This window comes from Schistocerca piceifrons, chromosome 1 (assembly GCF_021461385.2).
Source record: "Schistocerca piceifrons isolate TAMUIC-IGC-003096 chromosome 1, iqSchPice1.1, whole genome shotgun sequence".
Classification (NCBI taxonomy): Eukaryota; Metazoa; Arthropoda; class Insecta; order Orthoptera; family Acrididae; genus Schistocerca; species Schistocerca piceifrons.
Genome location: NC_060138.1, coordinates 1,113,424,330 through 1,113,712,687, shown reverse-complemented (window position 1 = coordinate 1,113,712,687; position 288,358 = coordinate 1,113,424,330). Strand labels below are relative to the sequence as shown.

General features: G+C 44.0%; 1 protein-coding gene across 1 annotated transcript; it reads left to right on the top strand.

Annotated features, from left to right (window-relative positions):
• The first annotated feature begins 63,665 nt into the window (after positions 1 to 63,665).
• On the top strand, positions 63,666 to 171,416 carry LOC124778105. Its single transcript, XM_047253621.1, has 5 exons — positions 63,666 to 63,796; positions 71,586 to 71,904; positions 111,650 to 111,933; positions 136,907 to 137,191; positions 171,080 to 171,416. Exons 1-5 carry the CDS (start codon positions 63,666 to 63,668, stop codon positions 171,414 to 171,416), a joined length of 1,356 nt encoding a protein of 451 aa, XP_047109577.1.
• Positions 171,417 to 288,358: the final 116,942 nt, after the last annotated feature.

Sequence of the window (288,358 nt, the reverse complement as noted above, 5' to 3'; positions counted from 1 at the left end):
AGGTAAGAGTCTATTAGGTGGGGCAACTAAGGAGATGATAGGTAGCAGATGAAGCGGAAAGTGGGAAGACAGATGGTGAAAAAGACAGATGGTGAGGAGGAGTGTGATGTGTGGGGAAGGTAGTGATACAAGAGGAAAGGGATAGGTATGGATGGAGAGGGAAAACGAGAGAGGAGCCCTGTTGCAGAGTGGGATAGGTGGGAAACGGTTAAAATTGGTAGGAGGGATAAATATCGGGACAGATCTAATTGTCTGGGAGAGGGCCAACTACACCACAGAAGGCCACTTTTATACACTGATCAGCCAGAACATTACGACCACCTACCTAATAGGAGACATGCCCACCTTCGGCACGGATAACAGCGGCGACGCGTCGTGGCAGGGAGGAAGTTGGCACCACTTCTGCACACACAAGTCACGTAATTCCCGTAAATTCCGGGGTGAAGGGCGATGGGCTCTTACGCCACGTTCAATCACATCCCAGGTGTGTTCGATCAGATTCAGAACTGGCGAGCTGGGGACTAGTACATCAAATTGCAACTCGCCGCTGTATTCCTCGAACCACTCCGCCACTCTCCTGGCCTCGTGACATGATGCGTAATCTTGTTGAAAAATGTAACTTCCGTCGGGAAACATGATCGTCCTGAAGGGATGTACGTGGTCCGCAGCTAGTGTAAGATACTCCTTGGCCGTCATGCTGGCTTCCACGAACTCCACTGTACCCACGGGTGCCCACGTGAATGTTCCCCAGAGCATAATGGAGCCGCCGCCAGCTTGTCTCCGTCCCGCAGTACTGGTGTCGAGGATCTGTTCCCCTGGAAGACGACGGATTCGCGCCCTCCCGTCGCCACCGTGAAGGAAGTATCGGGAATCATCAGACCATGCAACGCTCTCCCACTGTGTCAATGTCCAATGCCGACAATGACGTGCCCATTTCAGTCGCAGTTGCCGACGTCGTGGTGTTAAGATGGCCACCTGCATGGGTCATCGGCTGCGGAGGCCCAACGTCATGAGTGTTCTGTGCACTGTGTGTTCAGACACACTTGTACTCTGCCCAGCATTAAAGTCTGATGTCAGTTGCGCCACAGTTGGCAGCCTGTCCTGTTTTACCCGTCTGCCCAGGATAAGACGTCCGACATCTGTAATGAGGGGTGGCCGCCCAACCATACAACGTCTGGACGTGGTTTCAGCTTGGTTTCGCCACGTGCTGAAAAGACTAACCAAAGCACTCCTCGAACACCCAACAGGTCGTGCAGTTTCCGAAATGCTCGTGCCGAGTCTCTGGGCCAGATAGATCGCGCGCCTTCCCTATTCTACACACGTACAGCACACTCACTGATACTATATGCACCGTGCGTGTATCTGACTAGCAGTCATTCCTCGCCAGGTGACGCTGCTATCGCCTAGACGGGTTTAAATCGGTAGTAGGTCCGTGTTATGGGGAAATTGCGTGAAGGAGGTGCAAGAGCAGTTAGATGCATGGGAGGCAACGACAGCACAATATGGAATGCATTTCTCTGCAAAGAAAAGTGAAATAATCGTCACAACAAGGAAGAAGAATAGGCCAAATGTGGATATAACTTGTGGAGGGGAAAAACTACAAGTGGTAGAGAACTTCAAGTACCTGGGAAGCGTGATTGAAAGTAAGGGGGAAACGCAATGGAAATAAATGAAAGATGCAGAAAATCAGGGCAGTTCTACAAATGCATTAGGGGGCTTATTTGGAGCAAGGAGGTGCCACAGAAATCCAAGGGAATTATATACCGAACCTACTTTGTCCCCATATTGACATACGGAAGTGAGACATGGGTAATGCACAAAAGCGACAGAAGTAGAATACAGGCTAGTGAAATGAAGTTCCAGAGGAGCAGGTTGGGTGTAACAAGACGAGACAGATTGCGAAATTTGTATGTGAGGGAAAGACTAAAGGAGGAACCAGTACAGGACAGGATAGAAAAATCAAGACTGCAGTGGTATGGACACATGAAGAGAATGGATGAGGGAAGAATTCCAAAGAGGATGTTCGATCTGCAACTGGAGGGGAAGAGGCCCAGAGGAAGACCAAGAGATAGATGGGTGAAGGGAGTGAAGGAATGTGTGATGAGAAGAGGAGAGAACTGGACGAAGGTGGAAGAAGGGGAATGGTGGAAAGACAGAACACGATGGAGAGGCTTGTGTTCCCGACAGACCCAGCCAGTGGCTGGAAACTGTCCAAGATGATGATGAAGTAGGTCCGTGGTCATAACTTCCTGGCCTAATGCCATAAGTTGTGATTGTCAGTTTTTTACTGTGTCTACCAGAAATGAGTGCTCATAGATCGTAGTGTGGACAAAGAGCAAAGGCACCAGCCGGAGGGAAAGGTCAGAAACGAGATCCTATAGCTCAGAGAGTGTTACCTGGCTGAAATATCGACGGAGTAGCCGCATAGCGAGGGAAGACTACAACAGATGGACCCGCAAGGTGGTTTACGCGTGACATTGAGAACAACTTCCTTAGAAATAGCCAAGAGTTAGGCAATCCACGTTTTACTACTGAGCGGGAAGAATTGCTTCTCGTCAATGCCCTCTAGGTAGACGGACACAGACCCTGAAGCCGTCATGCTCTCTGTATTGACGAATGCCCGCACCTAGGCACCGAACACTATCGACGCTCACCCTACGGGTATTGATGGCGCCGCTGAGTCTCTCTCCTCAGCTTCTCTAGATCTCAGTTTAGTGAGGCAAACTTCTCAGTTTGTGAGAAACGGATTGGTCGCATGCTCTCAGACACAGTTCGCTGCCCCAGAGGGTGAACTCTTTGAGGTACTGAGCTGTTAGTTCGCTCTAAGTCCGCAGCTTTGATATATTAAGGTATCGGTTTCTTTTCAATTTGCGTTCTTGGAGAAAGTGAGGTGTTTGTTTCCTCTACTTGCTTCACATGCTGCTGCTCCTGAGGCAGCCTTGATACGCTGCTTTGTACTGCCCTTTTCATCTCATTCAGTTTTTCGTCATGTGGTTTGTAGCTCCGCCACCTCTTTCCTGAACTGCTTTCAGTCTGCTTTAGCCTTTCTGCGCTTCTTTCCTATCCCTCTCGCCATACTTCAAGTCTGATTCCTAAATGCCTCGACTGTACTCGGCTTGTTTCCTTTCTGCTTCGATTTTCTTGGTTCAAATGGTTCACAAATGGCTCTGAGCACTATGGGACTTAATATCTGAGGTCATCAGTTCCCTAGACTTAGAATTACTTAAACCTAACTAACCTAAGGACATCACACACATCCATGCCCGAGGCAGGATTCGAACCTGAGGCCGCAGCGGTCGCGCGGTTCCAGACTGAAGCGTCCAGAACCGCTGGGCCACACCGGATGGCGCTTCAATTCTCTCTCGCATTTGTTTGACCAAGACTCGAACTTCCCGCAACATTCCGAAATTGTAGCTGCTCTGCGCCATATTCGACTCCGTTTGGTGATTCACGCTAGTTCTCACTCTTCGGTGGTCGGTGTAGTTTCCGGCGTTTCAGGCAACGCTGCTGCTGCCGATCAATGCTTCCCCTCAGAAAATGTGACTTCCTCAGACTCCCGTCCTTCGATGAGCGTACAGAATAGGCAAAAAACGTCACGCTCAGTTATTCTGTAGGGGTGGCAGTGGCGGCACGGTATCCTCCGGCCTAACGAGACTTACTGGCCACCTCGTGGCAACAAACAGGAACTGAGGTTACACCAGAAGCTCACCTTCCTAGCAAGAAAAGTGCAATCTTTCCTCCCAGACACACACGTGCAGTACAAACAACAACCGTGGTAAAGAATGAAACAACATCGCCTGGAGATAAATGAGATTCATATCACAACGTCATCTAACCATCATCACCCATACATTAGTATGTACAACGGTTATATTGGGAAACAGTCACACGAGAAAATGATGTAACCTGGGGCAACTTGTTACAGACTTTTGCTTTAAAATAGAGGGCAACAAGTTACTTGTTTACTGCAGCATGGAGCCAGAAACTTGTTACAGTTTTGCGTAATCTGAGGACAAGTTGCTCAATTCTGCTGTATCTGTAACGTACCTGCAATAAATAAAACCTATGTTCGTCTGTGAAAATGGACTCGATAAGCAACCTGAGCTATCAGTAAACGAATCTAACCTGCATAACACTGTGTGTGTGTTTTATGAGTGTTAGTTTCACTGTCATTTAAGCCCTCAACAGATCGTTACATGAACAACATAAAACTAACATTTGGATAAGCTATCTGGCAGCGTATTTGAGTATGAAAAACTACAGAAACAAATGAACCTGTAACAATGAATACCTAAGCTATTTTAGTAAGAATTTAAAAATGATGCAGAATCTGGCTTGTGCAAAGGAATTTACTCGATTAGAGTACATAACATGTTGTGGTGTGTCAGTGTCTCTCATTTGGCCCTAAGTTTTGCACTCACCTCTTTAGATGACTACCTTTTTCCACGTGGTTTACAGCAATTCGCAGCAGCATGCAGGCGTATTGTTACTACGAATGAATTTAATAAAAAGGTGTTTTCTTGGGTCCTGTTAACTACTAAATAACTTGTAAGAATAGATTTCATAAATTAAGTCTCTTTAAAAACTTAAGAAATCATCATGACCATTAATAGTCTGACAAGTATTAATAATGGCGAAATGCCTGAGAATGATCTTATAAGTATCAATAATGGCTGAGGCTAGATTAACAAATTATTTCAATTTTCAAGTTACATTAACGTTTAATAACTACAGAATATTTATGAATTAGATGTGAAGAATAATAATTATTATTTGGAGGATAATGAGGCTTCTTTAACTGACAAGCAAAACACGGCATTATTGCAAACTCGGACTAACAATCACTAGCCTAACCCGGTAGTTGCGCTTGACGCTATGCTTGCGAATTTTACCTTGAATTCCATCTTCAAGCATAGTTAAGCCATCTAAATCTCTCCCGGCCATATAAATGAAATCAGGCCTTGAGTTTGGTAAGGTCTGCCATCACCGACGTGATGACAGCGTGACACGTCTTCTGCCTCCGAGGTCTCGGCCAACACTACTGAAATTTTACTCTCGCAGGCAGACCTCGTCTCATAACAACGCTTAGAATCGCGCTCCCATGTTCCGCCCTCAGGTTGTTACTATCTATATCTGAGTATTTATTTACTTCCATAGAGAATCTCAGAATCTTACACATTGCAAAGAATAGCCTTAAGTTGGCTATATTTAATCAATGTAATGGAGAGTTCTGACACACTCCTTCCATATCACAGAGGGCAACTTGTTACAATTTTGCTGTAACATGCGACAACTTGTTACAATTTTTCTCTAACATTGACCTTGACCCCCCCCCCCCTCCCCCCCCCCCCCAGCAGCTGACACCACCAGTAGCTGAAACCCACTGCACACATGCAGTGTTAGCTAGTGGTATTACAATATGGTTTACAGATACAATGTAACGTTGTTGCTTTAATTTGCTATGAAAGCGGTACTGATAGACAATAAAAGCGGGTTAAAAGCTGTGAGCTATCTGAGGAAGTTAACTTTGCATTGCTGCGCAACTGTTTCACCAGGTATCCAGTGTAGCTTACCAATTTCCCAACCAGACTAACATTAATTATAATCTTTTAATAGTCATACGACAACCAGTGATATATATATAAAAGAGAATTTAAATAATAAGAAATAAATCAGTTTATATTTGGAAATTTATTTTGACATTGATCATTGAAATTTCAGCATATTAAACTTGAGTCATAACTAAGCTGGTGCCTTATTTAGGACTGTGTAAATGTGAGATTGTAATCTTACGGAACACATCAAATATGGAGCCAAGATTGGGAGACTGCATACAACACTGCATTCATAAAATAACACACGAAGAACGTTGAAACATATGCAAGAGGAAATTAACCACAACCAACCGATTCAATTTTCACCCAAAGAAGTTACGTTCGTAGCACAATCCTGTCCGTCATGAAATTACCACACACTGGTATACTAAATTCATACTAACTCTCTGTGAAATCTTCCCGAAAAGAATAGCTGAGGGCTACTTTGATGATTACACCACATGCTTCACGTGGTCAACTTTGTTTACACAAAGAGTGTAACTCCATAATAATTTTAATAATTAAAATAAATTACATCGAAACACAAATTACAAAAGAAAAACCTCGAATTGGTTACTATGGTCTTACTATTAACCTGATGTGCCAAAAAATTGTATAAGCACGTGGTACTGGTCTCACAAAGTACACCCCACGTGGGTTGAACATAAAGAAAAATTGCTATATTGAAAAATATTGTCTAGACGAGACGTTATAATCACACGAGCATTCGCATTTAAGATTGGTGATCTTAGTTAGAGTTACTGATCAACACGTGGCTCCACTTTACTCACAAAGTAGTGACAAAGCAACTACCAGAAAGATATTCTGAACTTCACACGCGAATTACACTGCGCTGCAATTTAAGATAACATCGGATATTTTAGACCTAAACCCGAAATAAGGGTGATTAAATTTTCAGTTAGGCTGAACTTAAGAAATCCATTGTCCTACGGACTTAGCAAACACACGCTTAGCCGGAGATCTTACCACTTCAGACGCTCGCCGCGGACAGACTGCCCTGGCCTCCTACCAAGGGTGCTTCCGTATAGAAAACGGAAGTGACCAGAGAGGCAGCTTCCTATACCAACATGACAAGGGACAGACAGGACCATACTAAGAATAGAAACCTCTCTGCTTTAAGAATGCGTAGCTACCTGTTCCGACGTTGGTCCTACTGTTCTCTAGCAGACAGGCTTGTCTGCTACCCTCAAGCATGCAACTAGAAATACATTTGCTCATTCATCCTCTCACACAGAAGGGAAGGGGGATGACAATATCTTATCATATACAGTATATAACAGAAAGCGGATGTAGGTTCCGTATGAGACTGTCTGACATGAATTACATATAAACTGTGTTTTAAAGTGTAGTAGTGTGACAGATCGTTCTTGTTTATGTGTAAAAGTAACAAGTTCCACTACTGAGTCTCCTCCCAGACAGTCAGAAACGCCACAGTAAATTTAGAAGAGGAATTTATGCCGTAAATGACAATAGATTTCAGAAATGAACATGAAAGGAATCCAACAGAGACCTTTCAACAAAAAGCAAGCATTACAGAACTTGAGTCATCTGGATGAGCGTCGTAATCCAGTACACACTGTAATACGATTGATGTTCGAGATTGGGCGGGGGGTTGGGGGCACCATCCAGTTCTGAGTACAAGATGTGTCAACCTAAAATTTTGGGTGTAAGGGCTAGTTCATCTGAAAGACTGGAAGATATATCTGCCGTCAACAGCGTTGGTAAATTTGATTCTCAACAGCGGTAGCGTGTGCATGACATATCATGGAAGGGTGAATAACATGGACACAGTTGATTTCGAAAATAGTAGTATATATCTTTTTGACTAATAGGAAAAAATAGCGGTTCTTATTCACAAAGTCCCATACACTGGATCTATAAGAGTTAATAATTTTAATATTTTACCCATCTTCAGCAACTGTAGTTGTATATATTGATATAATGAGCAACCAGTTGCGCAAAAGAAATTTTATTCCTTCACCAGTTTCAGTAACTTAGTGCCCTTCTTCACATGGGTGTATAGGAAAATGTAACACAAATAAGTGGAAGATAGATAAGAGTATTAAAATTAAGAACAAAAAATTTTAAAAGTTTCAAGATAAAAAATGATACATACTTATAACTGTTACATTACTTGCTAGTGTCAACAAATAATATGTATGCAGTATATTGCTGTGGCCCTAAAACGTGCTCGAGAATTAAATAATACAGTAATGTATCCATTAATACAAAAAGAGCTCGTAAATGCTTACATGTGGTTCATACTGCCTGTACAAAAATGGTATAAATAAGCCAAATGACATAATGCCATAAATGGACCCAAGCAGCTAATGGCATGCATGTCTTCAGGGTGGAGGTAAAAGTACGAAAAAATAACAAAACAAAACCTTACACAAGTATAGTTGACATAAGGCATTAACTAAAATGTAAGTCCACATGTTATTGTTGTGGTCTTCAGTCCAGAGACTGGTTTATGCAGCTCTCCATGCTACTCTATCCTGCGCAAGCTGTTTCATCTCCAAGCAACTACTGCAACCTACATCCTTCTGGATCTGCTTAGTGTACTCATCTCTTGGTCTCCCTCTACGATTTTTACCCTCCACAGTGCCCTCCAATACTAAATTTGTGGTCCCTTGATGCCTCAGAACATGACCTACCAACCCATCCCTTCTTCTAGTCGTGCCACAAATTCCTCTTCTCCCCAATTCTCTTCAGTACCTCCTCACTAATTACGTGATCTACCCATCAAATTTTCAGCATTATTCTGTAGCACCACATTTCCAAAGCTTCTATTCTCTTCTTGTCCAAACTGGTTATCGTCCATGTTTCACTTCCGTACGTGGCTACACTCCATACAAATACTTTCAGAAACGACTTCCTGACAAATCTATACTCGACGTTAACAGTTTCTCTTCTTCACAAACACTTTCCTTGCCATTGCCAGTCTACATTTTATGTCCTGTCTACTTCAACCATCATCAGTTATTTTGCTTCCCAAATAGCAAAATTAATCTAATTCCCTCAGCATCCCTGATTTAATTTGACTACATTCCATTATCCTCGTTTTGCTTTTATTGATGTTCATCTTATATCCTCCTTTCAAGACTGTCCATTCCGTTCAACCGCTCTTCCAGGTCATTTGCTGCCTCTGACAAAATTACAATATCATCGGCAAACCGCAAAATTTTTATTTCTTCTCCACGAATTTTAATTCCTACTACAAATTTTTCTTTTGTTTCCTTTACTGCCTCCTCAATATAAAGATTGAAAGACTGAATTACATCGGGGATACGTTACAACCCTGCCTCACTTCTTTTCCCCCACATTTTTTTTTTAGTAGCACTTGCGAACTACGTCCTGTATTATTTTCTGGATGTATTCCAATCTCTGTCTTCCTCTACAGTTTTTGCTCTCACAGCTCCCTCTACTACCATGGAAGTCATTCCCCCATGTCTTAACAGCTGTCCTATCATCCTGACCCTTCTCCTTGTCAGTGTTTTCCATATATTGGTTCAAATGGCTCTGAGCGCTATGGGACTTAACATCTATGGTCATCAGTCCCCTAGAACTTAGAACTACTTAAACCTAACTAACCTAAGGACAGCACACAACACCCAGCCATCACGAAGCAGAGAAAATCCCTGACCCCGCCGGGAATCGAACCCGGGAACCCGGGCGTGGGAAGCGAGAACGCTACCGCACGACCTGCGCAGAACCTCCTCTTTCCTTACCTTATCAGTCCACCTAATTTTCAACATTCGTCTATAGCACCACATCTCAAATGCTTCGATTCTCTTCTGTTCCGGTTTTCCCACAGTCCATGTTTCACTACCATACAAAGCTGAACTCCTAACGTACATTCTCAGAAATTTCTTCCTCAAATTAAGGCCGATGTTTGATATTAGTAGACTTCTGTTCGCCAGGAATGTCCTTTTTGCCACTGCTAGTCTGATTTTGATGTCCTTGCTCTGTCCGTCACTGGTCATTTTACTGCCTAGGTAGCAGAATTCCTTAACTTCATCTACTTCGTGACCATTGATCCTGATATTAAGTTTCTCGCTGTTCTCATTTCTACTACTTCTCATTGTCTTCGTCTTGCTTCGACTTACTCTCAATCCATACTCTGTACTCATACTGTTCATTCCATTCAGCAGATCATGTAATTCTTCTTCACTTTCACTCAGAATAGCAATGTCATCAGCGAATCGTATCACTGATATCCCCTCACCTTGAATTCTTATTCCACTCCTGAACCTTTCTTTTATTTCCATCATTGCTTCCTCGATGTACAGATTAAACAGTAGAGGCGAAAGACTACATCCTTGTCTTACACCCTTTTTAATACGAGCACTTCGCTTTTGGTCGTCCACTCTTATTATTCCCCCTTGCCTGTTGTACATATTGTATATGACAAGTCTCTCCCTATAGCTTACCCTATTTTTCTCAGAATTTCGAACATCTTGCACCATTGTCCACTGTCGAAGGCTTTTTCCAGGGCGACAAATCCAATGAACATGTCTTAATTTTTCTTTAGTCTTGCTTCCGTTATTAACCGCAACGTCAGAATTGCCTCTCTCGTGCCATTATCTTTCCTAAAGCCAAACTGATCGTCATCTAGCGCATCCTCAATTTTCTTTTCCATTCTTCTGTATATTATTCTTGTCAGCAACTTGGATGCATGAATTTTAAGCTGATTGTGCGATAATTCTCGCGCTTGTCAGCTCTTGCCGTCTTCGGAATTGTGTGGATGATATTTTCCCGAAAGTCAGATGGTATGTCGCCAGACTCATACATTCTACACACCAATGTGAATAGTCGTTTTGTTGCCACTTTCCCCAACGATTTTAGAAATTCTGATGGAATGTTATCTATTTCATCTGCCTTATTTGATCTTCAGTCCTCCAAAGCTCTCATAAATTCTGATTCTAATAACGGGTCCCCTATCTCTTCTAAATCGACTCCTGTTTCTTCTTCATCACATTAGACAAATCTCCCCCCTCATAGAGGCTGTCAGTGTATTCTTTCCACCTATCCGCTCTCTCGTCTGCATTTAACAGTGGAATTCCCGTTACAATCTTAATGTTATCACCCTTGTTTTAAGGTCACCGAAGGTTGTTTTGACTTTCCTGAAAGTTGAGTCAGTCCTACCGACAATCATTCCTTTTTCGATTTCTTCACATTTTTCATGCAGCCATTTCGTCTTAGCTTCCCTGCACTTCCTATTTATTTCATTCCTCAGCGACTTGTATTTCTCTGTTCCTGAGTTTCCCGGAACATTTCTGTACTTTCTCCTTTCATCGATCAATTCAAGTATTTCTTCTGTTACCTATGGTTTCTTCGCAGCTACCTTCTTTGTACCTATATTTCCCTTCACAACTTCTGTTATCGCCCTTTTTTTGGGATGTCCATTCCTCTTCAACTGTACTGCCTACTGAGCTATTCCTTGCTGTATCTATAGCCTTAGAGAATTTCAAGCGTTTCTCGTCATTCCTTAGCACTTCCGTATCCCACTTCTTTGCGTATTGATTCTTCCTGACAGATGTCTTAAATTTCAGCCAACTCTTCATCAATACTATGTTGTGATCTGAGTCTGTATCTGCTCCTGGGTATGCCTTACAATCCAGTATCTGATTTCGGAATCTCCGTCTGACCATGCTGTAATCCAACTGAAATCTTCCCGTATCACCCGGCCTTTTCCAAGTATACCTCCTCCTCCTCTTGTGATTTCTGAAGAGAGTATTCCAATTACTAGCTGAAGTTTATTACAGAACTCAATTAGTCTTTCTCCTCTCTCATTCCTTGTCCCAATCCCATATTCTCCTGTAATCTTTTCTTCTATTCCTTCCCCTGCAACTGCATTCCAGTCCCCCATGACTATTAGATTTTCATCCTCTCTTATACACTGCACTACCCTTTCAATAACCTCATACACTTTCTCTATTTCTTCATCTTCAGCTTGCAACGACGGCACATACCTGAACTGTTGTTGTCGATGTTGGTTTGCTGTCGATTCTGATAAGAGTAACCCTGTCACTGAACTGTTCACAGTAACACATTCTCTGTCCTACCTTCCTAGCCGGCCAGAGTGGCCGAGCGATTCTAGGCGCTTCAGTCTGGAACCGCACGACCGCTACGGTTGCAGGTTCGAATCCTGCCTCGGGCATGGGTGTGTGTGATGTCCTTAGCTTCGTTAACTATAAGTAGTTCTAAGTCTAGGGGATTGATGACCTCAGATGTTAAGTCCCACAGTGCTTAGAGCCATTTGAACCATTTGAGCGGTTTGTGAATTAAATATAACTAGCGACATGCAGCATAAGTTGTGTGAAATAAGTACAATAGGTCCGACTACCTGACCATTAATGACTAAAAGTGCTTATCGAACGTAAAGCATCTGTAACTTAAGGATACAGGGTACTTTATCGGCTCAATATTATGTAAAAATCAGCACACATTTATTTCAGGCACTGTTTATTATGTATATGTTGTACAGATTTTTGTTGATATCAGGTAACGCAGCACCACTTTCTAAACAAATTAGAAGTATTTTGAATATTTTTGAACCTGCTTAGGGTTATTAAAAAATTACAAAGAAATGGATGCAATTTTTTTTCCAAAATGCTTCCTCAAATTGAGGTACCATTTAATTCAATGTTATACATTTGAAGGAGACCAAATTTTTACCAGATATGCCTGACGCGGTGGCTGAGGTACTACACCTATTTAATTCCACCTATTATGTATATTACAAGGATAAAAAATATAACATCTTACACTTTAATTTTTTTCCTAATAGCAATGTTATTTTTTTCTATAATTTAGTTGATTCTGCAATAAAGCTTACGTCTACTACATAAGTATGGACTATTGCAAGCTGCAGAAAAAAAAATTAGAGCAGTACTTTATAAACTTTAGGAAATATTTCTACCTGAATTCTGAGAAATACAACTTGCGGGAAATTGCGAATGAAGATATGACCCCAATTAGAGTACGCCTCTTCATCCTGCAGTATATCTTCATTTTCAGTCTTCCTCTAGGAATTCCTTTCAGCACTTCTTGCTTCTTTGGTAACTTGAAGAGTGAATCTTTCAGTTTCATGCAACCGTTGTCTGTCACATGCAAGCAATTCATCTTTCATATTAGAGCCACATTTTATGCCTAAATTTCTCAGGACTTCCAACCTTCCTATCACTTCATCATTGAAACATATCACTACATCTAGTACACCAAATTTTAATGTAGTTAGTCCTACAAAAACATTCTTGGGTAATCTTTCCCATATGCAATGGTTGAAACTTTCATTTGTGGTTTCTGTAACAGAAATAAAGGGGGCGTGGCGGCATACATGACTGTTACTTTAAAATTTGGTATATATAGGTCATTTTCATTTGAAACCCTATAATGAATACATCAATGTGATCAGGAAAGACTATAGAATTTAATAAAGTCATAAAAATGCAATTTTCCACCATTTATAAGTACCCTATATCCTTAAAGAATAGAATGTCCATGGGTCATTGTTTACAAACAGACCTTTAAAAAAAATTGTTGTGGGGTCTTGTTAGATTTGCAAGAATGTTTAGTTGTCACATATAAAGTGAATGCAAAAATATACACTTGTTTAAGACAAAGTGCTTTACGGATTCTGAACAGTTTGTGGCTTTTGAAGTGCGCCATAGGTATGGATACATTTATATTCTGAACTGTTTCTGTATCAGTATAACTGCTTCATTGTTACAGTAAGGACGTATTACGCATATGGTGTGCCATTTCCGTTTTATAAAGGTATATGCAGCAGTCACACCTTAGTTGTCTGCATGTCTCAAACATTTACTCAAACTGCAACACCTACTGTTCACAGTATATGATGTTCTAAGGTGTGGAAGGCGAAGTAGAATGTGTATTACATTCGTATTTTTCCACAGTGTTATATATAAAACATTGTGGAAACATACAAATTTATTTATGCATTTTTATATACTAAATTCGTTTGTTTCCATAGCGATATATATATGAAACACTGGGAAACCATACGAATTTAACAGACATTCTACTCCACCTTCCACACTTTGGAACATCATATACTGTAAACATCAGGTTTTTACAGTCTGATTAAATATTTGAGACATCTCCACTAGACAACCAATTTTAGTCTGCTGCACTTGCCTTTCTAAAATCGATATATCTCATAGAAATAAGAAAATATTTCACGCATACATTCGTGAGGTAAAATTTAATGATGATTCAGTACAATACTTGCAGAGGTGAAACATGTGCGGTTTGGGTGTGTGTGTGTAATTGTGGGGGAGTGGGTGGGCGGTGGATTGATGATGTCGTTGACAAAGAGTATGACATCAGCCTAAGAGTGATGACGTCACTGATAAGGAGGTCAGAGCTTACGATTTCATGCATGTCATCACCCTCATTACTTTCAGCAGACATCTGAAGGTCAAAATGTTCCCGAGACCCTGTAGACACACATATTCAGTGAGTAACATTAATGTGGTGACCTTATTTTATTCAGTTATTTCAATTAGGCATACACATACAGTTGATGCCTTGAGTAATTAATTGGTCTCAACTGGAGACCAACAGAGGATACCACCACAAGAAGGTACTGAAACGGACTGGGGAGAAAAGAAATTGATGGCAGAACTTGACCAAAAGAAGGAGTCAATTGATAGGACGCATCCTGAAACAACAAGAAACCGTTGTGTTATGTCTGCGTAAGTAGAAGAAACTAACAATCAAGGTCTGAAAACATCTTATTGGACTGTTGAATTAACCAAAACAAATTCTCCAAGTATAACACCAACACAAAACAGTGATCCGTCTTCGAATCACAACTACATACAAGAATAATATAGAAAACAACTGAAATAATTTCCTACTAGTCTCCGCCAGAGACTTCTCCGATATACCGAGCCTAATCCACAGATCAGCGAGAAGATCCAAGCTGGGCTGCCGTGGCAGCAGCTATCCACGTCTGCTGGCGGTCGTTGAACTGCCGATGTGCGGCCGAGCGCCGGCCTTTATAGCGCTTCGGCGGATGAATACCTCGGAACTATTTTCCATCACACGGTTTGACGTGTGAAAATAGTTCCGGGAACTGCAGCGACCTCTTCCTTATGTTTATGTGGGCCGGTAGTGGCCCCTGGTGGCCGCTGGTGTCTTTGCTGTGTTGTTGTTGTTGTGGCCGTTCATCAATATTGCCTGTCGGTTGTGTAGTGCTTCGGTGTGCCTGCGATTTGGGCAACCCGCGGCTGCAGGATGTCAGTTTGGTTGCTGATACTCTAGGCGCCGTGATGTCTGGTGGAGAAGGCCACAGCACATTGAGTACAGTAAGCAGGCAGAAATGGATGTAGTTTGCTGTAGTTACAGAGAGATGTAGAGTCTCGCCCGGGATCCAGTACCGTCGAGAGCTGCATCAGACGGGTCTTCGGACTGAAGACCACAACACCGACAGCAACAACAGCCTGACAGCCTTGAGGCAGTGAGGCGGTGCGTGTTGTCGGCTTCCTTGCGTCGTGACCCCAGACGCCGTGTCGTCCCGCCCCCTGGTCTGTGGCGACTCGTGACGTGTGAGGGAACGCGCCGACAAAAGACGGCGGCCGGTCCGCCCCCGCCCCCCACCCCCACCCTAGCAGCTGCCCGCGGGCCAGCAGTAGAGGGTGCGCGCCGGAGCGTGCACGGCACGTGGCGCAACGCACCACCCCACGTTCCCTCCTTCTGTCCCAAGTACTATTACTTTTTTATTTATCTGTCACGTTCCTGGGGAGCGTGCGAGCCAAAGCTGTTTGGCCACGGAAGGCGTCAGTATACAGGTTGATTCACGAAGATCTGCAAATATTTTTATACACTACTGGACATTAAAATTGCTACACCAGGAAGAAATTCAGATGATAAACGGGTATTCATTGGACAAATATATTATACTAGAACTAACATGTGATTACATTTTCACGCAATTTCGGTGCATAGATCCTGAGAAATCTACCTCTGGCAGTAATAACGGCCTTGATACGCCTGGGCATTGAGTCAAACAGAGCTTGGATGGCGTGTACAGGTACAGCTGCCCATGCAGCTTCAAAATGATACCACAGTTCATCAAAAGTAGTGACTGGCGTATTGTGACCGAGACAGTTGTTCGGCCACCATTCACCAAACGTTTTCAGTTGGTGAGAGATCTGGAGAATGTGCTGGCCAGGGATCGAATGAAGGGTAGAGTCACGGGTCCTAACACATCTGAAATGTAACGTCCACTTTTCAAGGTGCCGTCAACGCGAACAAGAGGTGACTGAGACGTGTAACCAATGGCATCCCATACCATCACGCCGGGTGATACGCTAGTATGGCGAGGACGAATATAGGCTTCCATTGTGCGTTCACCGCGATGTCGCCAAACACGGATGCGACCATCATAATGCTGTAAGCAAAACCTTGATTCATCCGAAAAAATACGTTTTGCAATTCGTGCACCCAGGTTCGTCGTTGAGTACACCATCGCAGGCGCTCCTGTCTGTGATGCAGCGTCAAGCGTAACCGCAGCCACGGTCTCCGATCTGATAGTCCGTGCTGCTGCTAACGTCGTCGAACTGTTCGTGCAGACGGTTGTTGTCTTGTAAACGTCCCCATCTGTTGACTCAGGGATCGAGACGTGGCTGCACGATCCGTTACAGCCGTGCGGATAAGATGCCTGTCATCTCGACTGCTAGTGATACGGGGCCGTTGGGATCCAGCACGGCTTTTCGTATTACCCTCCTGAACCCACCGATTTCATATTCTGCTAACAGTCGTTGGATCTGACCAACGCGAGCAGCAATGTCGCGATACGATAAACCGAAGTCGCCATAGGCTACAATCCGACCTTTATGAAAGTCGGAAATGTGTTTCTCCTCGTTACACGAGGCATCTCAACAACGTTTCACCAGGCAACGCCGGTCAACTGCTGTTTGTGTATGAGAAATCGGCTGAAAACTTTCCTCATGTCAGCACGTTGTAGGTGTCGCCACCGGCGCCAACATTGTGTGAATACTCTGGAAAGCTAATCATTTGCATATCACAGTGTCTTCTTCATGTCGGTTAAATTTCGCGTCTGTAGCACGTCATCTTCGTGGTGTAGCAATTTTATTGGTCAGTAGTGTATATTATTCTACAAGTAAAACTAAAGAAAAAAGTTCATCTAAACATAGGTCCTGTTTAGTTACGAAGCTACGGCTAATAAAAGATTTTGCCTGAAATTTAGCAAATTCGCTAATATGAACCCATCGCCTAGCTGCACGGTGCTAAAGTAAAGCACAATTTCCATTTATTTTGGGTTCTTATTGATCTGGTGAATCTAATAATACATGTCCCAGACGAGTATCTGCAGTATTATTCCAGAACATTCAGAGAATCAAAGAAGTAATGTCATAAAATTTTTAATGTATTAACTAATTTGCCCAATTTGTTTTTTAAATTCCAGACAATTGCACAAAGTTTTCAACACAAGTTGTAGAGCATTTAATTTTGGAAAAATGATGATAATAACGTTAACTGAAACTATATGAATGTGTCGGATAATCTGCTTTTATTAATACCATAGCACACGTCAATTCATGTGGTATATTTATGGGGAAGCAATATATTCGATACCTCATCCAGAAACGCAGCCTCTCGAAACCTGGACAGCAAGCTACACCGCGATACAGACCGCCTCTCTTGCAGAGTCTGCCACTTGAATTTGCAAAACATCTCCGTAACGCTATCACGCGTACCAAATAATCCTGTGGCGAAATGCGCCGCTCTTCTTTGGATCTCTTCTATCTCCTCTGTCAACACGACCTGGTACGGATCCCACACTGATGAGCAATACTCAAGTATAGGTCGAACGAGTGTTTTGTAAGCCACCTCCTTTGTTGATGGGCAACATTTTCTAAGGACTTTCCCAATTAATCTCAACCTGGCACCCGCCTTAACAACAATTAATTTTATATGATCATTCCACTTCAAATCGTTCCGTACGCATACGCAAAATAAAACTCAGTGTTACATAAGTTGTACGATGTACATACAATTTCACAATACATGCACAATAAATGTTCGAAAAATGTCTCCACACTCTAACGATTGGCAACAATGACATATACGTTTCTAAATTCTTAATTGAAAGTAAACAAATTTACTTGTATAATCTTTGCTTCTCTGGATGTTCTGGAAAACTACTGCAGATACACGTCTGGGACGTGTTTTATTAGATTCACCGTACCAATAACAACGAAATAAATGGAAATCGTGGGTTACTTTAACCTCGTTCAGTTTTGCGATGGCTTCATATTAGCGAAGTTACTAAATTTGAGGCAAAATCTTTTACTAGCCGTAACTCCGTAACTAAGTATTTGACGACCTATGTTTATATGAACTTTTTTCTTTTGTTTTACTTGTAGAATAACAGAGTAAAATATTTGCATATCTTTGTTAATCACCTTGCATAGCTAAGGAATATTGACAGAAAATTTATAATCGAAAGAATTAATGAAACACGAAAGAGATGTGAGAATGTATAGGAATAAATAACACATCACATTTTTCTTCTTCTTCTTCTTTTGGCTTTTACATATTAGGCCTATCGACTTGTTCTGGCCCCTGTTTCTTCTTGGGCTTGTACATTTTTGTTTCTTTCATTCGTTCCAGATATTCCCTCCAGTTTCATTTATATTCTTCTATTTTCTGATTTACTGCAAAAATTTTAAGTTGTTGTCTAATGTTTATATTAACAACCTTGTCTAACTCACCGTAAAAATTTCGTAACAGCCGCCCGGACGTGACTGGAATCTTGTTTGTTCCTCATTAACCAGATTTAACTTCTATTTAGCCATCACCTTATAGAATTTCATTGTGTCTCTTCGAGTATTTCATGTTCGACTTCTAGTGCCACATACACTCTTTGATATCTGTAATTTGGTATATACATCCTTATCTTCGCTAAAAGTAAGTAATATAGCTCCCTAAAAGCTGTTCTTCAAGTACAGTTTTGTTTCATAGTGTGTACTTCCCATGGAATGCCATTCTCTCAGTTTTATTTACCACTATCTTAAAATTACAATCCTTTCTAATCAAATTTAAAAGATGCATTGATTTTTATAGTTCGTCTTCAGAATTTTCCATTAATGTAATATCGCCAGCTTACAATACGTTAACGTACTTCTTCTTGTTTTCATAGATCCCTTCTACTGCTCCCTATTTTCATTCTCTGACGGCATTGTCCACACTAATATCACAAGGAGTCAGCGATAAAGTACACCCTTAACTCACACGTTTGTTTATTAAAAATCACAACTATTTCAATAGCCTGTATACTGCAAGCTCAAGTATGATACGATATTTCTAGAGAACATTCCCAACAACAGGCATAAAGGAATTCTGGGCTCAAGGCTATCGCAATCGAGAAAGTAAATACTACCGGGACCCATGGGGGCAGGGAGAACTGTTTTCTGACAACATTTCCCTTCTTTCCTCATCTGTTGCCAGCGCCCATCCAACGACAATGGCGGCCTGAAGCATCCTACCCAGCAAGTCCACCGCTCTGAACAAGTGAACCCGGCGCTGTCCCCCTCCCACCAGTGCTCGGCCACCATTTGAGGCCACCAACACAATTCCGAAGAAGACCTCAACAGAGGAATAGAAACGTCGAGCATTTCAGAAGAGTGAATACTGAGATGACAAGACCCCAAAACTCACAAGATTTTGCAGTCAATGACAATGATCACAGAATCGTCCGTCACTGGACGCAAACTTTAACATATTCCTTTTTACACTACTATCAACTTCTGCACAGAATAGAAGCAGAATGCCACAAGGAAACCTTTCAACAAACATTTGAATCCTTGGGGTTCATCACTCAATATTTTTCAGGTCTTCTGGAAGGCTGTTGAAAATTAAAGTTGCCGAATAGCGCATACCATTAGAAAAATGATAAGGAAGTGTTATCGAAATTGAATGAATGCAGTGCACAGGGACGGTGAAGCTAGAATTTCGAGACAGTGTCCTACAAGAAGTTCACGAACTGTCACCGCAGATCTACCAGTGAAAATAACTGAGAGAGTGGAAATTATTCCTATAGTCGGGATAGCAGTAGTCAGCTTTTGCACAAGTTATGTTTATACGGGGTAAATTTTCGTGCTGCGTATTTGTGCGAATGGTAATGAAAAATCTGCATCCATTTGCCACCTTTCGGGAACCATGCACCTGAGTAGATTGAGATATCGAGTCGTGATTAACACATCCCTGAGAGCCTCTGGCGCTCAGGCTCTCTGTCTCAATTAAAAACAGGCAGGACGCCTTCTCTGTGTAATTTTTTGATCTTGTTTAATAACTACGCAACTGATGATTTTGTGCGGGACTTGGGACTGATTGTAATCGCCCAAGTATGTCTTTCTATTCTGTAATTAACCTTCAAGTACACTAGATTATCTTTCTGCCACAGTCTGCATTAATCTTTTCGTTGCGTTGAGAGGTTTTCTTTCTTTGACCATCCAACCATCCCAGGAAGAATGGTCAATATGACCTGTATGACAGGTACGACAATTCCAAGTAGAAATGTCCAGTAAGCGTGTTCTCTAAAACGCATATCTTAAGCGCTCTGGGCACTTGATCAGTAGAAGAGGTCTGTTTTACTGCACCGAATCGCTCACACCTCTTAAGATATGCGCCGTACATCCCACGTTTAAGAGACATTTTCACTTGTTATAATCGTTCCTGTCGTATCGCTGAATACTGGCCATTTCTCTTGGGTTAGCCATCCTGTATATTTGCAACACTATTGGGTTTTCTCATGGTACTAGTTCCCTATAAACGGTTCGGCTTCTATAAGAGATGCACCTGTCTTACTTCACCAAGTACTTTTTGCTGCCTTATGTAACACGTAAAGGCAGCCGCGCGGGGTAGCCGCCTTATCACGGTCCGCACGGTTCCCCCCGCCGGGGGTTCGAATCCTCGCTCAGGCATGGGTGTGTGTGTTGTCCTTAGCGTAAGTTAGATTAAGTAGTGCGTCAGCTTAGGGATCGATTGCCTCAGCAGTTTGATCCCATAAGTCCTTACCACAAATTTCCAAGAAAACTTACAGCTATCAGGAAAGTCGGCGTGATGCAGTTTGATGATGTACCAGCGACGTCATCATATCAGTCTCACTACATGAAAAAACGTCTGTGTGGACAGTTCGGATCCACGCCATAGATTTTTCGTGGAAACGCCGGGATAAAATCATAAGAAGGAATATAATTTAACTATCAATTTCCTGCCAGCCCGGTTAGCCTGCCAGCACGGCTTTCCGGACTGGGAAGGAGCGCCTGGTCCCCGGCACGAATCCGTCCGGCGGACTTGTGTCGAGGCCCGGTGAGCCGGCCAGTCTGTGATTGGTTTTTAGGCGGTTTTACATCTGCCTCGGCGAATGCGGGCTGGTTCCCCTTATTCCGCCTCAGCTACACTACGTCGTCGATTGCTGCGCAAACTTCTCCACGTACGCGTACACAATCATTACTCTACCACGCGAACATAGGAGTTACACTCGTCTGGTGTGAGACGTTCCCTGGGGGGATCCACTGGGGCCGAACCGCACAATAACCATGAAAGAGTGGTTCGGTGTGGGGCGCTGGAGGGGTAAAGTGGACTGCGGTAGTCGTCGTGGGGTTGTGGACCACTGCGGCTGCGGCGAGGACGGAGCCTCTCCGTCGTTTCTAGGCCCCCGGGTAACATAAAATACAATACAATACAATAAATTTCCTTAAAAGAACGGTTGCACAGCGTCGTATAATGGATTCATCACAAATGTGGACAGTCGCCGGCTGCTAGGTTTGGCTACGTAAACTCCGTTTTTCCGTTTCTCTTCTCACGCTGCCATACCTATCGTATTCTTTCGGCACTGGAGTTTTTAGGCTTTTGAGATTTCTTTAGCTACAAACTTTCCTCTCACTTACGTTTTTTTCTTTAATTCTGACTATATTTACGAGTCCTGTGAGGCGATTTTGTTTTTAATTTTTCAGTTGAATACAGATTTTCATTTATATTTTCACTGTCTCATTTTGAGTGCTAGTACTGCTCCGCGTGCTCTTCAGAACCAAACTATCCTAATAAACGCATTTCCAGGCTACACCAATTTAAATTTAATTTTACAGAAAATTGATTCGTAACAGTGGCGCGTGTGTGCGTACACAGGTGCGATGACGAACGGGTGAAACAAGTATATCTACATCTGTATCTACATTTATACTCCGCAAGCCACCCAACGGTGTGTGGCGGAGAGCACTTTACGTGCCACTGTCATTACCTCCCTTCCCTGTTCCAGTCGCGTATGGTTCGCGGGAAGAACGACTGCCGGAAAGCCTCCGTGCGCGCTCGAATCTCTCTAATTTTACATTCGTGATCTCCTCGGGAGGTATATTTAGGGGGAAGCAATATATTCGATACCTCATCCAGAAACGCAGCCTCTCAAAACCTGGACAGCAAGCTACACCGCGATACAGACCGCCTCTCTTGCAGAGTCTGCCACTTGAGTTTGCAAAACATCTCCGTAACGCTACCACGCGTACCAAATAATCCTGTGACGAAATGCGCCGCTCTTCTTTGGATCTCTTCTATCTCCTCTGTCAACACGACCTGGTACGGATCCCACACTGATGAGCAATACTCAAGTATAGGTCCAACGAGTGTTTTGTAACCCACCTCCTTTGTTGATGGGCAACATTTTCTAAGGACTTTCCCAATTAATCTCAACCTGGCACCCGCCTTAACAACAATTAATTTTATATGATCATTCCACTTCAAATCGTTCCGTACGCATACTCCCAGATATTTTACAGTAGTAACTGCTACCAGTGTTTGTTCCGCTATCATATAATCATACAATAAAGGATCCTTCTATATATGTAATCGCAATACATTACATTTGTCTATGTTAAGAGTCAGTTGCCACTCACTGCATCAAGTGCCTATCCGCTGCAGATCTTCGTGCATTTCGCTGCAATTTTCTAATGCTGCAACTTCTCTGTATACTACAGCATCATCCGCGAAAAGCCGCACGGAACTTCCGACACTATCTAGTAGGTCATTTATATATATATTGTGAAAAGCAATGGTCCCATAACACTCCCCTGTGGCACGCCAGAGGTTACTTTAACGTCTGTAGACGTCTCTCCATTGAGAACAACATGCTACGTTCTGTTTGCTAAAAACTGTTCAATCCAGCCACACAGCTGGTCTGATATTCCGTAGGCTCTTACTTTGTTTATCAGGCAACAGTGCGGAACTCGAACGCCTTCCGGAAGTCAAGGAAAATGGCATCTACCCGGGAGCCTGTATGTAATACACTCCTGGAAATGGAAAAAAGAACACATTGACACCGGTGTGTCAGACCCACCATACTTGCTCCGGACACTGCGAGAGGGCTGTACAAGCAATGATCACACGCACGGCACAGCGGACACACCAGGAACCGCGGTGTTGGCCGACGAATGGCGCTAGCTGCGCAGCATTTGTGCACCGCCGCCGTCAGTGTCAGCCAGTTTGCCGTGGCATACGGAGCTCCATCGCAGTCTTTAACACTGGTAGCATGCCACGACAGCGTGGACGTGAACCGTATGTGCAGTTGACGGACTTTGAGCGAGGGCGTATAGTGGGCATGCGGGAGGCCGGGTGGACGTACCGCCGAATTGCTCAACACGTGGGGCGTGAGGTCTCCACAGTACATCGATGTTGTCGCCAGTGGTCGGCGGAAGGTGCACGTGCCCGTCGACCTGGGACCGGACCGCAGCGACGCACGGATGCACGCCAAGACCATAGGATCCTACGCAGTGCCGTAGGGGACCGCACCGCCACTTCCCAGCAAATTAGGGACACTGTTGCTCCTGGGGTATCGGCGAGGACCATTCGCAACCGTCTCCATGAAGCTGGGCTACGGTCCCGCACACCGTTAGGCTGTCTTCCACTCACGCCCTAACATCGTGCAGCCCGCCTCCAGTGGTGTCGCGACAGGCGTGAATGGAGGGACGAATGGAGACGTGTCGTCTTCAGCGATGAGAGTCGCTTCTGCCTTGGTGCCAATGATGGTCGTATGCGTGTTTGGCGCCGTACAGGTGAGCGCCACAATCAGGACTGCATACGACCGAGGCACACAGGGCCAACACCTGGCATCATGGTATGGGGAGCGATCTCCTACACTGGCCGTACACCACTGGTGATCGTCGAGGGGACACTGAATAGTGCACGGTACATCCAAACCGTCATCGAACCCATCGTTCTACCATTCCTAGACCGGCAAGGGAACTTGCTGTTCCAACAGGACAATGCACGTCCGCATGTATCCCGTGCGACCCAACGTGCTCTAGAATGTGTAAGTCAACTACCCTGGCCAGCAAGATCTCCGGATCTGTCCCCCATTGAGCATGTTTGGGACTGGATGAAGCGTCGTCTCACGCGGTCTGCACGTCCAGCATGAACGCTGGTCGAACTGAGGCGCCAGGTGGAAATGGCATGGCAAGCCGTTCCACAGGACTACATCCAGCATCTCTACGATCGTCTCCATGGGAGAATAGCAGCCTGCATTGCTGCGAAAGGTGGATATACACTGTACTAGTGCCGACATTGTGCATGCTCTGTTGCCTGTGTCTATGTGCCTGTGGTTCTGTCAGTGTGATCATGTGATGTATCTGACCCCAGGAATGTGTCAATAAAGTTTCCCCTTCCTGGGACAATGAATTCACGGTGTTCTTATTTCAATTTCCAGGAGTGTATTTTCTGGGTCTCATGAACAAATAAAGCGGGTTGGGTCTCAACGATCGCGGTTTCCGGAATCCATGTTGATTCCTACAGAATAGATTCTGGGTTTGTAGAAATGACATGATACGCGACCAGATAAACATGTTCTAAAATTCTACAACAGATCGATGTTAGAGATATAGGCGTATAGTTTTGCGCATCTGCTCGACGACCCTTCTTGAAAACTGGAACTACCTGTGCTCTTTTCTAATCATTTGGAACCTTCCGTTCCCCTAGAGACTTGCGGTACACTGCGTGACAGTGTATCTGTCGCATGCTCTCAAAGATTGTTCGCGCATTATTAGTCGCGCGGTTGTCAGCCAGCCAAATCTTACAGTACTCTCTCCACGAGTAGACGTGTTAACGTCAAAATGTCGAGAGGCGGGAGCGGTTTGATGGGGCAGACCCCTTCAGGTCAGGGGGTTTCACGCACGCGACTGCGAGAGGGTGGGGGGAGCTGCCGCGTAGCCGTGGGCGGCGGAAGCAAACAGCTGGCGCTGCGTTGTCGTGTGGTGTGACGTGATGTGAGGCCTGATGTGCTGCGACGCGAGAGCACCGCGCCAATCAATAAGGCTGACACACACACACACACAGACAGCGGCACCTGGCCACCTGCCGTCTGCAGTCTGTACAGTACAGCCGGGAGCCGATTAGCGTCGCGGTCGCTGCCGCCCTGCTGTACACAATACCGTCTGTACTAAGCCATACTGTACTGTACTGTGCTCTGCTGTGCTGGAAGTCTCCATTTCCCCGGCTGCCGTGGTAGCGAGACGGCACTCAGGCGTAATGCCCCAAATCTTTCGCCTGCAAGCTGTACTGTGCTGGCCAGAAAACATCTTCACCAAACTCGCAACACTTTTTTTCGTACGAATTGTTTAAACAAAGCACCCTACAACACCGGAGAAAAGATCGTCGGAGGTTTCTCACTGCGTTCTTAAGAAGTTCGAATGCTAATGTTTCTAATATTTACTACTGAAATAGGTGAGAATCTCGGCACTGCCCTGGTATTTCTTTATAGCTGCGCCCGAGACCCCACGTCCGTGTGTAACGCCGGAAATGCATATCCTCCTATTTCCATCTATACCAGAAGATATGACATTTCTGTGTCTTTATATATTGTAATTGTTTTACAATTTGTATATCTGTATATTTATGCATTTATGTCGATGTATAATTAGTTTGTTTTGTAAATATTATTTATATTTTTGCGCTGTTCCTGGCCTAGGGAAAACGATGCTATCGAACGACTACATCGATAGGTCGTGTGGAGAACCAAAGTGCTTAGGATCTTTGGTAGTGTTAACTCTGCTGCATGGAGCGCGGGCAGAGAGAGTCTGGCTCGAGTAGGGCGATGGAGCAGGTGTGTTGTGTGACGCTCCCGCGAGTTGCCGCGCTTTCGGGCTTTGGCAGCATGTAATTGCGCTCGACTTGGTATGATAGTTTCTGATACGGTGTCGCCGACGGGAAGCATTAGCCAGCGCACATCCAGAGCCCGTTTCGCCCAGTGACAGTGTCGAGAAGGAGGCGCGCCAACATCCAGCTTCTGCAACAGCGACGGCCGACAATGAGTGACTGTCACCACCTCCTCGATCGACGACTGCAAACCTTGTATCAACCAACAAGGAAGACTGAAAGCACGTAAAGTTTTAGAACTGTATGGCAGACCTCAGCTTATCAAACTGTTGCATCACAAAAATACAGCAACTTAGCATGAACCTTTGTTGCACATTGTCCCAATTGCATTACCAAGCAGGATCCCTTCCTTTTCTGGAATGAACCCGAGTGTCGTTGAAATTCATACGCCAGCATTAAATTAATATCATTCCATTTCACTGCTTTAATTTCAAAGTTCAGTTAAGGTATTCATAGCTGGCTACAATATTTAGATTACACAAGCACAAATTAAGAGTGCGAGTTTTGTTACCATATTTTAGCTTGCCTGTGACTGCAGCTCAGCTTGGTACGTACTAAATTTCACTATTGTTAATTGTTCAGAATTATTTAATTCAAGTTCAAAGTTAAATCTCTTATTTCTAAATTGCGTAGATTCAAGTAGCTTTTGAAATGATTATTGAGGTAGCCAAGACTAACCTTATTTTATTGAATTTCGTAGTGCTTCAGAAACAAAGTTCACTATTAATTTCAGTCACTAAATTAACTTTCAGTTCTCCGGTTTTATTAATTCTTTTGCTAAATTAAGTCAGAGTGTAGCGAAATTTATTACTTCTGACAAACATTCAGTTTACACACAACACGTGTCAACCTTCAGTTGACACGCTTTTAGTGCTAATTGTATGTGCATTAATCTTTCATTTTCAGTTATTATAGTAGTTGTCCATAGGACTGGCGACCGTAATTTTCCCCAAATCTCAAATATCTAATTAATGCCAATTAATTGTTAACGTAACGACCGCACATTTACTTTCTTTATTAGTTTTGCCCTTTTCTCAAAATTAATTTCCACCAGTTTCATTCGCATTTTTCCTTCCATTTAGATGTAACCTTTTCCTCCCTCTTTACCGACAGATTAACTTCGGTGACGATTGCTTTTCGCAAATTTCCATTAGGGACACGCTGTTTAATTTTTCACTGTCATTAAGGTCGATTAGTGAGGGGGAGGTTACACATGGAATTTATTTTTGACTTAACGAAGCTTCCTTGTACGCAACGTTTGACATAGCACGATTGGGGACGTGAACAAAGAGCTTTTTTACTACACTAACACCGGAGAGAGCCACGCAGAGCTTGTAATCTCCCCCTCCTCCCTCCTGATTCCTTCTATTGACCACATTAAGGAAAGTCTTTTACGAAGATTTGAGAGGAGCGAAGATTATAATAAACTTTATAATTTACTTAGCTTGTCATGATGAGTTGGCTGCAGTTCTTCTTGTCTAAGGGGTCTGATAATTGAAGCTGAAAATGTCACATTTCAGGTCCTCAAGTTTGAAACGACCTAAATAAATTTGAAGATTGTTGTTGCAGAATTTTTTTTTTATTACATCTACAACTTTACTTCCGCCGTTTTGCAATAAACGGCAGTAGCGGCAAGTGGCGTTAAGGTGGTTGGTCATAGGTATAGTACAATAAGCTTAGGCATCTGTAAACATAATGCCACAAAAATATTAGCCGATTTGTGATCGCATCATACGGTTATTCTCGATTAAGTACGTCATCTTAAGTACCCAATTCTCACTATTTACGGGAAGTTGTAATTTTCTGCTTTAACATGAAGAAAACTGCGGCTGTGGCTCTTAAAATGCTGGGTGAGACCAATAGTGGGGGAATTATTAGTGGAAGAACGTGCAGAGAATGTTTTCAACGCCTTAAGAACAGTGATTTTGATGTAGACAGCGACAGACACGTAAAGGTAGTTTTGCAGCAGGTCAGTGCTCGACCCCGTGTCGCAAAAACTCATCAAAATATACATGGAAACGTTGAAATGAGAAATCCTATCCCTCCCGCCGTATTCTCAATATGTCGCTCTCTCTGACTACCACCTTTTTCGATCAGTGGCATACAGTCTGGCTGACCAGCTCTTCCGATCATATGAACAAGTGCAAAATTGAATCGATTCATGGATCCTCCACAAAAGACGCCTAGTTCTTCCGCCACGGGATTCATAGCTATCCGAAAGATGGGATAATGCAGTGGCTAGCGATGGGCAATACTATGAATCATAATTCTTTTGTAAGTTTTTCACAAATAATCCCCGAACTTCGAGAAAGAACCGTGGAAGCAAAGTTGTAGACCTGGACGCAAATATTTTTTCTCACATTTTAACATATCATACAGCCTTTTGATTTTTCACATTAACAAATCCGAAATTACATTGAAACTTCCTGACAGATTAAAACTGTGTGCCCGACCGAGACTCGAACTCGGGAGTTCGAGTCTCGGTCGGGCACACAGTTTTAATCTGCCAGGAAGTTTCATATCAGTGCGCACTCCGCTGCAGAGTGAAAATCTCATTCTGGATAATATGGACCTGTCCAAAGTTCGAAAAATAATACTGGTATCGACAACTACTCTAGAGGAAAAGTAATACCACAGGAGGGTATCCCGTTACAACATGGTCGAGCGAAAAGCAGCTGACACTCAGATCAACGACCGCAGCACGAAGCATCTGGTCTTGTGCTTTGTTTCTGGTCATGGCTTACGCTCACCAGCAATTGTACATGCGTAAAGTGAAATGGCGAACTGTTAGGAGTAAGAGGGATTCGGGGTTGAAGAGGAGTGAGTATTGGCAGTATTTTTGCATCCTTATTGCGACTTCTCTGTCCTCTGAATCTGTCAAATAACTTTGGTCGTGCTGTCTATGATAAGGTGAAAAAGAGAGTGAGGGTGATATAGGGTGATATATACGTGCGTACGATAGACGTCTTCCTTCAAATATATTTCTCTCTTTCATACCTCCTCTGCGTTACCACAGATGACGCGTGACTGATCTCATTAGTGCTAAGATTGCAGCACACGCGAGGTGCCTATTTGCTACCACCGTACTGAGTGGAATGCATTAAGCTCTATGGAATGTTCACCAACCTGCAGTCTTACACAGTTGTCCCCTGCGCAGAAAACAGCAAGTAGGTCGTGAATCCGTTATCTTGAGGCTGTAAGAAACTCTTTGCGAGAAACATGGAACGTTATTACTTAACACCTGCTTTGTTTAACATTTAAATCTAAAGGCAATGGAGGGGCTGACCCAATAAAGTGAACATTTCAATTCCAGTGTGTTTATTATTGAATTGTATTGTATGTTGACCGGGGCCCTAGAAACGACGGAGAGGCTCCGTCCCCGCCGCAGCCGCAGTGATCCACAACCCCACGACGACTACCGCAGTCCACTTCACCCCTCCGTCGCCCCACACCGAACCCAGGGTTATTGTGCGGTTCGGCCCCTGGTGGACCCCCCAGGGAACGTCCCACACCAGACGAGTGTAACCCCTATGTTTGTGTGGTAGAGTAATGGTGGTGTATGCGTATGTGGAGAACTTGTTTGCGCAGCAATCGCCGACATAGTGTAACTGAGGCGAAATAAGGGGAACCAGCCCGCATTCGCCGAGGCAGATGGAAAACCGCTTAAAAACCATCCACAGACTGGCCGGTTCACCGAACCACAACACAAATACGTCGGGCGGATTCGTGCCGGGGTCCAGGCGCTCCTTCTCGCCCGGAAAGCGGTGCGTTAGGCCGCACGGCCAACCGAGCGGGCATGTGTTTATTAACTATCAAAAACAATCTCACATAAAAATTGACAGACGCCAGTCAGGCAAGATTATTTACGAAACACTCATTACATAATATCGTAAGCAAGTTAATGAATCATTAGCGAGCGCTCTCCCATAAACATTGAGAAACGCCACTCAGGCAAAATATTAAGAAACTCTCTCACTAATTATACCCAACTAACCTTCGGACATTACACACATCCATGCCCAAGACAGGATTCGAACCTGCGACCGTAGCAGCAGCGCAGTTCCGGACTGAGGCGCCTAGAACCGCTCGGCCACAGCGGCCGACGGATCACTGTACATCATCTTCAAACGTGTGTAGTCACGCCAGTAACCCGCATTGTCTCTTTCAGAACCTCATGTCAGAGTACTGTGTTTTGGAACTGAAATTAAAACACAGCACTCCGACATGAAGTTCTGACACAGACAAGACGTTGCTGACGCAACTACTCAGATCTGAAGATGATCCACAGAGATCGAAACATGTCAAGTAATTAAAAATATGCAACTGAGACTGAAGATGATGTTGATGATGATGTTTGGTTTGTGGGGCGCTCAATTACCCGGTTTTCAATGCCCGTACAAATTCCCAACCGTTGCTCAGCCCAATATTGCCACTTTGCCGCACATATTTTGTAAAAAGCCATTGACATACATAGGCAAACGTCGTTTGTTGTTGCTTCACATTAGTCTGTTCTGTGCGCCGGTGAAGTTTCGAATCGTTCTGGCAGATGGCAGAGCCTTAGTACAGCGTCAAAGTGGCGTCCACTGTATATACGAGCCACGTTACAAGCAGCGTGAGGACAACACGAACACCCAGTCATCTCAAGGCAGGTGAAAATCCCTGACACCCCCTCCCGGGAGTCGAACCCGGGACCCCGTGCTCAGCAAGCGAGAACGCGACCGCGAGACCACGAGCTGCGGACTGAGACGGAAGAATAAATGCTCACCCCGTACTGCTCGCCTCTACGCTTACTGCTTCCGCCGACTTGCGGGATTGCAGACGTAGATGCAGATGTGCAGCCGGGGATCTACACGGTGTGTGTGGGTGGCATGACTTCGCGCAGCTGGCGCACAGACACGCGGCCGGCGGCGCGCAGATTGGCCATCAAGCCAGGCGCTGTGCCGGCACAGAGGCGAGGCGCGGCGAGGTGAGGTGAGGACGATTTGCCGGCTCTGGCCGCGGGGCCCGCCTGCGCGTAATTACGCCGCCCTGCCCTGCTCTGCTCTGCTCTGCCTGGGCCGCCCTCGCTGTGAACAATCGCAGCCGGCAGACACCCTGCTCACCGCGCACCCCTCAGCCCGGCAGCGGTGATGGCGCCTTTGATCGCGCGCTGTTCTTCCCGCGTCCCCCCGCGGCTCCCGCCCTTCTCGCTGTCCACTGCCGGCCGGGCGGGCCCTTGCAAGAAAGACCGAAACGCCGGCCCTCGCCGCCCACTTTGCATCTCCATCCGTGTCAGCTGCGGAGGCGCCTGTGGCGCGGGCAGACCGCTCTGTTGCCTGGCTCCTTCTTTCTGCTCCGGAGCAGGCTTTGTTTTCCGACTGAAAACTTCACTGTGAACTCGCCAACATATTCCTGTTTCCGAAATAAAAAGACGTACATCATGTGGATTTTTCTTGTCTCACTGCACGAAAACCTGAGACATCAGTTGTTGTTGTTGTGGTCTTCAGTCCTGAGACTGGTTTGATGCAGCTCTCCATGCTACTCTATCCTGTACAAGCTTCTTCATCTCCCAGTACCTACTGCAACCTACATCCTTCTGAATCTGCTTAGTGTATTCATCTCTTGGTCTCCCTCTACGATTTTTACCCTCCACGCTGCCCTCCAGTACTAAATTTGTGATCCCTCGATGTCTCAGAACATGTCCTACCAACCGATCCCTTCTTCTAGTCAAGTTGTGCCACAAATTCCTCTTCTCCCCAATTCTATTCAATACCTCCTCATTAGTTATGTGATCTATCCATCTAATCTTCAGCATTCTTCTGTAACACCACATTTCGGAAGCTTCTATTCTCTTCTTGTCTAAGCTATTTATCGTAAACGTTTAACTTCCATACATGCCTACACTCCATACAAATACTTCAGAAACGACTTCCTGACATTTAAGTCTATACTCGATGTTATCAAATTTGCCGGCCGCGGTGGCCGAGCTGTTCTAGGCGCTGCAGTCCGGAACCGTGGGACTGCTACGGTCACCGGTTCGAATCCTGCCTCGGGCATGGATGTGTGTGATGTGCTTAGGTTAGTTAGGTTTAAGTAGTTCTAAGTTCTAGGGGACTAATGACCTAAGATGTTAAGTCCTATAATGCTCAGATCCATTTGAACCATTTTCGTTAACAAATTTTTCTTATTCACAAACGCTTTCCTTGCCATTGCCAGTCTACATTTTATATCCTCTCTACTTCGATCATCATCAGTTATTTTGCTCCCCAAATAGCAAAACTCTTTTACTACTTTAAGTATCTAATTTCTTAATCTAATTCCCTCAGCATCACCCGACTTAATTCGACTACATTTCATTATTCTCGTTTTGCTTTTGCTGGTGTTCATCTTATACCCTCCTTTCAAGACACTGTCCATTCCGTTCAACTGCTCGTCCAAGTCCTTTGCTGTCTCTCACAGAATTACAATGTCATCGGCGAACCTCAAAGTTTTTATTTCTTCTCATGGATTTTAATACCTACTCCGAACTTTTCTTTTGTTTCCTTCACTGCTTGCTCAGTATACAGATTGAATAACATCGGGGATAGGCTGCAACTCTGTCTCACTCCCTTCCCAACCACTGCTTCCCTTTCATACCCCTCCACTCTTATAACTGCCATCTGGTTTCTGTACAAACTGTAAATAGCCTTTCGCTCTCTGTATTTTACCCCTGCCACCTTCAGAATTAGAAAGAGAGTATTCCAATCAACATTGTCGAAAGATTTCTCTAAGTCTACAAATGCTAGAAACGTAGGTTTTCCTTTCCTTAATCTTTCTTCTAAGATAAGTCGTAGGGTTAGTATTGCCTCACGTGTTCCAACATTTTTAGGAATCCAAACTGATCTTCCCCGAGGCCGGCTTCTACCAGTTTTTCCATTCCTCTGTAAAGAATTCGTGTTAGTATTTTGCAGCTGTGACTTATTAAACTGATAGAACGGTTATTTTCACATCTGTCAACACCTGCTTTCTTTATATTCTTCTTGAAGTCTGAGGGAATTTCGCCTGTCTCATACATCTTGCTTACCAGATGGTAGAGTTTTGTCAGGACTGGCTCTCCCAAGGCTGTCAGTAGTTCTAATGGAATGTTGTCTACTCCGGGGGCCTTGTTTCGACTCAGGTCTTTCAGTGCTCTGTCAAACTCTTCACGCAATATCATATCTCCCATTTCATCTGTTATGAAACGCAAATTTTCCGAATCTCAGCTCGCTCTGTGCCTCCACGAGGTCCACAGCGGTGTAGACAATGGCGCTCAGGTCGATGCCGACATCCTTGACTTGAGGAAGGCAGTAGACACCGTCCCGCACTGCCGTTTAGTGAAAAAACATGAGCTTACCGAGTATCGGGCCAGATTCACGACTGGATTCAAGACCACTGCAGATAAAAATCGACATATTGCTCTCGCTCTCTCTCTTCTTTGACAGTCTTCTGACTAGTTCGACGCGGCCAACCGACACTTCCTCTCCTGTGTTTACCCTTCATCTCAGAGCAGAACTTGCAACTTAAGAATGTCGTTCAATAAGTAATGTCCCACATTTTTTGTAAAAAGCCATTGATATACATAGGCAAACGTCCTTTGTTGTTCTACATCTACATCTACATCTACATTTATACTCCGCAAGCCACCCAACGGTTCCAGTCGCGTATGGTTCGCGGGAAGAACGACTGCCGGAAAGCCCCCGTGCGCGCTCGAATCTCTCTAATTTTACATTAGTGATCTCCTCGGGAGGTATAAGTAGGGGGAAGCAATATATTCGATACCTCATCCAGAAACGCACCCTCTCGAAACCTGGACAGCAAGCTACACCGCGATGCAGACCGCCTCTAAAAATGGTTAAAATGGCTCTGAGCACTATGGGACTTAACATCTGTGGTCATCAGTCCCCTAGAACTTAGAACTACTTAAACTTAACTAACCTAAGGACATCACACACAACCATGCCCGAGGCAGGATTCGAACCTGCGACCGTTGCAGTCGCGTCAGACCGCCTCTCTTGCAGAGTCTGCCACTTGAGTTTGCTAAACAATCTCCTTAACGCTATCACGCGTACCAAATAACCCTGTGACGAAACGCGCCGCTCTTCTTTGGATCTTTTCTATCTCCTCTGTCAACCCGACATGGTACAGATCCCACACTGATGAGCAATACTAAAGGATAGGTCGAACGAGTGTTTTGTAAGCCACCTCCTTTGTTGTTGGACTACATTTTCTAAGGACTCTCCCAATGAATCTCAACCTGGCACCCACCTTACCAACAATTAATTTTATATGATCATTCCATTTCAAATCTTTCCGTACGCATACTTCCAGATCTTTTACAGAAGTAACTGCTACCAGTGTTTGTTCCGCTATCATATAATCATACACTGAAGGATCCTACTTTCTGTGTATTCGCAATACATTAGATTTGTCTATGTTAAGGATCAGTAGCCACTCCCTGCACCAAGTGCCTATCCGCTGCAAATCTTCCTGCATTTCGCTGCAATTTTCTAACGCTGCAACTTCTCTGTATACTACAGCATCATCCGGGAAAAGCAGCAAGGAACTCCCGACAGTATCTACTAGGTCATTTATGTGTATTGTGAAAAGCAATGGTCCCATAACACTCCCCTGTGTTGCTTCACATTAGTCTGTTCTCTGCGACGGTGAAGTTTCGAACCGTTCTGGCAGATGGCAGAGCCTTAGTACAGCGTCAGAGTGGCGTCTGCTGTATATACGACTCACGTTACAAGCAACGTGCTGTTATTCAATTCTTGTGTGCTGAAAACGAATCCGTGGTGAGCATGCAAAAAAGCTTGTGTGCAGTGTATGACGGTGCTGCAGTTGATAGGAGTACATTTGCGCAATTAGTAAAGAAAGTTATAGCCTCAGGAAATGCAGAAACAGAGCGTGGCTACGCCTACAGGACAAGGGCTTTTACCAGCAGAGAATAAACGCTTTTCCACAACGTTACCGTACGGCCATAGAACGCGATGGAGACTTCGTAGGAAAAAAAGGACATGGACAAGACATGTTGATGTATATTGTCACCAAATTCGGACTCTTAAGAACAAATATGTTCTGAGAAAAAAAATGCCGGGCATTAGTCATTGAACGACCCTCGTACATTCTCAATTATTTGCCGAACGTAACTCCGTCTTCCTCGACAGTTTCCACCCTCTACAGTTCCCTCTATTACCATGGAAGTTATTCCCTGTTGTTTTAACAGATGTCCTATCGTCATGTCCCTTCTCCTTATCAGTGTTCCCAGGGTTGCTTTCCAGCCGATTCTGTGGATAACCTCCTCATTCCTTACCTTATCAGTCCACCTAAGTTTCAGCATTCTTTTGTAACACCACATCTCAAATGCTTCCATTCTGTTACGTTCCAGTTATCCCAAAGCCCGTTTTTTACTACCAGACAACGCTGTGTTCCAAACGTACATTCTCAGAAATTTCTTCCTGAGGTTAATGCCTGTATTTGATGCTAGTACACTTTTTGCCAGTGCTAATCTGCTTCTTACGTCCTCTTTGCTCCTTACGTCACAGATTATTTTGCTGCCTAGGTAGTTGAATTCCTCGACATTGTCTACTTCGTGAGCCCCATTACTTTCGCCTTTCTTCCGTTTACTGTCAATCAATACTCTGTACCCATTCAACAGTTCATTCCAGTCAACATATCCTGTAATTCCCCTTCACTTTCACTGAGGATAGCAACGTCATCAGCGAATCTTCTCACTTATAACCTTTCACCTTGAATTTTAATATCTAACTCGAAGATTTCTTTCACTTCTTTCTTTGTTTCTTGATTTCCGGAAATCATTTGACTCCGTGCCACACCTACGCTTCTTGTCGAAAGTACGATCGTATGGGGTATCAAATGAAATTTGTGACTGGATTGACAACTTTTTGGTGGGGAGAACACAGCATGTTATCTTGGATGGAGAGTCATCGTCAGACGTAGAAGTAACTTCAGGTGTGTTCCAGGCAAATGTGTTGGGACCCTTGCTGTTCATGTTGTATGTCAATGACTTTGCAGACAATATCAATAGTAACCACAACTTTTTCTATATGACGCAGTTGTCTAAGTATTGTCTAAAAGTAGCTGCATAAATATCTCTCAGATCTTGGTAAGATTTCAATGTGGTGCACAGAATCGCGACATGCTTTACATGTTCAGAAACGTAAAATTGTCCGCTTCACAAAACGAAAAAACGTAGTATCCTATGACTATAATATCAATGAGTCACTGTTGGAATCGGTCAACCAATACAAATACCTACATGTAACACTTTGTACTGATATGAAACGGAATGATCACAAGAGCACAGTTGTGTGAAAAGCAGGTAGTATACTTCGGTTTATTCGTAGAATACTGGAGAAGTTCTATCAGTATACAAAGGAGATTGCTTACAAATCACTAGTGCACAAGTGTGTGCGACCCGTACTAAATAGGACTAACAGGGGGTATTGAAGGTGTACAGGGAAGGGCAGCACGGATAGTCACAGGTTTGTTTGACCCGTGGGAGAGTGTCACAGCGATGCCGAAGCAACTGAACTGGAAGACTCTTGAAGATAGACGTAAACTATTCCGAGAAAGTCAATTACCCAGCTTCAAATGATGGCTCTAGAAATGTACTACAACTCTCTGCGTATCGCTCACTTAGGGATCGTGAGGATAACTTTAGAATAAGTACTGCATGCACAGAGGCATTCATTCAATCAGTCATTCATTCCTCTATCCGTACGTGAAAGGAACACGAAGAGACCCTAATAACCGGGACATTTGGACGTACACTCTGCCATGCAATTCACGGCGGTTTGCGGAGTATAGATGTAGATGTAGATGCAGATTGAACAGGAGGTGCGAAAGACTACATGCCTGTGTTATACCCTTTTTATTCCGAGCACTTCACTCTTGGTCTCTCACTCTTATTGTTCCCTTTTGGTTCTCGTATATGTTGTGTACAGCCCATGTTTCCCTATAGTTTTCCCCTACTATTTTCAAAATTTCGAACACCTAGCACTATTCTACATTCTCGAATACTTTTTCCAGGTCGACATATCCTATGAATGTGTCTTGATTTTTCTTCGCCCTTGCTTCCATTATCAACCGCGTCAGAATTGCGTCTTTGGTGCCTTTACCTCTCCTAAAGCCAAACTGACCGTCATTTAACAAATCGTCAATTTTCTTTTCCCTTTTTCTGTATCTTATTCTTGTAAGCAATTTCGATGCATGAGCTGTTTTGCTGATTGCGCGATAGTACTCGTACATATCGCTCCCTGCCACTTTCGGATGTGTGGATGACATTTTTCAGAATTCTGATGGTATATCGCCAGTCTATACATTGTAATATGAATGTCGTTTCGTTGCCACTTCCCCCAGTGATTTTAAAAATTCCGATGGAATGTTATCTAGGAGTATTTCTTTTCCTTATTCGATCTTAAGTCCTCCAAAGCTCTTTTAAATTCCAACTCTAATACTAAATTCCCCATATCTTCCCTGTCGACATCCGTTTCTTCTTCTATCCCTCCCCTCAAAGAGGAATTCAATGTACTCCTTCCATCTATATGCTCTCTCCTCTGCATCGAACAGTAGAATTCCCACTGGACTATTAATGTTACCACCCTTGCTTGTATTTTCACCGAAGGTTACTTTGAATTTATTATATGCTGAGTCAGTTCTTCGGACAATCAATTCTTTTTCGATTTCTTCATATTTTTCATACAGCCATTTCACCTTAACTTCCCTACACTTCCTATTTATTTCATTCGTAAGTGCTTGTACTTCCGTGTTCCTGAATTTCTCTGAACATTTTTGTACTTCTTTCTTCCGTCGATCATTTGAAGTATTTCTTCTGTTACGCATGGTTTCTTCGCTGTTACCTTATTTGTACTTATGTTTTTCATTCCAACTTCTGTGATCGCTCTTTTTAGAGATGTCTATTCCTCCTCAACTGAAATGCCTACAGAGCTATTCATCTGATTTTGTCCATTATAAACTGTTTTTTTGGAAGCCTGCGACTGTAGGAATAATGGGTTTGTTTATAAACAACTTTCTGCTACCAGTCACGATTTTCTTTTCTTTATGTTTCGCACGACGCCTTTCCGGAAATTATTCGCCTTTTCAAGTGTGTATTTTTTTTGTATTATACCATTATTTCGTAATGTTTTCGATTTGTGAGGTTCTGCGTTGTTTAGTTGAATTTAAGTTTTTTTACTAAGAAAACATAAATTCAACAAAACAACGCAGAACCTCACAAATCGAAAACATTACAAAAGAATGGACTACTACAAAGAAATGCACACTTGAAAATGCTCATCATTTCCCGAAACGTAGCCGGCCGAAGTGGCCGCGCGGTTCTGGCGCTGCAGTCTGGAACCGCGAGACCGCTACGGTCGCAGGTTCGAATCCTGCCTCGGGCATGGATGTGTGTGATGTCCTTAGGTTAGTTAGGTTTAACTAGTTCTAAGTTCTAGGGGACTAATGACCTCAGCAGTTGAGTCCCATAGTGCTCAGAGCCATTTGAACCATTTGAACCCGAAACACATAGTGTAAAACATAAATAAAAGAAAATCGGGACTGGTAGCAGGAAATTCTTTATAAATAAACCCGGAGCTATTCATTATCGCAGTATCTATAGCCTCAATGAACATTCCTTAGTATTTCCGTATTTCAGTTCCTTACACATTGTTTCTTCCTGACTAGTCTCTGGAACTTCAGCCTACTCTTCATCATCACTGAATTGTTATCTGAGTCTACATGTGTTCCTGGATACATCTTACAATTCAATGTCAGATTCCGGAATCTCTGCCGGACTGTGATGAAATCTAACTGGAACTTTCCCAAATACACCTTCTGCTCTTGTTATTCTTGAACAGACTATTCGGTATTACTAGCTGAAATCTATTGGAGAACTCAGTTAGTCGTTCTCTCATTCCTACTATGAAGCCCATATTCTGACGTAACACTTTCTTTGAGTCCTACCCCTACAACCGTATTCCAGTCCCTCATGACTTTTAGGCTTTCATCTCCTTTTACGTACTGAATTACTCATTCAATATCCTTATATACTTTTTTGTTTATCTGCCTTCGTCTTGTGACGTCGGCACGTATATCTGAGCTGTTGTTTTCGGTCTTGGTTTGCTGTCGATTCTGATGACAACAACCGTAATACAGAACTGTTCACAGTAAAACACTCACTGCCTACCATCCTATTCATAACAAATCCTTCTCGGGTTATACAATTTTTTTGATTTTGATATTACTGTATATTCATCTGAGTAAAAATCCTTGTCTTCTTTCGATTTCGCTTTAGTGACCCCCACTATATCTAGATTGAGGCGTAATGGAACAAAATCGAGAGCTGTAAAGATAATTTCGGGAGTACCCCAATGAAGTGTTACAGGACCGTTGCTGTTTACGATGTATATAAATGGTATACTAGAAAGCATCGGAAGCTCTTGAAGTCTCTTTCAGATGATGCGGTTGTCTACAAGAAAATTGCAACGCCAGAAGACAGTAGCGATTTGCAGAATTATCTGGCGAGGATTGATGGCTGGTGCAGGCTGCGGCATGTGACATTGAGCGCCAACAAATGTGACACACTGTGAGTGCGCAGGAAAGGAGATCCACTACTGTGCAACTACACTATTGACGATAAATTGCTGGAAACAGTGTGCCATAAAATATCTATGAGTAACTACGAGGGCAGTTCAATAAGTAATGCAACACATTTTTTTCTGAAACAGGGGTTGTTTTATTCAGCATTGAAATACACCAGGTTATTCCCCAATCTTTTAGCTACACAACACTATTTTTCAACGTAATCTCCATTCAATGCTACGGCCTTACGCCACCTTGAAATGAGGGCCTGTATGCCTGCACGGTACCATTCCACTGGTCGATGTCGGAGCCAACGTCGTACTGCATCAATAACCTCTTCATCATCCGCGTAGTGCCTCCCACGGATTGCGTCCTTCATTGGGCCAAACATATGGAAATCCGACGGTGCGAGATCGGGGCTGTAGGGTGCATGAGGAAGAACAGTCCACTGAAGTTTTGTGAGCTCCTCTCGGGTGCGAAGACTTGTGTGAGGTCTTGCGTTGCCATGAAGAAGGAGAAGTTCGTTCTGATTTTTGTGCCTACGAACACGCTGAAGTCGTTTCTTCAATTTCTGAAGAGTAGCACAATACACTTCAGTTTGATCGTTTGACCATGGGGAAGGACATCGAACAGAATAAGCCCTTCAGCGTCCCAGAAGACTGTAACCATGACTTTACCGGCTGAGGGTATGGCTTTAAACTTTTTCTTGGTATGGGAGTGGGTGTGGCGCCACTCCATTGACTGCCGTTTTGTTTCAGGTTCGAAGTGATGAACCCATGTTTCATCGCCTGTAACAATCTTTGACAAGAAATTGTCACCCTCAGCCACATGACGAGCAAGCAATTCCGCACAGATGGTTATCCTTTGCTCTTTATGGTGTTCGGTTAGACAACGAGGGACCCAGCGGGAACAAACCTTTGAATATCCCAACGGGTGAACAATTGTGACAGCACTACCAACAGAGATGTCAAGTTGAGCACTGAGTTGTTTGATGGTGATCCGCCGATCATCTCGAACGAGTGTGTTCGCACGCTCCGCCATTGCAGGAGTCACAGCTGTGCACGGCCGGCCCGCACGCGGGAGATCAGACAGTCTTGCTTGACCTTGCGGCGATGATGACACACGCTTTGCTCAACGACTCACCGTGCTTTTGTCCGCTGCCAGATCACCGTAGACATTCTGCAAGCGCCTATGAATATCTGAGATGCCCTGGTTTTCCGCCAAAAGAAACTCGATCACTGCTCGTTGTTTGCAACGCACATCCGTTACAGACGCCATTTTAACAGCTCTGTACAGCGCTGCCACCTGTCGGAAGTCAATGAAACTATACGAGACGAAGCGGGAATGTTTGAAAATATTCCACAAGAAATTTCCGGTTTTTTCAACCAAAATTGGCCGAGAAAAAAAAATGTGTTGCATTACTTATTGAACTGCCCTCGTAAAAGCAAGTCATTTGGTCCCGTCTGTATACCAATTAGGTTCCTTTCGGATTATGCTGATGCCTTAGCTCCATACTTAACAATTATATACAACCGTTCACTTGACGAAAGATCCGTACCCAAAGACTGGAAAGTTGCCCAAGTCACATCAATATTCAAGAAAGGTAGTAGGAGTAATCCACTAAATTACAGACCCATATCTTTAACGTCGATATGCAGCAGGATTTTAGAACTTATATTGTGTTCGAACATTTTGAATTACCTCGAAGAAAATAGTCTATTGACACATAGTCAACAGGGTTTAGAAAACATCGTCCTGTGAAACACAACTAGCTCTTTATTCACATGAAGTGTTGAGTGCTATTGACAAGGGATTTCAGATCGATTCCGTATTTCTGGATTTCCGGCAGGCTTTTGACACTGTACTACACAAGCGGCTCGTAGTGAAATTGCGTGCTTATGGAATATCGTCTCAGTTATGTGACTGGATTTCTGATTTCCTGTCAGAGAGGTCACAGTTCGTAGTAACTGACGCAAAGTCATCGAGTAAAACAGAAGTGATTTCTGGCGTTCCCCAAGATAGTGTTGGAGGCCCTTTGCTGTTCCTCATCTATATAAACGGTTCTGGAGGCAATATGAGCAGCCGTCTTCGGTTGTTTGCAGATGACGCTGTCGTTTATCGACTAACAAACTCATCAGAAGATCAAAACAAACTGCAAAACTGTTTAGAAAAGATATGTGAATGGTGCGAAAAGTGGCAGTTGACCCTAAATAACGAAAAGTGTGAGGTCATCCACATGAGTGCGAAAAGGAACTCGTTAAACTTCGGTTACACTATAAATCAGTTTAATCTAAAAGCCGTAAATTCAATTAATACCTAAGTATTACAATTACGAACAACTTAAATTGGAAGGAACACATAGAAAATGTCGTGGGGAAGGCTAACCAAACACTGCGTTTTATTGTCAGGACACTTAGAAAATGTAACAGACATACTACGCTTGTCCGTCCTCTTTTAGAATACTGCTACGCGGTGTGGGATCCTTACCAGATAGGACTGACGGAGTACATCGAAAAAGTTCAAAGAAAGGTAGCACGTTTTGTATTATCGCGAAGTATGGGAGAGAAAACTGGTACAGGATTTGGGCTGGACATCGTTAAAAGAAAGGCGTTTATCGTTGCGACAGAATCTTCTCACGAAATTCTAATCACCAACTTTCTCCGCCAAATGCGAAAATATTTTGTTGACACCGAGCTACATAGGGGGAAACGATCACCACGATAAAATAAGGGAAATCAGAGCTCGTATTTAAAGATATAGGTGTTCATTCTTTCCGCGCGCTGTACGAGATTGGAATAACAAAGAATTGTGAAGATGGTTCGATGAACCCTCAGCCAGGCAATTAATTGTGATTTGCAGAGTATCCGTGTAGATGTAGATGTAGATGAGTGCCGAATTGCCTAGTACTCAGACTTAACTGAGACACGGCTAGCGTCCAGACGGGGCGCCACCCAGCCAACGCTATTATATGCATCCAGTCTAATTCACACGAAGAGCTCTCAGGTGGACATGCATCTACCAAACGCGGACAGCTCTAACTCAGACAGTATGTGCATAGTATTCTGTGAGTATTAGCTCAGAGTATCAGCAGTACACCAAGACAGCACGATGAGCGTCTCTGCAGCCACCGCAGGCAGGCGGTGTGCACTCAGCCCTTGTGAGGCCAGTTGAGGAGCAGCTTGATGGGGAAGTAGAGTCTCCGGTCACGAAAACTGACCACATGCCCCTCCATATCCGCATCCGGTGACGCCTGCAGGCTGAGGATGACACAGCAGTCGGTCGATACCGTTGGGCCTTGAAGGCGTGTTTGAGCGTTTTTAGTTTAGTGTATTGGAGCGAGGCATGGCCGAAGCTTAGAGCAGGTCTCGCCTCGTGCGGCTACGTCTGCACGCTGCCCTCAACTCGGCGCTGCCTGCGATGTAGGCAGCCCGGCACTCATCTACGTATGACCTTGTGCCTCAGCTACCGGATGACGAAGAAAGTACGAGTGCTGTTCAGAAAGTAAGGTACGATCGGTCGCGAAATGGAAACCACATGAAAATAAAAAAAAAAATTTATTCGCAACAGTTAACCACACCTTCCAGCTACCTGTCCAAGTAGTCGCCGCTCCGACTTTGACATTTGTCGTGGCTTTGTGCAATCTTTCCAACACCCTCGTCACAGAAAACAGCCGCCTGTGCTTTCTGCCAATTCTATCCGCTGGTCCGCCTTTCGTTGTTTGTGCCAAAATGTTGTCTTAATAGCCAGCGGTTCATGTGAGCAGAGATGAACATCCCGAGGGAGCTAATTAAGGGCAGTATTGTGCATGATCAAACACTTTCCATCGAAAACGCTGAAGGAGCGTCTTCATTGCCCCTGCAGAATGCGGCTGAAAATTATCTTGAAGAAAGACAAAGCTAAGGGTGAACCAAAACCATTCTGAATTCCAGCATTACCGATGGAGGGCGCCGCGAACATGTAAGTGCTTTTCAGCCGGGTGTCCTGATACTTTTGATCACATAGTGTACCACAGAAGTCTACAGTGTGACAGACGTGTCTTCAAACTCTGTGCGATCACACTAGATGCTGTGCAATCTCAAAATATAATGTTAATTGCCAGGACCGAAAACGTAATGAAAAGCCTACCAAATAAAGAGATCCAGAGAATGTTACAGTTCCAAATATTGGCACTACGTCCAGTTTCTCGTGGCCACAGCTGCTCACGAAGAATGGAAAGGAAATCCTCCGAGATATACGACTATCGAAGTCCTAAATTCACTCCACAGTACAGCTGCGCGCCCGCAGCGGCAAAATATAAAATACACGGCGTTTCCGCGACATTGAGCTCTCCTCCCGACAAGGGACGTAAAAGGTAGCGGCCATCCAGTCCGGGCCACGCCGTACCGCTCCAGAAAACGCACCGCTGGACGTAAAGTCGTGTGTTGCAAGCGCACACGTGCAGAAGCACATCGGTGTACATTCAACGAATGTACCCTTAAACAATGTTTCGTTTTCACGACGCCGGCATTTCTTCAGACTGCAAGCCGTCATATAAGTGAGACAGGAGACAGACGTGAGCAGACTATTAGGCGGGAGGAAGAGGGAAAGTCCTGTGCTCGAAGTAGGGCAGGGCAGAATTTTCATCGCACTGCATTCTTTAACCAGCCTCCTCGCTTTTTTGACATCAAAACAGCTAAACCAAACAACATACCAAAAATAGCTATTTAATGTCAGTGCGACAATTTGCATGATAATACAAAACGAGTAAGTGGCTGTTAAAAACAATACTTGTTAGTTAACTTGTGATCTCGTTGATGTAGGTTATCAAGTACGATGATCTCGCTTCCTACTAGAGGGATGGGTTGCTGTTTTCCTATTTGTACGGCGAAATGTAATAGTGAACTAGGAAGCGATATTTCATTTCAGTTTTGCAATATGTGTCGATTCATTCACTTCACAGCACTCAAAACACTTTGCATAATTCGAAGAAAACATTTACAAATACCAACATTCGACAGAGCTCAGTATGTTTGCATCCACATGATTTTATCTTACCTGTACAACACAAGATTTCAGAGCCCAACCATATACGCCGTCACACAACTACAACTGACTCACGACTCGACTAGACTCCCAAAACGACGACTGCTAGTTACACTCGCAAATCAACAAGTATAGCGATACATAAAGTCGCAGTTCAGAGATTTGTGCAAATATCGATCTTTCTACATCTTCATCTACATCTACATGGATACTCTGCAAATCACATTTAAGTACCTGGCAGAGGGTTCATCGAACCACCTTTACAATTCTCTATTATTCCAATCTCGTATAGCGCGCGGAAGAATGAACACCTATATCTTTCCGTACGAGCTCTGATTTCCCTTATTTTATCATGGTGATCGTTCCTCCTTATGTAGGTCGATGTCAATAAAATATTTTCGCATTCGGAGGAGAAAGTATGTGATTGTAATTTCGTGAGAGGATTCCGTAGGAACGAAAAACGCCGTTCTTTTAATGATGTCCAGCCTAAATCCTGTATCATTTATATGACACTCTCTCCCATATTTCGCGATAATACAAAACATGCTGCCTCCGTCAGTCCTAACTGGTAAAGGATCCCACACCGCGCAGCAGTGCCCTAAAAGAGGACGGACAAGCGTAGTGTAGGCAGTCTCCTTAGTAGGTCTGTCATATTTTCTAAGTGTCCTGCCAATAAAACGCTGTCTTTGGTTAGCTTCCCCACAACATTTTCTGTGGGTTCCTTCCAATTTCCGTGCGGTTCTAGGCGCTACAGTCTGGAACCGTGAGACCGCTACGGTCGCAGGTTCGAATCCTGTCTCGGGCATGGATGTGTGTGATGTCCTTAGGTTAGTTAGGTTTAAGTAGTTCTAAGTTCTAGGGGACTGATGACCTCAGAAGTTGAGTCCCATAAGGTCAGAGCCATTTGAACCATTTTTTTAACCTTCCAATTTAAGTTGTTCGTAATTGTAATACCTAGGTATTTAGTTGAATTTATGGTTTTTAGATTAGACTGATTTATCGTGTAACCGAAGTTTAACGAGTTCCTTTTAGCACTCATGTGGATGACCTCACACTTTTCGTTATTTAGGGTCAACTGCCACTTTTCGCACCATACACATATCTTTTCTAAATAGTTTTGCAGTTTGTTTTGATCTTCTGATGAGTTTATTAGTCGATAAACGACAGCGTCATCTGCAAACAACCGAAGACGGTTGCTCAGGTTGTCTCCCAAACCGTTTATATAGATAAGGAACAGCAAAGGGCCTACAGCACTACCTTGGGGAACGCCAGAAATCACTTCTGTTTTACTCGATGATTTTCCGTTAATTACTACAAACTGTGACCTCTCTTATAGGAAAACGCAAATCCAGTCACATAACTGAGACGATATTCCATAAGCACGCAATTTTACTACGAGTCGCTTGTATGGTACAGTGTCAAAAGCCTGCCGGAAATCCAGGAATACGGAATCGATCTGAAATCCCTTGTGAATAGCACTCGGCACTCCATGTGAATAAATGGTTCAAATGGCTCTGAGCACTATGGGACTCAACTGCTGAGGTCATTAGTCCCCTAGAACTTAGAACTAGTTAAACCTAACTAACCTAAGGACATCACAAACATCCATGCCTGAGGCAGGATTCGAACCTGCGACCGTAGCGGTCTTGCGGTTCCAGACTGCAGCGCCTTTAACCGCACGGCCACTTCGGCCGGCATGTGAATAAAAAGCTAGTTGTGTTTCACAGGAACGAAATTTTCTAAACCCCGTTGACTGTGTGTCAATAGACCGTTTCCTTCGAGATAATTCATAATGTTCGACCACAATATATGTTCTAAAATCCTGCTGCATATCGACGTTAACGATATGGGCCTGTAATTTAGTGGATTACTTCTACTACCTTTCTTGAATATTGGTGCGACCTTTGCAACTCTCCAGTCTTTGGGTACGGATTTTTCGTCGAGCGAACGGTTGTATATGATTGTTAAGTATGGAGCTAATGCATCAGGATACTGCGAAAGGAACCTAAGTGGTATACAGTCTGGACCAGATGACTTGATATTATTAAGTGATTTGAGTTGCTTCACTATTCCGAGGATACTTACTTTCACGCTACTCATGTTGGCAGCTGTTCTCGATTCGAATTCTGGAATACTTACTTCGTCTTCTTTTGTGAAGGCATTTCGGAAGGCTGTGTTTAGTAACTCTGCTTTGGCAGCACTGTCTTCCATAGTATCTCCATTGCTATCGCGCAGAGAAGGCACTGATTGTTTCTTGTCGCTAGCATACTTCACACACGACCAGAATCTATTTGGATTTTCTGCCAGGTTTCGAGACAAAGTTTCGTTGTGGAATCTGTTGTAGGCATCTCACATTGAAGTCCGCGCTAAATTTCGAGCTTCTGTAAAAGATCGCCAATCTTGGGGATTTTGCGTCTGTTTAAATTTGGCATGTTTGTTTCGTTGTTTCTGCAACAGTGTTCTAACCCGTTTTGTGTACCAAGGAGGATTAGCTCCGTCGTTTGTTAATTTATTTGGTATAAATCTCTCAATTTCTGCCGATACTATTTCTTTGAATTTAAGCCACATCCGGTCTAATTTGGAATGTGTGGAGATTGTCTCTCAGGGATGCGTCAAGGGAGTTTTTATCTGCGTTTTCGAATAGGTACTTTTTCGCTTATTTTACGAGTATTTGGAGATTACAAAATTCATTCTCCCTACGGCAACCCTGTGTCCACTAATCCATGTATCGGTTTTGATGCTCGTTATTAACTCAGGGTTATTTGTTGCTAAGAGGTCAAGCGTGTTTTCGTAACCGTTTGCTATTCGCTTGGGCTCATGAACTAATTACGCGAAATAATTTTCAGAGAATGTGTTTAGCACAATTTCGGACGATATTTTATGCGTACGTCCGGAATTAAACATGTATTTTCGCCAACATATCGAGGCTGAATTAAAGTCACCACCAACTATAACTGTATGAGTCGGGTACGTGTTTCAAATCAAACTCAAGGTTTCTTTGAACCTTTTAGCAACTGTATCGTCTGAATTTAGAGGTCGGTAAAAGATCCAGTTTTTATTTTATTCCGGTTGCCAACAATGACCTCTACCCGTACTAACTCACAGGAAGTATCTACTTCAATTTCGCGTCCAAAGATTTTAATATAATTTGTTACTTTTTGTTAAATGTTTTCGGTATGTACATAAATGATATACACTGAGATGACAAAATTTATGGGATACCTCGTAATACCGTGTCGCACCTCCTATTTCCCGGAGTACTGCAGCAACTCGATGTGGCATGGACTCATCAAGTCTTTGGAAATCGCCTGCAGAAACATTTAGCCATGCTCTCTCTATATTCGTCCATTGTTACGACACTGTTTCCAGTGCAGCATTTCGTGCACCAACCGACCTCTCCGTTATGTCTCACAAAAACTGTTCGATGGGTCTTGTGTCGGGCGTTCTAGGTAGCCTAATCATTCGCTCGAATTGCCCAGAATGTTCTACAAACCAGTCGCGAGCAATTGTGGCCCGGTGCATCGGTGTTTCGGAACGAAAAGTCCAAGAATCGCTGCAAATGGTCTCCAAGTATGTATGACGGTAGTATCTGTTCCCGAAAGAACAGTTACCGTTCATGAAATGATATTTAAATGGACACAATAGTTGCAGACAGGCGTTGATGTACTTCATTGGGGACATGTTGAAAATGTGTGCCCCGACCGGGACTCGAACCCGGAATCTCCTGCTTACATTTCATTTCTAGCAAAGCTGCATGGTCATCAACGGTAACTTTTCTTTCGGGAACAGATACTACCGACAAATATAGTTAAAATATGGCTCCCCAGCCATTAACCTTCTTGTGCGAACGCACACGCTATGCCCGAACTGGTACGGGACTTTGGAGATTAATCTGCCACGAGTAATGAGTATGATGGGCAAAACATCTATTAGCTGCACTAAGAATATAGTGGTGGCGACATGTTGGGAATGTGGGTCTCACGGGGAACGTGCATGGGATAAGCCCCTGCAGGTGCAATATCCTCTGCGCCCTCAGTGGCTCAGATGGCTCTGAGCACTATGGGACTTAACAGCTCAGGTCATCAGTCCCCTAGAACTACTTAAACCTAACTAACCTAAGTACATCACACACATCCATGCCCGAGGCAGGATTCGAACCTGCGACCGTAGCGGTCGCGCCGTTCCAGACTGAAGCGCCTAGAACCGCTCGGTCACAACGGCCGGTGGTGGCTCAGATAGGGGGTCTGCCATGTAAGCAGGAGATCCCGGGTTCGAGTCCCGGTCGGGGCACACATTTTGGACATGTCCCCAATGAAGTACATCAACGCCTGTTTGCAGCTAGGGTGTCCATTTAATTATCATTGGTCTCCAAGTAGCCAAACAGAACCATTTCCAGTAAATAAACGGTTCAGTTGGACCAGAGGACTCAGTCCATTCCCTGTAAGCACAGCCCACACCATTATGGAGCCACGTCCAGCTCGCACAGCAACTAGTAGACAACTTGGGTCCATGGCTTCGTCGGGTCTGCGCCACACTCTAACCCTACCATCAGCTCTTACCAACTGAAATCGATACTCATCTGACCAGGCCACGCCGGCCGCGGTGGTCTAGCGGTTCTTGGCGCTCAGTCCGGAACCGCGGGACTGCTACGGTCGGAGGTTCGAATCCTGCCTCGGGCATGGATGTGTGTGATGTCCTTAGGTTAGTTAGGTTTAAGTAGTTCTAAGTTCTAGGGGACTGATGACCACAGATGTTAAGTCCCATAGTGCTCAGAGCCATTTGAACCATTTTTTTTGACCAGGCCACGGTTTTTCAGTAGTCTAGCGTCCAACCGATATGGTCACCAGCCCAGGACAGGAGCTGCAGACGACATCGTGCTGCCATAGCCCATTAACGCCATATTTCGGTGAACTGTTCTAACTTATGCGTTCGCCGTACGTCGCACATTGATTTCTGCGGTTATTTTACGCTGTGTTGCTTGTCTGCAAGCACTGACAACAATAAGAAAACGTCTTTCGGTCGTTACGTGAAGGCCGTCGGTCACTGCTTCGTCCGTGGTGAGAGGTAATGCCTGAAATTTTATATTGTCGGTACTCTCTTGACACTGTGGATTTTGGAACATAGAATTCTCTGAAGATTTACGAAATGGAACCTTCCACAAGTCTAGTTCAAAATCTGTTAGTTCCCGTCGTGCGGCCGTAATCAAGCCGTTTAACGGCTTGCAGGAAGCGTCCTGTTCTTGTGCCCTTTGTCTGTCTGTGATTGATTTCTGCAGACCGGAAGCAGTATATCATTGCAACAGATGGATCTCTTTTCTTAACATCAGCGACAATCTAGGATAGGCCTGGAAAACCAGGATCGCTTCCTACGGTTGGGAGAGAGGGAGGGAGGTAAGACTGGTTCCAAGCTGGTTAGTTTGTAACGACACATCGAAGTGAACACATATAAGGCTGCCGCCACTCTCTCCCGCTGAGATCTTCTGGGGTCGGTTTTTGCGTTAGTTCTGTTGTTACAATGATTTTTCACAACTGCCAGTGCATGTGTTGTTTTATGACCAGTTGTTTATGAGTGGTGTTTTTTTGTTTTCTTATTTTTCACGACAATTTCGATGTGTAATCACAGCAGTGAAGTATATTCTATCAGTTGTGTTAGCGCGTGTGGGCCCTTCTACACTTCAGTGATAGTTTGCTGTCCTATTCCTTCTTGCCACCTACCTATGTACAAGTTCCTGGGCAGCTGTTTCACTTGTAGATCGTTAGCAGGCTGCTCGTCCTACACTTCAGCGATGGTTCCGTGTCCCATCCCCTGTTACCATGTACAGTACGCGCACGATACCCCGGCCGATGCACAGTGACCAATTTTCGTCCAAAGTGCTGGGCGAGTCGATTCGTTTGTTTGGAAGGAGAGGCCAACATCCGCTTTCGGCCGGTCGGTGACACGTTGTGATGACAGAATCGAGGCGCACGATTTTACACAAACAATTCACTAAAAAAAACATTTTTAAGTTGCTTGTAGCTTTAAACGTCAGCATGTAATTTTAATCTCTTCATAAACCACCTTGAAGCTCTAATAGCCTATTTAGCAACAAAAACAAAGAATTAGAAATTGCTGGTGACTTTAACGTAGATTTTCTTAAAAACTCTCCCAGGGAGAATCCATTAATCAACAATACTAACATTTGACTTAATCCTACCATAAACTTCGCAACTATGGTAGCTAATAGCCCACTTACAGCCATTGAAAACATCTTTATTGAAATGAACAAAATTATATCACAAAACCATTAGTCAATGGCCTCTCAGACCATGACAAGCAACTCCTTTTGTTAAATGTTGCTTCTGATCAGGGTATAAAATGTACTAAAAGCTTAGCAATAAGCCAAACAAAGACATGAATTGAAATCACGTGTACAATGCACTTAGCGTGAGTGAGAAATACAATACTTTTATTAATAATGTCCTTAAATTATCTGAAAACTGCTTTCCCCAAAACTAACCTAGATTAGACCAAAGTCGTTAAAAAGCCCATGAATTACTCAAGGAATGAAGGTATCCTGTAAGACAAAAAGGAAACTATATCTATCAGTCAGAAACAGCTCTGATGGAAATACTATAGATCATTACAAAACACATTGCAAAATATTGAAGGCAATCATATGGGTATCAAAGTAAATCCACTGTCAGAAAAGGATAATCACATCAGATAGCAAAATAAAGACAACATGGGATACGTTGAAGCGAGAGACTGGTAGAATCAGCGATGAAGAGGGGCTCATAGCATTTAGGGCAAATGGTACATGGGTGACAGATGTGTGCAGTGTTGGTGAAATTTTCAAGAGGCACTTCATAACTGTTTCTTAAAAGATGGGGTTACCAGGTTGAGTAGATGCTACCATTGGATTTTCTCAGATCAGTCACTACAAATAACTACAATAATATGAGTATGATCCTCACAACACCAGTAGAAATAATGTCCACCATAAAATCCTTAAAATAAAAAAAATCTAGGGCACGATAATATACCAACAAAGTTGATTAAGCAGTGTGCCTCTGATTTAGTGACATTTTAAGTTATTTGTGTAACCAGTTTTTTATCAGTGAAACATTCCTGAATGGCTGAAGTATGTTGAAGTTAAGCCTTTGTACAAGAAAGAAGACAAAGAAATACCATCAAACTTTCGTGCAATCGCACTTTTGTCTGCGTTCTCAAAGATTTTAGAAACGATAATACACAGTCATCTTTTCAACCATCTGACCACAAATTTCTAAAGGATTCCAATATCTACTCATACGGTGTGAATGTACTTAATATATTAGACAATAAATTACAGGCTACTGGTATATTCCGTGATCTGTCAAAGGCATTTGACTGTACAGATCACAATATCCTTTTAAGTAAATTAGAATATTAGGTGTAACAATAAATGCTGCAAAATGGTTCAAATCCTATATCTCTGACAGAAAACAAAGAGTGTCAATAGGAAAGAGACGTTTATTAAGCTATTAGTCATCATCCAACAGGGAACCAATAACATGTGGTGTCCCCCAAGGTTCCATTTTATGGTTCTTACTTTTTCTTGTGTATATCAATGTCCCTTCATCAGTAAGTTTACCAGATGCCAAGTCTGTTTCGTTCGCAGGTGCTAGAAACATAGCAATAAACAGTAAATGAACTATAGCATTAGAAAGGTCGTCTAATGAAATTTTCATGGACATTTATACAGGTTTCCTAGCCAGTTCTCTGTCATTAGACCTTGAAAAAATATATTGTAAGCAGTTCAGAACTTGTAAAAGGTTTCCTGCCATTATATGCCTAAAATATGACGAGAAGCAGATAAAAGACGTTCACAGTGTTAAATTCTTGGGATTACAGATTGATGATAAATTTAACTGGGAGGAGCATACCACAGAACTGTTGAAGCTTCTAAACAAATCTCTATTTGCTATGGAAATACTGCCAGACATAGGTGATATAAAGATAAAAAAGTTAGCATACTATGCTTACTTTCAGTACATAATGTCATAAGGGATTATTTTCTGGGGTAACTCACCAAGTCAAGCTAAAGTTTTCCGAGCGCAAAAATGTGCATTACAGATTATTTGTGGTGTGAACTCAAGAACCCCCTGTAGAGTGCTGTTTAAGAGCCTGGGGATACTAACTACTGCTTCCCAATACTCTTATTCCTCAGTGCAATTTGACCTTAAAAATAAATCTTTTTTTTTTTTTTTTTTTACAAACCAGCAGCACACTTCATGGGATCAGTACTAGAAATAAGAATAACTTTCACAAAGATTTAAAGTCACTTACTTTGGTTCAGAGAGACGTCCACTATTTAGCTATAAAAATTTTCAATAACGTGGTAGAAACCATAAAAAACTTTAAGTAATAAAGTTCAGTTTGAAAAGAGTCTAAAAGATTTATTGGTGGCCAACCCCTTCTACTCCATTGATGAATTTCCTTGCAGAACCGATTGATGTGTGTATATTATTGATCTATCACATATTTTGAATATTGCGTTCAATCTGACTTCTGTACAAAATTTTATATAGTTTTTTTATTTGATGCTACAATTGCCTAAGAATTATCATTTGTACCTCAGTGTATTGAACATTTAATATTTGGTGGTAAGTTTTATATCCTTTTAAATGAAAATAAGATTCAGTTTTTTTCACCGATTCCACATCCGCAGGGGCAATTTAATTTGGTACCTGTCGAAGATACATTAGAATATTTCCTCTTATTTCGTAAATATTTATTGTGTATCCTTCCATTCTGACGTGTTCCACATCCAAGAGGATCTCCCCACTATGGATCAATTGGAACGAAAAGCACATCTAATCTATTGAAGTGAATATGCTGTGTCATCATTGCGAGCTTTTCTGAGGTACTTTTATACTCGAAAATAGCCTTGATTGCCTGACTGGGCACATTAACTTTAAATGCGAACATTTTGGGTTAGGCTTTACCGTGACTGTTACTGACATTAGATGAAACAAGTTTACTGTTATCAGTCACTGTTTATTTATTCCCACGACGCGTTTCAAGGTTTAATCCTCCATTATCTTGTGGGTTTACATTTGATAGTACGACATTTGTGTGTGTTGTGTCACCATGCTTTGGAGGAACTTGCGGCACTGTCTCCAGTGATCACAGGTTCCTTTCACTGTCGTAACACATCACATAGTCATTCAACATCTACTCTGATCTAATCTAATCTCGGATGGAGACCACGCTGGACATGAGTTAAAATGGAGGCAGCGGCAGGAACATACGGGTTAAAAATTGGAAATAACTGGATACCTTTAGAATCTCTAGAACCTCATACCAACATAGTGAGTGTACGAGAGGAATGGTCGGGGAAATACCGGATGACTATACAATAACTTCCAGCTGCTTCAGTACATCTTTGAGTCTAACAATTGGAAGAAGGGAACAATGGAAGACCGAAATACGAGGCGGTTCAGGAGACATAATCTGGTTTTCTAAGGGGTCGAAAACACACAAAGGCGCTGAGACCGGGTTATACAGGGAGCGGCCTAGACTAGAGAGAGCTGTCTCTCTAGGGAAGCTGCCAGGGCATTCCAGGCGGAAATATCCGCTATCATATGTGAGCAGAGGGGAATTTGCGTAGGTGCTACAAGGAACGTAGCATCTACATTTATTCAGAAAAAAGCAGCTCTGAAATATGTGTCCGCCCCTGCAACGAGATCAAAGATCGTAGCAGAATGCCTTGATGCCATTGTGAGACTAGGGGGATGCATCATCGCACACCTGCTATGGGTCCCTGGTCAGTCAGAAATCAGTGGCAATGAACAATTTGATAGGCTGGCCAGGAGAGGTGGGACGACTCCATTTGTTGGACCGGAACCTGTCTTAACCGCCTCTAAGGCGATGCAAAATCAAAACTACGTAGCTGGATTAGGACGTAGCACGCAGAATAACGGACTAACCCCCAAAAACAGAAACATGGCTGGCTAATGATGCCGAATCCGTGTTTCAAGACAAGTTCTTTAATCCTGAGCTTGAACTGGAGACAGGTTAAACTTGTCATAGGACTGATGACTGGCCATTATAACTTTAGGAAACACCAGCCCACGATTAGTATAGACTATAGAGAAAGAAGTCAATAAGTGTACAGAATGTGGTGAGCGGGATGAAACTGCACCACATTTAATCTCCCATTGTTAAGTTTTGGAAGTCAAAAGACACAAAATATTTGACTCATTAATCCCTGCAGGAGTTGTGCCTAATAAAGAATTAGTAAAGGTTCTCCTACTATTGTTTAGAGGTTCGGGCTGACTTTACTAGAAACACAGGGAGAGAAACAGCACAATATATACAATTTCGGTGCAGGCAACAGCGGTGTAAGACCACTGTTGTTTCGTCTCCCTGCAATGACAGTGTCATTTCAAGCATTTGTGACATCGACGAGGGTAATGAGGGTAATGTTAATCTCTCCTTTGTAATCACAAATAAGATGCACACGTTGATTCATATCAAATGTGTGCGAATTCCTAAGGGACCGAACTGCTGAGGTCATCGGTCCCTAGACTTACACACCACTTAAACTAACTTACGCTAACAACAACACACACACCCGGGGGAGGACTCGAACCTCCGGCGGGAGGGGCCGCGCAATCCGTGACATGGCGCCTCAAACCACGCGGCCACTCCGCCCGGCCACGTGGATTCAGATGATTCGTTTGTGCGGTTTAAGTACCTGCAAGACAAAATTATATTTGAGTAAATTTTGATAATTAATAAAAAGGCTGTTATCAGCAATTCATTTCTAATGAGGTACGTCTCCAGAACTAGTCTTAACAGCAGAAACAAATTCCTCTCACTGCTAGCAATATAATTGTTTCAATACTGAGGAATTGTATTTCGTTATTACTGTTCTTCCTTCTTCTAAAAACGATAAATCTCCACCTCCCGATAAATAGGCGTAATTTTTTTCCTATATTACAGTTAAGTAGAAGTTTAATCAGAGGACGTGGTTACAGGTCAAGTACAAAATTGGCGCTCTGGTTCCCGCAATGACACACGACGGGCGATCGGTGAGGTTGAAAGAGAAAAGAAAGGAGTTCAAGCAAAGCTTTAACAAGAAACCCCACAGCAGAAAAGTTAAGAAGAATGGAGATAAACGGAATCTCGAAAGAAATTACCGACAGTTTTCGAACAACACTAAAGCGGAAAAACCCGAAATTCAGCATCAAAACAAAATATGTTACAATAGAAAGAAGAAACACTGACGGAGTGTCTGCCAAATAGAGAGACGTTACCAAAAGCGCTAAGAAGGCGATCAGAAGAGATCAGAGGAGGCAAACCACAAGACTGATCGAGGACACCATTGAAGACAATGTTGACGGAGTCCTTCGTTTCCGTCGAGCCAAATCCACACTGATCATCCGAAAAATTCTTATGACCGAGAAGAAATTGTTACAGAGAGACACAAAATCATCGGGTTGGTGCGTAAGTTCGTAGCGTTTTCCCATAAATTAAAAAAAAAATACAATAGAAACACATGACGGAGACTGTAGTCATCGATAACATACACTCCTTCACTGTTTACAGCAGTCTACCAACGCTGGGGTAACTTTAAAATTCCTCAATCACAGGGTTATGAGGCGAAGAACACGTGGAGTCATGTTCAGAGCGCATTTTGATCCGGAAAGGGGAGAGAGGAAAAGGCGCAGGATCAGGTGAACAAAGTTGGTGCGGAATGCCTTCCCAACACACCTCCTGTATAGCGTTTCTTGTCAGTGTAGCAGAATACGGGTGGGCGTAATCGTGGTGTTGCATCACTTCACGCAGTCTTCCTGGTCGTTGTTCTTGGACTGTGTCTGCAAGACGTCTCAGATGTTGACAGTAAATGCCAGCAGTGATGGTTGCACCTCGGGAAAGCAATTCATAGTACATCACACCACCGCTGTTCCACCAGGTGCATAGCATTATCTTATGTGGGTGAAATTAAAAGTGGGGAAGGTAACATTAAAAGAGCAACAGGAATTCCATTGTTAAATGTGTGGGAGAGAGCTGATAGGCGGAAAGAGTACACTGAAGGCCGCTATGAGGGGAAAGACTTGTCTGATCTGATAGAAGAAGAAACAGCAGTGGATTAACAGGAGATAGGGGATCCAGAATTGGAATTTAAGAGAGTTTTGGAGGACCTAAGATCAAATAAGGCAGATGGGATGGATAAAATTTCATCAGAATTTCTAAAATCATTAGGGGAAGTGGCAACAAAACGACTATACGTTGTTTGAGTCTGGCAATATACTGTCTGACTGTCGGAAAAACATCATCCATACAATTCCGAAGACTGCAAAAGCTAACAAATGCGACAATTATCACACAATCAGCTTAACAGCTCATGCATACAATTTGTTGACGAGAATAATACACAGAAGAATGGAAAAGAAAATTGAGGATGTGTTAGATGACGATCAGTTTGGCTTTAGGAAAGGTAGAGGAACCAGAGGGGCAATTCTGAAGTTGTGATAGATAATGGAAGCGAGACTAAAGAATAGGCAAGACACGTTCATAGGATTTGTCGACCTGGAAAAAGCCTTCGACAATGCAGAATGGTGCAAGATGTTCGAAATTCTGAGAAAAATAGGTGTAAGGTATAGGGAGAAACGGGTAATACACGAGGGTTATTCGGAAAATAAGGAACGATGGGTAGCGAAATTGAAAATACAGTGAAAATCTGATGAAGCTGTGTCTAGTACGCCCATCGATCGCATCATGTCGCTCTTTTCATTTCTGAACTCACAGTCAGAACGTAAAGATGGCTGGAAATTAGTGTCTCCCGCCAAGTATGAGGTCCTGGGAAAGATTTCGCCTGAAGCTATGCAATCCACGTAACTGTACACGACAATTCTCGGCCGCACTCTGCAGGGGCAATGAAGATGCTCCAGCAGCGTTTTCGATGGGTAGTGTTTGATCACCCACAATACAGCCCGTAATTGGCTACCCCTGAGGTTCATATCTATCAAATGAACCGTTGGCTATGAAGACAAGATTTGACACAGACAACGGGCTGCAGTCCAGAGTAGAAATTGGTCGAAAAGCACTGGCGGCTGTCTTCTACAGCGAGAGAATTGAAAAGTTGGTACAACGCTACCACAGATGTCTAAGTCTGAGCGGCAACTGTGTAGAGAAGTACCTGGAAGGTGTAGCTAACCGTTGCAAATAAAACAGTTTTGATTTTCAGTGTGGTTTCCATTTCGCGACCTATCGTTCCTTACTTTCCGAATAGCCCTCGCGCAACATGTACGAGAACCAAGAAGGAATAATAAGAGTGGATGACCACGAACGAAATGCTCGGATTGAAAAGGGTGTAAGACAAGGATGTAGTCTCTCGCCTCTACTGTTCAATCTGTACATCGAAGAAGCAATGATGGAAGTAAAGGAAAGATTCAGGAGTGGAATGAAAACTCGAGGTGAAAGTATATCAATGATACGATTCGCTGATGACATTGCTATCTTGGGTGAAAGAGAAAAAGAGTTACATGATGTGCTGAATGGAATGAACAGTCTAATGAGTACACGATACAGGCTGAGAGTAAATCGAAGAAAGACGAAAGTAATGAGAAGTAGGAGAAATGAGAACAGCGTGAAACTTAAGATCAGGATTGATGGTCACGAAGTAGATGAAGTTAAGAACTTCTGCTACCTAGGCAGAAAATAACCAATGATGGACGGAGCAAAGAGGACATCCAAAGCAGACTAGCACTGACAAAAAGGGCATTCCTTGTCAAGAGAAGTCTTCTAGTATCAAACATAGGGTTTAATTTGAGGAAGAAATTTCTGAGAATGTACGTCTGGAGTACAGCATTGTATGGTAGTGAAACACTGACTGCGGGAAAACCGGAACAGAAGAGAATCGAATTGAACTGTGGTGCTGCAAACGAATGTTGAAAATTGGGTGGACTGATAAGATAAGGAACGTGGATGTTCTGCGCAGAATCGGAGAGGAAAGGAACATGTGGAAAACACTGACAAGGAGAAGGGGCAGGATGATAGGACATCTGTTAAGACATCAGGAGCTGACTTCCACGATACTAGAGGGAGCTGTAGAGGGCAAAAACTGTAGAGGAAGACAGAGATTGGAATACATCCAGCAGATAATTGAGGACGAAGGTTGCAAGAGAAGCGCGACTCCTCACATGCCAGCGATAAAAAATGTCTATCACAAAATTTCGTCCGGCGAGTACATCCGTTCCTTTTTGGAACACAACCTACGACCAGCTTAGAGACAGAAGTGATGACACTTTCTGCAGGACCTGACCATCATTTTGCAGGACAATGCTCAAGCACCTAGTGCACGCTGCTACTGATTTGTTCGGCTGATGGGGCTGCTAAGTGCTATACCACCTACTTCACTTCCCTGACTAAAGGCCTCGTGAGTTCAACTCGAATTCTAAACTGAAGGAAACACTTCACGGCGTTCGCTTCAGAACTGCTACAAATTCGTCGGTCAATAGACCGCGCCCCTCGAACTGTCAACGCAACTGGCACTGCTAAGAGTATCCTACGACTTCCACATCGCTGGCAACGGGTTATACAAAATGCTGGTGACTACTTTGGCGGTCAGTAAAACTTTGAAACACATATCTATTAAAGTTCCAACCCTCGACGGTCTTAAAACATCATCAAAAAAAAAAAAAATTAAAAAGCTGTCACATGTCATACATGAAACAATACCGTATTCACTTTTTTCATTTGGTACTGAATTGGCCACATCATTGTGTTGGGTGCTTTGATATTATACTGTGCGCTACAGTTGCTGTCGCATTAAGGATGATAATTTTGCATTGTATCATGTGCCTGTGACATGCGAGAACTTTCCTGTTTTTACGAAGTGTGTGAAAAAAGTAATCTACCAACGTTTTCATTTTTATATTTTTTTAAAACAATATTTTCCGCCCCCAAGTAGTTTCCTTCGGCAGCCATAGAGAGGCAGAGTCGTTGTTCCCATTCTTGGCAGTAGCGCTGAATAGGTTCAACTGGTAGGGCCTTTAACATCTAGGTCACATTCTTTTCAATGTTCTCCAGCGTCTCAAAATGACGTCCTTTTAAGACATTTATCAAGGATCCAGATCAGGTGAAAAGGAGGACTGTGAAACAACAGGAATGCCTGAGATCAAACATTACGTAATGGAAGTGCCCGAGTAACACAGGGCGTTATCATGATGCAGCATCCACTTGTTTGCAATTGTCCGGTGTCACTTGATTCATCGTTACGCTGAGCTTCTCAAGGATTTCTTTGTAAAATACATGGTTGACGATTTGTCCTGGAGGAACAAATTTTTTTACACACTTTACTCATACTGTAAAAAAAGCAAATCAGCATTGTGTTGACCTTTGATTTTCTCATTCGAGCTTTCTTTCCGTCGAGTAGATGTCTCAATGTGCCACTTCTTACTTTGTCGCTTTGTCTCACGACCGTGTACAAAAATCAGGGATTCATCCCCTGTGATGATTCGACGGAACCATTCTTTGGCAGTCCTCTCAAGAAGATCAACCCACACGCTTCTTCAGTTGTCGTGCTCAGCTGTGAGGTTTTCAGGCACCATTTTGTCACAAACCCGTCACATGTGCAATTCTCTGGTAAAATTTGATGCACTGTGGAAGTGTTTAACAGGTCATCCATCATCCTTATTGTTAAACCTCGGTCTGATTTCACAAGAGCACGTAATCGTTTGACGTTTTCGTCAGCTTTTGAAGTTGAAGGCCTCAGTGAACTAGATTTGTCTTCAGCATGTTCTCGGCCTTCCAGAAACGATTTGTGCCATAGAAAATCTTGTACTCTTGATAAGCAATGTTCCACATAGCACTGTTTCAAGTTTTCAAAGGTCACGCTCGTGGATTCCGCAAGTTTAACACAAAACTTGAGGGCATAACTTTCCTCTAAATTCCACTTTTAATTTTCGTGACACACAACGAAACATAATTTCACTGATGAAGCTCTGAAAAGTCATGAAATGACTGCACGGAGCTGAAACTCGGACTGAGCATCTGGAAGGGAGGAACACACCAGTCTACACCAGTAGAAAAAACACAGCATTGCCAGATCGCTGGCGGTGTTGTCAGTCTAGTTACTTTTTCACACACTTGGTACTTTTCCCTGGACGTTGGTTAAAGACCGAGACCTATCGGAATAAGTACGAAATTAAAAAGAGCAGCATTGCGTCACGCATTTTATACGATATATTTCGGCAGTTGAATCCAAGTAGTGCGTACACTGATAGAGAAATGTTTCCAACTTCACATGACTTTCATAGACAGCCATAAGGCGTTCGACAAGTTCGACCTGGACAATAATGAGAGCGACGAACAGAGCCGGCATGGACTACAGGTATACCAACTTAATTCGCCACATGTAGACAATTTCACTCTACATGTGAGAATAAAGGAAACCTGGATCACTGGCAAGGTTCCCTTGAGAAGAGACCTGATACAAGGAGACACGATCTAGTCTATGTTATTCATGTCGCCCTGGGAGGCTATGTTCAAGTGTCTAGTCTGTGAACGGAAAGATATGAACATGGAGTGAAGACGTCTCAACCATCTTCGCTTTGGAGATGATGTCATCCTATTTAGGAGTGTCATAAACGAACCTTCAGCAACGATGAGAGAGCTTAAAGGTGCTTCCCAAGCTGTACGCCACAAAATTAATCTTCAAAAGACCAAACTTGTGAGCCCCGTCAACCAGACAGCAGAGATCATCCGTCCAATTGGCCTTGCTAGGGTGGCATTTGGGAATCTCGGTTACCTTATGTGCAAACCGACTATCCGCATATATTTACAAACGATGGTTTGTGTTACATATATCCTGCCAAGAGCAATATACGGGCATGAAGCACTGTCACTTATAACAAGCAGCGCATATCGATTCCGAGTCTGTGAAAGGGCAACAGACAGAGCGACACTTGGTGTTAGGCTGAGAGACAGAATCGAAAACGAAGAGATAATCAGAGGATAGAGTGTCTATGACGTTGTCGAGCGGATAGTGAGACTGAAGTGGCATCGGGCAGGATATGTGGTCAGGAAGACATTCAAATGGCTCAAAACTCTGATCCAGTGGCGTCCGCAGGAGTCAAAGCGAAGTGTCGGACGCCCTCTGACGAGACGGAGAGATGACGTCCAACGATGTACGGGAAAAAGAAGTGATCCAGACCGTCCAGCAAACATCGACATGGAAATATAGGTTTCTTCGAATATCACAGTCGCAGTGATCCTCATCTTCTTCTTCTTCTTTATCGTCGCCTTGCCCCACGTCACGTAGGGTCGGCGTAACTCATCTGGATCCTTCTCCTCCGTAGTACTCTATCCATTGCCTCTTCCTTCTTCTATCCTTTCTCCCTTAGGTCCCCGGATATCTTATCCTTCCATCTCATCTTCGGTCTTCCTCTTCTTCTCGCTCCTTCAAGCTTTATATCTTCAACTCTGTTTCCGATATACTCTTCTCCTTTTCTCTGCAAGTGTCCGTACCACCTTAGTCTGCTCTCGCTGGCCAGAGTGGCCGAGCGGTTCTAGGCGCTTCTGTCTGGAACCGCGCGACCGCTATGGTCGCAGGTTCGAATCCTGCCTCGGGCATGGATGTGTGTGATGTCCTTAGGTTAGTTAGGTTTAAGTAGTTCTAAGTTCTAGGGGACTGATGACCTCAGATGTTAAGTCCCATAGTGCTCAGAGCCATTTTGAACCATTAGTCTGCTCTCTTGTATCTTTTCCCCATGGGTCCAACTTTCACAGCTCCTCTAACAAATTCACTTCTAATCCTGTCCTTCCTTGTTACCCCACACACCCACCTCAGCATCCTCATTTCCGCCACTTCCATCTTCCTTTCCTGGGCCACTGTGATTGGCCATGTCTCTGTCCCGTATATCACAGCAGGCCTTACCACTGACTTCTACACTTTCCCTTTCAACCCAATGCTCACCTTCTTGTCACACAACACTCCACTCATTTTCCTGCAATTGCTCCAACCGCAATTTATTCGTGTTGTATCTCGCTTTCCAGTCCTCCGTCCCTCTGTATGTACGACCCCAGGTAATTAAATTTGCAGACCGATTTCAGCTCATCATCCTGGATCTTGCAAGACCTCATCTGCACATCCTTCAGTGCTAAATATTCTGACTTTGTCCTGCTAATTTTCATCCTTCTTTCTTCTAGTGCCTTCTTCCAATCCTCCAGCTTTTCCTCAAGTCTGTCGATGCTCTGCTCACAAAGAACCACATCATCCGCAAACATCATATTCCACGGCGCGTCCTTCTTCACATCTTTCACCAGCACATCCATAATCACGTCAAAGAGGTAGGGACCAAGCGCAGACCCTTGATGTAACCCTACTTTTACTGGAAACTCCTTTGTCATGCCCACACTACTTCTCAGCTGTGTCATTGCTCCTCTGTACATTTCGTTCACTAACCTCACATACTTCTCTGGCACGCACTGCTCTCTCATGCTCGTCCATATTTCGTCCCTTGGGACTCTGTCATATGCTTTCTCCAAATCAATGAAAGCCATATGTAGATCGGCTTGTAGCTCCCCGTGTTTCTCCACTATCCGCCTTAAAGCATGTATTGCATCAGTCGTTCCTCTTCCAGGCATGAACCCAAACTGTTCTCCACACACCACAGACTCCTTGCGTTTTCTTGCTTCTATAACTCCTTCCCAAATTTTTATTGTGTGTGCCATCAATTTAATACCTCTATAGTTTCTGCAGTGATCCTCATCTATAATGGATGAAATCTTACTTCGACATGGAAATATCTGGAACACGCGTATGACCAGGAGTGGATATCTAGAGACGAAGACTAACATCTCGCCTGCAGTCAGTGAGCTCCTGAGGTCAGAAGCAATTCTATCTAGAGACCACATGGCCGATGTAGGGCACCAGCTCAAGAGTCCTTTGCCGCATCGGAACTCGGCCTGGGCGCAGTGTTAATGCGAGTTAACTCTTCGTCCCGCGGGAAGACGCCGGGAGGCGCAGTCAGCTGGCGCTCAGTTGTCTGGCGTGTGCGGATCGCGCAGTCGCGTGACTGGGCCGCAGTAATTAAGTTAGCCGAAGGGGAGGGGGGTGCAGAGGAGATGGCGGAGGGGAGGGGCCAGCTTCTGATTTGAGCCGCGAGGCAGGCGCGGCGGCGCTGCAGTCGCTCCGGTCCGCCCCCACCCCACCCCACACCACCACGCAGCGTGCGCGCGCTCCCACGGCGCGGCGAGATGCTCGCTTGTCTACCAACAACTCAACAACTCGCCAAGTTGCAGAACCCGGCCCAGCCCAGCCCGGACCAGAGGAGAGCAGAGCAGCCCGCGGCCACACTCTCTGCGCCCTCTGCTGACTTTCTGAGTGTGTATGTGTGTGTGTGTGTGTGTGTGTGTGTGTGAGGAAGAGAGAGAACAGCGCAGAAACTGCACGCCTGGTGCAATTACCATAAGTCTCTGTCAACGTTACGTGACCCGCATTCCGCACTGGCTGAGCAGAAAGTAAAGTAGTCGTCACTCCAAAGTTCACCACAACCACACCGCACTTCACATGGGCGTAGTCCTCGCCAAGAGCGTACGCGGAGTGGTCACATACGAGGCGTGTTTTTTAACTAAGTACCGTTTTGAAATTTAAAAAAAGACGTGCTAAGATATCTCAATAATTTTATTTTTACATGAAAGCCTGTACCTTAATCTACGCACTGACGCCATTACGCCGGCCAGTGTGGCCGAGCGGTTCTAGGCGCTTCAGTCTGGAACCGCGCGACCGCTACGGTCGCAGGTTCGAATCCTGCCTCGGGCATGGATGTGTCTGATATCCTTCGGTTAGTTAGGTTTAAGTAGTTCGACGTTCTAGGGGACTGATGACCTGAGATGTCAAGTCCCATAGTGCTCACAGCCATTTGAACCATTTTTTTTTTTGACGCCATTACCGTCTGATTCTCCCTTGTTTACATTGTGTACTGAGTGTTTAAGATGCCTCCGATAATCGTGAGTCCCCCCCCCCCCCCCCCCGACTGTGTAGTACGGGCTGTTATAGGATTTATTAGTGCTAAAGGCCTAAAAGCGATCGATATTCATCGTGAGATCTGTGCAGTTTACGGGGAAAACATCATGAGTGATGGAATGGTAAGAAAGTGAGTGAGAAAATTTAAAGATGGCAGCACAAATGTGCATGATGAACAACGGAGTGGGCGTTCTTCGGTCGTTAATGAAAGTTTGGTGCAGGAAGTGGACAATAAGGTGAGAGAAAACAGACGCGTTACGATTTACTCCTTGCGAGATGACTTTCCTAATGTTTCCCGTAGCGTTTTGTATGGCATTGTGACCGAGCACTTGAATTACCGAAAATTGTGCGCACCTTGGGTACCGAAAATGTTGACGGATATGCACAAAACCAAACGTTTAGACAGTGCATTGACTTTCCTTGAGCGGTACCACAACGACGGTGATGATTTCTTAAGCCAAATTGTTAGGGCGATGAAACATGGGTGGCCTACGTCACACCAGAATCAAAGCAACAGTCCATGGAAGTTGAACAAGGGCATCGTTTTGCTGCAAAACAATGCCCGTCCGCATGTGGCGAATCAGACCAAAGATCTCATCACATGTTTTCGATGGGAAACTCTAGATCATCCTCCGTACAGCCCCGATCTTGCGCCCAGAGACTACTATCTGTTCCTGCACTTGAAGAAACACCTGGGCGGTCAGCGTCTTCAAGACGAAGTCAAAACAGTGGGTGATGTAGTGGTTAACAAGTCAGGCGGCAGACTTCTGTTAGGAGGCTATTCAAAAACTGGTACAACGTTATGACAAGTGCCTCAAAAGTGACAGAAATTATGTAGCAAAGTAGATTAAAGTACAGGCTTTCATGTAAAAATAAAATTATTGAGATATCTTATAACGTCTTTTTTTATTTCAAAACGGTACTTACTTAAAAAAACACGCCTCGTACTTTAAATTACGTCCTAGAAAAATAAAGCTGCATAATTAATTTTTTTTATTTTGTTGCAGGTACACGTCTGCAGCGTTACTGCACAACTGTTTTTTTATCACCAATGGGGAACTTACTTATCACCTGTAGTGAGTTAAAAAAATTGGAGTGATGCGCAGTCCCGTGATACGTGTCTACTTTTTGTACACCTTTCAGTTTTCCAGGAGTCATCTTCTGGTACGGCCGAGGTACAGAGGATAGGCAAAATGATGTCAACACCTGTATTTCCTTGGGAATCGTTTATTGGTAAGGGGTTGGACCCCCATTTTTGCGTAACACAGCTGCGATTGTCCCTGGAATACTGGCAGACAATGATCTATAGTCTCGAGTGGAATGTTATACCACTCTTCGGTCAGTACCTCTTCTAGCTCCTGTAGTGACGAGGTAGGTGGAAATCTGCTCCGGAGTCTGCGCTCCAATACCGCAAACAACGGTTCGATAATATTAAAGTCCGCGGACTGTGCTGTCCAGGGAAGACACTGCAGTTCAGTTGCATGCTCCTCGTACCACGATTGTACTGTCCTGCCTGTGTGAATGGGTGCATTGCCGTCCTGCAATATGGGGTCATTGGAAACATGGGGTGCACCTGATCACGTAAAATGTTCACATAATCGTGGCTGTAATACGGACTTTGACAGTAATGATGGGACCAGCAAAATACCATGATATGGCTGTCGATACCATCATACTTCCACCTCCGTGCTTAACCATTGGAATCAAGCAATCAGGACTGTAGGCTTCTTTTGGCGTTCTCCAGACGTAAACACGGCCCAGTATTGGAAATAACGAATACGTTGACTCGTCGGACCGTATGACGTGTTTCCACCGATTAGCCGCCCAGGGTCTATGCTCATGACACAATGTTTTACCCTTCTTTGCGTCGGTTGTCGTCGCTTTATGGAGTTCCCGGCGGACAGTGTCGATAGATACGGGGTCTCGAAGATGGCTATTGATTTCTGCAGTCACTTTAGTTTTAACACAATTCGTGTTAGCGTACGGCGATGTGTCATTTAGTTTTGATTTGCGCCCACTATTAAGTTTACACTATGATGTCTTTCTATGTTTTGTGTAGGCTGTCGTGACTGTTGAAATAGTTGATCTCGAAACATTCAGTAAGTTGGCTGTCTTGGTTACTGACGCTCCAGCTAATCGGGCCCCCACAGTCTGCCCTCTTCGGAACTCTGTTGGGTCTTTCAAGGCACGTCGACCTCGGCTCTGAATGCAGATACGGAGTGTGCACCACTCGTAAAAAACCTGCCGTGATGCCCAGAGCTTACTGAAAACCCACAGTACAGCGCGACACCTGCCTCACCTGAATTGTTGACCGTCAAACACAACCCTCCCATTACTACCACTGTTCACATTATCTTGCCTATGCCCTGTACGTAAGAGAAACCTCGCGTGTACCTTCGTGTTCAAACTACTACTAACGTCTTGAAATGTTCGGGCTCACATGTGGTTTCTCTTCGTCGAAATGTCTTGGCTCAAAATTAACCAAAGAGAGGGTAACATCGTGTCGCGGGAGTTTCAAATTGAAGTTATTCAGTTTATCATAAGTTTACCTAACGGAATTTTATTGATTTGATACTTGATTTGGGCACCTCTGGTTTAGATGATGTTTTGCCGAAAGCTGGATGGTATGTCTCCCGTGTCATACATTCTACACACCGGTAACGTACTTGTTGTTGTTCTGTGGTCTTCAGTCCTGAGACTGATTTGATGCAGCTCTCGATGCTACTCTATCCTGTGCAAGCTTCTTCATCTCCCAGTACCTACTGCAACCTACATCCTTCTGAATCTGCTTAGTGTATTCATCTCTTGGTCTCCCTCTACGATTTTTACCCTCCACGCTGCCCTCCAAGACTAAATTTGTGATCCCTTGATGCCTCAGGACACGTCCTACCAAACCGGTCCCTTCTTCTAGTCAGGTTGGGCCACAAATTGCTCTTCTCTCCAGTGCTGTTCAGTACCTCCTCATTAGTTACGTGATCTACCCATCTAATCTTCAGCATTCTTCTGTAGCACCACATTTCAAAAGCTTCTATTCTCTTGTTGACTAAACTATTTATCGTCCATGTTTCACTTCCAAACATGGCTACACTCCATACAAATACTTTCAGAAATGACTTCCTGACACTTAAATCTATACTCGATGTTAACAAATTTCTCTTCTTCAGAAACGCTTTCCTCTACATTTTTGGCCGAGCGGTTCTAGGCGCTACAATCTGTAACCAGGCGACCGGTACAGTCGCAGGTTCTAATCCTGCCTCGGGCATGTATGTGTGATGTCCGTAGGTTAGTTAGGTTTAAGTAGTTCTATGTTCTAGGGGACTGATGACCTCAGAAGTTAAGTCCCATAGTGCTCAGAGCCATCCATCTACATTTTATATCCTCTCTACTTCGACCATCATCAGTTATTTTGCTCCAGAAATAGCAAAACTCATCTATTACTTTAAGTGTCTCATTTCCTAACCTAATTTCCTCAGCATCACCTGGTTTAATTCGACTACATTTCATTATCCCTGAGACCTGGTCAGGAAAAGGTAGGATTTGATGTGGACGAGGTCGTACTCAGTTACCGTTGGTTGCTCAGTTTTTTTTGTTTTTTTTTTGTTTTTTTTTCATAAAATCACGTACACTTTATTTGGAAGCAACTGCAAATAAGGTTGACAATAAGGAACAATTATCTAATTTGTCTGTTAAGACACAATGTCTAATAAAAAAATTCTTAAGGAAGTTGCACCCACGGCTGAAGGCCTTATTGACCAGAAATTCAAATTATTTGTCAGCTGAAGGTCCCAATAGTAATAAATCAAAAAACAATTTGACGGCTGAATGTCTGGATAGAAAATTCTTAAGAACTAGTTAAACTTCTCCAAGAGATACTAAAATATTTTTTGAAAAGGGACAATCATCAAAATTTCACTATTAAAAGACAATATCTAATTAAAAATTCTTAAGGCAAATTGCATTCACGGCTGAAGGCCTTATTGACAAGAAATTCAAATTATTTATCGGCTGAAGGCGCCAATAGTAATAACTACGAATTAAATTTTTTTTTGGAAAAGAACATAACAATCTGACCCAATCAAGAGAGAAGTGGGCCTCAGACAGTGTTCCAAGGATCGACCTGGGAAAGTCGCTCAACTTCGTAAGTCATGAGACAGGCAGCCAAGAGTTGTATTCACTTAACCGGATGGCAACTCAAACTAGTGACAGTTTAAACGCAGACCAACACTCTTGCAAAATCTACCTAAGGTCTGATAACCAATACAACGATCGAATAACACAGGCAAGGCGGAACTGGCGGACAGCACTGCGTCTTCTTAATCCAGTGTTTAGAACATCCAGAAGCAGAAGGACCCACTACGACCAAAGAAGTCCAAAAGAAACAAAATATCCGAACCACAGCCAAGGAGGCTGTCGAACTACACGCCTTACCGGACAGCAGCGGGAAGGCGAGAAAAGGTACACTGAATAGCATCGGGGAGAGGCTACAACCCTGTCTCACTCCCTTCCCAACCGCTGCTTCCCTTTCATGCCCCTTGACTCTTATAACTGCCATCTGCTTTCTGTACAAATTGTAAATAGCCTTTCGCTCCCTGTATTTGACCCCCGCTACCTTCAGAATTTGAAAGAGAATATTCCATTCAACCTTGTCAAAAGCTTGCTGTAAGTCTACAAATGCTAGAAACGTAGGCATGCGTTTCCTTAATCTATCTGCTAAGATAAGTCATAAAGTCACCATTACCTCGCGTGTTCCAGCGTTTCTACGGAATCCAAACTGATCTTTTCCGAGGTCGGCTTCTACCAGTTTTTCCATTTGACTGTAGAGAATTTGTGTTAGTATTTTGCAGCCGTAACTTATTAAACTGATAGTTCGGTAATTCTCACATCTTCCAACACCTACTTTCTTTGGGATTGGAATTATTATATTCAAAACTAGACATGATTGTGTTATTGGGCTTGCCGCGATCGTTCTTTGAATAAAAATATGGTATTTCAGTCTCTGATCACTATTTTTTATTTTCAGTGACCAGTTCGTCTAGCTGCCCATCTTCAGATCATATATTGCAGTTACAGAGTAACCTGTCAATACAGAACTATTGGTTCGCTGTCATAACTGACAGGTTACTCTGTAACTGTAATACATAATCTGAAGATGGGCAGTTAGCCTGAAACCGGCCATTGAAAATAAAAAATAGCGATCAGAGACTGAAGTGCCATATTTTTATTATTATATTCTTCCAGGCGTCTGAGGGTATTTCGTCTGTCTCATACATACTGCTCGCCAGTTGAAAGAGTTTTGCCACGGCTGGCTCTCCCAAGGCTATTAGTAGTTCTAATGGAATGTTGTCTACTCCCAGGGCCTCGTTTCGACTTAATGCTTAGAGTACCTAAATACTGGTTTGCTGTAAAATAACCGTGTTAATTGGGGAGCAGAAATGACATGTCAATACAGATTGATAGAATAAGGTTCCGTCTGAAAACCCTGCGTGGAAACTTTGGTGTTCTAGTTCATACGGCCGCGCGGGATTAGCCGAGCGGTCTTGGGCGCTGCAGTCATGGACTGTGCGGCTGATCCCGGCGGAGGTTCGAGTCCTCCGTCGGGCATGGGTGTGTATGTTTGTCCCTAGGATAATTTAGGTTAAGTAGTGTGTAAGCTTAGGGACTGATAACCTTAGCAGTTAAGTCCCATCAGATTTCAAGTACATTTGACCATTTGAAGCTCATACCCCACAAATCCCAATCCCAAAGAAAGCAGGTGTTGACAGATGTGAAAATTACCGAACAATCAGTTTAATAAGCCACAGCTGCAAAATACTAATGCGAATTCTTTACAGACGAATGGAAAAACTAGTAGAAGCCAACCTGGGGGAAGATCACTTTGGATTCCGTAGAAATATTGGAACACGTGAGGCATACCGACCCTATGACTTATCTTAGAAGAAAGATTAAGGAAAGGTAAACCTACGTTTCTAGCATTTGTAGACTTAAAGAAAGCTTTTGACAATGTTGACTGTAATACTCTCTTTCAAATTCTAAAGATGGTAGGGGTAAAATACAGGGAGCGAAAAGTTATTTACATTTTGTACAGAAACCAGATGGCAGTTATAAGAGTCGAGGGACATCGTAGGGAAGCAGTGGCTGGGAAGGGAGTGAGACAGGGTTGTAGCAACTCCCCCATGTTGTTCAATCTGTATATTGAGCAAGCAGTAAAGGAAACAAAAGAAAAGTTCGGAGTAGGTATTAAAATCCATGGAGAAGAAATAAAAGCTTTGAGGTTCGCCGATGACATTGTAATTCTGTCAGAGACAGCAAAGGTCTTGAAAGAGCAGTTGAACGGAATTGACAGTGTCTTGAAAGGAGGATATAAGATGAACATCAACAAAAGCAAAACGAGGATAATGAAATGTAGTCGAATTAAGTCGGGTGGTGCTGAGGGAATTAGATTAGGAAATGAGACACTTAAAGTAGTAAATGAGTTTTGCTATTTGGGGAACAAAATAACTGATGATGGTCGAAGTAGAGAGGATATAGAATGTGGACTGGCAATGACGAGGTAAGCGTTTCTGAAGAAGAGAAATTTGTTAACATCGAGTATAGATTTAAGTGTCAGGAAGTCGTTTCTGAAAGTATTTGTATGGAGTGTAGCCATGTAAGGAAGTGAAACATGGACGAAAGCTAGTTTGGACAAGAAGAGAATAGAAGCTTTCGAAATGTGTTGCTACAGAAGAATGCTGAAGATTAGATGGGTAGATCACATAACTAATGAGGAGGTATTGAACAGAGTTGGGGAGAAGAGGAGTTTGTGGCACAACTTGACAAGAAGAAGGGACTGTTTGGTAGGACATGTTCTGAGGCATCAAGGGATCACAAATTTAGCATTGGAGGGCAGCGTGGAGGGTAAAAATCGTAGAGGGAGACCAAGAGATGAATGCATTAAGCAGATTCAGAGGGATGTAGGTTGCAGTAGGTACTGGGAGATGAAGAAGCTTGCACAGGATAGAGTAGCATGGAGAGCTGCATCAAACCAGTCTCAGGACTGAGGACCACAACAACAAACAACCCCACAAATGGTTAAGTGAAACAAATGAGAGGGCGAATAATTTGAATCCGGTTGGCTCCAGTAATGCGCCGTTACGTACACCGTCCGCTGACAGAGTGACTCGGAACGCGGTGGCGACTTTTGTGCGGAAGGCAAAGCGTACGGCAGAGGCGTGCGCTGCCCGTGCCTTGCGCTCGGCGTCTCTGGCTACGGGCAGCAGCCTCGGCTGGTTTCCCGCGGCAGCTCGTTACGGCCACGCGAGCACAGGTGCGGCGGCCGCGCCATCTTTCACGGTTAAATTTATCTGGCCGGCGGCTGCCGACAAAGGACTTTGGGGCTTCGTGCGGCACGCGAGCGCCGCGGCGATGAAGAGGCAGCGGCCGGAGCGCCCGGCAGCCCGGCAACCCACACTGACCGCCGCCGCGTGCACCCAGGTGCACTGCGCCGCGCTAGACCGCTTTCCTGCATGCGTGTGTGCGGCTTGTGCCACAACTTGTTGGCTGACGATTTTCCGAGTATGTGTGTTAACTTGCTCCATTTCGAACGGGCAGTGCATTTTGTTATACACAAGCAACACGGTTCATTTGTGTTTAAATATACGGTACTAGAATCAGATTTTCACTCTGCAGCGGAGTGTGCGCTGATATGAAACTTCCTGGCAGATTAAAACTGTGTGCCGGACCGAGACTCGTACTCGGCACCTTTGCAAGTGCTCTACCAACTGAGCTACCCCAAGCACGACTCACGCCCCGTCCTCACTGCTTTACTTCCGCCAGTACCTCGTCTCCTACCTTCCAAACTTTACAGAAGCTCTTCTGGTAGAGCACTTGCCCGCGAAAGGCAAAGGTCCCGAGATCGAGTCTCGGTCCGGCACACAGTTTTAACCTGCCAGGAAGTTTCATATCAGCGCACACTCCGCTGCAGAGTGAAAATCTCATTCTGGAAATATCCCCTAGGCTGTGGCTAAGCCATGTCTCCGCAATATCCTTTCTTTCAGGAGTGCTATTTCTGCAAGGTTCGCAGGAGAGCTTCTGTAAAGTTTGGAAGGTAGGAGACGAGGTACTGGCGGAAGTAAAGCTGCGAGGACGGGGCGTGAGTCGTGCTTGGGTAGCTCAGTTGGTAGAGCACTTGCCCGCGAAAGGCAAAGGTCCCGAGTTCGAGTCTCGGTCCGTCACACAGTTTTAATCTGCCAGGAAGTTTCAAATATACGATACTGTTCGCAGAAGTGTTGCGGGTCTGCCACAGAGACAGTGTTGTGTTCTGTCCGACTAATACGGTCCGGAATACCACGCAGACATGTGCAGTACAACGGTTTCGGGGTGAGGCAGAAGCAGCCGAGTGTCAAGAGTAAAATGTTGTCGCCACACTTTTTCTTTTCTTTTTTTTTTCAAAAACCAAAACGCAGGAATGCATTGGGTTTACTCGGTACTCACTCTACATCTACATCTGCGTGATTACTCTGCTATTCACAATAAAGTGCCTGGCAGAGGGTTCAATGAACCACCTTCTCCCGGGTTCGATTCCCGGCGGGGTCAGGGATTTTCTCTGCCTCGTGATGGCTGGGTGTTGTGTGCTGTCCTTAGGTTAGTTAGGTTTAAGTAGTTCTGAGTTCTAGGGGACTGATGACCGTAAATGTTAAGTCCCATAGTGCTCAGAGCCATTTCAACCATTTTTTGAACCACCTTCAAGCTGTCTCTCTACCGTTCCACTCTCGAACAGCGCGCGGGAAAAACGAGCACTTAAATTTTTCTGTGCAAGCCCTGATTTCTCTTGTTTTATCGTGATGATCATTTCCTCCTGTGTAGGTGGGTGCCAACACAATGTTTGCGCAATCGGAGGAGAAAAACGAGAACTTAATTAATTGAAATTTCATGAGACGATCCCGTCGCAACGAAAAACGCCTTTGTTTTAATGATTGCCATTCCAATTCACGTATCATGTCTGTGGCACTATCTCCCCTACTCCGCGATAATACAAAACGAGCTTGCCCTTCTTTGTACTTTTTCGATCTCATCCGTCAGTCCCATGTGATGCCGACCCCACACCGCACAGCAATACTCCATGATAGGGCGGACAAGTGTAGTGTAAGCAGTCTCTTTAGTAGACCTGTTGTACCTTCTAAGTGTTCTGCCAATGAGTCGCAGTCCTTAGTTTGCTCTACCCACAACATTATCTGTGTGATCGTTCCAATTTAGGTTATTTGTAATTGTAATCCCTAAGTGTTTAGTTGAATTTACAGCCTTCAGATTTGTGTGGCTTATCGCGTAATGGAAATTTAGCGGATTTCTTTTAGTACTCGTGTGAATAACTTCACACTTTTCTTTATTCAGGGCCAATTGCCACTTTTCGCATCATACAGATATCTTATCTAAATCATTTTGTAATTCGTTTTGGTCATCTGATGACTTTACAAGACGGTAAATGACAGCATCATCAGCAAACTATCTAATAGGGCTCAGATTGTCTCCTATGTCGTTAATATACATCAGGAACAACAGAGGGCCTACAACACTTCCGTGGGGAACGCCGGATATTATTTCTGTTTTAATCGATGACTTGCCGTCTATTACTACGAACTGTGACCTTTCTGACAGGAAATCACGAATCCAGTCGCACAACTTGAGGCGTCGCAGCTAGCACGACATTGCAGTGCTTACCAATAATGTAAAAATTGAAATCAATCAGGTTAAACAGGAATGTACACGATCTATTGTTAAAGTAAAAAGTGAATTAGCAACACAGATCGAACAAGTTACTGATGACCACCAACAGTTTAAAGCACATGTTAAATCGCAGATAGTCAAGGCTCGTGAATATATCCAAGGGGTGGAAAACTATGGTGAAATAAATCACACAGCATTAGAATGTAAATTGAAAGAAAGATAAGTGTGAAAAACTTGGGGTACAGGTAATAAATAAAGTCACTGGCTTGGAAACCAATCTTAAACAATTCAGTGACAGTGTGAATGAGCGACAGTGTGAGCATGACTGTCGAATAACAAAAGTAGAACAGTGTGTTACTAACAGTAGTGGTACCATTATTCCTGGTGGAATAATAGAATCCACTGAGATTGCTTTGTCACACATCGTCAGTTTCTCAAGTTTGATCCAAATAAACGTGTACATCCACGTGGCCTGAATTTTGGAATTACTTTGAGGATATCTTGCCTAAAGTGTGGAGTGATAAGCAGAAGATTTGGTTTATTACTTCTAACTTAATGGGGGAGGCAAGAATCTGGGTAAACTTGGCCTCAGATAAATATAATAAGTTACGGGAATTTAAGCAAGCTTTCTTTGAAGAGTACTGGGGAAAGCGTAAACAAATGGATGTGCTAAATGAGTTTTGGTCTGGGGAAATATACGACCCCAAGAAAGAAGGGATAAAAAAAATTCGTACAGAGGTGGGTAACTACTCTATCCTATCTTAGTACTAAGGTAGAAACTGAACAAAAAGTTATGGGAGTATAAAATAAGGTACCTTGGTATTGGAAGAATAAGATTATATCTGCACCTAGAGATAAAGTAGATAAATTCGTGCAATATCTTGAACGTGTAGAACGTGCACTAAAAGAAAAGGACAGCGCGAGGAGAGAGTATCGACATCCTGTTAGGCAGAATGAAAATCGATCCGAGGTAAACATAAACAGAATGGTCGTACAGAGAAGAAGCGGATACCGAGGTCGATCACGGGGGAGAGGCCGGACATAATATGATAATCGGGTCAGTGACCGAGGTCAGTATGGGGACTGTAGACAGCTGCCAGGAGATGACATAACCAGCTGGCGGGGGACGTCAGTTAGCGGTGACGTACATCAACAGGAAAACTGCTAAGAGTTGTAAGTAGGCTGTTTAGGTTTTTTATTGGTAACGCCACCTCTGTATAAAAATCACTGGCTGTGCTGTGTGCAGTCTGTGTCTAGTTTGCATTGTTGTCTGCCATTGTACTGTTGGGCAGCGGCAGCTGGATGTGAACAGCGCGTAGCGTTGCGCAGTTGGAGGTGAGCCGCCAGCAGTGGTGGATGTGGGGAGAGAGATGGCGGAGTTTTGAAATTTGTCATGAACTGCTGTATATATATATATATATATATATATATATATATATATATATATATTAGGGTAAATACATTGTTTGTTCTCTATTAATATCTTCCATTTGCTAACTATCCCTATCAGTAGTTAGTGCCTTCCATAGTTTGAATCTTTTATTTAGCTGGCAGTAGTGGCGCTTGCTGTATTGCAGTAGTTCGAGTAACGAAGATTTTTGTGAGGTAAGCGATCTGTGAAACGCATAGGTTAATGTTAGTCAGGCCCATTTTTTTTTGTAGGCATTTTTGAAAGTCAGATTGCGTTGCGCTAAAAAAATATTGTGTATCAGTTTAAGGACAGTCATGTATAATTCTTCAAAGGGGGCGTTTCAGAGTCTACGAGAAGGCTGGAACTCGTAGACAACAACATTACCGGTTGAACCTGCTGGCGAAACCATTTGTAAGAACGGCACCAGTACAACCACCTAGTATTAATGTAGTCACTATGAAAGAAGGGGAGAATAACTGGGAGCAGCAAGAGGCAAGAGAATTAAGCAATGTAGAGTTAAGGGAGCACAGTAGTAGTAACACCTTTAATAATAACACATATGTAGAGGAGATAAGTACTAATAATAAGTTTTTGAATCAGGAGATGGAGGTAAATCTGCACGGCGAAACAGAGGAGGAACTGTCTGACAGTTGTGGAATCAATAATGGAGCAGGGGTTGAAGGGGTGCTTGATAGGTTATTTGAAGTGATTGAGAGTAGTGAATAGGAGGAGGAAAAGGAAGAAGAGGAGGAAATATATGATACTGACTACACCTGGTATAGGGTCGCAGAAACAGAGGTAAATACAGAAAGGGAAACACTAGAAAGATGTTTCAGTTTAACGGTAGTGGACAGACTGGTAGGAGCTGCCACTATTAGTAATAATATTAAGCATGAAGAAGGCCCAGTAAACATAAATATCATATCCACACAGAACATAGGTTTTGACAGAAGGGAAACGGTTCCAGATTTACTGGACGAGGTAGAACCTACAAATAAGAGAGTACGTAGGACAGCCTATAATAGAGATAAGTGTTTTTGATGAAAATGTAAAGCGTTTGATCGATACAGGATCAGAGGTGTGTGCTGTGTTCCAAAATTTTGTTAATGAACTCCCAGCAAGTAAGCAAGTAGTAAGGATGCCAGTAAGTGGCCTAAATATAATTGTAGCAACGAGAAAAACCAAAAACGTGGTGAAGCAAGAAATATTTCTACCCATAGTGGTAAAGGGGGTAGGAATTAAGCAGACTTTCTTAGTAATTACTGGACTAAGTGTTGATATGCTGGTGGGTGCCGATTTTCTTAGTAAGCATGAAGGTTGGGTAAATTTCGGGACCAATGACGTAATGATAAAAATTAATGGTAACCTTATCTCTATACCATTCAGAGGTAAGAGACCAAGTGAGGATGAAGAACTAAATGACTTGCCAATCCGTATTTGCAGGACAACAAAACTAATGGAAGGCTATAATGGATATGGTGGAAGTGAAGAAGTGGATCCGTCTGAGCTGGATAGTGTCAGAGCTAGGATCAATGACAAATTGCTAGAATTAAGTGACCTAGATGAGGGACAAAGAAATGATCCAAGACAAAGTTTGACTAAGCATATAGGAGTATTTTCTGACCAGCCAGGTCTAGTTATAGATTACGAGTGTTTCTGACAGTGAAAAAGGATGCCTATTTTTTCAAAAAACCGTTTGCAGTTCCTGAAGCGCACTTAGAAGCAGTACGTGACCTGATTCAGAATAGGTTAGCGTGGGGGATCATTGAAAGAGAAATAAGTGTTTATAACAACCAGCTGGTTATAGTACCAAAGAAGGATGGATCGATCGGATGCTAGAGCCTTGAATAAGATAGTATTACCTGAGAGTGTCAGACCTGAAAATATAGGAGAACTGTTACAGAAGTTTAAAGGGGCAACATTCTTCACATCCATGGATGTAACCTGTGGTTACTGGGATCTTCCTTTAGCCAAGGAATCAAGAAAGTATGTGCATTTGTAAGAGCTATGTCACAGGTCTTAGGGGACCAATTGTTAAGAATAGTAACTGTGTATGTAGATGACGTTTTAATAGCGACTCTTACTTGGAAAGAACATTGTTTATTACTGGATGAGCTACTGACAGCAATAAAAAATGGGGGGGGGGGGGGGGTATGAAGTTAAAATTAGATAAGACAGAATTTGTCAAAAAGGAGATCAAATTCTTGGGGCATGTAGTACGTGGAGAAGGTATCATGCCTGATCCAGAGAAAATTAAAGCTATCCGAGACTATGCTGCACCAGCAGCACGCAGAGCACTAAGGGGATGTTTGGTCTGTTTGGTTTTTACAGAAAATTTGTGTCTGGTCAATTGCTTAATGCACCTTGCTTAAGACAACTGTTAAAGAAAAATGTAGTATATAATTGGACTATTGATTGTCAGAAGGCTTTCGAAGATCTAAAAGAAATTTTCACCGACCATAGTGCATTTACCTATCTAGACACCTGTCAACTTAAGCAGGGTAGATTAAGGAGATGGTCCCTGTATCTACAACAGTTTAAGTATAAGATGATCTATATTAAGAGTTCGGAGAACATTGTGGCGGACGCCTTATCAAGAAGTGTAAAAGACAACGTACAGGGAGTGAATTCCATCTGTAATAGAGAATGTAATGAAGTATTGTTGGCAGTTATGCAGTTGCAGGATGAAGGCTCGATCAAACGTGTTTGTGAGAATCTGCAAAGGGAGTAAAGCCAAGACGACAATATCAAACTAGTAAAAAGCAGAATAGTTCATCTTGATTTTCCAAAACTATCTGTATACTAAAAAAAAAAAAGTGCGCGTCATATATCTTGGCGGCCGAGTTTAGGTTCGTTCTACGCATCTGACGTCACAAAACACAGTCAGCCAATGAACAGAGAACGACGTTGCCAGATCTCGACAGCAGTGCAGAGCACGGACGAGTGTCTTCAGTTTTAGAAACGTTCAGTCATAAATAAAGTAATAGAACAAAAGCAATGTCTTGAGAGCAGACTTTCTTTTACAGAAAGTTTGGAAAAAGCATTCTTTACACCAATTGCTTCATATTCTATTAATTAATTAAACCAAACAAGCAATAAGACTCCTAATTCAGGCGATAGCAAGGAAAGGTGTTTGTTTCAATCTCACGAACTGCTTTTTCGCAATAAAGAACAGCGGTAATTGTTTATTTCCTATTGTACTTCGACGAAGCGTGAGTAATTCATAGTCACACCAACAGTGTTTATAAGTAGTTGCGTGAGGTGTTAGACTCCTTATGGAGTTACACTGTTTGCAGAGCTGAGGTAGCGGAACAGTTCAGGTGTTGGGCTGCCAAATGAAAGGTTATGAGTTCAAACCTTGTGTGGTGCTAAATATTTTCTTTATTTAAAAACAATATTGGAGTGCCTTACTTCACGAATTTTATTCGTTTGAATGAAATTTCTAGTGCTTTGCCTCTTCATTAACTTTTTCGCTGCTGCAGACACGTGCTCCCCGCATTCCGCGCTGTGCGCGATTTTGTCATCACTGCACTTCTCGCCTGTGCAGACACATGGTGTTCCCACTGCTTTGACACACTTATCATTCGATTTCACAAAAACTATTTGGCCAAAAAATTTGATTTTTACACGTCTTCTTGCCTGATACCTTCCCCCCATAAATGACTTAATTTTGTTTTGATGTGCAGCATTAAATGTAGTAAACCATTGCACGAAATTTTGAAGAGTTTGCAGAGGTAAAAGTCCATAGCTATACTTTCCGTATGGTCGATTTTAGTTGCCACAATGTTGAGAATGAAATGTGGGCAAGATACCTAAATTTCATATAATATTTACTGTATAACAATATCTCATTTAAGTACCATATAGGTGTCGTATGTAATATTGAGAAATATTCCGTCTTTCGCGACTGTAATAAAAGTTTTATATACACACGGCGCGTTTGGCTTTATTTTAAAGCACTTCCATCAGTGAAAGGTATGGCACATACGCAATGGTATTCATGTTCTATTTCTTGTTTTTGTTCCACAGTCGCAGTTTTACCAATGGTATTGAAATATATCCCTCTTCTGCAACTGTAATAAGCGACTTATTTAGACCAGACGCGTTTCTCTCTTTTGAAGCATCATAAGAGGACTGTATTTTGTGTCCTCCATTGCCAAGGCACCTTTCGTAGTTTTGTGCTCAGCAACACAACATTCAACGTTTGTGTTGGCTCATCAGTGTTTTAGCAAATAAATGCTGTTTGTGTGTGCCACACACAAAATTATATTTGACATAGCTCTGAGCACTTCACTGACAGACGGTATATTCAAGTCCTAATGTTTTTGTAAGTCCACAGTTTTGTTTAATGTATTTTGTCTACTTCCTTTTGATTGATTGAAGTGCTTTAACATAAAGCCAAACGTGCCCAGTGTAAGTAAACCTTTTGTTACAGTCGCGAAAGGTGGAATATTTCTCAATATTACATACGACACTTATGTGGTACTTAAATTAAATGAAATACATAGGTATCTTGTCCACATTTCATTCTCAACATTGTGGCAACTAAAATCGACCATACGGAAAGTATACTCTATGGACTTTTACCTCTGCAAACTCTTCAAAATTTCGTGCAAAGGTTTACTATATTTAATGCTGCATAATAACTGTGTTGAACATCGAAACAAAATTAAGTCATTTATGGGGGGAAGGTATCAGTCAAGAAGATAGGTAAAAATCTAATTTTTGAGCCAAATAGTTTTTGTGGAATCGAATGATAAAGAGTGTCAAAGCAGTCGGAACACAATGTGTCTGCACAGGCGAGCAGTGCAGTGACAAAATCGCCCACAGCGCGGAATGCAGGGAGCACGTCTCTGTAGCAGCGAAAGGGTTAAATGCGGCCGTGGTGGCTTTACTTCATGAACTGCGCGCTCCCCCCTACACGTAAGCTTGCGAACTATGCTATACTATGGCGCTGCTTCTATTGGCGCGTGCGTCGTGTGCATCTGGCAACGCAGCAATCTCCAGCGTCTGGGCGGGCATGCGCGAGCCGCCAAGATAAAAGAATTGAACTATATAAGGTGCATAAAGATGTCTTATTTAGGAGTAGGAAAAATACGGAGGAGAACTGGAAAATTTGTTTCCCAGAACAGCATGTAGATGCATTAATTGACTATATACACTGTAAGTACGGACACTACGGAGCTCGTAAGTGCATAGATAAGTTGAGTGAAGTGGTGATATTTAACAATATGTGGAGAAGGGTTCAACAGCAGTTAGAGTCATGTGATCGGTGTCAGAAAGTCAGAGCCAACAATAAAATTATTCAAGGTGAGATGTATTCTGTAGAACCACAGAATCGATTGGTTTTGGTAGCAGTGGATTTATTCGGCCCTCTACCAGTGTCACGAGGTGGCTGTGAGTATGTTTTTGTAATGGTAGATGGTTTTTCCAAGTATGTTAGATTTTACCCTATCAAGAAAGCTAATTCTAAGGTAATAGTAAGCAAATTGGAAACGATTACTTTGTAAATATAGCAGTACCTAAAGCTAGTTTATCTGACAATGGGCCACAATTTATTTCTAAGAGGTTTGAGGAGTGCCTAAAACAGCGTGGGGCAGAGAATATTAAGATCTCAGCATATTTTCCTCAAGGTAATATGTGTTAGAGGATCATGAAGGAACTAAAACGATTATGTAGGACTTACTGCCACAAGAAACATTCTGCGTGGGCCAACTGCATAGGGTGTTTTGAGGAGGTCATTAACCATCTTAAACATGAAGCCACCGGATTTGCACCTGTAGAACTAATGTGTGGAATTAGGCCAAATAACATCTTGTTTGATCTTGTAGAATTCCCTAGTCTTACTGATTTAGCTATGGAAGAAAAGAAGAAATTAGCACTTGCTACTATAAGGAAGAAATCTAGTTTTAATAAAAACCAAGGAGAAATCAAAAAAGCTTACCTCGGAAACCAAAACGTTTACTGACGAGTATGTGGATCCATTTAGGATAACAGAGAAACCTCACCCTAATGCTCACCGACTGGAATTTGTAAAGTCGCATACGCATACGCATGATCTAAAGAGACATGTACACAAAAGAGACGTAGCCAGGAGTAACTAAAAACCTCAGAGGGCTTTGCACTCTTTGCAAGGCTAAGTGTTTGACGAACACTAGGACTCGCGTTAATGATAACGCTACTCAATTTTCATTTCGTGTTGTCATTCTTCCTCTTCATCATTCAGAACTTTTGACTGTCGTCTTTCCTTCTTCACTATACTAATATTAAGTAAGAGAGCTAAGTGATGTCGAAACACCAGAAGGTTGTTATTGTACGAAGAAATGAAAAATATTTACAGAACAGCAAGACTGGTTGTAAGACAATGGTAATATTGTCCAGGAAGAGATGAATTATTTAAGTAAATTTAGACATGGAGGTACTGGGTACCCTCAGAAGCGGTTATATTTCGTGTAAGGAAGTATTTACAAATAAGCAAGGCTGACTGTAAGACAGTGGTAATGAATAAACAAATGAGTGAGCGGCAAGGTATTGCCTGCTAATTGTAGTAAACAAAGAGACGTAATGTGGTTAAACAAAAGGGATCAAAGTTTAGAAACAGGTGGAAGTGCAAATAAGAGGCATAAGAAAGGACCTGAAGTAACCAAGAATAGATATGTAAGTAATTAACCATCACAAATCTGAGTGAATGTGGTATGGATATGACTATGTAATAAATACTGAATGTGAATGGAGGAACCTGATGTTGTAGTTGTGAGACATTGAAGCTGAGCAGTAAAAAAGCTAGTTTGTGAAACCTGATGTGGATGTTATTGTAACAGAGCAGAAAAACGCTGGCTTCAGAAACTCTAAGTGGACTTTAGTAAATAGTAAAATGTATGTGACTCTGACATGTTGAAGTGCCACAGAAGTCGGCAGACCTATTTTCCAGATTAGTGGTTTTAAGAAATGCTTTGTATATAAGTGTTTTCGGCTTTTGTTTTTCTTGTATGTATAGAGTATAAATAAGTGTGTTTGAAAACCACACAGTTGATTGGAAGATGGTTTCAGTATTTGGTTATGATGATGACTCTTACGAGGGTCACGGTAGTTGGCATGAACTAAAGGTGTGGAGAAGGTGTTGAAGCCACAGAGGTTGCAATGATTCACAATGGATTCATTAATAATTTGTATTTCTATGTGTATTCTATTTAAGTAGGAGTGTATGTCAGGTTTACAGGACTACAGAAGAGGGCAAGGAGAAAATTTGTTTAATTAATAATATTGTGTTTTTTAAGGGTGACGTGTTATGCAGGATTGGAGTGCCACAAGCACTGGCTGGAATTTGATGTTTATTTGTGTAATGATTTTCAGAAGTAATTTGCATGTAAAATTGTAACAGTAACCTGTTTGATTGATTGCAGTGAGATTTTGAAGAAAAGTTAATAGTCAATGTGCCACTTTAGTACTGCTTGATGGAAAGTTAATTCACTTTTTGCTAAAAAGATTATCAGTAAATGTAAATATCGAAAAGCAAAATTACGCTGTGACATGAGAAAGTAGATTTATTCAGAAATAGTCATTGAAAAAAGGATTAAAGGAATTTTGAGATGTATATTCATGTTAGGTTAAGAAGTAGCAATTAAGGATGGAATCCGAAGCCAGCTGAATTCTTCAGGTGCGCTGACACGATATAGAGATAGCAGGAGACTCATAGAGACCTCCAAAGCAGGACTCAGTAGGAGAAAGAGTGCTAGCAAAGTGAAAGGTGTAAGTGTTCAGAGGAAAACGCTCCCCAAAACGTTGTTGTTGTTAGTGTGCGTGTGACTTACAAAGAGTAAAATGTTGTTACACAGACGCTCACCATAGCGATGAGTAAAGAAGAAAAAGCGATGTTATAAAATATGAAGATTGTAGGTGTTGTTTCTCTTTCAGTAATTTGTAAAATTTTGTGAAGATTGTATTTGTTTTTCTTTACATCGAATGATGAAGTAATAAATATGTTTAGAATTAATTTATTGTAAGTCATCAGCCCCAGATAATAATGAATGATGTATATACAGAAATAACAATGTCATATATTAATACTTGGGAAAGTTTAATTGAATTCGAGCTTGAAAGTATCGGATTAGTTAGGGTAAAAAGCTTTATAGAAAAATTTGTAAGAAACAGAAACAATTTAAGAGGTTAAAATTGTTTAGTTCCTCAGGAGGTATGAGGCGTCGCAGCTAGGGCGCGATCGCCAATTTGTCTATTAAAGCTTTCCTGTATGAATGTATGTGGGCTCCAGTGTATGCAGTCAGAATCTTATACGATCTGCAACGGGCGAGCTGTGTCCTGCAGACGTGCGTCATGACAATATGGCGTGACTGCAGCGTGTAAAAGTAGCGGAGAGGCGGTTGCAGAAGAGTTACATTCTCTGGAACTATAAAAATCTGATCTAGAAATAGCCTGAGGAACTTCATATTAGGTACATAACCTTCTGTTGTGCAAAGGAACAATCTGTCAAAATCTGAAGTCAATAACTGTCATAATTTGGAAGTTATAAAAAAAAAGGCAGTAAAAAACGTAATTATCCGACACTTAAAAAACGAAATCAATATATATATATATATATATATATATATATATATATATATATATATATATACACATACTCCTGGAAATGGAAAAAAGAACACATTGACACAGGTGTGTCAGACCCACCATACTTGCTCCGGACACTGCGAGAGGGCTGTACAAGCAATGATCACACGCACGGCACAGCGGACACACCAGGAACCGCGGTGTTGGCCGTCGAATGGCACTAGCTGCGCAGCATTTGTGCACCGCCGCCGTCAGTGTCAGCCAGTTTGCCGTGGCATACGGAGCTCCATCGCAGTCTTTAACACTGGTAGCATGCCGCGACAGCGTGGACGAGAACCGTATGTGCAGTTGACGGACTTTGAGCGAGGGCGTATAGTGGGCATGCGGGAGGCCGGGTGGACGTACCGCCGAATTGCTCAACACGTGGGGCGTGAGGTCTCCACAGTACATCGATGTTGTCGCCAGTGGTCGGCGGAAGGTGCACGTGCCCGTCGACCTGGGACCGGACCGCAGCGATGCACGGATGCACGCCAAGACCGTAGGATCCTACACAGTGCCGTAGGGGACCGCACCGCCACTTCCCAGCAAATTAGGGACACTGTTGCTCCTGGGGTATCGGCGAGGACCATTCGCAACCGTCTCCATGAAGCTGGGCTACGGTCCCGCACACCGTTAGGCCGTCTGCCGCTCACGCCCCAACATCGTGCAGCCCGCCTCCAGTGGTGTCGCGACAGGCGTGAATGGAGGGACGAATGGGGACGTGTCGTCTTCAGCGATGAGAGTCGCTTCTGCCTTGGTGCCAATGATGGTCGTATGCGTGTTTGGCGCCGTGCAGGTGAGCGCCACAATCAGGACTGCATACGACCGAGGCACACAGGGCCAACACCCGGCATCATGGTGTGGGGAGCGATCTCCTACACTGGCCGTACACCACTGGTGATCGTCGAGGGGACGCTGAATAGTGCACAGTACATCCAAACCGTCATCGAACCCATCGTTCTACCATTCCTAGACCGGCAAGGGAACTTGCTGTTCCAACAGGACAATGCACGTCCGCATGTATCCCGTGCCACTCAACGTGCTCTAGAAGGTGTAAGTCAACTACCCTGGCCAGCAAGATCTCCGGATCTGTCCCCCATTGAGCATGTTTGGGACTGGATGAAGCGTCGTCTCACGCGGTCTGCACGTCCAGCGCGAACGCTGGTCCAACTGAGGCGCCAGGTGGAAATGGCATGGCAAGCCGTTCCACAGGACTACATCCAGCATCTCTACGATCGTCTCCATGGGAGAATAGCAGCCTGCATTGCTGCGAAAGGTGGATTTACACTGTACTAGTGCCGACATTGTGCATGCTCTGTTGCCTGTGTCTATGTGCCTGTGGTTCTGTCAGTGTGATCATGTGATGTATCTGACCCCAGGAATGTGTCAATAAAGTTTCCCCTTCCTGGGACAATGAATTCACGGTGTTCTTATTTCAATTTCCAGGAGTATATATATATATATATATATATATATATATATATATATATATATATATATATATATATATATGTTAATAGTTCACCAACTGTGACTATTTGAAAAGATATGATAACACCTTCAGCGTTTAGATTCAAATTTGGAAAGTTCTCATTTAAGAAAACCTTTCGTAATTTTGCTGTAGTAATAACTAAGAATTTCAAGCAGATATTTATGTTTTTTGTTAGGCTGAGTGTGAAAGAGAGTACTTGTGTGAGTGTGTGTGGGACATTCGTCAATATTAAATTTTCAGTTTGTAATTCTCTATAGGAACTTGCAAGTGTTCCAGCTTTGTATAGTGGGAACGAATCCATTGGTCCCCCAGCTAGTCGATGGCGGATCTCCAAGCATGTTTGAATACGTAAGACACAGCCAGAACGTTCGCGACTATATAGTTAAATTCCAGACGTAAAGTACAGCTTAAAGCTACGTCACTAACTGAGGCGATATTCCATAGGCAGGCAGTTTGGTTAGAAGACGCTTGTGAGGAACTGGAAATCTAAAAATATGGTATCAATTTGACATCCCCTGTCATTACTTCATGAGAATAAAGAGGTAGTTGTGTTTCGCGAGAACTATATTTTCTGAATCCGTCCTATGTGTCAATAAATCGTTTTCTTCGAGAGACTTCATAATGTTCGAATACAGTATATGTTCCAAAACCCTACTGCAAATCGACGTTAGTGATATAGGCCTGTAATTCAGTGGATTACTTTTACTTCCCTTTTTGGGTATTGATGTGACTTGAGCAACTTTCCACTCTTTAGGTTCGGATCTTTCTGTGAGCGAGCGGTTATATATAACTGCTAAATATGGAGCTATTGTATGAGGATACTCTGAGAGGAACCTGACTGGTATAAAATCTGGACCGAAGCTTTGCTTTTATTAAGTGAATTAAGCTGCTTTACGACACCGAGGATATCTACTTCTCCGGAAGCGATGATAGTAAATTGTTATGGGAAAGGGACGCCAAGTGGTATGACGAGGATGGGGTTAAGAGGCAACGGTGTGCTAATCAATGACGTAGCGGGTGCGACATTCCGTCTCTCATCTACTGTCGCTGGGACTACTGTCGGAAATCCGACACAACCTACACTGCATTAGACAGAAACCCGTTAGACGCGTTACCAGCTCACAACCTAAACTGACAAGGGAACCTCCCCATCGCACCCCCCTCAGATTCAGTTATAAGTTGGCACAGTGGATAGGCCTTGAAACACTGAACACAGATCACTCGAGAAAACGGGAAGAAGTTGTATGGAACTATGAAAAAAAAAAGCAAAATATACAAACTGACTAGTCCATCCGCAATATAGGCAACATCAAGGATAATGTGAGCTCAGGATCGCCGTGGTCCCGTGGTTAGCGTGGGCAGCTGCGGGACAAAAGGTTCTTGGTTCAAGTATTCCCTCGAGTGAAAATTTTATTTTCGCAAAGTTATGATCTGTCCGTTCGTTCATTGACGTCTCTGTTCACTATAATAAGCTTAGTGTCTGTGTTTTGCGACCGCACCGCAAAACCGTGCGATTAGTAGACGAAAGGACGTGCCTCTCCAATGGAAACCGAAAACATTTGATCGCAAGGTCATAGGTCAACCGATTCCTCCACAGGAAAACACGTCTGATATATTCTATACGACACTGGTGACGGCATGTGCGTCACATGACAGGAATATGTTGTCGACCCACCTAACTTGTACACTTGGCGAATGGGTAAAAAGATTCTTCTACCTTGGCCGATTTAGGTTTTCTTGTGGATGTGATAATCACTCCCAAAAAAGTGATGAAAGCATAAGAGTTTGTCACATAAACTGCAACAAATGAATGCAACAGTTTCACAGTCGCTCAGTTTTCCCTGTACTCTGTCAAAACATATGTTTTTAACGTTTTCAAATTTTTCCGTATGTAGACCGTCAAATCCTGCATATGTCCAAGCAAATCTGAACATGTCCTGGACTTTTGGAGAGCGAAGTTGATTTTGTGTGAGTGCCTGAACTTTGATAATTGTCTGAAAACAAAAAGTTAAAATTATCACTGTAGGGGAGACTTGAACCAAGGACCTCTCGTTTCGCAGCTGCTTATGCTAAACACGGGACCACGGCGCTCCTGCGCTCGTACTGCCCTTGATGCTGCGTACGTTGCTCATCGACTACTAAGTTTGTATATTATGCTTATTTTTTTCATAGTTCCACACAACTTCTTCCTGTTTTCTCCATTGATCTGTGTTCAGTTTTTCAAGGCCTATCCACTGTGCTAACTTATAACTAAATCTGAGGGGTGTGTGATGGGGAGGTTCCTTTGTGAGACCTTCAAACCAGACGTCCAGGCCTCCAACATTCCATAGACGAATTCGTAGCGTCACAAGAAGATGTTTCGACACAGCAGTATCGAGTGAAACAGCGCAACCGTGTACTGACCATTAGTGTGACAGCTTCCAGCGCTGTGCTGCCTCTGGTTATGATCGGTGTCACCCACATTTGTCATAAGCGGAAAACTATAATCCCTCCTACAGCGCCTGTGCACCAAACACCACTAGAATGGTTGATTAATAGAAACAACAGTAGTTAAGAAAGAAAGAGAGGAATGAATTAACTGATAAATGGGGAAGAGCACTTGAGACTGTGAATTCTAGCGTGGATGTGAGTAATGACTTAAAAACGATTACATTATACAGGGTGGTCCACTGATAGTGACCGGCCCAAATATCTCACGAAATAAGCGTCAAACGAAAAAACTACAAAGAACGAAACTCGCCTAGCTTGAAGGGGAAAACCAGATGGCGCTATGGTTGGCCCGCTAGATGGCGCTGCCATAGGTCAATCGGATTTCAACTGCGTTTTTTAAAATAGGAACCCTCATTTTTTATTACATATTCGTGTAGTACATAAAAAAATACGAATGTTTTAGTTGGACCACTTTTTTCGCTTTGTGATAGATGGCGCTGTAATAGTCACAAAGGTATGGCTGACAGTTTTAGACGAACAGTTGGTAACAGGTAGGTTTTTTAAATTAAAATACAGAACGTAGGTACTTTTGAACATATAATTTCGGTTGTTCCAATGTGATACATGTACCTTCAAAAATGGTTCAAATGGTTCTGAGCACTATGGGACTTAACATCTGAGGTCATCAGTCCCCTAGAACTTAGAACTACTTAAACCTAACTAATCTGAGGACATCACACATGTACCTTTGTGAACTTATCGAAGCACCATACCATGGACCGCACGTTCACCGGATCTGACGTCCCCGGATTTCTTTCGGTGGGGAACTTGAAGGATAATTGCTATAGTGATCCACCGACAACGCCTGACAACATGCGTCAGCGCATTGTCAATACATGTGCGAGCATTACGGAAGGCGAACTAATCGCTGTTGAGAGGAATGTCGTTACACGTATTGCCAAATACATTGAGTTTGACGGACATTATTTTGAGCATTTATTGCATTAATGTGGTATTTACAGGTAATCACGCTGTAAGAGCATGCGTTCTCAGAAATGGTAAGTTCACAAAGGTACATGTGTCACATTGGAACAACCGAAATAAAATGTTCAAAAGTACCTACGTTCTGTATTTTAATTTAAAAAACCTACCTGTTACCAACTGTTCGTCTAAAATTGTGACCCATATGTTTGTGACTATTACAGCGCCATCTGTCACAGAGCGAAAAAAGTGGTCCAACTAAAACATTCATATTTCTTTACGTACTACTCGAATATGTAATAAAAATAGGGGTTCCTATTTAAAAAAAAACGCAGTTGATATCCGTTTGACCTATGGCAGCGCCATCTAGCGGGCCAACCATAGCGCCATCTGGTTTCCCCCTTCAAGCTAGACAAGTTTCGTTCTTTGTAGTTTTTTCGTTTGATGATTATTTCGTGAGATATTTGGCCCGGCTACGTCAATGGACCACCCTGTATAAATGTAGATTACACTTGACCATATAGGAATATGAGCATCCTGGACTGAGTTCAAGAAAATAACGTTTTTGAATCAAGAACATAATTTGAAACGGGACTGTCCTGTTTCCCATATCGATTTTCAAAAAGTTTCGGCCACAGTTTGGAATGAAGTTGTGAATTTGATAAATGTATTCAACCTCCGTAGTAACCATATTATTTGCAAGTCTGTTCCTGGAACCACAGATGTTGGTCAGAGAGATTACTTCTTTTTGTAGAGAGTAGCAGTGGTTCAGTGTGTGTTGGACAGTCTGGCTGTGTACTTGCTATGAGCAGGATAGTAGCTGGCCTGCCGTGCAGTCGAGACAGTATTACTTAAAATGGATTTTGTAATAACGTTCTGAGCAAAATTTTCTGAAAATGAGATTATACGAATCCAGGAATGCCAAAAGAGCAATTTTTAAGGCAATTTAAATTTTTTGTGTGTATTTGTAACTGTGTAATTTCTTATTGTTGGAACATTGCGTATCACCGAAGTTTCCTGTACAAATTATGAAAACGTTTCTTGTTATGGCTTAATGAAGCATAGTTACACTTGGAGCCGTTGTTCTCTTTCATCAGTCGTTAACTTTAGTTCCTCATTTTTCGTTCCTTACCTTTATAGATGTGTTTGTACACTCGTATTGCACATCGCTAGTTGTATACTGCAGAAGCATTTTTATGAAAAGTGAGAAGATACCGTCTTACGCTGCACGTCGTTAAGAACGGTAAATGAAATTTGATTTTTGACACGAGCATCATTATCTTAATACTAACATGTTGCGGAACAGACGAGCATTCCTTGCACACAGGTAGGCCAACGAATGTAATTATCATCAAAAGTCATGTCCATTGTAAGGTACAGTGATTGCCAGAGGGTTATTTGTGAAAATAATACAGGTTGCCAATAAAGTTCCTTTACAACTTCAAAATTTTATTACAACGGCAGTTGTTGAAGTATTCTAACGTATCTTTTATTGCAATCAGTGTTTATAAAAGATTTTTTGGCAGTGTTTAATAGACGTCTATATGGGCGTCTTTAGTTGTACGAAGCACAAGACGGTACTCGATTTCTTGCCATGTTCGCTGTAGCATAGCGTCATCAGTGGTGGCAATGGCATTACGAATCCTTCACTTCAAAAATGGTCCAAATGGCTCTGAGCACTATGGGACTTAACAACGGAGGTCATCAGTCCCCTAGAACTTAGAACTACTTAAACCTAACTAACCTAAGGACATCACACACATCCATGCCCGAGGCAGGATTCGAACCTGCGACCGTAGCGGTCGCGCGGTTCCAGACTGTAGCGCCTAGAACCGCTCGGCCATCACAGCCGGCCCTTCACTTCAAATCAGCAATTTCCCGTATCTGTGTTCGATACACGATACCTATTACATACCCCCATAAAAAGAAGTCCAAGGGAGTGATATCTGGTGAACGCAGTGGTCAAGGAATTGGCACATCCCTCCCAGTCCATCTGCCTGGAAATGTTTCATTGAGGAACCGACGAACATGCAGCTCCCAATGTGGTGGTGCACCATCTTGCTGGAAAATGATAGTTGGTCGTAAGTGAATCAATTGTGGTGCTTCATATTCGGTCAGAAGGTCGAGGTAAACATCTACAGTAACTGTTGACTCGTTGAAGAAAAATGGACCAATTAATCGGTTGCACATGATTCCACACCACACATTCACTTTTGGACTATCCCGTTGAAGCTCCCTAGTTACATGAGGGTGTTCAGCTCCCCATATTCTCACACTGTGTCTGTTTAGTGTCCCAGAAACATGAAAAGTTGCTTCGTCACTGAAACAAACACGCTTGAGGAATGATTCATCCTCCGAAAGGCGTTCCAGCATGTTGAGTGCAAACTCTGTCCGTTTTGGCTCGTCATTTGGCTCAAGTGTCTGCAACAGTTTCACTTTGTAAGCGTACAACGGTAAGTTCTTGTGGAGGACAGTTGAACGTGGTAGTTGCAACTGTCTGGCAGCAGTGCGGATGGACTACGTAGGTGAACGAGTGAAGACATTTAAAACGCGATCGATGTTTTCCTCGGATGTTCTTGGTCCCCGCTCCTCCGTTCATCCAACACTGTCCCTGTCTCCATAAATTATTTGTGGCATGCACGGATTGAAGGGCGAGATGGCTGATCTCTTCCATGCTTCGTTCTGAAGTTTCGTTGAGTCTGAACATCCGATTTTGTCTCAGTAAACCAGGACACACATTGTGCCTTCTCTTGAGGAGTTGCTATTTTATAGAGGTTCAGTTCCTTCCATCAACAGAGTACCTGAAACACAAAATTTTAGTATATATAAAAACGTTAGTAAACAGTGATTACAATAAAAGAAATTTTGTTATAATATTTCAACAACTGCCGTTTTGATAAAATTTTGAAGTTGTAAAGGGTCTTTATGGACACCCTGTATATTAGTTCAGAGGCTTAATAACAGTAGAAGATCCCAGTAAAGTGTTATCTTGTGAGTTTTCAAGCCGTTTTATCAGAAAGTCAGATGAGTCAAATTTTATGTTCATTTGCTGTATAAGTAAATTAACCATTCTGGTATAGAAATTTCTTACAAGAGAAAGATAAAGATTAACAATAATCGGGGCGAACATTTAAATTGAGTTATTCGTTTGGCAGTCAGACAGAAAATTTCATTGAAAACGGATTGCTTTCTCGCAGGCGAATTGTTTGATGTACTGGCCGGTCTGGATTTCACATCGTGTTGCGTGAGATTCGCACATTTCCGGTCAAAATTTAATTTTAACGCAGTTCTGTCGCCTTGCACTGGGGTTTACGTATTTCAGTGTCATGTCTGCAGCTGTCAGATAAAATATTGACTCTTACTTCATGTATTACACCTATCTATATTTGGAATGTTAAGTAACTGGTTTGTTTATGCGGCTACTAGACGGCACTTTTGGCATAACGTTCCCCTGGCCGCAATTGCTATCGCAAGCGCCTCAGTCTGATGCTACCGCAGCTTGACATATGGTGCAGTCCTTAGTGGTCTCCTTCTATGTGCTCTATTTTAATATTTTTTGACTAAAGTGTTATCGCTTCATATTTATTTTGTACGTCACATGACAATTTTAAATGTTTTATTTCTGATAATGGCACTCTTAGAAGCGGCCGAAGCCAAGGCCAAAAAGACTTCATTTTCGCGAAGGAGGGCTACAATTGTTTTAATTTTACCTTGTAACGTTCACTGACAACGCAGCCATGTTTAAAGCTATAAGTTTTTCACTTTTTTTTTTTAAATACCAACCTGAGACTTGCAAGCACGAGTAGAAATTTAACTCTTAAGCTTCCAAATTGAGGAAACATTTAGTTCAAACTAGACAGACTGGGTGAGGAATCAGGAACACAGTGTAAACTGTATTCTGAGCATGCACACCGAGACTGTTTCAAAGGTACCTCAGAGATATCCGAGGCAGATTTCTTAAAGGATGCAGGAATGTTGCGCAGCAGAGCAGTACATTCGGCGCAGACACAAAAATTTCAAAGACCTTCCATGGCAATGCCAGAGGCAGCAGCACGTCAGAAGAAGAATGTAAAATAGCAGTGAGGTAAAAATTCCAGTGTGAAAGAACTACCAACGTCGTAGCAGCCAACAAGGAAGCTGTTGTGATAACCTGAATGAGCTCAGCACTCGAGCCAGCGACGCAGCAGAATGACATCTCGGCAACGGAGGGATATCGTCACAATGGCGACTGCGCAAAGAGTCACAAGAAAGCTGCACTTGGACACGAGAGTAACTATAGTAACCTTCCCGTATAAATAAAAAGAATATTAAATAATGATGTGTAACCCTCCCGAACAGAAAATAAAAAATAATTAAATTTGGGTAATTTAATTCTGACGTATGAAAACTGATAAATATCTTAACTCACTAAAAACTGATAAATTTTGACGTAAGCAGCGCTACGCCATGGCCCTGTGAAATCAATCTGAATCTTTCCGTGAGAAATAAACTGGAAAATTCTTACCTCATGAAGGTGTCGTCGGATAACACTGTCTATATATCTGGCCGTAAATGGCACAGGTTAGTGCAATGCTGGCCTATCTACTAATATTAGATGACATTTGTCTGAGATCTGAATTACTTGACAAACTGACTTCACTCAGTGACACATCTGCACAGCTGCTCGTCTGATTACTAAAAAGCACATGACTCTGATATGACAAAAATTCTGGAATATTTTAATTTAGATAAATGACTGGATCGGGACTGCCAATGACTTAAGGGGAGATTATACTTTTATAGTTGACTGGTATAAACAATTATATTCTGAAATTTTTTTACGTTGTTGATAAAGATCTACAATCCATTACACGGGGTCAACTGGTGATGAAGAATCACAAAAGAATAAATTGAAACAAAATAATAATATCTCAGACAAGTGACTTAACTACGCGCATGTCAATAAAAATAATAAAATTTACTTACAATAGATGGTTGAGTTAATTACACTGTTGATTTTTCATTATATTAACAATTATTGTCAATGTGGCATGTCCTACATTGGCCAGACGACAAGAACTGTGGAGATCAGGTGCAAAGAACATCAGAGGCACACTAGATTAAGACAGGTGATTAAGTCAGCCATTGCTGAACACTGTCTAGAACTAGATCATGCCATGAAGTATGAGGATACCAAGATTCTAGCACAAACATCCAGATTTTGGGACAGTGTTATAAGAGAATCGATTGAGATTAAAATGGCTGACGATCTTATGAATCGTGAAACAGGATACTAGCTAAGCAGAGCCTGGGATCCGGCTCTGGAATTGTTAAAGGACCAACGGGGCCAGCTGCAACACTACACAAACAGAAGAACCAGAGACATGGAGATAGTAAACGAGCCCCTGACGGACTGTCAGGAGCACCAGACCGAAGATGGAACACCCAGAAGTGGGACTGGTGGGCGCGGACCGCAGAGGGAACATCCAGAGCCGCAGCAGACGAAAAACGGAACGGCAACGCTCCAACAGGTCGTGGTGAGCGGGCGCGGACCGCAGGGGGAACGCCTGGTACCCCAGACCGTAGATGAAACCCCCAGGAGCGGGTTTGGTGGGCGCGGACCGCAGAGGGAACACCTAGAACCGCAGCGGACGGAAAACGGAGCAGCAACGCTCCAGCAGGTCACAGGGAATGGGCGCGGACCACAGAGGAAGCGCCTCCAGCCGTTGGTGGAGGGGGAAGGCCACAGGCATAAATACTGGACCAGGTCCACTCGAGGAGCAGTCTCAGGTCGCACCTGATGAAGGTCTCGAGCTACGTGACCGAAATATCGTGCAAGTACGACGCTGATATCCGGCAGAACACCCGACAACCCAAGATGTCATTAGATCGCCGGGAAAGCCTGAAGAGTTACAATTATTCATGTGTTCATCATCATCTCATTCCATGGTATCATTTAGTTCTGCGACAGATCACAATTATTATTCAGTTAAATACAATAAAATTTTACAATTTGTTGTGCACTGTGACTTTAAAAACTACTAACTATAAACTGCGCTGTACCAGCGACAGACTACAACTACACTGTAGCAACGAGCGACTGCAACTGCGGCACAGACTGCTCTCACCTGCGACTCTATTGCAGCTCTCTTTTGACAGGGGCAAAGATATTTTATGTCTCCTGCAGCACCTGTGAATTGTCGTTCTAGCAAGTGAGCAATACATCGAGATTACATTTGCTTCAGCGGGGTGGTAAACCCCTTACACTATTCATTGTACGGAAATGGCAAAAATAGCGTCTGAAGGGTGAAGATGTGAAATCCTGATGAGACCAAGAAATCCGACCAAGTCAGAAATACAGAGTGATTGACATCATTGCCGTCTCACTGTATCAGAGTACACGGACCCGTCTTGCATAAAAATTAGTTTAGTCTGGTGCAGTTCTATTGGGTTTGCAGCCATTCTGTCGATGGGGGAGGCCTATATCGGTGGATCCTCTGCTTCTCTGGTCACCTCCAATCTTCCTGTCTGGTCGCTGTGAGCTCCAGTGCTGACCATCGAGTCGACACTGAAGGGAGCTGTAACAGTCGCCATCTGGCAGACCTTCTGAAGGCATTACCAGCAGGGCCTGGGACCAGGTTATCGTCCATCATCATGCTGCTGCTGCTGATCACCTTTGTTCCTGCAGCAGACTTCAGTGGTGCCAATTTCTCTCTCCAGATATGAGGCCACGGTACTCATCTGCATGGCTACAGTACTCTGACGCCTTCCCTCCGTGAAGTCTATGATAGGTCATGGATGCCCTGGCCACCTTCTCCCGGAAGCTGCTAGCTGCTTTGGGCAGCAAAAATGGCGCCGCGTGCTAATTCAGCGGGGCGGTGGCCTAGTGATGATGTTGCTACTGATACAGCTGCCACTACTGTGGCTATGGGCCACACCTCGTGCTGCTGGGGCACTTACTACTTGTGCGAAGGACAGTGCTGGCTGTCTGTTCGTTGCATTTTGTGGAAAATAAATATTTGCTATTCTACACACATAAAAAAAAGTTTTGCATCACCTCGGTTCCCAGAGTTCCAGAACCTGTACAGAAAATTGCAGTAGAGATCAACATAAACATCATTTCCGCTCTCTTTATTACTGATGAAAACCACACATTTCATGTTGTACCATCGTACAGCGAGACCTTCAGAGGTGGTGGCCAGATTGCTGCACACACCGGTACCTGGAACACCCAGTAGCACGTCCTCTTGCATGGATGCATGCCTGTATTCGTCGTGGCATACTATCCACAAGTTCATCAAGGCACTGTTGATTCAGATTGTCCCATTCCTCAACGGTGATTCGGCGTAGATCCCTCAGAGTGGTTGGTGGGTCACGTTGCGCGTAAACAGCCGTTTTTAATCTATCAAATGGTTCAAATGGCTCTGAGCACTATGGGACTTAACATCTCAGGTCATCAGCCCCTAGAACTTAGAACTACTTAAACCTAACTAACCTAAGGACATGACACACATCCATGCCCGAGGCAGGATTCGAACCTGCAACCGAAGCGGTCGCGCGGTTCCAGACTGAAGCGCCTAGAAACCGCTCGGCCACTAGCGGCCGGCCTTTAATCTATCCCAGGCATCTTCGATAGAGTTCGTGTCTGGAGAACACACTGGCCACTCTAGTCGAGCGACGTCGTTATTCTGAAGGAATTCATCCACAAGATGTGGACGTTGGGGGCATGAACTGTCGTCCATGAAGATGAACGCCTCGCCAATATGCTGCCGATATGGTTGCACCGTCGGTCGGAGGATGGTATTCACGCACCGTACAGCCGTTACGGCGCCTTTTGTGGCCACCAGTGGCATACGTCGGCCCCACATAATTCCACCCCAAAACAGCAGGGAGCCTCCACCTTGCTGCAATCGCTGACCAGTGGATCTAAGGCGTTTAGCCTGACGGGGTTGCCTCCAAACACGACTCTGACGATTGTCTGGTTGCAGGCATATGCGACACTCATCGCTAAAGAGAACGTGATGCCAATCCTGAGTGGTCCATTCGGCATGTTGCTGGGCCCATCTGTACCGCGCTGCATGGTGTCGTGGTTGCAAAGATGGACCTCGCCATGGACGCCAGGAGTGAAGTTGCGCAGAATGCAGCCTATTGTGCACAGTTTGAGTCGTAACACGACGTCCTGTGGCTGCACTAAAAGCAGTATTCAACATGGTGACGTTGCTGTCAGAGTTCCTCCGAGCCATAATCCGTAGGTAGCGGTCATCCACTACAGAAGTAGCCCTTGGGCGGCCTGAGCGAGGTATGTCATCGACAGTTGGTGTCTCTCTGTATCTCCTCCACGTCCACACAACATCGCTTTGGTTCACTCCGAGACGCCTGGACATTTTCCTTGTTGAGAGGCCTTCCTGGCACAAAGTAACAATGGGAACGCGATGGAACCGCGGTATTGACCGTCTAGGCATGGTTGAGTTACAGGCAACACGAGCCGTGTACATCCTTCCTGGTGGAACGACTGGAACTGATTGGCTGTCGGACCCCCTCCGTCTAATAGGCGCTGCTCATGAATGGTTGTTTACATCTTTCGGCTGGTTTAGTGACAGCCCTGATCAGTGAAAGGAATTGTGTCTGTGATACAATATCCACAGTCAACGTCTACGTTCAGGAGTTTTGGGAACCGGGGTGATGCAAAACTTTTTTTGATGTGTGTAATATTGTATTACTAAAGCCTTTGAGCGTGAGATTACCGTCTGCTCTCCATCCATGAATAAGGTTCCAGTTCGGAACCACAGGAGTTGGGTTCGAAGACACGGGTGTCGGAAGGGAGCGTCGTATCAATGCACTTCTTGTGGGAAGTCGCCGAACCAGATGAGAGTCGAGTGCCAAAATGGCCGGGACTGGCCTGAATGTTCCTTCTAGAAAGTTCTAGAACGTTGGAGCGTGTTGCAGAATGTTCGAGAATGTCACAGAATGTTCCAAGAGGTTCGAGGGTGTTCTAACATGTTGCAAAACATTCGAGAATATTCTATAATATTTCAGAATGTTTGGAAATGTTCTAAAGTCTTCGAAAATATTTTGTTATGAAAATGTGGTGAGGATATAATCCAGTTCACAAGGGTACACTTTTAAACAAGGTTAACCCTTCTTCAGCGTACGATTCTCACGAATTTTTCGTGTACAAAGAAATAGGAAACTTTATAGCACCGCAATGGTTTCTTGTGCCACTTTAGGTACGAAATAATAATAGTCCGTTCCTTTTTGCATCAGTATTTTAAAACAGTCAGACGACTGGTCCACAGTAATTATCCTACTTTGAAGTTAATACTGTTTTCAATCTGCTCGCATCGGCTACAGGACTCAAAGTGCTCGTTACGTCTGCACGAAGCGTATTCTACTTTTACAACTGACTCCACAATAGTCGTTCTTACAGTCACTATTTCCACTAACTGAGAAAGGGCAGAGGGATTACACCCGAAGCCAAAAAATGCAATTACGTACATCGCTAGCAAAGGCACTATTTAATTTAAGTCATAAATATTCTTTGCATAATTTTTTTTCTCAGAGTAGCGCTTGCAACCTATGCCCTCAATTATTTGCTGAATGTATTCCAATCTTGGTCTTCTTCTACAGTTTTTGCCCCCTACAGCTCCCACCACTACCATGGAAGTCATTCTCTGATGTCTTAACAGACGTCCTATCATCATGTCCCTTCTCCTTGTCAGTGTTTTACACATATTTCTTTCCTTTCCTCTCCTATTCTGCGCAGAACTTTCTCATTCCTTACCTTATCAGTCCACCTAATTTTCAACATTAGTCTATAGCACCACATCTCAAATACTTCGATTCTCTTCTATTCCTGTTTTCCCACAGTCCATGTTTCACTACCATGCAATTCTGTGCTCCAGAAGTACATTCTCAGAAATTTCTTCCTCAAATTAAGGCCGATATTTGATATTAGTAGACTTCTCTTGGTCAGGAATGCCCTTTTTGCCATTGCTAGTCTGCTTTTGGTGTCATCCGTAATTGGTTATTTTACTGCCAGGGTAGCAGAATTCCTTAACTTCATCTACTTAGTGACCATCGATCGCTGTTCTCATTTCTACTACTTCTCATTACCTTCGTCTTTCTTCGGTGTACTCTCAATCCATACTCTGCACTCATTAGACTGTTCATTCCGTTCAGCAAATCATGTAATTCTTCTTCACTTTCGCTCAAGGTAGCAATGTCATCAGCGAATCGTATCATTGACATCCTTTCACCTTGAATTTTAATTCCACTCCTGAATCTTTCTTTTATATCCATCATTGCTTCCTTGATGTGCAGATTGAACAGTAGGGGCGAAAGCCTACATCCTTGTCTTACACTCTTTAAAATTAACAAAATTTGATTCAAATACTGTAAATAAGTTTATAAAGTGTGATTAGTTATGTTTTACTCTCATCGAATGTAAGCAGCTATGAAAAATGTGATGTTTACGTATAAATAGGTTTGGTCGAGGTTACTGTTCTACAAATGCAGTCACCAGTACCCACCGCTATTACGGAGTTTATAATGTGTATTAGGCTTTACTGCATTTCAATATATAGTCAATGCGGAAAACTACACTATGTGATAAAAAGTATCCGGACGCCCCCAAAAACATATGTTTTTTATATTAGGTGCATCGTGCTGCCACCTGCTGCCAGGTACTCCATATCAGCGACCTCTGTAGTCATTGGACATCGTCAGAGAGCAGAATGGGGCGCTCTGCGGAACTCACGGATTGGGTGTAACTTGTGTCAAACGTCTGTACGCGAGATTTCCACACTCCTAAACATCCCTAGGCCCACTGTTTTCGATGTGGCAGTGAAGTGGAAAAGTGAAGGGGCGCGAAAAGCGCAAAAGCGTACAGGACGGCGTCGTCTGTTGACTGACAGAGACCGCCGACAGTTCAAGAGAGTCTTTATGTGTAATAGGGAGACATCTATCCCGACCATCACACAGGAATTCCAAACTGCAGCAGGATCCACTGCAAGTACTATGACAGTTAGGTGGAAGGTGAGAAAACTTTGACTTCATAGTGGAGCGGCTGCTCATAAGCCACACATCGCGACGGTAAATGCGAAACGACGCCTCGCTTGGTGTAAGGAGCGTAAACATTGGACGATTTAACAGTGGAAAAACGTTGTTTGGAGTGACGAATCACGGTAGACAATGTGGTGATCCGATGGCTGTGTGTGGGTATGGCGAATACCCGGTGAACGTCATCTGCCAGCATGTGTAGTGCCAACAGTAAAATACGGAAGCGGTGCGGTGTTATACTGTGGCCGTGCTTTTCATGGAGATGGCTTGCACCCGTTATTGTTTGCTTGGCACTATCACACAGACCTGCATTGATCTTTTAAGCACCTTCTTGCTTCCCACTGTCGAAGAGCAATTCGGGGATGGTGAGTGCGTCTTTCAGCACGATCGGACAGCTGTTCATAATGCACGTCCTGTGGCGGAGTGGTTACACAACAACATCCCTGTAGTGGACTGACCTGCACAGAGTCCTGACCTGAATCCTTTAGAACACCTATCGGATGTTTTGGAACGCCGACTTCGTGCCAGGCATCACAGACCGACATCGATATTTCTGTTCAGTGCAGCACTCCTTGAAGAATGGGATGCCACTCTCAAGAAACCGTCCAGCAGCTGATTGAACGTATGCCTACGAGAGTGGAGGCTGTCGTCAAGGCTAAGAGTGGGCCAACACCATATTGAATTCGAGCATTGCCGATAGAGGGCGCCAGGAACTTGTAATTTTCAGCGAGGTGTCCGGATACTTTTGATCACATAGTGCATGTGCCAGAAAACGTTTGGCTATTGAAGAAGTGCAGATCAAGGGAAACTGGAAATGACAGTAAGGGAAATAGATTTAAGTGAAAGTGAACCGCTTAAGGCAGTGAACAGCATATTGAGTGATATTTTAGTGTGTGAAGTGATACTAACATTTATCACGATACGGAAACATAAAAGAGGCGCAAATCTTGCCAGTGGTGAATTCAAAATAGGGAAACGGACAGAACAGCAACGAAATGAAACAGGCGAGGAGCGAGAAGCATGCTTAGCTCCACAACGGGAGAGAATGAGGAGACTCAGAGAAAACTTAGCAGATAAACAACTAAATGAAATTTGAGAAAAGGATCGAGTGGGACATTCATCAAGCAGGCGTGGAGAAACTGCTAAAGAAATAAGATTATGGAATAAAGTACGCAGTGAAGTTCGCGAGTGTTTACGACATTTTTGAATGTTGATTTTTACGATGCTCTCGAATGTTCTCGAGTGATCTGGAAGGTTCTTAGCATAGAAATGAAAATAAAGACCAAACGAAGCAAGTATTTTTCAGCTAGTGGATAAGTAGAAGATTATCCTGTAGTGTTTTTTTTTGTGCATGGTGCCATTAACTATTTACGGACATTATGTGGGGACAGTAGGTAGGTATGTGATAATAAGATTACAGCTAGCTGGAAGAGAAGAACTTGGAGAGCGGTAATTGACACGAAGGAGACGGCGCCGCTGCGGATGCGGGAGGTGGCTGCCTCGTGACGTGCTGGTAGGTGGGAGGCTGGAAGCAAGGAGCAGGGCAGGGCAGGGCAGGGTAGTAAGCTAAGCTAAGGAGGCGGGGACGGCCGTGGGAGCGCGCACGTGCCGCCACACCGCTAATCAATTAATGACGGCGGCGGCGGCGGAGGCAAGGCGGAGGAGAAGGCGCGGGGGGCGAAGCCGCCAGCAACATGTAGCAGGCGGGAGGCGGCGGTGGCGGCGCCGCCTGCTGTCTCCTATACCTGCTACCTGCCACTGCTCAGCGCGGACGACTCTCTCAGGCTGCTTCTGTCGACATCCCGGCGTCTCCGCACAGTGAGACACCGCCGTGGACAGCGAGCGAGGACATGGGGTGTGCGTGCAGTACAGTGAGAAATATACGTGATTAAATTTATAGCTGACCTGGGGGTGTACAGGGTTCTACGTTTAGTGACAGAGTTGCCACATCTGGCAACAACGACGCCACTAACCTGGCTTGGCATCGAGCAGACGTGAGTCAGGATGGTGGATTTGGGTGACCATCTCTGTGTCAGAGTAATCGTCGGCAGGTGGTGGTGCGAAGTCGAGGCGGGCTGTGCTGCTTTGTTTTGGCGCCTCTAGCCGCGTGAACGGGGAGTCCATTAATTCTGAAACGTCTCTGTGAAGTCGTTTCATAAGACGCTTGTCGAATTCGGTAAAACTTATTCATTTTACTACCTGCTTTTAGTTCAATTCATGAGCTCTTCCAGAAAGACTGAGTACTCAAATAAGGCCTATTGAATATTATGTGTGTGTTTTGATATGGAGTTTCGCTTTTGTCTTGTGGGAAACGCTGAGTTGGTCATCGCCTGCTGGGAGCAGACGATTTTGCTTCTCGTTCGAAGGAGAGCACAGGATGACCAACTTAGGTTTCCAATACTTGAACCGAGAGGTTTACCCATCTTAGTCAAAGGCTGGTAGCTTCTGCTGCACGGGGAGCTAGGTAATCTGGAAAGAGAAAGCGGCACTCTTCGGTGAACGCTTGGTGAGTACGGATCGTAGCTCTTAAGGGGGGTTTCAGGTGACAGGAAGCAGGTTGAGTTAGGACTTCGTCATGTTTAACTGTTGAAATACTTAAGAACTTCAGCTTAACTGAAGCGTGTGAAGCAAGCTATTTTTTAATGATTTTTAATCTTATACTTTGTGGAAATTGCTTTTGTCTTTGTGTGTCGATTTTGTGCCACGTGTTTGGTAATCAATGACCCTTCGGGTCCACCACGGCACCGCAATACGCTTTCTTTTAACAGTTTGCTTGTTTAATGAGCTACAATTTCTGCAAGAATATCTGTTCTTTCGTGCGCTTTCTACAAAGCAGCAGAACAGTTTGAGTCAGAATGCACCACGTGCTCTAGTTCGGCCGTTTGCAAGCAGCAGACGCAGTTAGTATGTTAAATAATTATCGCACAGCCTTGTGTATTGGTTAAACCTCTGTCCAGAATAGTGGATGCGTAGAATCGGAATGCGAATTTCACTGAGATATTTTTATGGTATGAATGCAAAGGAGACGGTAGTATCATTGTATTCCACCCCCGTTTTATGTGTTTCTTCTTGCTGTAGTTAAATTGTGCTCTGTTACATTCTCAGGTAATTCTTACTTAAATATTTCTAGTCAGGCTCCAGTTATGTATATTTAGGATGTGTAACAAATACTTAGATACAATAAATAATCTACGTGAAAGATAAGTTCTGTAGTGTTGATCTTATCCACTTACTCCGATTTCCAATCCTGAAAGAATCAAGTTGTTTCATGCACGACATGGAGTGCTATTTATCTGGCTACTTTAAGAAATTTTCATACTTGTAATTAAATTATTAAAGTAATTAAAGTAATAATTTTCCAGCTACGTTTTTCTCTAAATGTTTAGGAAGGGCTTGGGCTGGTGGCGACCCTGAATTTCTGAATTTTTATCATCCGTCTATAAAATTAATCAAGAGAAACTTTACTTTAAAAAAATAAGTGTGCACAGGATGAGTCACTAACTGTTGCCACGTAGAATAACTCCGAAAGTATGATAGTAGCTGAAAAGTTTCTGGGACAAATGTTGCATAAGATAATGGGGGCCATAATAAGACGTCGGTTTTTTGTTGCTAGGCGGGGTCGCGCAAGAGATATGAAGGTCGACTTTTTTTTTAATGGGATGCTATAGTTTGATACTTATTTTCTGATAGCGGCTATCGAGGCGAATCCAGTGACGTGTAACAGTAAGGTCTTTGAAGGCCAACGAAGGTCACAAAGGTGCATGAACGTCAATTTACAGAAGGTGTTCGAAGTGATGACCATTGGTATCAATCGTTAAAAGAAAGGCGTTTCTCGTTGCGACGAAATCTTCTCACGAAATTCCAATTACCAAATTTCTCCTCCGAATGCGAAAATATTTTGTTGACACCGACCTACATTAGGAGGAACGATCACCACGATAAAATAAGAGAAATCAGAGCTCGTACGGAAAGATATAAGTGTTCATTCTTTCCGCGCGCTATACGAGATTGGAATAATAGAGAATTGTGAAAGTGGTTCGATGAACCCTCTGCCAGGCACTTAAATGTGACTTGCAGAGTATCCATGTAGATGTAGATGTAAATGCAGTGCTGCTATCTTGTTATCATGGATTGAGTGGTATTCCTTATCACTTCGGCACTTATCGAAGCACATGCTCTGACAGGTCTCTCTCGTATATCGTGCAAATAGTAAATATTCAGCGAATACGGCGTATCCATCTAACGTACCATTGACATGTAAACAGCATTCGACGGTTTCGCAATACGACACTAATAGGAACCAAGCGAATGTGAATGATTAATTCCTTCGAAGAACAGGTCGATGTGCTTCTCATTTACGGAGAATGCCAACGAAATTCAGTGAGAGTTAGAGACTTATACGCTGAAAGATATCTTCAATGTACTTACCCTACACGTCGTACGTTTAAATATGTGTATGATAAATCGAGAACAACTGGATCTTTAATGCATCGGAAACATATCCGACAAAGGAGAGTTACTAACGGGGAAACGAAAATTGGTACTCTTGCCACTGTGGTTCGAGATCCTTGTGTCAGTTCGCGTCAAATCGCAAGGAAATCTGCCATGAGCCAGAGTAGTGTTGTTCGTGTTCTGCATCGCCGTAAATATCATCCTTACCATATCAGTGTCCACCAAGAATTAACTGGCACGGATTGTATGCGCCGCATTCATTTCTGTCAATGGGCTCAACTTCAGATTCAGAGGGATGACACATTTATTAATTTGATTTTATTTACTCACGAGGCTGCATTCACGAATCATGGAAATGATAATTTGCATAACATGCATTATTGAGCATCTGAAAATTCATGTTGGCTGTGGTAAGTTGCACACCAAAAACCGTGGTCGGTAAATGTATGGTATGGGTTTCTGGAGGACAGAATTACAGCCCCTATTTCATCGAAGAAAATCTTAGATCTGTTATTGGAAGAAATACCTTTAAGAACAACGAACGGAATGTAATAGGTTTGTTTATAAATAAATCTTCTGTTACCAGACACCATTTTTCTTTATTTTACTTTTCGCACGACGCGTTTCGGAAATGATTCCATTTTCCAAAAGCGCTTTTTGTGTGTACTACGCCATCTCTATTGATGTTGTCAGTGTGTGACAGTCTGCTTCATTTCGTCGACTTTTACTGCAATAGACGCGATTTTTTAGCTGGGTATCGATTCTTTTGGAGAAGTTAGTGGCGAAATTTAGAAGAATTTGTACTTACAGTTTATTAATGGTCCATTTGTGCAGAGTCTCACACACACTAAACATCACACACCATTTCTTGTACACTTTACACATCTAAAATATTATATAAACAAAACAGTTCCAAAGATCTTCTTACAGGTAGTCCACAGAGATACCATATAGGTCTTCCGCAGATTATGATATTCTTTTGTACAGAGGTTATTTATCTTAACAATTTGGCTCATAAATTACTTTTATCGATCTTACAATTGTGTTTATTTCTATGTTTTACTGTTTTTATTTAAGTATACTATCGAAACATTTGAAGAATCTCACTGATTCACTTTCAAGTGTTTCTTTTAATATTTTATCTTCATATTTTCTGTAATGTGAATACATCTCCGGTTCCTCTAGCAAATCTATTTTATGTCCTTTATTTATTCGGTGGAGTACTTTGACATTTTGCTCTATTTAGTGCTCTGTTTAGTGCTCTATTTAGTGCTCTCTTTAGTGTCAAGCCAGGCAATGAAAGCTGTATATAAATACAAAAACCTCAAAATTAAAGTACTAAAAACAGTTGCACACATAAGATTCAGCAAGCACTGTCAACAACTAGGCATAATTCCCAATTATATAAAATTCTGAAGGTGGCAGGGGTAAAATACAAGAAGCGAAAAGCTATTTACAATTTGTACAGAAACCAGATGGCAGTTATAAGAGTCGAGGGACATAGTAGGGAAGCAGTGGTTGGGAAGGGAGTGAGACAGGGTTGTAGCCTCTCCCCGATGTTATTCAATCTCTATATTGAGCAAGCGGTGAAGGAAACAAAAGAAAAATTCGGAGTAGGTGTTAAAATCCACGGAGAAGAAATAAAAACTTTAAGGTTCGCCGATGACATTGTAATTCTGTCGGAGACAGCAAAGGACTTGGAAGAGCAGTTGAACGGAATGGACAGTGTCTTGAAAGGAGGATATAAGATGAACATCAACAAAAGCAAACAAGGATAATGGAATGTAGTCTAATTAAGTAGGGTGATGCTGAGGGAATTAGATCAGGAAATGAGACACTTAAAGTAGTAAAGGAGTTTTGCTATTTGGGGTGAAAAGTAACTAATGATGGTCGAAGTAGAGAGGATATCAAATGTAGACTGGCAATGGCAAGGAAAGCATTTCTGAAGAAGAGAAATTTGTTAACATCGAGTATAGGTTTAAGTGTCAGGAAGTCGTTTCTGAAAGTATTTGTATGGAGTGTAGCCATGTATGGAAGTGAAACATGGACAATAAATAGTTTGGACAAGAAGAGAATAGAAGCTTTCGAAATGTGGTGCTACAGAAGAATGCTGAAGATTAGATGGGTAGATCACATAACTAATGAGGAAGTATTGCGTAGGATTGGGGAGAAGAGAAGTTTGTGGCACAACTTGACTAGAAGAAGGGATCGGTTGGTAGGACATGTTCTGAGGCATCAAGGGATCACCAGTTTAGTATTGGAGGGCAGCGTGCAGGGTAAAAATCGTGGAGGGAGACATAGAGATGAATACATTAAGCAGATTCAGAGGGATGTAGGTTGCAGTAGGTACTGTGAGATGAAGAAGCTTGCACAGGATAGAGTAGCATGGAGAGCTGCATCAAACCAGTCTCAGGACTGAAGACCACAACACATAAATACTGACATCCGAGTATCCTATGGGTTAAAATCTAATGAAAATAAATGGTTAATTATGTGCACAATTCAGAATGCAAAAAGAGATATAGAAATACTGTGTGTTTCATTGAAATCAAGGGAGGTAGTTAGTATTGCATTTATGAAAGCCTCCATAATGTTTCATTTGTTTTAACCCAAAGTATTTGGGCTTCAAAGATTAACTGCATTTAATTCTGTCAGTGAAAAATACTGGTTGTGATAATGTAAAAAGGAAGCACGTTATTTTGAGGATAGTTTGGCTTTAACTATTTTGAAAGTCCTGCAAGGTGAATGAAATTTGAATAAAAGAATAATACTAAAATTTGCATCTTACAAATTGTCTGAGAAAGTGTGTTTAGTTTGCCCTATGGCAATGAACAGTTTACAAGTCTCCAATTTTGAGTTGCTTAAAATGAATAAACCTACTTGAATAATGAGTATATTAATTGCAGTTGAAGTAAATGTTGAGTTTTGTGTGCTTTGTGTAGTAAAAATTGGAAAGACAGTTTGAGGGCCCCACCTAAATCTTTGCCTATGAAAGATAAAGTTACAGTAAGTGCTTTTATTTATAAAAATAGAAACAAGATTGCTTCATAATGAGTGTAAAAACCCTATTGCAAGTGACTTTTAATCATATTTGTACTATTTGGAAAGTAACTGTTGAAATAGGGCTAAGTGCATGTCCATTTCTGGTTTAATTTTGACTTTCATAACTTTTGGTGATCACATAATTCATATATAACAAAGTAATGACTATTGAGAAGAAGTAAGCTGTTAACTTTTTCTATGAGAACTTGCATATACTATTTGTAACTGCTAGCATCACTGTACCACTTGTCTGATTGGCCTGCCGCGGTGGCCGTGCGGTTCTGGCGCTGCAGTCCGGAACCGCGGGGCTGCTACGGTCGCAGGTTCGAATCCTGCCTCAGGCATGGGTGTGTGTGATGTCCTTAGGTTAGTTAGTTTTAAGTAGTTCTAAATTCTAGGGGACTTATGACCTAAGATGTTGAGTCCCATAGTACTCAGAGCCATTTGAACCATTTTTTTTTGTCTGATTATAGTAGAGTTCATTTCACTTCTCTGGGAAAGAAGTAATGGTAGCTTTCCTTTACCAAAATTCAATACAGATTCTTTGAAAGTAATGTTTCATATTACTGTGCCTAATTAGGCTGGCGACCGTATTTTATTTTATTCAAGTAAACTTGGTTACTTAAGAAATTTTCCAAATTTCAATCTGTAGCTTTCTGGCTTCTACTGTTATATTAAATTCAGGTTCGATAATCCAAATCCATTAGGTATCTCACGGTCAATTTACTTAAATCCTCCCAGAGGGTAACATTTACTGCAACGTAATACCATATTTGGTAATACACGTTGTGCCAGTATAACAAACGGCGCAGTATAGTATTGTATTTGGCTTTCCCCGTTACAGTACTATCTACTGGGCAGTAAGTGTTACACAGTCAAGTACGATCACAAGGCTACGTTTTACGCTGTGTTATACGCACATAGTAGAGCGATAATGTGCGGGACAATAGCTTTACCGGCGCACTAAATTTGGACAACACTGGCCAACCAGAGGTCCAACTAACCTGCAATGATGTGAGCAGTTGTAGTTAAGATATAAAAAGAGACGAGCAAAGAAACATATAGCTTCGAATGTCATTTAATTTTTAAAGAGAATGAAATAATATTCGGAGAAACTCCAGCACTACCGCGCGCTTCTTAGGTGTCCAGGCGGAATGCATGTAATGCACTAGTTCTCCACCTGACATAGTATTCTAATTCCAAACAAGAGTGATGAAAATTCCTAACTTAAACACACGGTAATTTTTCTGAGCGAGCTGTGTGATGCAAAAGCATGCCACAGCCATTTCACCGTACTGTTGAACACTGAAGTCACCGAAGGTGTTAATTACAGTCAGTCGTCTGGTAATCTCATAGCTCCTTTCTTATACGAATCTGAGAAATACATTTCAGTTCTGGAACTGTAATCTGCTACGCTGAAACGAGTCACTCAACAACATAAATCACGAAGCCAACCAGGTGCCACATTTTCTCCTCTTCTTTTACGACGAGCCGTTCTATATCCCGCCAGCGTTCGGCAGTGACATGTGAAAAAGCTGAGTGCATCAATTTCACTACGTCTGGAGCTTAAGAGTCAAGTTATTTCTGGGGCCAAACCCGTTTTATTGGCTCCAGATCAGTTCTGTTGGGTTCATATTGTAATGGTACAGTGGCAAATGTAAAAATGCAGCGTTTGAAACGTGTGCTCAATATGGTGAAAATGATTATTTTTCATGTTTCCATGACACTTATTCACGTTTGTGGTATAAAAAGATGGACATAGTCGAAATAAAGAGTATTCGGTTTTTCATTTTTACCCTGGAAAATTAAATTGTTATGTTTTCCTAATTTGAGCAACTTCTATTAACATTCTTTCATAAAATATCGATAATTAAGAATTTATATTTGAACTGGAAACAGGTATTTCGCGTGCAATATGTGCATTATTCATAAAAAATGGTTCAAATGGCTCTGAGCACTATGGGACTCAACATCCGAGGTCATCAGTCCCCTAGAACCCAGAACTACATAAACCTAACTAACCTAAGGACATCACACACATCCATGCCCGAGGCAGGATACGAACCTGCGACCGTAGTGGTCACGCGGTTCCAAACTGAAGCGCCTAGAACCGCACGGCCACACCGGCCGGCTATTCATAAAAAATGATGATAAATTTTACAATTATGAGATGTAGGGATTTCAAATTAAACGAGAAAAAAATGTGACTTGGGCGTAATTAGAACTAGCGAACCATGAGCTATTACGCTACGGATTCCTCTATACGTTGAACGTGTCTGCACTGTTTGTCCCTACGAAAACTTCAAAGCCGATTTTTTTTCTGTAAATTTAAGAAAAACAGAAAAAATCTATTTCTCGGCACTTTTTAGCCATGTTCCACCTGTGTGTTTCACTACGGAACGGTAAGCAGCCTCAGCCGTTTTCATACTGCGTATTAACAGTGCGACAATCAGAGCACAACAGTGCAGAGGCTGTGAAATGAAATGATCGTAGGGTTTCGCAGGGAGGCCCCATGCGAGGAAGTTCGGCCGCCGTATTGCAAGTCCTTTTTAGTTGACACCACTTCGGCGACTTGCGAGTCAATGATGATGAAATGGTGATGAAGGACACACAACACCAAGTCATCACGAGGCAGAGCGAATCTCTGACCCCGCCGGGAATCGAACCCGTGACCCCGTGCGCGGGAAGCGAGAACGCTACCGCAAGACCACGAGCTGCGGACAGAGGCTGTGATTGTACACGATTGCGGTTCTAGGCGCTTCAGTGTGGAAACGCGCGACCGCTACGGTCGCAGGTTCGAATCCTGCCTTGGGCATGGATGTGTGTGACGTCCTTAGGTTAGTTATGTTTAAGTAGTTCTAAGTTCTAGGGGACTGATGACCTCAGATGTTAAGTCCCATAGTGCTCAGAGCCATTTGAACCATTTGTACACGATTTTTGAAATGAGAACTACATAGCTACACCGCGATTAAGAAAAACGTTGATAGCTGTTCATGCATTTGAATTTCTTAAAGTTTCATTTAACGTAACTTAGTTAAATATACCTAATACGTAAGTAGGACCTACTTCCAAGAGCGTAAAAACACCGTACGTGTGCTACGTCTTCTGACCAATATCGTGTTTGTGTTTGTTTACATCAGCTATATTTCAATGTGCCCGCCCAGTTGGCCGTGCGGTCTAACGCACGCTTTCCGGGCGGGAAGGAGCGCCTGGTCTCCGGCACGAATCCGCCCGGTGGATTTGTGTCGAGGTCCGGTGAACTGGCCAGCCTGTGGATGGTTTTTAGGCGGTTTTCCATCTGCCTCGGCGAATTCGGGCTGGTTCCCCTTATTCCGCCTCAGTTACACTATGTCGGCGATTGCTGCGCAAACAAGTTCTAAAATGGTTCAAATGGCTCTGAGCACTATGGGACTTAATAGGTATGGTCATCAGTCCCCTAGAACTGAGAACTACTTAAACCTCACTACCCTAAGGACATCACACAACACCCAGTCATCACGAGGCAGAGAAAATCCCTGACCCCGCCGGGAATCGAACCCGGGAACCCGGGCGTGGGAAGCGGGAACGCTAAAACATGTTCTCCACGTACGCGTACACCACCATTACTCTACCACGCAAACATAGAGGTTACACTCGTCTGGTGTGAGACGTTCCCTGGGGGATCCACCGGGGACCGAACCGCACAATAACCCTGGGTTCGGTGTGGGTCGGCGGAGAGGTGAAGTGGACTGCGGTAGTCATCGTGGGGTTGTGGACCACTGCGACTGCGGCGGGGACGGAGCCTCTCCGTCGTTTCTAGGTCCCCGGTTAACATACAACACAATACAATATTCCTATGTAGAACGGAGTATACACAGAACACTGTTCTGACGAGAGACACCTGTAACGTATTGAGGGCTCCAGATCAGTTCTGTTGGGTTCATGTTGTAATGGTACAGTGGGAAATGTAAAAATGCAGAGAGTGCCGTTCGTGGCCAAATGCAACAGCGCCACTTGCAGGCTTGTCCGGCACCTGCGTTCGTTTTCGAGCACTCATTGCTCGCGGTGTTTCCGCATTTGTTGTGCAGCCCGTGTACGCAGCCCGTGACAGCGGCCGGCCACGTGACGAGGGAGGCATGCAGGCAGAAGGAGCACAGAGCGCAGGACGCCAGGGCGGCCCCGTGGGAGGCGGCAGCTGCCGCCGCTCCTCACACACGCCTCATCTGGCCGCGAAGCAGGGGCGGCGGAAAGGGGCCAGGGCGCCTCCGCTGGCTGCTCAGCCGACGCGCGGGCACCCCCGCCGCTGCCGCGTTATACCACGGCTGCACCCCGCTCCCCCCAACCCCTCCACACTCGCACTTACACGTCCCGTGTCACAAACGCTGAAACACTTGACATCATTTTGCCGTGCTGCCTGTCACTACCATGATTAAACCGTCCTTTTCTTTCGGATTAATCATTGTCATGCAGTTTCTTCTCTGAAAGTTAGAGCGAAGTACACTGAAGAGACAAAGAAACAGTTACACCTGCCTAATATCGTGTAGGGCTCCCGCGAGCACGCAGAAGTGCCGCAACACATGGCATGAACTCGGCTAATGTCTAAAGCAGTGCTGGAGGGAACTGACACCACGTATCCTGCAGGGCTGTCCATAAATCCGTAAGAGTACGAGAGGATGCAGGTCTCTTCTAAGCAGCACGTTGCAAGCCATCCCAGATATGCTCAATAATGCTCACGTCTGAAATGTTTGGTGGCCAGCGGATGTGTTTAAACTCATAAGAGTGTTCCTGGGGCCACTGTGTAGCAATTTTGGATGTGCAGGGTGTCGCATTGTCCTGCTGGAATTGCCCAAGTCCTTCTGAATGCACAATGACATGAATGGATGCAGGTGATCAAACATGGTGCTTACGTACGTGCCACCTGTCCGAGTCGTATCTATACGTATCCAAGGGTCCCATATCACTCCAACTGCACACGCCCCAAACCATTACAGATCCTCCACCAGCTTTAATAGTCCCCTGCTGACATGCAGGGTCCATGGATTCATGAGGTTGTCTCCATAGCATTACACGTACACGTCCAATTTCAAACGAGACTCGTACGACCAGTCCGATGTCGGTGTTGAGGGACCCAGGCGAGGCGTAAAGCTTTGTGTCGTTCAGTCATCAAGGGTACACGAGTGGGTCTTGGGCTCCGAAGGCCCATATCGATGATGTTTCGTTGTATGGTTCGCACGCTGACACTTGTTGATGGCCCACCATTGAAATCTGCAGCAATTTTCAAAATGGCTGCAGTTCTGTCACGTTAAACGATGGTCCCGTTCTTGTCGGAACTTTTTCCGGGAGATTTCTCGGTACAGTCGTGAAATGGTCGCGCAGGAAAATCCCCACTTCGTCGCTACCTCGGAGATGCTGTGTTCCATCGCTCATGCGCCGCCTACATCACGTTCAAACTCATTTAAATCTTGACAGCTTGCCATTGCAGCACCAGCAACAGTTCTAACAACTTGTTCTCTTATACAGGCATCGCCTTGTTCTGCCTCTTTACATATGTCTGTATTTGAATAAGCATGCCTTTACCAGTTTCTTTGGCGCTTCAGTGTAAATGTTAACATCAATTGCGTTGAGAAACAACTGAAATCGCTAAAACTGAGCAAATCGTCAGGGCCCAAAGGTATCCTTATCAGATTATACACTGAATTTGTGGCTGAGTTAGCACCTCTTTGAACTAAAGTCACAGTATATCTTTCGAACAAGAAACAGTGTTCTTGTAGCACGTTTCGGGAATTCCTATATTACAAACTGTTTTTTCTCTTAATAAATGCGTTCAACTGTGGCTTTAACAATAAACAATAATTATAATCTCTGCCACAATAAATTTTTGACCTATATTGCATTTTATTATGACCTTTGCTAGTTCGTGTATCGTCTAGAACTTGTCATGCTTTCGAAGTTCCCATTTTATTTTCCCGAAATCCCTGTCACAAGGGAGGAAGGCATATCCCCTGACAGGGAAGTAGTGTTCAATTCTCCCAGGGCGCTTACAGTCATTCAGTGCCAAAAACGTTCACGGTACAACATGATTTTTGTTGTGTCCTCTACAGTTCTCGTAATATTTGGTGTAAATCAGTGACTGATGGAGGAACAGCCTGCAGAAACTAGTAGAGGAAAGTTTATATTTCTTTGGGCCAATGTATTCCATTGACTTCATGACATATACACACTTAAGCGCCAAAGAAAGTGATATATGCATGTGTATTGAAATACAGAGATATGTAAACGAGCAGAATACAGTGGAAGACGGCGGTGCCTTCCAGGCTGGCCGCTACCGTGGTAATACCCGTAGGCACCTCCCCTTTCATTGTGCAATTTCATTTGCATTTGGTGTATCTAAATTTTTCCTGATTAATGTTAATCTGATGGACTATTGGGGATAGGGTAAACCACTGATTGATCTCACAGTACTTGCATAATTTGAGTAGCAGTAGTAGAATTAAACTCAGCTATAGAGACAGATTTTTTGACACAGGAGGTGACCATTGCATTAGGGGCTGCTTTAGAACTTTCTCAGAGCAGCAAGGGAGTTCAAGGATTACTTGGTAGTCAACGAAGTGGGCTGTGTGCACGACAGGGCAATGGTTTATGGGCCGCCATTCTGGCAGTTGGCCTTGTTCCACTGTCGGCCAAGCAAGAGGTGGAAACGTGGCAGCTGAATGCGAAATGACACTTCTTTAGAAACTGGCGGCGCCGGGCATCCTCGCGCCGGCCTAACCACTCTATTAGCGAGTGGACGTGGTGTCGGAGCCTGGTCTCCTTATCCCGTGTGTGGGTCCAGATAAAGCGGTGTCAGGCTGGCTCCCGCCTAATGTGTTTATTACAAGAACAGCGTACCATGTTAGACGGGGCGACGAATTTCTTCGGATGTCGCCCCGTTTCTTAGATGACGACACACCCCGCCAAAACAGCGCCCACTAAATCGTTTTATGGACAAGACTTGTGAAATGCCCCGGGGGTTTGGCTGCAGGGCCTCCAGGCACTGTGTGCTGTTGTTTCGGAGAACAGATGATTGGTATGGTAACCAGTGCTGGGCCATGATAAGTTTATTTGAGGACTTCGGGGCAATGGCTGCTTTTTGGAAGGTTTTGAGCAAAAGGGAGACGCAGAGACTTGCTTCTCGACGGTCGTGGAGTACAGTCACTAGAGCTCTTCCGTTTATACAGTTAGTTCTAAAGACGTTCGGACACCCAGCAGAAACTTTATACACACATCAAAAAAAGTTTTGCATCACCTAGTACCCGAGAGTTCCGGAAACTGTACAGAAAATGGGAATAGAGATCAACATAAACATCATTTCCGCCCTTTTTATTGCTCATGAAAACCACACATTGCGTGTTGTACCACCATACAGCGAGATCCAGAGGTGGTGGTCCAGAAGATCAACATAAACATCATTTCCACCCTTTTTATTGCTCATGAAAACCACACATTGCATGTTGTACCACCATACAGCGAGACCCAGAGGTGGTGGTCCAGATTGCTGCACACACCGGTACCTCTAATACCCAGTAGCACGTTCTGTTGCATTGATGCATGCCTGTATTCGTCGTGGCACACTATCCGCAAGTTCATCAAGCCATTGTTGGTCCAGACTGTCCCACTCCTCAACGGCGATTCCGCATAGATCCCTCAGAGTGGTTGGTAGGTCACGTCGTCCTTAATCAGCCCTTTTCAGTCTATTCGATAGAGTTCATGTCTGGAGAACATGCTGGCCACTTTAGTCGAGCGATGTCGTTATCCTGAAGGAAGACATTCACAAGATGTGCACGAGGGGGGCGCGAATTGTCGTCCATGAAGACGAATGACTCGCCAATATGCTGCAGATATGGTTGCACTATGGGAGGATGGGATTGACGTACTGTACAGCCGTTACGGTGCCTTCCATGACCACCAGCAGCGTACGTCGGCCCCACATAATGCCACCCCAAAACAGCAGTCAACCTCCACCTTGCTGCATTCGCTGGACAGTGTGTCTAAGGCGTTCAGCCTGACCCGGCTGTCTCCAAACACTTCTCGGACAATTGTCTCGTTGAAGGCATATGCGACACTCATCGGTGAAGAGAACGTGACGCCAATCCTGAGCGGTCCATTCGGCATGTTGTTGGACCCATCTGTACCGCGCTGCAAGGTGTCGTGGCTGCAAAGATGTACCTCGCAAAGGGTGTCGGGAGTGAAGTTGCTCATCATGCGGCCTATTGCGCACAGTTTGAGTCGTAACGCGTCGTCCTGTGGCTGCACGAAAAACATTATTCAACATGGTGGCGTTGCTGTCAGGATTCCTCTGAGCCATAACCCTTAGGTAGCGGTCATCCACTGCAGTAGTAGCCCTTGGGCGGCCTGAACGAGGCATGTCATCAACAGTTGCTGTCTCTCTGTATCTCCTCCATGTCCGAATAACATCGCTTTGGTTAACTTGGAGACGTCTAGAGTCTTCCCTTGTCGAGAGCCATTCCTGCCACAAAGTAAAAATGCGGACTTGATCAAACCGTGGTACTGAACAACTAGGCATGGTTGAACTACAGACAACACGAGCCGTGTGCCTCCTTCCTGGTGGAATAACTGGAACTGATAGGCTGTCGGACCCCCTCCGTCTAATAGGCACTCCTCATGCATGGTTGTTTACATCTTTAGGTGGGTTTAGTGACATCTCTGAACAGTCAAAGGGTCCGCAGCTCGTCGTCGTGCGGTAGCGTTCTCGCTTCCCGCGCCCGGGTTCCCGAGTTCGATTCCCGGCGGGGTCAGGGATTTTCTCTGCCTCGTGATGACTGGGTGTTGTGTGATGTCCTTAGGTTAGTTAGGTTTAAGTAGTTCTAAGTTCTAGGGGACTGATGACCATAGCTGTTAAGTCCCATAGTGCTCAGATCCATTTTTTGAACAGTCAAAGGGACTGTGATACAATATGCACAGTTAATGTTGAGACGTCCCCTTAGAAAAATTTATGAATTACTGTGCTGATAAACCTCTTACGTTATTTGCTTTTCAAACAGCTGAGCAAAACTGAACGTTTTCAGTCATTACTATCTTTACTTATTCTGATCAACACGAAACTGACACAATATTTTTAGCGCAACGCAATCTGACTTTTAGTAAACCCTACAAAGGAATGGCCCTGACTAACATTAAACTATACCTTTCACAAATTACTTACCTCACAAAAATCTTCGTTACTCGAACTACTGCAATACAGTGAGCGCCACTACTGCCAGCTAAACAAAAGATTCAAACTACTGAAGGCACTAACTACTGATAGGCACAGTTAGCAAAAGGAAAATTTTGATAGAGAACAAACAATGTATTTACCTTAATATTGTTAAAAAGTCATATTATATACATCAGTTCATGACATCCAGTCTTATAAATTTACTATTTCTTAATGAGACACGTCCAGATCATCCGCTCTCAAAAATCCGCCATCTCACTTCCCCACATCCACCACTGCTGGCGGCTCACCTCCAACTGCGCAACGCTACGCGCTGTTAACATCCAGCTGCCCAACACTACAATAGCCAACAACAATGGAAACCAACCATAGACTGCACACAGCACAGCCAGTGATTTTCGTACAGAGCGCTACGTGGCGTTACCAATAAAAAAACCTACACAGCCTACTTACAATGTCTATCTGCAGGAGTTCTGGGAACCGGAGTGATGCAAAACTATTTTTAATGTGTGTATTTTCGAGGATGTGAGACAATCACCGGTGTAGATGGGGTCATCTGCTGCAGTATGACGCTTCAGCATTGCCTTCATGCAGACGACAGCGTCTCGTATTTCACCGGGTGTATCTATAACGTTGTGCAGCTTCGGGAAATTCAGGAGCCTACCAATCTTTTTCACGACCATCTTTTTTCATACCAGCCTTGTACTCACTGTAGTCACTCCCAGTGTCCATTGCATGCTTAATTGTATCTTGACACGAGATACCAATCAGTGGAACGGTAGAGCAGAATGTGCTTGCCTAGACTGGCATCCTTCCTCACACAGCAGCCAGTCTGATTTACATGTAAATTCCACTTAGGTCCTCCAAGTCTATTGTCAAGCATCCTGAGTTTGTGTTAAAGAAATGGTACACAGCTGAAGTTTCTATTTATATGTTTGTTCTCTCTTGACCTTTACATTAGTTAATAAATCTCTTTGTGATGCCGTAGGTCCCTGTTATTAATTTTTCAACGATATCCATTCTCATTCAATATGATGTCATTTATTTTGTTGTGGGTTTCAAGTAATTAAATTAGTTTTATGTCTAGTTAGTCAACGCAGGGGTGATTCACACAGGGGCCACTGTTTAATTTCATATTTCCTTGCGATATCGATAAATGTGGCACCTCTTGGGTAGGGCGGCTAGGAATTTTTACTCCTTTGGCAGACGGCGAACTGCCGCCACCATAGGCTAGCGTGCAACAGCGCTGCGGTCGGCGACGCCTATGTAAGACAAAATGTTCAAATGTGTGTGAATTCCTAAGGGACCAAACTGTTGAGGTCATCGGTCCCCAGACTTACACACTACTTAAACTAATGCTAAGAATAACATACACACCCCCATACTCGAGGGAGGACTTGAACCGCCGGCGGGAGGAACTGCGCAATCCGTGACATGATGCCTTGAAACGCACGCCCACCCCGCGCGGCTATATAGTACAACAACTATCTGACACAGTTGTTAGATTGTTTACTGCTGCTGCAATGCCAGGTTAACAAAATTTGAGTGAGTTTGAACGTGGTGTTACAGTCGGAGCACGAGCGATGGAACACAGCATCTCTGAGGTACCGACGAAGTGGAGATTTTCGCGTACGACCATTTTGCGAGTGTTCCGTGAATATCAGGAATCCTGTAAAACTTCAAATCTCCGACATCACTGTGGACAGTAAAAGATCCTGCAAGAACAGGACCAACGGCGACCGAAGAGAATCGTTCAACGTGACAGGAGTGCAACCCTTTCGCAAATTGCTGCAGATTTCAATGCTGAGCCATCAACAAGTGTCAGCGTGCAAACCATTCAAGGAAACATCATCGATATGGGCTTTTAGAGCCGAAGGCCCACTCGACACCTCGCCTGAGCCCGTCAGCACCGACATTGGACCGTTGATGACTGGAAACATGTTGCCCGGTCGGACGAGTCTCGTTTGAAACTGGACGTGTACGCGTACAGGTGTGGAGACAACCTCATGAAGCCAGTGGAGGCTCTGTAATGGTGTGGGCGTGTGCTGTTGAAGTGATATGGGACCCGTGATACGTCTAGATACGACTCTGACTGGTGACACGTGCATAAGCGTCTTGTCTGATCACCTGCATCAATTCATGTCCAATGCGCATTCCGACAGACGGGGGAAATTTCAGCAGCACAATGCGACAGAGTGGCTCCAGGAACACTCTTATGAGTTTAAACACTTCTGCTGGCCACAAAACTCCCCATTATTGAGTATATCTGGGATGCCTTGCAATGTGCTGCCCAGAAGACATCTCCACCTCTTCGTACTCTTGGTGATTTATGAACAGCCCTGCGGGATCTATAATGTCAGTTCCCTCCAGAACTACTTCAGACATTATTGAGTCCATGCCACGTCGTGTTGCAGCACTTCTACGTGCTCACGGGGGCCTTACACGACATTAGGCAAGTATACCAGTTTCTTTGACTCTTCAGTGTATATAGCTAAGTGCATTTTTTTAATGTTATGGATACTTAATAAATCAGCTGTCAACTGTTGCAGGTAGAATGTATCCTGGACAGGAATCTGTCGAATTTGGAGATTTTGTGTATAGTCAAAACTAATATCAAGTACATGGGCCTCATGCGCCCTTTTAGCTTCACCTGTAGTTTCCACATAAAAGTTTTGAGCATTGTCCTCGTGAACCATTAGCTCTCCAGCGGCACATAGCTTTGTCACACCGTCAAGGCGGGGGCTTGCCATTACCACCTCCAGCTCTTCACCTGTGGAGCGATAGTCTATTTGAGCAAATGCAAATTGACATTTTCCTTGACATATGTTGCATTATGTGACGTTTATCTGGGGATGTTTCTCCTTAAACAACTTATACATCACTAGACAGTTAATTGTGGCGTCTAAATATTTCGTGTCAGCATAATAACTTCCTTTTAGTGGAAAACCTTCAATGTGTTGCTTGTTTCTGCTGGAAGGGCTCCCTTGACATACTAGAAGAGCTTCAGTCACTGGACTCCTTGTAGCATATAAAACGATTTATGTAACAGCTTTCCTACCATAAACAAGCATCTAGTAGAGTGCCGTCTCACATTACAAGTCGCACTCCTTAACGTGCTTAATGGAGGAGGGGGAGATTAGTGTTTAACATCCCATCGACAACGAGGTCATCAGAGATGGAGTACAAGCTCGGGTTAGGGAAGTATGGAGAAGGAATTCCGCCATACCCTTTCGAAGGAACCATCCAAGCATTTGCATAAAGCGATTTAGGGAAATCACGGAAAATCTAAATCAGGATGGATATTGTCCACCCGAATGGGAGTCCAGTGTGCTAACTAATGGGCTACCGGTTTACTGTGTTTAACTCTATTTTGTACATCTCTGACTGCAGTACTTTTTTCACGTGACAATTGAATTGTGCAAGTACTTAGGCACCAAAAATAAAAATACTAAAATGAATCAGAACAACATTAGGAATCTAGGACCAAGAACTTCAGGTCAAGCTACAGCAACGATAATAATGATTTTGAACAAAGTAAGTTATCTGCCTAGGTCGAATCAGGTTGTTACAGAATAGTTCAGCATAATTTAAGAAGGCCACCATAGACTTTATATTATGTTAATCCTTATAAGCTGTTGCCGGCGGACAGGCTACATTTCTTTTAACGCAATTAAATTCCTGATCCATGACCAGTCAAGCGTTTGTAATAAGTGAGACCTCTCAAAATATTGAAGATACACGGAGTACTGAACTTAGTTATATGTGAGGCCCACAATGAGAGCGAAAATGATTTTAAATTTAAATATTATGCACCTCCCTTTCGATGGCGTTTCCAAAAGTTTTCACAGATAGCAAAAGGATTTGGCGTCAACGCTCGTTAACAATTAAGATTTGTACCACTTATTGACATTATTAAGAAAGTTATGAAATTGACTGCGAGCACTAATAGATGTCATAGGAAGAGATTACTTGCCAGCACAGCAATGAAATTAACACAGAACTACTTTGATGCCGCTAAATGAACTGAGGAATTTAAACAGTTAAGGGCTGTGCAGAGCCAGTAGTACACAGCCTGAATACATCAGCTCACGTCCACTTGGGCAGCGAAGGAGAACTGGCAAACACACAGCATGATAGTAGGAAGGAGTAAACAGTCTGAAACGCAGCAGAACTGTAAACAACCTACATTAAAGAGCAAACATGGAATTAACTGGCCAGCTGTCAGAGACACGAGGTGTCTCGGATTTAACAGAAATTCGAGGTGCCACTTGTTTACATCCCCTCTCCACTTTTTTTAAGTACTCGTGAACTTATTTCCACTCAGAGGCACACAGAACAATACAGTGAGGCCTGCTTCCGGGCTCCCTCTGGAACTCAGTACAATAATAATTACGAAGTAACCATTAGCTTCACCGCAACACACGAGCTGCATCAATTCTGATACTACTAAAACAAGTAAATACGTGCACCAACAACTGGCGTAAGGCTGGCGAGCACAAGAAGCAGACGCCAAGAAGGTTTTAGAGCAATCACTCGAGCACGCAGCTCCCTGGACAATATAAAACGTCGAGATTGTACAGACACTAGCAAGCCAATCGTGACGCACTTTCTGTGTTGCGTCGTCAATATGAGGGAACGAGGGTTACTGTAAAAGTACCATGGTAAATCGGAAACCAGCTAATGGACTCGAGTCAGACGTTCAGTGCGGTGACTGTAGACACGTTAGTCTCTCGGTGAGAAAACGGCATGGAGCCTGTAATATTCAATAGTGCCGCAATTTCTGTCAAAAATGGCTCTGAGCACTATGGGACTTAACTTCTGAGGTCATCAGTCCCCTAGAACTTAGAACTATTTAAACCTAATTAACCTAAGGACGTCACACACATCCATGCCCGAGGCAGGATTCGAACCTGCGATCGTAGCGGTCGCGCGCTTCCAGGTTGTAGCGCAATTTCTGTGTCACATCGTCAATGAGAGGGTGCGAGGGTTACAGTAAAAGTGTTGCGGTGCATCGGAAACAAGCTAATGAACTACCGGTAGAGGTTCCATACGGTGACCGTAACAATGTTAGTCACTCGGAGGGAACTCGGCACGGAGCCTATAGTATTCAATCGTGAAGCAATTGCTTTGTTGCATCTTCAGTGTCATTGTGGGACACTTAGAGTAAATTGGTTGTTGAGCATCGGAAATAAGCTGCTGGACTCCAAGGAGAGGTTAAATGCCGTTACCGTAGCTACGTTAGTCTCTCATGGGAGGTCATCATGGAACCTGCAGTTCTCAATCGCTACGCAATTTCTGTGTCGCATCGTCAATGTGAGGTTGGGAGGGTTACAGTAAATGGGTTGTGGTGTATCGGAAACAAGCTCATGGACTACCATGAGAGTTTCTATGCAGTGACAGAGGCCACGATAGTGTCTCGGAGAGATGTCGGCATAGAGCGTGTAGTATTCTGTAGCGACGTTTTTGTATTTCAACGTCAATGAGAGTAGCGAAAAGTGGTGCAAACGGTTGGAGATAGACCAGTGAAGACACAAACGAGCGAATAACGCCCCGCAGTATATCAGGCCAGATGCAGGAAAATCACTCGCAACCTAGAAGGGTAACCAGGATCCCAGGGGCCACGACACTAGTTCATCAAATTCCAAATTATTGTCCATAGCCGTAATTGAACGCCCACCATAAAATCCACTGATGTGAGCCGAGACAGCTTCCCAAGCCAAGCATGCTTCCTCCGAATGGTTAAGTGGGCCACTGTCTGACTGCGCCGCGGTTCCAACAACACAGACTCCAATCCAGGCTGCGGACTTCATGCGATGTTCGGTCCACAAGGATGTCAACACGCCCGTGGCAGCAGCGGACCCCGAACTACACACAGTTCCCCCGACCAGACGAGACTACATGCGTGCGCCGCGCACGCTGGTACTTTTCTTGCCCCTAGGCAAAAGACATTCAATTACAATGAAATGAATACACGTAGTTGCATACATTCGTTGATATACGTCAACGAGGACAGTTCAAAATGTGTGCCCCGACCGGTACTCGACCCCGGGATCGCCTGCTTACATGGCAGACACTCTATCCATTTGAGCCACCGAGGACACAGACAATAGTGCGACTGCAGGAACTTATCTCTGGCACGTCTCCCGTGAGACCCACATTCCCAACTTATTGTCCCGCACAATATTCGTAGTGCCCCTGCCCATTATACTCATTACGGGCGGCGTGTTGCTGTTCCCGCAAGAGTTCGGGCACTATTTGCGCCCGCACAGAAGATGATGGTCAAATGGCCGGTGAGCCTTATATGAACCGAGTGCATTACGCATCAGGGTCGCTCGCTTATATCGACAGTAGCCATTCAAAGTGAATGTCTCTTATATATGATGATGGTATCTGTATATAAGAGACGTTCTCTTTGAATGGCTACTGTCGATATAAGCGAGCGACCCTGATGCGGAATGCACTCGGTTCAGTGTTGTTTATTTATTGTTCACTTACTATTCTTTGCCAATGTTTATTTATTACTTCTTGTTTATCTGTTGCAACCATACAACCAGCCTTTCTCTCTGTCTAATGAAAGATTATGATTCTAATTTATAATTAATATTATGATTTTAATTTATAGCATACAGGGTGTAACAAAAATGTACGGCACTAATTGCAGGACACATCGCTCACACTTAGAGGAAGAAATTGTGTTATTTGAACATGTGTCTGGAAACGCTTTGTTTCCATGTTACAACTCATTTTCACCAACTTATTAATCATGCGAAACACACATCAACAGAAAACGCCAGCATAACACATGCAACTCTTTCTCACAGAAGATGTTCTGTATGCCATCCGTGGACATCGATACGAGCATCGCTGCCGTAGTGAATCTCGGATCCGCTGACGTGTCCTTAGAGCATTGCGTACGATATCGCAGCCTTCCATAATACAGTCACGGAGACTTAATATCTTGCACGGGGGGTTCCACACAGAAGAGCTTTCAAATCCCCCCCCCCCCACAAATAAAAGTCCATTGGGTTTAGATTGGGAGACCATGGAGACCAGGAAATTGATTCGTCTCTACCTATCCGTCTGTTACCGAATGTGTTATTTACAAGCCGCCTCCCATTCCGGTGTCCTCGTGCTTCTAGGCCTCCCCCACGTAGCGAGTATAAGCCTTAAATGCCCCACGTTCCCTAAGCCGACGATCAATGGCGTCAAACATTTTCCTGTCGGGACACCTTCCTCCTGGAAATCTCTCCCCGTCAGCTAATCCACACATCAAACGGGCATCTGCCATCTCTGCTTTCGTATACACTGCCATTGCGCGAACTGAGTTACGTAGTAACCCGTGTGCTTGGAACGGTCGTACTGATCGCTGGAACAGTCGATGTTACCTTTAAACAAGCACTGACATGCCTCGCATGGCAAAAGGGACACGTAAAACAAAACACTGGCGTAGCACATCGTAACCAGACGTCAGCAACAGTCCTTGTTCCTCTTGATTCTAACGTCCTGTTCTAGTGTGTTTCCCATGATTAATGAGTTGAAGAAAATTAGTTGTAACATGGAAACAAAGCGTTTCCATAGTCATATTCATAAAACATAATTTCTTCGTTTATCTACATCTACATGTATACTCTGCAGACCACATTTAAGTGCCTGGCAGAGGGTTCATCGAACCACCTTCACAATTCTCTGTTATTCCAGTCTCGTATAGCGCGCGGAAAGAATGAACACCTGTATCTTTCCGTACGAGCTCTGATTTCCCTTATTTTATCTTGGTGATCGTTCCTCGCTATGTAGGTCGGTGTCAACAAAATATTTTCGTATTCGGAGGAGAAAGTTGATGATTGGAATTTCGTGAGAAGATTCCGTCGCAACGAAAAACGCCTTTCTTTTAATGATGTCCAGACCAAATCCTGTATCATCTTTGTGACACTCTCTCCCATATTTTGTGACAGTACAAAACGTGCTTCCCTTCTTCGAACATTCTCGGTGCACTCCGTTAATCCTATCTGCTAAGGATCCCACACGCCTCAGCAATACTCCAAAATAGGACGGACAAGCGTAGTGTAGGCAGTCTCCTTAGTAGGTCTGTTAAATTTTCTAAGTGTCCTTCCAATTTAAGTTACTCGTAATTACAATACTTGGGTATTTAGTTGAATTTACGGCTTTTAGATTAGGCTGATTTATCGTATAACCGAAGTTTCACAAGTTCCTTTTAGCACTCGTTATTTAGGCTCAACTGCCACTTTTTGCAGCATTCAGATATCTTTCTAAATCGCTTTGCAGTTTGTTTTGATCTTCTGATGACTTTATTAGACGGTAAACGACAGCGTCATCTGCAAAAAACAGAAGACGGCTGCTCAATTTGTCTCCCAAATCGTTTATATAGATAAGGAACAGTAAAGGTCCTATAACACTACTTTGCGGAACGCCGGAAATCACTTCTGTTTTACTCGATGACTTTCCGTCAGTTACTACCAACTGTGACTTCTCTGACAGGAAATCAGAAATCCAGTCACACAACTGAGAAGTTATTCCATAAGCACGCAATTTCACTAGGAACCGCTTGTGTGGTACAGTGTCAAAAGCCTTCCGGAAATCCAGAAATACGGAATCGATCGGAAATCCCTTGTCAATACCAATCAACACTTCATGTGAATAAAGAGCTAGTTGTGTTTCACAGGACGATGTTTTCTAAATTCATGTAGACCGTGTGTCAATAGACCGTTTTCTTCGAGGTAATTCATAATGTTCGAACACAATATATGTTCTAAAATCCTGCTGCATATCGACGTTAACGATACAGGTCTGTAATTTAGTGGATTACTCCTACTACCTTTCTTGAATATTGGTATGACCTGTGCAACTTTCCAGTCTTTGGGTACGGATCTTTCGTTGAGCGAACGTTTGTATATGATTGTTAAGTATGGAGCTAATGCATCAGCATACTCCGAAAGGAACCTAACTGGTATACAGTCTGGACGAAAAGACTTGCTTTTATTAAGTGATTTAAGTTGCTTCACTACTCCGAGGATATTTACTTCTACATTACTCATGTTGGCAGTTGTTCTCGATTCGAATTCTGTAATATTTACTTCGTCTTCTTTTGCGAAGGCATTTGTGAAGGCTGTGTTTAGTAACTGTGCTTTGGCAGCACTGTTTTTGATAGTATCTCCAGTGCTATCGCGCAGAGAAGGCATTGATTGTTTCTTGCAGCTGACATACTTCACATACGACCAGAATCTCTTTGGATTTTCTGCCAGGTTTCGAGACAAAGTTTCGCTGTGGAAACTGTTATAAGCATCTCGCATTAAAGTCCGCGCTAAATTCTGAGCTTCTGTAAAACATCGCCAATCTTGGGGATTTAGCGTCTGTTTAAATTTTTACGTTGAAGAACGTGTCCCGCAATTTACCCGCCAGGGTAGCCGAGAGCGCTAACGCGCTGCTTCCTGGACTCGGGTAGGCGCGCAAGCCCCGGATCGAATCCGCCCAGAGGATTAACGACGTGGGCCGGTGTGCCGGCCAGCCTAGGTGTGGTTTTTAGGCGGTTTTCCACATCCAACTAGGTGAATACTGGGCTGGTCCCACGTTCCGCCTCAGTTACACGCGTCACAGACATTTGAAACAAGTCCGCACTATTTCACGATTTACATTCGACACAGTTGGGGTACACTGATTCCGTCCTGTGGGGGAGGGGGGGGGAAGTGGCAGGAAGGGCATCCGGCCATCCCTAAAACTAACATTGCCAAATCCGTGGAAACCACGCCGACCCTGCGATCGCTGCGGGACCAGGGCGTCAGCGAAAGAAAGAAAGAAAGAAAGAAAGATGAATGTGACCCGCAATTTGTGCCGTACATTTTTGTTGCAGCTGATATAACTTAATAATAAGCATATACAGGGTGTATCATAATTAATGGCGTAAACGCATAAAGTTGAAAGCACACGATACTAGATGCAAAATAGTCTCAGTAAACATAGGGTCGAAAATGCATACCTTAAGAGCTAGGAGCAATTTTTCATCTACGATACTGTGAAGCAAATCTCTTCTACTGCAAGCTCTTTGCTTTCCATATTTTGGGAACTGGTAGTATGGACCAAAACAAGGAAAAAAATGCCCAGTAAACATGTGCTCTAAAATGCATACCTTAAGAGCACGTGTTCATCTTCGCTACTTGGAAACACAACTCTTCTAATGAACAATTGCTCATGACTTTTAAGGTATGCACTTTAGAGCAAATGTTTACTGAACATTTTTTCTTCTTTTGGTTCGTACTACTACTTCCGAAAATGTGGAAACCAAAGAGCTTGCAGAAGAAGAATTTACTTCACAGTATCGTAGATGAAAAATTGCTCGTAGCTCTTAAGGTATGCATTTTCGACCCTACGTTTACTGAGACTTTTTTGCTTTTAGTATCGTGTACTTTCAACTGTATTCGTTTACGCCCTTAATTATGATACACCATGTATACAAAGAAAACATCATTAGTTAGAAAGAATATAAAACGAAGATAAGTAATGAAACAAAACAAAAGAAATACATGTATTACGTTACTTCTTATGTAAATTTCTGTACCTGACCTTTAGTTTGCCGCTACTTCCCTATATCTCACCTGTCCTAAGGAGGAAAGTAGCCTACACATGAGCCACCGGCGCAGTGATTAGCACACTGGGCTCGCATTCGGAAGGACGACGGTTCAATCCCGTGTCCGGCCATTCTGACATAGGTTTTCCGTGATTTCCCTCAATCGCTTCAGGCAAATGCCGGGACGATACCTATGAAAGGGCACTGCCGACTTCCTTCCCCAACCTTCCCTAATCCAATGAGACCGATGACCTCGCTGTTTGGTGTCTTCCCCAAACAACCCAACACAACACCATGAGCCAACTGTTCCTTTCCTCCACGTATTATACCTGTACATGTAACGTGAAACATTTACAACTGTAATAACTGTAATTATAATTTATTGCCCAGTTGTTGAGTGACTCAGCATAAACATCGTGTCATCGCAATTATTTCTAAATGATGGTAAATATTATCACTAATAAGCAACTTAAACCAAACTAGATTACAATTAAATATGCAACAACACGAAAAATTTTTGTTTGTCCAAATCGCGGGTTATAAAATGATACCACCGGTGTCGATTGTGCTAGTAATCATATCCACATCTAAAACGGGCAAAAAAGATACTATACATAAAAAGTTCCAAGTACTTAAAATGTGAACTTATATATTGTACATATTGTAAGTAGATATCTGAATATTAATTCTAGTACATTCGAAATCGGCTATATCATATTATAACTTGCAATATGGCCAAAAATGCTGTATTTATGATACGAGTATTTCTGTCTCTAATTCCTGCTCTGAACTTGTTCAAAAATGGTTCAAATGGCTGTAACCCCTATGGGACTTAACATTTGAGGTCATCAGTCACCTAGAACTTAGAACTAATTAAACCTAACTAACCTAAGGACATCACAAACATCCATGCCCAATGCAGGATTCGAACCTGCGACGGTAGCAGCAGCGCGGTTCCGGACTGAAGCGCCTAGAACCGCTCTGCCACAGCGGCTGGCTCTGAACTTCTTTATTTCATTCCTAGGTACATTGTGACTATGTTCGGTAAATTCAGCGTGTCAGCATTCCTAATTGGAAACACCATTTCGTCCCTAGGGATGCACGTTTCCTAGCTTCTACTTACAGTGGACACATGAATACCAGACGCTCATGGGATCCTAAATCTCGACACTGGCAGAATACCGACGGCGTCTTTCTTCGTCTATGGACGTATTGGGTGTAAGGGCTCTATCCCGGCATAAAATAGTGTATAAGCCGGCCGGAGTGGTCGCGCGGTTCCAGACTGTAGCGCCTAGAACCGCTAATTACGGTCGCAGGCTCGAATCCTGCCTCGGGCATGGATGTGTGTGATGTTCTTAGGTTAGTTAGGTTTAAGTAGTTCTAAGTTCTAGGGGACTGATGACCTCAGAAGTTGAGTCCCATAAGGTCAGAGCCATTTGAACCATTTTTTTAACCTTCCAATTTAAGTTGTTCGTAATTGTAATACCTAGGTATTTAGTTGAATTTATGGTTTTTAGATTAGACTGATTTATCGTGTAACCGAAGTTTAACGAGTTCCTTTTCGCACTCATGTGGATGACCTCACACTTTTCGTTATTTAGGGTCAACTGCCACTTTTCGCACCATTCACATTGAAACGTCCCCTTGGAACAATTATACATGGCTGTCCTTAAACTGACACACAATATTTTGTTAGCGCAACGCAATCTGACTTTCAAAACTCCCTACTAAAGAATGGCCCTGACAAACATTAAACTATACCTTTCACGAATCACTTACCTCACAAAATCTTCGCTGCTCAAGCTACTGCAATACAGCGAGCGCCACTACTGCCAGCTAAATAAAAGATTCAAACTACTGAAGGCACTAACTACTGATAGGGGTAGTTAGCAAATGAAAGATATTAATAGAGAACGAACAATGTATTTACCTTGATATCATCATATATAAATATACCAGTTCATGAAAAATTACAAAACTCTGCCATCTCTCTCCACACATCCACCACTGCTGGCGGCTCACCTCCAACTGCGCAACGCTACGCGCTGTTCACAGCCAGCTGCCTAACACTACAATGGCGAGTATTACAACAATGCAAAGCAGCCACAGACTGCACACAGCACAGCCAGTGATTTTCATACAGAGGTGGCGTTACCAATAAAAAACCTAAACAGCCTACTTACATAGAGAAAACATAAACAGCCTACTTACATAGAGAAAACATAAACAGCCTACTTACAACATATCTTTTCTAAATAGTTTTGCAGTTTGTTTTGATTTTCTGATGAGTTTATTAGTCGATAAACGACAGCGTCATCTGCAAACAACCGAAGACGGCTGCTCATATTGTCTCCAAAACCGTTTATATAGATGAGGAACAGCAAAGGGCCTCCAACACTATCTTGGGGAACGCCAGAAATCACTTCTATTTTACTCGATGACTTTCCAACAGTTACTACGAACTGTGACCTCTCTGACAGGAAATCACAAATCCAGTTCCTCAGCAGTTAAGTCCCATAGTGCTCAGAGCCATTTGAACCAATAAAGTATAGCTACATTCGGTACGATGTGTATCATTTGCAGTCTCTGTCTGATGTTTGAAGAAAGCTATACCTGGTGCCTGTATTTCGACTGTCCCAATCCCGCTGCCATTCATCAAGCGCCCCTCTCGAAGTCGGTTATTCTGTAACCTGAAATTTCTCGTACTTTACGTACGTTATCTCGCTGCAGTCAGTATGCAGCGGTAAGATGTCTTACTCAGATGTCAGCGGGATATGTCCTCAGAATGACGAGAAGAACCTCCGGGTGTGTATTAATCTATGCTTTCACCGTCCTCCGCTTACACAATAAATCACACTAATCTAAAGGCTGTAAATCCAACTGAATACCTATGGATTACGATTACGAACAATTTAAGTTGAGACTATCTCATAGAAAACGTCGCAGAGAAGGCGAACCAAAGAGTGCGCCTTATTGCCAGAACACTTAGAGCCCACCGCGGTGTGGTATGCTTACCAGACGGGATAGGTGGCGGACATCGAACCAGTTCAAAGTGTTCTATTATCAAGAAACAGGTGAGAGATCGTCACGAATATAATGGACGGCGAGTTGGGGTGACAGTCATAAAAAAAAGGCGTTTTTCGTTGGGGGCGAGATGTTTTCACGACGCTTCAATCGCCAACTTACTCCTACGAATGCGAAAATATTTTGTTGGCGCTTATCTACACATGGGGAGAAGGTCATTGTAAAAAAATAAGAGAGATCAGAGCGGACACCTAAAGATGTACGTGTTCTTATCTCCTGTGCACTGTTCGAGAGTGTAATAGTAGAAATATAGTCTGAAGGCATTTCATTGAAATCTCTGTCAGGCACTTATGTGTGAATTCCAGGGTTGTCATGTAGATGTGAAACCGATCGCTGCGAACGTCTTAGGCCGTCTTCACACGGGACGTGTTTCTCACCGTGAATCGCGCCAGATGTGGCGTCCGCCGCGGTTGCTACATACTCGCTCTGAAACGATCTGCTTTTACACGTCACGATGTCTGCGACCGCAACGGTCTCAGAGGCAGTTGTGGGCTGCCTCTGCCGCGCTAATCAGTTTTCTTCCGAAAATGCAAGCTCCTAAAATAGTTACGGTAACTGTGGTAGTGATCGTCGAAAGAGAGTGGAGAAAATCGCGAAGTAGATCCTGGACTCGTCGATAGCTAGAAAATCAAATTGCTGACAGAGGAACAGAACATGTGCTGCAGAAGGATCTGAGGTATATAGTAGCATAAGTTATTCGTAACTCAACTGTAATCTACATCACAGTTTGGTTTGAAATTGAATATCGTTATAGTTTGAGACCTCCTCCTCGAATTTCTGTAACAAGTGCCACATTAATTAAATTTGAATCTCATTTTTTCGCCATAAAGTTTATATCATATTGCTTATTTATCTACTAATGAGTGATTGCGAGATTCAGGTAGTGGAGTATTGGTTTTGTTTTCATTTGTGTTGTGTACATAGTTCCACGTAGTCAGCGCGTACACAACTTTCCCACTAGAGCGCGCCCCGCTAAACACAACAGCGCAGGAGCAGCGCTCGTCTGTCTCCGCACTACGAGATGGCGCTGCCTTAAAGACGGACAAAATTCTGCTTCTGCCGATCCGCGTATTAATATGTAACGCAGCCAACGAGATTGCTGCTAACGTAGAACCTTTTCTCCTCGCGGATCACACTCGCGCAGTGATACATGAACGCGCGAGGTATTATAACGAGTGTACAGACCTCCGATTAGTCAGTCTGCATTAGTCTGTACCAGTCTGTACGATTTCTACATTTGTCTGTACCAGTCTATAGTCAAGTTTCAGTCTGCGCCTAATAAGATTACCATATTCCTGTACATAACCATGAGGATAAATGTATAGACACTTTTGTCAAGTATCAGAGATATATGTGAGAATAGAATTAACGTACCAACACCAAAGGAACTTCAGATTGTCAATTGTAAATAGCATCCAGAACCAAGTTAAGTAATTTTTATGCTTGTTATTATTTTAATAAATGTGTGTGAAAATTAATCAAGTTCTGTTGAAAGTTGGTCACCGTCAATCTGCTACTCTAAGCGTGCAAGTGGCATTTCTATCGTCTGACCTAACGGCAGAAGATAAACACGCCACGATAAGACTACGAGACATATTGCTGACTCTCACCTACTTCGTTAGAGCGACAAGTCAAATAATCTGATGGTGTGTGTACTGAAGGTCGTACAGTACGCACACCACAATTTGTTATTTCATTTAACGTTTAGATTTCGCTGCTGTGCATTGAGGTCCTGGAAAGTGGCATTCTGGGCAGAGGTGCTGCTTTTCTCTCGGTCTGAAGTGGGCAAAGAGCGTGTCGCTAACCCTTTGTGTGTGACCTGCACAGCGAGGGACGGTGAGGACTCGCAGAAAGAGAACTCCGGCAACCTACGCTTTCGGAAAGGGGCACCGTCTGGCTGTGTGCGATGGCCTCGCTTTGGCACCATCGTCTAGGAGACTGGAGAGGGCAGTGCAGCACTGGCCCCGATGAGATCAAACTGTGCTCCTCACTCTGGGCGTCCGTCAGTCTGCCACCAGTGGTCGCCGGTTTGCCGAAAATTGTAAGACTGAATTACGCAGAGAGCAGAACTTACAGTCGGGATAAAATCGTTGCCGGCCGATGTGACCGAGCGGTTCTAGGCGCTTCAGTCTGGAACCGCGCGACCGCTACGGTCTCAGGTTCGAAGCCTGCCTCGGCCATGGATGTGTGTGATGTCCTTGGGTTAGTTAAGTCCCATAGTGCTCAGAGCCATTTGAACCATAAAATCGTTCCCAGCTTCATGCAAATCTACATCTTCATCTACACGACACCGAAGGTTACTTGTTCAGTTTTTAACTCGCTTTATTGTGGAAGAGGTAAAACGCAACTCTCTCTCTCTCTCTCTCTCTCTGTGTGTGTGTGTGTGTGTGTGTGTGTGTGTGTGTGTGTAGTTGCAGCAGTGGAAAATTTTGGGCGTGCATCTGCCTTTTGGTAAAGGCGAGCCTCATTCGCTCCTCCATGTTAGTCGCACTGATGGGACATTAAAATTTTTTATGGAGGTTTCGACTGAAAGCTGCCTCTGCCGCCTCGCCAATTGCTGGTTCCGTGGAAGCAACGAAACTCTACTCCGAGGCTATATGGCTACCCACAATTATATTTTGACTTCACTTGGAATCGGTCTTCCGGCAGTTAATACTTCGATTTCGGTTTTCTGAAAGTTCACTTCGTCTTCCGGTTTGGAAAACGTTTTCGGGTTATTGGAAGAGAGCACTATTGTTTCAGGCGTCCAGTAGCTAACATTTGGCTCGAACAAATTGCGCATTTCCTTGCGTGGTTGTAGGTTTTTGGGGCTGAACTGCGTAACTCGTGGAGTTTAAAGTGATAGCCATTTTCGCTGGGAAGAACTGCCGATATTGTCGGGCAACGCCGAAGGTATGCGGAAGCGGACGTCACCGACGAGCGAGTTGCACATTCTGAATTTCACGCATCTCTTTCGGACCTATTCTCGATGCTTGGCACTCCGAGAGCATTCTCAACATGGCTGGATCGGCAGCTACGGCAGCAGACATCGTACTGGAGCCTGTGGCTGGTCTTCGAGCAACATCAGCAAGCAACATCAGCAAGCGATATTAGCAAGCGACATCAGCAAGCAACATCAGCAAGTGACATCAGCAAGTGACATCAGCAAGTGACATCAGCAAGCGACATCAGCAAGTGACATCAGCAAGCGACATCAGCAAGAGACATCAGCAAGCGACATCAGCAAGCAACATGAGCAAACAACATGTAACTCGCTAGCTGACCAGCCGTGGGCTCTAGTACCACGTCTGCTGCCGCAGCCGCCAACCCAGCCACGGTGAGAACGCTCTGGCAGTGCTAAGCATTGAGTGTAGGTCCAGAGGAGATGCGTGAATTTCAGAATAGGTAATGTGGGTTTGAGTGATCAGTAGTCTTTAGTGTGAAACGGAACTCGATCATGTACCATTAGACGTTCTCTTCTCGTTTCTTAAATAGTTTTGATTCGAATAGTCACACGCTTTTCAGTCAGAATTAATGAAACATCCATTGTCGTGTTGGGGTAGAACGTAACAAAACTTGTTCCCCGTTTGTTTCAGTTATACCACAGCCTTGCCTCCTCATTTAAATCAGATGTCCTATTTTGTGGGTTTTTTCCCCTCAGAGTTCACTTTGTGGTCATTGACTTTCATTTTGTCTTGCACTAAAGATCGTCCAAGACCGAATTCTTTTCAAGGATGTAAACCTCCTGTGAGGACTCGAATTCTGAATATTTTTTGTCGTTAATTAATAATAAATTTTGTATCCAGAATGAGATTTTCACTCTGAAGCGGAGTGTGCGCTGATATGAAACTTCCTGGCAGATTAAAACTGTGTGCCCGACCGAGACTCGAAGTCGGGACCTTTGCCTTTTGCGGGCAAGTGCTCTACCATCTGAGCTACCGAAGCACGACTCACGCCCGGTACTCACAGCTTTACTTCTGCCAGTATCTCGCGTCCTACCTTCCAAACTTTACAGAAGCTCTCCTGCGAACCTTGCAGAACTAGCACTCCTGAAAGAAAGGATATAGTGGAGACATGGCTTAGCCACAGCCTGGGGGATGTTTCCAGAATGAGATTTTCACTCTGCAGCGGAGTGTGCGCTGATATGAAACTTCCTGGAAGATTAAAAGTGTGTGCCCGACCGAGACTCGAACTCGGGACCTTTGCCTTTCGCGGGCAAGTGCTCTACCATCTGAGCTACCGAAGCACGACTCACGCCCGGTACTCACAGCTTTACTTCTGCCAGTATCTCGCCTCCTACCTTCCAAACTTTACAGAAGTTCTCCTGCGAACCTTGCAGAACTAACACTCCTGAAAGAAAGGATATAGTGGAGACATGGAGAACTTCTGTAAAGTTTGGAAGGTAGGAGGCGAGATAATGGCAGAAGTAAAGCTGTGAGTACCGGGCGTGAGTCGTGCTTCGGTAGCTTAGATGGTAGATCACTTGCCCGCGAAAGGCAAAGGTCCGAGTTCGAATCTCGGTCGGGCACACAGTTTTAATCTGCCAGGAAGTTTCAATAAATTTTGTAACTGGGTACATCTTCCATTTGATATTCAACTAAATCATTGAAATGATTGAGATCAGTGTGATCCTGTAATCACTGCTTAGCGTTATGGGCATCATAAATTGAAAGTTAAATGCTGATTAACCTCTTAGTAATGTTATCCTAATACACATAGACGTAGCAAATGCTGAAGTTCGTGGCAGTCTCTGCGTCATGCGATCAACTGTGTCAGAGATTGGTACAAACCTCCAGTGCCCCAGGGATCAGTGCTGGGGCCACTCCTGTAAATGATATGCCCTCTCGTATTACGGCAAACTCAAAAATATTTCTCTTTGCTGATGGCACTAGCTTGGTAGTAAAGGATGTTGTGTGCACTATTAAAGAACCTTTGAATAGTTAGGAGCCAGTCGTTGTGGCCGAGCTGTTCTAGGCGCTCAGTCCGGAATCGCGCTGCTGCTACGGTCGCAGGTTCGAATCCTGCCTCGGGCACGGATGTGTGTGATGTCCTTAGGTTAGTTAGGTATAAGTGGTTCTAAGTCTAGGGGACTGATGACATCAGGTGTTAAGTCTCATAGTTCTCAGAGTCATTTGAACCAATAGTTAGGAATTTTGTTTCACATTTGTGAACACCCAATATCAATATTTTACCGTCCTGTACGTATTAAAATTATGATTTATGAGTCATAATGTCATACATAGAGTAAAATATAAACCTGAATAACGAAAATCTAAGATCTTCATTTTTTTGCTAACATGTAGCTACACCTGAACCCATACACTAATTTATGTTAACTATAAAGTTTCCTTTACAAGGACTGTAGTGGAGCCGACATTGAGATCATTGTCTGATTACATCACTGTCCGTACTGCTGCGCTCTTCTGAACTGTGCATGAGGAGCTGCTGTCTTCCTACCCTGCAGGGCATGGGCTCAACACAAATTCCTAAAACACTCACAGGGCGTCCTTGCGGAACTGTGGTGGGAAGATAGAGCACAACCAGTCTCACACATGTTAGAAAATTTCTAAGAAAGCCCCAGAATCTTTTGGATGAGAAACACCGAAACAAAAATTTGGAAAATAACTAGAATCACACTTGATTTCTTTTTATAACTTACAACACTATCAACTACACTATGGCCGAGCGGTCTAAGGCGCTGCAGTCATGGACTGTGCGGCTGGTCCCGGCGGAGGTTCGAGTCCTCCCTCGGGCATGGGTGTGTCTGTTTGTCCTTAGGATAATTTAAGTTAAGTAGTGTGTAAACTTAGGGACCGATGCCCTTAACAGTTAAGTCCCATAAGACTTCACACACATTTTGAACTACACTATGTCTCCAGAGTTATAGAATGCGTAAAGTCGGTAACTACAAATGTTATTTTTGATATTTGATTATGTGAAATTGTACCAAAAGCAATGCACTTTTGATAAATGGTCATTGTGTCGCGGCTCTGAAGTGATATACTTCCATAGCACGCTAGTTATTGACCGAAAAACATCAAATATGTAAATCCTTTTAATACCCATATGTAGTCTCCTGTCATTTTATTGCAACAAATCGAACCTAAGATGACGCGGTTTCGACAGATCCTCCAAATGCTGGTCTTTTGAATTAGCTTATATTCGTGCCACGTACACTGTAATATACGAGTAAAAACCACCAAATACGTTCAGTTCCATGTACCTTAATACAATATGGCGTCTCCTAACTGATGTTTGCGACGTAAAACTGACGTGTCATCTCGTTGACAACGTTTCTCTCCGCGAGGCAGAAATCTGACCTGGCACGCTTTGCGACGTCGTGCAAAGTGGAATTCGACGCTGTGACGCCGGCAGCTGTTCGTTCACGAGCCGGAGCACTTGCTACAAAGCCCGCAGTAGCTACTGGCATTGCAGCTCTGTGGAGATTCGCTAAGAAATAGAAAGCGTGGCAGTTGCTCTGTACAGTAGGGTCGAGGAGAGCGACGGCCGGCGGCAGCGCTGGGTGGAGGAGGAGGAGGAGGAGGAGGAGGAGGGGGAGGGGACCCCCACTCTGACAGCGGGGCTCGGCGGCTGCGGCGTCTGCAGAGCGGGCGGCGCAGCCGGGCGAGACGACGCTGTTGTTGTAGCGCCGGCAGCCGTGCTCGCCAGCTTAGAGCGGCGCGTCCAAATTAAGCAGGCACACAGCGGACGACGTCCGGCGGGGCGGGCCGGGGAGAAGCGCCGACGCCAAGATTACTCCGCCGCCGCCTTTGTGTGGCGACGCCGACGCCGCTTCTAAGGCGCCGCCTGCTGCCGCCCGTCCCACGCTCTGTTCTGGCGGCCAGTCCTCGCCTCTCTCGGCACCAACTTGCGCAAACACTCTCCGGCTGCAGCCAAACTTTCGCCGCCACTTCTTCTCCGCACTGTCGAGTCACAGAGCTGCGACCCGCCGCCACTACCCAAAAGCCGTATGACACTCGACAGGGTGTGTGAAATCTTATGGGACTTAACTACTGAGGTCACCAGTCCCTAAGCTTACACACTACTTAACCTAAATTATCCTAAGGACAAACACACACACCCGTGTCCGAGGGAGGACTCGAACCTCCGCCGGGATCAGCCGCACAGTCCATGACTGCAACGCTCCAGACCTCTCGCCTAACCCCGCGCGCCGGCCGAAGTGGCCGTGCGGTTAAAGGCGCTGCAGTCTGGAACCGCAAGACCGCTACGGTCGCAGGTTCGAATCCTGCCTCGGGCATGGATGTTTGTGATGTCCTTAGGTTAGTTAGGTTTAATTAGTTCTAAGTTCTAGGGGACTAATGACCTCAGCAGTTGAGTCCCATAGTGCTCAGAGCCATTTTTTAACCCCGCGCGGCAGTGTGCTTGAAAGCAGAATAAGTGACCAAATACCTGCTTTTCCTGTCTGACGGCGTTACTGCACTAAAGCATGTAATTCGAGTCATAAATCGCAATAATCTTTGTAACGAATCACAAACTTGAAAAGTCGGAAATTTCTGGAAAAAAAAATAAACTATTGTGCCCCAGGATAAGCATACACAGCGGACACTAGAAGTTCGTCCCAATTCTACCTCGGCAGCTCACAGGAACCTAACCGCATGTGTTAGTGACCAGTAGACTCCCAAGTTGCGGGAAAGGGCTGAGCGAGTTGCAGCAAAAACGAAAGCTATCGCTGAGCCGCGCGCGGCTAATGTTCATGCCGTTTATTGCTTGTCGTCTCCTCTTTACGGTACTGCCGCCTCGTTTTCGTATTCGATTTCCTGTCTTAACTGCCCGTGAGTGGCAGCAGCAGCTCTTATCGCTAAGAGCACTGTCTTATTATCTTTAAAGCGACCGCTAGTACACTACTGGCCATCAAAATTGCTACACCAAGAAGAAACGCGGATGATAAACGGGTATTTACTGGACAAACATATTATACTAGAACTGATATGTGATTACATTTTCACGCAATTTGGGTGCATAGATCCTGATAAATCAGTACCCAGACCAACCACCTGTGGCTGTAACAACGGCCTTGATACGTCTGGGCATTGAGTCAAACAGAGCTTGGATGGCGTGTACAGGTACAACTGCCGATCCAGCTTCAACACGTTACCACAGTTCATCAAGAGTAGTGCCTGGCGTATTGTGACGAGCCATTTGCTCGACCACCATTGACCAGACGTTTCCAGTTGGTGAGAGTTCTGGAGAATGTGCTGGACAGGTCAGCAGTCGAACATTTTCTCTATCCAGAATGGCCCGTACAGGACCTGCAACATGAGGTTGTGCGTTATCCTGCTGAAATGTAGGGTTTCGCAGGGATCGATTGAAGGGTAGAGCCACCGGTCGTAACACATCTGAAATGTAACGTCCACTGCTCAAAGTGGCGTCAATGCGAACAAGAGGTGACCGAGACGTGTAACCAATGGCACACCATACCATCACGCCGGGTGATACGCCAGTATGCTGATGTAGGGATTTTACTAAAGAGGATCAGGTAGTGATTGTGGGTGGGGCTGGTAATAGTATTGATAGGGATGGGAAGTATGACATAGATGGTGACCTGGAAAAGATAGCCACTCAGACTGGCAACACGAATGTGCATTTCGTGGAACTGTTTCAGCGTCACGATCGGCCTCATCTTAATATAGCCGTCAGGCGTAATAACATGAGACTTGGGGGTGCGCTGATGACAGAAGGCATGAGTCACATTTCAGTGGTGTCGGTGGAGTCTATCAGTAGGACGGGTTTCACTAGACATGGCCTGCACCTCAACAGGTATGGGAAGGGGAGGTTGGCAAAACTTATAGGTGACAGCATAGGTGGGGGTGGTGGGGTCACTCATGGGAAAATTCCGGTAGTTGTGGGTGTTAGAGCTGTACCTTTTTTAGATTGAAGTCAGCTGATAGGTATTCCTGCTTAAGGGAAGTCTCTCTAACAAAGAAACCACTTTCTACAAAGCTTGGGTATCCGATTAATGAGGGAATTAGTATATTTCATCAAAATATACAAGGTATTCGAGATAAAGTTAGTGAACTGCTTATAGATGTTGACTCTGAAATTATTGGTATATCTGAACACTTCTTAAATAAGGAGATAATTCAGAGGCTTCCTTTACCAGGATACAGGTTGGCTGGCAGCTTTTGTAGGAGCTCTTTGCGGTGTGGGGGAGTAGCCATGTATGTGAAAAACGGTATCCCATTTGAGTCAATTGATGTTTCAAAGTACTGCACTGAAAAGGTGTTTGAATGTTGTGCAGGTGTGGTTAAATTTAGTGGAGCTAAACTTCTTACTGTTGTTATTTATAGATCCCCAGACTCCGATTTCACAACATTTTTGCTAAAGCTAGAGGAGGTTCTTGGTTCACTTTATAGGAAATACAAAAAGTTAGTTATATGTGGTGACTTCAATATTAATTGTATAAGTGATTGTGCAAGGAAAAGGATGCTGGTAGACCTCCTTGATTCATATAATCTTATGCAAACCGTATTCTTTCCAACGAGAGTGCAAGGGAACAGTAGAACAACCATAGACAATATTTTTGTTCATTCGTCATTATTAGAAGGGCATTCTGTTAGCAAAAAGGTGAATGGCCTTTCAGATCATGATGCACAAATTTTAAGTCTAAAAGATTTTTGTGCTTCAACACATGTTAAATATAGTTACCAACTTTTTAGGAAAGCTGATCCAGTTGCTGTACAGACTTTTGTAAACCTTATCAAGGAACAAGATTGGCAAGATGTTTATAGTGCTGATACAGTAGACGATAAATATAATGCTTTCCTCAAGACTTTTCTCGTGCTCTTTGAAAGTTGCTTTCCGTTAGAACGTTTAAAACAGGGTACTAGCACAAACAGGCAGCCTGGGTGGCTGACTAAAGGGATAAGAATATCTTGTAGAACAAAGTGGCAATTATATCAAAACGTTAGAAACAGTCAAAATCTAAATGCAGCAGCCCATTACAAACAGTATTGTAAGGTGCTTAAAAAAGTTATTAGGAAGGCAAAAAGTATGTGGTATGCAGATAGAATAGCTAAGTCTCAGTATAAAATTAAAACCATATGGTCAGTCGTAAAGGAAGTGGCTGGTCTGCAGAGACAGGTCGAGAATATAGAATCAGTGCATAGTGGGGATGTCCGTGTTACTGATAAGTCGCATATATGTACAGTACTTAATAATCACTTTCTGAATATAGCAGGTGAACTAAATAGAAACCTAGTCCCAACAGGGAATCATATAGCGCTCTTAGAAAAAAGTGTTCCGAGACTGTTACCTGAAATGCTCCTCCATGATACTGACAAGAGGGAGATTGAGTTAATAATTAAAACACTAAAGACCAAGAACTCTCATGGATATGACGGGGTATCTAGCAGAATACTGAAGTATTGTTCCACGTATATTAGCTCAGTACTTAGCCATATCTGTAACTTTTCCTTTAGCAGTGGTCGGTTTCCTGACCGATTAAAGTACTCGGTAGTGAAGCCACTTTATAAAAAGGGAGACAGGGATAATGTTGACAATTATAGACCTATTTCTATGCCATCGGTGTTTGCTAAAGTTATCGAGAGGCTTGTATATACAAGGTTACTGCAGCATTTAAATTCACATAATTTGCTGTCAAATGTACAGTTTGGTTTTAGAAATGGCTTAACAACTGAAAATGCTATATTCTCTTTTCTCTGTGAGGTTTTGGACGGATTAAATAAAAGGTTGAGAACGTTAGGTGTTTTCTTTGATTTAACGAAGGCTTTTGACTGTGTTGACCACAAAATATTACTGCAGAAGTTGGAACATTATGGAGTAAGGGGAGTAGTTTACAATTGGTTCGCCTCCTACTTTAAGAACAGAAAGCAGAAGGTAATCCTCCGCAATATTGAGAGTGGTAATGATGTTCAGTCCCAATGGGGCACTGTTAAATGGGGCGTTCCCCAAGGGTCGGTGCTGGGGCCACTGCTGTTCCTTATTTATGTAAATGATATGCCTTCTAGTATTACAGGTGATTCAAAAATATTTCTGTTTGCTGATGACACCACCTTGGTAGTGAAGGATCTTGTGTGTAATATTGAAACATTATCAAATAATGTAGTTCATGAAGTAAGTTCGTGGCTTGTGGAAAATAATTTGATGCTAAATCACAGTAAGACTCAGTTTTTACAGTTTCTAACCCACAATTCAACAAGAACTGACATTTTAATCAGACAGAATGGGCATGTTATAAGCGAGACGGAACAGTTCAAGTTCCTAGGCGTACGGATAGATAGTAAGGTGTTGTGGAAAGCCCATGTTCAGGATCTTGTTCAGAAACTAAATGCCGCTTTATTTACCATTAGAACAGTATCTGAAATAAGTGACATTTCAACACGAAAAGTAGTATACTTCGCATATTTTCATACGCTTATGTCATACGGTATTATTTTTTGGGGTAATTCTTCTGATTCAAAAAGGGTATTTTTGGCTCAAAAACGGGCTGTTCGAGCTATGTATGGTGTAAGTTCGAAAACCTCTTGTCGACCCCTATTCAATAGTCTGGGAATTTTGACATTGCCCTCACAGTATGTATTTTCTTTAATGTCGTTTGTTGTTAGCAATATTAGCTTATTCCCAAGAGTTAGCAGCTTTCACTCAGTTAATACTAGGCAGAAATCAAATCTGCATGTGGAATGCACTTCCTTGACTCTTGTGCAGAAAGGAGTGCAGTATTCTGCTGCATCCATTTTCAATAAGCTACCACAAGAACTCAAAAATCTTAGCAGTAGCCCAAACACTTTTAAGTCTAAACTGAAGAGTTTCCTCATGGCTCACTCCTTCTATTCTGTCGAGGAGCTCCTGGAAGAGATAAAAAATTAAGCAAATTCCAGTGTTACATTCTTGATTTTCTTTATTTAAACTAACGACTTGTTTCATTTTATGTGTTTCTACAATCGTGTTATAATTTCATGTATTGACTCGTTCCATGACCATGGAGACTTCTCCTAAATGTGGTCCCACGGAACAATAAATAAATAAATAAAAATAAATAAAACGAATACGCGCTTCCAATGTGCGTTCACCGCGATGTCGCCAAACACGGATGCGACCATGATGATGCTGTAAACAGAAGCTATATTCATCCGAAAAAATGACGATTTGCCCTTCTTGCACCCAGGTTCGTCGTTGAGTACACCATCGCAGGCGCTCCTGTCTGTGATGCAGCATCAAGGGTAACCGCAGCTATGGTCTCCGATCTGATAGTCCATGCTGTTGCAAACGTCGTCGAACTGTTCGTGCAGATGGTTGTTGTCTTGCAAACGTCCCCATCTGTTGACTTAGGGATCGAGACGTGGCTGCACGGTCCGTTACAGCTTTGCGGATAAAATGCCTGTCATCTCGACTGCTAGTGATACGAGGCTGTTGGAATCCAGCACGTTCGCGGTACGATAAACCGCAATCGCGATAGGCTACAATCCGACCTTTATCAAAGTCGGAAACGTGATGGTACGCATTTCTCCTCCTTACACGAGGCATCACAACAACCTGTCACCATGCAACGCCGTTCAACTGGGGTATGAGAAATCGGTTGTAGGTGTCGCCACCGGCCCCAACCTTGTGTGAATGCTCTGAAAAGCTTATCATTTGCATATCACAGCATCGTCTTCCTGCCGGTTAAATTTCGCGTCTGTAGCACGTCATCTTCTTGGTGTAGCAATTTGAATTGCCAGTACTGTATTTCCGGCTCGGTGTGTCGGGGTTCAGTCGGGGGACGGAGCGCCAGTGAGGGGCGGACAGCCAGTACTCGCGAACCGCTTGCGACACACATGCACTGTCCGACGGAAGGACAATGGAGCGGGAACAACCGTTGGTTGGTCGTCTCATCGGGCGATGTGTATTTCGTCTCTTGACCGTTTCTGGGCGTCGTCAGTGGGTCATCTTGCCGGACGTGGGTCGGTTTCTTCCTTGTGCAGAGATGTCGTGGCCAGTGGGCAAGAGTTACCACTGCTTGGTTGGGTCCGTGCCAGTGAGCCCGGGTCCCCGTGTCTCCGAGTTCCGAACGCACATCGAGTTGAGTCGGGTTGGAGCTGCAGTGAGTTCCGGACAGCCAAGACTCGCCCGAACGTTGCCGACACACATAATTTGACTGGGGACGACCTTGGTTGGTCGTTGTGTCGGTCGTCACATCGGACGACGTGTATCTGATCGCCGACCGCTTATGGAAACTCTGTGTGTGTGTGTGTGTGTGTGTGTGTGTGTGTGTGTGTGTGTGACTTGTCATTTCTCCTTGTTGTTGCACGGCGATTGGTTTTAGGATTGTCGGAGTTCTTGGTGCAAGTGTTTACGTAGAACTGTGTCTAGTTTCTGTGATTTCCGCTGAGCAGATGAATGCTGTCTGTGTACTGGAGCAGCCAGTCGGTCGGTTGCGACAGAGCAGGGGAACTGATTAGATTGTTGGTTGGTTCTTCAGCCGTCCCTAGGTCTTGCTGGCACCCGATTATTCAGTGTTACGCTTGGCTGCCCATTCTTTCGAATGCAGAGGCCTGTTGGAGTGTTTTTCTCTTCCATGTAATGTATAAGAGTTAACTTTGCAGTCCTCTACACGACTGGATAGCGAGCTAATACTTAATATGTGTTGGGCGGATTTTGTAATGATGTGGAAATTTGAGAAGATGGTGCGTTTCGGGTGGAGCGTTATTCGCTCCCATGTAAATTGTTCCGTTCGCTCCTTCTGCACATTTGGCGTCTTTATTTAGGTGAGAGATATCGGTTGTGATGTGTGCATATGGCATATGGAAGACATGCTTGCCTGTTCTCTAGACATGGGAAAGACCTTAGTTTGCTTGTAAATTATAGGAATGATTTGGAATGTGTTACATCAGCGAGATCTGTATTTGCGGGTGTAAATATGATTTTTAATGTGTTTGTTTCTAGTTATTCAGTGGTCTAGAGCACGCTCCATGTAGCTAAAGTTTCGGGTTTGTAGAGAAATAATTTCCAGTTTATTTCTTCGGAATTATGTTGCGCTAGCTATCGGAAGGCTACTGCTGTGTACTTGATATCGAAAAGTTCGACGAAAATGACATAATATTATGGTGAAAATAGGTGTGTTCATGTAATCCTATGGTCTGGAGATGTCTGTAGAAAAGCAAGCAAGCAGGCAAGTCCGGACCAGAAAGAGCAGCGCGTTTGTACCTATGGGGAAACGATTGTGTCTTTCTATATCATTTCTCAGAGTGACTTCGATTCACTGAGGGCTTTCTGATGTAAAATGGTTGATTTTGTATGGCGTATGATATGAATTGTGTGTTTACTAGATCTATACGGTACGCATTGATATATTGCTGAGTTGGAGATTGGTTTCACGCACTAAATTTCAAGCTCCTGGCCCCAGTAGGAGGAGAGTGTAAATGAGTAGGTGTGTTTAGGTATTTCAAAAAATGGTTCAAATGGCTCTGAGCACAATGGACTTAACATCTGTGGTCATCAGTCCCCTAGAACTTAGAACTACTTAAACCTAACTAACCTAAGGACATCACACACATCCATGCCCGAGGCAGGATTCGAACCTGTGACCGTAGCAGCCCCGCGGTTCCGGACTGAGTGCCTAGAACCGCGAGACCACCGCGGCCGGCCGTTTAGGTATTTGATGATATGTATGGCACTTTGCTAGGTTTAGTTGTTGGTGCGAAGTGGTGATCAGTGTAAAGTAGTTTATTACTGCTGAATGTTGGGGCTGTAGAAAGAAATAAAAGGCTGATGTGCTTCGCAATGACTGGGGAGCATCGTAACATATAGCCAGTGTGAGTGTAGGTGTATGATAACTTTTTTGGGTGCTGTAAAGATATAAAAGATATCTGCACTGTTTGTCTGAAATTGGTGTATGTTGTATTGTAAAGTTAGTATGGTTTATGTTATGGCATGACTAGAGAGGATGGCTCTGTGTCCTATCGTGAGGGACGTATAGATAGAGCAGGTTGATGATGATGAGGGTATGACTGAGAATTTTTAAGTGGAAAATAACATTCGCTATAAATACTGAAGTACAGTCGTCAAGAGGAGAGATTACGTGTACATTGATTGGTATCAGACTGTAGCAGCAATAGTAATATTTAATTGTAATTACAGTGGTAAATATGTTCCTGGCTTGCAATATTCTTATGAGTCTGGTATGTATTTGATAATGTGGAGACAGTTTTGCGGGTTTAACTTGAATGCAATTTACCTATCTGTATAATATATCAGCTGAAAGCACCAGAAAGAATAGGTGGATGGTGCTTCGATACCGGCGGCACAAATAATTCGGCGTGTAAATTCGATAAGAGCAAATGAGAATGCTCGATTCATTGATGTCGTTTGTGCTGAGATGTACATAGCGGAGGGGACGTTTGCGTATGTTGAAATCTGGAGGGGAAAGACGTTAGGAGCGCTAGGATGAGTGCGTTCGTTGTTATTTTCGTAAGTAGGTTCCGTAAGAGTAGGAATTTCCGCGCATACAAGCTGGGACATATAAAAAGTTAGCGTTAACTATTTCTGGGAGAATATACAACTCTGGAGAGGTCGAGTTGGTTATTATTTTTTATTTTTAGAAAGCCATGTGACGTAAGAATAACATTGGGAACGTTGTTAAATGGCGAGCCGCCACACAGACGTTCTGCTGGGAGACGCGACGTGAGCCATGCTGGGGCGGGTACGCACAGCTGAACCCACCACGTATGTTCCGTTAGATGGAAGCAGGCTGTGCTACTCTGCCATCCACGGTAAAGACAATGCTGGCCTGAGGTGTCTAGAGTATGGGCCTGCGCCTTGGAGTTCTGTGACGTGGGTATAAGAGAAACTGTACAGACGCATCTCTCGGCTACGTTCGGGGATGCTCCCAGCTGCGCTGGGCACGTGTGTCTAGATGAACATGTATTTGGATAGGAATTTCTCAGAATTGAAGTATGAATGAGATGTGGCCGCCTGATGCATGCGGGCCCTGGCGGTGGCCTGTGCGTGGTTTGACAGCTAAGGGCTGCGCGATGTCGTTCGGGCTGCCTGTGCTCTCTACTGGACTGGGGTTGGCGGAGGGCGCTTGCAGACATTGATTGAATTATTTTGCAAGCAGCTGTGTGGGCTGTGCTATGAGTTATTTGGGCAGTTTACGAGTACTGAGCGTGTCTAGAAATAACTGTGCTGAATTATTTAGGAGGAGTCTGAATGTCTGTAATTAAATTATTTGCGTAAATTAGGAGTTGTTTGCGTGTCGCAGACTGTGTATTGTGACTGCAAGCATAAGATGGAGAATGTTTTGCCTCAGTGTCATAAATATATTCGATCCATAAATAAAATACTCGAAAGTAAATAGAGTGGACTCCTTTCTTAATCTCCGCAGCAGCCTGAGTAATTTTAGCGTAATTATTCCCCCTACAGACCAACTTCCAGGTTTAGGTCATAGGAGGGATGACACTACGATCTGATGGCAGTAATGTGTACCATGTCAGTTGTACAGTAAATCTCGTGGTGGAGACATCACCTGCAAAATAAAGACTTGTGTTCAGATCTGTTTTCCCGCCATTTCGCCCCACCATCTTGGATGACATCATGCGCTGTGCACATTAGTACACGTTAGTGCACGTTACTACACGTTAACCCGCCAAAATGGGTCGGTAAGGGGGCGTGGTGCTGGGTGGAGGATCGTGCTGGAGATTTTAACTATTTGAGTCCAAGTCCAGGTGTGTGTGGCATAGGTGAAAATTGATTCCGTCCTAGGTTCTATGAACTCGAATCATGTGACTTATGAAGTAGGCAGTAGGAGCGCAGAATTCACGCCATCGGGGGTGCCAGATCATGAATGAACATCGCGCTGATAGTAAGAAAATGTTGAACTTCTCATTTGATCATCGCATATAGAAATTGTAAATTCACTTATTGAATATAATCAAAATCGAAATGAAAGTAAGTACTTAGGTAATTGGTAGGTTACATGAACGATGATAGTGTCTCTTGTGTTCAGTTAAAATCGTTTGCACGTTTACAGAAGACTATGTCATAAGTGAGCATAACGGTGGTTGCTTAAGGTTGAGATGTAAGTAGTAGATCGTTCGCGGGCCGATGATATGGCACGCGTCCAGTTATAACGCATGCGAGAGAGAGAGATGATGATCTTATGTGATCACCTGACTTCACGGTAGCACCTCTGTTGGCCCCGATATGAACCAAGTCAGTTGTGCTCTGGAGCTCGTGGTGAACAGACTGGGTGCCATCTTATTGAATACCGGTACTTGCGTCATTATCTGACATCAGGAGAGCGCCCTGTGGTGGCCACGATATGAACTAAGAAAGGTGGGCTCTGGAGCTCGTGGTGAACAGACTGTGTGCTGTCACATTGAATACCGGTACTTGCGTCATTATCTGACATCACGAGAGCGCCCTCTGGTGGCCACGATATGAACTAAGCCAGTTGGGCTCTGGAGCTCGTGGTGAACAGACTGGGTGCCGTCATATTGAATACTGGTACTTGCGTCACTATCTGACATCACGAGAGCGCCCTCTGGTGGCCACGATATGAACTAAGCCAGTTGGGCTCTGGAGCTCGTGGTGAACAGACTGTGTGCTGTCACATTGAATACCGTTACCTGCGTCATTATCTGACATCACGAGAGCGCCCTCTGGTAGTCACGATATGAAATAAGTCAGTTGTGCTCTGGAGCTCGTGGTGAACAGTAGGGTGCCGTCATATTGAATACTGGTACTTGCGTCATTATCTGACATCAGGAGAGCGCCCTGTGGTGGCCACGATATGAACTAAGTCAGTTGTGCTCTGGAGCTCGTGGTGGACAGATGGGTGCCGTCATATTGAATACTGGTACTTGTGTCATTATCTGACATCACGAGAGCGCCCTGTGGTGGCCACGATATGAACTAAGCCAGTTGGGCTCTGGAGCTCGTGGTGAACAGACTGTGTGCTGTCACATTGAATACCGTTACCTGCGTCATTATCTGACATCACGAGAGCGCCCTCTGGTAATCACGATATGAAATAAGTCAGTTGTGCTCTGGAGCTCGTGGTGAACAGACTGGGTGCCGTCATATTGAATACCGGTACTTGCGTCATTATCTGACATCAGTAGAGCGCCCTCTGGTGGCCACGATATGAACTAAGCCAGTTGGGCTCTGGAGCTCGTGGTGAACAGACTGGGTGCCGTCATATTGAATACTGGTACCTGCGTCATTATCTGACATTAGGAGAGCGCCCTCTGGTGGCCATGATATGAAATATGTCAGTTGTGCTCTGGAGCTCGTGGTGAATAGACTGGGTGCCGTCATTTGAATACCGGTACTTGCGTCATTATCTGACATCACGAGAGCGCCCTCTGGTGGCCACGATATGAACTAAGCCAGTTGGGCTCTGGAGCACGTGGTGAACAGACTGTGTGCTGTCACATTGAATACCGTTACCTGCGTCATTATCTGACATCACGAGAGCGCCCTCTGGTAGTCACGATATGAAATAAGTCAGTTGTGCTCTGGAGCTCGTGGTGAACAGACTGGGTGCCGTCATATTGAATACCGGTACATGCGTCATTATCTGACATCAGTAGAGCGCCCTCTGGTGGCCACGATATGAACTAAGCCAGTTGGGCTCTGGAGCTCGTGGTGAACAGACTGGGTGCCGTCATATTGAATACTGGTACCTGCGTCATTATCTGACATTAGGAGAGCGCCCTGTGGTGGCCACGATATGAAATAAGTCAGTTGTGCTCTGGAGCTCGTGGTGAACAGACTGGGTGCCGTCATATTGAATACTGGTACTTGCGTCATTATCTGACATCACGAGAGCGCCCTCTGGTGGCCACGATATGAACTAAGCCAGTTGGGCTCTGGAGCACGTGGTGAACAGACTGTGTGCTGTCACATTGAATACCGTTACCTGCGTCATTATCTGACATCACGAGAGCGCCCTCTGGTAGTCACGATATGAAATAAGTCAGTTGTGCTCTGGAGCTCGTGGTGAACAGATGGGTGCCGTCATATTGAATACCGGTACTTGCGTCATTATCTGACATCAGTAGAGCGCCCTCTGGTCGCCACGATATGAACTAAGCCAGTTGTGCTCTGGAGCTCGTGGTGAACAGACTGGGTGCCGTCATATTGAATACCGGTACTTGCGTCATTATCTGACATCAGTAGAGCGCCCTGTGGTGGCCACGACATGAACTAAGCCAGTTGGGCTCTGCAGCTCGGGGTGAACAGGCTGTGTGCTGTCACATTGAATACCGGTACTTGCGTCATTATCTGACATCAGGAGAGCGCCCTCTGGTGGCCACGATATGAACTAAGCCAGTTGGGCTCTGGAGCTCGTGGTGAACAGACTGTGTGCTGTCACATTGAATACCGGTACTTGCGTCATTATCTGACATAACGAGAGCGCCGTCTGGTGGTCACAATATGAAATAAGTCAGTTGTGCTCTGGAGCTCGTGGTGAACAGACTGGGTGCCGTCATATTGAATACCGGTACTTGTGTCATTATCTGACATCAGTAGAGCGCCCTCTGGTGGCCACGATATGAACTAAGCCAGTTTGGCTCTGGAGCTCGTGGTGAACAGACTGGGTGCCGTCATATTGAATACCGGTACTTGCGTCATTATCTGACATCAGGAGAGCGCCCTCTGGTGGCCATGATATGAAATAAGTCAGTTGTGCTCTGGAGCTCGTGGTGAACCGACTGGGTGCCGTCATATTGAATACCAGTACTTGCGTCATTATCTGACATCAGTAGAGCGCCCTGTGGTGGCCACGATATGAACTAAGCCAGCTGGGCTCTGGAGCTCGTGGTGAACAGGCTGTGTGCTGTCACATTGAATACTGGTACTTGCGTCATTATCTGACATCACGAGAGCGCCGTCTGGTGGTCACGATATGATATAAGTCAGTTGTGCTCTGGAGCTCGTGGTGAACAGACTGGGTGCCGTCATATTGAATACCGGTACTTGCGTCATTATCTGACATCAGTAGAGCGCCCTCTGGTGGCCACGATATGAACTAAGCCAGTTGGGCTCTGGAGCTCATGGTGAACAGACTGGGTGCCGTCATATTGAATACTGGTACCTGCGTCATTATCTGACATTAGGAGAGCGCCCTCTGGTGGCCATGATATGAAATATGTCAGTTGTGCTCTGGAGCTCGTGGTGAATAGACTGGGTGCCGTCATATTGAATACCGGTACTTGCGTCATTATCTGACATCAGTAGAGCGCCCTCTGGTGGCCACAGTATGAACTAAGCCAGTTGGGCTCTGGAGCTCGTGATGAACAGACTGGGTGCCGTCATATAGAATACTGGTACTTGCGTCATTATCTGACATCAGGAGAGCACCCTCTGGTGGCCACGATATGAACTAAGTCAGTTGTGCTCTGGAGCTCGTGGTGAACAGATGGGTGCCGTCATATTGAATACTGGTACTTGTGTCATTATCTGACATCACGAGAGCGCCCTGTGGTGGCCACGATATGAACTAAGCCAGTTGGGCTCTGGAGCTCGTGGTGAACAGACTGTGTGCTGTCACATTGAATACCGTTACCTGCGTCATTATCTGACATCACGAGAGCGCCCTCTGGTAATCACGATATGAAATAAGTCAGTTGTGCTCTGGAGCTCGTGGTGAACAGACTGGGTGCCGTAGTATTGAATACCGGTACTTGCGTCATTATCTGACATCAGTAGAGCGCCCTCTGGTGGCCACGATATGAACTAAGCCAGTTGGGCTCTGGAGCTCGTGGTGAACAGACTGGGTGCCGTCATATTGAATACTGGTACCTGCGTCATTATCTGACATTAGGAGAGCGCCCTCTGGTGGCCATGATATGAAATATGTCAGTTGTGCTCTGGAGCTCGTGGTGAATAGACTGGGTGCCGTCATTTGAATACCGGTACTTGCGTCATTATCTGACATCACGAGAGCGCCCTCTGGTGGCCACGATATGAACTAAGCCAGTTGGGCTCTGGAGCACGTGGTGAACAGACTGTGTGCTGTCACATTGAATACCGTTACCTGCGTCATTATCTGACATCACGAGAGCGCCCTCTGGTAGTCACGATATGAAATAAGTCAGTTGTGCTCTGGAGCTCGTGGTGAACAGACTGGGTGCCGTCATATTGAATACCGGTACTTGCGTCATTATCTGACATCAGTAGAGCGCCCTCTGGTGGCCACGATATGAACTAAGCCAGTTGGGCTCTGGAGCTCGTGGTGAACAGACTGGGTGCCGTCATATTGAATACTGGTACCTGCGTCATTATCTGACATTAGGAGAGCGCCCTGTGGTGGCCACGATATGAAATAAGTCAGTTGTGCTCTGGAGCTCGTGGTGAACAGACTGGGTGCCGTCATATTGAATACTGGTACTTGCGTCATTATCTGACATCACGAGAGCGCCCTCTGGTGGCCACGATATGAACTAAGCCAGTTGGGCTCTGGAGCTCGTGGTGAACAGACTGTGTGCTGTCACATTGAATACCGTTACCTGCGTCATTATCTGACATCACGAGAGCGCCCTCTGGTAGTCACGATATGAAATAAGTCAGTTGTGCTCTGGAGCTCGTGGTGAACAGATGGGTGCCGTCATATTGAATACCGGTACTTGCGTCATTATCTGACATCAGTAGAGCGCCCTCTGGTCGCCACGATATGAACTAAGCCAGTTGTGCTCTGGAGCTCGTGGTGAACAGACTGGGTGCCGTCATATTGAATACCGGTACTTGCGTCATTATCTGACATCAGTAGAGCGCCCTGTGGTGGCCACGACATGAACTAAGCCAGTTGGGCTCTGCAGCTCGGGGTGAACAGGCTGTGTGCTGTCACATTGAATACCGGTACTTGCGTCATTATCTGACATCAGGAGAGCGCCCTCTGGTGGCCACGATATGAACTAAGCCAGTTGGGCTCTGGAGCTCGTGGTGAACAGACTGTGTGCTGTCACATTGAATACCGGTACTTGCGTCATTATCTGACATAACGAGAGTGCCGTCTGGTGGTCACAATATGAAATAAGTCAGTTGTGCTCTGGAGCTCGTGGTGAACAGACTGGGTGCCGTCATATTGAATACCGGTACTTGTGTCATTATCTGACATCAGTAGAGCGCCCTCTGGTGGCCACGATATGAACTAAGCCAGTTTGGCTCTGGAGCTCGTGGTGAACAGACTGGGTGCCGTCATATTGAATACCGGTACTTGCGTCATTATCTGACATCAGGAGAGCGCCCTCTGGTGGCCATGATATGAAATAAGTCAGTTGTGCTCTGGAGCTCGTGGTGAACAGACTGGGTGCCGTCATATTGAATACCGGTACTTGCGTCATTATCTGACATCAGTAGAGCGCCCTGTGGTGGCCACGATATGAACTAAGCCAGCTGGGCTCTGGAGCTCGTGGTGAACAGGCTGTGTGCTGTCACATTGAATACTGGTACTTGCGTCATTATCTGACATCACGAGAGCGCCGTCTGGTGGTCACGATATGAAATAAGTCAGTTGTGCTCTGGAGCTCGTGGTGAACAGACTGGTTGCCGTCATATTGAATACCGGTACTTGCGTCATTATCTGACATCAGTAGAGCGCCCTCTGGTGGCCACGATATGAACTGAGCCAGTTGGGCTCTGGAGCTCATGGTGAACAGACTGGGTGCCGTCATATTGAATACTGGTACCTGCGTCATTATCTGACATTAGGAGAGCGCCCTCTGGTGGCCATGATATGAAATATGTCAGTTGTGCTCTGGAGCTCGTGGTGAATAGACTGGGTGCCGTCATATTGAATACCGGTACTTGCGTCATTATCTGACATCAGTAGAGCGCCCTCTGGTGGCCACAGTATGAACTAAGCCAGTTGGGCTCTGGAGCTCGTGATGAACAGACTGGGTGCCGTCATATAGAATACTGGTACTTGCGTCATTATCTGACATCAGGAGAGCGCCCTCTGGTGGCCATGATATGAAATAAGTCAGTTGTGCTCTGGAGCTCGTGGTGAACAGACTGGGTGCCGTCATATTGAATACCGGTACTTGCGTCATTATCTGACATCAGGAGAGCGCCCTCTGGTGGCCATGATATGAAATAAGTCAGTTGTGCTCTGGAGCTCGTGGTGAACAGACTGGGTGCCGTCATATTGAATACCGGTACTTGCGTCATTATCTGACATCAGTAGAGCGCCCTGTGGTGGCCACGATATGAACTAAGCCAGCTGGGCTCTGGAGCTCGTGGTGAACAGGCTGTGTGCTGTCACATTGAATACCGGTACTTGCGTCATTATCTGACATCAGGAGAGCGCCCTCTGGTGGCCATGATATGAAATAAGTCAGTTGTGCTCTGGAGCTCGTGGTGAACAGACTGGGTGCCGTCATATTGAATACCGGTACTTGCGTCATTATCTGACATCAGTAGAGCGCCCTCTGGAGGCCACGATATGAACTAAGCCAGTTGGGCTCTGGAGCTCGTGGTGAACAGACTGAGTGCTGTCACACTGAATACCGGTACTTGCGTCATTATCTGACATCACGAGAGCGCCCTCTGGTACTCATGATATGAAATAAGTCAGTTGTGCTCTGGAGCTCGTGGTGAACAGATGGGTGCCGTCATATTGAATACTGGTACTTGTGTCATTATCTGACATCAGTAGAGCGCCCTCTGGTGGCCACGGTATGAACTAAGCCAGTTGGGCTCTGGAGTTCGTGATGAACAGACTGGGTGCCGTCATATAGAATACTGGTACTTGCGTCATTATCTGACATCAGGAGAGCGCCCTCTGGTGGCCATGATATGAAATAAGTCAGTTGTGCTCTGGAGCTCGTGGTGAACAGACTGGGTGCCGTCATATTGAATACCGGTACTTGCGTCATTATCTGACATCAGTAGAGCGCCCTGTGGTGGCCACGATATGAAATAAGTCAGTTGTGCTCTGGAGCTCGTGGTGAACAGATGGGTGCCGTCATATTGAATACCGGTACTTGCGTCATTATCTGACATCAGTAGAGCGCCCTCTGGTCGCCACGATATGAACTAAGCCAGTTGGGCTCTGGAGCTCGTGGTGAACAGACTGTGTGCTGTCACATTGAATACCGTTACCTGCGTCATTATCTGACATCACGAGAGCGCCCTCTGGTAGTCACGATATGAAATAAGTCAGTTGTGCTCTGGAGCTCGTGGTGAACAGATGGGTGCCGTCATATTGAATACTGGTACTTGCGTCATTATCTGACATCACGAGAGCGCCCTCTGGTGGCCACGATATGAACTAAGCCAGTTGTGCTCTGGAGCTCGTGGTGAACAGACTGGCTACCGTCATATTGAATACCGGTATATGCGTCAATATCTGACATCAGGAGAGCGCCTTCTGGTGGCCATGATATGAACTAAGCCAGTTGGGTTCTGGAGCTCGTGGTGTACAGACTGGGTGCTGTCATATTGAATACCGGTACTTGCGTCATTATCTGACATCAGGAGAGCGCCCTCTGGTGGCCACGATATGAACTAAGCCAGTTGGGCTCTGGAGCTCGTGGCGAACAGACTGAGTGCTGTCACACTGAATACCGGTACTTGCGTCATTATCTGACAACACGAGAGCGCCCTCTGGTGGCCACGATATGAACTAAGCCAGTTTGGCTCTGGAGCTCGTGGTGAACAGACTGGGTATGGGCATCTTGAATACTGGTACTTGCGTCATTATCTGACATCAGGAGAGCGCCCTCTGGTGGCCATGATATGAAATAAGTCAGTTGTGCTCTGAAGCTCGTGGTGAACAGACTGGGTGCCGTCATATTGAATACCGGTACTTGCGTCATTATCTGACATCAGTAGAGCACCCTCTGGTGGCCACGACATGAACTAAGAAAGGTGGGCTCTGGAGCTCGTGGTGAACAGACTGAGTGCTGTCACATTGAATACCGGTACTTGCGTCATTATCTGACATCACGAGAGCGCCCTAAGGTGGCCACGATATGAACTAAGCCAGTTGGGTTCTGGAGCTCGTGGTGAACAGACTGGGTGCCGTCATATTGAATACTGGTACTTGCGTCATTATCTGACATCACGAGAGCGCCCTCTGGTGGCCACGATATGAACTAAGCCAGTTGGGCTCTGGAGCACGTGGTGAACAGACTGTGTGCTGTCACATTGAATACCGTTACCTGCGTCATTATCTGACATCACGAGAGCGCCCTCTGGTAGTCACGATATGAAATAAGTCAGTTGTGCTCTGGAGCTCGTGGTGAACAGATGGGTGCCGTCATATTGAATACCGGTACTTGCGTCATTATCTGACATCAGTAGAGCGCCCTCTGGTCGCCACGATATGAACTAAGCCAGTTGTGCTCTGGAGCTCGTGGTGAACAGACTGGGTGCCGTCATATTGAATACCGGTACTTGCGTCATTATCTGACATCAGTAGAGCGCCCTGTGGTGGCCACGACATGAACTAAGCCAGTTGGGCTCTGCAGCTCGGGGTGAACAGGCTGTGTGCTGTCACATTGAATACCGGTACTTGCGTCATTATCTGACATCAGGAGAGCGCCCTCTGGTGGCCACGATATGAACTAAGCCAGTTGGGCTCTGGAGCTCGTGGTGAACAGACTGTGTGCTGTCACATTGAATACCGGTACTTGCGTCATTATCTGACATAACGAGAGCGCCGTCTGGTGGTCACAATATGAAATAAGTCAGTTGTGCTCTGGAGCTCGTGGTGAACAGACTGGGTGCCGTCATATTGAATACCGGTACTTGTGTCATTATCTGACATAACGAGAGCGCCCTCTGGTGGCCACGATATGAACTAAGCCAGTTTGGCTCTGGAGGTCGTGGTGAACAGACTGGGTGCTGTCATATTGAATACCGGTACTTGCGTCATTATCTGACATCAGGAGAGCGCCCTCTGGTGGCCATGATATGAAATAAGTCAGTTGTGCTCTGGAGCTCGTGGTGAACAGACTGGGTGCCGTCATATTGAATACCGGTACTTGCGTCATTATCTGACATCAGGAGAGCGCCCTCTGGTGGCCATGATATGAAATAAGTCAGTTGTGCTCTGGAGCTCGTGGTGAACAGACTGGGTGCCGTCATATTGAATACCGGTACTTGCGTCATTATCTGACATCAGTAGAGCGCCCTGTGGTGGCCACGATATGAACTAAGCCAGCTGGGCTCTGGAGCTCGTGGTGAACAGGCTGTGTGCTGTCACATTGAATACTGGTACTTGCGTCATTATCTGACATCACGAGAGCGCCGTCTGGTGGTCACGATATGAAATAAGTCAGTTGTGCTCTGGAGCTCGTGGTGAACAGACTGGGTGCCGTCATATTGAATACCGGTACTTGCGTCATTATCTGACATCAGTAGAGCGCCCTCTGGTGGCCACGATATGAACTGAGCCAGTTGGGCTCTGGAGCTCATGGTGAACAGACTGGGTGCCGTCATATTGAATACTGGTACCTGCGTCATTATCTGACATTAGGAGAGCGCCCTCTGGTGGCCATGATATGAAATATGTCAGTTGTGCTCTGGAGCTCGTGGTGAATAGACTGGGTGCCGTCATATTGAATACCGGTACTTGCGTCATTATCTGACATCAGTAGAGCGCCCTCTGGTGGCCACGGTATGAACTAAGCCAGTTGTGCTCTGGAGCTCGTGATGAACAGACTGGGTGCCGTCATATAGAATACTGGTACTTGCGTCATTATCTGACATCAGGAGAGCGCCCTCTGGTGGCCATGATATGAAATAAGTCAGTTGTGCTCTGGAGCTCGTGGTGAACAGACTGGGTGCCGTCATATTGAATACCGGTACTTGCGTCATTATCTGACATCAGTAGAGCGCCCTGTGGAGGCCACGATATGAACTAAGCCAGTTGGGCTCTGGAGCTCGTGGTGAACAGGCTGTGTGCTGTCACATTGAATACTGGTACTTGCGTCATTATCTGACATCAGGAGAGCGCCCTCTGGTGGCCACGATATGAACTAAGACAGTTGGGCTCTGGAGCTCGTGGTGAACAGACCGTGTGCTGTCACATTGAATACCGGTACTTGCGTCATTATTTGACATCACGAGAGCGCCGTCTGGTGGTCACAATATGAAATATGTCAGTTGTGCTCTGGAGCTCGTGGTGAACAGACTGGGTGCCGTCATATTGTATACCGGTACTTGCATCATTATCTGACATCAGTAGAGCGCCCTCCGGTGGCCACGATATGAACTAAGCCAGTTGGGCTCTGGAGCTCGTGGTGAACATACTGGGTATGGGCATCTTGAATACTGGTACTTGCATCATCACCTGACGTCATGGTGGTGTCCTCTGATGGTGACGATATGAACTAAGCCAGTTGGAGTCCAAACCCAGTGGAGAACACACTTGCTTGAAATTGGTTAAATAATAAAGACAAGTACTTTTTCCCGCCATTTTCTTTGCTTGGTAAACTGGGGTGTGATGTATTATCCTCCTGGAATTTGAGCTTCGCGCCACTTTTCTGGGGAGAGGGGGCATGGCACTTTCGCTCCAAAATTCAAACTTCCCGCCAAAATCTGCCATCTTGATTGACATCATCTTGGTGATCTTGATTGACGTCATCGCCGCCATCTTGGATGACGTCATCGCGGCCATCTTGGATAGTGGTACTTTGTCCCATACTCAGCTTTGTTCCACTACTGTCACCAGCAACATAGTCCTTATGGCGACCGTGCTTCACCCAGCTCGTGATGATACGTAATGCGCCAGGTATAGACATTATATATATACAGTTGATAGGATAATAATAGTATTTGTATGTAGCCGGTATAGTTCCATCACTTATCCAGTTGAACTATATTGACTAAACAGATAAAAGAGCTATGTATTTTACACTTGAAGAGTAAGATGATCATCTAAGTAATTGAAAAAAATAATTGTAATACTTTGATTATAATGAGAGAGAGGTATGAAATAAAAGACAAACACGGTTTGAGATTTCATATAAATTATTTATTTAAAAATGATACATGGGGTCTAGTATTTCAGGACTATCATTAGAATCTTATACTCTTCACACCTGTACAGTATTTACCAAATAAAGGTTTTTGGCAAGCAATAAATTTGGCGCGTATCTCACTCAAGCCAATAGATGATTCACAGTGCTCAGTTTTTTCACACACGTATTTTATCTGTTTGCCTTTATGTTTGGGCTTCATGTGCCAACAAAGGTGTTGCTTAAGATCGTCAACATGTATACTATGCACACGTAGGGAGTTTACAACATCATTGTATGCAGAGTCTATGCTAGGCAACCAGCGATTCAGTCTGTCCAGTGCACGACGTATGGCAGAGTCCATGAGGGATGTCTTAGATAAACATAGTTGTCACCCGATTTTACACATATTACACAGTCATCATACACTGTCGTAATAGAAAGTGTCACACCAGTTAGGCGAATGTCTGGGGGAGAATGAGTTGGATAATATTCCATAGTCATCTGCTGATTGATGTAGCGCTCTGCACCAAGGTGAAAATCGTAGGCGAACTTGACGTCTTCTTATCTACAGTATCTGCACTTGCACTATGACAGGAATGTTCTGCTGGGATGGGTCACATGTCGGCGGCCAGTACTAGCCTCCATCTTGTTGTTGTTTAACATCGCCAGTGACAGCATTCAATGTGTTGTGTACAGGTCGTGTGTCCTCATTACATAAACCAATGAGTGGGACGGAGAGCAGCATGTCCTTGTCCTGCTCCAACAAGTGGGCTATGTGCACTACCGGATACCGCATTACCGCTACTGTTTTAGACAAGGTGTAGGCTGTTGATGTAGGTTTCGACGAGATGGCAGGTGAGGTTGATGCAGTCCGGACATGTCAGCAGAGCTAGGCATGTTGGCGCTCAACCCTGCTGAACAAAGACGGGGAAGCATTAGATATGGACGAATACATGAAAATTTTGAATAATAATAATAATAGTAATAGGCTAACAAGAGAGAGAATAATGTGATATGGGATGCTTACTTTTCTGTTTAATCCTGTTCTGCATGACTGAGCTGGAGTGCGACTGCTGTTGGCGCTTCATGGTTCTTCTTCTGCTGCTGACTGACTGAACAAGACTGAGGCCTGGGAGCTGCTTAGCCTGGCCTATATATCGTACAATGACGTCACCGGATACTTCATTCCTATTGGCTGAAGTCGAATACATGACTAGATTGGTTCACGCCATTTCCCCCACCCCACACGTCACTACAGCGCCCTCTGGTGGCAGCGAAATGAACTAGACCACATGGTGAATACACCGGCTGCCGCCATCTTAAATAACGTTACTTGTGTCATTACCTAACGTCATGAGAGCGCCCTCTGCTGGTGGCGAAATGAACTAAGCCAGTTGGGCTGTGGACCCAGTGGCGAACACACCGGCAAGAAATTGTTTAAATAATAAAGAATAGTCCTTTTCCTGACGAATGCTTAGGAGGAGGAGGTGACGGTCAGGCGACTGAGGTTAGCACAAGTGACCTATCTTCCCGCAATTTTCTTAGGTTGGTAGCGAAAACCCAAGTGACCTACCTTCCCACCAAAATTCAAACTTGGCGCCACTTCATAGGAGGAAGTGGCGGTCAGGCGACTTAGGTTAGCCCAAGTGACCTATCTTCCCGCGATTTACTTTGCTTAGTAGAGGTAACAGCGGTGTGATGCATTATCCTGTTGGAATTTGAAGTTACCGCCATTTTTCTGGGGGAGGCGTTTAGGTTAGTGGAGGTAGCCCAGTTGACCTTCTTCCTGCAAAAATTCCAACTTCTCGCCAAAATCCACCATCTTGAATCGCGTCATGGCCGCCATCTCGGATGACGTGATGCACTGTTGCCAAGTCTAAATGACGCCATCTTGGATGACGTCATCGGTGCCACATTGGATTCATCTGGTAGCAATGCAGAGTGGAATGAGATCGGTGTTGTTCCAGTACTTGGATATATACCATCTCACTTTCGGAAAAATATCATCCGCACAATTCCGAAGATAGCAAGGGCTGAGAAGTGCGAGAATTATATCAGCTTTAACAGCTCATGCAAGCAAGATGCTGACGAGAATAATGCACAAAAGAACGTAAAGGAAAAGTGAAGATGTGTTAGATGAAGATCAGTTTGGCTTTAAGAAGCGTAACGGCACCAGAGAGGCAATTCTGACTTTGTGGTTGATAATGGAAGCAAGACCAAAGAAAAAACAAGACACGTTCACAGGATTTGTCGACCTGGAAAAAGCGTTCGACAATGTAAAATGGTGTAGGATGTTCGGAATTCTGTGGAGAACAGGGGTAAGCTATAGGGGGTGACGGGTAATATGCAACAGTACAAGAGCTAAGAACGAATAATAAGAGTGGAAGACCAAGAACGAAGTGCTCGAATTAAAAAGGGTGTAAGACAAGGATGTAGCTTTTCACCCCTACTGGTGAATCTGTACATCGAAGAGGCAAGTGGACATAAAAGAATAGTTCAGGAGTCGAATCATTCATGGTGAAAGGATATCAATGATACGATTCGCTGATGACATTCCTATCTAGAGTGAAAGTGAAGAAGAATTACATGATCTGTTGAACAGAATGAACAGTCTAATGAGTACAGTGTATGGATCGAGAGTAAATCGAAGAAAGGCGAAAGTAATGAGAAGTAGCCTAAATGAGGACACCGAAAAACTTATCCATCAGGATTGATGGTCACGAAGTAGATGAAGTTAAGGAATTTTGCTACCTAGGTAGCAAAAAACCAATGACGGACGGAGCAAGGAGGACATCAAAGTGACAAAGAGGGCGGTCCTGGACAAGGGAAGTCTACTAGTATGAAACATAGGCCTTAATTTGAGGAGGAAATTTCTGTGAATGTGCGTTTGGAGCACAGTATTGTGTGGTAGTGGGATATGAACCATGGGAAAACCGGAACAGAATAGAATCAAAGCATTTGGGATGTTTTTGTGCAGGCGAATGTTGAAAATTAGGTGGACTGATAATGTAAGGAATGAGGAGGTTCTGCGCAGAATCGGAGAGGAAAGGAATTGACAGGGAAAAGGGACAGGATGATAGGACATCTGGGAATGACTTCCACGGTACTAGAGTGAGCTGTAGAGGGTAAAAACTGTAGAGGAAGACGAAGATTCGTATACATGTAGCAAATAAATGAGGACGTAAGTTACAAGTACTACTTTGGGATGAAAAGGTTAGCACAGGAAAAGAATTCGTGGCGGGCCGCATCAAGCCAATCAGAAGGCTGGTGACTTAAAAAGAGAGAAAGAGAAGAAATGTTTAGGACTGATTTGTTCAAGTTACAGTTTATTTACGTCGAAATTTTACTGCAGGGTTGTTTTCTTCTCTCCAAGAAATGGCTGAGAGTATATGGAGTGCTTATTTGATTATATACCAGGGTGTTATAATTAAAGCACAGCCGCTTACGGAGGTCCGGTGTTGGCTCTAATTGTCGTATAGCGGCGAAACTAGGTAGATCTGGTAATGCCCTAATGTGGAACCAATTTACGGTGGAAAACAAATTAGTTCCAGCTGTGGGCACCAGGTGCAAATCTGGCGCTGTGCACTGTTTATACGACGGGATGACAACCACTCTGTCAGACCATAACGTGAGTGAACAGCGTGGTTATCCAGAAGAGACGCCGTACGCTGTTAGTGAAACTGTTTTACTCGTAAGTAAACAGCAGCAATTACTGTGCTGCGTTGAGAGAGTACGCTGAACGAAAGGTCTGAGGAGAGACTGGATGTCATATTTGGTTTAAAGAGGATGACAGTAAAACTGGAACACACGGGTGAGCTTGGTGTGGCACCTGGAAGAGGAAGGTGCCCTATTCCGGTAGAAGTTATTGATGTCGTTGCTGTTGCTGTAGCTCTCCAAGCATCATGTGCCTCAGATAGTGCTAGTGCTTGTGCAGTGTCACGAGAACTGTCCATCCCGTGTCAATAGTAAGGAAATTTGCGCGGGCTATTTACTACACTGGTACCCGTACAAGATCCAGACGGCGCAGCACCTGAAACCTCATGATATGCGGCAACACTGTGAAATTGCTCTTCGGTTTCTGGCACGGATCGGAGTTGAGGACATGTGACTGGGCAATATTCTATGGAATGGCGAGTAATTTTAGACTACAAGGTGCGATGAATACACAGAACTGCCAAATTCGGCATACTGTTAAAATGCGTGTTGTGCACGAAGAGACACTGCATTCGCCGTATTTGACTGTATGGTGTGGATTCACATGCACTTTATTCTCGATCCGTTCTTCTTTGAAGAGAATAAACCCAGAAGGCTCGTCGGGTGTACCGTGACCTTCTTGTACAGCATGTGATTCCTCATTTGGAAGAACAAAACTGTGTGGAAACCACTGTTTTCAAGCAAGATGAGGCATGTGCAAAGCCTGCAAGGTCATCTTACCTGAATGCATGTGACTTTTGGCTCTGGGGATGTCTCAAAGAACGCGCTCACAATGGACACGTTCGGTCTTTACCTGATCTGAAGGCCAGCATACAGGAATTCATTGGTCGCTACCGGAACGGCTACTGATCACGTCGTTTTACGAGTGCAGCATATCATCGATTTCTCTGGTGCTCATACTGAACAATTTGTGTAAGCTGCTGTTAATAATAAAGTCAACATTGTGCGTTTCTCACTTGTTTGACATTTTCAGCCCACTTCCCGTTCCTTTTCCATTACATATCGAAACATTTCTGCATGTTAAACGATCCCCTTCAATTTACGTATTACTGTATGTGCTTCTTTCGCCAGATATGCACCGGATAGCAACAACTGGAACTAATTTTTTTTTCCATCGTAAATCCGTTTAACACTTTAAGAGTATCTCCCAAGTTCCGCTTCCATACGGTATTTTCAGCCTACACTGGAAGTCAGCGAGCAGGTGCACTTTAATTATAACCATCTGGTACATCCATATAGTGTAAAGCATCGCAACAATGTACATATTGTACCATAGCTGAGAGAGAAACTTTTTGGCACTGTTATAGTCCAGATATTGTCATCTTTATATATATTTTCCCAAGCGGCAAAAACGTTATGTGTGTGTGTGTGTGTGTGTGTGTGTGTGTTTTATATAAATACAAGCAAAGAACACTGCAAAAATACACATATCAAAAAAGTTTTGCATCATCCCGGTTCCCAGAACTCCTGAAGATGAACGTTGACCGAAGATGTAGTATCACAAACACAGTCGCTTTGACTGTTCAGAGATGTCACTAAACCGCCCAAAGATATAAACACCCATGCATGAGCAGTGCCTATTATACGGAGGGGGTCCGACAACCGATCAGTTCCACCAGGAAGGAGGTACACGGCTCGTCTTGTCGGTAGTTCAACCATGCCTAGGCGGTCAATACCGCTGTTCGATCGCGTCCGCATTGTTGCTCAGGGCCAGGGCGGGCTCTCAACAAGGGAAGTGTCCAGGCGTCTCGGAGTAAACCAAAGCGATGTTGTTTGGACATGGAGGAGATACAGAGAGAGAGGAACTGTCGATGACGTGACTCGCTCAGGTCGCCCAAGGGCATCTACCCCAATAGATGACCTCTACCTACGGATTATGGCTCGGAGGAACCCTGACAGCAACGCCACCACGTTGAATAATTCTTTTCGCGCAGCCACAGGACGCCTACATCTACATCCATACACCTGATGGTGTGTGGCGGAGGGTACTTTGTGTACCTCTATCGGTTCTCCCTTCTATTCCAGTCTCGTTCGTGGAAATAAAGATTGTCGGTATGCCTCTGTGTAGGCTCCAATCTCTCTGATTTTATCCTCATGGTCTCTTCGCGAGATATACGTAGGAGGGAGCAATATACTGCTTGACTCTTCGGTGAAGGTATGTTCTCAAAACTTCAACAAAAGCCCGAACCAAGCTACTGAGCGTCTCTCCTGCAGAGTCTTCCACTGGAGTTTATCTATCATATCCGTAACGCTTTCGCGATTACTAAATGATCCTGTGACGAAGCGCGCTGCTCTCCGTTGGATCTTCTCTATCTTTTCTATCAACCCTATCTGGTACGGATCCCACACCGGTGAGCAGTATTCAAGCAGTGGGCGGACAAGTGTACTGTAATCTATTTCCTTTGTTTTCAGATTGCATTTCCTTAAGATTCTTCCAATGAATCTCAGTCTGGAATCTGCTTTGCCGACGATCAACTTTATATGATCATTCCATTTTAAATCACTTCTAATGCCTACTAACAGATAATTTATGGAATTAACTGCTTCCACTTGCTGACCTGCTATATTGTAGCTAAATGATAAAGGATCTTTCTTTCTATGTATTCACAGCACATACACTTATCTACATTAAGATTCAATTGCCATTCCCTGCACCATGCGTCAATTCGCTGCAGATCCTCCTGCATTTCAGTACAATTTTCCATTATTACAACCTCTCGATATACTACAGCATCATCCGCAAAAAGCCTCAGTGAACCTCTGACGTTATCCATAAGGTCGTTTATGTATATTGTGAATATCAACGGTCCTACGACACTCTCCTGCGGCACACCTCAAATCACTCTTACTTCGGAAGACTTCTCTCCATTGAGAATGACAGGCTGCGTTCTGTTATCTAGAAACTCTTAATCCAGTCACACAATTGATCTGATAGTCCATATGCTCTTACTTTTGTTGATTAAACGACTGTGGGGAACTGTATCAAACGCCTTGCGGAAATCAAGAAACACGGCCTCTAACTAGGAACCCGTGTCTATGGCCCTCTGAGTCTCGTGAACGAATAGCGCGAGCTGGGTTTCAAAAGATTTTTTCGAAACCCATGCTGATTCCTACAGAGTAGATTTCTACTCTCCAGAAAAGTCATTATACTCGAACATAATACGTGTTCCAAAGTTCTACAACTGATCGACGTTAGAGATATAGATCTATAGTTCTGCACATCTGTTCAACGTCCCTTCTTGAAAACGGGGTTGACCTGTGCCCTTTTCCAATCGTTTGGAACGCTACGCTCTTCTAGAGACCTACGGTACACCGCTGCAAGAAGGGAGGCAAGTTCCTTCGCGTACTCTGCGTAAAATCGAACTGGTATCCCACCAGGCCTAGCGGCCTTTCCTCTTTTGAGCGATTGTAATTGTTTCTCTATCCCTCTGTCATCCATTCGATACCTACCATTTTGTCATCTGTGTGACAATCTAGAGAAGGAACTACAGTGCAATTTTCCTCTGTGAAACAGCTTTGGAAAAAGACATTTAGTATTTCGGCCTTTAGTCTGTCATCCTCTGTTTCAGTACCATTTCGGTCACAGAGTGTCTGGACATTTTGTTTTGATCCACCTACCGCTTTGACATAAGACTAAAATTTCTTAGGTTTTTCTGCCAAGTCAGTACATAGAACTTTACTTTCGAATTCATTGAACGCCTCTCGCATAGCCCTCCGCGCACTACATTTCGCGTCGCGTAATTTTTGTTTGTCTGCAAGGCTTTGGCTATGTTTATGTTTGCTGTGAAATTCCCTTTGCTTCGGCAGCAGTTTTCTAACTCGGTTGTTGTACCACGGTGGCTGTTTTCCATCACTTACGATCCTGCTTAGCACGTACTCGTCTAATGCACATTCTTCGATGGTTTGGACTCTGTCCACTGATCCTCAACACTATCTTGAAACAAAACTTTTGTGTTGAGCCGTCAAGTACTCTGAAATCTGCTTTTTGTCACTTTTGCTAAACAGAAAAATCTTCCTACCTTTTTTAATATTTCTATTTACGTCTGAAATCATCGATGCAGTAACCGCTTTATGATCGCTGATTCCCTGTTCTCCGTTAACTGTTTAAAATAGTTCGGGTCTGTTTGTCACCAGAAAGTCTAATATGTTATCGCCACGAGTCGGTTCTCTGTTTTACTGCTCAAGGTAGTTTTCAGATAAAACACTTTAAAAAATTTCACTGGATTCTTTGTCCCTGCCACCCGTTATAAACATTTGAGTCTCCCAGTCTATATCTGGCAAATTAAGATCTCCATCCAGGACTATAACATGGTCGGGAAATCTACTGCTCTGCCACAACAGCTGCTGAGCCAGGGGGCCAATAGAGGCATCCAATTACCGTGTTGGAGCCTGCTTTAACCGTGACCTTCACCCAAATTATTTCACATTTCGCATCTCGGTCAATTTCCTTCGATGCTATTGCACTTTTTATCGCTATAAACATGTCTCCCCCTTCACTGTCCAGCCTGTTTCTGCGGTATACATTCCAATCTGAGTTTAGAATTTCACTATTGTTTACATCTGGTTTCAGAGAACTTTCTGTCCCTAGTGCTATGTGGGCACTGTGACCGTTTATTGATGAGAGCAGTTCTGGGACCTTTCTATAGACACTCCTGCAGTTTACTATTACCACATTAATATTGTTACTCCCTGTTGCGTCTGGCCTACTACTACCTTGTCGCGTCTCAGGAGGCGTCTTATCGGGCCTATGGAGGGAATTCTCTAACCTAAAAAACCCACATGTGCACTCGTGTTACGTCTCAAACTGTGCGCAATAGGCTGCATGATGTGCGACTTCACTCCCAACGTCCACGGCGATGTCCATCTTTGCAACCACGACACCATGCAGTGTGGTACGTGCCTTCAACCAGACAATCGTCTGAGACGTGTTTGGAGGCAAGCCGGTCAGGCTGAACGCCTTAGACATACTGTCCAGCGAGTGCAGCAAGGTGGAGGTTCCCTGCTGTTTTGGGGTGCCATTATGTGGGGCCGACGTACGCCGCTGGTGGTCATGGAAGGCGTCGTAACGGCTGTACGATGCGTGAATGCCAGCCTCCGACCGATAATGCAACCATATGGGCAGCATATTGGCGAGGCATTCGTCTTCATGGGCGACAGTTCGCGCCCCCATCGTGCACATCTTATGAATGACTTCCTTCAGGATAATGACATCGCTCGACTAGAGTTGCCAGCATGTTCTCCAGACATGAACCCTATCGAACATGCCTGGGATAGACTAAAAAGGGCTGTTTATGGGCGACGTGACCCACCAACCACTCTGAGGGATCTACAGCGAATCGCCGTTGAGGAGTGGGACTGTCTGGACCAACAATGCCTTGATGAACTTGCGGATAGTGTGCCACGACTAATACAGGCATGCATCAATGCAAGAGGACGTGCAACTGGGCATTAGAGGTACAGGTGTTTACAGCAATCTGGACCATCACCACTGTATGCGGGCACAACATGCAGTGTGTGGTTTCGATGAGCAAAAAAGGTCGGAAATGATGTTTATGTTTATCTGTCTTCCAATTTTCTGTGCAGATTCCGGAACTCTCGGATGATGCAAAACTTTTTTTGATGTGTGTATGATGCGGGATTTTCGACGTAAGTAAACTATAGCTTCAGTAAGTCACCCTTAAAGATATGTTTGTTGTGCTCAAACAGTATTAGGGACATTTACGTTTAAATGGGTGGGTAGTCTGTAGCATCGTTATATTTTTTTCTTACTGTAAGGAATCACCATCGCCAGGATCTTTCACTAGAAGGTTGGATATAGAGCAGAAATCAATGTAAACATCAACAAATGTGGATTTAGATGTGAATGGTCATCTGAAGTTGTACCTGTCAGTTCGAATCCAGTAACGGTGCTATCTGTTTAAACACCTATAAACAGCATTATTGATACTGTCTGGCTGCTGCTTTCTTCTTTGCGAAAACCAGCTTGTATTTTGTACACGAGAACGGTCTCAACACGTCAGTTTTCGACAACACTGCAGCTAATTTGATTAAATGCAGAGTTGAGGATTCATTGTACCGTAAGGTTGAATGCGTATACACGACATACCCTTGTGAAACCGGATGGTTCTTTTGAAAGTAATAACTTTGTACTCTGAAACGTCTGTGCGGAGTCGTTTCATAGACGCTTGTCTCACTGGATTCTGTGCGTCCTATTCTGTCCACCGCCTGATTACGGTTTAATTTATTAACTCTCCCAGAAAAGCTGAGCAATCAAACTAAGGCTTATTAAATGATATTGTGTTTGATTTTTTTGTGTTCCATGGGAAACCATGACCTGTATTTATTACGTTTTTCCCTTCACCCTACCCTATGTGTGAGTGAAGGTGACTGAATGAGTCTTTTTATAAGTAGTTTCGGGTTTCTTTTGTGGGGGATGCTGTGGTGGTTGTCGTCTGCTAGGAGCAGGTGATGTTTGCTTCTCGTTTGGAGGGTAGCACAGGATGACCAACGTAGGATCCCAGTACCTGGACAGAGAAGTTTACCCCTTTTATACTGAGGTTGGTTTGTCTGTTGGGTTGGTGGCGGAAGCCTACCCCTCTGGTAGCTTCCGTTGCACCGGTATTTAGGCGAAGCCCGGTGAAGAAAGGACACTCTGCAGCTAGCGGTTGGTGAGTACAGTTCGTAGCTCCTAGAGAGGGTTTCTGCCTTGCCAAGTTAATTTTACTTCGTGACGACAAAATCATTCTGCTATTGCACCATTAAAATTTCTTACATGTGTGCATGGTTTAATGTCTAAATTATGAACAGTTAACTCGTAATCAAGTTTACCACATGCTGAAGTTCGACCATTCGTAAGCGACGGGAGCGAATTCCATATCGTATATACACTTTACAAACCTTGCGAATCGGATAAACCTAGTGCGTGAGCATAATGGTGATAGGTATCTCTCTATTCCTGTCGTGGGTATGTAGATAGAATGATTGAATTATTGTGTTCCACTTCCCTTTTGTGTGTATTTCCTTTTTTAATTGCGCTATTCTAGCATTTTTGGCGAATTATTTAGTTAAATTTTTAATGCAGGCACCAGTCATGTGTATTCATAGGCTGTGCATCAAATTCAGTTATGAAATAAATGTGCTACGTAAAAGATAAACTCTGTGTCCTTTGTCTTTCTCATTGATGCCAGTTTTCAAATTAATTTTCTATTCCCTGATTTTTCTTTTAAGTTAATCTGCTTGCTTGTGACGAACAAAAATGGAAGGGAAAATCAATTTAATTAAACAAGCTCATTGATATACGACATACAGTGCTGTTTATCTTGTTAGTTTGTTTAAAAAATGGATTATTCTAATTAAATTCTTAATTTAATTTTTGTCTTTTTCTTTTACTATATCTTTAACTGCCCTATTCATTCCCTCCATCACAACATTAAAAAGTGCAGGAGATAGAATACTTCCTTGCTTAAGTCCTTGTCTTATTTCGAAGTATTCAGAGTTCCCCAATGGTGTTCTAATTCTACAATTGTGTCCTCTGTACATTGTCTTCATAACATTAATGTATCCATCTTCTATATCTATCTTCTTCATTTCTGGGAAGAAATTCCATTGGGGAACTGTGAATACTTCGAAATAAGACAAGGACTTAAGCAAGGAAGTATTCTATCTCCTGCATTTTTTAATGTTGTGATGGAGGGAATGAATAGGGCAGTTAAAGATATAGTAAAAGAAAAAGACAAAAAGATGATTTTTGCAGTTGATATGGTAATTGGGGTGATAAAGAGGTAGATGTACAGTTACAGCTTGATGCGTGGAAGGAAATAATGAAAACGTATGGATTAAAAATAAATAAAGATAAGAGTGAAGTAATGGTATTTGGAAGAAAGAAAGGAATCAACGGAAATATTACCTTGAATGGAGAACCCCTCAAAGTGGTAGAAAGTTTCACTTATTTAGGGAGTGAAATATCTAGGGATGGAAGAATAACTAACAAAATTATTAGGAGGTTCAGGAGGGAGGCAATTTCTACCAAACAATAAAACACCTGATTTGGAATAATGAAGTTTCAGAAAGAGCAAAACTCCTTATGTATAAGAGTTATTACATCCCTATTGTCACCTATGGTGGAGAAACATGGACAATGACAGAAAGGGACTGGAGCACACTGCAAGCAGGGGGAATGAAATTTCTCAGAGCAGTTAAGGGAAAAACAAGAATGGACAGAGTAAGGAATGTAGAGGTAGAAAGGACCTCAAACAAGAAAGGATGAGAGAAGAAATTAAAAGAAAGAGCTTAAGATGGTATGGGCATGCTAAGAGGATGCATGAGCAGAGACTCCACAAAATTATGGAAGAACTAAAGATGGACGGGAAAAGACCCAGAGGGCGCCTAAGAACACGGTGGAAAATGGGAGTGAGAATATCTGTAGAAAGGAGAGGTGTGACCTAGCAGCAAGTGGAGGAAGAAAAGTGGTGGGAGGACCGTGCCAAATGGAGAGGACTCGTCAGCACCCAGACCCGGCAGTAGCTGGAGCGGGACTCGGATATAGATAGATAGAATTTAATTAAACTGAAAACTTCCAGTTCGGTCTTTTCTTAATTGTTAGGAAGGGCTTGGGCTGGTGGCGACCCTGTAATTTTTGAATTTATAATTGTCCTTGTGAGGTGGCTTAACCAGAAATTGCGCACAAGGGTTACATCTCCATTATTCATGGCCTAGCCTTGGCTGGGATCCGTTTACAGTTCTTCATACATACATTACAACTCGTATGTCTAAAAATTTACCTCAAGTTTGTATCTTCATTCGTGCGTATGTTAGAGTCTTGTGAAATCGGACGAGTATTTTGGGAACTCGCCGCACGTCTCGCGTCGGTGCCCGCTTTTCGCGTCGCGTTTGACGCCCGCCGCAGCGCCGGCGCCTCGGAGGGCAGGAAAGCCCGGTGTGCCCGGTTCACCTGCTCCTCTTCTGGGGCGGATTACGGCGGACTGACAGCCGCAGCCGCGCGGCCGCGATGTTATAGGCGCCGCGCGGGGAAGCCCCTACCCAGATCCATAAATCCAGGGGGCGGTGCGGCGCGGCGCGTGCGCACCAGACCTGCCCCCTGCACCCCTGCCCCCCAGCGGGCCGGCTTCCCACAGTCAGGACGTGCGTCCGCCGCTGTTATTCCTCCGCGGGCTGAAGAATGGACCGGTAATGCCACCCCTGAGCCTCCACTCTGCTGCCTTATCCTCGACCGACAATGGCCGCTGTCCGCAGCGGCTGCCCGCCAGCGTACATCTGAATCACAGATGAAAAGAAAACGAGGAGGACAAAAGTACGCGCTCGTGCGTCTGAATGACAGCTGGAGAGAAACATGAAGCAAAGCAGTTCACCTTCAGGCTGTTCCGTTTTATTGACATTTTTAAGCTCAGATGGGAGGTTATCTATAGGCTGTTCCAAAAGAATGTACACACTCTTTGGAAACGGAACCTCTCTTTTAATTAAAGCAGATAGTCTATTTCCCGTGAGTTAACAGGTCAGGAGGCAGTGGAAAACTTAGCAAAGGTTCCATTTGGTGCGGGATTCGAAAGAAACGCGGCGTTATTGTCTGAAGAACGGAAGTCGCTGCTCAAGTGTAACTCGACAACAGAGAATGTGAGTGATGTTCGACGACGTCGGAGACCCTATTTTTTTAATTTTACCACTTTCATGGTTAAGATATACTCGCATCTGAGGCAAGACTGAAGGCGATGCATCGTTGCGCGACATGAAGAAGGGAGGTTGCGAAAGGAAGAGACGCTCAACGGGCAACGAAAGCGCTGATGCAGTGATTCAGCGTCCAGGAATAGAGCTGAACGTCAGTGCCACATACTGTGCACGTGTGCGTCTGTATCTGTCAAATATGAAACCTTGATAATGATGTGATTCTTCAGTTTCTCCAGGCGTATTTTATGACGAAATAAATCTCGGGTGGACATCCTGGTACGAGTGTGCATAGGACACAATATTTCGGCAATCGACCACGTTGCCATCATCAGGTGCGCTGATGTACTGACCGGCGGTGGGCCGGCGCCTGGTATATATAGGTCAATCCCCTCCCGCTCCTCCCTCAGGCGCTTCCTATGAGTCGGTGCGGTCCAGGTGCAGCGTCCGTTCTCCCGCCGTCTGGGCGCTGCGTCCTAGGTCTTCTCGTTCAGGGGGGTCTGCCGGCACAGCTCTCGTTATTCTTCCCTCTTCCCCCGAAGTCGGTACACTCTGGTAAATATCCTTTTTCTTCTTAATTCGGGTGATCGCGGGTTCCCACGCCTTGCTAAGGATGTAACCGCTGTCACGATTTAGTTGTGGCTCCCTTACTCTGATCTCTATGGCTTCTTTGATGACACAGTCCCAGGTTCATCCTCAGTTTCCGCCGGTACACAGAGCTCACACCATCTCCGATAGGGACAGTCTCCAACAAGAATTGGACCATCTGAAGACCGTGTTTCGGAGGAACGGTTACAAGGAAGGACAAATTCGGAAGGCTCTACATCCCACACCTGCAGCACCGGCGGAAACTGAGGATGATCTTCAGGAGCAGGCAGCCTTAGCTATTATTCCCTTTTGTGGGGCCTTATCCGGAAAAATTGGACGCATTTTACGTAAAGACCAAGTGAAACCCATCTTCCGTCCTCCAAGCAAAACCAAGAGCCCTCTTGGTAGTGCCAAGGACAAAATGGTTCAAATGGCTATGCGACTTAACTTCTGAGGTCATCAGTCGCCTAGAACTTAGAACTAATTAAACCTAACTAACCTAAGGACAGCACACACACCCATGCCCGAGGCAGGATTCGAACCTGCGACCGTAGCAGTCCCGCGGTTCCGGACTGACCGCCTAGAACCGCTAGACCACCGCGGCCGGCTGCCAAGGACAACCTTGGTCTACGTAAATCAGGGGTTTATCAGATACCTTGCCAATGGGGTCGTGTATGCATAGGGCAGACCATTCGTAGACTACCATTGAGGACCGATGCCAAGAACATCAACGGCACAGTAGACTGCAACAGCCCAGTAAGTCGGCAATTGCTGAGCATTGCCTGTCGGAACTCCACAGCATGGATTATGACCGAACCAAAGTCCTGACACAGACTTCCAAATACTGGGACTGTGTCATCAAAGAAGCCATAGAGATCAGAGTAAGGGAGCCACAACTAAATCGCGACAGCGGTTCCATCCTTAGCAAGGCGTGGGAACCCGCGATCACCCGGATTAAGAAGAAAAAGGATATTTCCCAGAGTGTACCGACTTCGGGGGAGGGGGGAAGAATAATGAGAGCGGTGCCGGCAGACCTTCCTAGGACGCAACGCCCAGACGGCGGGAGAACGGACGCTGCACCTGGACCGCACCGACTCATAGGAAGCGCCTAAGGGAGGAGCGGGAGGGAGATTGGGCTATATATACCAGGCGCCGGCCCACCGCCGGTCAGTACATCAGTGCACCTGATGATAACAACGTGGTCGATTGCCGAAATATTGTGTCCTATGCACTCTCATACCAGGCTGTTCACCCGAGATTTATTTCGTCAACCTTAATAATAATTAAATACGCCGTGGATCTCTGCAGTAGACGGATCGTAGTTTTTACTTGCTCTAAACGTGGAACGTTAAATGGCCTCTCTGCCTCGTCGTATCTCACACTGATATTGTGAAGGGAAATTATTATAAATTTGTAATAACAACTTAAAAAAGAATGTTATAAAAATTATAATGTATGAAAAGTAAAGCAAGTATCTATTGATTGGAAAGTACTCATTATCTTATTATTTGCTCACTTATCCAGATCTCGCGGTTAAGGCGCTCAGTCCGGAACCGTGCGACTGCTACGGTCGCAGGTTCAAATCCTGCCTCGGGCATGGAAGTGTGTGATGTCCTTAGGTTAGTTAGGTTTAAGTAGTTCTAAGTTCTAGGGGACTGATGACCACAGAAGTTAAGTCCCATAGTTCTCAGAGCCATTTGGACCATTTGGACTTATCCAGAGGTCACCGGCCTTGTACACCATAGGCTACATCAACAATCAGTTTCCACTACACTCTGTCCATTGCTCTTTACCGCGACTTGACTAGATTCAAAGTTTCTTCGGCGCTGCTCTAAATGTTGATAACGAAACTACACTGAAGAGCCAAAGAAACTGGCGCAGCTGCCTAATATTGTGTGCGACCGCGCGAGCACGTAGAAGTGCTGCAACACGACGAGGCATGGACTCAACTAATGTCTTAAGTAGTGCTGGACGGAACTGACACCAAGAATCCTGCAGTGCTGTCCATAAATCCACAAGAGTATGAGGGGGTGGAGAGCTCTTCTCAACAGCAAGTTGCAAGGCATCTCATATGTCATGTCTGGGGAGCCTGGTGGCCAGCGGAAGTGTTTAAACTCAGAAGAGTGCTCCTGGAGCCACTCTGTAACAATTCTGGACGTGTGGGCTATCGCATTGTCCTGCTGGAATTGTCCAAGTCCTTCGGAATGCGTACCGGACACGAATGGATGCAGGTGATCAGACGTGTCAACTGTCAGAGTCGTATCTAGGCGTATCAAGGGTTCCGTATCACTCCAACTACACACACCCCACACCATTACATAGCCTCCAGCGGCTTGAACAGGTCCCTGCTGACGTTCAGGGCCCATGGATTCATGAAGTTGTCTCCACACCGTACACGTCCATCCACTCGATACAATTTCAAACGAGAATCTTCCGACCAGGCAACATGTTTCCGGTCAACAATTCAGTGTCTGCGTAAACGGGCCCAGGCGAGGCGTAAATCTTTGTGTCGTGCAGTCATCAATGGTAAACGAGTGGGCCTTCGGTTCCGAAAGCCCATATGGATGATGTTGCGTTGAATGGTTCGCACGCTGACACTTGTTGATTGCCCAGCAATGAAATATGCAACAATTTGCGAAAGGGTTGCACTTCTGTCACGTTGAACGATTCTCTTCAGTCGTCGTTGGTCGCGTTCTTGCGGGATCTTTTCCCAGCCGCAGCAGTGTTGGAGATTTGAAGTTTTACCGGATTCCTGATATTTACGGTACACTCGTGATATGATCGTAGGGTAAAGTCCCCATTTCATCGCTACCTTGGAGATACTGTGTCCCATTGCTTGTGTGCCGATTATAACGTCACGTTCAGACTCACTCCAATCTTGATAACCTGCCATTGTAGCAACAGTAACCGATTTAACACCTGCATCAGACACTTGTTGTCTTACATAGGCGTTGCCGACCGTAGCACCATGTTCTGCCTGTTTACATATCTCTGTATTTGAATACGCATACCTAATCAGTTTCTTTGGCGCATCAGTGTACATTTACAAGCAAATTTTGAATACATGCCCAGAAGTAATTTCATGATCACGTGACCAAAATGTCAGCATCTTGGATCTTTATAGTGGGCTACATATAAAGGGATCATCGCAGTGGACGTCTGGGGGTGTTGGGGAGCTACGTGGTGGGTCGAACTGATTGTTTTGTACTATACTTGCGACCTGTGCAGAATCGAGGTAATCCCACAGTGATCTCCTGAATCATCAACGTTATGCAGTTCAACGTGTGATGTGTGGGATATTAGGTTAACTCACCCTAAATGTGGGAAATACGATGTGAGGTTGGCACCTTTCGAATGTCGGTCTTTAGCTATTAAGCAACGTCCTGACAAAGTAAGTGAAGCTGTTTGTTGTTCTTTCGATGGGTAGGGCGTTTGGTGACGATAATATCTGTCAGAAGTGAGATGCAAAAATTACTGCAGGGGTTGCAGCTAATATCAAATCTTCTGAGAGCAGCAACAGAACGCTGTGTGACCGTGACAGCTTCTGACAATAATCATCTGCGTAAAAGTTGCTTCCAGGCAGAACTGGGACTTATGGCTGCTCGCGCTCAATGTGGACCTACCCTTCCTTCGTGTGCCATGTGTCAGAGATCTGCTTTGCCTACAGTAAGAGTATTTTTAAAGGCAACAGTGTTGTTAGACATTAATACGAAAAAATAATGTGCTTTTTACACTTTGTTAACTCTGTATTGTATTGTATGTTAACCGGGGGCCTAGAAACGACGGAGAGGCTCCGACCCCGCCGCAGCCGCAGTGGTCCACAACCCCACGACGACTACCGTAGTCCACTTCACCCGTCCGCCGCCCCACACCGAACCCAGGGTTATTGTGCGGTTCGGCCCCCAGTGGAGCCCCCCCCCCTCCCCCCTCCAGGGAACGTCTCACACCAGACGAGTGTAACACCTATGTTTGCGTAGTAGAGTGACGGTGGTGTACGCGTACGTGGAGAACTTGTTTGTGCAGCAATCGCCGACATAGTGTAGCTGAGGCGGAATAAGGGGAACCAGCCCGCATTCGCCGAGGCAGATCGAAAACCGCCTAAAAACCTTCCACAGACTGGCCCACTCACCGGACCTCGACACAAGTCCGCCGGGCGGATTCGTGCCGGGGACCAGGCGCTCCTTCCCACTCCGGAAAGCCGTGCGTTAGACCGCACGGCCAACCGGGCGGGCCTTGTTAACATACATTGTGATGAATGAAGCACTATTGTTTTTTCCAAATCACACTTAGGTCTGCTCTTAATATCACAGCTATGATTACACATTCCTCTTAACTCGTCCTGACCTGTGTCGAAAAATCGTTATTTTTTAGTGTCGAAGCATGGAACTGACCTATAATACCACCGTTCTGTCAACGTATGCAGTCTTTCATGGGCTTAAATAACATCATCAGAAGCTGCGACATTGTCGCGAATAAAACAGCAACCTTTATATACGATAAGTTTCCTTTAATTTACGACTATGGTCACAAATTTGTTCTTAACAGATTACCAGTTTCGGTCTATAACGGCCATCATCAGATCTGTTTTATAAAAACAATGTCCTAATGTACTGCAGCCGTAGTGGCATACTTTGTTTTTATAAAACAGATCTGATGATGGTCATTATAGACCGAAACCCGTAATCTGTCAACAAAAACTTTGTGACCATAGACGTTAATTAAAGGAAACTTAAACAACATCATGTCGCTCTCCAGCAGAGTATTATTGTTAAGATCTGTGGTACAGAGTTCCGTATGGTCCAATAACAAATGCTTTACGAGATGTACACCCCACTAAGCTAGTAGCAGCTGGGATCCGTGTTTGAGTGTATGGCAGGGTGAACAAGAAAACCTGAGTGCTGCCTACGGCTAAGCATTATATTACTTTAGTATAAGACATTATACAGAAGATGTAATAGGAATTGGAGGTTGAAGGTGCTTGGATTCTTTATGTGCGCATTATATACTAGATGGAAGGCTAATGTAATATATCAGTACTTCAATAAGGGGAAGTCTATGCTCTCTTGAGACATTGTACCTCACCCTCAGTCAGGAGCATGATGTATATTAGGAGAAACTGGTATGGTTTCAGTGGTAATATAAAAAAGCTACCTAAAGCAGAACTGGTTTGCGTTGAAATGAACAATCAGCATGTCCTATTTCTATGGCCTTCTATAGATGACTTTTAGCTTTAGGATTCGGATGATCGGAATGGATATCTGCGACTGCACGTTTGGGAGAAACATTTGCATCTTCATCCTCTAAAAAGATTTTGGTTTTTAGGCTCTGTAAGTGAGCGTACGGCATTGTGGACCGCGAGTCCCCCATTCGGGGAAGTTCGGCCGCCGAGGGCAAGTACTTATTGCATTCGACGCCACATTGGGCAACTTGCGAGTCGGAGATGGGAATGGAATGATGATGAGGGCAACACAACACCCAGTCCCTGAGTGGAGAAAATCCTGCCCCAGCCGGGACTCGAACCCGGTTCCACTTCGCGTGGCACTCCGACGCACTGACCACTCAGCTAACGGGGGCGGACTTTTAAGCTTTGATTTTCACATTCAGAAGAGAAAGATGGTGACTGAAAGTTCTTGGAAAGATTTTGCTGGAACGAAAAACACCTTTGTTTCAGTCATTGCCACTCCAGTTCGCTCACTATATCTGTGATACTCACTCTGCTACTTCGCGATAACGCAAAACGAGCAGCTGTTCTACGCACTTTTTCGGTGTCCTCCGCCAATCCCATCTGGTAAGAATCACGAAGCACGCAGCAGTACTCTGGCAGAGGATGTACAAGTGTAGTGTTGGCAGTCTCTTAAATAGACCTGTTGCATGTTCTAAGTGTTCTGCGAGTAAAACGCAGTCTTTGGTTTGTGTTCCCCACAACATTGCCTATCAAATCGTTCCAGTTTATATTGTTTATCATTGTTGTCCAGTTGACAGCCATTAAATTTGTGTGATTTATCATGTTACCAAAATTTAACGCATTTCCTTTTGTAGGCATGTGGATGACCTAACGCTGTTCCTTATTCAGAGACAATTGTATCCTTTCGAACCACACGGATATCGTGTCTTAGTAGTAATGCAATCAGTTTTAATGTTCTGATGAGTTTACTAGTTGCTAAATGATAGCATCATCTGCAAAGAATCTAAGAGGGGTGCTGAGATTGTCTCCTAAATATTTAGGAACAGGAGTACCCTCCGCCAGGCACCGTCAGGTGTAGATGTAGCAGCTAGATGCGGATCTACCACTCACTGATATCGTAACAATTACAGATAATGATTTCTTATTGTAGCCTCGGCCATTAAGAAGAACATAGAGCGGGGAGAAATTTGGAATGGGGATTAAAGCGCAGGGACAAGAAATGAAAACTTTGAGGGTTGCCAGGTCGCTAGTGACAGTGTAATTCTGTCAGAGGCGGGAGAGGCCTTGGAAGAGCGTCTGAACGGGACAGGAAATGACGCAGGAATTGGATGAGGAAATGAGATAGTGATAGAGACGTTGGCTATTTGGGCAGCATAATAACTGACAATGGCTAAAGTAGACGGATTATAAAACGCAGTTGGCAATGACAAGAAAAGTGTTTATGATAAAGGCTAAAGTAGACGGGTTATAAAACGCAGTTGGCAATGACAAGAAAAGTGTTTATGATAAAGGCTAAAGTAGACGTGTTATAAAACGCAGTTGGCAATGACAAGAAAAGTGTTTATGATAAAGGCAAATTTGATAACGTGGAATATAAATTTAAGGGCTGTTGTTGTTGTGGTCTTCAGTCCTGAGACTGGTTTGATGCAGCTCTCCATGCTACTCTATCCTGTGCAAGCTTCTTCATCTCCCAGTACATACTGCAACCTACATCCTTCTGAATCTGCTTAGTGTATTCATCTCTTGGTCTCCCTCTACGATTCTTACCCTCCACGCTGCCCTCCAATACTAAATTGGTGATCCATTGATGCCTCAGAACACGTCCTACCAACCGATCCCTTCTTCTAGTCAAGTTGTGCCACAAACTTCTCTTCTCCCCAATCCTATTCAATACTTCCTCATTAGTTATGTGATCTACCCACCTAATCTTCAGCATTCTTCTGTAGCACCACATTTCGAAAGCTTCTATTCTCTTCTTGTCCAAACTATTTATCGTCCATGTTTCACTTCCATACATGGCTACACTCCATACAAATATTTCAGAAACGACTTCCTGACACTTAAACCTATACTCGATGTTAACAAATTTCTCTTCTTCAGAAATGCTTTCCTTGCCATTGCCAGTCTACATTTTATATCCTCTCTACTTCGACCGTCATCAGTTATTTTGCTCCCCAAATAGCAAAACTCCTTTACTACTTTAAGTGCCTCATTTCCTAATCTAATTCCCTCAGCATCACGCGACTTAATTCGACAACATTCCATTATCCTTGTTTTGCTTTTGTTGATGTTCATCTTATATTCTCCTTTCAAGACACTATCCATTCCGTTCAACTGCTCTTCCAAGTCCTTTGCTGTCTCTGACAGAATTACAATGTCATCGGCGAACCTCAAAGTTTTTATTTCTTCTCCATGGATTTTAACACCTACTCCGAATTTTTATTTTGTTTCATTCACAGCTTGCTCAATATAGAGATTGAATAACATCGGGGAGAGGCTACAACCCTGTCTCACTCCCTTCCCAACTACTGCTTCCCTTTCATGCCCCACGACTCTTATAACTGCCATCTGGTTTCTGTACAAATTGTAAATAGCTTTTCGCTCCCTGTATTTTACCCCTGCCACCTTCAGAATTTGAAAGAGAGTATTCCAGTCAACATTGTCAAAAGCTATCTCTAAGTCTACAAATGCTAGGAACCTAGGTTTGCCTTTCCTTAATCTGCCTTCTAAGATAAGTCGTAGGGTCAGTATTGCCTCACGTGTTCCGATATTTCTACGGAATCCAAACTGATCTTCCCTGAGGTCAGCTTCTACCAGTTTTTCCATTCGTCTGTAAAGAATTCGTGTTAGTATTTTGCAGCCATGATTTATTAGACTGATAGTTCGGTAATTTTCACATCTGTCAACACCTGCTTTCTTTGGGATTGGAATTATTATATTCTTCTTGAAGTCTGAGGGAATTTCGCCTGTGTCATACATCTTGCTCACCAGATGGTAGAGTTTTGTCAGGACTGGCTCTCCCAAGGATGTCAGTAGTTCTAATGGAATGTTGTCTACTCCCGGGGCCTTGTTTCGACTTTGGTCTTTCAGTGCTCTGTCAAACTCTTCACGCAGTATCATATCTCCTATTTCATCTTCATCTACATCCTCTTCCATTTCCATAATATTGTCCTCAAGGACATCACCCTTGTATAGACCCTCTATATACTCCTTCCACCTTTCTGCTTTCCCTTCTTTGCTTAGAACTGGGTTTCCATCTGAGCTCTTGATATTCATGCAAGTGGTTCTCTTTTCTCCAAAGGTCTCTTTAATTTTCCTGTAGGCAGTATCTATCTTACCCCTCATGAGCTAAGAAATCTTTTATGAAAGAATCTAAATGAAGTATAGGTCTGTACGCAAGCGTAACGTGAACAATAAACAGTTCAGAAGAGAATATAATCTTTTGAAATTTGAAGCTTGAGGAGAGCGTCAGCGTTGGATGAGTGGGTAGAATAACTAGTGAGAAGATAATGAATCGAACTGGTGTGAAAAGAAATTCACGAAAGTTGATAAAAAGAATTGTTGGCTCGATGAGTTACAATGGGACGCATCACGAAATCGTCAGTATGGTAATGGATAAAACCGTCCGGGGTAAAAGTTGTAGAGGAAGGCCGAGACATGAATACAGTAAGCAGGTGAAACGGATGCAGTGTGCAGTAGTTATCCAGAGACGAAGAAGCTTTCACTGGTAGACTAGACTTGCGTCGAGAGCTGCATCAGACCTGAACACAGCAGCAACTGCAACCACAGCAACAGAGTCGCTTCAGTAGGCAGCGCTGGTAGCCGAGCTCACCTCAGGGGAGGTCAGGAGGAGGTGAGGGTGAGGTGAGGGACACGGCCGGCGCCCTCCCGCGCGTTAATATCGCAGCGCCACGGGGAGCCGAGCTGGCGCCAGATGCGCTTGTGCCCGTCATCGCATACTGGCGCGCCGGCGGAAGTGGCGCTGTCGGGAGTCTCTGCCCCCACCCCCCCCACCCCCCTCCCTTCCGTTCGCTCCCTTTTCATAGTTAACAAAAATGGTTCAAATGGCTATAAGCACTATGGGACTAAACATCTAAGGTCATCAGTCTCCTAGACTTAGAACTACGTAAACCTAACTAACATAAGGACATCACATACATCCATACCCGAGGCAGGATTCGCACCTGCGACCGCAGCAGCTGCGTGTTTACGGACTGAAGGGCCTAGAACCGCTCGACCACAGCCGCCGGCTCATGCTTAACACTCGTCTTTTGTGATGTTACGTCAGGAACACACTTGTGCATCACCCAGACTTAGCGAGTTGCGTCGCAAGTAGAACTTCCGTCACGTACAATTGGGAGTTCTATGTCACGCATATATTTCCGACGCAAATACATCTTCCACACATAATTAGCAGACGGGACGTTGAACTCGTACTTCAGATTCGTCTGCCCATGATGTGCCGGCTCGGTCCCTCAGGCCGTGTAACCGACAATCACGTCGCTCTTCAGATTCGCCAGCACGCATTGTGGCGGCGTGATTCCGAATACATTGCAGGCGATGGTATCGTTGACAGTCTGTTTCGTTTCTTCGAAACAGTGTCGCTTTTTTTCCTTTCCGTTGAATCTGTCCGATAAACTCTGAAAGGCAACCAGTTCCGAAAAGATTCAAGCATCGGATTTTTACCGTGAAAGTGCCTAAATGCTTGACTCAAAATTAATATAGTAGAATTCACTGATTTTAGATGCGAAATAACGAACGCATTTTGCTATCTAAATTGTTATAAAGGTCGTATTAAAATATAACGAATAAAAACCCAAAGGCACATAAATTACATAAAAATTATCTTAAAAATAGTTAATTTACTGTAGTATTGTCAAAAGTTAACTACAAAGCAAATATGACTACAAGAAAGCTGCTATATGGCGCGTTGGAGGACATAATCACGAGGTACTGTCATAGAACAGCTGTCAAAAATTAAATCCCCACCGTATTCACCACTTGCACCAGTGATAAATGCTCTGCTGTACTCTGATTGGTCGAAGCCCTGCCACAGGTCACGCATTTTACCAAAGCCAACATTTAAAGACGTAAAATTACCGAACAGAAACATTGCACACACGTATGTCGAAACACATCTCCCGAAAGATACGTTAAGTTAAATAATATAGCTACAAAAATAAAGAAAAGGTGAAATTAGGAAATAGTGGCGGTAGAAAAATAATAATTTTACAGACAATGACATGAAAAATCGAATCCAGGCATTAAAACCCTGGATCCGACGCATAAGGTTTAGAGAACTGACTTATTCGGTTAACTTGCCTAACAGTGCTCGGATCTTTTCCGCCACGGTGTAGCCTGAAGTTAAATCTCGATTTAAATCAAATAATTTCCATTTCTAATTAATTATCAGTTTCGTTTGTCTAAAGAGACTACACTGGAGAAATATTACTTTCTTTCGTCGTCGTAAAACTTCTGTTTATCCCTGTAGCTTGCATCGGTTTTAATAATCTCAGATTTCAGTCTTCGACAAACTAACAATTCGTAAAACGGTTTTATTCTAAGGCGCGAAAAATCAACTAACTTAGCAGGTAAACAGCTTCAAAATCATTGCCTAGAGATTAAATAATCTGTTTATATTTCTTGATTGCGTTGGCTGAGAAACAAATTTCACTTCATAAAACTTTTGTTAGTACCGTATAATACAGAAATTGCAGTTGGTCCCGGCGGAGGTTCGAGTCCTGCCTCGGGCATGGATGTGTGTGTTTATCCTTAGGATAATTTAGGTTAAATAGTGTGTAAGCTTAGGGACTGATGACCTTAGCAGTTAAGTCCCTTAAGATTTCACACACATTTGAACAATACAGAAATGTTATATGGTAGATCTTGACTAATAGTCACAGTACAGACTGTTTCACAATTATCATTTTAAATGGTTATCAGTGGCTGAACGGTTATTTGGAAAGTGATTTGCAAACAGAAATTCGGTGAAGTTAGTTAGTGTGGAACTCTGCAGTCTGTTGTAAGTTTCGTGTGCCACAAAATTTTGCTGGGTCGCCACCCAGTTTAATTAAAATTGGGAAAATTTGATATAAGAACTGAATTGATCACTGAATTGCTGAGCAATAACTAACGTGTTAATATTAATAAAAAGATCCAAGTGAATATATGGAATGAGCATATAGCAACAGTTGAAGTACAAACGTTAAATCAAATAATTCAGAGCAAGCAGGAGCTTAAGTCTCAACAAAAAGAATAAGATAATCAGACAAAAGTCTACAAATATGATGTCTAGCTTTTGCGCGTCAGAAACGCCGTATTAAAAATAATCTTGCAAAAGGGGAGGGGTTAGTCTGAGAAATATTCATCACAGTTTAACATTGTTTATTAAAATAAAACATCACATTAAAAATTCACACAGTAATTCTAAACAATGATCTGTCGTTGCCTGTTATTTAATTAATTAGCTCACTTATATTTTTCTTATATTGTGTGTTGAGGTACCTTGCGGTGATGAATGAAGAGGAAATCTTAGGCACGCATGGGAGAAGTTCACACAAAAATGCCAGATTCACACACACAAGAATAGACATGAAAAGAACTTTGCCCATCACAAGAAGTCAAAGACTCAGAGGTTTGTCCCCATGGCTATGACGGAACTACTGCGAATACGAATACTATGGAACACTTTCCAACAAAGCAATCTATCTGCATCACCTTGCACTTGAAACTAAGCTACGCTGGCGTGAAACACCCGCAAATGCCGTTGAATATTCATGAACAAAACGAAATTTCTAAGACTCGTGAAAACTTCAAGGACACAACTGTACACCGTGCAGACACAAATAGCGATAAAGTATCACGCGGTACAAAGAATAAAACTTATTCAACATGGTACTGAAATTACACACGATGAATCACCATCACGATCTATGACTAAAGATACACGATCTTAAAACTGAAACGAAATGAAAAGTAGAAGAAATAAAACACACACACACGAGGAAAGTTCACATATTCCATTTAAAAGAGAAGTCAGACGACTGAATTTTAAACCTGTGCTGTAGTAACGAACTTCCTAGACCACGTGTTCTGCCAAGGCAAAGCAAGGACCGGAGAAACTTACTACATACAGAAAAGTATATTCGTGACCACACACTGAAAAATATTAGAATTCGACTACAAAACTTGAAAATGAACTAGCAGATCAAACGTGTACATCAGTTGGAATAGCTACACACCATCACACATTAGCACAATCACCAGCTTCCAAATCGCCCTTAAGAGTAATGTCTTCACTCACCAGAGGTCCAGTCGCGAGTGACCTTGCAACAAACTTCCCCCAGGTAGCCGGAAGAGACCAGAGGGACCCTTTCTACCACCAGCTTAATTACTGTCGAATGACTACCGAAAGGGTACATATCTCTTCGGCTTGACTGAGAAAGCTACGTTGGCTGCACTGTTGCTACCACATCAAACAACAGATGCTGTACTGCTACCATATAAAAGACAAATTTAACATAAACACAAGCTCACTCATTCATACAGATGATAAAGAGAGAAAGGATATTCGGGAGCACAAAATGTAGGTAATGCACACAGCATTAGATGCTTACTTGAAAACTGATCTCTAATGTACTTTTGCACCACTGAATGGGGACAAACACGAAGTACTAAACTAAAACAAATGATTGAGGGTGACAGCACGAAATACAAGGGAAACAGTATGAAACCAATCCAACAGAGAGGTTTCAATTTCATGTCCGTTTGGATTAGATTTCGTCGTCATTTTTCCTTTGAACACAATTATTTTACTAATTGCATCCGTCTCCGTTATTTTCTACCATTCTACGCTTTCGATTTCCGTAAGTCGACAAAGTCTACGAATGTGCCTTAATTTTCCTAAGTCTTGCTTCCGTTATCAAGAAAAACGTTGAAACGTCATTGTGAAGTCGTTTCATAAGACGCTTGTTGAATTCGATACAACTTATTCACTTTACTACCTGATTTTAGCTCAATTCATGAACTCTTCCAGAAAGACTGAGCACTCAAATAAGGCCTATTGAGTATTATATGTGTGTTTTAATGTGGGGTTTCGGTTTTGTTTTGTGGGAAACGCTGAGTTGGTCATCGTCTGCTGGGAGCAGACGATGTTGCTTCTTGTTCGAAGGAGAGCACATGATGACCAACTTAGGTTTTCAGTACCTGAACAGAGAGGTTTACCCATCTTAGTCGAAGGCTGTGTCGAAGGCTGTTTTTGTGTGTGATGTTGGTGACGGAGGGCTACCCCTCTGGTACCTTCCGCTGCACGGGGAGCTAGGTAATCTGGAAAGAGAAAGGGGCACTCTTCGGTGAACGCTTGGTGAGTACGGATCGTAGCCCTTAAGGGGGGTTTCACGTGATAGGAAGCAGGTTGAGTTAGGACTTCGTTACGTTTAACTGTTGAAATACTTAAGAATTTCAGTTTAATTGAAGCGTGTGAAGCGAATTATTCTTCCGAATGTGCCACAATCAAATAGGCGATTTTTGGGTGTTTGAGTTAAAGGTGTGGAAGTTACTTTGTTCATTTTGAACAACGATGAAATAGAATTTCAAACGGTAAATATGATTAGCAAAAGCTAGTTAGGATCACTTCAACCGTACGTGAGTGTAATACTGTGTCGAAGCGAGTATGATTTGTAATGATTTTTAATCTTATATTTTGTGGAAGTAGCTTTTGTCTTTGCGTGTAGATCTTGTGCCACGTGTTTGGTAATCAGTGACCCTTCTGGTCCACCACGGCATCGCAATAGGCTTTATTTTAACAGTTGGCTTGTTTAATGAGCTATAATTTACGCAAGAATATCTGTTCTTTCGCGCGCTTTCTACAAAGCAGCACAACAGTTTGATTCGGAATGCACCACGTGCTCCAGTTCGGCCGTTTGCAAGCAGCAGACGCAGTTACTATGTTGAATAATTATCGCACAACCTCGTGCATTGGTTAAACCTCTCTCCACAATAGTGGATGCGTAGAATCGTGATGCGAATTTCACTGAGATATTTTTATGGTATGAATGCAAAGGAGATGATAGTATCATTATCTCCCAACCCCGTTTTCTGTGTTTCTTCTTGCTGTACTTAAATTCTGCTCTGTTACATTCCCACGTAATTCTTACTTAAATATTTCTAGTCAGGCATCAGTTATGTGTAGTTAGGATGTGCAACCAAATGGTTCGATACAGTAAATAATCTACGTGAAAGACAAATTCTGTGGTGTTGATCTTACCCTCTTACTTCGATTTCCAATCCTGAATTAATCAAGTTGCTTCATGCACGACATGGAGTGCTATTTATCTGGCTACTTTAAGAACTTTGCATACTTGTAATTAAATTATTAAAGTTATTAAAGTAATAATTTTCCAGCTCCGTTTTTTTTCTCTAAATGATTAGGAAGGGCTTTGGCTGGTGGCGACCCTGAATTTCTGATTTTTTGTCATTATTTCTGTGAGAGAAGCAGCTAGAAATGCGAGATAACGTATATGGCTCGATGAGAAAGTAAGTGGAAGACGACCACTTGCCTACAGTGGATTGATGCATAATGCGCAGAAACATATACATTACTAAGAAATAGTATTTGCTTATGAATGCTATATTTACAGGACCGCCACTGATAACACTTTGTCAATAAAAGCATAACACATCTGGTGGAACACTACGTATACGTTACAACGTCAGAACTGCCTCTCTGGCGCCTTTGCCTTTCGTAAAGCCAAACAGACCGTCATCTAACACATCAATACGATATTGCAGTGGCTGCGTAGTTCAGAAGTACGATGTAATGTTCCTTCGGATATGCATGCACTGTCGTCATCCTATCTGATGACTGTCTATATTCGCAACTGCGAATTCATTTATGTACAACAACTAATGTAGCACATGAGCAGGAGTCAGCAAGTAGGGTAGAATGCTCTAAATTTTTGGGTGTACTTAGTGACAAAATTTTGAACTGGAAGAAGCAAGTTACTGGATTTTGCAAGCAATTAAGTTCAGCTACTTTTGCTCTTCCTGTAACTGATAATCTTGGAAACAAATTCAACAACCTACTGACATATTGTGCATTTTCCCACTGAATGATGTCGTACGGAACAATTCGCTGGGATAACTCAGCACGTAGGAAGGAAGTGCTGAATGCACGAAAGCGATCAGTGAGTATAATATGTGGTGTTCACGCACGGACGTCGTGCAGGCTCCTTTTCAAGGAGTCAGGCATTTTATTTTCGCCGTCAAAAAACATAATATATTCGCTAATGACAAATATTCAAATGTGTGTGGAATCTTATGGGACTTAAGTGCTAAGGTCATCAGTCCCTAAGCTTACACACTACTTAACCTAGATTATCCCAAGGACAAACACACACACCCATGCCCGAGGGAGGACTCGAATCTCCGCCGGGACCAGCCGCACAGTCCATGACTGCAGCGCCTGAGACCGCTCGGCTAATCCCGCGCGGCACGTCATAAGTATTCCATCACAGTTTGTAACCTCCCCACAAAAATTTAAAAGAAAATGAATGACAATACTTAATACAAATGGGAGCCGAGTGTAACCTTCCCACCGAAATTTTAAAGTAATGACAATATTATTTAGGAATGCTAATGGACATTGCGCTAAGCGTAACCTGCCCACAATGAAATGTACTGACAATGGCAACAAAAATGTGAAATTCGCAATCTGACTCAAATATAAATTCTTCACAAAAAAATTAAAGTCCATTCAGTGATAAGAAAATTCAATTAAACCGAAATATCGGTCTTTGGCCCTGTGCAAAACAATCAGAATTAAAGTCTTACCTCAGAATAACTGGATGTCAAATTTCTGCTCTTATCTTTCCGCACGGCTTGGAGGAACTGCATTGCAAATCGTAATATTCCTTTTTTTTTTTATTTTACTGAAATTTTTCTTTAACGGAAGTGGAATGAAAGGGGAAGTGCAATTAAATCTTTAGTTCAATAAACAATAAAATTTTTTAAAAAAATGCTTTTGAAATCAAAATTATTATTGAGGGACTTGTTGGAGATTAATTACAATAAATAAATTTTACATTATCTAATGATTATATTAATTAACAGTATACCTCATTCAGCATTTTGACCAGTGTTGCCGACCGCCTACATCACACAACCGCACTGGGCTGCTACTACTGACCGACCGCGACCGCTCGCAACTAAACCGAGCTACAGACTGCTACGACTACAGACAGAGTACTGCCCTCCACTAGACACAGCTACAGACTCGCAACGACTGACTGACAGACTGAGAACCGCTCGCAACACTCGCGCGGTCAAGCGCATACTCTCTGGTCACAGATGCTACAATGCCTCGCCATCGCTGCAATGTTACATACGTGTTTCATAACCCTCCACTGGGGGGGCAAAAATTTGGCAGCGATGGTGAGTCATTTGGACTTGCCAAGCGCGGCAAAATTTTTCTTTAATTAACAAAATTCTACAACTTACAGAATATTTAAATGTTGTGCACACGCACTAAGTACAAAATATATCAGACAAAGACAAAATGTGAGTACAAAACATAGTAGCAAATCAGAAAAATGTATATACAAATTATTTGACAGAAAACAAAGTGCAGAGGCACTGAAAAAATTCATTGGCATATTCAGGACAAACAAACAGACTGGCAAAAAAAATATTATGTTGACAAGTGACACGAGTGCACATGCACTGCAGTTGAGAACATATCAGTAAATGATGAAACGTATATACAATTAGTAACAAATGACATAAGTGCATACGCATTGAAGTATTGAATATACAGAATAGTACAAATCATATTGAAAATGAGAAAAGTGCATAGGCACTGAAGTTCAGTAGAAAACATATTAACACCTAACATAAGTGCACATGCACTGTAGTTCAGAACATATCCTTACAATATAAAAGACAAGAGTGTACATATACTGTACTTCAGATCAAATCAAAAAAAAATGTCTTTAGCATTTTCGCAATAAATAAACACAATGGCAAAAAAATCATGTCCAAAGTGCACACGCACTGAAGAAATGTCTTTAGCATTTTCACAACAAATACACATAATGGCAAAAAAATCATATCGATAAGTGACATAAGTGTACTCGCACTGGAGTTCAGCGAATCAAAAAAATGTATAGCCATGAACATAAATGATGTTAACCAAAAAATGATTTTCACTATGTGACAAGAATTAGGATAGGAAAGGGAAGGATTGCATCATGGTTGTAGCACTTTAGATTGCACACAGCTGTTCTGAAAGTCCATATCTTTCCACAGAAGTACAACACCAAGTGACACAACTTGAAGTTCTTTTCCCCTCAGAATTTATCAGCATAGCCAAGACACTGAACTGTCGTAGTAATATTCCATGGTTTCATTTTGGCAGTACATTAGGTACACCAAACAGTGGGACCATAATAATGTCTTCATCGCTCACGGTGGTGGACAGCATGTCGTGTCAACACCACGCTCTTACAAGGCACACCCACGTAGAATTAGTGCAAAACCAAAGATAGTGCTCCATGATCACTAGGATAGACAGGACAAATGGACATTGCAGTAATTCAGGGTAGTTAGCTCATGAGGTGAAGGACATCAAGTCACATAATATTGACAATTACAGACTTAATTAGCAGTTTGTGGCATTCATAGCCCAGTTATTGAACATTTCTGTACCAAGTATGTAGTATTACAGAAAAATGTTCATTAATTGTTTTACATAGAATCAGTAGTCTTCTTTTCCTAGTTACAAAGTATAGCATGGTTAATTAATCATTTGTCATTCCAATAGTAAGAATCACTAGCCTTCTCCTAATTACAAAGTATTATTAAACAATCGCATTCCTTTTCAATTACAAAGTATGGCATAGTTAATTAATCATTTGTCAGTTAATTAATTATTTGTCATTCCAATAGTAATAATCATTAGCCTTTTCCTGATTACAGTTAATTAATCATTTGTCATTCTAATAAGTAAGAATCATTAGCCTTCTCCTAATTACAAAGTATTATTAAACAATCGCATTCCTTTTCAATTACAAAGTATGGCATAGTTAATTAATCATTTGTCAGTTAATTAATTATTTGTCATTCCAATAGTAATAATCATTAGCCTTTTCCTGATTACAGTTAATTAATCATTTGTCATTCTAATATAGTAAGAATCATTAGCCTTCTCCTAATTACAAAGCATTATTAAACAGTCACATTCTTTTCTAGTTACAAAGTATCAACATTGAAAACAAGAGCTAATCAATGGCATAATTAATAACAATTCTTCAAGTGACATTAATTATTGGCACTCAGTGGCCAGCAAGTATTGAATAAAACATAGTTCATCATTCAGTATTATTCAGATCATTACGAAGTCATTATTAAAAATCAGTTAATTACAGTCATAGCATTAATAATCATGGGCATTATAAGTACTCATTACAATAAACAGTGTTCCTCATTCAGTAGTATTCAGATCATTACAAAGTCATTATGAAAATCAGTTAATTACAGTCATAGCATTAATAATCATGGGCATTATAAGTAGTCTCATTACAATAAACAGTGGCAGTTATTAACTAGTGACAAAGCATTATTAAATATATATACTTTTTTGTATCATTAAGAAGTCATTACTGAAGTGACATACTATTCAGAGTTGATCAGTATTATTCAGAATTTTCTCAAACTGGTGTCACTATTTGGGACTGGTAATACTTTTTTTTTGTTTTTTTGTTAGCAATGCATTGCGTTGGGATCGATAATTAATTGCTGAGGCATAACACTATTTGTTTTTGACCTATTGCTGCAAATGAGGATAGGTAACGTCATTCGTCATGAGTCAGCTGTACCAAGGTTATGTAACAGGCAGTATATGTGATCACATTTATAAATGATAGACACAAATGGGTAAAAAAAATAAAAATGCAAGTACAAGAACAGATATAATAACTAACAGGTTTAGTAAGTATCATGAAAAATTTCTCCTGGAAAAAATACAAAATGGATTATTGACCTGAAAGAAGAAACGCACACTATGCTGAAAAGTAGTGAACTTCGAATTAACAGGTAGTGAAATGTGTATAAAAATGTGTTCCATAGCTGTCCTTTCCAAAACTTTCCGTCATCCTACTATGCAATGTAACACCTGCTGTCAAAACAAACTGCAACAAATACTTAAATAACTACATAGCATAAATACATAACTTCAACATTATCCTCATCTGTAAAGAAAAAAACTTCATTATACATCTCATCATAACACCATTATCATCATCTGTAAAGAAAAACTTCATTATTCATGATACCATTTCCTTCATCATTATTCATCAGTATTCATTATCATCTGCAAAAAAATCACTTCATTACTCATTATACAACTATTCCTTATCTCTAGCATATTTCATCACTAAAAACTAAGATGTGTAGTTCTGTCTGACAGCCTGCATCAATCACCTTGTATTCTGAAAGAAAAAATTAGTTAAGACTGCTATTCTATGATGAGTATAGTATATTCTTGTTAATGCTTGTTAATCCTGATCCATTTACTCTTCCTCATAAAGTTATTGCATCTTCTATCGTTTATTTCGTAGGTGAAATTCCCATTTCTGTTGAATTTATTTCTTACACTCATCATTTCTTTCTGAAATTGATGAACAAAGATTAATGTCTTGCATTTAAATCATATACCCACTAAATAATGACTGGTTTATGGTGACACAATTAAGCATACAGCATAACAAGACAAAAAAACGTAATATGTCAAAGACATTGACAGTGTTCAAAGCTAAAAATGTATAGAGAATATCACAATGCAGCAGCAAAAAATGTAAAACAGTCACGACGTTGAGATATCATAGGGCAAAAAATGTCAAAGTCAACTGGTGTGTGTTATATCTTAACTATTTCACAATGCATACAAACAAAACTGGAATACAATCATACATAAAAAGACAAAATGTGACGTTCGTTGTGTTCAGCTTGTATGTAGTGTAGTTAATCGAGGCGAGACTTAAAGACTTTAATGAAAAAAATGTAATGAAATTAACATGTCATTAGCTAACATTGCATAATTAGTCATAAAATACGTAAGTTCGTCTGGAAAAGTATGCACGGTCTGATGTGTAACGACAAGAAAAGCGACCTGCTAACCTTACCTTGCCGGGCACTTGCCAAGAAAAAATACGATAATCATCAGTAATTAGTCAGGTGAAATAATTGCATTAGTAAATGGCTTTATAGTGTGTTGAATCATACAGTGGTTTCACTCAATAAACGGTTTAATGTTTGAGATATGGTGATTGCCTTTCGATTTTCTAGTTCTCAAAGTTTCGACGTGTACAACATTGGGGTGAGGGATGCTGCGAATCCGATATGGACCTGCGTATAGAAGTTCAAATTTACTGCACTTACCTTTTAATTTACTGGATAAATAGTGTGTACGTATTAATATCTTCTGTCCAACGTGAAAGTCGCGGCGTGTACAAACCTGTTTTTGCTGTCTTCTCCGGCGCTCTGCGGCACGTTTGATGTTGTTCAGCGCAATGTTAATTATTTCGTGGTGTCGTACGCGACGACTTTTGGGGAATTCTATTAATTCTTTAATTTTGTTTGGCGGTTCAACGTTTTTCAGTATAACAGACGGAGATAGCATAGTGGATACATTTGGTATGGAATTAATTACATCTTGGAATGAGAGTATGTGTGTATCCCAATCAATATGTCTTTTGTGGCAGTATATTCGGCACAGCTTACCAATTTCTTTCATTAATCTTTCACAGGGGTTCGAAGAAGCGTGGTACTTGGATATATAGATCAGAGAAATGTTTCTGGCTCGTAACATGCGTGTCCATACGCTACTACGAAATTGTGATCCATTGTCAGAAATTACTTTCATTACATGCCCTACATGAGATAGAAAATGTTTTACAAATGCTTTTGAAACAGTTTTAGCAGTAGCTTTGCGTAACGGAGTGAAAGTAACAAATTTTGAAGTGAGCTCAACAGCGACAAAAATGTAGCAAAAACCTCTGTTAGTTCTCGGAATCGGACCAAAAATATCTACTGCGGCCATATGTCTTAATTTAACAGGTATAATGGGATATAAAGGAGGAATATGTGAAGTGGTGTCTGATTTAGCTTTCTGGCAAATTTTACAAGACGCTAAAACTCGTCGTATACGTTTCTCCATGTTAGTAAAATAACAGTTTTGTCTCAGTATAAGAAAACATTTTCGTGCTCCGTAATGTGCGTAGCTTAAATGAGTGTACCAAATTAATTTGTTAACCAGTTCGTCAGGAATGCATAATAACCAATTGTTGCTGTCAGGATGAGAGCGGCGAAACAGAATGTCATTGCGTACAGTGTAGTGGTTCCTAATCGTAACATTATTCCTATCTTCCCAAAGGTGTTTAATTTCTTTCCACACATTGTCTTTATTTTGTTCTCGTGCTATGTCCTGTAATGACGATGAAATAAAGTTTTCAAATGCAACTTGCTGAATGTACATGACACTGAAATTTGTTTTGCAGAAGTTGGTTGCTACGTCTTGCTGATTGTTGCCGAGAGAACGCGATAGTGCGTCTGCTATAACATTTTGTGTGCCAGGAATGTGAACTATTGTAAAATTAAATTCTTGTAAATATAGTTTCCATCTACTTAATCTATCGTGAGTGAATTTGGCCGAAAGTAAAAATTGTATTGCTCTGTGATCTGTGTAAACGGTGGTATGTCTGCCATAAAGAAAATGCCTAAATCTCGTGAAAGCCCATACAACACATAATGTTTCCAATTCTGTAACGGAATAATTTCGTTCAGCGGGTGACAAAATGCGGCTTGCAAATGCGATGTTTTTGATTACTGTAGAACCATCTTCTTCAATTTCCTGGAAAATATGTACGCCTAAAGCGGTGTTAGAACTGTCGGTGGCAATGGAAAAATTTCTAGTAAGGTCTGGGTGCGATAAAAGGGGTGCATTCAACAGAGCATGTTTCAGGTTCACAAATTCAGAATGCGCTTGCTTATCCCAAGACCAAATTGTGTTTTTACCTGTTAATTGGCATAATCTGGGTGTGTCTAAAGCAGAGTGATGAATAAATTTACGAAAAAAGTTAATTAAGCCCAAAAAACTGCGTAATTGTTTTTTTGTTGTAGGAACACTAATGTCACGTAGAGCCTGAAGTTTTTCCGGATCAGGTGCAATGCCTTCTACTGAAATCACGTGTCCAAGAAATTTTATAGAAGTTTTGCCAAAATGCGATTTACTGAGGTTAACTGTAAGTCCTTGTGCATGGAAATTTTGTAACAGTTGTTCAAGAATCAGATTGTGTTCGGACCAGTTAGCTTCTGCGATAAGAATGTCGTCTACATACGTCGTGATTCTGTCTTTAAGTTCTGTCGGAAGTATTGTGTTCAAACCGCGAATAAAAGCTGCAGAAGAAATAGTTAAGCCGAATGGTAATTTGCAAAATTGATAACAGTCGCCAAAACAGAGAAAAGCTGTGTATTTTCTGCAGTTCGGATGAAGTTGAATTTGCCAAAATCCCGATTTCAAATCTAATGTGGAATAAATAGCAGTACCATGAAATTTCTGTAGAAGTTCCTCTAATGTCTGTGGTCGATCTGTTTCATTAATAATAATGTCATTAATGTGACGTGAATCAAATACAAGGCGAAGTGAGCCATCTTTCTTCTTAACAATATGTAGCGGGTTTATGTACGGACTAACTGCTGGTTCAATAATTCCTTGGTCAAGCATATCCTGCAATTCTTTTTTAACTTGTTCTCTGTGAATATACGGAATGGGATAATGCTTAGCTTTAAATGTATCGTGCTGTTTGACTCGAAATTCGTACATAAATCCGGACATAGTACCAGGAATGTTGTCAAAAACTGGAGCTTGCTGTAAAAGAATTTTGTGTAATTGCGCTCGTTCGTCGTCTGTAGTTGCACTGCTTTGTTTAACTTTATCAGAAATCATTTGTATTACGTCGTAGTCAGCTTCGTCTGGAGTATTATAGTTATGTACGTACGTATCCGTGAACAATGTGGGATTACAGTCAATGTTACGTGTTGCGGAAATGACCTCTGTGCGGTTAATTGTTTGTTCTTCCGCAGATAAAGAGTGCTGAAATTCTAAAGCCAATTGTACATTTTCATCCTTTAACATTAAATAAGAATTCTGAAAATCAATGACTGCGTCGTGTTGTACCAGAAAATTCGTACCTAAAATTACGTCTGTTGTCAATAAAGGAACAATCCAAAAATTAGAGTGGAAAGTATGACCTCCAATACAAAATGATAAATGCGTCTGTAATTTAACGTCTACTCCTTTACTCGATACTGTCCGCCCCGGTAGCTGAGTGGTCAGCGTGACAGACTGTCAATCCTAAGGGCCCGGGTTCGATTCCCGGCTGGGTCGGAGATTTTCTCCGCTCAGGGACTGGGTGTTGTGTTATCCTAATCATCATCATTTCATCCCCATCGACGCGCAGGTCGCCGAAGTGGCGTCAAATCGAAAGACCTGCACCAGGCGAACGGTCTACCCGACAGGAGGCCCTAGCCACACGACATTTCCATTTATTTTACTCGATACTGCTCCCTTCACTTTTGTTTTGCCTAAAGGTAATGTCGGATAGGTATTCTCCTTGTTGCACTCGTTGAAAGTCTCCTCATTCATTACTGATATTGGTGATCCGGAATCAATTACTGCTGAGAATTTCGATGAACCAATTTTAATTTCGATAACAGGATGTGAAATGGTTTTCTGAATAACTGGTCTTTCCTGTAAAAGAGTGTCTCTGATGTCGTCAAAAGTAATTACATTTTCGTGAACAACATTTTGCTTGTCAAAGGTAGTGCTTGTGTTATTGGAAGATGCGTCCTGTGCAGTATCTAGTCAGATTCTATCTGACGTGTTATTATTATTAGGAGGATTCTGTGGCATTTCGACTATTTGAACTGTCCTATTACTTCTTCCAGACGTGTTATGCTCTGGATGGTACCTACTGTCGGGTTCATTCATGAGAATATGTTCTTGCGTATGATTTTGCTGTTGGTGAGACCGACTGTTATTATATGTACGCTGGTAATTGTGCTCATCGTTTTTACGTCTGTCGTAATAGTCATTCCTATACGGTGTATTGCGATGGGAATTGAAATACTGTCTTCTTTGTACATAGTTGTTTCTCTGCTCCCGTGCGTTACTATTTGTTGGACCAGGGACTATACGTCCACGCGGCGAAACATTAAAGCCTGGTCGACCTTGTGTGTTCCATTGTTGGTTAGGTATGCTAACCGGCTGGTTTTGATGTTGTTGTTGTGAAACACCTCTATTGTTACTAAAGTGTTGTTCCTGTTGCTGAAAATTTTGACGGTATTGATAATTAGAATTTTGCCTGTTATTAAAGTTTTGGTAGTTGTCGTTCCTAAAGCGTCTGTTATCTTTCCGATTGAAATTACGTCCCTGATCATAATTGCAGTACTGTTGTTGACCTTGGTTGTTACACGAAAAGTTTTTGTTTACAAAAGAATAATCAGATTGCTGTACTTCCAAGAGCTGTAAAAGTTCTCTGAATGCTGAAATGTTTTCTTTTTGCTGCCCCGTTAGAAGTGACACTCGTAATGACCGTGGTAATTTGGAAATGCATAATTGTATAAGTGCGGATTCACTGTACGATTCACTTAGGTACTGGTTTTGTTGCACCATGTGCTCAAAAAATTGCGTAACACTGGGAAAATTTGTGTTCTCATAATTTGGTAAGCTAATTAATTGGTCTTTAATTCCGCGCTGTGTCGTCTTCGACCAGTACGCTGACAGAAAAGCATTCTGAAATTCCTCTACTGAATAGCATTGCCTCGCGATCGGTCTCATACGAGTTGCCGGTTCGCCTTCCAAAAAACTGCAAATAAATTCAAGTTTATGTGTTACAGGCCAAGTCGGTGGAAGAGCAAAGCTAAATTGTTGAATCCAATCCAGTGGGTGAATCTGCGTTCTATCGTTTTTAAAAACTTTAAACTTTCTCACTGACAGAAAATGTTTGTAATCGAAATTATCATCTCTGTGTGATGGAACAGGTTCAGGATCGTAAGAGAAGCTATTGAACTGTGGTTGATCGGAATCTAAGTCCCGTACTCTCTGTAGATTACCCAAATTATACGCGCTGCGTGAGTCTGACACATGTTCATAAAGTGGCGTCTGTTGTGGTATGTTATTAACTGAAATGTTTTTCATCTCTGTTACTTCTTGTTGTAAATTTGATAACTTCCTACGTAACGTGTTGTTAGATGAATCGATCTCATTAATTGTCTGCTGTAAATTTTGAAATTCAGGTGTTTGGATAAATGAAACCGGTGCAGTATCGTCTGATTTATTGTCATTAGTATTTTCGATAACATCAATACGACTGGTCAATTCATCACATTTTTCAGTCAGTATTTTAACCTGATCATCGGTTTTAGAATCAGACGCATTAATCTGTTTTTGCAACTTACGCGTAGTTTCGCTCAGTTTTTTAACATCAGCTTTGATGACATCGCAATCCTGTGTTAGATCTAATTGTTCGAATCTGTCTGTCACTGTTTGAATATTTACTGTGTGTGTATCTGTTTTTGATTTAAGATCAGAAATTTCATCCCGTAATTCCGCGTTCCACTGTTCTATGGTATTAATTTTGTCGGGCACTGTAGTAATATTATTGTCTACATACGTTTTTGCCTTCGCAAACATTTTACGTTTGTCTTCCTGTCTTTGTGCAGTGATTATTTCCATGACTTGTCGTTTTACTTTGTTTTGATCTTGAATAAATTTACGGAAACGCGTATCACTGTTTTGTATGTGAAGATTAAAGCGTTCGTCAATCTGAGTGTTCTGTTGGTCGAATTTCGCGTCGATCTTTGCGTCCATTGTGCGCGAAAGTTCTACCGTCATTGCTTTAAACTCGTCCCGTAATTGTGTAGCTTTTTCAGAGCATTGTTTAGCGACTCCGCTAATTTCGTCTCTGAGTGTTTCTGTTGCGGCTGTTTGCATTTCCCTTAATTCTTGCGCAACAGACTTAATTTCTTCGTTATTTTTTTGTGAACAAGCCTCAATCTCCACGCGCAACTGTTCCTTAGTGTCATGGCACTGCGCGGCAACGGCTCTAATTTGTTCACTAAGCTGTCTGGAATTGTCGTCTAATTTTTCATTCTGTTGTCTGACCTGTTCACTAAGTTGTTTGAGATTTTCGTCATTATTGTCAAGTTTCTCATTTAAGTGTTTGTTATCTTCCCTAAGTTGTTTGAAATTTTCATCAATTTTATTAAATTTTTTATCCTGTTCACTAAATTGTTGTTTGAAATCTTTACTACTGTTGTCTTGTTTTTCCATCATTTGGTTAATTCGTTGCAGCAATAGTGTCATAATTTGATCCGAACCAAAATTAGCATTTCTATTCTCAGTACTGTTTAATGGTGTCCCTGCAGTTGTCGCGCTTTGTGTGACCATTTGGTCATTTTGCAACTTACAAAAAGGATTATCAGTCGGATGTACACTGTCACTCATTATTTCGGAATTAAATAGATCCGTCGTACTTTGAGTATCCTGTTCATTTTCATTAGACAAATTTATCTGTGCGTTACTTGAGTTTTCCAAATCGGGTGTGTTAAGCTGGGCAGCGCTCATTACAATAGAGCGTTCTGCGTCATCAATTGTCGTCAAATTAACAGACGAGACAATTGAGTTCGTTTGTTCATTATCAGGGTAAAAGTCATCACTAGTGGTTGGGATGCACTGATTGTTAGTGGACGCAGGATTGTCATGATTACACTGCGTGTCACTAGTACTATTGGTGAAGCTATTTAATTCGCTTATTTCGTTCATAATACCTCGCGATACACTATTCACAGTCTTTCGCGGCATTTTTACAATAGTCACAAATATTCACAAAACAAAGAAGCACAATGCAAAAACAACACACAAATACAACAGAGCAACGAATTGCCGTTGACCTATAGAAAGAAAGTCACAAGATTAGTAAAAGCGTTGCGCCAAATCCTAATTATACTTAAGCAAATAAGAGCAGATATCTGACTGTTTTTCAAAAGACTCTCAACGAAATACGATCCTGGACTGGGTGTCGCCAAGTGTAACCTCCCCACAAAAATTTAAAAGAAAATGAATGACAATACTTAATACAAATGGGAGCCGAGTGTAACCTTCCCACCGAAATTTTAAAGTAATGACAATATTGACATCTTCAATTTTTTGGTCCTGTCCTCCTCAGTTGCGCGTAATACTACGGTATGTTGATGATTTTCACTTATGGACCGTCTGACAGCAACTGAATAAAACACAATTTTAGTGCCATACGCGTTTCGCCTTTATTTTCTGCAAGGCATCATCAGTGGCAGGTTGCGTAGACAGTTTCTTACATATTACGCTCCTGTTGCAGTTTTGGTCTTGTTCTTCTTCCTATGAGCGCCAATTTGCTGTTTTTTCTGCATTCCACAGCACTATGCACTGAACGCTTTTTTTAATGCAATGTTTTTATTGCATTAAAAAAAGCGTTCAGTGCATAGTGCTGTGGAATGCAGAAAAAACAGCAAATTGGCGCTCATAGGAAGAAGAACAAGACCAAAACTGCAACAGGAGCGTAATATGTAAGAAACTGTCTACGCAACCTGCCACTGATGATGCCTTGCAGAAAATAAAGGCGAAACGCGTATGGCACTAAAACTGTGTTTTATTCAGTTGCTGTCAGACGGTCCATAAGTGAAAATCATCAACATACCGTAGAATGACAATATTATTTAGGAATGCTAATGGACATTGCGCTAAGCGTAACCTGCCCACAATGAAATGTACTGACAATGGCAACAAAAATGTGAAATTCGCAATCTGACTCAAATATAAATTCTTCACAAAAAAATTAAAGTCCATTCAGTGATAAGAAAATTCAATTAAACCGAAATATCGGTCTTTGGCCCTGTGCAAAACAATCAGAATTAAAGTCTTACCTCAGAATAACTGGATGTCAAATTTCTGCTCTTATCTTTCCGCACGGCTTGGAGGAACTGCATTGCAAACCATAATATTCCTTTTTTTTTTTATTTTACTGAAATTTTTCTTTAACGGAAGTGGAATGAAAGGGGAAGTGCAATTAAATCTTTAGTTCAATAAACAATAAAATTTTTTAAAAAAATGCTTTTGAAATCAAAATTATTATTGGGGGACTTGTTGGAGATTAATTACAATAAATAAATTTTACATTATCTAATGATTATATTAATTAACAGTATACCTCATTCAGCATTTTGACCAGTGTTGCCGACCGCCTACATCACACAACCGCACTGGGCTGCTACTACTGACCGACCGCGACCGCTCGCAACTAAACCGAGCTACAGACTGCTACGACTACAGACAGAGTACTGCCCTCCACTAGACACAGCTACAGACTCGCAACGACTGACTGACAGACTGAGAACCGCTCGCAACACTCGCGCGGTCAAGCGCATACTCTCTGGTCACAGATACTACAATGCCTCGCCATCGCTGCTATGTTACATACGTGTTTCAAGTTTGAGAAGAACAGTTATGTACATACCTACAACCCTAGAGGGAAAAAATGACCAATACTCATTTTTAAAGCTGTCAGTCTCTCAGAGAGGAGCTCAATATGCAGCAATAAAACTTTATGATCATCTGGCCAATGACATAAAAAGTCTGATAGGTAGCTGGCCAAGTTTTAAATATAATTTAAAATCATTTCCCCTGGACACCGTCTTCTATTCCATTCACGAATTTCTACTCAATTGCTGGTAACCAGTAAAAAAAGATACAAAATTGTTTTTAAGTGTAGTTGCATAAGCAGCAATAAAATGATATGTTTATTAATGCTAACGCTATTCATGTATACATATCGTGTACACTGACTCGTTCATTTCGATAAAACAATCGTTAAATTGACCTGTGGCACACGTAACTAACAGACCCTCAATTTTGTTTTCCATTCCGTCGTGTATTATTAATTTAAGCAAATTGCTCACATGTGCTGTTAAGCTGATTGTGGTACAGTTCTCTAGCAGTTATCTGCCTTCGCTATCTTGGGGATTGTGCAGGTAATATTCTTCTGAAAGTCTCATCGTATGTCTCCAGACTCATAGGTTCTGCACAACAGCTTTAACATTCGTTTGATTGCCACTTGTAAGGGGACCGTAGGCCCTTACTATAACTTTGCACTCGGCACAGGTCGATAGGGCGAACAATCGATTGTGACGTGTTGCGAGAGCGAGTGTCGAGATGCGCCAGAGTGGTTGGCGAGAATGGTGTGTGTGTGGAGGACATTATTGGAATACAGGGTTTTTAACCGAGAAGGGTGTCACCATCGCCGTGGTTAGACCCCTAAATAATAAATAAATACCGGGAAAGTGATGAAGTATTCTTATAAAAGGCATCAGTGACGTTACCAATGCCGATATTTAGTTTCGCGTCTAACGCGCCGGCCTAACCTTGGATTGCAGTGTTGGATGCAGTGATGGATTAGCGTGTGACGATAATGGAAAATGAAGAAAGCCTGTGCTGAGATTAGCCGTAATTAGACATGTATGACGAAGGCAGTGGCTGCCTTTTTTTGTGTTTTGAGAAGAATATAAGTTCGTAATTAGTAAAACTGTGTTGGTGTTCCTTATTACCATACATTCAGTATTATAGTATTGAACAGGACGAACTGGAAAGTAACAACTTCCGTAGCAGTCAATTCCTATTACCAGCCCCATTAGGTTCACGGTCATGTTAATAATAAATATTGGGCTGCTATTCGATCAGATCAGCTCGGGATAACAACGGAGGTGTTACACACTTCCCCCGCAGTGACGTTAGAAATTCCGAAGGAATGCCACCCATGCCTCCCGCTTTATCTGATCGCAACTTACTGGTAACGAAGCGAAAAGAAAAAAAGGAAATCTCGGCACGTGGAGAGACCGGTGCGGGAGTCGAGTGCAGCGGTGTCCCCGGGCAGTGGAGGCGCAAGTTGTGCCCTCCCTCACCCCCTCACCCCCCCCCCCCCCCCCAACGCACCCCAAGTTGCGCGCCCGCGACGGGGAGAGGTCTGCGGCCTGTGCCCTGATCCACGGTCCCTGACTTGCTCCTCATCTCACCTCCAGCGCTGCCGCCGCAACTTTCCGCAAATGGACGTGTTTTAAAACTTTGGCGCGTCAAAAGTTCTGCCTGCCATTATACTAGCAGCAAGTGAACACTCAATCTCCCAGCGCTCAGGAGCAACTTTCTTCCACGGCTCAGTAACCTTTTAAACTTCATCCAGTTCGTCGCGCTTCATTCATCGTTTAAATATTTCATGTAAATTTTTCTCTAGACACGTTTAAACCGTCTTTATCACCTTCTGCCTCTTTGTTCTGCGTTACTAGATAGCACGATATGAATGACGCCGACGACAATACGTCCGACAGCAGCGATAATAGATACTACATCTACATCTACATTTATGCTCTGCAAGCCACCCAGCGGTGTGTGACGGAGGGCACTTTACACTGTCATTAATTGCCTTTCCTGTTCCAGTCGCGTATGGTTCGCGGGAAGAACGACTGCCGGACAGCCTCCGTGCGCGTTCGAATCTCTCTAATTTTACATTCGTTATCTCCTCGGAAGGTATAAGTAGGGGGAAGCAATGTATTCGATACCTCATCCAGAAACGTACCCTCTCGAAACCTGGACAGCAAGCTACACCGCGATGCAGAGCGCCTCTCTTGCAGAGTCTGCCACTTGAGTTTGCTAAACATCTCCGTAACGCTATCACGCTTGCCAAATAACCCTGTGACGAAACGCGCCGCTCTTCTTTGGATCTTCTCTATCTCCTCCGTCAACCCGACCTGGTACGGATCCCACACTGATGAGCAATACTCAAGTATAGGTCGAACGAGTGTTTTGTAAGCCACCTCCTTTGTTGATGGACTACATTTTCTAAGGACTCTCCCAATGAATCTCAACCTGGCACCCGCCTTACCAACAATTAATTTTATATGATCATTCCACTTCAAATCGTTCCGTACGCATACTCCCAGATGTTTTACAGAAGTAACTGCTACCAGTGTTTGTTCTGCTATCATATAATCATACAATAAAGGATCCTTCTTTCTATGTATTTGCAATACATTACATTTGTCTATGTGAAGGGTCAGTTGCCACTCCCTGCACCAAGTGGCTATCCGCTGCAGATCTTCCTGCATTTCGCTGCAATTTTCTAATGCTGCAACTTCTCTGTATACTACAGCATCATCCGCGAATAGCCGCATGGAACTTCCGACACTATCTACTAGGTCATTTATATATATTGTGAAAAGCAATGGTCCCATAACACTCCCCTGTGGCACGCCAGATGTTACTTTAACGTCTGTAGACGTCTCCGCATTGACAACAACATGCTGTGTTCTGTTTGCTAAAAACTCTTTAATCCAGCCACACAGCTGGTTTGATTTTCCGTAGGCTCTTACTTTGTTTATCAGGCGACAGTGCGGAACTGTATCGAACGCCTTCCGGAAGTCAAGGAAAATGGCATCTACCTGGGAGCCTGTATCTAATATTTTCTGGGTCTCATAAACAAATAAAGCGAGTTGGGTCTCACACGATCGCTGTTTCCGGAATCATGTTCTACAATTCTACAACAGATCGATGTCAGAGATATAGGCCTATAGTTCTGCGCATCTGCTCGACGACCCTTCTTGAAAATTGGGACTACCTGCCCTCTTTTCCAATCATTTGGAACCTTCTGTTCCTCTAGAGACTTGCGGTACACGGCTGTTAGAAGGGGGGCAAGTTCTTTCGCGTACTCTGTGTAGAATCGAACTGGTATCCCGTCAGGTCCAGTGGACTTTCCTCTGTTGAGTGATTTCAGTTGCTTTTCTATTCCTTGCACACTTATTTCAATGTCAGCCACATTTTCGTTCGTACGAGGATTTAGAGAAGGAACTGCAGTGCGGTCTTCCTCTGCGAAACAGCTTTGGAAAAAGGTGTTTAGTATTTCACCTTTACGCGTGTCATCCTCTGTTCCAATGCCAACACCATCCCAGAGTGTCTGAATATGCTGCTTCGATCCACTTACTGATTGAACGTAAGACCAGAACTTCCTAGTATTTTCTGTCAAGTTGGTACATCGAATTTTACTTTCGAATTTACTGAACGCTTCACGCATAGCACTTTGACATCGTTTAGCTTCTGTTTGTCTGAGAGGTTTTGGCTGCGTTTAAACTTACAGTGAAGCTCTCTTTGCTTTCGCAGTGGTTTCCTATCTTAAAGGTGGCAAGGCGCACGATCACGGCTCAAGAACAGATCCCAGTGGAGTTTTGCCAGCAGACCCTTTTGCCAAACACTATAGGCTTACAGTATTTATAACTTTCAGGAATAATATTGTGACTAACATTTCAAGCTGCTGAATTAAATACACTATGTGATCAAAAGTATCCGCACCCCCCCCCCCCCACACCCCCAAAAAAACACACGTTTTTCATATTAAATGCATTTAGCTGCCACCTACTGCCAGGTACTCCATATCAGCGACCTCAGTAGTCATTAGACATCATGAGAGAGCACTATGGGGCGCTACGCGGGACTCACGGACTTCGAACGTGGCCAGCCAGGTGATTGGCTGTCACTTGTGTCATACGTCTGTACGCGAGATTTCCACACTTCTAAACATCCCTAGGTCCACTGATTCCGATGTGATAGTGAAGTGGAAACGTAAAGGAACACGTACAGCACAAAAGCGTACAGACCGACCTGGGCTGTTGACTGACAGAGACAGCCAACAGTTGAAGAGGGGCGTAATGCCTAATAGGCAGACATCTATCCAAACCACTACACAGGACTTCCAAACTACATCAGGATCCACTGCAAGTACTATCAAAGCTAGGCGGGAGGTGAGAAAAATTGGATTTCATGGTCGAGCGGCTGGTCATAAGCCACACATCACGCCAGTAAATGCCAAACAACGCCTCGCTTGGTGTAAGGAGCGTAAACATTGGACGATTGAACAACGTTGTGTGAAGTCACGAATCACGGTACACAATATGGCGATCCGATGGCAGAGTGTAGGTATGGGGGATGCCCGGTGAACGTCATCTGCCAGCGTATGTAGTGCCAACAGTAAAATTAAGAGGTGGTGGTGTTATGGTGTGGTCGTGTTTTTCGTGTAGGGGACTTGCATCCCTTGTTGTTTTGCGTGTAACTATCACAGCACAGGCCTACATTGATGTTTTAAGCGCCTTCTTGCTTCCCACTGTTGAAGAGAAATTCGGGGATAGCGATTGCATCTTTCGACACGATCGAGCACCTGTTCATAATGCACGGCCTGTGGCGGAGTGGTTACACGACAATAACATCCCATTAATAGACTGGCCTGCACAGAGTCCTAACCTGAATCCTATAGAACACCTTTGAGATGTTCTGGAACGCCAACTTCGTGCCAGGTCTCACCGACCGACATCGATACCTCTCCTCAGTGCAGCACTCCGTGAAGAATGGGCTTCCATTCCTCAAGAAACCTTCCAGCACCTGACTGAACGTATGCCTGCGAGAGTGGAAGCTGTATCAAGGTTTAAGGGTGGGCCAACTCCATATTGAATTCCAGCATTACCGATGGAGGGCGCCACGAACTTGAAAGTCATTTTCAGCCAGGTGTTCGGATACTTTTGATCACATAGTGTAGCTTTATACACTGCCAGTTTCAGTCAAGGTGACCATCTTGAGGTGCAAACTTTGAAATTCGTATGTGGTTGTGAGTACTAAGTCATTATCGCCGGCTAGTAACAGTCCGTTAGCAATATTCCGTACATTCAACACACATAGGCCCTATATTCATTCCGCTGCACAGTGCCACATTGTATTAAGAAAGAGTGACATTATCTCCACTTCTGCTGGATTTCTTTTATTGGACACGACTATTTCCTGCCTCTTTGGCCATTTTCAACTGATTTTCTATATGAAAGAAAGCACACTGCAGTAGAGAAATGGGCCACATGCATTAGAATGGCAGCATCTTTAAACTGATATGTTATGTTTGCTTTAATTCACACATATGCTGTCTTGTTAGTTTGACAACTTGACCAGGTGGCAGAAACCTTAGCCGATGAGTTCTTGAAGCATAACGAACTAAAATTTTTTTAAATAATTTAAACAGAGAACAAGCAAAGCCACTTATTACAAACGCATGTAGAAGACACTTTAGGCCTTTTGAACGGTGCAGAAAGGGGCACGCTTCACAAGTAAACAGTATGCACAATAAAATGAAATTCCCCAGTGAAACTGAAATAAATAATTGTATTATCTTCTTAGATATTATTATAAAGAAAGAAAATTCAGTATAAAAACCGGGAATTTTTGGAAACCCAACCATTACAGACACATTAATCAATAACGCATCATGTCACCCAGTAACCCATAAAGAAGCACACCTTCACTCAATTACATGGAGAATGATAAATGTTTAACTTGATGATGACGGGATTAATAAATAAATAGCGATCCCAGAAAGTTTAGCCAAAGTAAATAATTTTGAACCATAAACAATGAAATAACACAGAGAAAAACTGAAAGTTAAGCAAAAAAGTCAGATGCAAACAAAATTACTGTAGACGGGGAGAAAAGCTAAACAAAAGACTACGAATTGCATCCTGCTTTTGGATCAAAGCCGAGATGCGTAGGTGTAATTCTCATTTTAAAACAAATCTTCGATCGTACAGTACGAGCGAGTAATAACAGAGTAGTTGAACGGAGGGTGGGTAAACCGAATGTGATGACTAGAATCACAAAGGGGTGCCCGCAGGGTTCAGTTTGTGGGACCATCTTGTCGGATCTTTCCATTGACGACCTCCTAACAGAAATGAATGTGACTGTGGGACAGGCTGATGATTTGTTGACAGTGGTATCCAGAAGAGAACTGGAAACCAAAGCCAGTGGAATTCTACACCGGCTGAGCACGTGGTGCCTGTAAAACAAGTTTACTGCGGCTCCGGACAAGTTACCCAAACTTTAAGGAAAACTCCAGAGAGATATGATTATAAAACTGCAGCATGCAAATAATCACAGAAAACAGGTAACCAAATACTTTGTGGTACAGACTGACGTTTAACCAACACATACAACAGACAACTGAAAAAGCAGGAAAACTTGCACGCATCAGCACAATCACTTACAGACCTCCACTGCGAACCTGGTTTACGAATCGCTGCGAGCGCATGGGCACATGAGCTCTGTCTCACATCGATCACAAACGTTGTTACACCAGGTCAAAGAAGTCTTCTGCGGACACTATTGAGGGCTTTTAACACCACGCCGGTGAAAGCGCAGTGCGTGGTGGTCGTATAATAGCTAAAACAGTGCCGAAAGATTGCGTGGTAGTGTGAGTGGGCAACCAGTCTTGAAGGCCATAGATTTTACTCCTTTTTCCTGACATCCTGGATGGTGGAAAATGCTCCATCCAGGCCCTAGTCGAAGCAGGGTGCACATTTTAACAGGACACGGCCCGTACCCAATGCATCTTCATCGAATGAACCTCGGTCAGCGAGCAGACTGTTGCTTTGGGAAACCAGGAAGCCCTGAGCATATACTTCTACATTGCACACTACACATGCGTACCCGAAAAACAATTTTCACACAGGAGGACTTATACACCCATAAGGGGCCCAGACAAATGGCAAAATCTAAACAGGGCCGCTGACACTTCATCATGTACATCGTATGCCGAATACCTGGAAACACGAGTGTGCAGATGAAACAGATGGGCAATTAGCCGAGATGAACGTGACCCATGGGAAGTATCCGACACTGAGCAGAAAGAAATCACTGACTCTGACAACGACAGATGAGCTGTGCAGTTTATTTTATTTAGCGTATGGCTATACATGCAGCATTAATACATCAAGTGTTAGACATTAAAATCTTATAACAATCATGAATATAATTTATGTTTATATTGGTCAGTTAAAAGTTATATCGAGGTTTGAGATCCATTCTAGCGCCGATGGGGATGCCTCCAGGAAGTCGGACCAGTTCCCTGCATATGCTCGCAAGGAGCATTCACCATGGATGTGTTGGATCGTCTGTCTAGGGGCACCGCAGTCGCATTCTGGTGACATCGTTCTTCCCCATTTGTGTAGTGAATCCGCACACCTGCCATGTCCAGTACGTATTCGATTTAATGCGGACCATGTTTTCCGTGTTAGTTCCATTCCAGAGATGTTGCAGTTATAGCTCTCAAACCAGGTCTGTAGTTGGTCATTTGTCTTTTGGTCCCAATCTAGTCTCCATTGTTTCATGTGGTCATAGTTATTATTTTCGAGCTGCTCAGCTATGCGTATGGGTGGCTTTCTTGATTTCAATCGAGTGTGTCACAGTTGTGAGAATTCTTCTTTAATTGGTAGTTCTGGTTTTGTCTCAATCTTTCTGAATTCGTGCAGTAGGGCCGCTTTTCTACGCAGGTCCGGGGGCAGGATATTACATAGCACCGGTAACCAGTACGTGGGCGTTGATTTAACAGTTCCAGAAATCAACCTCATTGTGTTATTTAATTGCCTGTCAATAAGTTTGGTGTGACAGCTATTAATCCAGACTGGAGCGCAGTACTCAGCCACAGAGAACACTAAGGAGATAGCTGAGGTGCATAATGTTTTTGCGTTATCTCCCCAAGTAGTACCGCTAAGTTTTTGAATGATGTTATTCCGTGTTCCAATTTTCGCAGTGGTGTTCTCCAGATCTTTTCGGTAAGAAAGAGTGCGATCCAATGTTATACCTAAGTACTTTGCAAACTTATTATGTTTGAGGTTGGTGTTTCCGAGTTTTATGTTAATAATTTCATTTGCCATTTTGTTATTAGGATGGAATGTAGATACTTCAGTTTTGTTAGGGTTTGGCTTGAGTCTCCATTTCTTGAAATAATTGTATAGTATTTCAACGTCATTATTAAGGACTTCCTCTGTATTGAAGAGATACTTGTCTCTGGTAGCCAGTGCTATGTCATCCGCACAGCAAAATTTTCTTGACTTTGTGTTTGGGAGATCTGCTATATAGAGGTTAAACAGAAGAGGGGCCAATACGGAGCCTTGCGGAAGCCCGTTGTTAATAAGTTTTGTTTTGCTTGTCTTTCCGTTTAGGGTGACCTGGAAGGTTCTGTTACTTAGCATATTATGTATTAAGGATGTTAAAATCTGGCAAGGAATCACTCTTAAAAGTTTGTAAATTATTCCATCTCTCCAAACAGTATTATATGCAGATGTTAAGTCTAGAAATACTGCACTTGTATTCAATTTCTGTTGAAAGCCAGCCTCTATGTAGGATGTTAATGCCAGAACTTGGTCACAGCAACTACGGCCAGGTCTGAAGCCTGCCTGTTCTATAGGTAAGTTCTCCATAATAATGCCGCTAATTCGATTATGGACAAGTCGTTCGAGAAGTTTGTATGTACAGCTAAGAAGTGCTATTGGTCTGTAGCTTTGCGGTTGGTCTGCTGGTTTCCCTGGTTTCAGCAAAGCTATTATTCTTGCCTTTTTGAATTCTCTAGGGAGATGGTTTTGTAGTCAAAATGTTCGAAAAGAAATTTGCCAGCCATTTGACTACGTTCTTTCCAGCGTAGGTTAGAAATTCTGGATGTATGTTGTCAAAACCTGGGGCTTTGCCCGGTTTCATATCCTTGAGGGCAGTAATGACATCATCCTCAGTGAATGGTCTGGAAAGCTCTGATATATTTGGAGTATTCTTTTTTAGTGTTCTGAGTTCGCGCTTAATCATACTGGTATGTGGTTTGTCTCTCGGAGCTCTTGACATTTCGACAATGTTATTTGCAATTTTCTCTGGTGTTATGGTTGGATTTTTCTGGGCTGGTCTTGTCGTACCTCCGAGTTTACGTAACAAACTCCATGCCTTCCTACTTGATTGAGTGAAATTCATTCTTTCAGTTGCTTCAGTTCATCTTTGTCTTCTTGCGGAATCTAGATTGTGGAGGAGGTCATCAGCTATTTCTTGGTCACCACTACTAGTAAAATCCTCATATAGCTGGTGGCATTTTGCATCCCATCCTGGGATGTATTCTTTTCGAAACCCCCTAGGGATGTGTTTTTTTAGCTGTGGTAATTATAGCTTTCCTGAAACGATCGTAGCATTTAGGTAGTGACGGTATAAACCGGATGCATTTATCAAGGTCCGCTGAATACTTCTCCCAGTCAGCTTTTTGGAAATTCCATCTAGGTCGAGGGAAGGACCGTATCAGGGGTATAGTGACACCGATGTCTAAAATAACAGGCCTATGCTGGCTGTGTGGGAAATCTGTGGCAACCCTTCTATGTATAGGCACTGGTTTTCCCTCATTATCGGTAGTTACAAAGCAGAGGTCCGGATTGTAGTCCTTGCGCCAGGCGGCCGAGTGGAATGTGCCCCTCTCCTTGGCATCGAATATAAGATGTAGATTGTTCTCGTCCATTCCACCAGCGCTTCTCCGTGTTCATTATTTTGGGTGTATCGCCACATTTCATGATGGCTGTTAAAATCACCGGCATATATCGTTGGGTGTTCATGTGCGGGTAGTACAAAACTTGGCCAGATTTGGTTTGGTGGTTTGTAGACATTTATAAGTCTTATGTTGTCTACTTTTATATCAACAACATGGATGTTGTTTTCTGTGCTTGTGGACAGCAGGTGTGCATGTTCAATATCGGATCGGGCATATGTGGCGGTGCCATAGGCGTGATGATATGTTGCGCCTATTTGTTGGAAGCCTTGAATACGTCCTGTTCTTTGTAAGTCTTCCTGCGAGTCGGTATGTGTTTCCTGAAGGAGTACGACATCGATGCTATTGTCCAATAGAAACTTTGAAAGATATTCAGATTTGGATCGACTAATTCCCTCAATATTTAGCTGGCAGATCCGGGCTGATGGTCCCAATCTTCTAGTCGGATGGTTCCCAAAGGAATCGTTCGTTTGATCGCTTCGTTGCATGTTTGAATTGCCAGGAGATCCCAAAGGATAGTCTGGTAGCCAAGTTTGTAGACTATTTAGCCGCGATATAATCACGTTGCCCGCGGTGCACCACGAGGAGGCTAGTCAACTACGCACCCCAGCTGTGCAGTGGAAGAAAAATTGACCGATTCACAGCTAACAGCTCCTAAATCAGGAGACACCAAGATGAAACGTCTATAAACTATGGCTATCTATAACCGTACCGGGGTGTGCCCTAATGCGCACGTTAAAACTTTAATAGCTATAGTGTAGAAGTAGTACCACTAGATCACTAGACTGTAAATTCTTGAAATAGATTAACCACATACACAGAGCGATAAAAGGAGTGTAGAGAGATGATTCAAATGGCTCTAAGCACTATGGGACTTAACATCTGTTGCCATCAGTCCCCTAGACTGAGAACTACTTAAACCTAACTAACCTAAGGACATCACACATGTCCATGCCCGAGCCAGGATTCGAGCCTGCGACCGTAGCAGCAGCGCGGTTCCGGCCTGAAGCGCCTAGAACCGCTCGGCCACCGCGGTCGGCTGCAGAATATCGTTAGTAATTTTCCTGATCATGCCGTTGCAATAGGGGGTGACTTCATCTTGCCAGGTATAAAGTGGGAGTGTCATGTTATCAAAGCTGGTGTTAGAGGCAGACACTCGTGTGACATTGTTCTGGATGTCTTGTCCTAAAACTGATTTGAGCAGATAGAGGACAAGCTCGTGAAGGTAACTTCTTAGACCTCCTGGCAACAAACAGACCTGAACTTATCGAATCAGTTAGCACAGAGGAAGTTATCAGTGGACAACGGGCCTGACAAAGAATGTTAACAAAGGTAGGGAGATATTTTTGCTTAGCGAGGATGACAAGGTACAAATTTCAGTGTATCTGAGCAGTAAGCACAGTACCTACCGTAAAATATCTAGGAGGAATTATCCAGAGCGACCTCCGTAAGTGGAATGACTACACGACACAAATAGTGGGAAAAGCAGATGCCAGACTCAAATTCATATGAAGCATCTTAAGGAGATGAAGTGATCCACCAAGAAAGTGACTTACAAGGTTCTTGAACGACTGATTCTTGAGTATTGTTCATCAACATGGGGTCCTCACTAGGTAGGACTGATAGAAGTGATAGTGAAGATCCAACGAAGAGCTGGCGAGAGAGCGTTACGGAGATGCTAAAGAAATTCCAGTGGCAGACGTTACTAGAGAGGCGTTGTGAGTCACGGAGAGATTTAATATTTAAATTCCGAGAGAGCACTTTCCGTGAAGAGTCGGACAGTGTATTACGTCTCCCCCCCCCCCCATCCTACACATGTCTCGCGTAATAACCATGAGAATGAAATTCGAGAAATTAGAGCAAGTACAGAAGCTTACCGATAATCATTCTTCCCACGCGCTATTCGCGTGTGGAACAGGGAAGGGGGCATCAGTTAGTGGTGCCAGACGTACCCTCCGCCACACATCACTCGGTGGCTTGCGGAGTATGACGTAGATGGCGCTGATGTATAACTTCTAATCAAAGGTTCGTACGTGTGCACTTTGACATCGTCGGATCGCTGGCGCCATCACGGGGATGTACTTACAGTCTGAATCTGATAAACAGATTCACTTGCTGGCCGGAGGTACTCGCCATGTCTGATACCACCGCCGTGATCGCCGCCGCTACATTTCTCCGGACACGGATTGCCCCTTTCGGCGCACCATTACGCATTGCTATCGACCAGGGCAAGCAATTCGAATCTTATCTACTCTAAGCACTATGGGACTTAACATCTGAGATCGTCAGTCCCCTAGACTTAGAACTACTTAAACCTAACTAACCTAAGGACATCACACATGTCCATGCCCGAGGCAGGATTTGAACCTGCGACCGTAGCGGTCGCGCGGTTCCAGACTGTAGCGCCAGAACCGCTCGGCCACCAGCGGCCGGCGATCGTGCTGCTGGGACTCCGCACAGCCATCGAAGACTACCTGAACGCAACCGCAGGTGAGCTGCTCAACGGGCAACCCTTTAGACTACCTGGTGAGTTCCTGCGCAGCGTGCCGGACTCTATCGTCGATAGGTGGAACATCGTCTACGAGTTACGCGCACAGATGCGACAACTCCGGCATGTTGCAGCAAGAGAGCAAGTGACTTGTCTCCCATTCGTCTTTGTCGGGCAGAAAACAAGTGTTCATTCGGCACAACACGGTATGTAATCCTCTACAACCACCGTACGAAGGGCCTTATACCGTAGCCTGCAGGGAGAATAAAACGCTTAGTCGATGTCATGAGAACACCAATAATACACTCCTGGAAATGGAAAAAAGAACACATTGACACCGGTGTGTCAGACCCACCATACTTGCTCCGGACACTGCGAGAGGGCTGTACAAGCAATGATCACACGCACGGCACAGCGGACACACCAGGAACCGCGATGTTGGCCGTCGAATGGCGCTAGCTGCGCAGCATTTGTGCACCGCCGCCGTCAGTGTCAGCCAGTTTGCCGTGGCATACGGAGCTCCATCGCCGTCTTTAACACTGGTAGCATGCCGCGACAGCGTGGACGCGAACCGTATGTGCAGTTGACGGACTTTGAGCGAGGGCGGATAGTGGGCATGCGGGAGGCCGGGTGGACGTACCGCCGAATTGCTCAACACGTGGGGCGTGAGGTCTCCACAGTACATCGATGTTGTCGCCAGTGGTCGGCGGAAGGTGCACGTGCCCGTCGACCTGGGACCGGACCGAAGCGACGCACGGATGCACGCCAAGACCGTAGGATCCTACGCAGTGCCGTAGGGGACCGCACCGCCACTTCCCAGCAAATTAGGGACACTGTTGCTCCTGGGGTATCGGCGAGGACCATTCGCAACCGTCTCCATGAAGCTGGGCTACGGTCCCGCACACCGTTAGGCCGTCTTCCGCTCACGCCCCAACATCGTGCAGCCCGCCTCCAGTGGTGTCGCGACAGGCGTGAATGGAGGGACGAATGGAGACGTGTCGTCTTCAGCGATGAGAGTCGCTTCTGCCTTGGTGCCAATGATGGTCGTATGCGTGTTTGGCGCCGTGCAGGTGAGCGCCACAATCAGGACTGCATACGACCGAGGCACACAGGGCCAACACCCGGCATCATGGTGTGGGGAGCGATCTCCTACACTGGTCGTACACCACTGGCGATCGTCGAGGGGACACTGAATAGTGCACGGTACATCCAAACCGTCATCGAACCCATCGTTCTACCATTCCTAGACCGGCAAGGGAACTTGCTGTTCCAACAGGACAATGCACGTCCGCATGTATCCCGTGCCACCCAACGTGCTCTAGAAGGTGTAATTCAACTACCCTGGCCAGCAAGATCTCCGGATCTGTCCCCCATTGAGCATGTTTGGGACTGGATGAAGCGTCATCTCACGCGGTCTGCACGTCCAGCACGAACGCTGGTCCAACTGAGGCGCCAGGTGGAAATGGCACGGCAAGCCGTTCCACAGGACTACATCCAGCATCTCTACGATCGTCTCCATGGGAGAATAGCAGCCTGCATTGCTGCGAAAGGTAGATATACACTGTACTAGTGCCGACATTGTGCATGCTGTGTTGCCTGTGTCTATGTGCCTGTGGTTCTGTCAGTGTGATCATGTGATGTATCTGACCCCAGGAATGTGTCAATAAAGTTTCCCCTTCCTGGGACAATGAATTCACGGTGTTCTTATTTCAATTTCCAGGAGTGTAGTTTACATTGACCATCTAAACCAGCGTTTAGCGCTGCTGATACTGCAACACACAAATCACCTACATTACCACGTACAGACACGTCTGAACTATTCACTACTCCGCCACTTGCCGCCAACAACCCGCCACTAAGATCGACTACTGCCGCTGACGATTCCACAACAGCCGGTACGCGATCCGGACGTCAGGTCAACTTTAATCGCAGGTGTATTTAATACTTATGGAGGGGGGGAGGGGATGATGTAGTGGTTGCATAGTGCTTGTGCTGTGTAATACATTAAAGCGGAGTAGAAGTGCCAAGTTGTACACTGAATACATTTGACTCTGTGTTTATTCTTTGTTTTATATATTTATGCCGTTGTTGAATTTTGATGTTTACAGAATATTCTCATATTGCTCTGTGTGAACACGCCAGACAATAAGTGTTACTTCAGACTCAATTTCACATTTGTCGCAACAAACCAAATTGATAAAATAACCGAGAAGAGGTCAACCATGTTTCATATCTCATTAAAATATCCAAATATTTTAAAATATCACTACCGAAATTGGGTTCCGCATGGAAAACAGTATTAGCAATATTATAAGGCACACCACCAATACAACGGACCCATTTGATAGGCTACGTGAGGTATATACAAAATTGGATGTGTCGAGTGTGACGGGTAAACTGATAAAAACTGTCGGATACATCTTAAAGCTCACAGAAAATCTGACAATAACAGCGCTAGCTCCGTTGTACTACATCTGCAAAACAACAACCACGCATCCTAAAGCATTAATGAAAAGCTCCAAATTCTTCATTAGGCTGGGAAATGGAAGCAAATGATTTTGGAAGAGATTGAAATTTACAGTTATTTAAAAGGATAACCAGAAAACCTTTCTAAGGAATAAATACATCTACAGAACAAAGTTTCTCGAGAACTTCAGTCACACGCTACAAATGACCACCAAAAATCGTATACAATTTAGTCTTACCTCGCCACATATTTTAATATGTTTTATTTCATACTTATTATTTTCTGTATATTTTTATTTCTAGCTATGTTACTAACTTTCCTCAAATATGCACATAAATACACAGTCACTGTTATTTGTAACTATTAGCCAGCGCTCAGCTCTTCATTCTTTGCTCAGTGCCTCCCGTCGCCTCTTGTAGCCGCCTTCCCAGCGACTCAGGCCGTGGTCTGGTGAGAGAGGTGCGCGTTCCAGGCGTCCAGATTTCACTCGGTCTACTGAACGGTCGCCAGCGGGCAGTTTGGGGACGAACCTTGTTGGCCGGCCGGGGTGGCCGAGCTGTTCTAGGCGCTACAGTCTGGAACCGTGCTACCGATACGGTCGCAAGTTCGAATCCCGCCTCGGGCATGGATGTGTGTGATGTCCTTAAGTTAGTTAGGTTTAAGTAGTTCTAAGTTCTAGGGGACTGATGACCTCAGAAGTCTCATACTGCTCAGAGCCATTTGAACCATTTTGAACCTTGTTGTGTTGCGACAAGCTCACACTCACAAGTCCTCGCCATCTGCTCCGCACTCCAGGACCAAGGTGATTTCGTAGCAGGTTTCAGTACGAGTTACGGGTCGCTGCTAACCCCTTTCCAAACGATCCAAATTTATACCTTTACCATCCCAAAAGACAGTGAATGTGACATTCCCTGCCATAGGTTGAGAGCGAAATATGTTCGGCCTGGGTGAAGAGCTACGGCGCCATCCCTGGCTCGATCTTTTCGTTTCAGGTTGTTGATAGTGCATCGAAGTTTTATCTCTTGCAACGATACCGTCCAGGAATCCAGTACCTTCGAACTGGAAACGACGAGAGGCGTTGACGCGACGGTCTGTCAGTTCAGCAGTGAGCTGACATGGTAGCCATCTTGCGGACATGTCGCTGAATTACATCGTGGACAATATCGAGCGCTGAACCGACACGGTATCCAAAATGGAGGCTATTTCATTAACAGCAAGACGCCCGTTTTCGTTCGCCAGTACACAGATTGCCTGGCATGGACGCGGAGGGTCTTGCACAGAAGTTGTGCCTTTTTGAAACCTTCTGCACCACTCTTGCTCTCGCTACAGGGACACACACGAATAACAGGACTGTGATTTCATGCTGCGATGCCTTTCCACGGGTTCAACAGCTCCCCTATCCAAAGATGTATCACAGACTTTCCCACTGAGACAGCTTCCTTTTCGGTGGTGTACAACAGGCTGACAATTGTTGGTCATTTATCGAAACACAAGTCAAACTCTGCCAACTGCCAAATCGGAAGTACAACTTAAGGAATTTTATTCCAGCTTTGGGGTTCCCAGTCGAATCACCCTTGTTAAAAGAATTTTATCGGTCACGATGTAGGACTATTGTGTCTGCTGCACTCGTACAACAGTACGCTAACGAGTGAGTATGAAATTCTGGAACCTCTAATACTTCACGCGGTTTTTCGGTGACGGGAGCATTGTCGAGTCGCACCGGAATCGTTCAGTGCATAACCAACGGGCCTGCGAGTAGATGGATGTCTGGCGCTAGAAGCGTTAATCGGATGGTAAAGATGTGTTTCGTAATAGCTAAAGAAGAACAAGTCTATTAACATGTCGAGCGCCTATCATTTAATGATCACATACGGTGTATAAAAGTTAATGAGAAAGTATGTTAGCCTTTCTGGTGTGAGTTGAACTCAACTTACGGAATGTATTTAAGTTAAAGACCTGTAGGAGATTGTAGTGAGTGATGAAACTGGCATCGACGATAAAATCAAGATCAATTCAGAGGTGACTTTTCCGAAACGACAAGTTATCACTGTAGATTAGACTACAGAAGTGTGAGTGTCCAGGGCGTGTTTAGCAACATTCATCATTGCGGATCAATGAGTTAAGTTTATATACAGTGTCTGTTCAAAAGCATCTCGAAAAACCCCTATCCAATGCAGAACTGAACACTAGATGTCGCGACAGGCGTATCCGCCATATAAAAGGATGCGAAGAGTATCAAACTACATCATTAATTACTTTTTTTTTACACACTAACCTACAGAATTTTCTCTGACAAAGACAACTCAAACTTAACCTATTCATTTATTACCCATAGTATACAAGCTGAAGATTAGATGGGTAGATCACGTAACTAATGAGGAGGTATTGAATAGAATAGCGGAGAAGAGGAGTTTGTGGCACAACCTGACAAGAAGGAGGGACCGGTTGGTAGGACATGTTCTGAGGCATCAAGGGATCACAAATTTACCATTGGAGGGCAGCGTGGAGGGTAAAAATCGTATAGGGAGACCAAGAGATGAATACATTAAGCAGATTCAGAAGGATGTAGGTTGCAGTAGGTACTGGGAGATGAAGAAGCTTGCACAGGATGGAGTAGCATGGAGAGCTGCATCAAACCAGTCTCAGGACTGACGACCACAACAACAACAACAACAATACAAGCCCTACGAAATCTGACAGCTATACATCAACAATGTGACTCCCAATAATTAACACAAAGGAATGGCCCTGAATTGCAAGAAATCCTAACAATAATACAAATCCAAAAAATACGAAATTAAAGAAGTATGAAACTACCTCCAACTGTGTTAATTGCCTAAACTCATTTCAATCACGAATCCCAACAGTGCAAACCCCATTCTTTTTCATAAATCATTTATCTCACAGAAAATCTTCATAACACTAACTACAGCAATTATAGCAAGTGGCAACTACAGCCAGTTAAATAAGAAGATTCTAACTACTATAGAGTCTAACTACTAGGAGGCATGCGGTTAGTGAAAGAAAGATTTTGTTGAAGAGCAAACAATATATTTAGAAAATGTTACCTTTTCATGTGACATCCAGTTCCAAAAATTATATAGTTGTCAATAATTCCAGTGCCCAAACATTATCAACCAAATATCCATCATTATACATTTCCCTGCGTATTGTCTTATAAACACATCATTTCATCTCACTTTAAAAAGTATGTGCTACCTGCACAGAGTCAGCACTAAGAGTGTCATGTCCACACACTTCCCTTCGTTGGACAAATGTATTATACTAGAACTGACATGTGATTACATTTTCACTCAATTTGGGTGCATAGATCCTGAGAAATCAGTACCCAGAACAACCACCTCTGGCCGTAATAACGACCTTCATACGCCTGGCCATTGAGTCAAACAGAGCTTGGATGGCGTTACAGGTACAGCTGCCCATGCAGTTTCAACACGATACCACAGTTCATCAAGAGTAGGGACTGGGGTATTGTGACGAGCCAGTTGCTCAGCCACCATTGACCAGACGTTTTCAATTGGTGAGACATCTGGAGAATGTGCTGGCCAGGGCAGCAGTCGAACATTTTCTGTATCCACAAAGGCCCGTACAGGACCTGCTACATGCGGTCGTGCACTATCCCGCTGAAATGTAGGGTTTCGCAGCGATCGAATGAAGGGTAGAGCCACGGGTCGTAACACATCTGAAATGTAACGTCCACTGTTCAAAGTGCCGTCAATGCGAACAAGAGGTGACCGAGACGTGTAACCAATGGCACCCCATACCATCATGCCGGGTGATACGCTAGTATGGCGATGACGAATACACGCTTCCAATGTGCGTTCACGCTTCCAATGTGCGTTCACTGCGATGTCGCCAGACACGGATGCGACCATCATGATGCTGTAAACAGAATCTGGATTTATCCGAAAAAATGACGTTTTGCCATTCGTGCACAATGGTTCGTCGTCGAGTACAGCATCGCAGGCGCTCCTGTCTTTGATGCAGCGTCAAGGGTAACCGCAGCCATGGTCTCCGAGCTGATAGTCCATGCTGTTGCAAATGTCGTCGAACTGTTCGTGCAGACGGTTGTTGTCTTGCAAACGTCCCCATCTGTTGACTCAGGGATGGAGTCGTGGCTGCACGATCCCTTACAGCCATGCGGATGAGATGCCTGTCGACTGCTAGTGATACGAGGCTGTTGGGATCCAGCACGGCGTTCCGTATTACCCTCCTGAACCCACAGATTCCATATTCTACTTGGATCTCGACCAACGCTGGCAGCAATGTCGCGATACGATAAACCGCAATCGCGATAGGCTACAATCCGACCTTTATCAAAGTCGGCAACGTGATGGTACGCATTTCTCCTCCTTACACGAGTCATCACAACAACGTATCACCAGGCAACGCCGGTCAACTGCTGTGTCTGTATCAGAAATCGGTTGGAAACAATCCTCATGTCAGCACGTTGTAGGTGCCGCCACAGGCGCCAACCCGAGGCTAACCTTGTGTGAATTCCCTGAAAAGCTAATCATTTGCATATCACAGCATCCTCTTCCTGTCGGTTAAATTTCGCGTATGTAGCACGTCATCTTCGGGGTGTAGCAATTTCAATGGGCAGTAGTGTAGTTTAGTTCATTCCTATCGCATCAATCCTTGCGAAGGAAACGTCAACTATGGCAACGATGTCCCTTACCAGATCTGCAGTGACATCATACGGCACCAAATTTAACTCGGCGTACGAGAGGGAGTGCCAGGGTGTGGGCAGATCCGTGCAGCAACAGTCGCCAGCTTCTCGCGGCACGCGGCGGCGATTATCTGGACAGGGAGCAGGGGTGACAGTTAAGAGGCGGGGTGAGCACCAGGCGGGGTGGCCGCCGGCTCGAGAGGCCGGTAATCGGGGGCGCGTGGCCGCCCAACCCCAGCCTCGGACAACGCAAACACCGCGCCGCCCGCGTGACACCAGGGGGCGGCGGCGGAGCTGCTGCCAGCGCGCGAGGCTTTCCACCTCCGGCGGCGACAGCGAACGCTTCCTCACTCACGAAAAAATTAGGTCGAGCTGATTAGCGATGTAACATTTCTGGCTCTCGGAGCAATACGTTTCGTTCCAACGCTTCACATCTCACAAGGGAACCTCCCCATCGCACCCCCCCTCATATTTAGTTATAAGTTGGCACAGGGATAGGTCTTGAAAAACTGAACACAGATCAATCGAGAAAACAGGAAGAAGCTGTGTGGAACTATAAAAAAAATAAGCAAAGTATACAAACTGAGTAGTCCATGCGCAAGGTAGGCATCATCAAGGACAATGTGAGCTTACGAGCGCCGTGGTCCTGTGGTTAGTGTGAGCAGCTGCGGAACGAGAGGTCCTTGTTTCAATTCTTCTCCCGAGTGAAGAGTTTAATTTTTTATATTCAGACAATTATCAGAGTTCAGGCACTAACACATAATCAACTTCGCTCTCCAAAATTCCAGGACATGTTCAGATTTGCTTTGACATATGCAGGATTTGACGGTCTACACACGGAAACATTTGAAAACGTAAAAAAGATATGTTTTGACAGAGCACAGCGAAAACTGTGCGACTGTGAAACTGTTGCATTCATTTGTTGCAGTTTATGTGACAAGCTCTTATGTTTCCATCACCTTTTTGGGAGTGATTATCACATCCACAAGAAAACCTAAATCGGGCAAGGTAGAAGCATCTTTTTACCCATTCGCCAGGTGTGCAAGTTAGGTGGGTCGACAACATATTCTTGTCATGTGACGCACATGCCGTCACCAGTGTCGTATAGAATATATCAGACGTGTTTTCCTGTGGAGGAATCGGTTGACCTATGGCCTTACGATCAAATGTTTTCGGTTCGTATTGGAGAGGCACGTCCTTTCGTCTACTAATCGCACGGTTTTGCGGTGCGGTCGCAAAACACAGACACTAAACTTATTACAGTGAACAGAGACGTCAATGAATGAACGGACAGATCGTAACTTTCCGAAAATAAAGAAAGTAAAATTTTCACTACAGGGAAGACTCGAACCAAGGACCTCTCGTGCCGCAGCTGCTGACTCTAACCACGGGACCACGGCGCTCCTCACTTCACATCGTCCTTGATGTTGTCTGTCTTACGCATGGACTACTCAGTTTGTATATTTTGCTTATTTTTTCATAGTTCCACATAACTTCTTCCTGTTTTCTCGACTGATCTGTGTTCAGTTTTTCAAGGCCTATCCACTGTGTCAATTTATAACTAAATCTGAGGGGGGTGCGATAGGGAGGTTCCCTTGTCAGTAGCGCTAAGTCACTTAGTGGACTGAGGTACGAACAACAAACGTTACCGTAAGAACACCTATCGAGAGAAAGTGCATCGTGTGAACAGTCTCGTAACGTGATTGGCTGTTATGGTGGAAGCTGGATGGATTACCCCGGAACCGGCCTGCCAAAACGGACATTTTCCACCCATTAATTATTAGTACAGTGTAATTAAGATTTCATTTCCGATAGCAAGGAAAACTTCCCCACGTCAAGCTGTGACCACACAGTTAAAATTTCACTTTGCTATCAAATTTTCAAGAGTATCTGAATAACGAGACAGGTTGCATTTCTTCGTATGTTGTCGACTGTGCGACGTACGACCGTCCAGCGGAACAGTTCGCATAAGATAGTCATAGGACTTAGGTTCAAATGGCTCTGAGCACTATGCGACTTAACTTCTGAGGTCATCAGTCACCTAGAACTTAGAACTAATTAAACCTAACTAACCTAAGGACATCAAACACATCCATGCCCGAGGCAGGATTCGAACCTGCCACCGTAGCGGTCGCTCGGCTCCGGACTGTAGCGCCTAGAACCGCACGGCCACTCCGGCCGGCAGAGGACTTAGGGAAGCAGTTCTGTCTCAGTGGAGAGGGCGAACTAGTCAAGTCCCAAGTGAGCGCCGAACACTCGTTCAGGAGAGACCTTGTATTGAAGGATTTCACTGTGCGTCCCAAGTCGCGACTCCTCAAGCAACCCAGAGAGGAATTCAGCTAACGGTGTATAACTCAGATTGTGAAATACTAATAATACTTTCTATCTTTCCTGAATATAAAGACGATTAATGATTTAACGACGCGTGAATCTTCTAGACCAATATTTTTTGTTACCCAATCAGTTTTCGGATTTATGTGGTGAAACGTGGAAAATAAAAAGTCGACGGCACCCCATAAGACTTGTGGGTTTTAACTGCAGTAGCATTGGGACCTGTCCAGTTTATAAGCAGCTGTGCTAAAATGTTCAAAATGTTCAAATGTGTGTGAAATCTTATGCGACTTAACTGCTAAGGTCATCACTTCCTAAGCTTACACACTACTTAACCTAAACTGTCCTAAGGACAAACACACACACCCATGCCCGAGGGAGGACTCGAACCTCCACCGGGACCAGCCGCACAGTCCATGACTGCAGCGCCTGAGACCGCTCGGCTAATCTCAAGCAGCAACAGCATTCGGCTCGCCACCCTACACGCCAGGTCTCTGCTGTGACGAAAACATCACCTGAGGACGCCAGGATGGTGGACATTTTCAGAATTCCAGTCTTCTGTGACACAGCTAACCGCCTGATGCGTTCTGCTGCTCCAGTACCACGTGGAGACAGTCACGTGATAACACACACGGGAGGGAACCACCAGCGCACGACTGACTCACGTCACATTCGGTAGCCACGGCACTGCGTGCTAATCACACACACGTCTGTAGCGGAGAGTCGCCGTAGAGCGCTAGCTCAGTTGGAGGAAGGAAACCGAGCGGTCGTGGCTTCAGGAAAACATCCCAGTATTCGCCTGCTGTGATTCACGGAAGGCGCGAGGGTCGTAAGCGCAGCGACGTCGACCTGCTGTTTGAACCCCACCAATCCCGGGTACGAGTCTAGTGCTGCATATTGCCAACTTCGTAATATTCGGTTTTAAACGCTTATCATTTTCTTTACAATAACGCTCCTGTAGGAATAAACATCCTGCGGACATTGGAACTTACTTCACTTTCTTTTCCAACAACCAATTTTTAATCGGCATTTTACCAATTAAAATGCTATACCGTCGCTCATTTCAGTGCTTAAAAAAACACTTGCTTATAATTCGCCGCATATGTCGCAAACTGATTTCACTATTCATAATCAAAAAACCGTGAATGAAAATGAAGAAACCTATTCCCGGATTCGATTCCCGGCGGGGTCAGGGATTTTCTCTGCCTCGTGATGACTGGGTGTTGTGTGATGTCCTTAGGTTAGTTAGGTTTAAGTAGTTCTAAGTTCTAGGGGACTGATGACCATAGATGTTAAGTCCCATAGTGCTCAGAGCCATTGTTTGAAGAAACCTAAATAACGCTCAAAGATAAATTTCTACATTATATATACAAACGTACAAAGGAAGAAGTGACAGGATGATAGTACGTTGGTTAAGGCATCGAAGAATAACTTCCACAGTAGTAGATAGAGCTGTGACGGATAAAAACTGCCCGGAAAGGTAGAGACTGCAATGTAGCTAACAAATAATTAAGGATGTAGGGTCCAGCTGCTACTCTTGCATTAAGACGTTGGTACAAGACGAAAAAAGTGGCGAACTCAGAAAAAGTATAGTAGTTTCCACAAATTAGGTTGAAACGAAAAAAAAAAAGTTTATCTTATGAGACAATGAAGAAGCGTAAGAACAATTCTGAGTAAAGTGTTCGGAGTATTCAAAAAAGAGTAATGAACACAGAAAGAGAAATAATAAAGGTCTGTAGATGTACGGTTATCCAGAAATTATGAGCATGAGAAAACAAATGCTCATATTTTATGGTCCTCTAGCACTAGTTGCAATTTATTGATCGATTGATCATTTTTGCAATGGCATGACATCTTTCTTTCTTTCACTTGCGCCTTTGTCCCGCACTGTTCGCAGGGTCGGCGTGGTTACAACGGATTTGGCAAGGTTAATGTAAATGGGTGGCCGGATGCCCTTCCTGCCGCCACCCCGTACCCTCCAGGACGGAATTAATGTACCCCAGCTGTCTGCGTCTAGTGTAAACCATGAAATAGTGCGGAAGTGTTACAAATGTCTGTGTGTCGTGTAACTGAGGCGGGATGTGGGGACCAGCCCGGTATTCACCTAGCGGGATGTGGAAAACCGCCTAAAAACCACATCTAGGCTGGCCGACACACCGGCCCACGTCGTTAATACGCCGGGCGGATTCGATCAGGGGCCGGCGCGTCTTCTCGAGTCCAGGAAGCAGCGCATTAGCGCTCTCGGCTAACCTGTCGCCTAATGGCATGACATATGTCTCCTTAATTCAAAGAGTTAGTATAACTGAAGCTTAACTAATTTATTTATACAGTCCAACCATGAGTCAGAAGTCTTCTTAGCTCTTTTGTCTATAGGCCTATGTATTCGTAAATAATATTATAAAACTAAAACTAGTGTCGCATAATCATTTATACCTTATAACTGATTGGCTTTGCACACACGAAAGCCACCTAAACGTTCGGCTCAGAACAGGACCATCAGGGAACTGCTCCCTTTCTTCACGCTGTCCCAGTGATATGTCACACCTCCCGTGTAATGAATTCAGATACTCAACGCTGTAACATCAGCGGGGTTAAAGTTATCGCACACAGAACTGGACGCAAGATTTTTCATCTATTGTTAGATCATTTGTGTCACGAAAGCATATTAAGAAATTCTAGGGAGTTTTCATTGTTAATTTTCGTTATAATTTTATTAGCACCTGTTCAGTATTATTTGAATAATCATTGACTGTGCAGTATACATGATGTCGTCCTTTTTAAACAAGTGTATTTATAACAGATAAGGCAGCTTCTTTACTCGCACTGGCAATTTTATTGAATAATTTTATTTCCTAGTAGACAACGCAGTTCGAGGTTGGCGTTTTTGCTTGGTTGTTTAATTAAGTTAAATTTTGTTATGTGGTAATTAAGAGAGATATCTCTATTGCTTGTTATGTGATAACGAGAGAGATATCTTTTAATAATTTTTAATGTCTTTCGTATTATTGAGAACTGATTTGTAGGTGCTTAAACACTGAAATTGCCGTCACAAAACTAATTGATGCGTATCATAAACAACGCTCTTTCTGAGGCACTACCCTGTGAGAGTCTCATATTAATGTATTTTGTATTTGTCCTATGTCCATGCTGCCACCAGCCTGCGCCCGCGGCGCGCTGCACGTTTCGAACCGCCGTTCACCTCGATGACGGTGTTTGTGGAAACGACCAGCGACATAGTGTAGCAAGAATGTGATACACCCAAACAGCCCACACGTTTCCATTGATCGACGGTCGAATCCCGATGGTCCCGTGCTCGCTGCAATCGTAACTGGCGACGTCATTGGGCCAACATGTGAACACGTAGAGGTGGTCAACTGCGGAGCTCCATGTTCAACAACGTACGATGAACCGTGAGCTTAGAAACAGGTGCGTGCACCAGCATTGTACTCTTTCGGCCGGGATGCCAGGTCACTGTCTAACCTACTTTACAGAGCAGACAGGCCTCCGAACCCCACGTTCTGGGAAGAGTCGTGGATCTCCGACCACTTAGCGCCCAGTTGTAGTTTCACTGTCCTCCTTCCTCTTTCCGTGGATGCTCACGACAGTAGCACGTGAACATTCGACCAGCTTCGCCGCTTTAGAGACCCTCGTTCACAGGCTCTACCTATTAATAATCTGATCTTTGTCAAAGTCGCTTGTCTCAATGGATTTCCCCTTTTGCAGCCCATATTTTCACTAGGGTGATTGCCCGTCCACCACTGCTCCACTTACATACTTTTGTTACCGCGTCACGTGCGTGCAGCGCCAGTAGGTGGCATACAACGTCGCGGTGGGCGATGGTCATAATGTTTTAGCTGCAAAAGTTGAGCACGAGCTATATAAAGTAACATAACACAATAACTACTCGGTGGAAATCCACGAAAGTACAGGAGCGTGTTGCCACAGGTCTCTCAGTCGACCACAGAAAGTTGAACGCCATATGACGTGATGTCTATATGAATATAGCGCCAAATGGGGCTGGCACTGCAACACGAGCCAGTGTGTGTCAATCATCGAGCGGCTACGGTGCACTCTGGTGGTGTTTTTGATCACAACGTGCCCAGGAGACAACATCCGGATGACTTCACGTGGGGAAAAAGCATCGGGACACTGGAAGAAGGACGAAGTGTCCGGAGTGTAGCACAGGAGCTGGGTATTGCTCACAGCTTGGGGAGCGTTTCGAACCACACGCACTTTGCCCTTAAAACATGCACCACAAGTGTTTTGGAAATTGAAAGTGCTAATGATGTGCGAATGTCATAGTGGTTCGGTTGACAGCGCCTCGTATTGTTAGCCAACAAACAGATTGTAATTATACTTAGAAAATGTATTTTTTCCTGCAAACATACACGTTTTGTAAATGGAAAGTGCCTATTCACATTTGTTGTTGTTGTTGTCTTCATTCCGGAGATTGGTGTGATGCAGCTGTCCATTCTACTCTATTCCTTGCAAGCCTCTTCATCTCCGAATAACTACTGCAGCCTACATCCTTCTGAATCTGCTTAGTTTACTCATCTTTTGCTCTCTCTCTACGATTTTTACTCTCCACGCTTCCCTCCAATACTAAATTGGAAATCCGTTGATGCCTCAGAACGTCTCCTACCAACCGATCCCTTCTTCTAGACAAGTTGTGCCACAAATTCCTCTTCTCCCCAATTCTATTCAACACCTCATTACTACTTACGTGATCTACCCACCTAATCCTTAGCATTCTTCTGTAGCACCACATTTCGAAAGCTTCTATTCTCTTCTTGTCTACACTGTTTATCGTCCATGTTTCCCTTCCATACATGGATACACACCATATAAATACTTTCAGAAAATACTTCCTGACACTTAAATCTATACTCGGTGTTAACAAATTTCTCTTCTTCAGAAACGATTTCCTTGCCATTGCCAGTCAACATTTAAATCCTCTCTACTTCGACCATCGTCAGGTATTTTGCTCCCCAAATAGCGAAACTCATTTACTATTTTAAGTGTCTCATTTCCTAATCTAATTCCCTCAGCATCACCTGATTTAATTCGACTATATTGTCCTGATAACGACATCCTCATAAGTAGTCCCCGTTCGGTAATCCGAATGGGGGATTATTTTACCTTCGGAATATTTTACCTAAGGGTTCGCCATCATCATTTAACCATACAGTAAAGCTGCACGCCCTAGGGAAAAATTACGGCTGTAGTTTCCCTTTGCTTTCAGCCGTTCGTAGTACCAACACAGCAAGGCCGTTTTGGTTGATGTTACAAGGCCAGATCAGTCAATCATCTAGACTGTTGCCCCTGCAACTACTGAAAAGGCTGCTGCCCCTGTTCAGGAACCACAACTTTGTCTGGTCTCTCAGCAGATACCACTCCATTGTGGTTGAATCTATGGTACAGCAATCTGTATTCCTACCAAAGGCAAGGTCCTTGGTTCCCGACATTAACAGATTAAAAGTGGGGGAAATAAGAGTGTTAGTGGTGTTTGTTGCAGGATTCTAGTGCGAGTCGTTTACGAGTTGTCGTATTTTGAAAAGTTTCCACACCTACATTTGTACGATACCTGTGGCAGCACATATGAAATACAACACAAGTGTGTCATTAGTTACCTGAATTCTGACCAGTAACGAGACAACTATCACAGCTTGTGTTCAGAATGACTACTGGCAGCGCCAATACACGCTTCCAGTCTGCTATAGAAAGACTGCTGTAATAATACGTAGTTGCATATCATCGGGTGTAGTTGTAGAAAGGAGTCTCCCAGATTTCCCCACAGTAAAAAGCCTGTAGGCATCGAATCCGCGAAACGGGGCGGTCGATGTATAGGTCCTCTACGTCCAATCGAACGGAATGGAAACAACACGTGGAGGCGCGCTGTAGCACCTCGTGCGCTGTGACCTGACAGCCATCATGTTGGTACCACAGGTCTGCAGAGGAACGTCTTCTAGGGTGCGTGGAAGAAGGTCTGTTAGGAGGCTGCGATACTTGCGCGCGTTCAGTGTTCCGTCTATGAGACTCCGATCTATGTCCTGATGGTTTACTATCCCACACCACACGTTCCTTGGACGCTGACGTTCCACCTGACGAAGCCAACGGGGGTTGTCAACAGACCAGCAGTATGTGTTTCAGCGGTTTATCTGCCATGTTTGGTAAATGTGGCATCATCACTAAACAAGATACATGATACATCTGGAGTATACTGTCTTAATACCCAGGTGCAGAAGTTAATACGATTCTCACAATCGTTACCATGCAGATCCTTATGAAGTGAGATGTGATCGGGATGGAACATATGTGGATGCAGAATGCGTAAGACACCTGCCTGGCTCATGCCATTTCCTCGTGCGATTGCGCGGGAGCTAACGTGCAGATCAACTGCAACAGCAGCAACAACATTAGTTTCCCCCTCTTCTGTCATCACTTGTTTTCTTCTGTTACGCTGTCTAGGTGTTACATTACCACTTTCACGTAACTGGCTGAAGATGTTGATAAATAACTGCCGAGATGGTTGATGTCCATAGGGCTATCTTGCCACATACACCGTACAAGAACGAACTGCATTCTTCCTACATTCTCCACACACCATAAGCATGTCGGCTTTTCCTGCATTGATTAATCCCGTCGTCCACTCATGATCTACTGCTTGGACTGTTACACACTGGCTAGCATGTCGAGTGCAATCAGTGAACACACAAGCACAATTTAAGCAACCATCACAACATCGTACCTAGCAACAACGCGGGTTCAATGGCACAAACAAGTGTCGGAATGGAAACTTTTCAAAATACGACATCTCGTGAAGTACTGGCAGTAGAATCCTGCAACAAACAGCACTGGCATTCTAATTTACCCTACTTTTAGTCTGATAATATCAGTAGGCATCGTTCCATTTAAAAATGTATGTTTGCACAAAAAATACACTGTCTTAGTGTTATTATAAACTACTGGCTAACAATACGAGCCCCTGACTACCAAACCATTCTGTGAAAACCGCACATCAGTAGCGCTTTCCATTTCCGCGATATTCACGGTGCAAGTTTTAGGTGATTCACCCTGTATATATTACACCTGTCACGTAGTCTTCCTCGTCTGTTGTAGCAAATACCACATTTGTAGAGTCTCGTGTAGCTAATTCAACACTTCTAATTGTTCGGGATTTCATCTGTGCTTCACAGGATATCGAAGGCTGAATTTATTCAGAGAACTGACTGATTTGTAATTCATAATTGATTCCGCAGTGTAAAGCAAGGAGCATAGTTAATTTGTGCATATTCTGCAGGGCCTTTCTTTTGAAGAACAATTCTTACTTATTGGTGATACCCTTGAAAGTTTCCTATATCGAAGGTCTCATTTATTACGGTACTTCAGGCAACTTAGAAGCTGCCTAAACTTTGTCTTAGTACACAGATCGATGCTTCATCTGTTCCTGCTGACTTCCTACTCTTTAACTTTTGTATCACTTTCTTGGCTTCAGGCAGTGGTGAGTAACAAAATTAATTGTACTTGTTGCATGGGTTTTTCAGGATTTATATCTGGTTTGGAAATTTTTGTTGGATTTTATACGCAATATAGAGAAGGTAAACATTCGCACAGTTTGGAAGTTACTATGGATCATTTGCTGACTTATCTTGTCGTTTATATGCAACCACTAATTAACATAAGCTTCAACAAAGAACACATTGAAAGCAACTACGAGGTTTTTACTTTTCTCTGAATCCTGCATAATAAGGTTGCAGGTCGCATCAGCTCCCTCTTATAAGTCTTAATAATGGCGATAAAAATTTGTCGCTGTGACTATTTTATAGAATTAAAATTGTTCGAAACCTATTTGGTGCACTATTACGTTTCGAGAATTTCTTTCTCATAGGTGCAAGATATTGCCAGAATATGAATATATGAACTCTAAAGTTGGCATACCTGTCTTAGCTTTTAGTTTTTCTTGTTTTGGATATGCAGATAGTTTATAACATATGACACAGCGCTTAATTAAAGAGTAATGTGACACCCATTTTCTGTAAACAGGTCTTTTGATTCACCTCAACTACCATTCAACTTTTTTTAACAGTACCACCTAAAAAAAAGGCGAGAGGATCTCCGAAGACTATAGGACTTTGAACTGAAACCAAACAAAAAAAAATTAGAATGCAGGGGAACACTTTTCAGTCCTGTCACAGAAGTTTACTTTATTTTCTTATTCCATTTATAAATGACGATATCACTTTTAATGTGCTGCGGTCCCTTTCCGAAATTACGAAAATTGCTACAGAAAATTAAGGTTTAAGCGTGAAAATTTGCTCCCATTTGTAACATGGTCATGTACCTAGAAGCAAATATTCGTTTGTAATTTAAAAACATTGTTATCGAGAAAATAATGTCAATATTCTATTTAACAGTCTATCTGTTTCATTACACTACTCTCCAACAATCAGGAAGTGAAATAACATTAAGCAGAAATATTATCAAACCAGTTACGAATTAAATACGTTTTGAAGTAGAATCTACTGGAAACTAACACTAATTTAAGATGATTTTCATTTACTGTTCCGTCTCTGCTGCAAATTTAAAAAAGTGCTCAACTGAGAGGAACAACAAATGAGAGTTATCTTAAATATTTACTCGCGAACAATTGCTGGATTCTCTCCAATTATGTCGACTATAGCAACACAACGTTCCATTTTCAAGATACGTAAAATTAGTAAAACATTAAAGCACCTCAGTTCATCTGCAATTATCATATGTCCCATGCTAAAAGACCCTGTTGCTCTGTTGTTTCCCCTGATCGCGTTCTCAATATCCTACTGCCTCAAGACTTTACAGTGTCCGATGCGAAATTACACAAAACCAAGCGGGCTCTGGAGCGGATGATTACGAGATGTGTTTCGAACGCTAAGTTCCTTGTCTGTTCTGTTTTCCTGAGTAGCCTTCACTCTCCACAACACTTCCACCCAGTAGATAAAGTAGTCCACAACATTCAGGACGCTCTCCTCTACCTACAAATGCTGGGGAAGGCGGTGTCTTTGTGCTGGGTACCAGGACACAGCATGATAGGACACCTCTTAAGACATGAGGGAATGACTTCCAAGGTACTAGAGGGAGCTGTAGAGGGTAAAAACAGTAGAGGAAGACAGAGATTTGAATACATCCAGCAAATAATTGAAGACGTAGGTTCCAAGTGCTACTCTGAGATAAAGAGGTTAGCTCAGAAGAAGAATTCGAAGCGGGCCACATCAAACCAGTCAGAAGACATGACAAAAAAAGAAAAAAAAAGCAGGACACACGGGTATTAAGGGTGACGAAAGAGCGGACGCAGCAGCCAAGGAGACGTGTTGCGACCCTTCAGTACTTCATCTTGCCCTTCCCCCACATGCTATCGTCTCGCTGTTGTGGTACAGAGTGGATGTGTCGATGAGAAAACGAGTGGCTGGAAGTGATGACAGACAAGTCCACAGCGCGGCCGTGGCGTACCTCCTTCCAAACACGCAGGCCTCGAGTGTGGGGCGCATAAGGAGTACAGATAACGGTGCTCCGCATCTCACTAGAGATCAAAGGGCGGCAGCTCATTTGCCGAAGGAATCGCCCTCTATTTAAATCGACAATCAAATGCATGTGGCATGACATTTAAGGTTCTGTGAATTGTCTGACTTATTCCCTAGAATTTTAGGGCTACTGTTTTAAAATGTTACCAGCTAGCTGGTTGGCTAATTCGTCTTTTTTGTTTAAGTGATCATCCAGCGAGAGATTCCTGTGGATCTGCCTTAGTTTTCCTCTTGTTTACAAATATCTTTTCTGTAACCAGTCACGGTTTTCTTTTATTCGTATTTCAACGAAGCCTTTCGGGAAATAATTCCCATTTTCCAACTAAAAATTGCGCGTTCTTTGTAGATTGCAGTATAGTCAACAAAATAAATCAGAACGTAACGCATCGAAAACATTACGTAAAGAAGCAGAGCACAAAGAGAAAAGACAGTAGAAAGTGGGAATCATTACTCAAAACGCGTCGTGTAAAATACGAATAAAAGAAAATCGTGTCTGGCAGCAGGAAAGATATTTATAAACAAACCCATTATTTTCACAGTCGCAAGCTTTAAAAAAATTATAATGGACAAAATCAGATTTTTAGAAGGTCTGAACAATTTTAACGCTATCTTCCATGACGTGTGCTAGTGTGATAGTGTGGGTAGTCATGGGTGAGACTGGGGGAGAGTGAGTGTCGCTCTAGCTCCGATTGCTTTTTATCTAGTTAGTCGCATTTCCTCCGTTTTAACCACATCCATTTCAACAAATTTCGTATTGGCGCTGACAACCCCGTCGTTGACCGCCCATAAAACACACAACCGCCATCACACACAGACACTCTCTCTCTCTCTCTCTCTCTCTCTCTCTCTCTCTCTCTCTCTCACACACACACACACACACACACATTTCCATGCTCTCACATCTCTTTTTGTTTCAGTGTACAAGACTGCACACGACCGATGAAGTATGGATTAATAGTCCACATTTTTTGTAATTAATTCTAAAAATATATAACATTTTACTCACCATAAAATTCTATACCTGAAGATTTAACACTATCCTCAAAATGACTTTAATTGCAGCACTTACATGTGTGGAACGCAAAATATTTACAAATGCTGTACAAAACACAACCTCATGTCTAGCAACAACAGAGACTGTATGAAACAGAGGAAACTGCTTATGGCGGTCTCTAGCGCGCACGCCATGTAACTCTGAAATCAGCCACTAGCCTGAAGTGGCGACGAAGAATCATCACGTGTGCCATTCTTTCAAAAGTATTGAGATCCTTGTGAGAGCATACGACGAGAAAAACATTCCACTCGGCAAGCAAGATATATGAGATAGTCAATATACCCTCCCTCATGCATCGAGACGAAAGTACCCATTCCAGTTCCAGTTCCAACGAAGGCAGGCACTAATAGCTACGAAAATTACAGAACCATGAGTTTAACCCCCCCCATGAACCATGGACCTTGCCGTTGGTGGGGAGGCTTGCGTGCCTCAGCGATACAGATGGCCGTACCGTAGGTGCAACCACAACGGAGGGGTATCTGTTGAGAGGCCAGACAAACGTGTGGTTCCTGAAGAGGGGCAGCAGCCTTTTCAGTAGTTGCAGGGGCAACGGTCTGGCTGATTGACTGATCTGGCCTTGTAACACTAACCAAAACGGCCTTGCTGTGCTGGTACTGCGAACGGCTGAAAGCAAGGGGAAACTACAGACGTAATTTTTCCCGAGGGCATGCAGCTTTACTGTATGGTTAAATTGATGATGGCGTCCTCTTGAGTAAAAAATTCCGGAGGTAAAATAGTCCCCCATTCGGATCTCCGGGCGGGGACTACTCAGGAGGACGTCGTTATCAGGAGAAAGAAAACTGGCGTTCTGCAGATCGGAGCGTGGAATGTCAGATCCCTTAATCGGGCAGGTAGGTTAGGAAACTTAAATCGGGAAATGGATAGGTTAAAGTAAGATATAGTGGGAACTACTGAAGTTCGGCGGCAGGAGGAACAAGACTTTTGGTCAGGTGAATACAGGGTTATAAATACAAAATCAAATAGGGGTAATGCAGGAGTAGGTTTAATAATGAATAAAAAAATAGGAGTGCGCGTAAGCTACTACAAACAGCATAGTGAACGCATTATTGTGGCCAAGATTGACATGAAGCCCACACCTACTACAGTAGTATAAGATTATATGCCAACTTGCTCTGCAGATGATGAAGAAATTGATGAAATGTATGATGAAATAAAAGAAATTATTCAGGTAGTGAAGGGAGACGAAAATTTAATAGTCATGGGTGACTGGAATTCGAGAGTGAATATGGATTGGGGGAAAGAAATGAAAGAAGAAACTGTCTGGTAGAAATTTGCACAGAGCATAACTTAATCATAACTAACACTTGGTTCAAGAATCATAAAAGAAGGTTGTACACATGGAAGAATCCTGGAAATACTAGAAGGTATCAGATAGATTATACAATGGTAAGACAGAGATTTAGGAACCAGGTATTAAATTGTAAGACATTTCCAGGGGTAGATGTGGACTCTGACCACAATCTATTGGTTATGAACTCTAGATTAAAACTGAAGAAACTGAAGAAAGGTGGGAATTAAAGGAGATGGGACCTGGACAAACTGATTAAAAAAGTGGTTGTACAAAGTTTCAGGGAGAGCATAAGGGAACATTTGTCACAAATGGGGGAAAGAAATACAATAGAAGAAGAATGGGTAGCTTTGAGGGATGAAGTAGTGAAGGCAGCAGACGATCAAGTAGGTAAAAAGACGAGGGCTAGTAGAAATCCTTGGGTAACAGAAGAAATATTGAATTTAATTGATGAAAGGAGAAAATATAAAAATGCAGTAAATGAAGCAGGCAAAAAGGAATACAAACGTCTCAAAAATTAGATCGACAGGAAGTGCAAAATGGCTAAGCAGGGATGGCTAGAGGACAAATGTAAGGATGTAGAGGCTTAGCTCACTAGGGGTAAGATAGATACTGCATACAGGAAAATTAAAGAGACCTTTGGAGAAAAGAGAACCACTTGTATGAATATCAGGAGCTCAGATGGAAACCCAGTTCTAAGCAAAGAAGGGAAAGCAGAAAGGTGGAAGGAGTCTATAGAGGGTCTATACAAGGGCAACGTACTTGAGGACAATATTCTGGAAATGGAAGAGAATGTAGATGAAGACGAAATGGGAGATACAATACTGTGTGAAGAGTTTGACAGAACACTGAAATACCTGAGTCGAAACAAGGCCCCGGGAGTAGACAACATTCCATTAGAACTACTGACGGCCTTGGGAGAGCCAGTCCTGACAAAACTCTACCATCTGGTGAGCAAGATGTATGAGACAGGCGAAATACCCTCAGACTTCAAGAAGAATATAATAATTCCAATCCCAAAGCAAGCAGGTGTTGACAGATGTGAAAATTACCGAATAATCAGTTTAATAAACCACAGCTGCAAAATGCTAACGCGAATTTTTTTACAGACTATTGGAAAAACTAGTAGAAGCCGACCTCGGGGAAGATCAGTTTGGATTCCGTAGAAATATTGGAACACGCGAGGCAATACTGACCTTACGACATATCTTAGAAGAAAGATTAAGGAAAGGCAAACCTACGTTTCTAGCACTTGTAGACTTAGAGAAAGCTTTTGACTATGTTGACTGGAATACCCTCTTTCAAATTCTAAAGGTGGCAGGGGTAAAATACAGGGAGCGAAAGGCTATTTACAATTTGTACAGAAACCAGATGGCAGTTATAACAGTTGAGGGACATGAAAGGGAAGCAGTGGTTGGGAAGGGAGTGAGACAGGGTTGTAGCCTCTCCCCGATGTTATTCAATCTGTATATTGAGCAAGCAGTAAAGAAAACAACAGAAAAATTCGGAGTAGGTATTAAAATCCGTGGAGAAGAAATAAAAACTTTGAGGTTCGCCGATGACATTGTAATTCTGTCAGAGACAGCAAAGGACTTGGAAGAGCAGTTGAACGGAATCGACAGTGTCTTGAAAGGTGATATAAGATGAACATCAACAAAAGCAAAACGAGGATAATGGAATGTAGTCGAATTAAGTCGGGTGATGTTGAGGGAATTAGATTAGGAAATGAGACACTAAAAAAGTAGTAAAGAAGTTTTGCTATTTGGGGAGCAAAATAACTGATGATGGTCGAAGTAGAGAGGATATAAAATGTGGACTGGCAATGGGAAGGAAAGCGTTTCTGAAGAAGAGAAATTTGTTAACATCGAGGATAGATTTAAGTGTCAGGAAGTCGTTTCTGAAAGTATTTGTATGGAGTGTAGCCATGTATGGAAGTGAAACGTGGACGATAAGTAGTTTGGACAAGAAGAGAATAGAAGCTCTCGAAATGTGGTGCTACAGAAGAATGCTGAAGATTAGATGGGTAGATCACATAACTAATGAGGAAGTATTGAATAGAATTGGGGAGAAGAGGAATTTATGGCACAACTTGATAAGAAGAAGAGATCGGTTGGTAGGACATGCTCTGAGGCATCAAGGGATCACAAATTTGTCACTGGAAGGCAGCGTGGAGGGTAAAAATCGTAGAGGGAGACCAAGAGATGAATACACAAAGCAGATTCAGAAGGATGTAGGTTGCAGTAAGTACTGGGAGATGAAGAAGCTTGTACAGGATAGAGTAGCATGGAGAGCTGCATCAAACCAGTCTCAGGACTGAAGACCACAACATCAACAACAACATGAGTTTAAAAAGTCACGGTGATGCTGATACGAATTATGCACCGAATAACGGAAATACTGATAGAAGCCGACCTTCGCGAAAATCATATTGGGTTCTGTATACATGCAGGGACACGCAGCACATTACTGACCCTACGAATTGTCCTAGAAGACTTACTGAAGAATGACAAACGTACGTCTGTGGATTTAGAGAAAACATTTGACATTGCTGACTGGAATCCACTCTGAAATTCTGGAGGCAGACAGAAGAAATAAAACACAAAGGACCGATAGGTTATCCACAACTTGTACAGAAGCCAGACTGCACTTACAGAAAAGTAAAGTCGTATGACAGGAATGGCTGGGAGACCCCGAATGGCAAGTTGAGCCACCAAAACCGGACAGTTCACCACCGGCAATGGAGGGTGAAGCTTCGACAATGCCAGCTACTCGTGCTGGCGAAACGTCAGTAAAATCATGAGATGAACGTGGGCCGAAGAACCAGAGAGAGAAGCCAATAGGCAGTCTGTCAACAAGTGGCCACAAAAGCCTTAATAATTTTTAACTTTATAACTGTAAGAATTTGAGGGAAACAGCATTTTATTCACAGTCCCACAGTATGTGCAATGTCATGCGAAGTCCCACTGAAATTCAATTTTTTTATAACGCTGTAGATGAATGTGGAGACTTGGACACGTCTCGTTATATGTTTCCCACTCATTTTCCAAACGGCATACCTTGTATTATTGCTTTCACAGGAAAAATAGGAATGTGGCTGATCACGAATGGAGCTAAGAGGAAGAGTGACTTATACTGTATAACATGCACATTTATTACTTGTGAAAAGTCCGCCCCACTTAGCTGAGTTGTCAGCGCGACAGAATGTCAATCCTAAGGACCCGGGTTCGGTTCCTGGCTGGATCGGAGATTTTCTCCGCTCAGGGACTGGGTGTTGTGATGTCCTAATCATCATCATTTCATTCCCATCGACGCGCAAGTCGCCGAAGTGGCGTTAAATCGAAAGACTTGCACCCGGCGAACGGTGTACCCGACGGGAGGCCCTAGTCACACGAAATTTACGTTTATTTACTTGAGAAATCCTTTACGCTCACAGAAAACACTGTGCATCAAGACAATCATCTAATCAACATTATTCCATAAGATACATCGAGAGTTAGTTCTAACAGTCTGTCCTTAACATCAGCAGCCGGCCGGTGTGGCCGAGCGGTTCTAGGCGCTTCGGTCTGGAACGCGCGACCGCTACGGTCGCAGGTTCGAATCCTGCCTCGGGCATGGATGTGTGTGATGTCCTTGGGTTAGTTAAGTCCCATAGTGCTCAGAGCCATTTGAACCATAAAATCGTTCCCAGCTTCATGCAAATCTACATCTACATCTACACGACACCGAAGGTTACTTGCTCAGTTTTTAACTCGCTTTATTGTGGAAGAGGTAAAACGCAACTCTGTGTGTGTGTGTGTGTGTGTGTGTGTGTGTGTGTGTGTGTGTGTGTAGTTGCAGCAGTGGAAAATTTTGGGCGTGCATCTGCCTTAGCTTAATTTGGTTTAAGTAGTTCTAAGTTCTAGGGCTGATACCAGGAATGCGCACGTTAAAACTTTAATAGCTATAGTGTAGACGTAGTACCACTAGGTCACTAGACTGTAAATTTTTGAAATAGATTAACCACATACACAGAGCGATAAAAGGAGTGTAGAGAAATAGTTCAAATGGCTCTAAGCACTATGGGACTTAGCATCTGAGATCATCAGTCCCCTAGACTTAGAACTACTTAAACCTAACTAACTTAAGGACGGCACATACATCCATGCCCGAGGCAAGATTCGAACCCGCGACTGTAGCGATCGCGCGGTTCCAGACTGAAGCGCCTAGGACCGCTCGGCCACAGCGGCCGGCTACGGACTGATGACCTCAGCAGTTTGGTCCCATAATACACTCCTGGAAATTGAAATAAGAACACCGTGAATTCATTGTCCCAGGAAGGGGAAACTTTATTGACACATTCCTGGGGTCAGATACATCACATGATCACACTGACAGAACCACAGGCACATAGACACAGGCAACAGAGCATGCACAATGTCGGCACTAGTACAGTGTATATCCACCTTTCGCAGCAATGCAGGCTGCTATTCTCCCATGGAGACGATCGTAGAGATGCTGGATGTAGTCCTGTGGAACGGCTTGCCATGCCATTTCCATCTGGCGCCTCAGTTGGACCAGCGTTCGTGCTGGACGTGCAGACCGCGTGAGACGACGCTTCATCCAGTCCCAAACATGCTCAATGGGGGACAGATCCGGAGATCTTGCTGGCCAGGGTAGTTGACTTACACCTTCTAGAGCACGTTGGGTGGCACGGGATACATGCGGACGTGCATTGTCCTGTTGGAACAGCAAGTTCCCTTGCCGGTCTAGGAATGGTAGAACGATGGGTTCGATGACGGTTTGGATGTACCGTGCACTATTCAGTGTCCCCTCGACGATCACCAGTGGTGTACGGCCAGTGTAGGAGATCGCTCCCCACACCATGATGCCGGGTGTTGACCCTGTGTGCCTTGGTCGTATGCAGTCCTAATTGTGGCGCTCACCTGCACGGCGCCAAACATGCATACGACCATCACTGGCACCAAGGCAGAAGCGACTCTCATCGCTGAAGACGACACGTCTCCATTCGTCCCTCCATTCACGCCTGTCGCGACACCACTGGAGGCGGGCTGCACGATGTTGGGGCGTGAGCGGAAGACGGCCTAACGGTGTGCGGGACCGTAGCCCAGCTTCATGGAGACGGTTGCGAATGGTCCTCGCCGATACCCCAGGAGCAACAGTGTCCCTAATTTGCTGGAAAGTGGCGGTGCGGTCCCCTACGGCACTGCGTAGGATCCTACGGCCTTGGCGTGCATCCGTGCGTCGCTGCGGTCCGGTCCCAGGTCGACGGGCACGTGCACCTTCCGCCGACCACTGGCGACAACATCGATGTACTGTGGAGACCTCACGCCCCACGTGTTGAGCAATTCGGCGGTACGTCCACCCGGCCTCCCGCATGCCCACTATACGCCCTCGCTCAAAGTCCGTCAACTGCACATACGGTTCACGTCCACGCTGTCGCGGCATGCTACCAGTGTTAAAGACTGCGATGGAGCTCCGTATGCCACGGCAAACTGGCTGACACTGACGGCGGCGGTGCACAAATGCTGCGCAGCTAGCGCCATTCGACGGCCAACACCGCGGTTCCTGGTGTGTCCGCTGTGCCGTGCGTGTGATCATTGCTTGTACAGCCCTCTCGCAGTGTCCGGAGCAAGTATGGTGGGTCTGACACACCGGTGTCAATGTGTTCTTTTTTCCATTTCCAGGAGTGTAATTTCCAATTACTACAAAATGAAATGAAACTGTTTCGGTGAAACAGCCAAGAATATTCACCTATACCAGATTCGAGATTATTCCTGGTATCAGTCATTTCTATAAAGAAAAGATTATGTTTTCTAACGGGTGTCCCATTACAAGCGCGAGCACGCATCAATCAAGCAGTAACCACGGAAAAAACTACTGCTGAATCTTCAGCGTCGCCGGCCAGAGTGGCCGAGCGGCTCTAGGCGCTACAGTCTGGAACCGCGAGACCGCTACGGTCGCAGGTTCGAATCCTGCCTCGGGCATGCATGCATGTGTGCGATGTCCTTAGGTTAGTTAGGTTTAAGTAGTTGTAAGTTCTAGGGGACTGATGACCTCAGATGTTGAGTCCCATAGTGCTCAGAGCCATTTGAACCATTTTTTCTTCAGCGTCCGACCTAGCAAAGAGGATTAAGACGTAAGTCCACATTAAAATGAGAAACTTCTTAGAAGTTGGACCAGAAACTTGTAATCATTTTGCACCCTGTTGACGCGTATAGTACGACCAGTTTTTCCTACCGCTTTTGTTGCTGAGAACATTATACGCTGCACCGGGGCAGGCGTGTGTCTACGAAGAATTCACCCGAACGTGAGTGAACCGTTCTGTGTAGGCCGACTTGCCGCAGTGATAACGCAGACGGGTGGTTATCGAACCCGTCAGCAGGCGGCAGTGAGTGTGCTGATTCGGCGACAGCAGGCTCTGGCAGCGCGAAGCTGGTGAGGCAGCCGCGCGGTGTGCGGTGAGCTGCGCCAACAGGTGAGGCAATTTCAGGGTCCAGGGCGGCCGAGCGGCGCTAAGCCGAGGGCCGCAGGGCCGGGATCTGGCGCGGAGCGGTGGGCGCGGGAAAGGGAAAGGGCGAGGGGAGAGGGCGAGGCGCGCAAAACTCCTCCCACGTCTTCCGCCGCCGTCCTTCTTCCCCGCCATCGCGGCTGCACCTTCCCTCCCCACCTCTCCCCCCCCCTCACGTCGTCCAACTCTGCCGGCAGCCGGTCTTTGTGCGCCGCCGCTGCTGCCGCCGCGGAGATCAAAAAGTGGTCACGAGGTGAAGCGAGGCGCCCTCGCCCCCCCTTCCCCCCCCCCCCCCTTCCACCCTACCAGTGGCCGCCCTTTGACGGAGGATTTCTCTTCCTTTTTTGTGTGTGTGTGTGTGTGTGTGCGTCGCGTCCCCGCTGTCGCAGGCTCGTACCGCGGCGCCTTCAACAGCTGACATGCAAATTAAAAAACTTTGGCCCGGGCCCCGGAGGCGGGCCAGATTAGCCGCGGCTTACACCGCGCCACACCACACCCGCCTCTGTGCCGACTTAATCGCGCTTTACGCGGAAATTTCCGCGGCGGCGGCGGCGGCGTACAGACGGGTCGCGACAACTTTGGGCGCCCGTCCCTCGTCTTGTGAATGCGACTCTTGGGCCGCTTTTCGTTTTTCCTCCCGCGAACGCTGCGGAAAATCTCGTACTGCTGCGCTGTTACGCCCTCTTCCCTCGCCACAAGCAGGCGCCGAGTGTGTGAGCGGAAGGAAAAACGCCCATTGAAAGGCACAAAGGCGGAGTTCCGCGAAATATACAATCAAACGGAACGTCCGCCGAGTCCTGCGCGTCCCGCGCCCTTTACCGACGTGGAATGAAAAGCTCTTCGGATTTCGGTCTACGGGACCATGAATTTGCGAACGAGATCGCTACTCGGCAGCTGTGACCAACCGTTGCCTCGGCGGCTCTTATTGGCCCTCTATAGCAACTTACACGTTTTCTGCTATTTCTAATTACTACTTCATTCTAAGAGATTCTGGTCGTATGTGAAGTATGTTAGCGGCAAGAAACAATCAATGCCTTCCCTGCGCGTTAACAATGGAGGTACTATCGAAGACAGTGCTGCCAAAGCAGATTTACTAAACACAGCCTTCCGAAATACCTTCACAAAAGAAGACGAGGTAAATATTCCAGAATTCCAATCGAGAACAACTGCCAACATGAGTAACGTAGAAGTAAATATCCTCGGAGCAGTGAAGCAACTTAAATCACTTAATAAAAGCAAGTCTTCTGCTCCAAACTGTATACCAATTAGGTTCCTTTCGGAGTATGCTGATGCCTTACCTCCATACTTAACACTCATATACAACCGTTCGCTCAACGAAAGATCCGTACCCGAAGACTGGAAAGTTGCACAGGTCACACCAATATTCAAGAAAGGTAGTAGGAGTAATCCACTAAATTACAGGCCCATATCATTAACGTCGATATGCAGCAGGATTTTAGAACATTTATTGTGTTCGAACATTATGAATTACCTCGAAGGAAACGGTCTATTGACACACAGTCAACATCGGTTTAGAAAACATCGTTCCTGTGAAACACAACTAGCTCTTTACTCACATGAAGTGCTGAGTGATATTGACAAGGGATATCAGATCGATTCCGTATTTCTGGATTCCCGGAAGGCTTTTGATACTGTACCACACAAGCGGCTCGTAGTAAAATTACGTGCTTATGGAATATCGTCTCAGTTATGTGACTGGATTTGTGATTTCCTGTCACAGTTCGTAGTAATTGACGGAAATTCATCGAGTAAAACAGAAGTGATTTCAGGCGTTCCCCGAGGTAGTGTTATAGGCCCTGTTCCTTACCTACATAAACGATTTGGGAGACAATCTGAGCAGCCGTCTTCGGTTGTTTGCAGATGATGCTGTCGTTTGTCGACTAATAAAGTCATTAGAACATCAAAAGAAACTGCAAAACGATTTAGAAAAGATATCTGAATGATGCGAAAAGTGGCAGTTGATCCTAAATAACGAAAAGTGTGAGGTCATCCACATAAGTGCTAAAAGGAACTCGTTAAACTTCGGTTACACGATAAATCAGTCTAATCTAAAAGCCGTAAATTCAACTAAATACCTAGGTATTACAATTACGAACAACTTAAATTGGATGGAACACATAGAAAATGATGTGGCGAAGGCTAATCAAAGACTGCGTTTTATTGGGAGGACACTTAGAAAATGTAACAGTCCTACTGAGGAGACTGCCTACACTACGCTTGTCCGTCCTCTTTAAGAATACTGCTGCCCAGTGTGGGATCCTTACCAGACAGGAATGACAGAGTACATCGAAAAAGTTCAAAGAAAGGCAGCACGTTTTGTATTATAGCGAAATATGGGAGAGAGTGTCTCAGAAATGATACATGATTTGGGCTGGACATCATTAAAAGAAAGGCGTTTTTCGTTGCGACGGAATCTTCTCACGAAATTCCAATCACCAACTTTCTCGTCCGAATGCGAAAATATTTTGTTGACACCGACCTACATATTGCGGAACGATCACAACGTTAAAATAAGGGAAAGCAGAGCTCTTACGGAAATATACAGATGTTCATTCTTTCCGCGCGCTATACGAGATTGCAATAATAGAGAATTGTGAAGGTGGTTCGATGAACCCTCTGCCAGGCACTTGAATGTGATTTGCAGAGTATCCATGTAGATGTAGATGTAGATAAAGGATTATATATTGTTGCGCCGACAGCAAAAGTTTCTAGCGGTTTCCTCATTACTGCAACAATATTTTGCTACGACCTTCTTTTACGTTAGTCACTCTTCATTCGTTAACTGCACCCTATTCTCACAAATACGGCTTCAATCTTTGTGACTATTGACTACCTATGATCAAAATAACACTAAAGACAACTGCATAACATACTTATCACGTAGTCAGGGTTGCCACAAGTTTCCCCAAGTGAAATTCCCTGATATTTCCCTGATTTCCAGACAAGTTTTAACATTTTTCCCTGACAAAATTTTGAGATGTCCGGGGTAAGTTAAGACGTAAGTTGACAATCTGTCTTTGCAGCTAAGGTACAAGAAACAATAGTGCGAGCTAGGAAATACCTAAAAAAAACAAAAAAAAAACTTGCAAGCAGATTCCCGACCCATTACACAACTTCCTGACAACCCAGATGAATTCTCATAGCGTTCTCCAGGCCATTTCTTATTGGTGAACACTTAACAACTATCCCAGAGCCAGCGTTGCTTTCAGAGCCATCGTCCAGGTTGTCAAGATGGCAGCTAATCCAGCAGCGCAAGGAGCACATCTAGAAACGGTGGTCAAGGGATTACCTATCACATCTACAACAGAGAACTAAGCGGTCATCAACAAAGGACAATCTACAGCCAGGTACATTGGTTATACTGAAGGAAGACAATTTGCCACCCCTCGTGTGGCGGTCTGGGGTCATTGTTGGTACACATCCTGGTCCTGATGGTATGGAACAAGTTTTTTCAGTGGGCACACCAACGGGAACTTGTAATCGACCACTGTCGAAGATCTGTGTTGTTCCACGGGAAACATAGACTCTAGTGCACATCACTATCAAATACTGAAGTGTTTCTTCATCTTATAGTGGACAATTCTTCAATCATTTTGCTTCCTTGTTTGTTTGTGTAATTTGTGCTGCATGTGATTATTTGTATTTAGTGTAATTTATATAAATTAGGTGCGCGGAATGTTCTGTATTGGTGCAAGGTGCCACAAGGGTGCAGCAGCGACCGGACGCTCGCTGCACGTAAGGATTTTTTCTTGCCGCCCGTCCACACAATGCACGGCCAAACTGGCCGGGACAAAGGGAGACGGGCCGTGACCGCCAAGCAGTGCGCACGCTTCTTTCGCTGAGTTTCTCAATGTGGTCTACAAATACAATTCACTTTTACCATTCATGTATGTACTTAATTTTTACCGCCCTCAGATGTTAAGTCCCATAGTGCTCAGAGCCATTTGAACCATTTTTTACTGCCCTTCCTTTGCAACGAGTGATATGCATTCGTTTGGACTGTGGAATGAGCGAGGCAGCACAGAATTTACCTCGCGTTTTGCGGCTGCCTACAGATAGCGTTTCCTGTTGTGAGCAAAAATCTTAAGTATTAACATCAACATCTGTTGTAATGAAATATTTGTAGATGGAGAAAGCAACTGATGTTATTTTATTTCAAAAAAACCAAACAGATTTGGCAACAAAAATTCGCATTGCCTTGTAGTCGCAAGACAGATTTCAGAAATAACCTCAGAAAAAGTAGGCCTCTTGAAAGAAGTGCGTAAGGTGGGGAAGAATTGTGTAAACCAACGCCGCGCGGGATTAGCCGAGCGGTTTAAGGCGCTGCAGTCATGTACTGTGCTGCTGATCCCGGCGGAGGTTCGAGTCCTCCCTCGGGCGTGGGTGTGTGTGTTTGTCCTTAGGTTAATTTACATTAAGTAGTGTGTAAACTTAGGGACTGATGACCTTAGCAGTTAGGTCCCATAAGATTTCACACACATTTGAACATTTTGTAAACCAACACTATATGTGACTACCAATAAAATGTTCATTCTACTATGTTCGTTATTGTCGTTTATTACCCACTGTGTTATATCCATTATTTTATAGGTATTGTGTGATTTTTCTTTCAAGAAATTCATGAGTACATAGCTCACAAACTGCTAGCGGCTGCCACAATTTTCTTCTTCTTATCGTCCATACTTTCTAATATATAAACTATTTTTGAAGTTTGGAAATTTGTGGTAAAGTCTTATGGGACCAAACTGCTGAGGTCATCGGTCCTTAAGCTTATGCACTACTTATTCTAACATAAATTAACTTACGCCAAGGACAACACACACACCCATGCCTGAGGGAAGACTCGAACCTCCGACAGGGCAGCCGCATGGACCGTGACAAGGCGCCTGAGACCATGCGGCTACCCCGCACGGCTATGTTTGAAGTGCCAAAATCTACTAGAATAAATAAAATGTCTATAAAATGCCGCACTGTACAATGTACTTGCAGTGAGACTATCGCAATTCCTGAAATCCATCAAGCATGGCTTCTGGCCTGCTGATGAACAATGCAGTCCTGGGTCCGTGGCTGAACCACGAAAATCTGCCGCATTACGGCCCACACAGACAGACCTGGCCTGCGGGCAGATCGGTGACACTAGATCTGATGGGCATGGCCTACACATTAGTGGGAAATGATGGGCTTGAGATCGGCAGAGCCAATCCATTACAGATACCCGCTGCAGCGGCAATACCGTTTGGGATAGGAAAAGTCAGATTTGGTGCAATGTTTCTAAGTGCGCAAGTTACAGCCAGGTGCGGCCCGTTTACAATGAGTTACGCTCACGAGCTGTTCAGGCCACAGGGGCGTAGAACCGCCTGAAAAAGTACACGCAGCGGTTTGCATGTCGCAAGTCACAGGCAGGAGGGGCCCACTGGACAACCCAAGTGTTATTATTACATGACGCGGAGTGGCGTGTTTAGCAAAACAGAGGCGCACAGCCGCATATAAATAGATGCCGGTTCACTAACAAAGTATTCAATTGTGACAGCTCACCTCACCTGGATGGCGGGGCATCTCACACCACCGGCTACACACAGCAGCAGATGGGGCGCCAGCGTCCCAGTCCACGGTGGGTTGCTGGTTCGACCCTCTGAGGCCAACGCGGGGTCGCAGCCAGCCAGTGGCAGGTCACGCCACAGTTCGCTACCGCGAGCAGAATTGTTGGCTCCCACCACACGCCGGAGGCATTCTGAGGCGAGGGCCGCAGATTGGGACATCAGATCGCAGGCTCTTGTTGTCGCCCACAATCTGAACTAAGACGGCGAAGAAGTGTGCAGCAGGCCGCTTGCAGCTCCTGGCGAGCGGCGCTGAGGTGGCAGGGGCGAAGACCGCAGAGTCGGCTGCCGGCGCAAGCTGACGCCGTGGCCGTACAAGACTGACCAACAGCAGCGTGTGCACGGTTCGCTGAGGCAGCCATTCTACGCCAAGACAGCACGCAGCAAAGTGGTGTCCTCAGCATTGCGGCACCCGGCGACGCAGACTGAGAGGAATGGGGGAACTGTAGCTGGAAATAATAAATCACTTGGAAACTCAGACGAGTCTTAATACGGTGCCTTCTACATCTTCCCGCTACATTTGGTGTTGCTTGTGTACTCGGTGTCAGAAGTTTCCACTACAAGGCAGAAACAGCATCCTGTTTTGGCCCATTGCGGACATCCACTGGTGTGACCAACCATTCATGAGCCACAAACAGCATGTTGATGAAATGAGACCACAGTGATCAATCCTTGCAAGAGATAACTTGTTCAAACACTCAAAGAATGAATACTAATGAGGATAGGTAGCAACTCACTATACAGATGATTGCTGGGCCAGAGACAGGCATGTAGCAAAGACAATCACACTCTCACAACTAAATTTTCGGCCATAGCTTTTGTCACACACACACACACACACACACAAACACATTGACACAATCACTCAGACACAACTCATGCACACATGACCGCCACTCTGCCCGCTGCATGTACAGTCTCTGAGAATCAGATGCAAACAGACCACTCCTCACGCCTGCCTACCTCTCGTCGGCAGCTGCTAGGCTAGCTGCAAGAAGTGGTGGCAGCACTGACTGCAATCTGAGGGGAGTGGTAGGAGGGGCAGAAGCAGTAGCAATGAGGCACTGGGAAGCGGCGCACGTACTCAGCTGCACCCAGCCACCGCTCGTGCGTGACACTTCAGGAAACAAACCATTTCATCTACTGAGACAAAAATGAGATTTTGCCAGGGTTTTTTTTTCAAATTTCCCTGATATTTCTCGTTTGAAATTCCCTGAATATTCCCTAATGTGCCTGACTTCCAGAATCTAAGGCAACCCTAGTAGTATTGCCTCGCATATGGAAGAGCTGGGGTGGGGGGGGGGGGGGGGGTTGATGGTCCTACAAAATTTTCCCTTGATTTTTACTCCCTTGTCTCCTAGCGAGTGCAGTTCTGGAGAGTATTCCAAAGGTCTTTACCAAGATCCCGCCTGACAAAGCAAGAGTTTGCAAATACCTCCAAAATCATACTTCAAAAACGTCCATTCCAAATGATAACCAATCCAAAACCGAGCCAAATAACTTTTGTAGTCACATCACTGATTAGGAGAGTTAATCTTTACTAACATGGATGAAAAAGCCACCCTCCATGTTAATGTACGATCTTTTCGCCGTCTACATTGCATTGTCGCCAGGTGCCGAAAGCGCTTTTCAGAGTCCCTCTCATTATAAATACCCTGTAAAAATTATGTTATTGTTTACATATCGAAGAGTGACGAATGCTGTTACCTACGAACGACAAGCACAGTTTTAATTACCACTTACAAAAAGTTCTCCGTTAATGCAGAGACAGAGATCCTGATGAAGACCAGCTTCTCACAGTTGATGCGGTAGTGGAAAACAGGAAATTTTGTCTCGAATAAGTTTTCGCTCGTGAGGAGGTCTGCCGAATCGAATATTGCAGGTGTGTCAGAACAAACCAGATTTGTTTAGCCGCCTAATCACCGTGAACTGTTGCGAGGTGCTGGGGTGGAGAAGAGTTTGTACCTCTTTAATTTAGACGAATTTTGCATGAGAACGAGACATGCACTCGACGCCCTCCTTATCTACCAGCTAATTAATTATGAGCACAGCGGTAACGGAAGGAAATTATGGTGGACCCTGCTAGTTGGTAAAATAAGGAGTGCAAATTCACAATAATTTAATAAAAATCGTAATCTACTCAAAAAAAAAGAGAACTTTATCATAATAAACAACAGGAAATGGGATTCTCCCTATATCTACGAAATGATACGCGGATTAAATATTACAATGAGATTTATTATATATAAGAACATAAATGCACATGATTGTCGACACACACAGTAGGTTAAAGGATAGGGTATACTGAAATATTATGAGAATAACAGTTGGCTCGAGAACAAGGTGCTCCTACTCTCTGTGATGAAATAGATTGACGATAATGACTGGAGGTCCTAATGAATCAAATATTAATCTCCCGACTATATAGCAGGATCGCAATAAGTAGTGAGAGCTCAAATGGGATCACATGGAGAAACGAGCAAGGTGGACTTGTAGCAAAGCGAGCGTGCGTGCTGCTGAGGGATTCAGTATAAAATTGCTAAGGTCCTACAATGCTGGAGCTGCAAAATACTACACCAGTACTGAAATCTGCGGCACGTCGTCGGTAGGCAGCGTCCTGATGATGTAGGCGCCGACTTCTGCCGTGCAGCAACTCTGTGTCAACCCGTGGATGTGAAGGCTGTCTGAGAATTCAAAGTTCATCCGAAAACGAGCGACCAAGTCGCAAGACCATCCGACTCTGAGGAAGATCAGATCCCAAAACCCACTTCTGTGATGCGATGCAAGCAGCGAAGCCAGCATTGCTCAACTCCCTACTCTCCTCGGAAACCGTGAATCAGCATTGAGTGCCGATTCCAAAATTCTCCCACACTGTCTCGGAACATCATTCGCGCCAATAGCGACCGTTCCGTCTAATTTTGAGCAGGGTTTTATGACGTCCACTAACCTCAGTTTATGTTGACCAATCATGCCTCTGCTATTCAGCTGAGGGCACTGAACTTGCCATTTGACCGGCTACAAAAACAACCTGCCTAGACCACCGGCCATCTGGCCGCAGATGGTCTCACCCAGCAGGGCACAGTCAGTAACGCCGGCAATGCATATCCTCCTATTTCCATCTATTGTAATGAATTTTTGTCCTTATTTTGTTACCTGAAGATATGACATTTTTATGTCTTTATATATTGTAATTGTTTTACTATATATATATATATATATATATATATATACATATATATATATATATATATATATATATATATATACATTTATGTCGATGTATAATTGGTTTGTTTTGTTAATACTATTTGTATTTTTACGCTGGGTCTGGCCTAGGGAAAACTATGCTATCGAACGATTACATCGATAGGTCGTGTGGAGAACCAAAGTGTTTAGGATCTTCGGTAGTGTTAACTCTGCCGCGTGGAGCGCGGCCAGAGCAGAGTCTGGCTGGTGTAGGGCGGTGAAGCAGGTGTGTTGGGTGACGCTCCCGCGAGTTGCCACGCTTTCGGGGATTGTCGGCATGTAATTGCGCTCGGCTTGCTATGTTACTTTCTGGCACGGTGTCGCGGACGGGAAACATTAGCAGTCACACATCAAGAGCCCGTTTCGCCTGGCGACCGTGTCGAGAAGAAGGCGCGCCAACATCCAGCTTCTGCAACAGCGACGGCCGACAATGAGTGACTGTCGACACCTCCCCGATCGACGACTTGAAACCTTCAATCAACCAACAAGGAAGACTGGAAGCACGTAAAGTTTTGAACTGTATGGCACACCTCAGATTTCCATTTGCCTCACAAAATTACAGCAACTTAGCATGAACCTTTGTTGCTCATTGTCCCAATTGCATTACCAAGCAGAGTCCCTTCCTTTTCTGAAATGAACTCGAGTGTCGTTGAAATTCAAACGCCAGCATTAAAGTAATATCATTCGATTTCACTGCTTTAATTTCAAAGTTCAGTTAAAGTATTCACAGCTGGCTACAATATTTAGATTGCACAAGCACAAATTAAGAGTGCGAGTTTTGTTACCATATTTTAGCTTACCTGTGACTGCAGCTCAGCTTGGTACGTACTAAATTTTTCTATTGTTAATTGTTCAGAATCATTTAATTCAAGTTCAAAGTTAAATCTCCTATTTCTAAATTAAGTAAATTCAAGTACCTTTTGAAATGATTGTTGAGGTAGCCCAAGACTAACCTTATTTTATTGAATTTCGTAGTGCTTCAGAAGCAAAGTTCACTATTAATTTCAGTCACTAAATTAACTTTCAATTTTCCGGTTTTATTAATTCTTTTGCTAAATTAAGTCAGAGTGTAGCGAAAATTGTTACTTCTGACAAACATTCAGTTTTCATACAACACGTGTCAACCTTCAGTTGCCACGCTTTTAGTGCTAATTATATGTACAATAACCTTTCTTTTTCAGTTATTATATTAGTTGTCCATAGGACTGGCGACCGTAATTTTCCCCAAATCTCAAATATCTAATTAACGCCAGTTAATTGTTAACGTAACGACCGCACATTTACTTTCTTTATTAACTTTACGTCTTTTCAAAATTAATTTCCACCAGTTTCATTTGCATTTTCCTTTCATTTAGATGTGACCCTTTCCTCCCCCTTTACCGACAGATTAACTTCGGTGACGATTGCTTTTCCCAAATTTCCATTAGGTACACGCGGTTTAATTTTTACTGTCATTAAGATGGACAAGTGAGGGGGAGGTTACAAGTCCACAAGTATTCTCAGAATCAAGAGGACAATGCAGTCAGTAGGTGCCAGGAGTCTTCGTTCCGGACGAGCCGGAACAGTAAACACATAAACTGCGGCGACACTTAGACGTCTCACAGATCGTTTCGCCCTGCATACAATAGGTGAAACTCGACCGACATTTGTCATTCCGCCAGGCACTTGAGCCTATTGTACGAACCCCTCAGAGTTCAGGGAAGTCCAGCCCCCAACCGGAAGTGCCGTGTGCCGCATCCTAAGGTGCTTGTCTCGCACATGCCATCCAAGGAAGTAACCCAACACGTTTAGCAATCAAGTGAAAAGTATTTTTTGAGCTCTCTGTACAAATACTCTCATTACAATAACCTTTTTCGCTCTGTTACTACCGTGCAATGATATAGAACATTAATAAAATTGATGAAAATGAGAGGAGACATGCAAAAGAGGGCTTGGAACCTCTCACTGTCACTATCGCCTAGAGAGAAAGCAGCAAAGCGAGCACTGCGAGCGTGTAGCTTCAGCACCAGCCGTCGGCAGACAAGCTGACGCTCTGTACTTGGACCGTCGCGGTACGCTGCTGACATCACATTATACGCTTCTACAACGACAGCCGTGGTGGCAGCAGCCCAGCAGCCCAAACCAGGCCGCAGTCTGCTCGGCTTCCACAGCCGGTGCTTCCCCGTGAGTGACGTCACGCCTACTCCCGCCACACGAACGACCGACCTGCCGATTACGCCGAATGCTCGACATTTGCCACGCCAGACATTTGCCACACTTGCCCCTTCGCCAGGTAGATTGAGTAGAGACCCTCAGCTAAGGGACGCCCTTCCCCGTACTTCTTCTGTCTGCTTTCAAACCGCCGTCTCCACATTTTACTCGACACAACCAGTACGTAAGGGACCTTCTTCTTCGACATCTTGGCCAAATACAGAGCTTCTTTTCCGAAATCGAAATATTTATAACTTTTGGGAAACGAAAGCAATACCGACGATTATGTCAGTTGTAAGGTGTCAGGCAAATCCAACACCTTCCATGAAAACCCTGACATGATAAGCAAATCCAGTAGTATGTCACATAGCTCCGAATAAATTGTGACATTAAATTAACCAAAGTAATACGAGTAACGAGTGAGCAAATGGAATACCACAGACTAACACAAGAATGCCTAAATGCATGTCATACCTTCCCACCGTCAAACAGACGCAGTTCCGAGGGAAGAAACGAGAACAGAAGCCGAGAGCAGAACCGTGTTAAGCTAGAAGGCCCTACGATAAGGGACGGACACCCACGTGGCCAGCTAACCACCAGGACCATCCCTCAGCCCATGTTAAAAGATAGAGCCCTCCAGAAGAAGAGTATAGATCTTACGATAACACTAAAAGGGCCACACCAGCTGCAAGGTTTAGCGTGAGACTTTTTCGCGTCTCTGTTACGTTGCAAACTTTAAAAACATTGCCCCACCACGAAAAGTATAACGTTTGTCATTGGATAGACAGAATTTTTGTAGGCGGAGCTTAAGGTTAACATTGAGACCCTGATTGGTCAGATGAAAACACAGCCAGATAGTTTTTTTTTAAAACCAACTTCGGTAAATTGTAGTAAGGAGACGTTAGGAGAGTTGCTCCCGAGACGGCGAGCTGTATGGAGCTGCCCCGGCCGCCGCCCCCTGACGAACACCGACAAGGTAATGAACGCACGCGATGCCGCATCTCTGAGCGCATAAGGCTTCACTCAAAACTGCAGAAGTCTCATCTGTTACATCCCCTTTTTACGTAATACTAGTGTCGATCGTCAATTGAAGCTCATGGTATTCACATTTGCTACGTAAGTTAAAATCTGAAACGCGATGATTTTTCTATTATGTAATTATTGAGAAGCCACATCAGCCACTGTAATTTATGACAAGTTAGATAAGTAATTAAAGATAATTGAGGGTCACTGTAGACCATTTTGATAGTTTTCTCTTTTGTGAAACTTAATTTAAACCTAGATTATAGATGTGATATGGCATAGGTCATCCTTCGATCCATTGTAGAACTTGGAAACCAATTCAGGGAATATTCGTTCACATTTTTGTTGAACGCAGTTGGTTTTTATCATCCTGTATTAAAACATTTCCTTTTATCAATAGTGCAATTTATAAACAATGTTTTGTGAGTAGAATAAAATTTCCAGTGGTAAACTTAACTGCTTTTTCGACGTTATTTTACCAGCTAATTAAAAATAGGAAAGCCTTGAACTTCTTCCACTAAATTTAGTTAGTATTAAGATTCTTTTACAGGGAGTGCAGTGGAGCTGACGCTGAAATCATTAAGTATTTGGTTATATCATTGCTAGTCTCACTGAACTCTTCTGAACTCTACATGTCATGTGTGGTCTGGCGTCTCCTTACCAGCAACAGGTCCCAGGTTCAAACTAGTCAATTCCCTAAAACACACGCTCAGAGCATCGTTGCGCGAAAGTGGTAGGGAGACACGACATAGAACCGCAGAAACCATGCAGAATGTTAGACAGTATGCAATTAGTTCAGCCAAGTATAAATATAGATCCCTCTGTCTGTACGGTACCTTCCTTTCACGCTTACTGATTGCGATAGAAACAGTCCATCGCCATGGGAGCAACAAGAAAGGAATGTTGTAAAGAGAAAGCGAATGTACGCTAATCGTTTCTTTTTGATCACTGCATTTGTGCCTACTTTAATTACTACAGCTGCATGCCCAAAAGACAATAAGGAAAGAAGAAATGGGTATGTGAATGTTTGAAAAGAAGAACGACATACTCCATATTAACTTACTCTCTAAAATCCGATATCTTTTGCGGGACAATGTTCAAAACACGGCTGAAAATACGTTCATTAAACAGAGATAAGAACATCTATGATTGACATGTCATCTAAAGTCGACGTATAATTTTAAAACGTTAGAAATAAGGAAATGTAGTAATACATTGTTTAACTCTGGTATTTACAGGGTCACAGAGAAAGCATCTAAGGTTTTGGAGGGAAAAGCCGTAACTGTAATTCTCTGCGCTAAAACAGAAACAGGAAGCACTACTTAAGGAAAAATAATGTAATGTGTGTTTCAGCTCACAAGCGACATTGAAGCAGATAGTTCCTGTGACTTAGTATGGGCAGAGGTTATATTCGACAACCGGAATAAATTAATAACTGGCTCCTTTTACCGACCCCCGGTCTCACACGAAACAGTTGCTGAACAGTTCAAAGAAAACTCGAGTCTCGTAGCAAATAGGTACGCTACTCATACAATTATAGTTGGCAGTGATTTCAATCTACCTTCCGTGTGTTGACAAAAATACATTTTCAAACCCAATTGTAGATAGAAAACAACTTCCGTAATTGTTCTAAGGGCTTTTTTAAAATTATTTTTAACAATTAGTTCACGAGGCCATTCAAATTGTAAATCGTTACGAAAACACACTTGACGTCTTAGCCACAAATAATCCTGAGCATCACGACGGATACAGGGCTTAGTGAACACACAGTCGAGCGAGGCTCAATTCCGTAACAAAGAAAGTCACCAAAACTAAACGCAAAATACATCTATTTATAAAAGCAGCTAAAAATTCGGTTGACGTCTTTCTAAGAGACAGTCTCCAATCCTCCCAAACTACGTAAGTGAAGACCATATGTGGCTTAAGTTCAAAGAAATAGTACAATACCACTCGAGAGATTCATACCAAATAAATTAATAAGAGACGGAACTGATCCCCCATGGAACACAAAACACAATAGAAAGCTGCTGCAGGAACACCGAAAAAGGCACGTATAATTTAGACGAACGAAAAATCTCCAAGACTGGCGAAGTTTTACTGAGGCTCGAAATTTGGTGCGGATTTCAATGCGAGATGCATTTAATAGTTTCCACAACAAAGTCTCTCTAAAAATGTGGCAGAAAATCCAAAGATATTCTGGTCCTATGTTAAGCAAACCAGCGGAAAGGCTCAGTAAGTATATTTACTGCGCGACAGCGATGAGGAGGAGGAGGGGGAGACAAAGGACCCAACCCTTCGGAGCAGGTAAAATCGCGGCAAACGTCCGGCGTGGCACACCGATTACGCCACACCTGGCCGTCGACCCCGCTCCAGCTGCATGGAAGCGGCCTCGACACACGGAGCCTTCTGCAACAGTCAGCCCGTGGAAAGGGACACAGGGGCGCCAGCCCGCTGCAAGCACCGCCACCCTGCTGCCTTCACCCGCCTACCACCATCACGCCGAGGCAGCCGGGCCGCCGCTACTGTCACGGAAAACGCCTGCGTCGCCACCCCCATACCAGTGTGCTGGCGTCCGAGACTCACCTGCCCTCGCCTGCACTCAGTCTGTTTCAGATGTGCTGATCCGTGCCTGTTCGTGTTCGTCAATAACGTTTTCTATCAACGCCTTGGCTGCCTTCTTCGCCCAGTTGTGATATTTCTGGCTGTGGCCGCCAGTATTTTATTTTGCCAGAAGCTCGCCTTGATACCGCTCGTACGGGAGAAGTAGCATATGGTGCAAAAGTAGGGTGAGGTACAAGCGGCAGGTGGTACAGTATGTACAAGTCCCCTGGGAGAGTCCGCCAATTGTACTGAACTTGCTTCTGATTGGTCGGCACGTTCGGGTGCCAGTAAATTTAAATTGTCAGTATTTTCAGTTTAACATCAGGTAATCATTTCCTTCACACAAAACACATTGAACGATGACAGCATGACGCGTTATTGAATCATTAGGTAATAGAATATTTGTTGTGAAGTTCAGTGCATAGTTGCTTTTGTTCTTTATTTATTTATCAGAAAGCACATTGGTGCAAGGTTACTGGCCGTGACATTCAAAGCTAAGAAGGAAACTATATTGGTTTTATGTAAAAGAATTTAACGTTTATTATGTAATGGATTTAGGAATTAGATTAGGAAATGAGACGCTTAAAGTAGTAAATGAGTTTCGCTATTTGGGGAGCAAAATAACTGATGATGGTCGAAGTAGAGAGGACATAAAATGTAGACTGGCAATGGCAAGGAAAGCGTTGCTGAAGAAGAGAAATTTGTTAACATCGAGTATAGATTCAAGTGTCAGGAAGTCGTTTCTGAAAGTATTTGTACGGAGTGTAGCCATGTATGCAAGTGAAACGTGGACGATAAATAGTGTAGACAAGAAGAGAATAGAAGCTTTCGAAATGTGGTGATACAGAAGAATGCTGAAGATTAGGTGGGTAGATCACATAACTAATGAGGAGGTATTGAATAGAATTGGGGAGAAGAGGAGTTTGAGGCACAACTTGACTAGGAGAAGGGATCGCTTGGTAGGACATATTGTGAGGCATCAAGGGATCACCAATTTAGTATTGGAGGGCAGCGTGGAGGGTAAAAATCGAAGAGGGAGACCAAGAGATGAATACCCTGAACAGATTCAGAAGGATGTAGGTTTCAGTAGGTACTGGAAGATGAAGATGCTTGCACAGGATAGAGTAGCATGGAGAGCTGCATCAAACCAGTCTCTCGACTGAAGATCACAACAACATGTAATGCATATTATTGTTACTTTATTTAGAACGTGAAAGTGGTCATGGTATGATTATTTAAATATGTTAAAATGCAAAATAATGTAGAATAAGCTGTAGCCAATCAGTTGGACGGCTTCAGGAGAGGGAACTGCCCTAGTCAGTTGAACGACGATGTTCGGCCCGCGGGGGACGCAGCCGGGGACGGGCAGAGGTACAGTTCGGCTCGAGTCACCAAGGAGTACAGTTCGGATTGAGACGCGAAAGCGGAGAGTCGGTCTTCAGGCAGCTAGGAAGTGAAACGACTTAGAAAATTTTGCGTTGTGTGGTACCGCGGGACTTAGTATCTGAGCAGTGACCAGTCACGCTCCCGGTGTGAACTCTAACTTTTCGCATAGTTAACGAGGTGGAGTATTGCACTGGTAATTCGCGTTGAGATTGTGAATGATCGATCTGTGTCAAATGGATATGCGCTCGAATATAATCGTAATTCTAAGTGACGGCCGGTGTGGTCGAGCGGTTCTAGGCGCTACAGTCTGGAACCGCACGACCGCTACGGTCGCAGGTTCGAATCCTGCCTCGGGCATGGATGTGTGTGATGTCCTTAGGTTAGTTAGTTTTAAGTAGTTCTAAGTTCTAGGGGACTGATGACCTCATAAGTTAAGTCCCATAGTGCTCAGAGCCATTTGAACCATAATTCTAAATACGACCACTTTCGCTATTAGTTTGCTTTCTAAATAAACGTTATTCTAACAAAATCGGAACTGTGTGGACTACATCATTTATGGATCGTTAATTTAGTTCCCGGTATTATTATTAGTGTTATTATATATTATGTTAAATTTGTATTTCGCAAACTTTCCATCAGGCAGACGATTTGACGAAAGGGTCCAAGTGTCTAATTTAGGGCGTGTAATGCGACATGTGTGGTTCAACCCATAGACGAGTTTGAGCCAAGACAAAAAAAATTGTTCAAATGGCTCTGAGCACTATGGGATTTAACATCTCAGGTCATCAGTCCCCTAGAATTTAGAACTACATAAACCTAACTAACCTAAGGAAATCACACACATCCATGCCCGAGGCAGGATTCGAACCTGCGACCGTAGCGGTCACGCGGTTCCAGACTGAAGCGCCTAGAACCGTTCGGCCACCAGCGGCCGGCATTTCGACGAAGAGGAACCGCATGTGAGCCCGAACATCTTTGGGATGCTAGCTCGCAGGATGCTTGGTGCATTTTTACGAGACCTGCCGTCCGAAATGTCACGGAAAGTTCGCAAGGAGTTTCGGAGAATGCTTGACGATGTAGTGGCAGCTCCGGTAGCTTTGACTGGAACTGGTTCTGTAACTAGACCAAAGGTGAAGCGGGTACTGGTTAATGAGGGGGTTGTGTGTTACAAGTGTGGCACTCCGGCCCACATTCAGCATTTCTATACGAAACTACAATATCAGAGGCGCAAGCAAGGGGAGAAATATGTTAAAAAATGTCCACAGGCGCATAGACGATGGAATCAGCCTAACACTCGCGCCCTTGCGTTAAACGGTAAAGTGGGCTCTGTGACCACTGCGCAACGCTCCCAGTGAGCTCCACTATGGGACAGCCGAGAACAAAACCAGTGGCAGACATTTGTCTATTTGGCTATATCAAGAGAAGGTCGTGCAAGATGTTTCTGGATACAGTGTCGCAAATATTCGTTGTTAGCCAGCGTACACTGAGTGCAGTGAATTACAACCTACTACGCTGTAAGCTAAGTGGTGTGGGTGGTAAAGGTGTGAGTTGTTTCCGAGTGGGAGGGAGAGACTTCCGATTGTGTATGGAAGCTCTACCCTCCGTCGGCGTTAGGTACGATGAAATCCTGGATCTAGACTTCCTGAGTAAACATAATACTATAGTCGATTTGCAGCAGCGTACATGAGACATTGTTTCTTTTCGGCTGACGTCTGAAAGAGCCGAATAGTCAGAATGAATAACTGAGACGTCGGGTAAGCCGCTCAAACTGCGTACACGGTCTCTTAGACACGACTTGCGGGATACCAGATCGGAAGGTACAGGAAGGCTGGTCTGCATGAACGTAGGTGCTTATACGACAGCTAATACTGAGTGCGTGTTGGAGACCTTGCCAGACAACGAGGCACCAGATAAGGCGTAATGCATTGTACGACGAAGTTTGTCATACTTGCAAGAGTTCAAACGGTAGCCGAGGAGTAACCGTCAGTATAAATAATTTCGGTTCAGAGGAGGAGAAGCCAGGAAAAGGAACCCTCATAGCTAACTTAGAGGATTTAGGGGGCGAATTAGAAAGGGATTTCAGTGCAGAATATCAAAATAAGGAACAATTTGTCGATTTTACTGCACTGAGGGGAAATGTGTCGCACCAGAAGCGACGTCGAAGAGAAGACATGGAGAAGCTATTAGAAGGATGTGCAAGATTCTTTAACCCGTCTGGACCACTACCAGCTTCAGCTCTGCTACAAGACAGAATTCCCACTGGGAACGAGCCGCCAATGTACAAGAAACCATACTGTGTTCCCACAATTGGCAACCGGTAATTCAGGAGTTCATAGACAACAGCTCCGGCACGGAATCTTAGAAGAAAGTACGAGCTCCCGGTTAGCCCCAGCAGTAATCGTGCCCAGGAAGCCCTCAGACGGGGGAACCGCTTGTAACGTTCAGCTGTGGTTACAGTTTTCTTGTTTTCTAAATCAGCGAATGGTCACTGACGCACACCCCATGCCTAACAGCACACAGCCATTAGACAACCTGAGACGAGTCCGTTACCTTGCCACTTTAGATTTACGCAGTGGCTATCACCAATTAGAAGTAGCACAAGAGGATCTGCGTTGTTGTTGTTGTGGTCTTCAGTCCTGAGACTGGTTTGATGCAGCTCTCCATGCTACTCTATCCTGTGCAAGCTTCTTCATCTCCCAGTACCTACTGCAACCTACATCCTTCTGAATCTGCTTAGTGTATTCATCTCTTGGTCTCCCTCTACGATTTTTACCCTCCACGGTGCCCTCCAATGCTAAATTTGTGATCCCTTGATGCCTCAAAACATGTCCTACCAACCGATCCCTTCTTCTAGTCAAGTTGTGCCACAAACTTCTCTTCTCCCCAATCCTACTCAATACCTCCTCATTAGTTACGTGATCTACCCACCTTATCTTCAGCATTCTTCTGTAGCACCACATTTCGAAAGCTTCTATTCTCTTCTTGTCCAAACTAGTTATCGTCCATGTTTCACTTCCATACATGGGTACACTCCATACAAATACTTTCAGGAACGACTTCCTGACACTTAAATCTATACTCGATGTTAACAAATTTCTCTTCTTGAGAAACGCTTTCCTTGCCATTGCCAGTCTACATTTTATATCCTCTCTACTTCGACCATCATCAGTTATTTTACTCCCTAAATAGCAAAACTCCTTTACTACTTTAAGTGTCTCATTTCCTAATCTAATTCCCTCAGCATCACCCGACTTAATTTGACTACATTCCATTATCCTCGTTTTGCTTTTGTTGATGTTCATCTTATATCCTCCTTTCAAGACACTGTCCATTCCGTTCAACTGCTCTTCCAAGTCCTTTGCTGTCTCTGACAGAATTACAATGTCATCGGCGAACCTCAAGGTTTTTACTTCTTCTCCATGAATTTTAATACCTACTCCGAATTTTTCTTTTGTTTCCTTTGCTGCTTGCTCAATATACAGATTGAATAACATCGGGGAGAGGTTACAACCCTGTCTCACTCCTTTCCCAACCACTGCTTCCCTTTCATGCCCCTCGACTCTTATAACTGCCATCTGGTTTCTGTACAAATTGTAAATAGCCTTTCGCTCCCTGTATTTTACCCCTGCTACCTTCAAAATTTGAAACAGAGTATTCCAGTTAACATTGTCAAAAGCTTTCTCTAAGTCAACAAATGCTAGAAACGTAGGTTTGCCTTTTCTTAATCTTTCTTCTAAGATAAGTCGTAGGGTCAGTATTGCCTCACGTGTTCCAACATTTCTACGGAATCCAAACTGATCTTCCCCGAGGTCGGCTTCTACCAGTTTTTCCATTCGTCTGTAAAGAATTCGCGTTAGTATTTTGCAGCTGTGACTTATTAAACTGATAGTTCGGTAATTTTCACATCTGTCAACACCTGCTTTCTTTGGGATTGGAATTATTATATTCTTCTTGAAGTCTGAGGGTATTTCGCCTGTCTCATACATCGTGCTCACCAGATGGTAGAGTTTTGTCATGACTGGCTCTCCCGAGGCCATCATTAGTTCTAACGGAATGTTGTCTACTCCCGGGGCCTTGTTTCGACTCAGGTCTTTCAGTGCTCTGTCAAACTCTTCACGCAGTATCTTATCTCCCATTTCGTCTTCATCTACATCCTCTTCCATTTCCATAATATGGTCCTCAAGTACATCGCCCTTGTATAAATCCTGTATATACTCCTTCCACCTTTCTGCCTTCCCTTCTTTGCTTAGAACTGGGTTGCCATCTGAGCTCTTGATATTAATAAAAGTGGTTCTCTTCTCTCCAAAGGTCTCTTTAATTTTCCTGTAGGTAGTATCTATCTTACCCCTAGTGAGACAAGCCTCTACATCCTTACATTTGTCCTCTAGCCATCCCTGCTTAGCCATTTTGCACTTCCTGTCGATATCATTTTTGAGACGTTTGTATTCCTTTTTGCCTACTTCATTTACTGCATTTTTATATTTTCTTCTTTCATCAATTAAATTCAATGTTTCTTCTGTTACCCAAGGATTTCTATTAGCCCTCGTCTTTTTATCTACTTGATCGTCTGCTGCCTTCACTACTTCATCCCTCAGTGCTACCCATTCTTCTTCTACTGTATTTCTTTCCCCCATTCTTGTCAATTCTTCCCTTATGCTCTCCCTGAAACTCTCTACAACCTCTGGTTCTTTCAGTTTATCCAGGTCCCATCTCCTTAAATTCCCACCTTTTTGCAGTTTCTTCAGTTTCAATCTGCAGTTCATAACCAATAGATTGTGGTCAGAATCCACATCTGCCCCTGGAAATGTCTTACAATTTAAAACCTGGTTCCTAAATCTCTGTCTTCCCATTATATAATCTATCTGATACCTTTTAGTATCTCCAGGATTCTTCCAGGTATACAACCTTCTTTTATGATTCTTGAACCAAGTGTTAGCTATGATTAAGTTATGCTCTGTGCAAAATTCTACAAGGCGGCTTCCTCTTTCATTCCTTCCCCCCAATCCATATTCACCTACTATGTTTCCTTCTCTCCCTTTTCCTACTGACGAATTCCAGTCACCCATGACTATTAAATTTTCGTCTCCCTTCACTACCTGAATAATTTCTTTTATCTCGTCATACATTTCATCTATTTCTTCATCATCTGCAGAGCTAGTTGGCATATAAACTTGTACTACTGTAGTAGGTGTGGGCTTTGTGTCTATCTTGGCCACAATAATGCGTTCACTATGCTGTTTGTAGTAGCTAACCCGCACTTCTATTTTTTTATTCATTATTAAACCTACTCCTGCATTACCCCTATTTGATTTTGTATTTATAACCCTGTAATCACCTGACCAAAAGTCTTGTTCCTCCTGCCACCGAACTTCACTAATTCCCACTATATCTAACTTTAACCTATCCATTTCCCTTTTTAAATTTTCTAACCTACCTGCCCGATTAAGGGATCTGACATTCCACGCTCCGATCCGTAGAACACCAGTTTTCTTTCTCCTGATAACGACGTCCTCCTGAGTAGTCCCCGCCCGGAGATCCGAATGGGGGACTATTTTACCTCCGGAATATTTTACCCAAGAGGACGCCATCATCATTTAATCATACAGTAAAGCTGCATGTCCTCGGGAAAAATTACGGCTGTAGTTTCCCCTTGCTTTCAGCCGTTCGCAGTACCAGCACAGCAAGGCCGTTTTGGTTAATGTTACAAGGCCAGATCAGTCAATCATCCAGACTGTTGCCCCTGCAACTACTGAAAAGGCTGCTACCCCTCTTCAGGAACCACATGTTTGTCTGGCCTCTCAACAGATACCCCTCCGTTGTGGTTGCACCTACGGTACGGCCATCTGTATCACTGAGGCACGCAAGCCTCCCCACCAACGGCAAGGTCCATGGTTCATGGGGGGAGAATCTGCGTAAGATAACTTTCATATTTCTTTACGTACTAGACGAATACGTAATAAAAATGGGTCAAATAAAAAATAAAAAATAAAAATAGGTCAAACAGATATCAACTGCGTTTTTTTTTTAAATAGGAACCCCATTTTTATTACGTATTCGTCTAATACGTAAAGAAATATGATCTGCGTAAGATAACATTTTCCTTCCTGTTTGGGCACTTCCGGTATCGTCTTTAGGTCTGAAAACTCGTCGGCAACTTTCCAACGCTTATTACACGGAGATATATAATGCCTGAATCCAAGCCAATTCCTAGCATATCTAGATAGTATAACAGTACACTCTGACCATAAGGTGCGTCTGTGAGAAGTATTTCAATGTATGCGTGCAGGACGGCTGACCCTCTGCTTAGAAAAGTGTCGCTACGTACTGCAGAGGGTCCGCTATCTAGGTCGCATTATTGTCCAGGACGGAGCATGTGCCTATCTTCAGCTTGTGTAAGCAGTAAAACATTTTCTAACACCTAGCGCGATAAAAGAATTGGGATTAGGAATTTATACAGAAAATATATTCCAAAATTTGCAGAAATAGCAAGATCGCTCGCACATTTGTTAAAAAAAGATGTAAAATTTAACTGGATTCCAGATCGTCAACAAGCAGTTCAACAGTAAAGCAACTAATAAACACGAGCCCTATTCTCATTTTTCCAGGCTGTGATTCGAGCAACCATGCCATTGGCTGTGTTCTGAGTCAACGGAGTGAATGGGAAGGAACATCCCATAGCCTATGCTTCCATCCAACTGAATAAAGAAGAAAAAAAAAATATGTTCAGCAACAGAAAAGGAAATCCTGGTGCTAATTTGTGGTGTCATATATTTCACTGTTATCTGTATAGGGGGCGTTTCAAGGTCATAACAGATCACGCCACACTGAAATGGCTTCTAGGAGTAAAAGATCCAACCACTAGGCTTAACCATTGAGCCTTGAGGTTGAGCGGTTTCAATTTGGAGTTAGTGCATCGTCCAAGGAAGTCTTACAGTAACTCACGGATAAGCCGCGAAGTATGCACAGTAGAATCTATCAGAATAAGCACAGAAGAGTGGTGCAGAGCTTAGACCGCTGTTGCGGATTGCCGGCTATAAGCAAAACACATGCAGTTCAGCTCTGATGACAGAGTCTCTTACAAGCAAAGACGATGTAGCCAGTCTGTTTCTGGGACGAAACGCTGAAGCAAGCCCATGATTGCACCTTTGCTGGGCACAGCTGCCGACGATCCGCTGATTGCCGCGTTGCGGAAAATTACTGCTGGCCACAGAGGAAACAATACGTTGAGAACTACGTAATGAACTGCGCTAAAAGATCCGAGCTGAGTCGTCAGCGAATACCACTGCAAAGACTGCCTGCGGTAGAGAAACCTTTCCAATTAACCGACCTCCACGTTCTTAGCCCTTTGCACAAACACTAGCGGAAAACCGACATGTACTAACGATAACTGTCGATTTTTCGCATTGATAGACCACGCTCGCCATACCAAACCAACAAGCAGACGCAATGGCTCACGCTTTCGTTAACTGCTGCATACTTAAATTCGGCGCACTAGAAGCAATAATAAAAGATCAACGCATGAACTTCACGTCTGAATGAATTGTTTAAGCAGCTATGTCGACTATTGCGCATTAAGAATTTACGAACTAGTGCCCTTCACCCACAAGGGAATGGTAGAGCGTAGGTCGCTGAACAAAATCCCAAGTTATTATGAGAATAGTAGCCACAATAATTAGGACACCCTATTACAATATACAAGGTGGTCCATTGATAGTGACCGGGCTAAATATCTCACGAAATAAGCATGAAACGAAAAAAACTACAAAGAACGAAACTCGTCTAGCTTGGAGGGGAAAATCAGATGGAGCTATGGTTGGCCCGCTAGATGGCGCTGCCATAGGTCAAACAGATATCAACTGCGTTTTTTAAAAATAGGAACCCCATTTTTATTACATACTCGTGTAGTACGTAAAGAAATATGAAAGTTTTAATTGGACCACCTTTTTCGCTTTGTGATAGATGGCGCTGTAATAGTCACAAACGTACAAGTACATGGTATCACGAAACATTCCGCCAGCGCGGACGGTATTTGCTTCGTGATACATTACCCGTGTTAAAATGGACCGTTTACCAATTGCGGAAAAGGTCGATATCGTGTTGATGTGTGGCTATAGTGATCAAAATGCCCAACGGGCGTGTGCTATGTGTGCTGCTCGGTATCCTGGACGACATCATCCAAGTGGCCGGACCGTTCGCCGCATAATTACGTTATTTAAGGAATCAGGAAGTGTTCAGCCACATGTGAAACCTCAACCACGATCTGAAACAAATGATGATGCCCAAGTAGGTGTTTTAGCTGCTGTCGCGGCTAATCCGCTCATCAGTAGCAGACAAATGGCGGGAGAATCGGGAATCTCAAAAACGTCGGTCTTGAGAATGCTACATCAACATCGATTGCACCCGTACCATATTTCTGTGCACCAGGAATTGCATGACGACGACTTTGAACGTCGTGTACAGTTCTGCCACTGGGCACAAGAGAAATTACGGGACGATGACAGATATTTTTGCACGCGTTCTACTTAGCAACGAAGCGTCATTCACCAACAGCGGTAACGTAAACCGGCATAAGATGCACTATTGGGCAACGTAAAATCCATAATGGCTGCGACAAGTGGAACATCAGCGACCTTGGTGGGTTAATGTATGGTGCGGCATTATGGGAGGAAGGATAATTTGCCCCCATTTTACCGATGGCAATCTAAATGGAGCAATGTATGCTGATTTCCTACGTAATGTTCTACCGATGTTACTACAAGATGTTTCACTGCATGACAGAATGGCGATGTACTTCCAACATGATGGATGTCCGGCGCATAGCTCGCGTGCCGTGGAAGCGGTGTTGAATAGCATAATTCATGACAGGTGGATTGGTCGTCGAAGCACCATACCATGGCCCGCACGTTCACCGGATCTGACGTCCCCGGATTTCTTTCTGTGGGGAAAATTGAAGGATATTTGCTATCGTGATCCACCGTCAATGCCTGACAACATGCGTCGGCGCGTTGTCAATGCATGTGCGAATATTACGAAAGGCGAACTACTCGTTGTTGAGAGAAATGTCGTTACACGTACTGCCAAATGCGTTGAGGTTGACGGACATCATTTTGAGTATTTATTGCATTAATGTGGTATTTACAGGTAATCACGCTGTAACAGCATGCGTTCTCAGAGAGGAAAAGTGGACAAAGGTACATGTATCACATTGGAACAACTGAAATAAAATGTTCAAACGTATCTACGTCCTGTATTTTAATTTTAAAAACCTACCTGTTACCAACTGTTCGTCTAAAATTGTGAGCCATATGTTTGTGACTATTACAGCGCCATCTAACACAAAGCGAAAAAAGTGGTCCAACTAAAACATTCATGTTTCTTTACGTACTACACAAATATGTAATAAAATGGGGGTTCCTATTTAAAAAAAAACGCAGTTGATATCCGTTTGACCAATGGCAGTGCCATCTAGCGGGCCAACCATAGCGCCATCCGATTTTCACTTTCAAGCTAGACAAGTTTCGTTCTTTGTAGTTTTTTCGTTCGACTCTTATTTCGTGAGATATTTGGCCCGGTCACGATCAATGGACCACCCTGTATAGTGAGTGCATATAATTCAAAACAGAGCTCTTTCACTCTGTGAGGGGTTTTTGGTAGAGAAGTACCCTCACCTTTTGCATTATGCCAACTTACTCCAGAGGAGGACGTGTGCTCTGTTTGGGACTTCACTAAAAGGCTAAAAGGAAGATAACGTCAGGATAAAAAAATGAAGACAAAGGCTGTAGAAAGACAGGATCGCAAAACAGTAAAAAAGCGAAATTACATAAGTATCATATCGGGCAATGGTTTATGTTCTCTTACCCTCACATTCCGAAGAGGTAACAAATAAATTCATTCCACGACACCAAGCACGCTATTAGGTAGTCGAAACGCCATCCCCAGTTAACGTTAAAATACAACTCCCCAACCGAACCACAGTTGTCTGTATAAGTAAAATCCGCCCGTTTCAAGGTGGAACCGGAAGCACTACATCAGTAGCTGGCAGCTCCTTCCGAAGGGAGGAGGGAATTGGGTACGGAAAGCAGAAGAAATGAAGGTAGAAATAAGCCAGTTATGCAGAGTCTACCTGAGAGTGTTCCGACACATCCATACACGTTAACACCACGTGGTGGTCTCAGGAGTTCAATGTTTGTAATTACATATCAGTTATGTTTTACGGCTATACTTATGTTGTGTTACGTCTATGAGAAAGGTTCACAAGGAACATTTGTGTATGCGCAGTAGGGTAGGAATTAACAGAGCAGTATCGTGTCTAATTTAAATCTACTGTTATGTTTAAAATGTAATTGGTATAGAAATAGATAAGCAGGTTGACCGCAAGTTGAGAATGAGTGAGTACATGTGTGACACGCTTTGGCGTGTAACGTTAAGGTTGAGGAACCTTTATAACGGATGTTTTCTAGATCAGTTTAGCCATTTAGATGATTAGGGATTTCAGGAAGTACTACTCTCCACCGTGGATCCACTGCAGTGGCGAACCGGGCGAATACACACGACACCTGTCATGCGAATACACCCTGTTTCGCTCCGAGAAGCCCGCAGGTAACCGCCCCAGGGAGGTCATTACAAGCGAAACCGAATTTTTTCGGAATATAGGGTCACACTGGCTGTACTCAGTACCAAAACTGATAGTAGCCATCTGTACTGGCTATGAGGAAGGACCGTCCGTCCGCTCCAAGCGTACAGAGCTATGAGGTCAGGGATTCCTAATTAATGGTACGCAATGCGACAACGCTTTGAAAGATCATGGCCCTGGCAGAGTGCGGAATTTGCATTTTATCGTTCAAATATATCATACTCGATTAGGGAGACAACATCCACTCCAATCAAAGACATGATTTAAGTGAACTGTTTATTGCATTTTAAGCAAGCGTTAGAATGGACAAGCATCTAAATAATTCATTAAATCACCAGAGTTACGAGGCCAGAATATTAACTGCGAGAAAAGTGAAGTATCGGTTGGCAAACTCACTCGGTGGGGGTCAAAATTAGTTAATAATCACGTTCTGAAATTTATGTCGACCTGCCTACATGTCAATTACAGTAATTGTTCGTCGGTACAGGATGCCGAAGGAACTCGTGCAAGTAAAATGCGCGGACGAACGTGGGAACGGGAAAGCAATCATGAATCTGAGCTTCCAGTTCGTGGCCGTCAGAACACGCCGAAGCTCATGATTACGCTCACCGTTATCGTCAGTGCTGTACGAGCAGGAGGGTGACAACTGACACCGAGGGTGACTCTGTAACGCGGCCATTTTTCGCCGAAACTGTGCACTGACATATTTCACAGTTTGATATGCAAATTCCGTCGATCAAGTAGTCGTTGAATACACCGCTCTGCAATTGCAGATCTAGGTTAGCATTGCCAGTGGCTGTTTGTTGCTTCACTTCTGCCTTTCTTATGTGGTTGGCGGTGGTTCCGAAAACCAAAAGGCTGATACGATTGGTTTTACTTTGTTTTGCTGGAGCCATTCGTGCCCAAGTCAAAACTACAGAACACGAAGACACAGAGGAGTTAAAAAACGATTATACATATGTGACAATTGACTTAAGAGAAGACAGCTAAAAACAGGGACGTGCAGAGAGGGCTAAAAAAGACACCATACAGAAACGGAGGTCCAAAAACTAAAAGGCCTTCGCCATGTTGCTTTGGCGGATAAACAGTAAAACGCGGTGGCCAGACAGCGCGTCGCTCGCTAAAACGGTCGATAACTCAGACGGCAAACCCAAGTGGGAACGTAAACGGTTAAAAAATGGGCAGTCCGTCAGGAATTGGCGAAGAGTTAAAACTTGGGCGCAACGTGTACAAAGTTGTGGGGTAGCGCAACTTATTCAAATGGTTCAAATGGCTCTGAGCACTATGGGACTTAACATCTGAAGTCATCAGTCCTCTAGCCTTAGAACTACTTAAACCTAACTAACCTAAGGACATCACACACATCCATGCCCGAGGCGGGATTTGAACCTGTGACCGCAGCAGCAGCGCGATTCCGGACTGAAGCGCCTGGAACCGCTCGGCCACACGGTCGGCGAGCGCCACTTACAAATGACGGTGGCTAAAACGGCAGTGCCCAATACGCAGCTTAGTAATGACCTCTTCCCGATGGGAGGGCCGACAGGAGGTCATCCAAGCCTCTGGGAGAGGCTTAATAAGCCGGAGCTTATTCCAATGAAGGGAGGACCATTGGTGTTGTCAAAGGGACTCCACCTCCTGACAGACAGCAACACAGAGGTCATCGGAGGGACTGTAGGAACTAGAGTTGTGGCGATTCGTGAATGAGTCGTTCATTTGAACGACTCTAAATAAAGAATCGTAAGAATCGAATCCTGATACGGACCAATCGTCGTTCAAAAGAATCGTAAGAACGATTGCGTGTTTCCGAGTCGTGGCGATTCCAGGTTCCAACGAATCATCGATTCTTAGTACGCTATGCTTCGAAGGCAACTTCCGAATCATGCCGAGTCGTGCCGAATGATTGCGACCGCCAGATGGGAGTCAAGTGGAGGATGCGTGTGAACAAAGGAAGCTCGGAACGAACAAACGAAGTTCGCGGGCCGTAATATTACTCGTGAAAACCAAGCTGACACTTGGCGGTGGCTTTAAACAAAGCTTTTTAATTAATAATTTCAAGTTCGAGTTTTCGAACGTTATCGTGTTCAGATTCATATTAAATTTTAGTGAAGTAATGTCACTGTATACGATTGAATCCTACTGTTTAGAAGTGTGTCGTCTCCTCACGTAAATAGTAGTGACAGTGGCAAGTTCTCAGACAAATTATAAGCAAAATACCTAAGCTTTGTATTTAGAAGAAATGAAAGTTAAGCTAAATTTGCTGTGTGGGAGGGCTGTCAGCTAGGTTATGAATTATGAGGGTGATGTGGACTTGGAAAGACATCTTAGCACAGATAAACGTAGGATGATATGAGCCAAACCACGTCTGCCTCACTGCTAGATTTTGTTACTATAAAACAGACGTCTGTAGTTAGATACGTTCAAGCCACACAACCAAACTGGCATACCACGTAATTTTGCGCCAGCTTTTGCACATATCGACTCCTCTTTCTTGGTATACTGAAATAAAACAACAGATGCAATCAAATCAAACGTGACCTTTCATCAATTAAGGCATTACACGTATAAATCGAGAATCACACTTGTAACGTCATATGCATGTTTACTCATAAATAAACTATTTCTCGCATATCTTATCATCGCAGACCAGAATGAATCGTGAAAGAATCGTGAACGAATCGTCGGAATCGATTCGGGAAAAAGAATCGTGTTGCCCAACTCTAGTAGAAACTAGCGGGCTGAGGTAAGAGGACAGCAGCCTCGTTTCCTGGCAGACTGACATGACCAGGAACCCAGATAATCATTACAGTGGCTCCACCAAGAGTGACCAAGTGACAGTGTTCCTGTACCTGCTGCAGTAAGGGATGGGCGGTGTACAGCGCACATAGACTTCGAAAGGCATTGAGGAAGTCTGAGCTGAGGACACAATTGAGAAGTCTGTATCGCCGGATGTACTCCGTGGCCTGATACAGGGCGAAGAGCTCGGCTGTAAATATTGAGCAGTGTGCCGGAAGCCGATATCGAAAGGCACGGGCGCCAATGAGCCGATCCCACCGTCAGTCCGAGAGCCATCAGTGTATACAAAGGTACTATCGCAAAGTCGTCAAAATGAAGACAATAGAGCGAGGCCGGAGTAGCGTCCTTAGGAAGCGAATGAAGGCCAAGGTTAACATGGCCGCTTCACGAAGGTGGTGAAGGTAGTGTGAAGTTAAGCCGCCGTAGCAAGTGCCGAAAGCGGACTCTAGGAGGTAACAGAGAAGAGGGGTGCGCCCCATACTGACGATCAAAGGAATCACCGAAGAAGGAAGCATAGGGTGGGTGGCCACACGTGGCAGACAAATGGCATGCATTGCAACGTAAACTTCCAGTACTGGTGGTGGTAAGACTCTAGCTTAGTACGAACATTACCGTCGCTTTGTCATGTCCTACCGCTCCTGCAAGCTACCGTCTGTAGTAAATGGTTTCTTAAATTCATGTGGTCCTCGAAATTACTGGCCCCTGCGTGTTATTGGCAGGTATTAATAACCTCTAGCGGAAAGTTTTCACCAACCGGTGAAAATTTGAATGCAAGGGATAACGCAATTTTTTTTAACCACTACAGAAGACACCTATACAGGGATTAATAGGCAGTATATAGCTTTTATTTGCTTTCATGACCCAGAATTCGACTGTGGTACTGACTTTCATGTATTCTTTATGATGGAGGGAGCAAATAATCAGTCGAGGGTAGAAATTAATTGATATTTATTCAGTAACGATGGTATTTCAACAACTAGTCGTGTCTCTTAAAACTGGTCTCCCTAGTTAACATGGTTCAGTTCCACCACGTAATTATGGAATGGGACAGGGGAGCACAGACCTGGCTTCAATGTAATTTCATACAGACACACAATTATACTTAAGCCCATGCTTATTACATTCAGTTGCTATAGGTGACTCAGAACAAGTTCAGCAAAGATACTACAAGTAAATCCAGGTCAGGACGGAAGAGTATTTCGCAAGTCTTTATCAAATCAATGGGATTAAAATCCGATACTTTTCCTAGTGGCACGAGTTTAAACCATGTATTTTACTTATCGCACAACATCGCCACCAAATGAAATAGTTATGGGGGAGCACAAGAAACATCATTACTTCAATGTTTTTCAACACTCGTGGCCAAGTTTCGGTAGCCAACAGAAATCCAGAGAATTACGGACACACAAGATTATTCCTTCCCTATTTTACACTCGCCCACTATCGTAAGAATATTCATCGTGTACAATACATTTTCACACCGCAACTCTAATTTATCAATGTGGTAGTTGCTCCAACCGACCACGTGGCGCGAAAGCAAGTTCGCAAAGAAAACATATGAAAAATAAATAAAAATCCCCCAAAATATTACTGTAAATGAAAGAGCACATTAAAATACATTGAATGAGTGAATTTCCATTAAGCACAGAGCAATAATATGGCCGTGAGCTTAACGATCATGGTGCGTGGCCTGACCAAGGCACAAACGGAAAGTTCTACTGAATTCGAATAAATTATGAAAATAAATTCCCTTATGGGGTTTAGTGGTAATCTCGCACTGATTTCAACATCTTGATTTCATTACCGATCAGATTTTAGACACTCTAGTACCTTTGTTAACATTACCAAAACGAGAGCTGCCTCTCCATGTTTGTCCAGCGCCGCGACGCAGGAACATGTGCTCAACCGGACACCTCGCCTAACCGTTCTTCGTTCAAAAGGTGGTGGAGGGGATGGTTCGCCAACCTAACAGAGCCAACCCTCAGGCCTTCGTGATCACTTTGTCCTGACTCGCCCACCAGCTTTGCTAAACTTGTTCACGTTTAGGGGGTTGGTACTATCCTACCATAGAACGACTTTACACATGCAATGCTACGACCTCTGACCAGAGCTTTCTGCTACATCACATACTATCTCATTCATACAGTCCAAGGTCGCATACGGGAAAAGATACAAGAAAACGTGGCACACATGAAATAAAATGAATAAATAAACACCACTTGGTCCATTCTCTGCTGTTTGTCATACACGGAATTCGCTTCTGCAGAGTCAAAACACTCTGGCTATAGTTCTCCTGTAACGGAATTTATTGGAAAAAATATCGAACGGGACAAAAAGTTCCGTTTCAGCATACCTGTTGAGGAGAAAGTCACGGGGTTAGGATAGTGGTAGTTCCGCAGCTTCAGCATACAGACTCTCAACCGGGCTGGCGTAAAAGGCGCCAGTGGCCAAACGGATGCCACGATGGTGGCTAATGTTGAGACGGCGTAAGACGGATGGACGTGCAGACGCATATACAAAGCACCCATCGTCGAGTTTCTAAAGGACAAGGGACCGGGACAAACGGAGGAGGGTGGTTCAATCGGCACCCCAGAAAGTACCACTGAGGACAGGTAGGACATTGAGGAACTGCGAACAACGGGCTGCCAGGCAAGACACATGGGAGGACCAAGAGACTTTCCTATCGAGCATGAGCCTGAGGAATTTCGAAGTTTCAACGAACGGAAGGGCAACAGGCCCAAGATGTGTCGATGCTCCAGGAATAAAGACGATCAAGACATCACTGAAGACGCCAGTCAGTGAGACAGATCCGTGGAGAACTGCAATAGATGGCAAAATCGTCAACAAAAAGAGAGCCGGAGATGCCCGGCGGGAGACAGGCCATGATAGGGTTAATGGCGATAGTAAAGAGCACGACGCTCAGGACGGAACCCTCAGGCACACAGTTTTCCTGGATAAAGGTATTCGACAAGGCAGAACCCACACACACCTTGAAAACTCGGTCTTTTAAAAATTGCTGAAGGAAACAGGGCAGGCGGCCACGGAAGCTCCACGAGTACGGAGGATACCTGTTCTCCAGCAGGTGTCATAGGCCTTCTCCAAATCGAAAAATACGGCCACAATCTCGGATTTCAGCAGAAAACCATTCCTGATGTGAGTGGACAAAGTGACGAGATGGTCAACTGCAGAATGCCGTGGAAGAAATTCAAACTCTGCATTCGTTAGCAAAATTGCGAGAATTGAGCCACCATACCAGCCAGGCATCAATCATACGTTCCCTCACCTTGCAAATGCAGTTAGTGAGAGAGGTGCGGCGGTAGCTAGAAGGAAGGTTTCTGTCGTTACCGTGCTTAGGTATGGATATGACGGTGGCTTCACGCCATTGTCCAAGAAATGTGTCCTCTGCCCAGATGCGGTTGTATGTGTTAAGCAAGAGAAAGGTTTCCAGAATGAGATTTTCACTCTGCAGCGGAGTGTGCACTGATATGAAACTTCCTGGCAGATTAAAACTGTGTGCCGGACCGAGACTCGAACTCGGGACTTTTGCCTTTCGCGGGCAAGTGTTCTACCAACTGAGCTACCCAAGCATGACTCACGCCCCGTCCTCACAGCTTTACTTCTGCCAGTACCTCGTCTCCTACCTTCCAAACTCAACAGAAGCTCTCCTGCGAACCTTGCAGAACTAGCACTCCTGAAAGAAAGGATATTGCGTAGAGTGAAAATCTCATTCTGGAAACATCCCCCAGGCTGTGGCTAAGCCATGTCTCCGCAATATCCTTTCTTTCAGGAGTGCTAGTTCTGCAAGGTTCGCAGGAGAGCTTCTGTTAAGTTTGGAAGGTAGGAGACGAGGTACTGGCAGAAGTAAAGCTGTGAGGACGGGGCGTGAGTCGCGCTTGGGTAGCTCAGTTGGCAGAGCACTTGCCCGCGAAAGGCAAAGGTCCCGAGTCCGAGTCTCGGCCTGGCACACAGTTTTAATCTGCCAGGAAGTTTCAAGCGAAAGGCGCTGCAACGTCTGAATGTGGACGGCGTCTGGCCCTGGGGCGGAGGATCGAGATGAACTGAGCTCCCTCATAGTAAAGACAGTATTGTAGCACGATTCGGAGAAGAGAAGGGTGCCGCCCGAGCCTCCTCCGCTTGTCTGCGATAGAGGAAGGCAGGGTGATAGTGGAAAGAGCTCGAAATTTCCGCAAAATGGCGGCCAAAGGTCTTGGAGATAGCAATAGGGTCCACGATGACATAGTCTGCTACTGTCAGGTGCCAAAGAACCGTTGGAGGTTGGCCCACACAACAGAGGAAGGGGTGGAACTGTTAAAGGAATTAGTGAATGAAATCCAGCTAGCTCTTTTGCTATCCCGAAGAAGGTGAAGACACTTTGCACGCATCTGTTAATAATGAATGCAGTTTGCCATCTTAGGATGATAGTTAAAAATGCGGAGAGCACATCTCCGTGCGCGAATTGCGTCGTGGCATGCCTCAGTCTACCCTGGGGCCGGGACACAGCGTGGTAAAGAGGAATGGAACGTTCTGCAGCAGTAAGGATAGCGTTTGTGAGATATTCCATCTGGTCTTCACAACTGGGGAAATCTTGTTCTTCGAAGGTCGCCAGGGCGGAGTAAAGGTGCCAGTCAGCATTAGTGAGCTGCCATTTGGGTGAGCACGCAGGTGGGGTAGGAGTCAGCAAACAGATAGCACACGGGTACTGGTCACTCGAGTAGGTGTCAGAAAGGACAGACCACTCAAGACAATGGGCAAGCTGGGCAGAGCAGAAGGAGAGGTCAGCTGAGTTCCGTCGTGCGGAACGGATGCTTACAGTCCAGCCTCCCAGATTGAATACGTGCAACAAACTGCACGGTCGGTTGACCGCGAGTACGGCGCTAACCGAGGCTTCTTTCCCGGAGCAATGTGAGGGCAGCTACACCAGCACCTCCCTATCTCACAGTTTTGTGGAGGCATCGCCTTACAGAGGCTGATTCTGCCACTTCGACTCCTGTCTCATATCCACTGTGAGGGCAGCTACACCAGCACCTCCATATCTCACAGTTTTGTGGAGGTATCGCCTTACAGAGGCTGATTATGCCACTTCGACTCCTGTCTCATATCCACTGCGCTCCTCAGTTGTAAAACTCACCGAAAAAAAGTAGGTTTCACTAAACAAAGTTAAAAAACAGGAAATGAAGGCGGCGCATACAATCAGCTTACTCTCATCAATCCATCTGAACTTTATACTGTCAGAGAGCATCTAGCTCAAATCCTATACAGTCGAATTATTAATCATAAATAAATGGAAAGTGGCGAGCCGAACACCTTGCTGCTTTCCAGACGTTGTAAACAACATATGAGAGGTGGCATGAGCCCCCTGTCATATTTCTATCTTACTCTGACAAGGGAAACTCCCCATCGCACCCCCCTCAGATTTAGTTATAAGTTGGCACAGTGGATAGGCCTTGAAGAACTGGACACATATCAATCGAGAAAACAGGAAGAAGTTGTGTGGAAATATGAAAAAAATAAGCAAAATATACAAACTGAACAGTCTATGCATATGATATGCAACATCAAGGACAGCCTATGTTAACGAGCGCTGTGGTCCCGTGGTTAGCGTGAGCAGCTGCAATACGATAGGTCCTTGGTTCAAATCTACCCTCGAGTGAAAATTTTAATTTTCAGATAATTATTATCTGTCCGTCCGATGCGATCACTTTTTTGGGAGTGATTATCACATCCACAAGAAAACCTAAATCGGGCAAGGTAGAAGAATCTTTTTACCCATTCGCCAAGTGTACAAGTTAGGTGGGTCGACAACATATTCCTGTCGTGACGCACATGCCGTCACCAGTGTCGTATAGAATATATCAGACGTGTTTTCCTGTGGAGGAATCGGTTGACGTGTGACCTTGCGATCAAACTTTTTCGGTTCCCATTGGATAGGCACGTCCTTTCGTCTACTAATCACACGGTTTAGCGGTGCGGTCGCAAAACACAGACACTAAACTTGTTACAGTGAACAGAGACGTCAATGAACGAACGGACAGATAATAATTGTCTGAAAATAAAAAATTAAAATTTTCACTCGAGGGAAGACTTGATCCAAGGACCTCTTCTACTGCAGTTGCTCACGCTAACCACGGGACCACGGCGCTCATGAACGCATATTCTCCGAGATGTTGCTTATCTTGGCATGGACTACTCAGTTTGTATATTTTGCTTACTTTTTTTTCATACTTCCACATAACTTCTTCCTGTTTTCTCGATTTATCTGTGTTCAGTTTTTCAAGGCCTATCCACTGTGCCAACTTATAACTAAATCTGAGGGGGGTGCGATGGGGAGGTTCCCTTGTGAGTAATTCGATTTTCCTCTCCAATTGCATGCGGTGAAAAGTTGTTATTCCTTCACACGCGGACTTCCCACGCAGTGTCTCTCGTCACCCGGGTGGTCCGGTGACAGGTGCGTTGTGCTGAGCTTGAAAGGGTTAAGCCGGCGGGTGTGAGAAAGTCGAGTGGATGCTTTCCAGACGCCGACATTGTCATAAGAGCGGGAGCGACACGCCCAGAGGGGCCAGAAGGGGCGGCTGGGCTAGAGATTCGGTTTCTTCGCAGAAACTTAGTGAAAACACTTTCTGGCGGGCTACCAGCGAGGCGTGGGAATGACTTGTGTTCCCAGGCAGTCTTGGCGGGCAAATTCCCGCGTTTTCTGCAAAATCATAACTGTGATTGGCTTGCTCAGGGCATAGCTCCGTGACGTAGCAAAATCGGCGCCAAGAATCTCCATTGGTGGAATGGTGGTGCTTCGGCAATAGAATGGAACTTTCCGCCGGTTTTAGAGTTGCTGATTGGAACGTTTAACCACGGCCAATGTCGTGGGGGCGGGAATGTTCTGTGTTCGGTTTGTCGGGTGCTCATGAGAGAGTCGGCTCTCGCTTTTCAGTCGGGGTAAGTTACAAGACTGAGCTCTCCCTGCTCTGGACAGTCTGCCTTCCGTTGGCTGTCTAATATGCTTTCATTTAATTGTAACCGTTTGACGAGGTTGCTGAAGTTTCGACTTCAACGTAACTTTCCGAGTACAGTTGGCAATTGAGCGTTCTGTGTACAAGCGGTCTATATTGTCCGTCTTGAGCAGTTTTGGCTAAAGTTGACTGTGTCGGAGTTACTGTGTGACTTCGCTTGTTAAAATCAATCACTGTACCGTCAGTTATTGTGTGGTGAGTCTTTTTCGTCTCCCTCAGAGGCGCATTTGTGTTGCTAGGAAGTCTTTAGCCTAGAACATCGAAGCAACCAGCCATCGCCTCCGGTATGCCAGATCGTGTCCTTGCAGTTAAGAAGACAGCTTGGTAATGTATGTCCGCAGCACCAGCAGATTAGGGTATTTTACTAGGTGATAATCAGAGCTCAGCAGAGCGCCCCCGGTTCGTCTTTTCTAACTTTGTTCTGTCTTGAGTGTTCATTGTCTGAGTTCTCACTAATGTAGCAGCAATTAATGTTGGGTTGGCTGTGTGTTTCTCTTACGATTTGAGTTGCAAGGAATTGGCTCCACATACCACTTCGTCATAAATATCACAATCTAGTTTAGGGACGACTTCACCTTCACAGCATTTATTTGAGTATCCAATTTGAGCCAATTTGATGTATTGTAAATGTTTCATGTGTTTTGTTTATTATTTGGAGTTTGTTCATAATAAATCATATTGTTATTTTGGACAGAACTTTCATTCTGTTAATCGGTAGAGCAACCCTTTCATTTCTGACTACGTTAATGAAACTTTCCTTTATTTAATTAATTTCTATCAAATTAAATTATTGCAAGTGCCAAACTCTTTTCTACTCCACTTGCAGGGTCGATTACAATCAGTTCGCGTTTCTTCTTAATCCATGTGCAACAGCAAAGGTCGGAGTTAGAACAGGGGGAGGGGGGGGCTTAGAGCATCATTTACATATGACGATTCTAGAAGAATTTAGTGTTAAATACACTGCTAGCCCCGGTACCTCGCACATAAACCAAATCGCCTCGCTCATCAATAATTACTGAGGCGCACGTTCGTAACAGTACTGGCCAGGTAAATACAACGAGGTGAGGAAAGTCATAGGATACCTGTCACTGTCGTGTCGGACCTCCTTTCGCACGGAGTAGTGCAGCAACTCGATATGGCATGGACTCGACAAGTCGCTGGAAGTCCCCTGCAGAAATACTGAACCATGCTGACTCTATAGCCGTCCATAACTGTGCAAGTGTTGCCGGCGTAGCATTTCGTGGACCAACTTTCCTCTCGATTATTTCCCATAAATACTTGATGGGATTCATGTCAAGCGATCTAGGTGGCCAAATCATTCGCTCAATATGACATTGTTGTTTGGGAACATGAAGTCCATGAATGGCTGCAAATGATTATGTTCGGCTACTGCGGGACCATTTCCAATCAACGGCGTGTTTAATTCGACCAGCTTACCCAGTCCACTCCATGTAAACGCAGCTCACACCATTATGGAGCCACCACTTGCACCGTCCCTTGTTGACAACTTGGGTCCATGGCTTCGTGGGGTCTGGGTCACACTGAAACCCTACCATCAGCTCTTACCAATTCAGATCGGGACTCATCTGACCAGGCCACGATTTTTCAATCGTCTAGGATCCAACCGATATGGTCAAGAGATGAAGGAGAGGCGCTGCAGGCGATGTCGTGCTGTTAGCATAGGCACTCGCGTCGGTCGTCTGCTGCCATAGGTCATTAGCGTCGAATTTCACCTCACTGTAACGGATAACTTCGTCCAGTATTAATTTCTGCAGCAATTTCACTCACAAGGGGAGGCCGCCAATTGTGAAATTCAGATTCGATTCATACTGCGCATGATAAAAGCTCATGGCCAGATGTGTAATGTGGCAAAGCACCAAGATGCACTTCTCAGCCGTTGTCGAGAAAATCGACAGTTAAAAGAAACCGTTGCGGTGAAATACTCTCTACGATTAATGATTTTCTACAGCGTCATAGCGCAGCGGTAAGCGCTGGGGTTCGTAATCCGAAGGTCGCCGGATCGAATCTCGCTCTATGCAATATTTTTTATTATTAGTTTTTTGCAATTCAAATATATATATATATATATATATATATATATATATATATATATATATATATATAAAAACTATTAATGAATTGCTTATGCATGTTGGTGAAGGCGGATCGCTCTCCAATTGTACCGCCTCCATTTTTCCGTTTGTTTAACAGGATGTACCAAAGCTGTCCCGTCCGCACTGATTTTCGACGATGTTATAAGTTGCGCTAGGGACCGCATCTACCTTCTTTCGAAGTTAGCAGGCAACTACGCTGTTACGCGGCGGCTCGTTTCGGCCCATTCAACATCTGTCCTTCAAGTGCAACGAGCGAGTAACGGAGTTTATATTTCATACCTGCCACAGCAAGTTTGTGTTCGTGGGGTCTCTATTCTAATTCGAACGTTTGACTTACGCTATACGTATTCGTTTCTACGTCTTCCGTTAACATTACGTGGTTAACATTATGAAGACAATTAATAACATTTGTGAAATACAACTTTGTTTGCGGAAAACATAATGATGTTCGAAGTCGCCAGTTTTTCCACGACAAACAACTTTCAACAACTTATTATATGCATAATTGTTGCAACTGATTGCCGGGAATTATATATATATATATATATATATATATATATATATATATATATATATATATATATATGAATTACAAAAAACAAATACTAAAAAAAAGTTGCATGGAGTGAGATTCGATCCGGCGACCTTCGGATTACGAACCCAAGCGCTTACCGCTGCACCACCACGCTGTAGAAAACTATTAATCGTAGAAAGTATTTCACCGCAACGGTTTCTTTTAACTGTCGATTTTCTCGACAACGGCTGAGTAGTGCATCTTGATGCTTTGCCACATTACACCTCTGGCCATGAGCTTTTATTATGCGCAGTATGAATCGAATCTGAATTTCACAATTGGCGGCCTCCCCTTGTCAGTGTTGTTTGTCTGTCAGCACTGTGAACACTACGCAAACGCCGCTGTTCTGTGTCGTTAAGTAAAGGCCGTCGGCTACTGTGTTGTGTGTAGTGAGAGGTAACGCCTGAAATGTGATGTTCTCGGCACTGTTAACACTGTGGATCTCTGAATACCGAATTCCCTAACGATTTCCGAAATGGAATGTCCCCTGCATCTAGGTCCAACCACCATTCCGCGTTGTAACAAGCAGAGGCCACAACAAAATTGTTAAGGCTTTCGTGGCCACTTGTTGACAAACTGCCTATTGGCTTCTGTCTCGGGTTCTTCGGCCGACGTTCATCTAATGATTTTTCTGACGTTTCGCCAGCCACTCGTGCTGGCGAAACGTCAGAAAAATCATTAGATGAACGTCGGCCGAAAAACCCGAGACAGAAGCCAATAGGCAGTTGGAGGCCACAACGTTTGGAACGCGGATTTACTGCAAACTTCGTACACTCGTAGTACTCCACGAGGACAACAAAATGTGTAAGCAGTAGCGCGTACTTCTCAAGCGTTATTGACAAAATCGCAAGATAATTTCGGTCGTCATATATATATGTATATATATATATATATATATATATATATATATATATATAGTTGTGGTGGCCTTTTTACCATGAAGCGGCTGCAGCTGAGTGGTGCCGGCTCGGTAGCTCAGCGTGTTCGGTCAGAGCGTGAGCTACCCTTTCTAATAAAAAGAACTGAGAGAACGGATCAACGCACAAACTGAACGGGTGTCATCGGACTCTGCCCTGAATAAATTCAACGAACAAAACGTTTTTTTAAAGAAAAAAGTGATTCATTGTAAATTTAACAAAAGTTCATCTGATTACACGTATTTTCCCCATTATATCAATTGTAATATAAATAGTAAAGAAAATGACTGTGTTGAAAGTAAAAAAAAAGCTGACGAACGGAACTCGATCCATCGATCCAGCGGCTTGAACGCCAACCATTTTTTTTTTTTAAAAAACCAACCTATTGTTCTATATTGTTCGTTGAATTTGTTCAGGGCGGACGCCCGATGACACCAATTCAGTTTGTTCGTTGATCCGTTCGCTCAGTTTTTTTATTAGACAGGGTAGCTCACGCTATAACCGAACACGCTGAGCTACCGTGCCGGCACCATTCTGGTGCAGCCGCTTCACGGTAAAAATTGCCACGCATAGGTATATATATTTGAAGACCGAAATTATGTTGCGATTTTCTCAATAACGCTTGAGGAGTGCGCGCTACTGCTTACACATTCTGTTGTCCTCATGGAGTACTACGAGCGTGCGACGTTTGCAGTCAATCCGCGTTCCAAACGTCGTCGCCTCCCCTTGTAAGTCTGTTATTTCCCGTCGTGCGGCCATAATCGCGTCGGAAACCCTTTCGCTTGAATCATCTGAGTGCAAATGATAGCTCCGCCAATGCACTGCCTTTTTATACCTTGTGTAAGCGACACTATCGCTATCGCTCAGTGTGCATGTCGCTCTCCCATGACTTTTGCCACCTTAGTGTATGTCGCACACTGCGGTACCAGCTATGTACCCACCGGATCTGCATGTGCACCACCGCACGTTGCACGGAGATCTACGCCTCCGAACGCCATCCTTGACATCCTGTGGAATATGTCGGTAGTTACGCTTCCAAAGGTTTCCTCCACACTTACTTTCAATTCTTCGTTAGTCTGTCTTGTACCGATGTTGAGCCTCATGGGACTTTATTTTCCCAACGACTTTGGCGTTGTGAGGTGCAGGATTCGTGGTGGCCACTTCAGTGAGGCTGAAGTTATTTCTAGACCAACCCAGCGTCCTCGAAGTTTTTCGTCCAACAACTCATGCACATGAGTAACGCAGTGTGCGGGAGCTCCGACCTGCTGAAAGCACCCATGATCCACTACACCCGTGCCGAGTAGGGGTGTTAACCAAGTTTGATACATGTTTAGATAATAATTTCAACTCACATTCCATTAAAAAATGTGTGTCGTGGTGATACACTTGCTTCCTACACCCTAACAAATCAGCAGTGGCTGAATTTTCTGTTTTCAGGATCATTCCGTAGATTACGGGGAAGTCGAGATACTGGCGACAGCCTCCTTCTGTGGTCAAGGAACCTGTGGAAGTAGTATTAGGAGGCGATTTGCTCAACCGAGGCGAGGGTTTTGTGCTTGGCAGGTCATCGACGCTCTCAGAGAAATTACTGTTGTCAGTCTCCCCCGGCTAGCAACGCAAAATATGCCACCCATTTTAACAATCGAGCACGTAATTCGTAAGCACTGCGAATTTGCTGGCTCTGCGCTTGTTTTGTGTTACTCTTGCAATTAGACGCGTGAAGTTTTATCTGTGAGTGACACTTGTTGCCGACTCTGTTGTATCTAACGGCTGCGCTATTGCTGCACAGTATTGTGCAATTTTTTTTTTTTTTTTAATTCTGCCAGCGACGCGGCCGGAAGATAGCTGTAATGTTATCTGCTGAAATGTCGGAAGAAGAAATGTCACTATCCGGGATAGCACGCCGGAAAGATGATGGAGAAAGAAACAAGCTGCTTGGCTATTGACAATGAGTATTCAAACATTTCTAGGATTTCAGGATACTTTTTATCTATCACAATAATTATGCTTGCTGATCGTGTTTCTGTCATAATCACAATCACTGAATAATAATCACACATAGCAGAGGTCAAATAAAATTCGTGTCTTTTACAACACGCTCTCGCGCTATGTATGTGTCTCTCCACGCACTTTCGCTGTCAAGGTTGCGGCTAAGCCTTCTTATCAGGCCTTTCTGGAGTGTAAATCCTCGACCGCTGTCCAGTCATGGGCCAGGAAAGGCAAAGCTTGCTGACGAGGGTGTGCTCTGTACAGCCAGTGGAAGATCAGAAACCTATTCCTAATTAATCTACCTCGGCGCAGCAGTCTCCCAGTCCACTTCATCCCATAACTTACTGCGCAACATTACACTTCCCATATATCACACTATTTGGTTCGAATGACAGTCTCCGCCGGCCGTGGTGACCGAGCGGTTCTAGGCACTTCAGTCCGGAACTGCGCGACTACTACGGTCGCAGGTTCGAATCCTGCCTCGGGCATGGATGTGTGTGATGTCCTTAGGTTAGTTAGGTTTAAGTAGTTCTAAGTTCTAGGGGACTGATGACCTCAGATGTTAAGTCTCACAGTGCTCAGAGCCATTTGAACCATTTTTTGACAGTCTCCCAGCAAACCGACAAAATGTTTTGGCTTTAACACTTTCTGCATAGGGCCAATCAACCAGAATTTTACACGGTGCGCTATTTATAGGTGAATCAAACTCCAATTGGATGAGAGATGGCGCAGCTTAAGTCTTTCACTAAAAAGACAGCTGTTGTCTTCATTTATATCAACTGCTCAAACCAAAAATATTTGTATTACGCGTAACTGATCGCAGCCTCTTCTCCGACAAGCTCTAGTCGAAACGCATCTGACCATAATTTATGTGATAACAACAGCAGAGCATAGCGAGCACAACGGAAAAGAGACTTATTAGTCAATAAGAAATGATTAGTAAGTACTACAAGGAAAATATATGGGGGTCAAGGCGGTACAAACTTCATGAAACGCTTAGTGTAGTGGAGGTCGCCTTATAGACCATCTTCCGTGCAACGAACATCTTCACACAGTTTGCATAAACTGAAACACCGATGTACCTCACAGAAATGCAAAAATTGAGGTCTCAACAGGAAAAATTACCTTTTCTCTGAGCTTTCCATAAAGAATCATGTAATATACAATAATAATACTCGTGGCGCTGTGAAGTGCACAAGACATTCATGAGTGCCGGTGTAATAAAACAGGCCGAGTAATCATTGTTTGCTCTGTTACAGATCGTGAGCTTACATTAGCACCTGGTTGCGAATAAAATACGGAAAATTTGGAAAAAACGAGCATGTCGAATGCAGATTTATTGATAACTTGCTGTATTAGGAACCAATCCTTTTACTGAATAAACAAACGTACATTGAAACTGCTTAGTGAATATCAAAATACAAAGTGAGCACAAAAGAAATAAATCACTTTACAAGATAAAATAGTGATATCACAGAATCGAATTGACTTGTTATTGAATAAGAGGTGTTTTAGGTACACAGCCTGATCATGGATGGCAATAGAAAGTGCGGACATTCCTGTCCAAACGGACACGCGACTCAAACCCGTCCTCTGTTTTAAGTACGTACCACAATTTTATCTTTGTTTATACAGATGGAGCCCAGCAGGAGAATGCTCTCGGTTGTCCTGCTGTTTTCCCTGACATGGCTTTTAAAGTGCTTCTTCCAGAACTCTTTACAAATTATGAAGCGGACTTATATGGCATCCTGATGGCAATGGAGAGGGTTCAAGGACATCACCGTACAAGGTTTCTTCTCAGTTCGACTCTCTTAGTGTACTGCAAGCACTTCACCAAATGTATCCAGAGACCCGCTGATTCTGCTCATCCATGACTTCTTAAAGTGGCTCGAACACCGTGGCAAGGAGGTGATCTTTTGCTGGGTACCTGGACACATTAGGATACAGGACAGATGCATCATGCGTCGATGGGAGACTGAATGGTTGCAAGTGACAGACAACAAACTGCGATCGCTCAAATCGACCACAAAGGCTTGACTCACTTCGTGTCAGCCTCGCCGCTGGAAGGAGGTTTTGCTTATCAGACAGCGTATCGGGCATAGCCCTTTCACACATGGCTTGCTCCTCCGGCGGGAGAATCCACCACAGTATGAAGTTTGTGGCGTGCCGCTTTCAGTTCAGCATCTTGCGGCTACCTGTGTCCTATATACTGATTTACGACAGTCCTCAGTCTCGCTGGAGATCTGCCCACCATCCTGGAAGATACGGATACCAGTGCTACACGGGTGATGAAATTTTGTGTTCTGTCAGGACTCATCCCTAAATTGGTGGGGAAGTGTGGCAGTTTTGCGTATCATCAACATGGACAAATGCAATGAATATGGATGATATGATAGTCTATGGTATTCTGCGGTTTGAATTCACTCTGATATTTAGCAATTGCATTGATTTGATTTTCTAAATGATACTGACAATACTATACACATGTATATTGCAATATTCATACGACAACTTCTCCTGGATAATTATTTTGTTCAAATTGCACATGAATTCCACCTGACGTAGTGTAATAATGTTGGCTGTAAGTTGTGTTCATATCACTAAAATTACAGATCGTACATCAGACCTTTTATAATTTTTGTCTTCGATTGATTTAATTATTCTTAGCAAATTGATCATGAAAAGTGACCACAGAATACCACCCGCACACAACACTGACGTAAGCTACCAGAAATATTTTTCTCCGTGATTTGCGCGTAGTTTAATTTTGGTCTCGTACATCAGCAATGAAATCTTGTTCAACATTAAATACCATCAGCACTGTTCTTAGAGGATGCAGTCTGAATCTATTAATTTTTTTTTTTTTTTTTTTTTTTTTATATATAAATAGAGTTCAGTACCACTGGTGCACATTTATTTCTTACACATCGGAATATTGTTTGCAGTTTCAGGTAATTTAAATTTGCCGCTGAGATAAAAGTTAAGATGGCGGCCAGCAAAAGATAGAGGATTTCTTTTTTAATTAAGATTTTCCTTTACTCAATAAATAATTAAATAATTAATCATTTAAATTGATGCCATCAAAAAAATTATTAATACTGTTTTGCAAATTAGTTTAACAAGAAAATGGTTCAAATGGCTCTGAGCACTATGGGACTGAACTTCTGTGGTCATCAGTCCCCTAGAACTTAGAACTACTTAAACCTAACTAACCTAAGGACATCACACACATCCATGCCCGAGGCAGGATTCGAACCTGCGACCGTAGCAGTCGCGCGGTTCCGGACTGAGCGCCTTAACCGCGAGACCACCGCGGCCGGCTTAGTTTAACACAAACCCTTGATATTTCGACCAGAAGTACAGACGAAGTTGCTATATAATCGCAACTAACAATGGCTGCGCTTCTTGGAGCTATGATAAAACAATTAATACAAAATTATAATTAAAAGGGGAAGTGATTTTTCAATAATTAATCATAAATAGTTTTAACGCATTTGGCTCTATTTGTTTTTTACCAGCAAATGAACGTAAAACTACAATAATTTTACGTTAACTGTTTTTCATTCAACAGAACTCAAAAGGGTACAAAACAAAAGAAAATAATGACATAGATTAACAAAGAGTGTGAGACAAATATTGTCTCTGTTTTACATAATTATCATCTTTTTAAGAAACAATTACATAATTGAATGAATATTATTGAGTTACGTAATTTTCCACACGTTCATATTCCATTCGTCACATCATAAGTACACTCCTGGAAATTGAAATAAGAACACCGTGAATTCATTGTCCCAGGAAGGGGAAACTTTATTGACACATTCCTGGGGTCAGATACATCACATGATCACACTGACAGAACCACAGGCACATAGACACAGGCAACAGAGCATGCACAATGTCGGCACTAGTACAGTGTATATCCACCTTTCGCAGCAATGCAGGCTGCTGTTCTCCCATGGAGACGATCGTAGAGATGCTGGATGTAGTGCTGTGGAACGGCTTGCCATGCCATTTCCACCTGGCGCCTCAGTTGGACCAGCGTTCGTGCTGGACGTGCAGACCGCGTGAGACGACGCTTCATCCAATCCCAAACATGCTCAATGGGGGACAGATCCGGAGATCTTGCTGGCCAGGGTAGTTGACTTACACCTTCTAGAGCACGTTGGGTGGCACGGGATACATGCGGACGTGCATTGTCCTGTTGGAACAGCAAGTTCCCTTGCCGGTCTAGGAATGGTAGAACGATGGGTTCGATGACGGTTTGGATGTACCGTGCACTATTCAGTGTCTCCTCGACGATCACCAGTGGTGTACGGCCAGTGTAGGAGATCGCTCCCCACACCATGATGCCGGGTGTTGGCCCTGTGTGCCTCGGTCGTATGCAGTCCTGATTGTGGCGCTCACCTGCACGGCGCCAAACACGCATACGACCATCATTGGCACCAAGGCAGAAGCGACTCTCATCGCTGAAGATGACACGTCTCCATTCGTCCCTCCATTCACGCCTGTCGCGACACCACTGGAGGCGGGCTGCGCGATGTTGGGGCGCGAGCGGAAGACGGCCTAACGGTGTGCGGGACCGTAGCCCAGCTTCATCGAGACGGTTGCGAATGGTCCTCGCCGATACCCCAGGAGCAACAGTGTCCCTAATTTGCTGGGAAGTGGCGGTGCGGTCCCCTACGGCACTGCGTAGGATCCTACGGTCTTGGCGTGCATCCGTGCGTCGCTGCGGTCCGGTCCCAGGTCGACGGGCACGTGCACCTTCCGCCGACCACTGGCGACAACATCGATGTACTGTGGAGACCTCACGCCCCACGTGTTGAGCAATTCGGCGGTACGTCCA

Bases quoted from the DNA above. Each gene is read 5' to 3' on its own strand.
- LOC124778105 (XM_047253621.1), top strand. From the start codon at position 63,666: ATGCTCGCTTGTCTACCAACAACTCAACAACTCGCCAAGTTGCAGAAC. The intron at 63,797-71,585 runs GTATGTGTGTGT...GTCCGCTGACAG, and splicing joins TCTGCTGACTTTCTGAGTGT to AGTGACTCGGAACGCGGTGG. The intron at 137,192-171,079 runs GTGGCGACGCCG...GCGATGTTATAG, and splicing joins TACTCCGCCGCCGCCTTTGT to GCGCCGCGCGGGGAAGCCCC.